Genomic DNA, 288,358 nt, shown 5'->3' with positions numbered 1-288,358 from the left:
ACATCTAGTTTTAGTGGACAAGTACAGATAATGGCCCTGGGAGGGAGATCAAGACAGAGAAGCCAAACATTAACAAAGGATTTTCCAGTAACGCCCCTGGCTTCATCTCTACCTGGAGACCAGATTTTCCTTTCAGCACCTTGTGTTTGATCTTTGTCCTCAGACCTTTTCTGATTTTGAGCTTTCTCTGCGTGGGAGAGATTGTGGATAGAAAATAGTTTTATTTTTGAACCCAGCAATTCCTTTATAAAGAAGCTAGCTGGTTCCTTTATATTTTTTCCTCTAAATTCTGCTTAAAAACATACTTTCTTCTTTAGCTCAACTCTGTCAGCACCTTCTATACATTTCAATGAAACCAGTTGACACTTTGGTCATTCTACTTGGAAATTATCTTAACTAGAACACACAGTTCATTACCAGCAATATCTTTTTTTAATCACCACAGGCAGCAGTTTTGGTAAATTCTCTGCCACTTCATAACGGGAATCTTTTCTCATCTAGCTTCTGAAGAACATTCACTTACTCTCCTTTATGGCTTCTCCAATATCCTCTTCATGGCCCCTCAGGTATTTTATAATGAAACCTGAAGGATGGCGTTATATGTTTTATGTTTCTGTTATCTTAGTACTCCAAATGCAGATGCCAGATTCAGTTCTGCTAACTATTGCTGTTTAACAAACTATACCGAATCTGCTCGGTGAACCTGCATTACTTTTCCTAGCCTTGCCTTAGAAGTCACTCACTGTCAGTTCCACTATCTCTTGGTTATAAAGAAGTTAAATGTCACCTTGGATATAAGGAGAAGGAATTATAATCTATAGATCTTTATGAGGGAGTGGTAAATTCACATTACAGAAGAACATGTGGAATGGGGGATATTTTTGCAGTGTATTTGGAAAACAGTGTCCCACAGATGGATAAAATAAAATACATAGGTTATTAAGGGAGTAAGTTATATTAAAATATTAACAAGTTAGTTGTGGTAAAATGATATGTACTTATTTAACATAATGCAAAAGATATAGTGGCAAGCATATAGTAATTTAGTAAATTACTAAATTTAGTACTATAAATACTAGTACTATAGTTTATAGGTTGGAGAAAATTAAAGAAATTGTTTAATTTCCCATGCACGTTCATGGATCTCCTGAGTTCTACCCACAGACCCACCTTAGCTCAGGAACCCTTGGATAATGTAACATAATGTAATTCTGTATTACAAATAGCATAATGTAATGTAGATTATCCAAGTCACATTACTGAGGACTGGTCAATGAATTTGAGTGAGGGGAAGGAGAATGTGGAGGCAGAGACTAAAGGGAGGACACCATCAGGTAAATTCCATATTCTGGCACTTATTTACCTTTAAAGCTAAGGGCTTTATTGTTTAAGTCTTAAATGTGTTTATATAATGAGGGAAAGATGTTAATAAAGAAAGTTGAATATGAAGGAAAGATAAAGGCTATTTGAAAGGTTCCTGAAGGAGGTTAGGAGAAAGCCATAGACTTGTGAGGAGAGAGAAAGAAAGGAGTGTGAATGTTTGTAGTTACTGTTCATTTATCAGGTTACATGGTGTTTGAGAAAAAGATCATCAGTCTCAGCATAGGAACAAGGGAAGCCAAAACAGGTTCCAAAGAACATTGTAGCACTGGTCTCGGGAAATATGAAAATGTTGGGGATAGGATAGGGTGGTGAGGAAAAGAAGTAGTGAAATAGGTCAGAAAAAATAGTAACTGATAATGAAGTGAATGTTGAAGGCAAACTTTGCCTAGTTTTGTTTAGTGTCTTCCTTAGATCAGCCATTCTCCTCCCTATGGATATTGATTGATAGAAAAGTAGAATGAGAATAAAATGCAGTTATGTATTTTGACTTCTGCTTTTTAGAGTTAACTTTTTCAAAGTGTCTTTTTTAGCATATGTACATAATACTAGGAATGCCTTTGTTATAAAATAACATGAAAGCTGAGGTGCTGCTTTGACAAGGTTATTGAAAAGCAGTGCAAGTGTACTGCCTCCATGCTTACAGTTGAATGGAAATTGTCCTCAAAGGGTCCATGGTTTTCTTTGTCATTAGCCAACAGATGGTTTCTATAGAGTTTTGCTCACTAAGTCTTTATTTAATGTGGGGGTTATGCATCTGTACACTAATGAGAAGAGCAGTACACTATAGCAGCTCATTTGTGTATAATAGATGTCTTCCTTGTGTGAGACATTGATCCTTCACTAAATGAGTATTTTTACGAGCTGTTATCAACACCTGGTTGGCACATTGATTTTAAAATTGATTTGACTTTTGGGCCTCTCTGGTGGCCTAGGGATTAAGTTTCAGCACTGTTACTGCCATGGCCTGAGTTCGATCTCTGGCTAGGGAGCTAATCCACATGGTGCAGCAGACTTCTCCTGTTTTGCTTGCTATTCCCCTTAGCAGTGTGTTTCAGTCAGTCTGCCTGTTCTGCTCCCTACTCTGTCTCTGGTGAATCCTCTCACCCCCACCACCCCACCCCGTACTCTGGCCTACACCCCAGTTCTAAGCAAAAGTAAATAAATAAAATCTTTTTAATAATTGATTTGACTTTATTAAGTTGATCCTGTGTTTACTATATTTGTCTAATAAGGGAAATTTTTTTTTTTTTACTGGTCAGAGAATTGCTTCAGAGCTTTTTGAATTGTGAAATGTTTTCAGATTTCAGGTAGCACTACCTATCATTAACAAACCCTGAGATTTTTAGACACAAATATTCATTTATACATGAATATGGTATGAGATTATTCATTTACAATGTTACATATACATAGCAGATACAGTTACACATTACGTATACTTAAGTATATGTGCTTACATGTTATATCCATTTACCACAATAAAATATTAAAACATATCATCGCTATATAATTTTACATATTGTAGATAAATATATACATCATACATAATGAGTCGTGATAAAGTGTCCGGGCTATCTCTATAGCTCCCTCTCCCCTTTACAGATATACACTCTCCAACCCATTTCCTCTCTCTGGAAGCCTGGGGTTTGAACTGTATAGGGTAAATGATGTTAAAAATAAGGCTGTTTTTGTGCCCTCTCGCTGCTAGTATGGATGCCGAGGGCCGTGGGGTACACGCACTTGTAATTATGGACACCTTGGCCCAGGGAGCATGGGCTTGCGGTGCACATGTGTGAGCGCTCATACCCGTGCCTAGAGGACCGGGCAAAGGTAGCATGCGAGGAGGGCCACTGAGGCGAGACCACGAGGTGACATGAGACTGAGGATGCCAGAGAGAAGCTAGAGAAAGAGCGAAAAGATTTGTGAGGGGGCTGGGAGGCTCAGGAAGCAACCTCTCTAGTTGGTTCCCGAGAGCATTAAAGACCTGTAAAATTTATCACGGGCTCCAGACTCTCTTTATCCATCCGCCTGAATCAGTAGTGAACCAGCTCTGTGCATGCTTGCAGTAGAGGCTGGTAGTTTCGATCATTTAATCACTTGGTTGGCTCTCCTGGCAAACAAGGCCCATCATCCTGGAGGCTTCCAAAAGTCACCCCACTCACATAACAAGACACATTTGTCACTCTGGAAATTGCAAGGGTTTTGGGAACTGTTAGTAAGGAACTGTGGACTAAGACCAAATATGTATGTGAAATATATTTTAGCATTCTGCATGACCAAATATGTAATTCTTAATATCACAGTATCACACTAGGTAAAAGGGATTCACAATTGCATTATTATCAGATGCAGTTTTAAAGACATTCAGTGGACAGACAGCCTGCCTTTAGGTACGTGCACTCTCAGTTGAGCACCGGGCTTGCGACTTTCAAGCTGTGCCCTCTGTAGGGAATCCTTGCTGAGCCAAAGGGTTACACTTAGGAACTGAGCTAAGTAGTTTATTTGATGTTATTTTCTGGACCCCCACCCAAATTATGTTTATTCTCTCATTCATATGAAAGTAGTGAGGATTACTGCTCATTTGTATATTAATTTACTGCCTCTGCTCTTATCTGCCGAACAATACTTTTGCCAATTTTAGTTGTAGAATCCAGAAATTACTTTCAAGTATTTGGGCCTGCCTTTCCACATCTTTGAAAGTGACTTTGCACCTAGGCTTGTTTGGAAACCAGGGAACATGCGCTTACTATTTTTGATCTGAAAACCATCATGGTGTCTTAAGCTCTCACTTCCTACATTGCTGTGCCATGTTCTTGTGTGTTGTTCTTTTTTTAACTCAAGACCTATGTTTTCTGGTTAAACTTAGAAATCTTGCAAAACTGGATCCTTTTTTAAAGCAAGAATTTGGAATACTTAGGAGATGTATATTTTTTAATGACTTTCAGAAGCTTGTAACTATAATTTAATGCTCTATTGCTTAATTGATGAATATCCTCTTGAGTCCTTTTAGTCATTTTCTCAGTCCATCCCTTCAGCTCCATAATAATACAATATTTGTAGTATAATAATTTTATGAAAATGAATCATCGTAAGTACAAGAAGTGATTGACTTAGGGTTAACTTGAAAGTCTTTCATGAAATGGGACTTTAAAGGATTAAATACTTTTAAAGAATGAATTTTAGAATTAATGTTAATTAATAATAGAAATAGTGAACTGCTTGATTTTGATAAAATATTCTGCATCTCACTAACCCAACTGTCTTATTTAAATAATCTATGAACAAAGAGAATAGAAATAGTTTTATCTTGTACTAGACTATATCAAGTAAGATTTTAGTTTGGTAAATATCTCAAATATAATTTGAACTTATGTTGCAAGGCTGATTGAGTCTTAAAACAAAAGGAAATATGCGTATCTTCATAATGTGACTTTAAAAATTATTATTAATGTATTAAAAGAATGTGACTGTGTGCTAAGGCGTACTTTCTGTATTGGTAAAATTGTGAGTAAGAAAGGCTTTCAAACTCTCATTTAAGAGAAGCAGCTTTCAGTTTCTGGCTTCATGGTTCCATCTCTACCTAGTAATTGTGGTGCCTTGGGTTTCTTGTGAGTCAGATTTACTCTTTTATAGTGAAGCTTCTTGACCTGAAACAAACAGCCAGTTATTTCCCCCAGCAAAATGGCTATTCAGAACCAGAACCAACGACAAGAAAGTCAGGAAGTGTGATCTAGACCTTAGCAGACACACATGTCCTCAGAACCACCGAGAAACTCCTATGGAGGTTTTAGAGAGACAGTTGCAAACAGTCCTTGAAGGAAGCAGAATTTGAAGTGTCAAGGCTTCTCATGGTTCTGTTCTGTATTGACTGAGCTGTTGCTGGACAAGGAAGGAGGCTGCCTTCTTTCTCCTCCGGGGGTGGTAAAGGAACATCTCTTGGTTGGGGGTGCAAGGCTGATGTGTCCTTTGGATCTTTCTGGCTGGAGTTATAGTATGTGCTCCCCACAGATGGTAGCCTCCTAATCTTGTTTAAATGGCTTTCCTGCTTATTTTCCACAAGATCTATGGGGTGTAATATATGAAGGTGCTCCGTGGAATGTGTAACACGTTGAGGAATTAAAGAAGATTTTGGCCACTTTTCTTCTTGCTTTTCAGCTTTGGGCTGTTCACTAAAGCTCTTTGAGCTTTTATTTCTTCACAGGTAAAACAGAGGAGTTGGACTTGCGTTTCAACTTGAGAATACTGTTTACATTTATTCAGCATTTGTAACCTATAATTTAAAATTATGTTCCCTCTTTTTAAGAACATGCTCTTGCCCCTATACCCCTTTACTAATACTGTGATTACTGAATAAGATTGCATGCCGTTAACCCTCAGCCATGGCATTTCATGTAATCTTCCCGTCAGTCTTATGAGGATAGGTGGTATTAGCCTCATGTTACTGATGAGGAAAACTCAGGTTAAAGGAGGTTGCAGAGCTAGTCAGTTTCTGGGGAGTTTCAGTCTCTGATCCACTGTTCACTTAAGCATGTTAAGGCACATTGCTACATCTAAAGCAAACTTTTGCTCTCCCTTGTTTTCCTATTTTCCTTTTTCCAAAATGAATAATTTGGACCTTACCAAAACAGTTATGTAGAAAAATGTATCCATTCAAGAGCAGTAAGCATAGTTTGGGAATTTTAACATAGCTCCATCACAAAAATTCTTACTAGTGTTATATAACATGTACAGTTTATCTGGGAATCTTTCCGTGCTGGAAAATAGTTTGTTCTTCAAATAAGATGTTAGCTCTGTTTTAATATTTTTAAAGTAGAAAAGCATTTATTATTACAGATGTCTTTAAACTTAAAGGCTTGTTTTGTGTTTGCTATGGAAGGAAAATGTGATCTAAGTACTTAATAAATTTTTTCCTATTTCTAAAATCCTGTTATTTTGTGATTATAGCAAGAGGGTTAAACATGGGAAAATTTGCTAAAATTTCTGTTATAGAAGAGGTATTATAGAAGAAGCCTCCCCTGGTGGCGCAGCAGTTGAGTGCTGGGCTGCAAAGCTGCCTGCAGCTCTGCAGCACCGGTTTGATCCCCGGCCACCGGCGGCAAGGGTCCCACATGGCGCGCAGACCTCTCCTGCCACCCGCTGCTCCTCTCAGCAGTGTACTTCGGTCCTTCTGCCTGTTCTGTTCCCCGCTCTGGCTCTGGTGAATTCTCTCACCCTCCCATGCTTCTGACTGTACCCAGTGCTTGTATAAATAAATAAATAAATCTTAAAAAAAAAATCCTCCTCTCCTTTAAAAAAAAAAAGCGGTATTATTTTGTAATACCCACTGTTTATGTAAATTTTATGAAGAACTCTCTGGACTATCTGAAATGATTAGACTAGGAAGGAATTTGGAAAAGCACATTCAGAAACATTCATTTCTGTCCAGTTTATTTATGAATTCTTAGTTTAAATATTTCCATTTGTAAGCGTCAGGTAACCCCTTTTCCAGGCATGTCAGCTCTCAATGGTGATTTTACTTGGGGCGCTTGCTTTTGGGATGAATGACAGCACTAGTTTAACGAGGACTCTGATGCTGATCTTTCTGATTGAGGAACTGCTGCCCTTGGGATGTTTCTTAACTTGCTTTTCTCTCTCTTTTTTTTTTTTTTTTGTTGAAAGATTTCTATGGTTATTACTAGTCCAAAAGTGAGTTCCTTATAATTAGTTATATTTTTATTTTTATCTTTCCAACTGATGACTTTGCATTGGCTGTGGCACTTTGAGGAGAGAGACTTTATTTGCTGCCATTCTTAACCCTGTTCAGAACTGTAGCCACATAGGCCACATTTTCTATTCTGTGAATATACCAAGTTTATTCCAGTTTCATGGTCTTCCACTTGTTCATCTATGGGGATTGGTTTCCCTGTCTCCTCCCAAACTGTTGCTAGGCTCTGTCCTCCTTGTCATTTAAGTCTCAGCTTCAGTGGCCCTGATTCTTCGAAGAGGTTTTCCTTGACAACTCACTGTAAGTTAGAACTCTCCAACCCCCTTTCATATTGCTGTGTTTTGTCGTCTTCTTGTCACTTGATAACTAATTGTTAGTTATTTCTTTCTCATTTATTTCCTCTGATGGAGGTAGAGACATTCTATTTTGTTTACTGCTTTATACCAATATGTAGCAGTGTCCGCCACTATAAGCATTCCAGTAAATATTTGTTGAGTAACCAAATGAATACTTTTCCTATTGGCTATTTATATATTTTTAATACTGTCACTTTTTAAAAATTGTAATTAGGAAGGAAGGTATAATTAGTGGGTTTTGCAATTAACATTTATGCATCTTTGACATTTTCCTCTTCCTTAGCCACTCTGTTCCCTGGTTGAATTCTTTAAGAATTTTCGAACTCTTGAGATGTGACTGTTTTGATCTACCCATGGCTTGCCAGGTGGATGTCTGAGCTGGTGCCACCTAGTCACAAAAGCAATTAACAGGTAGGAAAATTGGCTTTTAACAGCTGTTTCAGTCCTGCTTGAGTTGGCCTCTCCCCCAAGGGTCTGTCACTGTCAACCTAGCAAAATGAAATTATCTTCCCATATACCTTTTTCTTCTAGAATTACAGAACAGAAACAAATTCTGGGTTTATAAAATGAGTTAAAACTTGTCAACAGATAGAACAGAATAATGACCTGCTGCCGCAATTTAAATTCTAAGGTATGGTAGTAATGCTTATTTTCAGAAGAGATGACACTGAAACTGTACTGCTTTTACTTCTGTGAAATGCATTAATTATGCCAAAAGGGTAGATTTAATAACCTATTTAGTGGTGTTGATGAGGAAAGTGGTGATTATATAAAACAATTTTTGCCCTGAGAGCTTTGATTTGTGGGATAGTCTCAGTTCTGGCTCCTTCAATTAATTCTATGGACAAGGGCATTTTGGGGGAAGAATGCAAGTTGATTTCCTTTTCATTTCATTCCTGAACTGCTAATGCATTCATTATGGACTCCATTCTATCATAGTCGATCATAACCATTATTATGTGTCAACCATTATCCATCTAGGATTTTAAAGTTGTATAGAAGTGGGTATTATGTTAATATTGATAGTATACTAGTTCTGAGTTCATGTTGACATATGCCTTAGATTTAGCCAACAGTGCCTGGATCCCTTTTTGTAAGTTTCATTTGATGTTATTCCCAACCTGAGCTAGTTGTGAAATATGCTTTCATTGAATGTGTCCTTCTAATCATTACTCCTTTCCTTTCATCCTTTTGGAATCCCTGGCCTTTCATAAAACTTAGAGTTTGTGTCATTAGATTTTGCTTTAGTATTTTGTTTAAAAAGTTGTGAGGTGCTCCTTGCCCAATGTAGGTACTAACTTAGTTTTTGGATGAATGAGCTGTTCCATTATAATGCTAATGAGGTGACTCATGTTTGGCCCCTAGATGTTTTCAGGATGGGTTCTGACTGTCAGAAACACAACCCTGTGCTTATAAGAGGGTTGAGACTGTAGGACAGTCAGAACTTCAGAAAGGTGGGGAAGGGTTTGAGATTGAGCCCCCTAAAGTGACCAGTGAGGTAATCAATATGAGACTCCAATAAAATTTGGAGTCCATCATGAGACTCCAGTAAAATTTCTGGACTTCAGAACTCAGTGGAGCTTCTTGATTGGTGAATACATTGATATTCTCGGTGGGTGTAGAAGTTCATCATTTGGTATGCTCCCACTCCTTGTCCTCTGTGTAATCTTTATAATAAAACTATAATCATATGTTTAACGTACTCCTCAGTTCTGAGTCATCCTAGCATATTATCAAACTGAAGATGTCTTCGCAGTCACTGACTTTGTAGCCAGTTGATTAGAAAGGCAGGTGGCCTGGAACCCTGAAGTGTGGCTGGTGTCTAAAGTAAGCACATTTTGTTAGGGTAAATTCCTTGGAAGTGTGAGTTCTACACTAATTCTAAATGGTTAGCGCCAGAATGGAATTGTTGTGTAGTCATGTAGGTTGTAGCAGATGATATGTTCTTTTATTACAGTTAATGAACCAATATTGATAAATTATTATAAACTAAAGTCCATAGTTTGCTTTAGGGTTCGCTCTTTACGTTGTAAAATTTCATGAGTTCTGACGAATTCTTAATGACAAATACATAATGAATCTCACTGTAATGGTACCATACACAGTTTCACTGCCCAGTAAATCTCGTGTTCCACCTATTCATCCCTTTCTCTCTTAGCTCCAAACTTATGACACCACAACTTTATCTTTTTAATGTCTATAAAAAGGGAAAGGCCTTTTTCAGACTGTTACATAGTTAGAATCATACAGTGTGTAGTCTTTTTAAACTGTCTTCTTTCACTTAGCAGTGTGCTTTGAAGATTCTTACATGTCTTTTTGTGGCATGATAGTTTATTTATTTATTTATTTTTTAAGATTTATTTTTATTTATTTATACAAGCACTGGGTACAGTCAGAAGCACGGGAGGGTGAGAGAATTCACCAGAGCCAGAGCGGGGAGCAGAGCAGGCAGAAGGACTGAAGTACACTGCTGAGGGGAGCAGCGGGCGGCAGGAGAGGTCTGCGCGCCATGTGGGACCCTCCTCCAGTGGCCGGGGAGCAGCCGGAGATCGAACCGGCCCTGCAGAGGCTGCGGGCAGCTTCGCAACCCAGCGCTCAACCGCTGCGCCACCGGGGAGGCCCATGATAGTTTATTTTTAATAATATTTCATTGTATAGAATTATTGGTTTGTTTATCCAATTGTGGGATATCTTGAATGCTTTCAGTTTGGACAGTTAGGAATAAAGCTGCCATAAACATTCATGTGCAGGTTTTGTGTGATCATTGGTTCTCAAATCAGAGTGCAATTGCTGGGTCACACAGTAAAAGTAAGTTTGGTTTCATAAGGAACTACCAAACTATTCCAAAGTTGCTACACTGTTTTTCAGTGATTGAGTGTTCCTGTTGCTACATATCCTTGTTAGCCCTTGACTTTGTCAGTGATTTGAGCTTTAGCATTCTAATAGATGTGCAGTGTGGTTTTTTATCTTTTATTTGCAATTTCCTCGTGCCATGTGGTGTTGAGCATCTTTGCAAATGTTTCCCTCTATTTGTCTATCTTTTTGGTTTAGATATCTGTTCAGATCTTTTTTCTTCTTTTTAATCATACTGTTTTCTTATTTTTGAGTTTAACAGTTCTTTGTAAATTTTGGTTAATAGTCCTTTATGCGTTGAGTCTTTTGCACATATTTCTCTTATTGTTTGGTTTATCTTTTATTGACAATGTCTTTCACATAGTAGATGATTTTAATTACAGTGAAGTCCAGTTTATCAGTTTCTTCTTTGGATTGTGTTTTTTGGTGTTGTATCTAAAAAGCCATCATCAAACCCAGTGTCACTTAGATTTTTTCCTGTCATCTTCTACATGTTTTATAGTTTTGTGTCTTTTATTTAGGCCTGTGATCCATTTTGAGTTAATTTTATATAAATTTTGTTTTATACTTTTAAAAATTATAAAATATTTGACACAGATAGTTATGAGGCCCATATATAACCCAGCGCCCATATATAAACAAATGGCTTTATAAAACATTAACATCTTACTTATTAACCTGTAGATTATAAAATCAATACACTTGAGACCCCTGTGACTCCTTCCTTATCTCATTCCTCCCCCTTCTCAGAAGTAATAAGAGTTACATGATCGGTGTTTCTCAAGTCCATGCATGTTTTTATAGTTTACTGAGCATTTATATAACTCATTATATGATATTATTCCTTACGTTTTAAAATTTCACAATATTAACATTGTATATATTGCATATCAGCAACTTGCTTATTTCAAAACTCAGTTGTTTTTGTGATTTAAAGGATTTTATTTATCAGTTTTATTTTAATTGAAAGTTGACCTGCAGGTTAAATTTTTCAACCCTAAAGTATTGTATTTTAAAAATTTATGAATATAGAGAGAGCTGTGTTTTTTTGAGACTTACAGAATTAAGTCCAAAGAGCTTTTTCTGTGTGTTTTGTTTATTTTAGGAATTTCTTTTGGTGGTGGTGGGTACTTTTGGAATGCACACACAGTGAGATTAGGTTGTTTAGATGGTGTTCTGCAGCTGCTCTGTGAAAGATATCCAACAGAAACCCGACTTCATTATTTAAAGTGTGCTGCTGGTGGGAGGGCCTGGATTTCTTTCTGGGAGCTCTTTTTTAAGTTGCAAGTTTTCTATAGTGTAAGCATCAGTTTCTGAAAGGAAGTAGCATTTCTTGATTAAACTACCCTACAAGTCTAGGTGGAGGTAAAGTAACTGGATTTTTGCCAGGAGTTGGGCAGCTAGAACCTAATTATTTGTGCTGATGTGTGCAGCAGACACTGTCCGGTCTTCATAGAATTTTCTGTGGTCTAAATGAAATCTGCAGTATAGAGGACTGCAGTTTTTAGAGAGTGCTACTCCCATTCTCTGGTGTGTTAATTGTGCATGTCACTATTGATTTGATTTATTACTGCTCACATTATAGCCTATGGAATATAGTCTGAGTTGAGTAGTGAAAACACTTGAATTTCTGCTGTTACACATATTTGAAAAATAATGATCTCACTCTTTCCCCAAGATCATTTATTATTGGTTTCAGAAAGCTGCATAATGGTTACTTTCAATCCAGATTATTTTTCTATCAACATCCTAAAAAATCCATTATTTACAGTTTAATGAGAATAGACTAATGTCTGTTCACTTCAAGGGAAGGATTTTTAAGTCCTTGTTTTTACTGCTCAGCTCTATTGCATGACATGCTAAAATACTTTCTCTCCCTTGTGTCCCCTTCAAGCATGAAATGTGTTTTAGATTTTGTTTTCTCACCTCTGCTATCAAGGCTGTGTTCATATCTGTACTATACTAATAAAGGGGTCCTGATAAAATGATGTTTTTTTTCCTACTGAATTGGCTGGAGTTCATTTTCAACCTAATGCCATGCTGAGTTAGTATAGGTTCTCTGTGGCAGAATAGAGTGTATCTCCTGTTTGGGTTTTTTTACGTTTAGTATCTTTATGCAACAACTGATTTACTCAGATTACTCTCAGGATGATAAAGACCTATTAATTTCAGACAGTTCCTTTAGATTATTGACACTAATCTTTAATGATTATTCTTCCTTGATTTTTATTTATTTATTTATATATATATTTTAAAGATTTTTATTTATTTATTTATACAAGCATTGGGTACAGTCAGAAGCGCAGGAGGGTGAGAGAATTTACCAGAGCGGGGAACAGAACAGGCAGACTGATGAAGAAATACACTGCTGAGGGGAGCAGCAGGCAGGACAGGAGAGGTCTGCGCATCATGTGGGACCCTTGCCTGCGGCCAGGGATTGAACCGGCTCTGCAGAGGCTGAGGGGCAGCTTCACAGCCCAGCGCTCAACTGCTGCGCCACCAGGGGAGGCCCCTTCCTTGATTTTTAAAGAGCAGTATTCACTGATGTTTTCTTGAAAATAAATGAAAGCATCCTGCCTCCTTTTAAAATATATCTATTTTGTCCTTGTATACTTATATAAGTTTTTATTTTTTTTTAAGTAGATTGTTTATGATTATATTGTCTTCTCCCAGTTGAGTTTATTTGAATTTCTTTTACTCTTGCACCTGTTTCTCAGACTTCAGGAGCACAGGTAGAGCGTAATCAGACTTCTTATTGCTGGTATCCCGAGGGCAAACATTTGCTTGTTGATTGGTTATTTTCTTATCTTTATCCCATCATTTCCCTATCTCTACTCACTTTTCTTTCTCCAATAAGCATTATAATCTAGTTAATATATCTTTAGATATTTGTGTGTCTCCTTGGAAAATATATAGTGTTTTCCCTCTGTGTGATTTTGTAATTTTCATAAATGACATTGGGCTGTATAGCTCATATTCTTTTAAAAATAAATTCAGTTGTGTGTTTAAGCCATCCATTCTTGTTTCTGTGTGTAATTCTGGTTCATTACTTCTGACAGCAGTAGAATGTTCTATCTGTGCATACTCTCTCCGTGGGTACCATGTATCCATCTTACTTATATATCCTCTAGTGATGGTACTTGAGAGTACTCAACTCCATATGCTGTATAACATAAATGGTTACATAAAAGCGTATATAATGCTATCAAGATAATTTTCATTTTATTTTATGAAGATACACACTGAAGAGTGGCATTGGTGGATTTTGGGGTGTCGATTATTAAGTTCACTAAATATTGCCAAATTGCTTGTAGAATGACTAGACAGTTTATTCTTATTTGAGCTATGAATGAGAATTTATAGAACATTTTCTGGGCAAGGAACTCAACAACCAGACTGGTGTGAAAATTTGCATTTATGCACATGATTATTAAACTCCCAAATTATTTGTCAATGAATAAGATAAAACCATAGTGGGTTACTGCTAGCCGTGTACCCAGAAGAGTCTCATGAGTATAAAAGCTGCCTTGGTTCCTAGTAAAGGTTCCTACTGAGGAAGATTTTCTTGATAAGCAAATATGAGGGAGAGTCCTCATTGGCAAATAACTGGTCAGGTCCTCCCAGCCAAGTGAAGTTTAGCTCAACAAGCTGTGATTGATTAGGTTCTTTGTAACCAGCACAGTTCTTACATATAAATATGAATGAGATCTACTTTCTTGTTAAAACCAGCAGTCTAGTACAGTTTTGTCTGAAAAAGATTCATTAAAAGCTGTGAAAGTTGACTATCAGTTGTGAGAAGAACCCTCAAAGAGTTCTGAAGCGATAGAGGGTTGGTTCCCAAATTAAAATCGGTGGATACAGTGAATAGCAAATTAGACACTGTAGAAAGACACTCTTGTGAAATTTTTTCCAAACTAAAACAGCAACAGGTGGGGAAATGAAAATGATTGGAAAATAAGACAAGAGGAAGATAGATCAGGATCAGAGGGTAAAATGTATAAATAGAAGGAGTTTCACAAAGAGAGATGGAGTAGATACATTGTTCAAAGAATAATAGAAAAGGGATTGCTGGCCCAGAATTAATACAAAGAAAAAAATGAAAATAGATCCTGCTAAACTCTTCAGATTTGAACGCATTTCTGCTAGCAACAGTATGAAAGGAACTGCACTGATGGAGGGTCGTATTTCTGCTAATAGCGATAGAGTAAAACAAAGAAAACTGTGTGTGGTGACCATGCATTACTTTTTTGGCTGAGGAAAAGTATCAATTCCTTGTGTTGTGTCAAAAAAGGAACCTCATTATTGGTGAGGAGAAATGTAGTCTTACATCACTAGGGGTAGAATAAAATGATGTAGGCATTCTTTAGTGCAGTTTAGAAAAATGTTGAAAGTGCTCATGTGCTGCATACCTTTGACTAAACATTTTGATTTAAAATAATTATTCAGGGCCTCCCCAGTGGCGCAGTGGTTGAGCGCTGGGTTGCAAAGCTGCCCGAGGCCTCTGCCGCGCCGGTTTGATCCCCGGCTGCTCCACGGCCACCGGAGGAGGGTCCCACATGGCTCGCAGACCTCTCCTGCCGCCCGCTGCTCCCCTCAGCAGTGTGCTTCGGTCCTTCTGCCTGCTCTGCTCCCCGCTCTGGCTCTGGTGAATTCTCTCACCTTCCCTTGCTTCTGACTGTACCCAGTGCATGTATAAACAAAACAAACAAACAAATAAATAAATTAAAAAAATGCCTCTATTAAAAAAAATTAAAAAAAAATAAAATTATTATTAGAAATTATCAGAGCTTTGCAAAAAGTCATTTTCAAGGATATTTTGTATATACAAATAGAAAGTTGATTGGCTACGCTATAATACTTATCTTAATGGAATGCTGTGTGTTAGTTAGAATTGCTCTACCAGATGGCAAATGGCAAAAGCTGAGTATAAATTTTAAATTCCTTCTCATCCTAGTTACTCATGCAGTATTCGGTCATTCATTCACAGATACCCCGTTATACCCCACACACTGTTCTAGAATCTGAAAATAGATCACCAAGCAATGTCTTTGCCTTCATGGGACTTGCAGTCTAGTCAGGGAAGACAGAACAATAAATAATTTGTCAACTGGTGGTTAGTGTTGGGAGAGCAAGGGAAGGGAGAGGTGGAAGATTGGTGGATAAGGTGAACCACATTTAAGTCGAGACACCAGCAAAAGGCTGAAAGAGAGCAGCATTGTTGCTGTCTAGGGGCAGAGTATTCCTGGTGGAGGAAACTGCAAGTCAAAAGACTCCAGGAGACAAGAACATGGAGATTAGAGTAAGTAGCACAGATAAATCAAGGGAGAGAGGGTATAGGACATGAGGTAAGAGGTTGGGGTAAAAATGGAGGGCCAGTACAAAGGCACTTTGACCTTTAGTCTGAGATGAGATGAGAAGCCATTGTAAGATTTTGAGCAGAAAAATGAAATATGACTAACATTTAAAAATTTCATTTTGACTATTTTTTTCTTTTTTTCTTTCTTTTTTACATTATTGTTCTTTTTTTTTTTTAAAAAAAAAAGATTTATTTATACAAGAGCCAGGGTACAGGCCAGATGTGCAGGAGGGTGAGAGGATTCACCAGAGACAGAGCGGGGAACAGAACAGGCAGACTGACTGAAATACACTGATGAGGGGAGCAGGGGGTGAGACAGGAGAGGACTGCCGTGCCATGTGGGTAGCTCCACGGCTGGCCAGGATCGAACCTGCACTGCAGAGGCTGCAGACAGCTTCACAGCACTGCGCTCAACTGCCTGTGCCACCAGGGAGGCCCACATTATTGTTCATTTTTAAACAATATTTGCTTCCCCCCCTCCCGCCAGGTGTAGCCCCTGTAGAATTTCCTGCACCAATGTACCATCACCACAGTCCCCTGTGTTGACTATTTTGTGTGAAATAGATTGGAAAGGAACAGCAGTAGAAACATGGAGACAAGAGACTATTTTAATATGGTAATGTCAAGAGATGATGGTAGCTTGCTGAGAAAAGATTTTGAATTTATAGTATGTATCTACAAATTCCTATTTGAGGAAATAAGTAGAAATATACATCGACATGCAGGTAGCTATTATCTGTGTTTGGTGGAATTGCTGATGATTTGTATTTTCTTCATACAGACTGGGTTTTCAAATTTTCCATAACTATTATTTTAAAATCAGAAAAAAAAATTAAAAGCAACTTCTGCTTTCACTGTTTCCATGTGTTCTCCCCCTTACCAATTTCAAAGTACTATATGCATTTTAAATTTTAAGAACTGTATTTTTTTTGTGTTAGGGATTCCGTTTTGTCTGATGATTCAGAGAGAGAGTAGACTCAGCGCTTAAGTTAGAACCAAGGTGCGAGTTAACTGACTAGTGAAATTGAGGAAGGACATTTGGGCCATCTTCTTTCCAAACTTGAGAGGACTGTGTTCAGTGCTTTCCCCTATCACATTCTTACTTTCCTTTTTGTTAAGTCAACGTTAGAGAAACAGTGCGGTAAGGTACATTTTTGCTCATGTGTTCTGCTGTTACCACTAGTGCTCCATAACTCAGTGGTGAAAACTGCAGTGTTGTTGAACTGAGTGGTCATGGCTGAGTCACCTTTGCTGACGGAGGTGAAGTGTGTGGCTGATTTCCTGAAAATCACTCGTGTGCATCGTTAGAATGTACTATGAATTTTGCTCCTCTGACTTACCTTTCTGATTTACCTGATGATAATAACTACTGGTTTATAAACCAAGTCATTTTAAAAAGCTGAGAGTTGGAGTGACCAGAGTGTGCTGGCTGGCAGTGGGGGGGGAAATGTCAGACGTGGCTATAGACAGTTTGGTTGATTGAGTTTTTGAGGGAGTGGAGAGCTGGCCTGCAAGAGCAGGCTGCAAGCTGGCTGGCAAGGGTTGGTCATAAGATAGCAGACTGAGAGCAGAAAGGAAGCAGAGAGTTGAGGAAGCAGAAAGTTGACAGGCAAGGCTGCTATCCACGGAGTTAGCAGGCAGATGCTGGTGGTAACCACGAGGGGCATATTGGGGCACAACAGTAGCTGTGGTGGCTTCACATCTCTAGGTGGCAAAGTGGGGCAATGAGGCAGAGAAGGGTAGTGGAAAAGAACAGGGAAAAGTTCCCATGAGAGAATATAAGAATATAAAAGCAAACGTATCCTCAACAGTAACGGGCTCCTCTTGCTGTCAGGAGTCTTCTCCTGCAATAAACCTGAGCTTGCTAATCTTCAGTCCAGCATGCCGGTGTTTATTCCTCAAATGCTCGGACACAAGAACGCGTTCAGCAGCTTTCTTGAGGAGTAAGTCAACAAAACTCTCATTATCTGGAAGCATAACTTGAAGTTTCTGTTAATCAAAAATGGTAACCCTTGTTTGATTGGCACTGATTAGTCTTCTAACATTCCCTCTGGTTTTCTGGTCTGAGAAATATTCCTCTCTAGATCACGTGAAGAGCACATTGGCTAAGATAAAGTTTTGCTTTGCTTATTTTTTTGTTTGAAATTATGCTTTACTAATATATTGCAAATCTGCAGAGGCATTTGCTTAATAAACAACAAAAGTACTTCTGTCTCTTGGCTGTACTTTAGTTCATTAATAAAAATAAGTGATTTCTTTCTTTTTGATAGAAAAAGGGACATACCTCACATTTTAGATTTTGAGTGAATTATAGACTTGAATATAAATCCTGAAACTGTAACACACTTGAAGGAAAACAGTGGGGTATACTTCTGGACAGCAATCACAGTGCCTAAAGACAACTGAAACAAGCAAAAATAAACGAGTGGGACTATTTCATACTCAAGACTCTGAAGAAATTTAAAACTGTTTTTGTAGTTTAAAAAAATTTCTGTAGCTTTCATGTCTTTACTGGTGTAGCAACTTGTGGGGGGCAAAAAGTATTTTACTGTGTTTGACTTGATTTTTGCCTAATTTGCATTTGAAATTTTCATTTGGTTATTCAATGATCTAAAGTTCTTTTTGTTACTGTTTCCTGAATATTTAAGTGGAATTATTCCTTTGCTTCATCATTAACTCTCTTGCCATTAATGTTCATGCTTTCTGAATTTCTTAATTACTTTTCTGTGAATTGAAGTGGCACTGAAAAGAAAGTTGGCACTCATCCCTGGGTTGGGTCCCAGCTCTGCCACTGAATAGCTATAGAAAGAGCTGTCAGAGCCTGGTTTACGTATACAAGTGCCTATGGCATAGGTGGTAGTGATAGGCCTGTGGCATTGTCTCTAGTGTGTGGCAGGCAGCCAGTGAATATTACTTGTTTTATTGCTTAGTTTAAATTTGGCTTGTGTGTTTTGCAGAAAATCTTCAGTACTTTTTTACAATTTAAGATAAATTTTATACAGAGCACTTTTAACGGCTGTAGACAAAAAAAATATTCACTAGATTTTGTGTTCATGTTAAATCTTCAATTGATGTTTCTCCCCGCCCCCCAATTTTTTAAAAAGATGTTTTTGTACAGTTCTATAGTATATTCAGAATATGCAATTGTGTCAGATAGCCTGCAAGATTGTTTTGCTAGACACTTTGTATGATTTTCTGTAATCCCCACAGATGTGTAAGGTAGTTTTTTTTTTAAATTTTATTGAAGAAGAAACTGAAGAGCATATCTAGAAAGTTAAAAAAATAATTATGTAGTAGTGGGCCAATCATTGTGGATTAGAATCCATTGGATAGTGGTTGGTTCCATGGTCAGACTGAAGTCATCTCTACTGGTACTGCAGAGTTGTGGCCATAAAGAAGCCTCGGGACAGTTGAACTATTTTGTTAATTGTGATATTAAAGCATCTTTGAAATCGGTGTGAGCTGTTACTGCTTCTCCTCTTCTGTCTCTTCCTCCTTCTTAGCCACCTCTTCTTTCTTTGCCTAATCTTCTCTCTCTGTAATGTGCTTATCTATTCTTTTGTAATAATGCTGTATTTAGCCCCTTAAAAAAGAAATTTTTTAAAGGATCCTGATTAGATTGAAAGGAAAAATATACCATGTGTATGGTGGTTTTTTTTTTTTTTTTGCACGTTATTATAGTGTTTTTTCTCTCCAAGATTTCAAATAAAGCAATCCAACAATGATATACTTAGTTTTTCTTTTCTTTTGTTCTTTATTGTTAATATAATGTTCCACTAATTTTAGAATTGGTTACTTGTCATATTTATATGTAAGTTTAAAAGGAAACTTGTTTCATAATTATCTGCCTTTCATTTATAAGAAATGAGTGTTAGAGAAATGCAACAGCTGTTTAGAGTACATTAGAGCCAAATTTGAGTTTTTATCTTATTGGCACTGGAATTTACAATGATTCTTTGGTTGTTTCTTTCTTTAACTGAGTGGTTTCACTTTAAATATACCTTTGCCCTAACAATGATTTACTTAATTTAGAGTAGTACAGGGTCTGGTTTAACTTGTTCATTATTTAAAAATCAATATAAACTATTTATCACTGTATTGATAATCATTTGGTAACAATTTTTCATATAAAAATATTTGGTTATTTTCTTATTTTTAAAATCCTAATGTTTTATTCTTGGTCTTCTCAAAATATAATTTGTCCAATAGTAGTATTAATTCCTGTGGAAAACAAAGAGCCTCATTGGAAATGTTTGGATTTTCTTTGCATATTCTGAAGACTTACCTTAAATGATAGTGGCAAACAGTGTAGTGCATACAGATATTGTTTTTTATGATGCCATATATCTGAAACCTACATAAAATGCTGTAAGCCAGTGTTACTTCAGTAAGAATATTTTTTAATGATAGCTATCATTTTTTAGTTTGATAGATATTTTTGGATAGTGAGTCCTATTATTTTACCCTAAAAAACTTAATTTCTGAGGATTTGCAAAATATAGTACATGAAATAGTTTTTCTTCTATGTGACTATAATATGAGCTCACCTGTGGCTGATAATTTTTTTTAATATATCACACATGTCATGCTGCTTTGTAAACAGAATAATATCAAGAATATAGATCTGGGACCCCCTGGTGGTGCAAGGGGTTAAGATGCAACCTATGAAGCTATCTGCAGCCACTGCAGCATGTGTTTGATCCCTGGCCTTGGCCAGGGAGCTACCCACATGGCTCAGCAGGCCTCTGCTGGCTCGCCCGCTGCTCCCCTCAGCAGTGTATTTCAGTCAGTCTGCCTGTTCTGCTCCCCACTCTGTCTCTGGTGGATCCTCTCACCCCCTGCACCTCTGGCCTGTACCCCAGCTCTTGTATGCATAGATAAATAAAGCTTTTAAAAAATATAGAGATCTAATTGATTCTATGTTGGGGGCGGGGGTAGATAAGATACTGTTAGTTTCAGAACCATCTTAATATCTTAGGGAGTTTTCCTTCCACCATTGCTAGAATGTTGAATCCAGGTGTCAAGAATCATCACTTTCTCCTAGATTTCCAGTCAGGAAGTTTCTGTGATGAAGAAAATTTTTTCTGTATTCAGAGAATGCAGAGATGGAAAGTATAGATTAAAATAAGGAGAGAGGGAGTCTCAGAACAAAGCTTTCTAGCTTTATATTTCATTTATGCTAGGATAAAATGTAGATTCATATTTGCTTTTAGGAAGTGAGTATAACTTTGTTTTGCAATGATTCTGGCATTTCTGTTTCTTTTGGAGATATTTTGTGTCCTTTTATTTCTCTTAGTTAAAAATGTCTGTGTTTATTCAACTATTTGAAAGATAGTCAAGAACTAGAGTATTGTGGTTTTTGATCACAGCAGAATACTGTAGTGGGAAGTGTTAGTTATTGATGTTTTAAAGAGTACTTTTATCAAAGTTAAAGGCCACTAACAGTTGAATTCATTCTGTCATTCTCAAAAATCCAAAGATGAATCTGTGTGTGGACTTGGTAGAAAGAGAAGTAGGAGGAGGAAGTTAGATAGATGGCTGAAATGTGCAGATGTTATCTCCTGGTGTCTGGAGAATATTTTGAGATCTGATTTCTCTCACATTTTGGAACATTTTATGAGACAAATTCAAATCATACAGTTTTAGATTTCTAAACTGTAGAAGATAGATTTAGTCTGTGGTTATAATTAGAAAATTACAATTTGTGCCAGTTCATACTGTTATCTTATAGTTACAACTTTTTCATCTTAACCTATCCTTCAAAACTAATTTAACTTCAAGTAGCAACAAAATTTATGTTGGTTATATTTCAGGTTGAACTAAATTCATATAGAAGAAGCTTAGTCATTGAGAGGGAGAGACATTAAAAAAAAAAATTGAATAGGGCACAAAGCTGGATTTTCAGATTCCAGGTTATAGAGAAAAATTGATCTGTGTATTATTGAAAGAAAATAAATCCAAAGCCACTCCAAACATCTTTTTAAAATCAGTTCCATAGTAGAAAGGTAGTGAGTGCTTCCTCGTATGAACTGATTTGCCTAGAAATTGTAGACCTTTGTGACTCCCTGGTGGTGCGGTTGTTAAAATCAACACTATCAAGCTTGTCTGCAGCCACTGTAGCACTTGTTCGATCCCCTGCCAGGGAGCTGACCCACATGGTGAGGCAGATCTCTCCTGTCTTGCCCACTGCTCCCCTCAGCAGTGTATTTCAGTAGGATCTGCTTGTTCTGCTCCCCACTCTGTCTCTTGTGAGTCTTCTCACCCTGCACACCTCTGGCCGGTACCCCAGTTTCTTGTATGCATAAATAAATAAAAATCTTATTTTTTAAAATAGAAGCTGTTGTTATTACCAACGGCCCCGTCAGTTTTTTTTAAAAAAGGAAAATGTAGACTTTTGAAAAGAGTGGTTCACTATCTCTTCTGTGGCCCTGTCTATTTTTCTTTCTTTTTTTTCTTTTAACATTTATCAATTTTTTTTACATTTTTTTAGACAATATTTGCTTTCCCCACCCCCTCAGATTGAGTCCCCATAGAATTTCCTTTCTCAAGGCACCCATGCACTATCACCACAGTCCCCTGTACTCCTCCCTCCCTCCTGTCCCTCTCCCTCCTCCTCCCCTGCAGGATGTCTCTGGTTTACAATTGTCTGTTTTTGCTTTGTTGTGGTTTGTACTGTAATTATTATTTTTTTTACACCGATGTCCTATTTGGTTCCCCTATATTCCTGTTATAAATGAAACCATCAATATTTTTCTTTTTCCTTCTGGTTTATTTCACTGAGCATAATTCCTTCTAGCTCCATCCACGTTGCTGCGAATGGCATGAGTTTATCTTTTTTGATTGCTGAATAATATTCCATTGTGTATATGTACCACATCTTCTTGATCCAGTCATCAATTTTTGGGCATTTGGGTTGTTTCCAGGTTTTACCTATTGTAAATAGTGCTGCAATAAATATAGGGGTACAGGTGTTCTTTTGAATCACTATTTTTGTGTCCTTTGGGTAGATCCCTAGGAGTGGAATTGTCGGATCGTATGGTAGCTCCATTTTTAGTAGACTGAGGAGCCTCCAGACAGCTTTCCACAGTGGCTGGACCAGTTTGCACTCCCACCAGCAATGTAGGAGAATTCCTTCTTCACCACATCCTCGCCAACATTTGTTGTTGCTAGTTTTTTTTGATACGTGCCATTCTCACTGGTTTAAGGTGGTGATTTGCATTTCCCTGATGATAATGGATGCTGAACATTTTTTCATATGCCTGTTGGCCATTTGCATTTCCTCTTTGGAGAAATGTCTTTTGAGTTCTTCTTCCCATTTCTTGACTAGATTGTTTATTTTGTTTTTATTGAGCCCTGTGAGTTCTTTGTATATCTTTGTGATCAGTCCCTTATCATTTGACTGGGGTGCAAAGATTTTTTTCCCAATCAGTGGGGTGTCTCTGTGTTTTGCTTAATGTCTCTTTGGCTGTACAGAAGCTTTTCAGTTTGATGTAATCCCAGGTGTTTATCTTTGCCTTCACTATCACTGCTTTGGGGGATGAGTCTTTAAAGATATTTCTGAGATATATGTCTTGTAATGTTTTACCTATATTTTCTTCTATATATTTTATGGTTTCAGGTCTTATGTCCAGTTCTTTTATCCATTTTGAGTTGACTTTTGTGCACAGTGAGAGGTAGTGGTCTAGTTTCATTTTTTTGCATGTGGAGGTCCAGTTTTCCCAGCACCATTTATTGAACAAACTGACCATGTTACATTGCATATTCTTTGCTCCTTTGTCAAAGATCAGTTGTTCATATAATTGTGGTTTTATTTCTGGGCTCTTTTCGGTTCCATTGGTCTGTGTGTCTGTTTTTGTTCCAGTACCAAACTGTTTTAATTATTATGGCTTTGTAGTATAGCTTGAAGTTTGGAAGTGTGATACCTCCTTTCTCCTTTGTTTTCATCAGTAGGGCTTTGGCTATTTGTGTGATTTTTGTGGTTTCATATGAATTTCATCAGTATTTGTTCTATTTCTTTGAAGAATGTCATTGAGATTTTTATTGGAATAAAATTGAATCTGTATATTGCCTTTGGGAGGATTGTGGCCCTGTCTATATTAATTTATCCTCTCTATGTAGAAGTGCTAGACAGCTTTGTCTGCTTGTGGTGGTTACACTAAGGCAAGGATTTTGGAGAATGTTTCCTGGCTGTTTGTTTTTTTTTTTCATATCTTCAGATTTTACTCCATTTGAATTCGGAAATGGATTCAATTCGATGTACTACTCTATGCCAAATTGCCTTAGAGACACTGCTGGGACAGGTGTTTCAGTGTTATTCTTTTTCTCCTTTTTTTTTTTTAAAGATTTATTTATTTATTTATACAAGCATTGGGTACAGTCAGAAGCACAGGAGGGTGAGAGAATTCACGAGAGCAGAGCAGGCAGACGGGCAAAGTACACCACTAGGGGAGCAATGGGCCGCAGGAGAGGTCTGTGCGCCATGTGGGACCTTCACCCGGGCCGCCGGGCATCGAACAAGCGCTGCAGAGGCTGAGGGCAGCTTCGCAACCCAGTGCTCAACCACTGTGCCACCGGAGAGGCCCTCAGTGTTATTCTTAATGGATTATGTGTGCAATACTAAAAATTATTTCATGTTAGCATGAAAAATACATGGAGTATTGATTGAATAATGCATGTCTACAGCAAACATGTATTGAGCTCATATTCCATGGTAGGTACTGGGGAATACAGAGATAAATAAGATTCAAGTCCTGCCTTTTAGAAACTCATTGTCTGCCTCTAAATCTTAAACTTGGCTGTAAAAATAAGGTTCAACTGATTAATCTAAATAAGTTGTTTGCGTCCCAGGTATGAAAAATGGTGAACTGCAGAGACCAGGCACAAATTGTTGGGTGTGGCTCTTCTGTTTTACTTTGGGGAAAAACGTGGAAATAAAGATTAAACAGTGAAATTTTCCTCTCTCGGAGTTTTACAGATATTAATTTTTTTAAAAGATATATTTATTCATGCATACATGAGCTGGGGTACAGGCCAGAGATGTGGAGGGTGAGAGGATTCACCAGAGACAGTGGGGAGCAGAACAGGCAGATTGACCGAAGTACACTGCTGAGGGGAGCAGCAGGCAAGACAGGAGAGGTCTGCTGCGCCATGTGGATTGCTCCCTGGCCAGCCGGGGATCGAACTCATGCTGCAGAGGCTGCAGATTGCTTCATAGTGCGGTGCTTAACCCCTTGTGCCACCAGGGAGGCCCCAGATATTAAATGTTTTAATAGATGTTTCTAGAGCCTATTATGTGCAAGCCTATGTTTAATACTAAGAATATAAAATGTATAAGATAGAGTGTTCTTGAAAAACTGGTGAGAGAGACAGTTATGTAGCAAATAATTACAATATGATAGGAATAGATGTTTTATTTGCAAATTTTGTATCAAGTGATTTCTCATGGTTGCGATCATACCAAAGAATGAAGAGAGAGTGGGGCCAGGGGGCCAAAAGTCATGATGATTAAGGGACGCAGCCATTCTTGTATAAGAGAATCTTGCAAAAACAACTTCTTTTATTTTACATCATGTGTCAGCTATTTGAGTGATTACCAAGAGAAAAAGAAAAATATAAAGCATGAGAATATTTTCTTACAAGGAGGTATATTGGTTATCATAATAAAACGTGATGTATTGGTCCTGCTTTGCAGTTTGCCCCCTGAAAACATTTTTTCATTGGAGCAGCTTCCCATTTTGCAAATAAAAACTGAACAAATCATGGGGACAGGTCCATCTGAGAGGATGGATTTGGGAATACTTATGCTCACCTTTCCACCATCAAAACAAATCTACAAATAAATACAGATTAATATACCCAGAAGCAGACATGAGAACCAGCCAAATAGAGCTTATATAACAAAGGATAAAAAGGCAGTACCAAGATGGATAAGACTGAGACATAAATTCTAGTCAAGGAAGAAACTCTATAGTAAGGGCAATCGGGAAGAGATTTCTAAGTTGTGGAAATTTTTCCTGGGGAATGGGAGGAGGGTGGTGCTGAATAATCTGACACCCTATTCTCACTGGTGTGAGATGGTATCTCATTGTAGTTTTGATTTGCATTTCCCTGATTGCAAGTAATGTTGAACATTTTTTCATATGCCTGCTGGCCATTTGCATTTCCTCTTTGGAGAAGTTTCTTTTTAGCTCTTTTGCCCATTTTTTTGACTGGATTATTTTCTTTGTTTTTCTTGAGTCTCATCAGCTCTTTGTAGTAAGGATGTTGCAATTGTATGGGGAATATAAAAATAAAATAAAAAAAAATAACCTGACACCCCAACCTTGTGATCAAGCATAGTGGAGATGAGCCTGGGAAACACCTGCAGTGAGGGCCATAAGGAAGTGAGCATGGAAAACTGAGATCAGAACCATCCCTTAATAGGCCTGCAAGCAGATACCCTTCTTCCGGGACCCAGTCCAGGAACACTGCTGAATAGCACCCAATCCATTCTAAAGATGGACATTATGTAATGATACAGAGGTTGATCCATCAAGAAGATATAATAATCATTAATATGTATGTCCCCAATATAAGAACACCAAATTATCTAAAACAAATAAATGCTCTAAAAGGACAAATTGACAGTAACACAATACCAGCGGGTAAGTTTAACACCCCCCTTACATCAATGGATAGATCCTCCAGACAGAAAAATCATTAAGGATACATCGGTCTCAAATGGTTCATTAGACTACATGGATGTTCTGTTATATAGTGAACATTCTCTCCAAAAGCAGCAGACTATGCATTCTTTTCACATGCACATGGAACATTCTGAAGTATAGGTCACATGTTGGGGGACAATGAATCTCAACAAAAGTAAAGTTGAAATCATCTATAAAATTGGACATTGACTACAAGTAGAAATCTGGGAAAACCACAAATACCTGGAGATCAAACAACATATTCAATAAATATTTGGTCACCGAAGAAATCAAAGGATAAAAAACATCTGGAAACAAATGAAAATGAAAAAACTACGTATCAGAGTGTTTGGAATACAGCAAAAGTAGTGCTAAGAAGGAATAAGCTTATTTCAAGGAGCACAAAAAATGTTAAAACAATCTAATCTAATTTCTCAAGTAACTAGAAAAAAATTAAAGCCCATAGTCAGTGGATGGAAGGAAATAATAAAAATCAGACTTGAAACAAGTGAAATAAAAAAAAACAAATAAACAGGGCCTCCCTGGTGGTGCAAGGTCTTCAGTCGCAGCACTGTGAAGCTATCAGCAACCACTACAGCATGAGTTTTATGCCTGGCCAGGTGGTGCAGCAGACCTCTCCTGTCTCACCCGCTGCTCTCCTCAGCAGTGTATTTCAGCAGATCCGCCTGTTCTGCTCCCCGCTCTGTCTCTGGTGAATCCTCTCACCCCGGCACCTCTGGTGTACACCCCAGCTCTTGTATGCGTCAATAAATAAAAATAAATCTTTAAAAAAAAACAATAGAAAAGATTAATGAAATGTAGAGCTTTTTAACACAATCTGCAAAATTGACAAGTCATTGATTTGACTCATTGAGGAAAAATAAGACTAAAATAAAATCCAAACTGAAAGAGGAGACATGGTAACAGATAGCACAGAACTACAAAGCATTCTGAGACTACTACAAACATCTGTATGCCAACAAACTTGACAACCTACAAGAAATGGGTAAGTTCCTTATATTATACAACCTCCCGAGACTAAATGTTAAAGAAACAAAGTCTGAACAGACCTATCACAGAAATTGAAATAGTAGTCCAAAACCTCCCCCAAAACAAAACTCCAAAACCAGTTAAATATACTTTGAAAGTTTCACTGAACTTTCAAAGATCTAATAACCATCTTTCTTAAATTTTTCCAAAAACTTGAAAAGAAGGCTGCATTTCTAAACTCTTTTTATGAGGCCAACCTAACACTGATACCAAAACCAGACAAAGATATCTCAGAAAAAAGAAAATTATAGGCCATTATCTCTGATGAACATGGATGCAAACCCATATACTCAGTGGTGAAAAACTCAAAACTTTTAGATCAGAAACAAGACAAGGATGATCACCCTCACCACTATTATTTAATAGGATATTATAAATCTTTGCAAGAGCAGTTAGGCAAGAAAAGAAAGGTATTTAGATTGGATGTGGACTTGTAAGAAACAAATAAATGGACATAGTAAAGTTGCCGGCTATGAAATCAATATACAAACATCTATTTTGTTTCTACATGCAAAACTATATAGCAGAAAAACAAATGAAATTTGTGCCATTTATGATTGCCTCAGAAATATTAAAATACCCAGTAATAAAATTAACCACGGTAGTGAAGCACTTGTGCATTGGAAAGCTTAAGGCACTGTTGAAAGACATTGAGGTAGACACGAAGAAATGAAAAGATGTCTCTCCATGGATCTGAAGAATCGACACTGTCAAAATGGATGTTTTACCTCAGTGCAATTCCTATTAAGATCCTGATGACATTCTTAACAGAAGTAGAACAAACATCCCTAAAATTGTATGCAACCATTAAAGATCTTGAATAGCCAAAACAATCCTGAGAAAAATGGACAAAACAAAGGTATCATATTCTATGAATTCAGACTTTACTGGTATGTTACAGTCATCAAGCCAGTGTGATAATGGAATGAAAACAGACATGTAGATCAGTGGGATAGAACTGAGAACTGAGAAATAAAAGAACATACATAAGGTTAGGACAAAGTAGCCACAGTGGAGAAAGGATGATCTTTACCTTGAATGGTGCTAGGAAAGCTGCACGGCCGTGAGCAAAAGGATGAAACCTGGCCACTGTGCTGCGGTTTTACACCATATTCCAGTGTTAAAATTAAATACTGAAATAAAAGGCCTAAAGCCAAAAAATGCCTAGGAAAACATGGGTGATAAGCTATTTGACATCACACTTGCCTTTTATTCAGTGAACTGAAACCTGCCTAAAGATTTTCATGTGCTGGCTTTAGTTCTTAATAGTGTTTTTGGTATGACTCATGAATTTGAAGTCACCTATCATGTCCTCCCTAAGTAGTTTTTCTCTAGGAAGAGTAGACCCAGTTTCTCATGTATCATGACAAGGTTTATGATCTTATTTGAATTGATAAAATCTTGATTTTTGAAAATTTTTGGTTTTTGAAAATTTTACTACTCTTTCCCCTGTTACTATAAGTAATAAATTTGATGGCAGTTAAAACACTTCAGTAGGTTTTTATTGCATGTGCACCATATGGGCATACCTCAGAAATATTGCAGATTTGCTTCCAGACCATCACAATAGAAAGAATGTTGAAATACAGAAATTCACACAGGCTTTTTGGTTTTCTAATATATAAGCAAAAGATAAGTTTACAATATAAGATAGCCTGTTAGGTGTGCAGCAGTGTTGTCTAAAAGGAATAATGTACATACCTTAAATATGAAAGAAACAGACACACACAGTGAGACACAGAGTGAATGAAAAATTATTTCAACAGACTTGATCATTGCGGGGTTACCACAAACCCTCAATTGAAAAAAAAAAAGAAGTGCAATAAAATGGAGTACAATAAAACAAGTTATGCCTCTATACAAGAGCAATTTAGTTGATAGGACCTATGAAACACAATTGGTATTTAGCTTACAGATCAGAAAGACTATCAGACTTCTTTTGGTAGATTAAATGGGGGTGGAGAGAGGACATGCAGTAATAGAAACTAGTGTAGGTAATGATTTATCTGATGTATGCCCATTTCCTTCACTTTATTACACCATTTTATTGGTATATCACTATCATTTCAGTCTGTGATGACCTGCCACATTTCAGAAGTGTTTCCAACATTTTGCCACAAAGAACATATACATTGTTGTTTTCTGTAGCCATAAAGGTATTTTTTTTCAGTTGCTGAAAAAAGACATTCTATCATGAACGATAATTTGTGGCAGCCTTACATGCTATTCTTCTTGGCTGTGCGGAAGTACAGATTTACTACTCGCTGCTGAATTAGGAGAGTCTAAACTTGGTGTCAGGTGAACTTCCAATGAATTGATAAGCCTAGAGGATAGTTTGGGATTTTTAATGTTTCTCTTTTAAGTTTTCATTTATCTTAGTCTCAGATTAAACACCATTAAGTAAGAGAAGACAGACTTGAACTTTCCTGGTCTTTTACCACTCAAATGTTAAAATACTACTGTCAAATAAAAATGATAAAATAACCTTAAAATTAGTTGCTTTATTTCCAGCAAAATTTGGAAAGTATTACCTGATGTTTTTGGTTGAACTTGTACACCTGAACTCAGACATTTCAAATGTAATCAATGTCTTTCCAAGGCTTTGTTTTGGATGGTTTTAGGTTTTTATTTTTTTTTAAAACAAAGTAAAACATTTGAATGATACTATCTTACAGACCCAGCTTTGAGCAGAAGATTCAGTGGTAGTGTCATATCCTCCAATAATTTAGCATTTGTCCCCTTCTCCCTCATTCTAATATTTGTTGAAAGGTGTAGGGCCAGAAAAGGTCCTTGTGTAACATAAATAAGCATTTAATTAGGGTGTAATACCTATGCTATTGGAGTATATGAAGTGAAACAGTGGTTAATCAGCCACAAAGCTATTTACTGCATCATAAATTCCAGCGCTCGGTGTAATAAATATAATTACTGTTCTAGGACTTTAGAAAAACAATGAAATATCAGAACTGACTTTTCTCTGCTATTAAAGTGTAGCAAATTTTCCTCCTAGTGGAAATTTGCATTGAAGCTGTTATTTGGGAAAAACATACATACCTGAAACTTTAACTGGCGAACGGTCAGCAAGGACTTAAATACAAAAGTCTTTATCTTCATTAATTCTGGGATTATACTGAGGAATAGGTCACGTGATATTGCCATGTGTGTAGTGAGCACCTCTTATTCGGTGTGGGATAATAGATGCTTTTCATACATTATCTTCGATTTTTACAGTCACACTGTAAACTGCATTGATCCCAGTTTTAGAATGACGACACAGAGACACAGATTTCTCACTCCGGTGTGTCTGATTATGCCTGTGCCATCTCTATTCCTTCAACTATTTGAAAGCTTACGTTACAACAGTCTTTTTTTATATTAACTCAGCTGAATACACAAAGTTAAGTTCTGTCACGTTAGTTCTTCAAATTTTGACTATTCCCCCCCCCATGTTCAGCATTTATTAATCAGCTAGTATATTCCTAACACTTGTTAAATATTATGAAGAGTGTAACTGCAGAAGACCTCGTCTTATCTCCACAGAGCTTACAAACTGATAAATATTCTAGCCTTTTATACAAAATTTTGTAGAGTAGAAACAACACAGCCAAGTCCTTTTTTCAGTATTTTTTTTTTATTTTTGATAGAACTCCAAAAACATTGATGCGAAGTGCACTAAAAAGCTGTGACACACAATCCAGTTGACATCTGTATGAACCAGCTTCCGTGGACAAATAAGGAAAGACTTCCTAGACTGGTTAAATGTTCTAAGGAGAACATTTCTTCTAAGGAGAAATCAGTTCTAAGGAGAAATCTAGAAGAGGTGGTTAGCATAAGATTTCTCAAAGTGGCAAGCATTTTACGGAAAAACTGTCATTTGAACCAAGACAAAGAAAACCTGGTTAGCACAGAATCTAAGGAAAGGATGCTAACATTTGTTAACCCAAATATTTATTTCTGTCAGTTGCTTTATACTGTTCCATTTTGTGACCTACTGTGATTGTGTAAATATTTTTTGTGAACATGTCAGCAATAGAAGATGACAAGTTTGAATCATTGATGTTTGCTTAAGAGAATTTACTGATCATTGTTTTCAGTTCATTTTTATACATAAAGAAGCCAAGGTCCAAATAAGCTATGATATGTTTAATGTCCAATATCGTGAGCATCAGACTTGGGATTTGGATTGCCTTTATTCATGCTTTCTCTCCTGAAGCCCTAGTTGAAAAATGCATGAAGCTTAGTAATGGTTTAATAATAGGAGTATTTTTATTTCCATTTATTGTTTTTCTTCATTGGCTTTGGGAGAGAAGTGATTGAAGAAATGGGAAGTAATGGAAATATGCAAAATGGAATAGGGACAATAATTTATTTTAGTACGTGAAGCCTTCAGCCCATTCAGCTTCCTAAAATGAAGTCATTTAATTTTAGAAGATATTTATGTTCACATGATCTTTGTAATGTATACTGTAGTGTGAGGATGGCAGATTTAATAAGTCTTAACCTGTGAAGTAATAGTGACAATACGATTTCTAAGTTTAGATTTATTGATACATTCTTCCTTTAACTGGCCTTTTAACTGAAGTGAAATTGATGGGGAAAGTGTAAAGTTATGGGGAGTTTAGAAATGGGATGGCTTCGGTTGACTGTGATTTTCATAATGTATTTCAACCTTGAAACAGAGCTGTGGATGGCAGAGGAAGGCAGCTGAGACATAATAAAATGCTAAAGAGACAAAATAACCTTCAGCTAGTCTATAAAAGAAAGATTAAGAAGTTCTAAATGTAAATGCCAAATTCTGTCACATAGCCATTTCTTGGAATTTTCAATGATCATAGCTGTTCTTTTTCTGGATCTATAAATGCACTTCAATTTTGAATGACATAAGAGTGCCTCTTGTCAGTCTTCTAATTGCTTTACTCAAGAGATGGTCCAGGGCCTCCCTGGTGACGCAAGGGGTTAAGACGCAACCTATGAAGCCGTCCACATCCTCTGCAGGGCAAGTTAGATCCCTGGCTGCCCAGGGAGCTACCCACATGGCGCAGCAGACCTCTCCTGACTCGCTCACTGCTCCCCTCAGCAGTGTATTTCAGTCAGTCTGCCTGTTCTGTTCCCCACTCTGTCTCTGGTGAATCCTCTCACCCCCCACACCTCTGACCTATACCCCAGCTGTTGTATGCATAAATAAATAAATCTTAAAAAAAAAGAGAGAGATAGTCCAGTAAAGCCAAACAATTTCTGAAGAACAATTCAAATGATGTAAGAGCAAAAGAATAAAATGTGTCTTCTGAATATCCATAGTTAAGTCCAAGGGAAGGCTTTAGACTTCAAATGTTAAGAGTCTTGTTGATCCCATCTCTTACGCCTTTATTAAACTCCTCTTGAGGGCCTCCCCGGTGGCGCAGCGGTTGAGCGCTGGGTTGCGAAGCTGCCCGCAGCCTCTGCAGCGCCGGCTCGATCCCCGCCTGCTCCCTGGCCACCAGAGGAGGGTCCCACATGGCGTGCAGACCTCTCCTGCCGCCCGCTGCTCCCCTCAGCAGTGTACTTCGGTCCTTCTGCCTGCTCTGCTCCCTGCTCTGGCTCTGGTGAATTCTCTCACCCTCCCGCGCTTCTGACTGTACCCAGTGCATGTATAAACAAAACAAACAAACAAACAAATAAATAAAACATGCCTCTATTTAAAAAAAAAAAAAAAAAAAAACTCCTCTTGACTAGTTAATTCTTCTTCCTCATCTCTCTTAAAATACTCAGGACCGAAAATAGAAAATGGCTAAGCAGAAATGCACATGTTAGCTGTCATTTCAATGAGAACAAGCAGGCAGTGCCCCATGTACTTGTCTTTATTACTGAGTATAACCTACAGTGGATATAAAAGATGCTAGATATTTCTGTGTTACTTAATTTAAAATTTTTACCAAAGCCCTCATCTCTTGCACTAAGTCCTATTCATTTTCCATTTTATTCCACCCTATCCATTAATTTCTGAAAACCTTACATTAATGATCAATTCATTTGTATTTTAATTTGTTCTCAATGGTAGAAAATTGAATCTGAACTCATTCAAACTACCTTTTCTACTCCTTTTAATAATCTTCCTTTCTGGTCAATTTTGTTTATTTAATATACGTCAACTCTTCTGTGTGCACTCTAAATTTTCCATGCACCTAATGAAATTTTGTCAAGTTACTTAATTTTTCTGGAATTTAAGTTTCTTCACCCTTCTAAGAAGGACAGTGGGCTTAATGACCCTTATAATTGTTTAGTGATTTCTAATTTGCATGAACATTTTCCACCCATTGTCATTTCATCTATACAGTAACCTTATACAGTAATGAATAACACAGATATATTCATTGTACAAATAAGAAACCCAAGTGCAAGTAGGTTAGGTGATTTGTATGGCAATTTTCAAACTTTTGGCCTCAGAAAATAACCAATTTCAGTAGCACTAAATGAAATCCTTAGTTGTAAATTTAAGCAAATATGTACAGATTTGTATGTGGAAAACTAGAACACTGATTACATCAGAGAAGATCTGAACAGAGAAGTGATATTCTGTGGTCATGGATTGAAAATCTCTATGTTGTTAAAATGTTAGTTTTTTCCCCCATTTTACCTATAGGTAAAACACATTCCAGTCTATTTTGTTGCTACCAGTATGCTGATTCTTAAGTTTATATGGACAACAAAAGATGCAGCATAGCAAATACAATACTGAAAATAAATGGAATAAACAAATTTGGAGTACTTACTCCTACCTGATTTCAAGACAGTATAAATAGGACACAGTGGTATTGGTGAAAGAATAGACACATAGATTAATAGAGCAGAATTAAGAGTTCAAAGTAAATCCATACAAATAACATTTGTCGATCTTTGGCAAAAGAGCAAAGGTCAATGGAGAAAGGATCCTCTTTTTTATAGGATCAGTTGGATTGGAACAGGTGGATTTCCATATGTAAAAAAAAGCTAACCTAGATCCAGGCTTTAAATTTTAAACAATAATTAATTCAAAATAGATCAAAGACATGCATGTAAATTGCAAAATTATAACACTTATTGAAGAAAACATCAACTCTATATGACCTGAAGTTTAATGATGAGTCTGAAAATATAACATTAGGAGAAGCAGTTCAGGGTGACAGTACAAAGATTTTGGATTGCTTCCTTCCCCACAGACACAATAAACCTATAACTGTATATGTAGCAAATTCCTTTGAAACAAAAACTGACCCATCAGAAAGGGTGAGAAATGAGAAAGGCAGAGACATGGTCTTGCCAGGAATGCTGTACCTCAACACAGTTGGGGACCCATAGTTGGCGGGGATATCATAAGCTTGGAGTTTCTCCCTTAGTTGTGAAGGGCTTACTTTGCACATCAGGGGCCCCTGTGTCTGCACAAGAGTGAGGAGTACCTACATCCAGCTGTGATGAAACAAGTACCATTTATTAAGAAGAACAGTAGGACGCATGGAACAGAGAATTAACTCTTGAAAGGCTGAAGGAAACTCATTCTCCCCAGAATCTTGGGGAGAACTGCACAAATGGAACAGTTTTAAAGGAGACTGGGTCAAACCTTAAAGGTTTCCTTTTCATAAATTTTAAAGCAATAGCTCAAGGAGTAGGAAAAGGGATGATATCTCCATGAGTGTTGATGTTGGCAGGTACTATATAAATTACCCTTTGTTCATATAGTACAGACTGATGCCATAATAAAGACACTAGAGGGTCAAACTTCCTGTCACTGACCACCCTGATTTGCATCCTCAGAGGCTGCCAAGCAGCTCTCAAGATCAGTGGGGCAGCACTTGCCCACAGCACCTGCCTGCAGCTCACTCTTGAGGCCCCTGGGTCAGTTCATATCAGTAACACTCTGATATGGCCAAAGCAGGCGAATCTCAAGACTGCTCCTGATTGTAGCTCATGGAGCAGCCTGCAGAACCTGGCCATAGCTTATATCCACAGCTTCTGTAGTTGTTTCTATCCACAGCATCCTCCTTTGGCTTGCACATGCAACGCCTAAGGTGGCTCTCATCTACTGTACTCTTTAGTGGCTTGGAACCATGGATTATGGTATAGCTTTTTCCACTCTTGCTACTACCCTGACTCCCAACCCGTTTGTGGGGCTGCCTGGGCTACCAGTCCATGCCAGCTACCGAGGCTTTAGCCACTACAGTTACTGGCATCTCAGCACCCTGGACCTGCAGACATCACTTTCATTTCTAGCAATACCAGAACTTCAAGACAGGGAGAGAGAACTCTTTAGCCTAACCCAATATAAATCAAATAAACTGAGGAGCACACTGAGAAGACAGAAGAATATGCTCCAAGTGATAGTACAGAACAAAATTCTGGGAAGAACTGAAATGGAATGGAATGAAATGGAAATAAGTTAAACTACCTGATAAAATCTAAGCAACAGTCATAAATGTTCAGTAAACTTGGCAGAAGTGTAGATAAAACAAGGGATATAGCAAAGACAGAAAATATGAGAAAGTTGCAGATACATCAGCCAAAGAGCACAGTAGCTGATCTGAAAAATAAAGGGAATCAACTACAGAATAGATTAAGCAGCAGATAAAATCAGTGAACTGGAAGATAAGGTAGTGAAAAGAACCAAAACAGTAAAAAATAAAAAAAGAATTTAAAGAGACAAAAATATCTTAAGAGACTATGGGTTAACATCAAAAGGAACAGCATTGCCTTACATAATCTCACAAGAGTAAACATAGTAAAGGTATGAAATCAATCATGTAAAAAGCTAGCATTAAGATTGAAAGGAAAAGAAACACTCTAAATAAAAGGCAGAATAATCAAGGAATACATAAAATAAAGAAGGGGGAAAAGAATATAAAAAATCAATGAGAGGGAGGAGAGTAATAATGTGGGCTATTAGAGCTCTGGATTAACTTGTTATCCATTTAAAATGATTATACATAGAATCTTACATGTGAATATCATGGTAGCCTTAAAAATCCATTTAAAAATGAAAAATGCAAATAGAATATAAAACTAATGCCAAAGAAAGTACCAAACTGTAAGAGAAGGTAACTTCTCTTACTGTTACTGTGTTGGGGTCAGTTTCTCCCCATAGGTCTGTTAATATTTGCTTTATATATATTGTTGTTCCATTTGGTGTGTGTATATTAATAAGTGTATACCAAAGTAGGTATTAAACTACAAGAGAACACGAGAAGAAGAAATAGCAAACTACAAAAACATCCAGAAAATAAATAACAAAATGGCAATCAGTGTTCACATATCAATAATTACCCTAAATATAAGTGGTCTAAACATGCCAGTCAAAAGACAGAGTGGTTGGATGGATTTAAAAGCAAAACCAAACTATTTGCTCTTTCCTGGAGACCCAACTCAGCTCTTCCAACTCAACGCTATATAAAGAGCTGAGTTTTTCTATATGGGGGAAAAAACCACTCAAAGTAAAGGGGTGAAAAATAAAACTACAAGGGAATGGTTGCCTAGACAAAAGCATGGACAACTGTAGTTACATCAGATATAAGAGATTTCCAACTATAAAAATAACAAAAGACAATCATGGACATTATGTAATGAGTAAATGGTCATTTCTTCAAGAAGACACAATGCTTATGGAAATTGAAACATTAATCAAAAGTCTCCTCGAAACCAAAAATGCAGGATCAGTTGGCTTCACTAGTTAATTCTTCCAAACTTTAAAAGAAGAATCCCTACCCCTCTCAGATTCTTCTAAAAAAAATCAGAGGAGGGAGTGCTACCAACCACATTCTATGAGGATACATTATCCTCATACCAAAACTAGATAAGGACATCACAATGAAATCAAACTACAGACCAATGTCTGTGTTGAATAGCCATGCAAAAATCCTCAACAAAATATTAGTAGACTAAATTCAGTGATAGAATTAAAAGATCATGTATAATGACCAAGGGGATTTATTCTCAGATTGCAAAGTTGGTTCAACATACACAATCAAATAATGTGATATATCTTATCAACAAAAGAAAGAGAATCATATTTCAATAGATGTAGAAAATTATTTTATAAAGATTTGACATTCATTTATGATAAAAATCATAATAGAATAAAAATGGGAATAGAAGGAACATATCTCCACATAATAAAGGCCACTTATGTGAAACCCACATTATTTTCAGTTGTTACTCGATTTCAAATCAGTGTTGAAATTCTGAAAGTTTTTCCTGTAAGAGCAGGAACATGACAAGGATATCCCCACCCACCATTGTTATTAAACATAGCATTTTATTGCTGAGGCAAGAAAAGGAAATATCAGTTGTATGAATTGTAAAGAAGTAGGAATGGTATCATTATTTGCCTTTGATATTGTAGTATACATAAAGACTCCACTAAAAAAGCTATTGGAAGCAATAAATGAGTAAAGTGGCAGGCTACAAATTTAATAGTTAAAAATTTGATTACATTCTTTCTTAAAAAAATAGATTTATGTATGTACACAAGAGGTGGGGTGCAGGCCAGAAACGTGGAGGGTGAGAGGATTCACCAGAGACAGAGTGGGAAGCAGAACAGGAAGGGAGCAAAAGATAAGGCAGGAGAGGTCTGCTTCACCATTTGTGGGACACCTCCGTGGCCTGGGCCAGGGAATTGAACTCGTGCTTCAGAGGCTGCGGACAGTTTCATAGTGCTGCGTCTCAACCCCTTGCGCCACCAGGGAGGCCCCTCGATAACATTCTTATATGCAAACAACAAACTAGCAGAAAGAGAAATCAAGAAAACACTTCCATTTAAAGTTGCATTAAAAACAAGGTAAACCAGGCCTCCCCTGCCGCACCCGCTGCTCCCCTCAGCAGTGTATTTCATCGGTCTGCCTGTTCTGTTCCCCCCTCTGGCTCTAGTGAATTCTCTCACCCTCCCGTGCTTCTGACTGTACCCAGTGCTTGTATAAATAAATAAATCTTTTTTAAAAAGACAAAAAACAAGATAAACTAAGGAGGTGTAAGATTTGTAACCTAAAAGCTATATGACATTGTTTCAAAAAAAAAAAAAAAAAGAAGGCAAATAAAAAGACATAGATCACTAAACCCATACATTTATGGGTAGCTAATTTGCAATAAAATTCTGATCAAAAAATGGGCAGAGTATCTGAATAGACACAACATCTGAATATGTTCTCCAGAGAAGACAAATAGATGGTCAAATGTGTTCATGTTAAAATATCTGTTATTTGGGAAATGGAAATCAAAACCAAGAGGAAAAAACATCTCAAACCTGTGAGAATGACATATCAAAAATATAAGAAATATAAATGTTGGTAAGTTTGTGAAGAAAAAGGAACCCCTGTACAATGTACTCTGGTACCTGCCTTTGTGGAAACAGTATGGTATTTCCTGAAAAAAATGAATGGAAATACTGTATAATACAATCTTTCCACTTCGGGATATGATGCTTATTTATGAATAATCCGTAGATGCTAATGGGTGGATTTTTGATGAGCAGTGCGCTGTTTGAGGAGTCTCAAAACATTGCCTCATACAATAATTACAAAAGCAAAAGGAGAAACTTTATGAAAGAAAAGTGAAGAATTGTGGCAGATGCCACCTGATGAGGGGATGTTGATGAGTTTATTTAATTATGTATGTATGTATGTATGTATGTATGTATGTATTTATCCATTGCATAGAGCTGGGGTGTAGGGCAGAAGTGTGTATTGGAGGTGAGAGGATTGACCAGAGACAGAGTGGGGAGCAGAACAGGTGGATTTACTGAAATACACTGCTAAAGGGAGCAGTGGGCAAGACAGAAGAGGTCTGCTGTGCCATGTGGGTTTGCTTCCTGGCCCGGCATTGAACTCAGACAGAAGTAGTGATTGTGCTGAGACTTAAGCCCCAGGCCACCAGGGAGGCCCTGATGTTAGTAGTTACAGATGAAAATACAATCATGTACTGCCTGACTGGATGTAGTATTAGTAACACGGTGTCATTTCTATGATTCTTCTACCAAAAATACAACCTCAATCTTAAGAAAACATGAAAGAATTCCAAACAGAATTTTTCTAGGCGATACCTGGTGTATAATCATCAAATTTTTAAAGATCTTGAAAGTCAAGGAAAATTTAGTATTTATATTTCTCTTTCAGGCTTATTTTGCTTAGTATAATCCCTTCCAGTTCCCTCCATGTTGTTGTTAATGGCATAAGCGTATCTCTTTTGATTGCTGAGTAATATTCTAGTGTGTACATAAGGCATCTTCTTGATCCACTCATCTTTTTTAAGGTATCTAGGTTGTTACCATATCTTGACTATTGTAAATAGTGCTTCAGTAAACATAGGAGTGCAGGTTTCCTTTTGAATTGGTATTCATGTGTTCTTCGGTTAGATACCTAGGAGTGGAATAACACCATGAAAAATCATAATAATATTAATAAATTTAAGAACTATTCCAGATTTATAGTGACCACAGAAACATGACAACTAAAATCAATCCATGATGCCAGATATAATCCTTTTTGCTACAAAAGACATTAGTAGGATGATGGGTGATGCCTGAATGGGACCTATAGATTATAGGGTAGTAATGTGTTAATTTGCTTCTTTGAGGTGTGTACAATGCTTATTTGGATGAGTGTCTTTATTCCGGGAAATACAAACTTTTGCATTTTCAACAGGGATGAGTTGAAATATTTGAAAAATATTTTAATTATCTTTTATCCTTTCAGCTCATAGATTTTTTTTTTATTTGTTAGATCCCTGTGGCTGTCAGAAAAATAGAAAATTATGCTTGTTTATAGCAGAACTCCCTTACAATCGATTTTCCTTTTACTGAAGCCTTCCTTCTAATCCCCATCCAAAGACGGTATTATAAGAGTTTGGTACATCAGAGTTTGTAAGATCTGAATTCTCTCTGCAGTCAGCCCATCCAGATGCACAAATATCTTGGTTATCGGAAATGACAGTCTTGTCATTGTAGTATCTCCTAAAAGCGAAAATACAGCAAAATAGGATAGTGAAACATGAAGAACATGGCACAGAACCTTTTGCTTTCCAAAGGAAAGCTATCTTAAGTCAGTCATTGAAGTATCCTAAAGGAGAAACAGTAACAAGTAATCTGCTAATTTTTTGCTAGATTACCTGTTTCAGATAATCTGTAGTTATCCTGGTTTGTGATTGTGATATCAGTAAGCAGAATTTGGTATAAAACTGCAGAGGAAATTTATACCCTATACAAAATTTTGTTTTTATTTAAAGGCATAGATGAAAAAAAAAAGGTAACCTTTGAATATTTCTTAATAAATTAAGAACTATATGGTTTTTAAAATATCCCTCGAATAATTTATATTCAGTTTATTCATTTTCCTCACACATAGTTATTGTCTGAAATTTAGAATGGCAAAAATAAAGGCCAGGAGTAATTGAAAATTTGTTCTACCTGCTTTATTAATGCCACTGGTTATAATGATATCCAATACTTATTTGTTACAATGTACAAATCAATGAATTTTGTAGAATTTTGTTCAAATCTAGTATGTTTCTCCTTTTTTCCCTCTTGTCCTTAGATTTCATGTGTCTGCAGATTTAAGAGCTGTTGAAATATCTTATTGCACTAACAGAATCCCTGTGAGAAATATTTTCACTGGTTTGACTGAGACTATCGACAAGGTGATTGAATTCCTCCTACGATGTGCTGTTAAGTCAGTTTCAAGGGACACATGCTTTAAAGCAGCAGCAATCACAGATGTTAACAACATATTACTTTGCTACATGGCTAACAAAAATTTATAACGGCAAACTTGGAGTGAGTTTGAAATTAGAATATTTCATTTACCATTTAAGGTGGTGAAAATGTTCGTTTTAAGCAGCTGCAGTGAAATGTCTGCCTCTGTGAGCAGCAGCTGTATTCCCCATGCCATCCATCCATTCGACTGCACGAAGGAGTTTTATAGTATGTGAATTGAGACCTAATTTTAGCAACTACAAAGCATACAAAAACCCTTCCAAATTCAATTTGGTATCCTAACAAAATGACAGTGGAATGTAGTCTGACCCTTTCAGATCTCCATTTTTTTGGAGCTGTCCGCAGCCTCTGCAGTGCTGGTTCGATCCTGGCCGGTGGGTGAGGGTCCCACATGGTGCGGCAGACCTCTCCTGCCACGCCCGCTGCTCCCCTCAGCAGTGTATTTCGTCAGTCTGCCTGTTCTGCTACCCACTCTGTCTCTGGTGAATCCTCTCACCCTCCCTCGCATCTGGTCTGTACCCCGGTTCTTGTATAAAAATAAATAAATAAATCTTTAAAAAAAAAAAGGAAAAAAAACAAAGAAAAAAAAGGGGGGGCGGAGCAACATGGCGGCGAGGAGACGCTGCGAGTAAGATCTCCCATTAAAAAAAGTTAATAGGGAGGAAAAGCGGCAGGTCCCAGTGAGAACTGGGACACGGAAGATAAACGGGTGACTCCAGCAAACTACCCGAAGAAGAAAGTGGCCATAAAAGAGGACTAGAAGGGAGGGAAGCGCAGAACCCTGCTCCCCTCCCCCGCCCACAGAGGCGGCACTCTCCGACCGGCAGAGAGGAGGGAAACAACAAACCAAAACGGCCCACAAGAACAAACGACGCAGCAAGCGGGACTGTGAGTGGAAAGGAACTATTGCAGCCACCACACCCCGTGAACGGGAGCTGAGGCGAACCCTGCAGGATCCGCCGCGGCGGTGAGCGAACGGCTCCGGGCGCCATTAGAGAAGAACAAAGACCCCGGGAGACTCGCACACAGCCCCGGCTGCCGGTAAGCTGGCGCGGAAACGCGGCGTGCTCGGGGAGCTTGAAAAGCAAGTGCAGACCGGAATCGCGGCTGCCCAGGTCCCCGCGCCTGCGACCTAGGCTTGCGGGGAGACGACCTAGGCTTGCGGGGAGACGCGCGGAGGTCCTCACTGAGGTGAAGGTCCCTCCCTGAGTGAGCAGGAACCAGGCACCCGGGCACGGGAGCAGTGCAAAAGGCGCCATTCCCGCGCCACTGAACTGGGCTACAGCCCACGTCCTGGAACTGAGGGCTTTGAACTGAGACCCGGGGCACGAAAATTCGGGGCGTGGGTTCTCCATGACGGTGGGGCACAAGGCAGACACAGCACCCCAAAGCTGTTGAGGTGTACCCTACCATTCCCGCTCTGTTCCCTGTCCCACGGGGTGGGGGGGACGAAAAACAGCCCCCCAAGGACAATAGGAGAGATCTCTGGCGCCACCTAGTGACCAGGAAAAAAAAGTCACTAACACACCATAGAACAGGAAATTTCTTAAGACTGCTTGAAAAGGGCAGAAGGCTTCTGCAGTGGCCAGCCGGGAAGTTATTCCACGCCAGGCCCCTTCCGACCAGCAGTCTGAGCCCACAGAGGGAGCAGGCACCCACGTCCGGGGCAGACCGGGTGCGCAGAAGAGTGTGCCTGAAACCGGAGGCGCAGGGACTGCATCCCGCTTCGCCATTTGAGAACAGGGACATTTCTTCAGTAAAAACTGCCTAAAACCAGCAGAAAGCTCCCCCAGAAGTCAGAGATGGCTCCTGGAAGAGCCAGAGGGGAGCGGAGAAGTTCACCCAAGATGCCAGTCAGTCCGAGCATCACAGTGTCCCAACGCATACGACAAATTAGAAAACAGACAGTAGGGAGTAGAAGAACCACACGCAACCTAACAACTCCTCAGGAAAGAAGCACACCACAAAAAGAAAACCACTCCCCAGATTGCAACGACAGCAACTTGGAAGAACTTCTGAGCCTTCCAGAAAGAGAATTTAAAATTGCCATGATTAAAAAAGTGATAAATCAGAAGAAGGAAATTGAGTCCCTAAAGAGGGAAGTAAAAGAAATGCAGGAGATCAAAGAATTAATGGAGGAACTAAAGAATTCCGGGAAAAGCAAGGAAAGCAGAATAGATGAAATGGAAGAACGAATAAGTTCTCTTGAAGACACAGAAATAAAAAGAACCAAAACAGAAAAGGAAAGAGAAGTACGAAGGAAAAAGAATGAAGAAAGACTTCGGGAACTATCTGACTCCATGAGGAAAGGAAATATAAGAGTTATAGGAATTCCAGAAGGAGAGGAGAGAGATGTAGGAACAGAGAAAATATTCCAGGAGATAATTGAAGAGAACTTCCCAAATGCGAAGAAGGAGCTGAAAATTGATATACAAGAAGCAAGAAGAACACCAAACTTCCACGACGAAAGGAAAAACACAGCAAGACACATAATAGTAAAGCTCCCAAGAATCCAGGACAAGGAAAAAATAATGAAGCTGACAAGAGGGAAGAAACAGATAACATTCAAAGGAAAACCAATCAGGCTGACATCAGACTTCTCTGAAGAAACACTACGGGCAAGGAGAGAGTGGAGGGACATAGTCAACAGACTCCAAGAAAACAGATGCCAACCAAGAATACTCTATCCGCAAAGCTCTCTTTCCTCCATGAAGAAAGAATATGGACCCTCCCAGACAAAGAGAAACTCCGGAATTTCATTACGAATAAACCCCCACTCCAAAAAATACTACAAGGAATCCTAAAGCCAGAACCTCAGAGGGACGAATAACAACGAAAGAAGACCAAAAAAAAAAAAAAAAGTTATTAAAAGAATAAGTAAAATCAAAGGAAGACAAACATAATGGCAAATACAGATGCTAACATATCAATATTAACTCTAAATGTAAATGGACTAAACTCTTCAATAAAAGACACAGAGTTGCAGCCTGGATTAAGAAACAAAACCCAACCTTTTGCTGTCTCCAGGAAACACATTTAGCTACAAAAGATAAAAATAGGCTCAAAGTCAAAGGATGGAAAACAATCCTACAAGCAAATGGGCCAAAAAAGAAAGCAGGAACAGCTATACTTATATCAGATAAAACAGACTTCAAACTCAAAAAAATAAAAAGAGACCCCAATGGTCACTACATTATGATTAAGGGGACAATACTTCAAGAAGAAATAACACTCATTAACATATACTCACCAAACGAAAGAGCACCAAAATATATCAGACAACTGTTGCCCTCTCTGAAAACAGACATCAGAGAAAACACATACGTAGTGGGAGACTTCAACACACCACTATCAACAATGGATAGATCAACAAGACAAAAAATAAGTAAAGAAACTAAAGCTCTAAATAAGGACCTAGAGCATTTGGGCTTAACAGACATCTATAGAACACTAAACCCAAAAAAAAACGGAGTACACATTTTTCTCAAGCGCACACGGATCATTCTCCAGGATCGATCACATACTGGGGCACAAGACAAACATCAACAGATACACCAAGATTGAAATCATACCAACCATCTTTTCTGACCACGAAGGCATCAAACTAGAAATAAATCATAAAAAGAAGGCAAGGACTATCCTACCTCATGGAGATTAAAAGCCACACTACTGGAAGACCACTGGACTAATGAGGAGATCAAAGAAGAAATTAAAAAATTCTTTGAATTGAATGACAAGGAGGACACCAATATCCTAAATGTATGGGATGCAGCAAAAGCAGTAATAAGAGGAAAATATATAGCAATAGAAGCTCACATCAAAAAACAAGAAAGAACTCAAAGAAACAACCTAATCTCGAAGCTCAAAGATCTAGAAAAAGAACAACAAAAAAACCCCAGAACCAGTAGAAGAAAAGAAATAATAAAAACCAAAGCAGAAATAAATGAAATTGAAACTAAAAAAACAATCCAAAAGATCAATGAAACCAAGAGCTGGTTCTTTGAAAAAATAAATAAAATAGACAAACCCCTAGCCAGGCTCACAAAGGAAAAAAGGGAGAAAGCACAAATACACAGAATCATAAATGAAAGAGGAGAAATCACAACGGACACAGCAGAAATCAAAAGAATAATCAGTAACTACTATGAACAGTTATATGGAAACAAGTTCAACAATCTAGAGGAGATGGACAAATTCCTACAACTCTACAATCACCCAAAGCTAGATAAAGAAGAAATAGAACACCTAAACAGACCAATTACAAGCAGCGAAATTGAAATGGTAATCAAAAACCTCCCCAAAAACAAAAGCCCAGGACCTGACGGATTTACAAATGAATTCTACCAAACATTCAGAGACGAATTAGTGCCTATCCTTCACAAACTCTTCCAAAAAATTGAGAAGGAAGGGACAATACCAAACACGTTCTATGAAGCCAATATTACACTAATACCAAAACCGAATAAGGACAACACAAAAAAGGAAAACTATAGGCCAATCTCCCTAATGAACACTGATGCAAAAATCCTCAATAAAATTTTAGCTATCAGAATCCAACAATGTATCCATAAGATAATTCACCACGACCAAGTTGGATTCATTCCAGGGGCACAAGGATGGTTTAACATCCGAAAATCAATCAACGTTATCCAACACATCAACAAAAAGAAATATAAAAACCATATGATAATATCAATAGATGCTGAGAAAGCTTTCGACAAAGTGCAACACCCATTCATGATAAAAGCCCTTGAAATTCTTGGGATACAAGGAACATACCTCAACATCATAAAGGCCATCTATGAGAAGCCAACAGCCAGTATAATTCTCAATGGTGAAAAGCTGAAAGCAATTCCATTAAGATCTGGAACAAGACAAGGATGTCCACTCTCACCACTGCTTTTCAATATAATACTGGAAGTCCTAGCCAGAGCAATAAGACAAGAGAAAGACATCCAAGGAATCCAAATAGGAAAAGAAGAAGTCAAACTATCACTATTTGCAGATGATATGATAATATACATAGAGAACCCCAAAATCTCCACAGAAAAACTAATTCAACTCATCAGTCAGTTCAGTAAAGTGGCAGGATACAAAATCAACACGCAAAAGTCAGTAGCCTTCCTATACACAAACAATAAATCTGAAGAAGAAGAAATCAAAAAAACCACCCTTTTATTATTGAAACAAAAAAAATCAAATATTTGGGAATAAATCTAACAAAAGAGGTAAAGGACCTATACAAAAAAACTATAAAATACTGTTAAAAGAAATAGAAGAAGACACAAAGAAATGGAAAGACATCCCCTGCTCATGGATTGGAAGAATAAACATTATTAAAATGGCCATCCTACCAAAAGCAATATACAGATTCAATGCTATTCCAATCAAAATCTCAATGGCATTCTTCAAAGAAATAGAACAATTATTGATGAAATTCATATGGAATCACCAAAAACCCCGAATAGCCAAAGCTCTACTGAAAAAAAAGAAGGAAATGGAGGCATCACACTCCCAGACTTCAAACTATACTACAAAGCCATAATCATCAAAACTGTATGGTATTGGAACAAGAACAGACATACAGACCAATGGAATCGAATAGAAAATCCAGAAATAAACCCACAGATTTATGGTCAACTAATCTTTGACAAAGGAGCAAAGACTATGCATTGGAGCAAAGAAAGTTTGTTCAATAAATGGTGCTGGGAAAACTGGGTCGCTACATGCAAAAGAATGAAGCTTGACCACTACCTCACACCATACACAAAAATCAACTCAAAATGGATTAAAGAACTAGACATAAGACCTGAAACCATAAAATACATAGAAGGAAATATAGGCGAAACACTACGTGATTTGCACATCAAAGACATCTTTACAGACACATCACCCAAAGCAGCGATAGTGAAGGCAAAGATAAACAGCTGGGATTACATCAAATTAAAGAGCTTCTGCACAGCAAAAGAGACAATAACAAAAACAAAGAGAAACCCCACCCACTGGGAGAACATTTTTGCACCCAACACTAATGATAAAGGACTGATCACAAAAATCTGCAAAGAGCTGATGAGACTCAGCAACAACAAAGAAAATAATCCAGTCAAAAAATGGGCAGAAGAGCTAAAAAGAAACTTCTCTGAAGAGGAAATGCAAATGGCCAACAGACATATGAAAAAATGTTCAACATCACTTGCAATCAGGGAAATGCAAATCAAAACTACCATGAGATACCATCTCACACCAGTGAGAATGGTACATATTAAAAAAACTAGCAACAACAAGTGTTGGCGAGGATGTGGAGAAAAAGGAACTCTTCTGCACTGTTGGTGGGAGTGCAAACTGGTCCAACCACTATGGAGAGCTGTGTGGAGATTTCTGGACCTACTAAACATAGAGCTTCCATATGATCCAGCAATTCCACTCCTAGGTATTTACCCAAAGGACACAGAAACATCAATTCCAAAGAGCACCTGCACCCCTATGTTTATAGCAGCACTGTTTACAATAGCTAAGCTTTGGAAACAACCCAAATGCCCAAAAGTAGATGACTGGATCAAGAAGATGTGGTACATATATACCATGGAATATTACTCAGCATTCAAAAAAGATAAACACATGCAATTTGCAGCAACATGGATGGCGCTGGAAGGGATCATGCTCAGTGAAATAAGCCAAAAAGAAAAAGAAAAATACCGGATGGTCTCACTCATAGCAGGAATCTAGAAAACTTAAATAAGGGACCAGGAAAATGAATATAAGAAAGTGAAAATCAAAATCAACAAAAAACTATGAACCAGAGACACTTTTTGGGGGGTGGGGGGCGGGAGGGGAAGGATTGGGGCCAGAATGGGGCATTTGCAATTGTATGGGGGAATATAAAAATAAAATTTAAGATTAAAAAAAAAAAAAGAAATAGGGCAAATGAAGTTCAAGGTTACAAACTTGCAATAAATAGTAGGAAAGATCTAATACATAGAATAGTAAATACAGACAACAAAGCAGTGTTATAAATCACCAAGTAGCTCAGAAACTAGAATGTTATTATTCTAATCACTAAAATGATATGGCAATTATGAAGCATGACAGAATGCATCTAACTACAAATATTTGTAATTAACTATCCTAGTTAATTTTTCTGAAGAAAAATCCTACATTGTCTGTCCTGTGGGTAAGGATGGGGGTGTCTGAACATTCCAGAGGAGCTGAGCTCACAGATGCTGGGCCTTTTCAACTTTCAACATTCAATTTCTATTCATCTCTCCATTTTCACTGTTATCAAATAGTGCCTCCACCATGCCTGCTGTTGGAATTTAACAGAGTGTAAACCTTTAGCTCCAATGTAACAAATGAGGAAACTTTAGCTTTATGTATCCACACTTTCAAGTTAACTAGTGCCAAAATTTCTGTGATTTTTCTGGGAGACTCCCATGCAGATAGGTTTGTTCCTAGGCATATTTTCATGCCAGCTAAAGTCTCAGATTTTCTTTTCTGGTAAACCAGGTATCATTTGTTCATTTATCATCAGGTCCCCACATTTTGCTTATCTGGACTTCTATCTCTTTGATGATGTGAATTTCCCCCCCCACCACCATCTTGCTTTGTATCTTCTTTCTTTTAATTATGAGAATTCAGGGAGCAATAAAGATCTCTGTTTTAATTGACTGTATTTCACCAAAGTTTGTATCACATAGTTAAAAGACAAAACTTATTTCCTGCCCTAGCACCCAAAATAAAGCAGTTGGTCAAACAAAAAAAAAAAAAAAAAAAACAAACAAAAAAACCCACGAATATCAGAGTGCTTGATCTCCAGGGGGCATTCTCTGTGGTACTTACTGCTTTTGCCCAAGTTCGCTCTGTGTGTGTGTGTATGTGTGTCCATTCATCCTCCCTCTTCTTTTTTGCTGTCCCTCTGTTTTCCTTCCTTCCTTCTTTATAGTGTTTTACCTTTCCTCATGACATTTAGATTTTCCTTTGACCCATGTACCTTCCCTCTCATTCCCCACCCCATTTTCTTTTATTTAGAAAAATACATTTAGCATAAAATCTGCCCTCTTAATCATTTTAAGTATATGGTTGGTATTAAATACTTTCTTTTTAAAAAAAATAGTTATTTATGCATGCTAGAGCTGGGTTACAGGCCAGAGTTTGTGTGTGTGTGTTTGGGGCGGGGGGGGGGGTGAGAGGATTCACCAGAGACAGAGTCGGAAACAGAACAGGCAGATCTACTGAAATACACTGCTGAGGGGAATAGTGGGGAGACAGGAGAGGTCTGCTGCACCATGTGGGTAGCTCCCTGGCTGGGAATCAAACTTGTGTTGCACGGCTGCGGACAGCCTCACAGGCTGCGTCTTAACCCCTTGCGCCACCAGGGAGGCCCCCGGTATTAAATAGTTTCTTAATGTTGTGGAAACATCAGCACCATCCATCTATGTAACTCTTTCATCTTGTAGAACTGAAACTATACATAATCAACAACAACCATTTTCCCTTCCCCCAGCCCCTGCAACCACCATTCTTTTTCTTTATGATTCTGACTACTTTAAGTACTTTATAAATTGGAGTCATAGATTATTGTCTTCTTGTGACTGGCTTATTTTACTTAGCATAATGTTTTCAAGGTTCACTGTAGCATATGTCAGAAATTCTTTTTATGACCGTAGAATATCACATTGTAATTATATATCTCATTTTGTTTAATCCACTCATCTGTCAGTGAACACTGGTTGCTTTCATGCTATATTGTGACTAGTGCTTCTGTGAACATGAGGTATAAATATCTCTTCAAGAGGTTGCTTTCAATTCTTTGGGGAATGTACCCAGAATTAGAATTGCTAGATATAGTAATTCTATTATTTTGAGGAATCACTATTTTTTCCCACCAGATTGTTTTCCATGATGGCTATCCCATTTAAAATCCCCACCAACCCTGTACAAGTGTTCCAGTTTCTCTGCATCCTCTCCAGCACTTGTTTTTTTTGTTTTGATAGCAGCCTTTCTAATGGATGTGTGGTAGTGCCTCATAGTAGTTCTGATTTGTAGTTCCACGATGATCAATGATGTTGAGCTTCATTTTAAATGCTTCATTTAAATGGAGATGTATCTATTTAAGTCCTTTCCCATTTTTGAATTTTTTTTGTTGTTATTGAGTTGTAGGAATTTTCCATATAGTGTAGCTATTAATCCCTTATCAGATACGAATTTGCAAACATTTTCTCCCATGTTATTGGTTTCCTTTTTACTGTTTTGACAGCATCCCCCCCCAAAGCTTTTTATTTATTGCTTATTTCTATTGAGATATAATTGGCACATGTTAGTTTCATGTGTACAACATAATGATCCCCACAGTAAGTCCAGTTTCCATTCATTACTATATATAATTAGAATTTTATTCTTATGATGAGAAATTTTTTTTTAAAGACCTATGTACCTATGCATATATGAACTGGGGTACAGGCCAGAGGTGCGGGGGCGGGGTGGGGATTCACCAGAGACAGAGTGGGGAGCAGAACAGGCAGATGGACTGAAATACACTGCTGAGGGGAGCAGTGGGCAAGACAGGCGAGGTCTGCTGGGCAGTGTGGGTCACCTCCCTGGCTGAGGATCAAATTTGTGCTGCAGTAGCTGCGGATTGCTTCATAGTGCTGCCGCTTAACCCCTTGTGCCACCAGTGAGGCCCCATGATGAGAACATTTAAGATTGACTCTCTCAGCAAATGCAATAGAGTATTACCAATTAGTCACTGTGCTATACTCCACACTTTACCCATAGCAGAGCTGGAAGTGTGTACCTTTGACCCCCTTTATATACAGTGGTCTCCCCATATGCACAGTGGATCTTTGCAAGACCTGTAGTAGATGCCTGGAACCATAAATAGTATTGAACGATATGTATCCTATGTTTCTTTTAACACATAAATATGACAAAGTTTGAGTTTTAAATTGTAGTAAGAGACCAACAATAACTGGTAATAAAATAGAACAATTTTAACAGTATACTATAAAAAAAAAGGTTATGGAAATGTCTTCTCTCTCTATCAATATCTGATTGATGCAATATTTTTATTCTGAAGCCTACCTAGGAAAGCAAATTCCTGAATAAGGGAAGGACTATTCTGTTGTCTTTTGATGAATGATATTTTCATGAAGATCCAGTGTTTTCATTTTTTCTTTCATTTCTTGTGCTGTTGGAGTTACATTAAAGAAAACAACAATATCCAATGTCGGGAAGTTTTTGCCATGTTTTTCCTCTATGGGTTTCATAGTTTTTTTTCAGTTTTACTGAGAAATAATTGTGTAAGTTTTACAAGTAGAATTTTTTTTCTATGTGGCCTTAGGTAAGTGTCTAGGTCCACCTTTATTCTTTTGTATGTGGATATTGGAATCATGTGTTGAAAAAACTGTTCTTTTCCTATTGAATAATCTTGGCACCCTTGTCAAAAATTATTTAACCATATATGCATTGGTTTATTTTTGGGATCTCTATTCCATTGATCTTTTTGCCTGTCTTTATACAAGTTGCACAGTTGCTTACAATTCTTATGGTAAGTTTTGAAATCAAGTAGTAACTTGATTAATCTAACTTTGTCCTTTCCCAAGCTTGTTTTGGCTATTCACAGTCCCTTAAGAACTCATGAGTAGTTTGGGATGAATTTTTCTATTCTGCAAAATAATTCCAATGAGATAATGATTGGAATTGGGTTGAATCTGTATATTGCTTTGGGGAATACAGATATTTTAACAATTATTGATCTTACAATTCATGATCATGAAAATGGGTTGTTTCTGTTTATTTAGATCTTTAATTTCATGCATCAATGTTTGTTTTTTACTTTTTTATTTTAAAGATTTATTTATTTATGCATACAAGAGCTGGCGTACAGGCCAGAGGTGTGGAGGGTGAGAGGCTTCACCAGAGGCAGGGTGGGGAACAGAACAGGCAGAATGACTGAAGTACACTGCTGAGGGGAGCAGTGGGCGAGTCAGGAGAGGTCTGCCACACCATGTGGGTTGCTCCCTGGCTGGGGATTGAACTCATGCTGGAGTGGCTGCAGATAGCTTCATAGGTTGTGTCTTAACCCTTGAGTGACCAGAGAGGCCCCGATGTTTGTTTTTTAGATCTATTATATTTTTTTCTGCTCTGTATCTTCTGTTTCAATCTTTAATAATTTATTTTAGGTCTTCTTTTCTTCTTTGAAGTACAATGTACATTTTTATAACCATTACTTTGAAATCTTCCTTAGGTAGTTGCTTACCTTAGTTTCTTTAATTTTTTTCTGGAGTTTTGTATTTTGCACTTTCATTTGGGACCTATTCCTCTCCCTCCTCATTCTGCCTGATTCCATGTGTTTTTTTTTTTTTTTTTTCTGTGTATTAGGCAACTTTGCTACTTCTGATCTTGTTCAGGTGATGTCCCTTGCAGTTAAGGGGCATGGTCTCCTCTGGATGTGCAGGATTGGCATTCAAGGTGCATTCTCTATATGTGCTGTACCTGTGCACCAGCTATGCTGAGCTGCATGGTATGCAGGGCTGTTGACCCAAACTCAGCTATGTTTCAATGGTTATGCTTAATCAAGGTGTGTGACCGTGCAGCACTGAGTAGGCAGTCCTATGGACCCAGCCTATCCTCAGCCACGGCAGTATGGTTAGCAGCAGTATCCTGCAGTGCAAGACATGTGGCATGTGTCTAGATGCCAAAGATAAGGTGACTGATGGCCCATCATTGCATTTGTGATGAGCTTCTCTCTAGTTTGTTCTGATTTTTCTAGTTCTTTGAGTTGCAAATTTAGGTTCTTGATTTGATATCTTTCTTGTTTTTGAATTGTTTATAGTTGTAAATTTCCCCCTTAGCATGCTTTTGCTACATCCCATAAATTTTGGTATGTAGTGTTTCCACACGCACTCATTTCTTAAATATTTTCTAATGTCCCTTATGATTTCTTCTTTGATCCATTGGTTGATGATGAATATGTTGCTTACTTTATACAAACCTGTGAATTTTCAGCTTTAGTTCTGTTGTTGATTTTTACCTTCATCATGTTATGGTTGGAGAAAGTGTTTTTTTGTAACAATTTTCTTTCTAAATATGTTGAGACTTAATTTGTGCACAACATATGGTCTATGATGGAAAATATCCCATTTGCTCATGAGAAAAATGTTTACTCTGTTGTTATTGGGTAGAATATTCTGTCAAATCTAGTTAATTTATTGTGTTCTTTATTTCCTTATTTATCTTCTTTCTGGATGTTCTATCCATTATTATGAGAAATATTGAAGTTTTCAGCTGCTATCATAGATTTGTCTTTCAGCCTTCGAGTCTGGTATCTTTTGCTTCATAGATTTTTGGTGGTCTGTTATTAGGTGCACAAATATTTATAATTTTAACATTTTCATGCTGTAGCAAACCTTTTATTACAGTATAATATCTTCTTTCTGGCATTTAATGGGAGAAAGTAAGGTCTTAAAGTGCAATCAATCTTTAAACTAATATGTTTTCTCCTCTGTGCATATTTAAAACAACTGATGGTAAACTTAACACATAAATCTTTCATTTTTAAAAGCACTGACAAATAATTTATGGCTTAGTGCAGATTCTTCAAAATTCATTTTCAGAGAAATAGTCACTGTTGAAGTTTTAGCTGATTATGTACACAGATAAAGTGGTAAGAGAAACATTATTTTTGGTTGAAACTGGGGATGGGTAGAGCATCCTAAAAAACATAAGCTCAGTTTTACTATTCAAACACTTTTGTTCTTGTTGAAATAAGATGTAGCTATAACATAAGAGATCCGATCCCTTGTTGGATTTTTCACTTCTATTTATTAACTAATGATGCTTTATACTGTTGTGTGCTGGAATTTACTGGCTTACTCTCTTTTTTTTTTTGTGGGACCCTCGCCGGCTACCAGGGAATGAACTGGTGCTGCAGAGGCTTCAGGCAGCCTCGCAGCCCAGCACTCAAGCGCTGTGCCACCAGGGGAGGCCCTGGCTTACTCTCTTGATGCAGTTTTTTATATTAAGATGAGTTAGTTTTCAGTATGAAATAATTCCATGGCAACCTACATGAAGAATAGTTTCTGCTTAAATGGTTCAGGAAATGGTGAATCTTTAATAAAAAGGTTAAGGTATTTGAGTGTTTGAGAAGTCAGAGTTAATTAAACAGACTTAATAAAAGACCATGTTTTCCATAAAGCAACTATTACCTCCAAATCCAGTAAAAGTCAAAACGTATCAGTTCTTACTATAACATTCTGCAGAGATTTTATTGATTTATGACTCATTTTATCTTTACAGTATTTGCTACAGTTTTTGCTGTTTAATATAACACTCCTATAGATGAGGAAATAATAACTTGTGAAATAGTGCATTGAGTTTGTTATCAGAAATAGTTTTGATACCACTGTGGTCTGTGTGTATGAGCCATGTGGTCACCATAAGGGATATTCTTTACAAGCTCAGTCAGGTTTTTAAAGCCAGAGGAAAATTAATTTTCAATGCTTCTGCTGTTTTATTTCTTACTTGCTTTAACTTAGAAGTGCTTTAGCAACTTGGCCTACTTGAACACTTTTCACTTATTGGTAGTAATTATAAATTGATGAATTGAGATTTACCTGTTCTGTGTTAAACAGTTAATTTTGTTTTTCATATTTTGCTTACAAATTGTGTATATTCCATATTTGCATTGATTCACCAATTTTATTTTAAAAGGGAATTTTTCCTTAATGAGGTTTTAATGTTTGTTGCAATTAGTTTAATTCCCTATAGCAATGAAACAACAAGAGCCAAGTTTAGAACCTCATTTAACTGTGGTAAACTGAGGTACATAGAGATTGGGTATTTCTTTTTTTTTTTTACTTTTTTTAAAGATTCATTTATTTTTATACAAGAGCTGGGGTACAGGCCAGAGGTTGTGTACAGAGCGGGGAGCAGAACAGGCAGAAGGACTGAAGTACACTGCTGAGGGGAGCAGCAGGCAGCAGGAGAGGTCTGCATGCCATCTGGGAATCTCCCTGGCCGGCCAGGAATCAAACCCGCACTGCAGAAACTGCGGACAGCTTCACAGCGCTGCGCTCAATCCACTGTGCCACTGGGGATGCCCGAGAGATTGGGTATTTCACTTGAACAAAATTCAAGCCTTTTTTTTTTTTTTTTAAGGAATGACACTTTTTTTTTAATATTTATTTGTTTGTTTGTTTATTTATGCATACAAGCACTGGGTACAGTCAGAAGCGCGAAGGTGAGAGAATTCACCAGAGCCAGAGCGGGGAGCAGAGCAGGCAGAAGTACTGAAGTACACTGCTGAGGGGAGCAGCGGGCGGCAGGAGAGGTCTGCCCGCCATGTGGGTCCCTCCTCTGGTGGCCGGGGAGCAGCTGGGGATCAAACCGGTGCTGCAGAGGCTGCGGGCAGCTTTGCAACCCAGCGCTCAACCGCAGCGCCACCGGGGAGGCCCAAAATTCAAGGCTTTTTATTCCTTATTAATCTACTGTCTGTTACTAGAGCAGTAATTGTAAATTATCTCATGATAATTAGATGTCAAACTACTGTGAAACTATCAATTGCTTATTTGCACAGCATTGGCAATTTTTTGATCCTATTTCATTAAATTGTTCAAAAAAGGAAAATTGGGAAAGTTGAGTTCCTGTGTTATTATATTCACTCCTTTTCCTTTATTAGACTCATACTTTAATTAGATACAAAGTACCTTGAGGTGTACTGGATTGGATTTGTGAAAGTACAAAAATAGACTTTGCCCAGCCAGGAGAGTAGGCTGTAAGACACTGTTGGCTGACTTAACAGCTGCTGACAATGTTGTATCAGCTAAGTTTGCCGAGGGCACTGTTAAAAGAGGTAAAGGTATAACTGACAATGTCCCTTTTCGTGTTTTGAAAGCAGAGGTAATGCCTGCATCTCAGCACTCACCTTTGACACACCAAATCAACACATTTAATGGAGCTAAAAAAAATAAGGAGCATTTGATGACCTTGAGCCTCTGTGCCAGCCCTAGACGACCTACCTTTGTGCTTGTTTTATAGAGGAAAAAAATTAATGCGACATTGATTTCAGTCACAGATAAGTTAGAGTTTCAGTTGCTCGTACACAAATATAGCCTATTTTTTTTTAACTTCCTCTTATGAAAATTTAGCATGCAGACTAAAGTAGACAATGGTATGAGTCCTCATCACCCCGCTACCACAGTAGTCGGTGTTTTCTTCACTATCAACCTTATAAGATCTTGTGTTTTCTCCCTTAGTTATTAGAATTCAAATTTAGGAATTATACAATAGAAGTATGTGAAAATATTGTGGAAGCACAGGGAAGATGGTGAGTAATTTGGCCTTAGGTGGAGGTAGAGGCTCTTAAGAGAAAATGTCACATCAGCACAGGAGTTTAGAGGAAGTAAAGAATGGAAGAAGGAGCATTCTTAGTCCTAGGGACATTTGAAAAAGGGGTCTTTAGAACACATGACATTCAGTGAATAGGAGAAAGATTGTTGTGGCTAGGTGTACAGTTATCAGAGACAGGTGTCAGTAGATGAGTCTAACATAATGACTTTATGTCAAGTCACAATGGAACACATATGCCATATCAAGAAATCTGAAGTTCTTTATAAGTATCACTGTTGAAGTGTGTGATTAAGTATTAGAAAAATAATGACAGTATTAAAGCCTGTGATTTTGCAGCCGAGACTGGAAAGGGAGGACAGTAAACCATGCCAGTGGTCCAGACGATAGAAAAACATTGGTGATGTTGATGATAATTAGTGATAAGAGCAGTTGGCTTGGGCAGGGAAAAATAACTTTAAGAGATATTTTAGATGAAGAATCAACATCATCTGTGTCTGGCTAGGATGTGGAGAAGGGTGCCTGAGTCAAAATAGTATGTGTGATCATGTTCTTGTTGGAGAGAATAGCAGAAGAGCAATTTGGGGTAAGCACATAGATGATGAGCTTGATCCTTTAAGTGTAAGGACTTGATAGAACACTCAGGTATAAGTATCCAGTATGTGAAGTGAAAATATAGAGCTAGCTCTTAGGAGAGTCTCACATTAGAGAGTCCCACAACTTTTTGTCCGCTAAGATAAGTCATATGTTATATATATGAGCCTTGTTTTTCACGGTTTTGCTGTTTAACATGGTTCCCATGTGTCATGTAGTGTTCCTAAGTCAAAGAAGGCTGTGCAATGTCTTATGGAGAAAATGCATGTGTTAGATAAGCTTTGTTCAATCATGAACTATGCTGTTGGCTGTGAGTTCAATTTTAAGAATCAATAACATATATGAAATAGTCTTTAAACAGAAATACACGCAAATCAAGCTTATGTACTGATTAGTTGATGAAAATATGACCAGAGAAATCTGACCTATTTCTTAGAAGCAATGGAAGTATAGTATATGCTAGTTTATAGGGAATAACTACCATACCTTTGTGAATTGTTGACATTAATACCAGTTTACACTTGAAATTATAATCACAAAGAATATAATTCTTTTCTTATTTAAAAATAAACCTGGCAAATATCAGACTAAAGATAGTTTGCTGTTTTAGATTACATAGATGATTCCATATTCCCTAGATCAGTGGGTTTTTTCTTATAATGGAATATTGAAGAAATAAAGGTGACATTGACTGACAGCATCTAAATGATCGTCTACAGCACATCTGAGCATAACGTGGTTTTCATCATCATATTGGTGGGCTGCCAGTTCCTTTTATAATTTTGTTATTTTCTTTAGCAAGCTTTCTACATTTTCAATCCCTCTTTTTTTTAAGAGAAATTAATTTTACAATGGTGTTTATGTGTGAGGGGATTTCATAATTGACGACTAGTGTTTATGCATTCATGTCTGTTATTTTGCTTGAGTACAACTCAAGGATTTTTAAACCTTTCATTCATGAATGTTGGTTCATATCACTAAGGAAATTTTAAAAGTGACAGGTATTCTGTAAGAGTGAGAACTACCTTTATCTTCTGACATAACATCAGTGTTAAGTCGAAAATTAACATTAAGCTTTGTATCTCACTTTTTACTGACCACAGATATGAAAACAGGGAATTGACATTTGCAGAGTAAAGAACAAGAAGATATACAACACCATGTGAAAGACTTTTTATGTTCCAAAGTGCTTCTGAGCATATATCTGTTCTCATCACCTTTCCCCTTGATAGAGAAGATGTGCCTTGACTTAGAAAGCTGTATAGTTAAGTATATAAAATGAAAATGATTCAGACCTCCATTTAGTGATGCTTCGGTTTGTTATGGCTAATCTGGTGTTGCTTGTGCTTCTAATTTGATCCTATTCTGACAGAGACTGTTTTTTTTCCCTCTAGCTAATATTTTAGAGTGAATTTTCTCTATCTTTACTACAGGCAGTATATTTTGTGTCATTAAGTGTAGTTTAGAGGTGACAGCATTTTTTTCCTCCCCTATGCTTGGTAGATGTCCTTAATCTTCACTTTTCATATGGAAATACCGCAATGATCTATTCATCTTTCTCACTTGTGTTTTTATGTTTTAGGGTTGATGCTCTTTAATTTTACTGCATTCTATTTATAGTAGAAGCACTGGGTGAATTGGACATTAAGCTTAATATATTTTCATCTGTCTCTGCTGACATGGATCAATCTAAGCTTCTAATTAAATGTTACTTTGTAAGATGGGTATTAACTGCAAAAGTCTGTTATCTTATTCCATTTTCAATAAACTATTATGCAACAAAGAGATATATTAAAATTTTAGGATTTTATGTAAAGTTCTTCAGTAAGTGCTAATTAGGTAGGAGTGTTAGGGGGAAAAGGATGTCCTAAAGCTAATTCCATACAGGCTTTGTGGACTCCACCCCCACCCCACGCCAAAGCCAAAGACACTGGGAACTCCAAATCCCATCACCACCCAAGGGAAGGTGGCTGGGACCTGAGGGTGGGGTTAAGCAGCCAGGTTTGTATAAAGCCAGACACGTGGGCTTTGGAGGGGTTCCCCCATTTTGGCTCTCCGCCAGCTCGCAGGGTCCGGCCAGCTCTGAGAGTGCCTTTGGATTTCCAGGTCGGCGGATCGGGTAGGACGCATTAAAGACTTTATTTCCCTATTTTTTTTCCTGAGTTGTACAAGATTGAGTAAAAGATGAAAATATCTCTCTAAACTAATATCTCTACTGGAAGTTCAGGGTAATGTCTCCAAATGCCAACTACACCATATACATAAGAGAAAATGGATTGAACATCTTTGGAGATTTATTGGTTGTCTCTAAACCTCTTTATAAGTATGCTTTGTGAGTTTGTATTTGCTATTTATTATCCCTCTAACTTTGCCATACACATTCCTCCTCTAAATGTATTCATTTGTGTCTCTCTTCTATTCTGTTTCTGTTCTACTCACTCAAGTATTTTATTTCCTGTCTTTAATAGTCTATGAACAATGAGTCCTCATATACGCAGATCAAGATTTTTTTATCCAAAGAAACACTGAAATCTAGCTTACCTAATCATGACTTTATATGTATAAATTATATTCTCTTTTATATTAGATTGCTTACTTTGTTTTCATTCAGATTAACAAATATCTTTTGTTGTGGTGAGGTGTGAGTTTGGTGGGATAGTGAAGTATACTCTGTAGAGACTTCTGCTAAGGAGATCCTGGATTTAAATCCTGAAAAACAAGTAGAGTTTGTTCTTTAAAAATTTCCCATGTGTGGAAAGAATGTATGGATATATTGGCAAAGAGAACAGCATTAAAATACATGGGATTCACAAATACTTGAGTTTAGACTGCGGTGTGTCGAAATGGAAACTAGGAAATACGATGTATTGAAGCTTAAGAATCAGCAAATGTTGGTTGCAGTGAAAAAGGAATTGTCCTCCACTCTTGGTGGGAATGCAAGTTGATGCAGCTGCTGTGGAAAACAGTATGGAGATTTCTTAAGAAAATAAAAATGGAAATTCCATATGATCTGACAATTCTCTATTAGGTTTTTATCCAAATATGAAAACTTTGATATGTAAAGTTTTATCTACACCTATGTACATAGCAGCACTGTCCACAATTGCCAAGTCATGGAACCAACTCAAATGCTATTCAACAAATGAATGGATAAAGAAATTGTGGGACATACACTCGGTAGAGTACTATACAACTGTGAAAAAAGATGAAATAGTGGCATTTAATACAAAATGGATTGGATCTCAAAGTGATTATGTTAAGTGAAATAAGTCAAAAAGTGAAAGACAGATATTGGATGGTTTCACTCAGCTGTGGAATATAAATAACAACAAAAAAAAAATACACAGGCAAAATACAGTAGAAATAAATTTTGAACACAGGGAAAGAATATAATGGTTACCAGAGGGCCTGGGGATGAGGACCATGTGCACAAATGGAAGAGCAAAAATTAACCCAAAAATCAAAATAAAATCTTCTAAAAAATGAAACTGGCATTTAGCCAGGTCATTGAGGATTTTATATGTCATACTTAAACATTTGGACTTTTTTCTGTGGATGATTGGTAGACATTGAAAGATTTGACGTGAAGTGTTCATATGTGATTGTGCATGCCGTAGCAGTAGTTTCATTTTAGAGCAACAGCAGGGACAGTAAGTGATTTTGAAGTAGAATAAGAGCAGAGGTGGGTAGGCCAGGAAAATTACTGATTTGGTCATATTCAGAGATAATGACCAGTTTTGAATACTATTAATAGGAATAGAACTGAGGAAGAAGACTTAGAAAGTGCTTGGAGTAGAAATCAATTAAGACTTGAAAATGTGAGATTTTTGCCAAGTTTTTGCCTCTGGAGTCCACGTAGCTGTGGTGCCATTAAAACGGAATTTAAAGGAGGAACAAATCTTAGGAAAAGCTCAATTTTTAATGCACTAGTTTTTGTCTGTGATACATTAGGTTGGAAACATCCAGAAAACAACAGGATATAGGAGTCCGAGACTCAGGTGAAGAAAGGTTAGGATTAAGGGTATTCACTAAAGTTCCTCCCACTCTTGGTGGGAGCACAGAGAGCGTGGGTAGAGCATGAAGTAGGCAAAATGCTGAATCTTACAGAGAAAGGAAAACAGGAACAAAGATACTGAGAAAGAAAAAGTTCTGTCTTTGCTTAATTCCTCTTGAAGAAAGAACAACTTTATCCTCTTCATATCTTCAGTAACATCTTGAATAATACATTGAATAGTTGATAATAAATGTTTGCCACTTACTTTGTTCCGCTGAAAAGCATTTCATTTACTTGAAAATGTGTTTCATATTTCATATACAATTTCATGACTTGATCAGGAATATCTTTTAATTCCTAACACTTCATAAGCACCTAATATGTACTATGCATTGTGTCAAATACTTCATACATGTTATCCTATTTTATCCTTAAAATGGTCCCTCACGGATTTTATTATTTCCGTTTTATAATTTGAAGAACCTGAGAATAAGATTAAATGACTTGATCAGCTTTTTCACACATCTATATAAATCCAGAATTCATGTTTCTAAAACACACGGCCATTTACAAGCCTGCTGTTCTGGTTCCATTGTGAGAAATACGCTGCCCCAGAGGCCCTGATTTGTACTGAATTTTGTCTGGTCAGTCTTACATGGATTAGCTTGGCACGCTGTTCCTGAGTGGGCTTTACTTAACTATTTCTGTACGATTTCTTCATTTTTCGTCAGCAGTTTGCATGATCGCTAAGTCTATTATTTTGAAAAAATTTAGTAACGATGAACTTGGAGTCTGTTACTGGGTTTTAGAGATTCACAGTGACTCAGCTAAAATTACATGTAAAATATGATGCATGCATGAGTATTGTCTGGGATACAGTTCCTACCTTTGGTGAGTTTTGTTTGCCTCACCACTTATATGCTCCCCAAAAGATTAAGAACTTTAGCTCTGGAAGTATTTTTGCATAATGCGATGAGCTACAGTGCTTCACATAATCCTTGAGCAGTGGTTGTCTTGACAAAAATAATGTTATTTTTTTAAGGTAAGGTTTTTTTTCCTATTTAAATCTATGCTTTCTGTTGTATTAACCAACTAAATTGCCACTTACTTTATCACTTAAAAACAAGGTCTTTGATTAGAATAAGTAAAAAGCTGAGTCTACTTTATAGTAAATTAAAGTGTGATTCAAATTGTTATAGGGCAACCCCGATATAAAACGGGTTGCCTGGCTGTGGGTTATATTATACATATATATGCTATATATACCCCCCACTTTGCATCTTTCTGTAGGAAAAGGGTATTTGTAGTCCATTCATAAGGAAAGGAAAGGAAGCAGTGACATAATGCCTAGAGTTGGAGTCAGTGAAATTGAGTTTGTACATTTTCTTTCCATAACATGGCAGTATTTATCCTAGTCTTGAATCTCTTTTTAATTAATCTTCAGCCTTATTTCAGCAGTAAATCTTACAATTTTGAACCTTGCCTTAGTATGGAAGAAATAAACATGAATAAGGCATGACATTTTCAAAATATTTGCAATGTCTCTGTGAATATGAAAAGATTAAAAAGACTAGATAATAGTCTCATTTTCAGATAAGATGCTTGAGAGGTTTGATAAATTGCTCAAGGTCAAAAGTTCTCAGTCAATCTGGGATTTAAACAGATTTGTTGACTCCAAACCCCATTTGTCATAATGCCCCTAATTTTATTTATGTTTAGTTGTTGTTCAAGTGCTAAACACTAAAGTTGAGAACCAGGACCTCATATGTTTCATAAAAGAAATGTTTCCGATAAAATAAAAGGAGAGGAAAGGTCTGTAATCTCTAAAATTCAGGAGTGTAGGGAAGAGAATATTATATGTGTAACATTTATTAAATTCTAGACATTATTATAGGACCTAGTTCTTTAAATTCAAACTAACTAGGTGACATACTTGGTTTTATCCTTGTTTTAATATGAAGAGATTGAGGCTCAGAGAAATGAGTTAATTGCCCAAGAGCAATTCCCTTTATTGAGAAGAGTTACAGAGGGTGTACCTCATGCCTATTGACTTAAAAAATTGAGTATCACGCAAACCAAACAAATAGCTGAACATTTAATCTGAGCTTCTTTTGCTATTAGTTTCATTTGTAAACATTCTCAATGGGGCTGTTAACAGTTAAATCATCTATAACAAACAAATACTTATATCATCTTAATAAACTTATTGTAACCAGTTTGAGCAGGTAATTGTTAAAGCATGGTGAAGAGAAAATTTAAATTCATGAAATGGTAAACAGCATCAGATCATAGAAGGGATTTTGAGGCCAGTGCACATCTGGGTCCTTCCTACTCTCATCTTCCGTACTGACTGTGCTATTGATCTGCAAGTCTTTTAGCCTTCTTTTGGGCTCATGATGTGAGTTGAAAAGATTGAGTTCATTGTTACCTAAATCTCTTACAACTGGAAATAGCCTATCAATAATAGAGTTTTTTAATATTTTAAATAATTCTTACATCATTTTTCATTTTTGCACAGTGTATGTATTTTCATTTTGGTTATATTCCCCATACAATTACTCCCCCCCTCCCCCTTATTTTGACTCTAGTCCTTCCTCTCCCCACTTCTCCCCCCCTGTAGTGTGTCTCTGGTTTATAGTTGCTTGTTGATTTTGATTTTTATTATAATTAGTCTTTTTCCTGGTCCCTTATTTAGGTTTTCTGAATTCCTGCTATGAGTGAGACCATCTGGTATTTTTCTTTTCTTTCTTTCTTATTTCGCTGAGCATGATCCCTTCTAGCTCCATCCATGTTGCTGCAAATTCCAAAGAGGAAATGCAAATGGCCAGCAGGCATATGAAAAAATGTTCAACATCACTTGTAATCAGGGAAATGCAAATCAAAACTACAATGAGATACCATCTCACACCAGTGAGAATGGCACATATTAAAAAAACTAGCAACAACAAATGTTGGCGAGGATGTGGAGAAAAAGGAACTCTCCTGCACTGCTGGTGGGAGTGCAAACTGGTCCAACCACTATGGAGAGCTGTGTGGAGATTCCTCAACCTACTAAAGTTAGAGCTTCCATATGATCCAGCAATTCCACTCCTAGGTATTTACCCAAAAGACACAGAAACAGTAATTCAAAAGGGCACCTGTGCCCCTATGTTTATAGCAGCACTATTTATGATAGCTAAGCTTTGGAAACAATCCCAATGCCCAAAAATAGATGACTGGATCAAGAAGATGTGGTACATATACCATATACACAATGGAATATTACTCAGCAATCAAAAATTAAGAGTTTTTATGTGCTTCAGATGTAATTATTAAAGAAATTTTAAAGAGGAGGAATCTTTATAAATCACCTAACTGAATCCTCACATATCACAGATGGAGAAACAGAGACCTTGTTTACATCTGAATGATACTTTAAAATTCAACTTCTTTCACACTAGCCTTCTTTCACACTAGCCTCACCACAGCCTCATAGCTCATCATCATTGCCAAGTGAGCAGATTGAATTGGTCCAGGTTCACATAGCTGTGTACTGACTGTGACTCTTGACTTAACGTTCACCATGTTTACTTGCTTGGGTGGAATTATTTACATCCTTGTAATGAATTCCTCTTGTGTGAGGAAGTCAAATTCAGTGATTTGTGAAACAAATCTGTGCAGGAAAAACAATTGTTTCCCTGCATGAAAGTAGTGATGACTGCAGCAGTATAAATAGCAGAAACAAGTAAGGAGGTGCAAAATCTAGTGCCTGAAGATGACTTAAATCTTTATTTTCATTATTCCTGGATTAGAAATAAGCACAATTGACTTAGTATGCTTGTATTTATCTGTATTGCACTATTCACATTGCTTTATCCTTAACAACATAATTCAAGAAGAAACCATACTTCAAAATAAAGCGGAGTTGTAGATGAGTGAGAAACTTAATTCAACACATATCCTAAAAAACAAATGAACAAATAGTGTGGGAAAGCAAACCTTACACAAAAACATTTAATTATTTCATTGCTTTTAGTGATGTGAGTCTAAGTTTCAGAAAATTCTCTGGAAACTATTGGTAATATATGGATGTTATTTTCATTTAGTTTTGGTTCCCCAAATTTCCCTTCCTTTAAAGGGTGCTCATTTTCTAAGATTACTTGGTAAGAGGGTACTTTCTCTGTGGATATAAAAATTTGGTCATTAACAAAATATTTTCATTCTGTTACAATTTTTTTAAATTATAAACTCTAAAATTAATAGCATGAAAGAAGAATATCCCAGTGGTTCTCATCAAGTAAGGAAAATAGATGAACTAGGTGTGAAAGAAAGTTTGAAAGTAACCTTACAAGATTTGACTTAGAGAAAAATATGTTGTGTCCTCCCTGAGGTTTTCTTTCTTCACTTACTTTCGAAGGTACTCTTGCCCAACTGCAGATATTTTTCCCACATGCCCTTACAGAGCCCCACCTTGAAGCACATTTGCATTCTCACGCCATTGGAGACCCATGAAATGTAGGGAAATGGCATTTGAGGAAGACTTGAACAGAGCCAGTCTATTTATTTATTTTCTTACAGAATTACTCGTTTTTGTACATTATTTGATTTCTCCCCTTAGATGTAGTCCCTGTAGTTCTCCTGCAACCATAGGACCAGTGATCTACCACCACAGTCCCTTCTGCTCTTTCCTCCCCTATATTGACCTCTCTCCCTCCCCTTCCCCTGCTGTATGCCTCAGATCTGTCAGAGCCAGTCTTTAATTCTCAGCTTTGGATCTGGCCTCAAAACATGTGCAAGTTTTTTCACCCACTACTTTACAAATTGCTAGGTAGTATTCCATTGTATGATGCATAACTATTCACTTATTTATTCACTTATCAGCGAACATTTATTTCTAGTTTCTAGCTATTATGAATAAAGCTACTACTATGATTGTTTATTATTAGAGAAAAGGGAAAAATTTACTGTACATATCATTGAGATGCTGATAGTGAACTCCGAATGTATTCACAAAATTAGTTCACTTTTTATTTTGAAATACGGATTCACAGGAAGTTGCCAAGTTAGTATAGAGAGGGCCCGTGTATCATTTATCCAGTTTCCCCTATTAGTTACATCTTATAAAGCAATAGAATAATATCTGTGGGGCCAGGCTTCATTGCTTGCTAGGACCTACCTGGTCTATGTTGCTGCAGGACCTTGAGGGCCTGCTGTAGCAGTCTTGCTTCCTGTCCCTTTCCCAGGGTTCTCTGAGGTCTGCAGGGGTGGTAGGCTACTTCCAGGACTTGTCTCAGGTCGTGGAAATATGGGAATGCCTGCATGGAGGATCTGCTTTCAGGTCCTGTCCTGGTGCTCGCTGGGGTGTGCTGAGAGTTTCTGCAGGTGTGGTGCTTGCAGGACCAGCCCTGGAACTTGAAGAGGCCTGAGCAGAGTTCTTTGGGGTCATATTCTGGTGGATCTGCTTCCAGATTGTGTGCTAGAGTTTGCTGGTGTCTGCCTAGGGCTATTGCCAGTGGGGCTGTTTCCAGGACCCTCTCTGGAGCTCTCTGAGGTCTGCACCAATGTCTGCTGGGGCATAGTGTGGCAGATCTGCTTCAGGGTCCTGTCCTGGGGCTCGGGACCTACTGAGGTCTGCCAGGCGTTACTTTGCAAGGGCCTTACCAGTACCATTCTGCTGCCCACGAGTCCCTCCCTGGCCCACGAGGCCCTCCCAGGTACCTGCCTGGACAGCTTACCTGCTTGGCACTGTCCGCTACATGCTGGAGTCCCCCTGCTCTGGACATTACTACTAGCATGTGCTGTAATCATCTGTTTTTCCTTCAGGAGTTAATTGGCTTTGTCCTGCTGCAATCTAGCTGCGAGTATATGGAGGTGAGCCCAGTATTTTCACTCTGCCTCTATCTACCCCAAATACATTCTTTTTTTAGAATGTACTCTTGGTTTCATTTATCTTTCTCTGTTTTACAGTTGTATATTTTTATTTATTTCTATTGTTTGTTGTTGTCTGCTTATTTTGGTTCCATTCATTACTTTTTCCCTAGCTGCTTTTTGTAGAAGTTTGATGATTGATTTTAGTTATGTCTTGCCATCCTTTCCCACAAATATAACCATAGAAAACTATAAATTATCTTTTTTTAAAGATTTATTTATTTATGCATACATGAGCTAAGGTGCAGGCCAGAGATGCAGGAGGGTGAGAGGATTCACCAGATAACAGAGTGGGGAGCAGAACAGGCAGATCTACTGAAATATACTGCTGAGGGGAGCAGCGGGCAAGACAGGACAGGTCTGCTGTGCCATGTGGGTCACCTCTCTGGCCTGGGATTCAACTCATCCTGCAGAGGCTGCAGAGAGCTTCATAGTGCTGTGTCTTAACCCCTTGTGCCACCAGGGAGGCCCCTTTTATTATCTCAAATAGCCATTTCAGCTGTATCTCAAAAGTTTTGGTAGATTGGATTTTCCTTTTTATTCAAGATACTTTCTAATTTCCCTCATAATTTCTTATTTGGCCTTTGGTTTATTTTATTTTTTTTAACAAGTGTGTTATTTCTTATTTAATATTTCTTTAATGTTTGGGAATTTCCAAATATCTTTCTGTTACTGATTTCTAATTTAATTTCATTATGATAAGGGAATATGATGCATATAATTTTGATTTTTTTTTAATTTGTGAAGATTTATTTCAGTAGTCAAGTCTTTTTTGTTGTTGGAATTTTAGTGTAACTGTTCTTTCAGTTCCTGAGTGAGGAATGTTAATGTTTCCAACTGAATTTTGTATATGTGTTTTTGTCTTTAGTTCTGTCAGTTTTTATTTGGTATATTTTGTGGTTCTGTTATTATGTACATTCACATTTAGAATTATTTTATCTTTTAAACAAAATTGACCCCTTTATTGTTAAATGCCCTTCTATCTTTGGCGTTTTGTCTTCTATCTTGTTTGATATCAATATGCCTATCCCAATTTTCTTAAGATTTTAGTTTCCATAGTGTATGTTATCCACTTGCTTTTAATGTATTTCCTTTTAACCCCTCCTTTGAATTAATTCTGCTTTTAGATTCCATTTGACTTTCTCTATTACTTTACTCTTTTTATCACTATTCATTTACTTATTTATTGTTGTGGTTGCTCTAGGATTTACACTATATCTTTTGTTACATTCTGCTCTCTAATAATATACCACTTCTCATATAATGTAAACCCTTTATAACAGTATTCTTCCATTATCTCACTTGTCATTTTTTTTTCTCTCTGAACTTCAGTTTGGATGGATTATATTGCTGTCTACGCGATCACTAATTTCTTTAATCTGCAATATATTAACTACTGCTTATTCCACCAGTGAAATTGTCTTTTCACATATTTCATGTTTTTTTATTTCTAGGAACTCTATTTGGTTATTTTTGTAAATCTCCAATTTCTCTCTGTACAGTGTTCCTCCTGTTTTCATTTTCATCCTTGAATATAGAGAAGACTTACAATAACCCTTTCAATTAGTAGTCTGCCTACTATTTCTATCATGAGTGTAATTTCTGGATCTTTCTCTTGACTGATATTTTTTGATAATGGGCCATTTTGTCTGCTTTGTATATCTATTGCTTTTTAATTAAATATCTGATATTTGTTGATTTTCCATATATTTCTTGATTTTGTGGTATAACCTTAAAGAATATTGGATTTCTTTTCCTTACAACTCTTCAAAACTGTTTATTAGTTTGCTCTTTCCTAGTCTTTCAAGTTTTTTTTAAGCATGCATAGAAAAGCTTTTATTCTAAGACACCTTTTCCTTGCTTAAGTGATATAGCCATATGCGGTCATTACTGATTGCCTTGCATATTCAACAAGCTTTTCCCCTTCTCCTTGAAGGAATTTGTTGAATTCTTGGCCCTTTGACAGCTCTCAGAATTCTTGTCTTACAACTCTTTGGTGACTTTCTTTCCTTAGTAGTTCTTCTTGGCTGGTCTCAAGAAAATATACCCTTCTCATGTACAGATTTTTATTTAACTGAGGATGCCCTCATTTAAATTACTAAAACTCTTTCCCTCCTTTCTGGAACTCTGCCAGAGAATTTTAGAAACTTTGGCTTCCTTGTACTTTTTCCTCTGTCTCCTCAAGTCAACAAGATCACCAGGCTCTATTTTGGGTTCTTGCTCTCTGTACTGGAGTGGTAATTTGCTTCCTGACTTCTAGAGGCTTGGTGATGGTAGGGCTCTCCTTGTTTGTTTCTCTTTCTCTAATATTACGGTCCTGCATTGCCTGTGTCTGGAACATAGTCCTTTCCTGTGATTTATACTTTCAGTTGCTTGCAGTGGGGAGATTATTCTGGACCCATTTACTCTTCTCGTGGCCACAAACAGAAGTTGAATCATTCTAGAGTGAGTTATAGTGCTAACACCTTTACAAGATTCTGAAGCTTGAGAGAATTAATTTTTGTCTTAATATTTAACCCTTATTTCACTTTTTCATAGTATAAATGATTGACTATGAGAACCATTATTTTTCAGTTCCAAAGGTCCACTGCAATTTTTAAAGCATAAACTGACCCAAAGAAAGGGATTTGTTGTATCTAATAAATTTCACAAATCAGGAAAATGGATCTTTTGAGTGTATAAAACTGCTCTCCATTATGGGATAGTCACTTTAAATATAAAATTATTATTTAACCATTTTGTTAGAAACATGAAGGAGTAATAATATACCAGTGAGAAGGACTGAAATTAACCATTTGACCTAATGTTTTAAAATAAAATGCCTATAATCTTAGAATATAATTTATAGCAATTGAGTATACTTTATATCAGAAACTAGCAAATGCTCTCTGTAAAGGGTAGACTAGAGCATATTTTAAACCTTGTGGGTCCGAAGGTCCCTGTCATAACTCATCTCAACATTTGTAGTGCAGAAGCTTCTATGAACAAACTAAAAAATGAGCAAAATGTGTTCTGACAAAATTTATTTAGAGACAATAAAATTTGAATTTAGTTGTTATGTTTCAAAATACTGCTCTTTTAATCTATTTTTCCACTTGTTTGAAAATATAGAAACTGTTTTACCTTGTAGGCCTTTTGTAAACAGGTAGCTAGCCAGATTTGACCCATGATTTGACAGTCTCTATATATATATGGTTAAAACATTCTCATGTAAAAAGTATAGAATACCTAGTGTATTGTTCTGGTTTATTTATTTATTTATTTGTTTGTTTGTTTATTTATACAAGCACTGGGTACAGTCAGAAGCACGGGAGGGTGAGAGGATTCACCAGAGCCAGAGCGGGGAACAGAGCAGGCAGACTGACGAACTACACTGCTGAGGGGAGCAGTGGGTGGCAGGAGAGGTCTGCGCGCCATGTGGGACCCTCTCCAACGGCGGGCGGGGATCGAACTGGCGCTGCAGAGGCTGCGGGCAGCTTTGCAACCCAGTGCTTAACCGCTGCGCCACCAGGGGAGGCCATTATTGTTGGGTTTTTAAAAAATTTTTATTAATTCTAAGTTTTGATATTTTATTTGAACTACCGTTCCCTAATATTAAAGTAAATAGCAAAGTAATTAGATGGCACAGTACTGAGCCTAAAAGTTTTTGAGAGATTTTATGTCAAAGGTTATATCAGAGGATCCTCAGCCAGTGGGAAATTGGGACTTAGGTCTAATTTATCTTATTTCCTAACTGGCACCTTTCATCCTTTTAATTATGCATGGTTAAATTCTTCCCTTCTGGGCCTCCCCTGGTGGCACAGCAGTTGAGTGCTAGGCTGCGAAGCTGCCCGCAGCCCCTGCAGCGCCGGTTTGATCCCTGGCCACCGGCGAGGGTCCCACATGGCACGCAGACCTCTCCTGCTGCGCCCGCTGCTCCCCTCAATAGTGTGTTTCGTCGGTCTGCCAGTTCTGTTCCCCGCTCTGCCTCTGGTGAATTCTCTCACCCTCCTGCACTTCTGACTGTACCCAGTGCTTGTATAAATAAATAAAAATAAATCTTTAAAAAAAAATTCCTCCCTTCCTATTTTGTTTCAAATATACCTGTCTTATTAATGTTCCCAAATTAGCACATGCGACTGGATCCACAATTTACTTATGATGGATTTGCCTTGGTGTCTCTCAACCTTCTATTGTTTTTGCCTTTGAAGTGTCCCCACTTGCACGAATTAGGGAATTTTCTGCTTAGGTCACAATTTTGAGACTACATCCTATTTTTCTTTACCATCTTTACTTCTGTAGTATTGTCACATAACCTTCTTAGCCACTTAGAGCACAAAATATAAGCTGTTCTGAAATTCAGTGGTTAAAATCCCCAGAAAAGACAAAGTCACAAAGTGGAGAGTCTCAACATCTGCTTATGTATTTCTTTCAATACTTTGACTGATCCCGAAGTTTACATATGTAAACAGACTGTAGAGCGCAGCAGAAAGTGATAGCTTATAGAAAGGAGTTAAGGTACTATTACTGCCCAGGTTGCGCATTTGAGTCTTACCAGATATATCAGGGCTTCCATTGATGTCTCAGCCAGACCCTGTCTTGGTTGTAAAGACTGTCCAGTGCCTAAGTGACTTGTTTTAAGACTATGGGTTAAATTGAAACACACCTCCCTAACAGAGTATGAAGCAACAGTAAAGAAATATGAAACTAAGCAGCCACAAGTTGAAGATGATTAGCCAGTAGCTTCCTCTTAGAAGAAAAAAAAACAAAAAGATGAGAAAATAGAGTTGATACAGCTTTTCATCCACTCTGTCCAGTATACAACCAAAAATCATTAATCATGTGAAGACACAGGAAAACATCACCCATAGTTAAGAGAAAAAAGGTTCAATCGAGATGTTGGAGTCGGGAGACAATAGCTTTAAATCAGCTGTTATAAATATGGTCAAGAAGTTAAAAGGAGGATGTAATGAAAATATAGACTGTTTCTACGGAGAAATATACCATTTTCTTTTTAAAAAATAATTCATTTTTAACGAGGTGATATTGGGGTACCCCTCTCAGGTACCATGGTTCACCCACCCCCAACTCATCCATATTTCACCACCATAGACCACTGTGCTTCCTCCCTCTTCGTTCTTTCCTCTCCCCCATGAATCCCTTGCTGCTTCAGTTCTGTAGTCAGTTGTTAAGGCTTAGTTTTTCAGCTTGTCTTTATCTGCTGTTAGTTACATTATGTTCCACATAGTAGTGACACCATCCAGTATTTGTCTTTCTGCTTCTGATTTTTTAAAAAGATTTATTTATTTATTTATACAAGCACTGGGTACAGTCAGAAGCATGGGAGAGTAAGAAGATACACCAGAGCCAGAGCAGGGAGCAGAACAGGCAGACTGATGAAATACACTGCTAAGGGGAGCAGCGGGCGGCAGGAGAGGTCTGCGCGCCATGTGGGACCTTCGCTGGTGGCCAGGGATCGAACCGGCACTGCAGAGGCTGTGGGCAGCTTGCAGCCCAGCTCTCAACCGCTGTGCCATCAGGCTCCCCTGCTTCTGATTTATTTCACTTAGCATTATCCTTTCAAGCTCCATCCACTTAGCCGTAGGCATGAGTTTATCTTTTTGATCACTTAGTAGTATACCATTGTGTGTATATGCCACATGTCCTTGATCCACTCACCTGCTCTGGGGCACATAGGTTGTTTCCATAGTTTAGCTATAGTAGATAGTGCTTCAGTAAAATGGGAGTGCAGGTTTCCTTTCAAATTACTGATTTTGAATTTTTTAGATAGATGCCTAAGAATGGAATTACTGGGTCGAATGGTAGATCCATTTTTAGTGTTTTGAAACACATCCATACTGCTTTCCCTAAAGGTGGACTAGTCTGCATTCCTGCCAGCACTGTAGGAAGGTCCCCTTTTCTCTGCATCCTCACCAGCACTTCTTTCTGGCCTTTTTGATAGGAGTCAGTCTCACAGGTGTGTGATGGTATCTTCTTGCAGTGTGATTTGCACTTCCCTAATAATGCATACGTGTGAACACTTTTTCATGTGTCTGCTGGCCATTTTAATGTCTTCTTTGGAGAGGTGTCTGTTTAGTTTTTCTGCTGATATTTTGATTGGATTGTTTTGTTTTTGTGGAGTTTTGTGAGTCTTTGTGTATCTTTGATATCAGTCCTTTGTTATAGATGTATGGTGTGCAGATATTTTCTCCCATTCTCCCAACTAAGGTGAATTTTCATCTTAGTTATAGTTTCTTGCACTGTACAGTAAGTAGCTTTTTAGTTTGATGTAGTTTTTGGGTAAGCTTGCAGTGACCATATTATGATGAACTGTCTCTATGTCTAAGAATAAAGTACTCAGAAAACAGTTTTGGAGGGTGAGAGGAAAGGAATACAGGAATATAGGAGGGATTATAAAAGGTTAAGATAGAGTAAGGAGATCTGGGTTCTCATTTGAGTTTTGTAACTGGTCAAGCACCCACCCTTGGCAAATCATTTAAGATCTTACTGTACCAATATTTGTACAAATTTGTTCAATTTTTTTCATGTTAAAATGTCAAAATTGGCCTGAATTCCAACTCTCTTCTTTAAAGACTTGTAATGGAAAGAAGACTAAGTAACTTTGTCACCATGTATATATATAATCCTGGGCATCAAGACTTCAGTTATGTATTTGTGATACATTTAACATTATTATGTGCCACGTGAAGTGATAGATACTATTCCTGTAAGAATATTGGGTATTGTTTTTCTCATGAATCACCTGGCTGTATTGGAGTTAGATGTTGTTTGATGGTAGACAGAAAAAAACATCCTTTCTAAATACTGTTATTGAAAGTTTCAATTCCATAATATGTAAATAGAATCAGGAGTTATTTAAAAGTAATCACATTTTTTAAAAGTAGTCATTTGTCTTTTATTTTCTGCTTAACTTACTTATTTTTGTTGTATTTGGCATTACAGAGAAAGCATGTTAGAGGTTGGACTAATTTAAAACATAAATATATATATTTGTGTGTATGTCCAAAAGTCAGAAATAGATAGAAATTAATTTACTTTATTTGATATTTTACATTCCAGTTTATAAATTTATTTCTTCCTTGAGTCTAAAATTATTCTGAAAGTGACTAGAGAAATTTTTGTATTTGGAGATAACACTTCCTTCTTCCTTTACTTGGCTGTGTCAGAGTTGGACATTGTGACTTCTAGATTTAAAGTTTTATAAACGTTAAATAGAGCTTAGTATTTTTCATTCAGTTAGTGTTCTTATACTTCTAGCCCAGTAAAGTGTACAAGGACAAAATCAAATGAAGCTTTGCAGGTTTCCCGTGCACCGGTGCTCGTTGACTCTTACAGGTTACTTGAGTATGTGATGCTCTATCCCTGTCTCCTCCTCAGTAAGGAAGCTACTTCGTAAATGACTAAGACCAAATGTAATTGTTGTATAAGGGCACAATTAAGAATATCCCAAAAGAAAGAATGACATCCAATATTTAAAACATTTACACTGCATTTTAATTCTTTTTTTTTTCTTTCTTTCAGTAAACATTGCTGTCTTCAGGAAATAAGTTAAGGAATGAGAAGCAAGAAAGAGAGGATATTCATCTTAGAAGGACTCAGAAGCACTTTGAAAATTAAAAGGAATGTAATGATAGCTGCTAGACCCTCCTTGGTCACTGAAATGGATGAAGTACTTCAAATTTAAATGGTAACCAAAGTTCTCCTTTCATGTTGTTTCCACCAAAACTTTGATGACTTGAAAGAATTTCTTTTTAAATTTAAATACTTTACAAATACCAAAGTATAAATTAAACTGCCAAAGTATAAATGAAACTACTAATTTTGTAACTTTAAATTTAGCATAGCCAGGTTTTATTTTGGCCCCTAGTAATTGACCTTAATATTGATTAAGTAATTCTTACTGTTTTTCCCCATTCTGAATGTTTTAACTTATAAACAGATAAGCTTATTTAAGTAAGATATGGCATAGTACCAGTACATTTGTAAGTCCATCCTTAACCAAATGTCTTTTCCTTTCATAGATAATGCAGACAAGCATAAGTGGTGGTATTCTAGCAGGTCTCCAAAGGCTTTCTAGTCTTGTTTTCTGTACTCTATTTCATGTTGTTTTTTAGTTTTTCTTATTTAACATCTTGTCTCATAATCTTTTTAGCTTTATAGCTTTCATTATTATGTTACTTAATTTTTATTTTCTGCTTTGCTCCCCTTCTTGGGAATTTAGAGTTATAAAAGATACAGTTCCAGTTAAGAGTTCACTCTACTCAAGTAGAGTGAAAAAAGCAATTATAGAAATATTTGATTTTTTAATCAGCCTTCTTAAATCTCCTTGATCTTCATCCAAAATTGTTTCAATGCATGTTTTACAAAACTTAAATGTTTGCAAATGTTTTAAGCATCTTAGTGAACAATTAGAACTTATTCATGGGAAGTTTATTAATTTGATTTTGAGGGATAATCATTTGTTTGCCTGAGTCACTATGTCTTGGTAGTGATTAGGTTCAATTGTTTAAAACTTCAATCTTCTTGTGAAATACAGAGATGTGAAAAATCATTCAAATACTGTTTCTTTTGTGAATACTAATGATTCTAAGAAACATTATGACCTCTATTTCAAGGAAATTATTCAAATTGGCAAGTATAACCCAGAATAAATAGTACATAAAAGAATTAATGTTCTGCTTACTCTCCCCTAACACTGACCTTGATAAAATGCTAACATTAACCTTGGTAAAATGTCTTAACCCCATTTTTTAAATTCTCCAATGAGTATTTGAATCTCTAGTTAGAACATCTCTGTGCTCTTGTCTCTTCCCACCACATAGCAACTGTTAGCTTTTTTAAACGTCCAATAAGTTCCATTAAAAAAATAAAGTTGAAGGAAGCAACTTTTGAAATACACAGAAATTAAAGTGTTAAGTGTTCACTTATATTAGTGAGATGATATATAGAAAGTCACCAAATTTCTCTTTCTTCTCTTTTAATGATATAGTTTTCTTTACCTATTTAATTATATCTAATTCTGTAATCTTAAATTACAGCTTCATTAATAAACCCAAACAAACTATGTTGTCAGAAATTTTATTGTGAGACTTTAATAAACTCTTGTCAAACTCTTAACTCCATTTAAATCCATCTTAGCAAGTTTAAGTAACCATGGATAAGATCATTGTAATCCACAGATGGTGAATTTTTCTAATCATTAATTTCCACCATTTGCACACCAACTTTGTATTCACTTTTCACACAAAATGTATGTAAGTTTATAATATTTTCAAGAACAAATTAGAATGGGTCAGAACTTGACCTCTCTTCAAAATAAGATAAGAGGACTACATTGATTCTCCCATCAAGTCCAGTTCTGAAGTTAGTACTTCGAAACCAGGAGGGATGCAGAATTAAAGAAGATCAAAGATGATCATCTGCATTTATGTATTATTTAATTTTTATGCTCCTATCCAAGCTGAGTGTCTCTAGATTCCCAATTCTGCTGTGGCTTTTGAAGATGGAATGGAATCAAACTTCTACTTGTGCCATTAACACAATTTCTGGTCTGTACAGTTCTCAAAGAAATGAAGTAAATTGTCCAATTTCCAGTTGCTAGTTAGAGATAGAGCAGGTATTTCTGACTCAGCAGCCTGAACTTTTAACCAGAAGTTTATTCTAGTTTACAAATATTCAATATGACTTGTTGAAGTTACTTCTTTACCTAGTAGCAGGTAAAGAGAGGTCTTATTATTAGCAGTATCCTCATTTTGACTTTGTAAAATTATGCCCCCTTGATGTACATATTATCTTCCTTTTGCAGCAGCAATTTGTCAATATTTTAATTTATCAAATTCTTGATTATGTTCTCAAGGTGTTAGTCATTATGTAATATAAAAGAAAACAGAATCTACACAAAGTGAAAGTTTAAGTTACTTGAATATAACTTCATTAAACCCATATTTTATTTGAGATAAAGGACAGAGAAAGGAGATAGTTGGAGGAAAATTACAAAACTGACCTTTTGGCTTAGCTGTCCCCCCATGAAGCCTTATTTACTGTTCTCTTTATCCCCACATGTTCACATCCACACAAAAACATGTATGTATATGTTCATACCAGCTTTGTTGTAATAGATCCAAATTGCACTCAACCACATGTCCTAAGATAGGTAAATACTTAAATTCTCTGTGGTGCATCTATCAAGGAATACTATATTAACAATAAAAAGGAATGAACTATTGACAACTTGGATGTATTTCAGGGACATTATGCTGAGTAAAAAAAGTGAGTGTTGGGTCTCCCTAGTGGCACAGCGGGCTGAGCGCAGTGCTCTGAAGCTGTCCGCAGCCTCTGCAGCGCCGGTTCGATTCCCGGCTGGCCAGGGAGATTCTCACATGGCGCAGCAGACCTGTCCTGTCTCGCCCGCTGCTCCCCTCAGCAGTGTATTTCAGTCAGTCGGCCTGTTCTGCTCCCTGCTCTGTCTCTGGTGAATTCTCTCACCCTCCCACGCCTCTGGCCTGTACCCCAGCTCTTGTATAGATAAATAAATCTTAAAAAAAAAAAGAAAAGAAAAAAGTGAGTCTTAAAGGGCTGCATACTATGTGAGATCATGTATATATATAACCTCAAATTTTCAAAATTATAGTGCTGGAAAAGAGATGAGCGGTTACCATGGGTTTGGGAATGTATAAAGGAAGTGCGTAAGGGAGATTTTGGCAGTGAAGGAATAGTTTGTGACTGTGATACCGAAACCTGAGCCCTGCAGCACAGGCCACGGGGCAAGACCTGCTCTTTTTCAGTGGCCGTTTTCCAGCTGCTGCTGGAGTTGCTGTAATCACGTTACGCCCATGTGATAAAATGGCATTTTATCTTGCTATAATAATATAGTATAATTAATATAATATAATATAATATAATATTAGTATAGTATAGTATAATATAATATAATATAATCTTTTTCAGAGTCCCCTATCCTATCTCCTGCTATAATAAACTACCCACGTGATAAAATGGCATTGAATATAAAAATATATTTACCAATATCAGTTTCTTGGTTTTAATATCACATATTTATGCAAGATGTGACTTGGGCAGACTTGTTGAAGGATACACAAGGCCGTTGCTGTCCAGCACTCTGTAATGTCATTGCAACCTCCTATGAATTTCTTTTTGAAATGAAACATTAAAAAAAAACCCTGTCATCATTAAGTGTGATCCAGTAAATTCAGTTCTATAAAATGCAAGGTCATGTTCCTTCTGGGCTAGTGAAGTGACTCAGGTGAACTACACAGATACTCTGTAAGGGAGTCTGAGAGTGCAGATGTGAGTTTCATATTCTCCTCATCTTATCCACTGGCACCTCCTGCTTTGGCTTAAATATGGTCAAGGTTTGTCTAGGTCTTATGCCTGCCTGGCAGACCTCTAGGACGATGCCATTGTTTTAAAAAATATACCAGCTAGCAACTATTTTATGAGCTGCTCTGGGTAGATGGGATCGGGTGAGTCCTAGGAATGCTGAGTGCTGCTCTCCAGCTACCTTGGGTTTCTAGGAGGGATTGTTTGCTGTTTTCCACTAAGTCACTCTCCTATTCACATTACAACTTTTCCTTCTCAGCCACCACTTGAGAATAGGGGTTTAAATGTACTTTCAGCCAATTGTATAATATAATTATCTATATGTTTTACTTACTTAGAATAGTTTTCAATCCAAGATTCGGTAAATCTTAATTTTCTAAAATTTTAAGTAAAAAGTGTGTTTCATGGCCCCCATGTAAAGCTGTATAAAATGAGGGAAAACAAAGAATAACAAGAAGTTATTTCATTCTTGCTTTCTAAACCAAGGCAATAAATTCAAAATGATCTCTCAGATTTTTTGGAGAGAAGGATGAGAGACCCTCTGGATTATACCCCTAGCTTCTCATGGGACAACCCAACCTATCTGACTGATGGAATGAACTTTATGCTCTCTTTACATGCTAACTCATTCATTCGTTCATACATTTACTTGAGAAAAATATTTGCACTAGGCAAAGAATTAACTTACTTTGTGTTAATAACAGATTTAAGTGGTTTGTATATGTTTTCTCTTGATTGTAATCATGTCACTGTGCAAACGTACAGGGATACAAAGAAGAATACAGTACAGGTTCTGTTTTCAGTGGCTCACTATCTTTCAGGCCAGGCAAACATATAAATGGACATAGGTAGCATTTGGTCAAGTGCTTAATTCCATGCTTTACCTGCCTGGGAAGAGTGAGAGAAATTTTTCCAAAAGCACAAAGACTGTTCCTGGATAAATAGGAGTTTACTCTCAGGGGTAACAAAGGAGAAAAGAGTTCTAGGCAAAGGTAATGAGATATCTAGAGATATATCTACCTGCTCTATGGGAAAAGAAGCTTTTGAAGTTGAAGATGTTATCCAAGATATTTTAGTGTGATACCCTTCCTTTACATTAAAGGAAATGGAAGCTCTAAGAGGCAAATGTATTTACCCACTATAGTATCTCTTTAAGTATTTTTTTCAAACTATATAGCTCAAAATATATTTTGGTCAGATATTACTCTACTGTAAGAGAGATGCTTCTTCCTCATACTGTTTTTCTATATAAATTTGCTTCTAAAAAAATAACTTTTATTTCTCTTTAAATTTTTATTCTGAAATTTCCAAGAATTCACAAAAACTCAAAGTAATATAACAAATGTTTATTATTTTACCAGCAAGAATTAATTGAATGCTAACATTTTGTCGTTGCTGCTAAAAGAAATAAAACAATTTAGATAATGGTTGAATTCCTCTTTGTATCACTCTCCAACTTCATTCCTGTCCTTTCTTCTCTAGAAATAATTGCTCTGTGAGGTTGGCGAATATACATTCTTATGTGTGTACTTACAAACAGTATGTAGTATAAATGGTAATATACTGTATGTACTTTTGCATCTGTCATTGATCTGTGATATTTATTTAAATATACTTTTTCATATAAGCTGAAAATGAATTATAGGAGAGTAGCTGATATGCTTAGTAAGCAGTAGAGATTTGCTGTTGTATGTGGTTTTGTTCTCACTGTCATGTTAACTGCATTGTGTTTTTAGAAGAGTGTAAGTTTTAAAACTTTTGTAGGTTTTAAAACTTGTTTTAAAGATTTTAATTGGGAAGACAGTTATTTTTGTAGGTTTACAACTGCTCTAATATTAACATTTTTGTTATTAATCTGTCAGTTATTTACATAACTATATAACTTTGGGGTTACACTTTCGTACCTCTGTTTGTGCACAGGCTTCACTCACCCCTCTCTCAGCACTTCCATTCCTGTGACCTATCCTCTCCTCTCTCCCCTACCACACTCTCTGGTAGCTGATATATTTTTTCACAGAATCTAAGAATTATTTTTGCTATGCATTGCCAGTATATGTTTGGTTATTTATAGTCCACAGATAAGTAAAACCATCCAGTATCTCCTTCATCTTCTGATGATTTCACTTACTGTAATCACCTCAAAATTCATCCATTTTGAGAATTGAATAGAAAATCCAGAAATAAACCCACAGATTTATGGTCAACTAATATTTGAGAAAGGAGCAAAGAATATGCACTGGAACAAAGAAAGTTTGTTCAATAAATGGTGTTGGGAAAACTGGGTCGCTACATGCAAAAGAATGAAGCTTGACCACTACCTAACACCATGCACAAAAACCAACTCAAAATGGATTAAAGAGCTAGACATAAGACCTGAAACCATAAAATACATAGAAGGAAATATAGGCGAAACACTACGTGATTTGCACATCAAAGACATCTTTACAGACACATCACCCAAAGCAGTGATAGTGAAGGCAAAGATAAACAGCTGGGACTACATCAAATTAAAAATCTTCTGCACAGCAAAAGAGACAATAACCAAAACAAAGAGAAACCCCGCTGACTGGGAGAACATTTTTGCACACAACACTAATGATAAAGGACTGATCACAAAAATCTACAAAGAGCTGATGAGACTCAACAAAAACAAAGAAAATAATCCAGTCAAAAAATGGGCAGAAGAGCTAAAAAGAAACTTCTTTGAAGAGTAAATGCAAATGGCCAACAGGTATATGAAAAAATGTTCAACGTCACTTGTAATCAGGGAAACGTAAATCAAAACTACAATGAGATACCATCTCACACCAGTGAGAATGGCACATATTAAAAAAACTAGCAACAACAAATGTTGGCGAGGTTGTGGAGAAAAGGAACTCTCCTGCACTGTTGGTGGGAGTGCAAACTGGTCCAACCACTATGGAGAGCTGTGTGGAGATTTCTGGACCTACTAAACATAGAGCTTCCATATGATCCAGCAATTCCACTCCTAGGTATTTACCCAAAGGACACAGAAACATCAATTCCAAAGGGCACCTGCACGCCTATGTTTATAGCAGCACTATTTGCAATAACTAAGCTATGGAAACAACCCAAATGCCCAAAAATAGATGACTGGATCAAGAAGATGAGGTGTGTATGCACCATGGAATATTACTCAGCAATCAAAAAAGATAAACACATGCATTTTGCAGCAACATGGATGGAGCTAGAAGGGATCATGCTCAGCGAAATAAGTCAGAAAGAAAAAGAAAAATACCGGATGGTCTCACTCATAGCAGGAATTTAGAAAACCTAAATAAGAGACCAGGAAAAAGACTAATTAATACAAAGTAAAAATCAAAATCAACAAGCAACTATAAACCAGAGACACACTATGGGGGGGGGGGCGGGAATTGGAGGAGGAGCGGCGGGGAAAGGAAGGACTAGAGTCAAGGGGGGAGGTGCAATTGTATGGGGAATATAACCAAAATGAAAATGCATACATTGTGCAAAGATGAAAAAAAGATGTAAGAATTGTATAAAATAAAATATTTAAAGAAAAAAAAAGATTCATCCATTTTGTCCCCTAGGCATTAATTCATTTTTTAAAATAAACAGTAATCTGTTGAATATATTTCCACAATTTCTGTATCCAGCTGTCTGTCACTGGACACTTAAGTTGGTTCCATGACTTGGCTATTGATATGAACATAGAGTGTATAAATATTTTCATGTTAGAATTTTCATGTCTAATATTAAAATTAAAAAAAATTACAGCTGAACAACTGCAACAGAAATATTCTCTAATAGAATGAAATTACTAAGGAATGACTACTGTGTGGTAGAAATTCTTCCAAACATGTACTACCAGCAAAACAATACTAAGTAATAAGTAAGTTGTGCTGAATGGGAAAATATTCTCTGAAAACATAGTGAGATGACCCAGGGAAAGAATATGTCATCTGTATTTTTAGTAGAACTTAAAAGTCCTTTCACCTAGGGTGTAGCCCTGCCTGGTATTAGGGATAACAATGTTTTAAGTTAATTACAAGTTGGAATAGTACTAAACATTTGAAGTGATTGAAGAGCATAATCATTGTGAAGAACCTCCTTGTTTCTATTACTAGAAGGGAAATTCACCTGCCATATTCTTGTAACACTGAAAAACTGGAAATCTGCAAAAATGCTTGTAATCGACAAGCCAGTTATTCCCAGCCCCACTGGCACTTTAGTGCTGAAGTAATTGACCCCATGTAGTAGCCACATAATAATGGAAGAATAAAATTAGTGTTATCATTTGGCTTGTACATTTTGAAGATTAACAGTTATAGCACATGGTCGTAGGAAAGCTTATCTGAAAATGCCAGATTGTAAAAATGAAAGGAGGCTATTGATCCCTAAGAAATGCATTCTTCTTGGAATCTGGCCCAGGCATATAAAGAGGAAGGGATTAAAAACCTTCTGGTTTTGTAACCTCTGATGATATATTCTGGGCCATCATATGACTGGTGCTGAAGCACAGGTGGGTTTCATATGAGGAATGTTTAAAAAGAAACAAGACACAGATGCCTTGGTTAGATGCAAAATCGGGAAGAGCAAATCAGCATCTTTATTTCCAGATAGATTTCTTAGCTAGTATTTTTTCTCTATCCCATTGCCCATCTGCCAATAACGGGAGAAGTATCAGGACACCTGCACTTTCATTCACAGTCTCCCCAAATCATCAGACAGGTGTTCGTTTTTGTTTTGTTTTGTTTTGTTTTTGTGGGACCCTCGCCTGTAGCCGGGGATCAAACTGGCGCTGCAGAGGCTGCAGGCAGCCTCGCAACCCAGTGCTCAACTGCTGCGCCACTAGGGGAAGCCCAGGTGTTCGTGTTTTTAAGACAATTATGGGTGTTAACCATAATCAGATACCATACCCACCCACCCAAAAATCTGGAAAATTGCAAATGTTGGCAAGAATGTGGAGAATTTGGAAACTATATGCATTGCTGGTGGGGATGAGAAATGCTTGATTCTCTCTAAATATGTTAAATGGTCCTGCAAAATGTTAAATATAAAATGATCATTGCCCCAGCAATACGCAAAAAATTGAAAATAGAGTCTCAAAAAATATTTATGCAAAATGTTCATAGACGCACTATTCACAATAACCAAAAAGTGGAAAGAGCCCCAAATATTTATCAACAGATAAAATATGAAAAAATAAAACTTTGGACCATTAGATTCAAAAAACAAGTAAAATGGAAAAATTTCTTGAAAAACCCAACCTGTCAAAACACTCATTAAAAACTGAAAGTTTAAACAGTTAAACTGAAAGTCCTAGGTTTTCAAGAAATTGAATTTGGAGTTTTAAATTTTCCACTGGAGCAAACTCCAGCTCCAGATGGCAGATCCTACCAGGCATGTAAGGGAGGAAATAATACCACATTTACATAAATTCAGGCAAGAAATAAAAGAAGTAAAGTGAGTAGTATTATGATGTCAGAACAAGCTTAAGACATTGCAAGACTGAAAGCTGGCAAATAGACACAAAAATCCTGAATAAAATATTAGCAAATTAAACCCAGTAATATGTAGAAATAATAATATGTTATGACTGAAATGTAGGATTTTTATTCCACAATACAAGGTTGTTTTAATCTTCAAAAATGGATCATTGTAAGTCACATATCAATAAACTTGAAATAAAAACATGATTATCTTAACAGGTGGGCATGGCATCAATTCATAGTAAAGAATTCTCATCAAAGTAAGAGGAAAAGGAATTTACACAGTCTTGTTAAGGGAAAATAGAAGTATCCTACAGTTAATATCATATCTAATGAGGACTAGGCTAAATACTTTCTTCCCAATATGAGAACAAGAAAAAAGTATGTCAGTGTTATACTTAAAGTCAGAGCCAGTTCTGTAAGGCAAGAAAAAAGAAAATAAAAAGTGTGTAAATTAGCAATTGAAAATTAAAATAAAAAAAAAACACCATTTACATGGAACTACCCAGCAATTCCACTCCTAGGAATCCACCTAAAGGACACAAAAACATTAATTCGAAAGGAAACCTGCACTCCTATGTTCATTGCAGCACTATTTACAATAGCTAAGATTTGGAAACAACCTAAATGGCCAAAAACACATGACTGGATCAAGAAAATATGGTATATTTACACAATGGAATACTGCTAAGTGATCCAAAAAGATAAATTCATGTCATTTACAACAACATGGATGGAGCTGGAAGGGATTATGTTAGTGAAATAAGTCAGAAGGAAAAAGAAAAGTACAGGATGGTTTCACTTACAGGAGGAATATAAGGAAACCGAACAAGGGATCAAAAAAAAAGACAAAACCAGGAGGCAAATTATAAATCCAAGACACAGCCGGGGAGAGGTAGGGAGAGGGATCAAAACAGGGAAAGAGCACAAAGGTACTATGGTGAGGGTTCATGGGTGATGTGGGAGTTATATGGGGACAGCACCTGAGGAGAGATATCAAATATTGTACAAAAATGAACAATGGTGTAAAAAGTAAAAGGGCCAAAATAAAATAAAAGGGCCACAAAAAAAGCCATTTACAGAAACGTTACAAAATATGAAATCCTTAGGTATAAATCTAATGAAATATGTATAACACATGTGCTGAAAACCTACAAAGCACTGATGAAAGAAATCAAAGATCTCATGAAATGGAGATACTGTGCTCAACTCTTGGAAGAGTTTTCTTTGTTAAGATGTCAATTTTCCTGAATTTCTACACATTGAATGAAATCCCAGGGAGAATTGTTCCAGAGCAGTCAACAGCTGACTTTTAAATTTTATTTGGAAAGGCAAAGGAACTAGAATATTCAATTTTGAATAAGAACAAATTTGGAGGACTCAGAGTACCTGATGTGAAAATTTAGCATAAAACTACAGTAACCAAGCATTGTGGTGTTATTATTAATATAACAACCACATGAATCTATGGATAAAGAATAAACAGTCCAGAAATAGACGTATATATGGTCAGTTGACTTGACAAGGTGCAGAAACAATCCGTGGAAGAAGAGTTAGTCTTTTCAACAAGTGGTACAGGAACTTTTGAAAACAACGGACCCTTGAACTATACCTTAACTACACCTTAATTTTTTTTAATATTTTATTTTATATAATTCTTACATTATTTTTCATCTTTACACAATGTATACATTTTCATTTTGGTTATATTCCCCATACAATTGCACCCCCCCTTATTTTGACTCTAGTTCTTCCTCCCCCCACCCCTCTCTCCTCCCCTCCCCCCCAGGGTGTCTCTGGTATATAGTTGCTTGTTGATTTTGATTATTACTTTGTATTGATTAGTCTTTTTCCTGGTCTCTTATTTAGGTTTTCTAAATTCCTGCTATGAGTGAGACCATCTGGTCTTTTTCTTTTTCTTTCTGACTTATTTCGCTGAGCATGATCTTACACCAGCGAGAATGGCACATATTAAAAAAACTAGCAACAACAAATGTTGGCGAGGGTGTGGAGAAAAAGGAACTCTCCTGCACTGCTGGTGGGAGTGCAAACCGGTCCAGCCACTATGGAGAGCTGTGTGGAGATTCCTCAACCTACTAAAGTTAGAGCTTCCATATGACCCAGCAATTCCACTCCTAGGTATTTACCCAAAGGACACAGAAACATCAATTCCAAAGAACACCTGCACCCCTATGTTTATAGCAGCACTATTTACAATAGCTAAGCTATGGAAACATACCAAATGCCCAAAAATAGATAACTGGATCAAGAATATGTGGTACATATTCACAATGGAATATTACTCAACAATCAAAAAAAAAAAGATAAACACATGAAGTTTGCAGCAACATGGATGGAGCTAGAAGGGATTATACCTTAATTTTTAAGCACCCTTCTTTTTTTTTTTTTAAAAGATTTATTTATACAAGAACTGGGGTCCAGGCCAGATGCACGGGAGGGTAAGAGGATTCACTAGAGACAGAGTGGGGAACAGAACAGGCAGACTGATGAAATACACTGCTGAGGGGAGCAGCGAGCGAGACAGGAGACGTCTGTTGCACCATGTGGGACCCTCGCCGACTGGCCGGGATCGAACCAGTGCTACAGAGGCTGTGGACAGCTTCACAGCATAGCGCTCAACTGCCTGAGCCACCAGGGGAGGCCCTTAAGCACCCTTCTATTCACAGAGCATTGTGTTAGTTTGGCAGGGTCCCTAAAGGAATCATAAACAATAACAAAGCAGTGATGAGTGCCAGATGAGCAAGGATGAGTGCCAGAGGAAAGGAGCTGCTGATATCTACATTATTTTGGAACAGGCTTTTCTTTCTAGTCCTGAGACCCAAGTGCACTGAACAGAGTTAATTGATTCACTGTCCTTTTGAGGACTTTGAGAAATTGTTAATTTGTTAGTCAGCTAAAATCCAATATGGGATCTCTTCCATCTGTCACATTTTGGATCTGTGATGATAACCCAGGCTCAAAGAATAGACAAAATGAAGAAAACTGATTTTCTTTGTATCCTTTCTGTTAATTTGATCTGCTTTAAACTATGTAGTTTTCCTTTTGCCGATAGCTGCTGGCCATTCAATACAATCTCTCCCATGCAAGGAAAGCAGCAAAGGAATTTTTTCAAAGACTGCCAAAATTCTGTAGGAATAAAAGATTCCCTCTTTTTTTCGTAACATATCCATGATACTCCATGCACATAGGACAAAGTGGTTGGAGCTGCGTGTCATCACTTTTGCCGAGTGCTGTGTGTTTTTAATGTACATTCTCATCTCTGAGGATTATTCATTACAACGTGTACTCACACTTTCCTTAAATTAAGTACTCCTTCAATTCTCCCCCATTCTTCTTAACACACAGCAAGAATGTTCTATAAAAAGAACTGTGCCACCTACACTTCAAATGCCACTGATTTAGAAAGTCATTGATTGATTTTTCCTGGGGAATAAATTAGGCTTTCCCCTGAGAATGGGGAGTGGGGGAGAGGGGGGAATGTTAAGAATGAAGATGGCTGTGTCTTATGAGGAAATTGTTTATGCAGTTGCCATGGAAATAGCATGTAGGCATTCAGACTAGGAGCTTGTGATATGTCAGTATTTGCCAAATAGAAGTCAGGTATGAGTTGCAATCATTTTCTTTCTTGGTTCAAATTTAGCCCAACACGTGATTATGTAAAATACATGCCTGCTTGAATATATTTGCTTAATTTTTGTAGGAGACAGGCAATATAAGTTACCAAGTTGTAAGATCATATAATTAAGACAAATAAATCTAGGGGAAGTGATTTTCAGTAAATGATTCCTAAAAATGATACAACCAGGGTGCTCATGGTTGGGCTTTCTTTGACATTTGTAATTGACAATTTTTCCATATGAAACATTCACATTAGTGGACCTAATTGGTACTACCTATTTGTTTGTGAGTGGTATAAAATATTAGGAATTTATTCTTACTTTTAAGTGTTTGATTTCATTTTATAAGTTGAGTAAGACACAACGGGCAGTGTTTCTGACAGGACATCAGCTAGCTTTTAGTTTCATGCTTTGTAAGTAAGGGATGATAGAAAGCTAGAGAGCGCATATATGAATTTTGATGCTAAGGAGAATTTCACTAATTTTTTTTAAAGGATAATAACTTTTTAAAAAAGATTTATTTATTCATGCATACAAGAACCGGGGTACAGGCCAGATGTGTGGGAGGGTGAGAGGATTCACCAGAGACAGAGCGGAGAACAGAACAGGCAGACTGACTGAAACAGTGCTGAGGGGAGCAGCCGGTGAGACAGGGGAGGTCTGCCGCGCCTTGTGGGATTCTCGCTGGCTGGCCGGGATCGAACCTATGCTGCAGAGGTTACGGACAGCTACACAGCGCTGTGCTCATCTGCCTGAGCCACCAGGGGAGGCCTGAATTTCACTAAATTTTTCATAGTTTGAAGTTTCGTCACCAATTCCAAAGGTAATACAGACATTGCAAACCCTGCTTGCAACTACAACTTTCTACTGTACACACAAACCGGAAGAACAGGAAAATCTAAAAATGTTTAGAATATGCTCTATTTATTGAAAAATGGAGTGTTACCCACTAATTCTGTTACCTCATCTTTTCGTGTCAACTTTGTCAGCTGTTTGATAGCCTATGTATTTTCTCCTCTTAGATTTCTCCAAGACATATGCTTTGTAAGTAGATAGCCTAGAAACTTAATGTCTTATCAGAGCCCTAATTGCCTAGTCAGATAGTTTTTTAGAGGAGGCAAGTTTTTAGTTAAATTTAAAGATAAAGGTATCAAAAGTTTTTTTTTTTAAGATTTATTTATTTATTTATATAAGCACTGGGTACAGTCAGAAGCGGGAGGGTGAGAGAATTCACCAGAGCCAGAGCGGGGAGCAGAACAGGCAGAAGGACCAAAGCACACTGCTGAGGGGAGCAGCGGGCGGCAGGAGAGGTTTGTCTGCACGCCATGTGGGACCCTCCTCTGGTGGCCCGGGGAGCAGCCGGGGATCGAACCGGCTCAGCAGAGGCTGCGGGCAGCTTCGCAACCCAGCGCTCAACCGCTGCGCTACCAGGGAGGCCCAAGGTATCAAAAGTTTTAAAATTATTTGTACCTGGGCCTCCTTGGTGGCCTAGGGGTTAGGTCTCAGGTGCTATCACTGCTATGGCCTGAGTTCCATCCCCTGCTAGGGAGCTACCCACATATGGCGCAGCAGACCTCTCCTGACTCACCCGCTGCTCTCCTCAGCAGTGTATTTCAGTAAATCTGCCCGTTCTGCTCCTAACTCTGTATCTGGTGAATCATCTGACACCACCCCCCTCCCGCCCCCAGCACCTCTGGCCTACACCTCTATCCTTCTATGCAAAAAATAAAAATTAAAAAAAAAAACACAAAACTTTTCAAAGAGGCCACAATCATGGAGTGAAGTCACCCCAGTCCTCTTAAAAACACCACTCTAAAATGCCTGGGGTTTGCTTCAAACCAGTCCAGAGTGAAGTTGGGTATGTGTGTGGTGATGGTGGTGAGAGTACAAAGGAAAGACAGGTCATTTTTTTTGGTAAAATTGTTGAGATGGATAATGAATATATGAAGATATATAGGTTCACTGTATCATTCTATTTTTTATGTACAAGTGATATTTTTTATAACTTAAAGAAATGGGAAAATAGTACCTTGCCCCCCCCCCTCCCAAAATAAGCAGTCCTACAAATTGGTATGAAACTCACCATGGAATTGCAGAGCAATGAGCACCCATGGCTGCACAGAAGGGTGACCTGGCTGGGATGTCCATGTGGGCATGGGCACCATGCTGGGTCGTCTTCTCTTGGAGCAAGGGGTGGGGCTCATTGCAGACCTTGAACACGTTCTCACTGTTTCTAAAGCTGCACCCCAGGTAAAGTAGACTGCACATTGCTCAAGGCCTGCCCCATATCTCCCTGGGCAGTGCAGTGATGGCCTCCAGGCTGTCGTTGTCTGTGTACTGCACTTCTTGATGATGTGCAGGGGCCTCACAAGGATCTGGTTGTCGGTCAGCTTTATGTAGTGGAGGACAGCATGCTGGGACTGAATGGGCTCTATGACTTTATCCAAAACATTATAAGCAAGAGCACAGCTATTTGTTTTGGAGTAGATTTCCATGGTTTTCCTCATTGCTTGCAGGGTTCCGTCAGTCAGGCTGGCTTCTTCATCCAGAGCGGTGTTCTCCTTTGGGAAGGGTAACTTTCTATTATGCAAAAACACTTTGATTTTCTCCCTCACAATATCAAGACCTCTGTCACTTGGGTCTTTGAATTCCAAAACTGTTTCCTTTAGTGCTGGGCCCAGTAGGACTCCTACTAAACGCAGGATGGCCGGATGCTACTTGTTTCCAGTTCCTGGGAGGGGCCTCAGTTATAATATTGGGCATATTTCCTTCTCTGGCAAAAACCTCCAACTAATAGTATCTTCATTTCCACAATTTTATTCAACTTGACTGGCCTTTCTTTTTAGATCCATAGCAGCCCATAGTGGCCAGTGCTGCCCTCCTGGGGACCTTGCTGGGGCTAGGGTAGGGTTCGGAGCCCCATGCTCATCTGTGCTACCACCATTCTCCGGCACCTCCATCCTCCCATTGCCTCTTCCTGAAGCCCTGTTCTTCCAAACTTCTGAACATTTCTTTATTAACCCGTATTTTGGTGTTTCTTGGTGAATGTTTCCTGCGCACTTCAGAAGAATGTATGTTCTGCAATTGTTCTATAAAACTTTCCATGAATGTCAATTAATTTCAGCTAATTGGTGATGCTTAGCTCATTCTGATTTTTTTAAAAGCACTATTATTTGCTGAACGTCATTTTAATGTTTACAACTGTAATTGTAGATGTCTTTCTCTTTTCAGATCTTTACAATGCTGTACAAATCTGTACAAAACCATCTTTTTATATTTTGAATCATATGCGCATTTCATTTTCTCGGTAGTCTACTTTGACAGTTTAACCACTCCAGTTTTATTTTGATGTTTTCATATTTTATGTTTTTCCTTATAACCCACCTATATCATTATATTTGAAGTGAGTTTCTAATAGATACCAAGCAATAAGGTCATGATTTTAAAATCCAGTCTCTTAAATGATGTGTTTTTACTACTTGTACATAATGCAATGGACATGTTTGGTTTTAGGTTTACCATTTGTTTTCTGTTTATTTCCTCTTGTTTTTCATTAGGTTTCTTCTTTCCTGGCTTATTTGAACAACTTTTGATATACCATTTGCCTGTTGTGTTTAGTATATGTCTTTGTAAAAAAATATATATATATAATAGATGTTCTAAGGTTAAAATGTACATATTAATTAAACTTTTACAATCTACTTAGAATAACTTTTTTACCACTTCAGGTGAAATGTGGATGCCTCATCACCATATATATAGCTTTATCTTTGTTCCCTTCAGGTGTAGTTACCTTATGATATTACCTACATGTAATGAAAACTCCGTCAGGTAATATTAATTTTTTATCTATCAACAATTTTAAAGGATTTAAGAGGAGGAGGGTACTGTATTATATTTATCCAGATGTTTACCATTTATCTTTCTCATTCTTTATTCTTAATCTTTCAGATTTGCTTCTGATAGCATTTTTCTTTGTCAGTGATTCCTTTTTAGCATATTTGTAGGCAACCATGTTCTCTTACTCTCCTTCATTTAATGTGTCTTTTTTGACCTTCATCCTGAAGAACGTTTTTTGTTGTGCATAGAATTCTTGTTTGACAGTTCTTTTCTATCAGGATTTTAAAAGTATTGTGCCACTTCCTATTGTCCTCCACTGTTTCTGATGAAAATTCATAGTTATTCAAACAAATTTCCTAACATTGTTGCTTATCTTTGCCTGGTTTGGTGATACGATTTTTTCTTTACTTTGATTTTGATGTCTATGTTTTTCTCTGAACTTATTTGTTGAGTTTCTTGAGCTTTTTTAACCTCTGGATAAATGTCTTTTGCCAAAACCTGGAAAATTTGGGGCCATGATTTCTTCCAGTCTTTTTGTTGTTGTGGGTTTTTTTTTTTTTTTTTTTGGTGCACTGTATTCTTTTTCCTTTCTTTCTGGAACTCCAGCCACATTGATGATAGAACTCTGGTTATTTTTCCACAAGTCCCTCAGGTTCTCCTTTTTGTTGCTCATGTTGGTTAAGTTTATTTCTCCCTATTGATTGTTATTTGTAGCTTCTATTTCTTTGCTTAGATTTTCTAGCTTTTCATTTGATTCATGAGTTTCACCCTTACATGTTTAGGTTTTGTTTTTTTTTTTTTTTGTTAAATATTTATTTATACACGCACTGGGTATAGTCAGAAGCACGGGAGGGTGAAAGAATTCACCAGAGCGGAGAACAGAACAGGCAGACTGACGAAATACACTGCTGAGGGGAGCAGCGGGCGTGGCAGGAGAGATCTGTTGCACCATGTGGGACACTCGCTGGCAGGCAGGGATCGAACCTGTGCTGCAGAGGCTGCGGTCAGCATCGCAGCCCAGCGCTCAACTGCTGCACCACCAGGTCAGGCCCAGGGTATTTTTTTAATAGACAGTTACTCTCTTTGTCAGATAATTCCACCATTTATGTTATATTGACATTGACATTTGTTGGTTTCTTCTCTCAAGGGGTTCTTTATTTGTCTGGTCAATTTGAGTGTCCTGCTTGTTTTGAATGTTTGATATTTACTTCCTCTTGTTTTCATTCCTACAACATCTCTTGCCTACAGATTCTTACACCTGAAATATGACATGATGTTTACTTCCTTCCCCCTTTCCTTCCTCACACCCCAGGCATTTAGCCTTTACTTTTCTCTGATCTGATAATTTATTTCATTGTCTCAAAAAAATATTTATTTAGTATTCACAAGTGAAATTACATATCTTAGCACTGAGGACCCATTAATGAATATCACACAAAAAAATATTTAGCAAGAGGAAGTAAATATCAACAATAAACCTAAAAAATAAGTTGTATTACCCATAATAAATTTTCTATGGACAAAAGTATTGAATGTAATATAGTGGGATATAATATAGTGGCAGTAGTAGACAGAATGGACAGACTATTTTAAATAGTTTGGCAAGGATAGAGCTCAATGAAGGGAGATATTTGAGCAAAGATGTGAACCTATTCTTTCTAGCTTCTAAAATTTCATTGAAATATCTCATTTGATAATGTCTCCTCTCTTGTTCTTTATTTCTTTACTAATTATTACAGTGAGGTTTTTGAACCAAGAAAAGTGAGTATGTCCAATCAAAAGTTTTGTAAGAACACGTCTACAAACACTAAACTGAAGATTGTTTATATAATCAATGGTTGTTTATCCATCAAGATATTTCTTTTTATATTTTCCACTGTGAAATAAAAGGAAATTTTTATAATGCAGCGATAGTCATTTGCTGCTTGTAATTTCTGAAAATTTTCTAATTATATGTCCTCTTTGACCTAGACCCAGAATAGTTTCAACAACTTTGCTAATAAAGGGTGCCAGTATTTTTTCTTATTTATTTATTTTTATTGAGGTAAAATTGACATTACATAAAGGAAACAATTCAGTGGCATTATTTTATTCACAATGTTATACAACCACCAACTCTGCCATGTTCCAAAACATTTAATTAATCTGAAAGGAAACCCTGTATCTGTTAGGCAGTCATTCCTTATTCATAACTGCCCCTAGCCCCTGTCAACTCCCATTCTGCTTTCTATTGCAGAAATATGGTTTTACCTATATTCAGTATTTCATATACCAAATGGAATCATACAGTATTTGGCCTTTTGGACCAGATTATTTATTTTTTTACTTAGCATAATTTTTTTTGAGTTTTACCCATGCTGTATCTTACATCAGTTAAGATTTCTTTTCTATTGCTGAATAAATCCTGTTATATTTATATATCATATTTTGTTTATCTATTCCTCTGTCAATGGACACAGGTTGCTTCCACCATTTGGTTATCGAGAATAACATTACTATGACCAATTATCTGCTCAAGTCCCTCTTTTTGGTTGTTGGGTTTATGTTTCTAGCTGTAGAATTCTAGCCTGTAGGATAATTTTATGTTTAACATTTTGAAGACCTGCCACACCCTTTTCCACAGTGACAACACCATTTTTAAATTCCTGCCAATGATGTATAAAATCCACATCCTCACTAATCCTTGTTATTCTTCGTTTTTGTGATTATGACCATCCTACTGGATTGAAGTGGTAGCTTGTGGTTTTGATTTGCATTTTCCTCATGGCTGAAGATGTTGAGTACTTTTTGTTTGTTGATCATTTTGTGTCTTATTTGAAGATGTTTTCAAACCCTTTGCTCTTTTTTTAAGTGGGTTGTCCTTTTCTTTGTAAATTATCAAAAGTCTGATAATTTTGTAATGATACAAATCATTTATTAGCTATTTGATTTGCAGATATTTTCTCCCATTCTGTAGGTTGTCTTTTAACTTTCTTGATAGTGACTTTTGATGCACAGAGATTTATAACATCTGTTTTGTTGTTGTTTGTGCTTTTAGTGTCTCATGTAAGTACCTATTGCCAAATCCAAACTAGTGAAACTTCTCCCAGTTTTCACTTACGTTTTATAGTTTTAGTGCTTACACTTAGGTCTCTGATCCATTTTGGGTTAATGTGATATAGGGGTTCAGCCTCATATTTTCAGATGTCAAGAGTAGCTGTACTAGCACTATATGTTGAACAACCATTCTTTCCCCCTTTCAATTGTCGTGGTGCCCTGGTCAAAAGTTAGTTGACCATAGATTTATGGGTTTATTCCTGAACTCCCAATTCTATTCCATGTTTGTCCTTATGCTAGTACCATGTTGTTTTGACCCTGTAGGTTTGTGATGTTTGAATTTGGGTATTGTGAGTCTTCCAACTTTTAAAATTTTTTTCAAAATTATCTTGGTTATTCAGAATCCCTTGAGAGTCCATATATATTTTACAATCGGCTTGCCAACTTCCATATAAAGGGCATCTCTGATTTTGGTAGTGATCACTGTCATTGGGGGTGGGGGGATTATATTGCCATCTTAACAATATTTATTCTTCCAAAATGTGAATATGGGATGTTTTTCCATTTATTTAGGTTTCCTTTAATATTCTCATTAATGTTTTGTAATTTTTAATGTACAGTCTTCTTCTTTCTTGCTTGAAATTATCCTGAAGTATTTTCTTTTTGATGCTATTGTGTAGAATTGTTTTCTTAAAATCATTTTCAGATTGTTCCTTTTTTAGTATATGGAAATGAGGTCTTATATCCTGCAACTTTGCCAAATTCATGTATTAGCTTTAGAGTGTGTGTAAATCTTTAGGATTTTTTTAATTTATAGGATCATATAATCTATGAGTAAAGATAATTTTACTTCTTCCTTTTCAGTTTGGATGCCTTTTTTTTTCTTGTCAAAAGTTCTGATTAGAACTTTCAGTACAGTGTTGAATAGAAGTAGTGAAAGTGGAAATCTTTGTCTGCTCTTGATTTTAGAGGAAAATCTCTCAAGTTTTACACCATTGAGTATAGTGTTAGGGATGGATTTTGCATGAATACCCTTTATCATGTTTTTCACTCCCACCTTTAACATATGAATTACTTCACATCCTATCTAGCATGTCATTTTAGCCAATTTAATCAGTTTGTAGTGGTATTTTATTACAACTTTAATTTGCCTTTCACTGATGACTAATGGTGTTGAACACTTCTCCATATACTTGTTGGCCATAGAATCTGTTCTTTTACATTGAAAATCAATCTCAGTAATTTGCCTTATATAAATATATATTCAATGCAATAGGAGTCAGGTCCTTTTAATGTTTAAAAACTCTAAATTAAGTTTTTATTATTAATGTGATTTAGAACTGTGAATCTACAGTAAAGGTTTGAAAAATTGTCTTATTAGGTAATGTATATGAACATTAATAATTTTTATACATTTAAGCATCTTAAGAACTAGGAGAAAATTCTTAGAGTATTGTTGATAGACAGGTAATTATAGCTCCATTTGAACATAGGTCAAAACTTTATTTTTTTTAATATTTTTTACATCATTGTTCATTTTTAAACAATGTTTGCTTTCTCCCCCACCCCTAGAAAAAGAATGCAATAAATGTTACTTATCAAAAGAAGTTAATGTTTTGTCAAGTGACATACACTTCTGAATGATACAAATGGTAAAGGTATGCATATTTACTTGTCAGCAAATGGGCGTCACTGTGTTTGGCTAATGTTCTAATAAACATCCTTGAAAATGGAGTTGTCTGCAGCTGGCTGTAATTAGGATTGGATTGTTTCATGCATCAGAAATGCTGAAGTTGCTTTAATTCCTGGGTGCCACAGCTTTCTAGTTATTCTACTCATTTCCTGCAACTTCAAAGTGCTCATCTGTTTCTCACAAAATATTTGAATGAGTACAGAAACATGTAACAGGTAGCCATTGTTATTAGCTGTTTTTATTCTCAGACATTGAAAGGTAGGATTAAAGAATGGCTCAGAAATCTTGTAGTAACATACAGAACTGTATTGAAAAGAACTGCATTGAAATAATGATGTTAAAAGACCCTGGGGGTGGAGAGAATAATAGAATTTGACTGGAACACTGTAAATCCCACAGTCTATTTTAGTTTAAAATATCTGACAGGGCCTTCCCGGTGGTGCAGCAGGTTGAGCACAGCACTGTGAAGTTGCCCACAGCCTCTGCAGCACCGGTTCAATCCCCAGCCGGCAAGGGAGAGTCCCACATGGCAAGGCAGACCTCTCCTGTCTTGCCCGCTGCTCCCCTCAGCAGTGCTTTCAGTCTGTCTGCCTGTTCTGCACCCACTCTGTCTCCGGTGAATCCTCTCACCCTCCTGCGACTCTGGCCTGTACCCCAGCTCTTGTATAAATAAAATAAATCTTTAAAAAAATAAAATACCTGACAATGATTGTCAACTGTTATTAACAGTTTCGTGACATTTGGAAATAAGTATTAGTCATCATAAGATTTTGGCATATGAAGGGATGTCCTATCTTATTTGCTATCTTTTTTAATGACATGTTCTTTGGCTTTTTTGGAAGAGGTAACATTTAGTAAGCATTTATTTGTCTTACATGGTGTTAGTCTCCCTTACATTATCTGTAATTCTTGCTGCAGTTTTGTAAACCCAATTTACAGATGAAATGTCGACTGACAAAGGATATCTTGCATAACTAAAGTCACTGAGCACAGAAAATAGTGATTTGAATTCTAGTTTGTCTCATGCTGCAGTTTTGCACTTTTCCTACCCAGTCCAGTCAAGATGGAGTTTCTGGTGTTTGAGGACTTCCACAGGCCAGTAGTGTGCATCTAGGGTTAGAACTATTGTAGGCTTAGAATAACTCTCTGTGCTTTCTACATGAGACCACACTTAAGTAGACTAGAAAGTGTAGTAAAAGAAGGTATTTTCATCTAAAAATGTGTGTAGTATTGTCCATTTATCTCTGCCAAAAGATATCTATTTGAAACTTCCACGATGGTACACTTGAGAACATGCTGCAGCTCCCCTTCGCTACTTCACATTCCTAAAAATAATCCTTTCTTCTCCTCCAAAATTTATATATAGTGTTCATCAGGCACAACTGTGAAGGGAAACAAAAAGCAAAATTGACCAAAAGCCATGACGAATGTCTGAAAAATGGATTGGAATGCATTTGAGAACCATAATCTAAAATAGGTGTGGGAGTGGAATACTGAAAAAGATAACGAGTGACTTGAAGGGAGCTTATATGTAGTGGCATAGATGGACCTAACTCTCTCTTTATTCATTTCTCTTTGGTGTGTATGATGCAAAACCAATCATTGGGGTGCTTTAACCACCAAGACAGTACCCCAGTATTGTCACTATCCAGAATATATAGGAAAACCACCCAAACTATCTATGTTCTCTACCCAGTGGCAAATTTTGCCACACCCCTAAAAATAGTGCTGCCATAAAAATATATACATCAGTCACAGACTGACAATATATCTCTAAGGTCTAAACAAAAATGAGTCTACAACACAAAATTCACAAAATATTTTTTTAACTGATACTATGAAGGAGAATACCAAACTTTACCAATGGAATAATAATCACGGAATCAAGAGTTAATATAGAAAGCAAAACAGAACTTGAGAATAAATATAATAAATATCTTCAGAGACATGCTGTATCATACTGCATTCATTAAAAAAAAGTTTAAAAGAGATTTTTGATGTTGAGGACAGTTTAAAAGGAAGGACAAAGAAATCAGGAAGGGATAAAGGTAAATTGAGAAAAGTGGAAAATATACAAATTCCAAAATCTTGTATTAGTTCCAGAGAGGAAAAAATAGAACAAAACTAGAGGAGAGAAGGGCTTCCCCGGTGGCGCAGCGGTTGAGTGCCATGCTGCAAAGCTGTCCACAGCCTCTGCAGTGCTGGTTCGATTCCCCGCCGGCCAGGGAGAACCCCACATGGCACAGCAGACCTCTCCTGCCTCACCTGCTGCTCCCCTGAGCATTGTCTTCACTCCGTCTGCCTGTTCTGCTCCCCGCTCTGGCTCTGGTGAATTCTCTCACCCTCCCACGCTTCTAACCTGTACCCCAGTTCTTGTATAAAATAAATAAATCTTTAAAAAAAAAACTGGAGGAGAGAAGTAGACAACTTTCTAGAATTAAAGAAAAACTTAAGTCTTCAATATAAAAGAAACAAGTTTTAAATATTGCTATATTTTATATTATTTGTCTCCTTACTTGAAGTTAATTTCTTGGGAGTGTTGTGTTAATCTTTGTATACACCTATCACTCTGAGCATATAGTTCTCACAAAATATTATTTGTGGGATTGAAGATCAAAAACAGCTAAAGAGGGCCTCCCTGGTGGTACAGGGGTTAAAGTCTCAATGCTATCAAGCTGTTGCCAGCCACTGGGTCATGAGTTCGATCCCTGGCCAGGGAACTGACCCACATGGCACAGCAGGCTGCTCCTGTCTTGCCTGCTACTCCCCTCTGCAGTATATTTCAGTAAATCTGCCTGTTCTGCATCCCACTTTGTGTCTGGTGAATCCTGTCTCTCTCACACACACACACACACACACACACACACACACACACACACACACACACACACTACTGCACCTCTGGCCTACACCCCAGTTATTTTATGAATAAAATAAAAAAGAAAAAAGAAACAGCTAAAGAAAAGTATGCCATCTGGCCAAAGTAGTCAGGAGATTGTGAGAAGTGATCAATGTTGAGTTATTGAAGAATGTGGGAGTTGCGCTGAACCTCATACCAGGGGCCCCAACAAAGTGGGTGCTATAAGAATGTTAAATTCCATTTTTATTTTTTTAAAGATTTATTTATGCATAGAAGAACTGGGGTACAGGCCAGAGGTGTGGGGGAGGTGAGAGGATTCACCAGAGACAGTGAGGAACAGAACAGGCGGATTGACTGAAACGCACTGCTGAGGGGAGCAGCGGGCGAGACAGGAGAGGTCTACTGCGCCACGTGGGTAGCTCCCTGGCCAGCCGGGGATAGAACACGTGCTGCAGTGGCTGCAGATAGCTTCATAGGATGCGTCTTTACCCCTTGTGCCAGCAGGGAGGCCTTAAATTCCATTTTTAAATTGCAGTAATTTTAAATTGGAGTGTCTTTGATTTTCCTTGGTTATAATAGTTGCACCTTCTTTCATTTTATGAATGATAGTGCCTTTTCACAGAGTAAATATACTGGAAACAAAATCATTTCTAGTCTATAAAATTTTCCTATATGTTCTTAAAGCAAGGTTGATGATAATTAGCCATATTATAAAAGTTGATAAATTCCAATGAAGTGATTTGCCTCTTATTCCTTTTATGTGCTTTTGGGGCCCCGTAAATTGTTTTCATTCTCGGAGGCTTGGCAGCTGATCTCTTTTGAGTAGGCCTATGCTAGCAATGGTTTTCTTTTTTTTTTTTTTTTTATTATTTTATTTATTTATTTTTTTTTATTAGATAATAAATTTTATTGTTATATTCCCCATACATTTGCAGCACCCCAATTCTGACCCCTCCCCTCCCGCCCCTGCCCCCCTAAAAGTGTCTCTGGTTCATAGTTTTTTGTTGATTTTGATTTTCACTTTCTTATAGTTATTCATTTTCCTGGTCCCTTATTTAAGTTTTCTAGATTCCTGCTATGAGTGAGACCATCCGGTATTTTTCTTTTTCTTTTTGGCTTATTTCGCTGAGCATGATCCCTTCCAGCGCCATCCATGTTGCTGCAAATTGCATGTGTTTATCTTTTTTGAATGCTGAGTAATATTCCATGGTATATATGTACCACATCTTCTTGATCCAGTCATCTATTTTTGGGCATTTGGGTTGTTTCCAAAGCTTAGCTATTGTAAACAGTGCTGCTATAAACATAGGGGTGCAGGTGTTCTTTGGAATTGATGTTTCTGTGTCCTTTGGGTAAATCCCTAGGAGTGGAATTGCTGGATCATATGGAAGCTCTATGTTTAGTAGGTCCAGAAATCTCCACACAGCTTTCCACAGTGGTTGGACCAGTTTGCACTCCCACCAACAGTGCAGAAGAGTTCCTTTTTCTCCACACCCTCGCCAACATTTGTTGTTGCTAGTTTTTTTAATATGTGCCATTCTCACTGGTGTAAGATGGTATCTCATGGTAGTTTTGATTTGCATTTCCCTGATGACAAGTGATGTTGAACATTTTTTCATATGCCTGTTGGCCATTTGCATTTCCTCTTCAGAGAAGTTTCTTTTTAGCTCTTCTGCCCATTTTTTGACTGGATTATTTTCTTTGTTGTTGAGTCTCATCAGCTCTTTGCAGATTTTTGTGATCAGTCCTTTATCATTAGTGTTGGGTGCAAAAATGTTCTCCCAGTTGGTGGGGTTTCTCTTTGTTTTTGTTATTGTCTCTTTTGCTGTGCAGAAGCTCTTTAATTTGATGTAGTCCCAGCTGTTTATCTTCGCCTTCACTATCACTGCTTTGGGTGATGTGTCTGTAAAGATGTCTTTGATGTGCAAATCACGTAGTGTTTCGCCTATATTTCCTTCTATATATTTTATGGTTTCAGGTCTTATGTCTAATTCTTTAATCCATTTTGAATTGATTTTTGTGTATGGTGTGAGGTAGTGGTCAAGCTTCATTCTTTTGCATGTAGCGACCCAGTTTTCCCAGCACCATTTATTGAACAAACTTTCTTTGCTCCAATGCATAGTCTTTGCTCCTTTGTCAAAGATTAGTTGACCATAAATCTGTGGGTTTATTTCTGGATTTTCTATTCGATTCCATTGGTCTGTATGTCTGTTCTTGTTCCAATACCATGCAGTTTTGATGATTATGGCTTTGTAGTATAGTTTGAAGTCTGGGAGTGTGATGCCTCCATTCCCTTCTTTTTTTTTCAGGAGAGCTTTGGCTATTCGGGGTTTTCTGTGATTCCATATGAATTTCATCAATAATTGTTCTATTTCTTTGAAGAATGACATTGAAATCTTGATTGGAATAGCATTGAATCTGTATATTGCTTTTGGAAGGATGGCCATTTTAATAATGTTTATTCTTCCAATCCATGAGCAGGGGATATCTCTCCATTTCTTTGTGTCTTCTTCTATTTCTTTTAACAGTGTTTTATAGTTTTCTTTGTATAGGTCCTTTACCTCTTTTGTTAGATTTATTCCCAAATATTTGATTTTTTTTGTTTCAATAACGAAAGGGATGGTTTTTTTGATTTCTTCTTCTTCAGATTTATTGTTTGTGTATAGGAAGGCTACTGACTTTTGCGTGTTGATTTTGTATCCTGCCACTTTACTGAACTGATTGATGAGTTGAATTAGCTTTTCTGTGGAGTTTTTGGGGTTCTCTATGTATAATATCATATCGTCTGCAAATAGTGATAGTTTGACTTCTTCTTTTCCTATTTGGATTCCTTGGATGTCTTTCTCTTGTCTTATTGCCCTGGCTAGGACTTCCAGTATTATATTGAAAAGCAGTGGTGAGAGTGGACATCCTTGTCTTGTTCCAGATCTTAATGGAATTGCTTTCAGCTTTTCACCATTGAGAATGATACTGGCTGTTGGCTTGTCATAGATGGCCTTTATGATGTTAAGGTATGTTCCTTGTATCCCAAGAATTTCAAGGGCTTTTATCATGAATGGGTGTTGCACTTTGTCGAAAGCTTTCTCAGCATCTATTGATATTATCATATGGGTTTTATATTTCTTTTTGTTGATGTGTTGGATAACGTTGATTGATTTTCGGATGTTAAACCATCCTTGTACAGCCTTTCATTATCAGACTACTCCAGTGAGTCTCATTCTAGCAGCTCTTCAGAACCTACTTCCTGATTCTGAACAGGCAGTCCATTAGAAAAATGGTTTTCTAAAAATGGTTTTCTAATGGACTGCCTGTTCAGAATCAGGAAGTAGGTTCTGAAGAGCTGCTAGAATGAGACTCACTGGAGTAGTCTGATAATGAAAGGCTGTTCTTTCTCAGGCCAGTACATCCTGACTCATGGAGAAGCCATATGTATACTCTGTGACAGAAGCAGATCTCTTGGACAAGAGCAGATCTGGCTTTGACTATCAAGTAAAGGGCCTAAAACTAGAATTATCTTATCCATTAGTGCCCAGTACCCACAGTACATTATAGGAATACACAGAAATATTTTAATGTCTTTCAAAATCAGGAGAAAAATGAACTTTTTTTAAAAATTTATTTATTTATTTATACAAGCACTGGGTACAGTCAGAAGTGTGGGAGGGTGAGAGAATTCACCAGAGACAGAGCGGGGAACAGAACACGCAGACTGATGAAATACACTGTTGAGGGGAGCAGCGGGCGCAGCAGGAGAGGTCTGTTGTGCCATGTGGGACCCTTGCCAGAGGCCGGGGATCAAATCGGTGCTGCAGAGGCTGCAGGCAGCTTTGCAGCCCAGTGCTCAACTGCTGTGCCTCCAGGGGAGGCCCGAGAAAAATGAACTTTTAACTTAGTGTTTTAACAGGGCCTCCCCTGTGGCACAGCAGTTGAGCGCTGGGTTGCGAAGCTGCCCACAGCCTCTGCAGCGCCAGTTCGATCCCCGGCTGCAGGGCGAGGGTCCCACATGGCGCGCAGACTTCTCCTGCTGCCCACTGCTCCCCTCAGCAGTGTACTTCGGTCCTTCTGCCTGTTCTGTTCCCCGCTCTGGCTTGGTGAATTCTCTCACCCTCCCGCGCTTCTGACTGTACCCAGTGCTTGTATAAATAAATAAATCTTTTAAAAAAAATGTTTTAACATGATGTTAATATTTAACAGTCATAATATGTCATGTTAAATTTTTTACGGAGACAGGACCACAAAGAAATGTCCAGGGCCTACAAAATATTGCCCTGCCTGATACCTCTCAAGGTTAACGCTAGACTGTGATAGAGTAGCAAGTTTCAGCAGACATGAGATGTTTAATCCATTTGTTTTCCCTCTCTACATCTTAGTGTCTTCACCTGTGTAATGAAGAGTTTAGACCGGGCAACCTAGGAGGGCCTCATAGATCAAGCATTCTTAAATGAAGTCCTGTGTCAGAGATTCTGGACAAGGTCCCAGCCAAAGCAGATCATCTAACATGACCTTATTGTGAACTCAGGCACTGTGCTAATAACCCTTACAGAACAGACCTGGTATCCACCCTGATTTTTTTGAGTCCAGTTAGACATACAAATTGGGAAATGATACAGAGCATGAGGTATGTGGGATTATAATGCAACTGGTAAAGGATTAGAAATAGTAAAATACTTTGTCTGTTGTAAGTACTCAGTAAGTATTTAAGGAATGGATAAAATAATGATAAATGTATATTATTAGTTTATTTTCTTAAGACAAATATATATCAGAAAAAGTATTAACCTATGGGATTTTTTTCCTATTATTGTCTGCAGAAAAATAGCAAAAAACATTTTGGAGATGGTTACACCAAAAGTATTTAAATCTCATTGTTACAAATCACAAGATTTGAAGATTAAGTCCAGAGCTCTTTTAAACTACTGCTATCTGTTTATTTATAAAGTTTTATTCTTATCTGTCTAATCCAAAATTTGTGCCGTATTAATAGACCTATATTTTTCTTACTTTTGCTGTATGTTGTTCATTTTTTTAAGATTGCCATTAGGAGATGGGCAGTCAATGTTTGATGTTTCTCCTATGCGCAGAGGGCCTCCCTGTCACACTACTCCAACCTTCTTACCTGCTTAGGGATATCATATCAATTGAAAATGGGTTGATTTAATGAATAACTGTAATGTTATTATCATGAACTAGGGACATACACTTGCTAGTTGCAACACCAGAGGACATTGGGTTTTTATCCATGAAAGAGTAGAATCTACAGCAGCCCGATTCCATCATCATAACTCCATCATCATAAATGCCCATGTGTTTTTTAATTTGGATTGTGAATAATAATGTTTCAGATTTCTTTTGAAACATCTCAAGTCATTTTAGCTGACAATGTATGGTGAAAAACTACAAGAGAAAGTAGAAGAGGATACTGTTTATGTTACTGCTTATGATCATTACCCATTTATCCTTTTATTTTCAATTGCTGGGAACTTGGTAGAATTAAAAGAAAATACTGATTTCCTTTTTTTTTCTTAGGATTACTCAGATACTCAGCTAAGCATGAATATTTAATGTACATGAACTCTGCCTAGCATTTAATAGGCAGCTATGGTTAGCTGTTTTTTCTCATAAAATGTAAATTTATTATGCCTTCTCAGGGAAGGACTTTCCATTTTTTTTTTTATTTTGTTGGTTTCATCATTTATGGAAAACAGGTCATGTATAAAATATTATTTCAAGTTTAAACATTGTAAATGCTGGAGATTTCATAACATTGTGCTTCATAATACCATTTCTGCTTTTATTTCTAGAATTACCTTTAACATAGCAGAAGTGTTTTTCCATCATGTCTAGATAGATGATGGTTTTTGTTTGGTGCTTGTTGTTTGTAAGCCTCTGCTTAGATAACACCATTGCACATTTCTGTATCAGAACAGATTATAGAAAAGCTTAATCCTGTTTTTTTTTAATTTTTAAAAAAAATTTTTTGCCAGTTTTTCTAGTTTTTTGTTTGTTTGTTTTATTCATACATACAAGAACTGGAATACAGGTCAGATGCATGGGAGTGTGAGAGAGTTCATCAGAGACAGAGCAGGGAACAGAACAGGCAGACTGACGAAGTACACTGCTGAAGGGAGCAACGGGTGAGACAGGAGAGGTCTGCCTTGCCATGTGGGACCCTTGCTGGCAGAGGCTACAGACAGCTTCACAGTGCTGCACTGAACTGCCTGCGCCACGAGGGGAGGCCCCTAACTATTTTTAGATAAGGAAACATAGAAGCTACAGCAGATAACAATATGACTAAACAAAAATTATTTTTACCATCTTAAGGATCTTCTAATCACCACTTACAGACCTTTGACTCTAAGCATTTGAAATTGTGGGCATTACAATTTATCTGAATGACTGTTCTAGTGTAACACTAGTCAAAGAAACATATTAAGTGTCTGCTGTGTATTGGCTAAAAATGAAATAGACTCCAAGAATAACGTAGTTGGGGGAATGTCCAGGCACCCATAAATGCACCTGCAAGTTAACATTCACACACCAGACTCTTAACAGGGGCAATGTAGTGTAATGCTTAAGGGCATAAACTTTAGAACTAGATTTTCTGAGCTAAAATTCCACCTTCTGTATTAAGTGACCTTGGCAAGTTGCCTCAGAGTGCTTCAGTTTTGTCATCTGTAAAGTGGAGGGAATAGATTTAAAATGTGGAGTTTTGAAATGCCAGCTAAGAACTTTGGATATGACATGCTGAGAAATAGGGAGTCACTGTAATTTCTTGAACAGGCAAGTTTCATGATGAGACTGAGGAGCAGTATTTTGGTGGCTGTATATAGATGGAGTGGGAGGTCCTAGTGGCAGAGACATCAACTAAGGGACTGCCAGCACAACTTAAGTGTGAAATAAGCAGCAGTGGATGTGTAAATAAATGGGCACGGCCAAAAATCACCATGGAGGAAAAAAGTCATCCAGATTTCATGATAGACTGGATATGTCTTTAAGCACCACCTTTTTACAATCACATGAATTAGCCAAATCGTAGACAATGCTGATGTAGCAGCTCAGTGGAAATCTCCTTGTAGGTGCTGTCAGAAATTACAAACTCTGGGGACTCCAGCTGGTAATGTGTGCATTCCCTTACAGCTTCCTTTGCTCCTTCAACACTGGAGAATGACAGGAAGTACTGGCTTCACCCTGTAGGAAGTATCTCTGCTGGAGCTGCTTACTGAACTGAATGCCTTTGTTTAGAATTAATTGACCATTCTACAATGGCATGTTCTTTAGAGCTTATTCAAATTAGGCAAATTTTAACCACATGATAAGTCAGAGACATCTCAATCTTCTTTTCAGCAAGGTCAACAGTGACTTTGAAGGAAAAAAGCAGGAAAGCACCATTAGACAAAAGCGCACAGTGTGTTAATAAAAACTATTCAAGAAAATTTTATTGCAATTTGAACACTGAATTGTATCAATACCTTTTCCTGTCTTGTAGTATTAGCTGAGCGACACCAGCCCTTTTCAGTCCATTTTATTGTAGGATGTAGGAATGTTAGATTTATAATACTAAGAAGTAGAAGAGTCTGGAATTAGAAGCCAGACAGTTTTTCAGTATCTGGTGTAAATTTCTTTTACTTTGGCTAGAGAGATCCTTGAAGTTAAAGTAGAATAAGAAATACTACTCTGTATTTTAAACTTTCTGAGGATATTGAGATATTTATTATTATTGAGTGATAAGGAATTAACCCTGACAAAAAAAGTAAAAAATAAGGACTAGAACTGGTTTAAGAGAAAATTTCCTTAAAATATATCCAGAGGAGTAGATATTGACACACAGGCAATCTTTATTGTTGTTCCATAAGAGTGCTTTATAAACCTAACAGATAGCAGTGTTTGAAAATCTCTTAGGTGAAGCTTTTGTTTTCCCTTTAAAATTGGTTAGATACTTCTAGCAAGTTTTTTTTTCCCCCAAGTTATGTTTATTGAGGTAAATAGGTTTATATCTGTACATCTTCTCTGGAGATTATAGGTTCAAATAGCTACAAATATACACTTGCACATGCTACCCCACCAGGACGCCAACTCTCCTCCACCTGGTTCCAGTGGGCCCCTCCCTCTCCACTACCCTTCCCCTCTCTGGCCTCAATTTTACAGTCAGATGTTGAGTTTATTATTGGTTTGTTTTTTTCTGTATTCTACCTATAAGATCATCCAGTATTTGTCTTTCTCCTTTTGATTTATTTCAGTTAGCACATCCATGTTATCACAATGGTAGGGGTTTGTCTTTTTTTTTTTTTTGGCTAAGTATTATTCCAGCATATGTGTGTGTGTGTGCGTGTGCGTGTGTGTGCGTGTGTGTGTGTGTATACACATTTTCCTGGTCATTTCTGTCCTTGGGCTCTTAAGCTATTTCCATAACTTAGCTATTACAAATAAGGCTTCAGTGAACATATGAGTATATATATCTGGCTGTTTTTAATTCACAGACAGAGCTATTATTTTCAATGACAAGGATCCAGTCAGTAGTTTTAGCTTATGTAACAGGACAGTCTTTGTAATTTTATTTTATCAAAAATTTCTTAATAGATTTAATTGAGTATTCTCTGTAGTCAAATAAATTACCACTCTTCCCTCCAGTCTGAGTAAATTGAATAGTAGCTAGTTTTGTAAGAGATGTAAGATATTTTTACAAGATCTTTGTCTTCACGAAAGAATTCATAAACTACAAATCCTTTCATTTAGCCACAGTATTAGAGACCACTATTAATAAAAAAAAAACACCAAAAACATGTTTTGTGGGATAATATTTGGACTACTTGCTACTATAGAGAAATCATAAGAAAAACCTTGAATTTGGATAAAGACAGCTCTAGCTTTATCCCAGCAGACTATCATTCAAGATGAAGGAGATATAGGGGCTTTACAGTAAAAATTAAAATTAAAAAAATACATCAAACCTGCCTTTAAAGAAATATTAAGGAAGCTGTTACAAAACAACAGATTTCATCTAGAGTCATAGAAGCAAAATTATACAACATAGAGGAAGAGGAGAGTAGAAATATAGAACATTAGTAAGTAAGGATAAAAGTCATCCATAGGTGTAGAGAAGGCATTTAATAATACATTTCACCCCTGCAGGGTCATGTCTTGGTGCTGATCACTCTAAGGTAAAACTCTGACTAGGCATGTGCTATTGCTCTCTGTTTAGATGGGATGGAAATTAGAATGAAATGGCATCTGGGCATGGGTGATTTGGTGGAGGGAGGAAAAAAAGAATGAGGGTTGAAGGTAAGAGATAAAACTAAGTTCTTACCAGGTAGAGTTGAAAGAACCCAGTAATTACTGAAAAAGTGCTGCAAAAGTGCTCTTTAGCAAGTGAAGGAAAAACTTATTCACAATGTACAAAGTTAATCAAGTGATAGAAGTGTGTAGAAATATGTTTTTCCTGAGACATTGTTGAATGTAGGCTAATTTCTACCTCATGAAACCAGTTTTGGCCATCATTTAGCAAGCACTGGCTTAATCATTGCTTCTTAAGCTTTCATGAACATAATAATCATTTAAAAACAGATGTAGTAGGTCTATTGTGGGGCCTGAGAGTCTGCATTTCTAGCAAGATCACAGGTGATACTGGTTAGTAGACCACATTTTGAGTAGCAAGAGTCTATAAACAGTTGTTCTGGGATTCCATCCAGCAAGATGATGAAAAGGGAGGGACAGCTGCTATACAGAACCTCTGTTGTTGTTGAATGGAAGAGTCAGACCCACATCTTGGTCTTAGAACCCAGGAGCGGCCCTGGGCAGGGGTGGGGGAGATGGACACACATGGCTGGTATGCAGGACTGAGAGTTCTACCTCCAGAGAATAAAAATCAAAGGATAATATCCATATATGGGGAGAAATCATTTGATAAGACACAGCATCTAATTAAGTTGAAAACTTAACAAGATGGAAATAGAAGGCATCTACCTAGACATAATAAAGACCGTATTTCATAAACCCAGCCATTATTATACTTAATAGTGAAAAACTGAAAGTGTTACCTTTAAGATCACAAGTAAAACAAGGATGCCCAATGTCACCACTTCTGTTTAATACAGTATTAGAGGTTTCGTCTAGACCAGTCTGGCAACAAGAAATAAGATGAATTCATATTGGAAAAGAAGTGAAACTACATTTTTTGCAGAAAATATATTTAGAAAACCCTTAAAGATCACCAAAAATCTGCTACATTTTATGTACAAATAATGAGCACAAAGAAATTCAGAACACAATTTATAATCACATTAAAAATTAAATACTTAGGAATTAACTAAGGAAATGAAGGACTTATACAATGAAAACTACAAGGCTCTATTGAGAGATGCATAGAGATGGAAATATATTCCAAGTTTATAGATGGGCAAAATACATATAGTCAAAATGACTGTTTTATCATAAACAACTTGTAGGTTTAATGCAATCCTCATTTAAATTCCAATGAAATTTTGAAAGGAAATAGAACAACAGAATACTAGAATTTATGTGAGCCATGAATACCCTGAATAGCTTAAACAATCCTGAAAAAAAGAAAAGTAGAGGCATCATATTACCTGATTTTAAATTAAATTAAAATGCAACAGCAATTAAAACAATAAAGTATGACAATAAAAGATACATGGATGTATGGAACAGAATTGAAAGCTCAGAAATGAATTCATACATATATCAATACCTAATTTATGGCAAAGAAACCACAACCATATATTCTGGAAGACTGCATAGACACATGTAAAAGAATTAAGTTGAGTCACTCTTTAATACCATGCACAAAAAATAAAAGATAAAGACTTAGATAAGAGACCCATAACAATAAAATAAAAGAAAACATTAGCAAGTTTCATGACATCAGTGATAGAGATGCCTTTGGGGACCCAACCCCAAAGAAAATAAAAATGAACAAAGTAAGAAAAAATAAGCATTTGGGATTACCTCAAATTAAAAGACACAAAGAAAAGAGAAAATATTAGTAGCTTTAAAAGATAGTCTGGAATGGGGGGTTGCAATTGTATGGGGAATATAAAAATAAAATTTATTATTTAAAAAAAAAAGATAGTCTGAATGGTAAAAGATAGTCATACATCATAGAATTGATAGGGGTTAATAGCCAACATATACAAAAAATGCATGCAACTTAAAACAAGCAACCCAATTACAACAGGGCACTTGAAGAGGCAATGAACCAAAGAGGATGTGCAAATACCAACAGATGCATGGTCACTTTTAATAAGGGAAATGAAAATACCAGCAGAAAGACTCTCAACAAGTGCTGGAAAGGATATGTAGAAGAGGAACCCTAATGTGGTGTTGATGGGAATGTGATTTGGTGCAGCCATTTTGGAATATGCTCTGGACTTATCTTAAAAAAACTAAAACTGGAAATACCATATGACCCAGTGATCTCACTTTTGGGTATCTATTCAAAAAACATGAGACCATTAACTGAAGAAATTACATACTTCACAATGTTTCCTGTGGCATTACTTACAATAGCTAGGATTTGGAAGCAATCTAAGTGCTTGTTGATAGAAGACTGGATAAAGATGATGCGGTACACACACCATTGAATACTATTCAACTGTAAGGAAAGGTGAAATGTTACCATTTCTATCAAAGTGGAAAGGACTCGAGGGGATTATGTGAAGCTAAATCAGCCAGAAAGACAAAGACCAAGGTTGACATTTCACGTATGTGAGTAGTATAAGGAAACAGCAGATGACATGACAAAGCACATGATTTATATACTGTCAGATATTGATAACCAAAGTGAGGTTTCTGATACTGCGGGAGGAGGGAGGGAGAAATTGTCAAAGGGAAATAAGGTATGGTAGTAGGGGGGGGAGATTACTGGTATGTTCAAAGTGTTATGTAGAGCCTCCCCTGGTGGCGCAGCAGTTGAGCGCCAGGTTGCGAAGCTGCCCACAGCCTCTGATCCCCAGCCGCTGGGCGAGGGTCCCACATGGCGCGCAGACCTCTCCTGCCGCCCGCTGCTCCCCTCAGCAGTGTACTTCGGTCCTTCTGCCTGCTCTGCTCCCCGCTCTGGCTCTGGTGAATTCTCTCACCTTCCCGCGCTTCTGACTGTACCCAGTGCTTGTGTAAATGAATAAATAAATCTTAAAAAAAAAAAAAAAACAAAGTGTTATATAAACACACACACACACACACACACACACACACACAGAATGAAGAAATCTTCCCCGATAAGCAAATAATAATTATTACTATAACTCCTGTCTCCTTACTCGTTGTTTGCCTTTGCCTATAAAATTAGCTGGCTGCCCTTTATTTTGTCACTTCAAATTATTTTATACTGCATATTTATTCTATAACAAAGAAAACTGCAACAAGAAGACATGCCCTCTCTTTAGTGGAAATTCCATGCTTCATCTCAGAGCAACAGAGCTTTGCCCTAGAAGATTCTCTTGCTGCCTCTGCTTAAAAGAAAATGGGGTCACTGAGAATAGTTGATGTGCAGAGGTCACTTTATGGTTCTGAGTGGAGAGTGGGTTTGAGAGGATGACCTGGACTATAACTTTGGTCAGTTTAGTTTCTTTGATTCTCATTTCCTAGGTCTATACAATGAAAATACTTGCCTGTGTAAGGTTGTTGGAGTCTTGAATAATCAGTAATAATTATGAAGCACCTGGTGTAATACCTACAGTATAGTAGATGTTCAGTAGTTTATAGTAAGCACCCCAGTCACTGAGTGGAATGAAACAACCATTAAAACCGATTTAATTATCTTAACAATAGGCATTTCAAATATTAGCCTTGTATCTAATGAGAAAAATTTTGTGAATTTTTTTATGAAAGAAAAGATTAAAATTATGTTTTGTTAATGTTTTTGTTTCTGTTTTGCTTCATTTTTCAAAAATGATTTATCATTTACATTTCACTGTAATTCAGAAATTAAATTTTAGATTTCTCAATATTATTTTTATAAGGAAATTAATTCCTTCTAACCTGACTTATCTAAATTTCTGAAGTGAAGCTACATCCAAATAGTGGCATTCTCAAAGATTCTTCTGTGGCCTTTTAGTTAGTATAGTATATAGGAAAAATGTCAGGAATAATACAGCCGGCACCTTGGAGAGTATGAAATCAAATTGGTATTGCATGCTAAGCATAGAAAAGCTAGCCGTTGTTTAATTACTAAGTTTTGCAGACAGAGCCTTTGATTTGGCCTCAAACTACTATACTTTGCCATGGAAGTATTTTCATTTGCTGCTAAAATCCCTCACAAAACTTACTGTATTCTAAAACACAAGTGTACAGACTATTACTATATTTCCTTTCTTCATTCTTAATAGCTGGTGTCCCCATGTTGGGCATGAAATGTTTGCACAGTTAGGTGCTTCATAACAGAGATTCTTTCCAACAGCACATGTATTCCAGGATAACTAATATTTTATAACTGTATAATCGGGACCTCTAGCAGATTCATCTGTATTCATCTCTAAGAAAATATTCTCTCAGTACCCCTGGGCTCAGTAATACATTTCCTCACTATCATTTGTCTTACTTCAAAGCTAATTGAAATCAGCCAGCCTGTGTTTCAAAATATCTACACTTATTACCAACCATCTGGCTACTCACAGATGATGAAGACATTTAATATAAAAGCTGGTTAATGCACTACCCTCTCACCTCCAGAGAACAAATCTTGCCTAGGACACACATATCTTACTTTACTATTGGTCTGTGATAGAGTGTTCATTTGGGTACCCCAAACTCATACCAGTTTAATATAATCCCTCCCAGGTGACTGACCATGTGATATATACTCTAAGTGATTTTTGCTGTACTTGATGACAGAGCAGGTTTATGCATAACCATCGGGGCTAAAATATTCAGAGTACATTGCATGTGGTTAAAGGGCATATGTGAATGTTTTTCAGTAAGTCACTGTCATCTTTTTCTGATTATGAAAGCAGTAAGTGTTGAATAAAATATGTTTGTAGTAGAAAATTTGGAAAACAAACATTTTCATTTAGTACTTGTTAGTCCTTTCATTGTTGTTTGGGAAACTGCAGTTCTATATGTAGTTTCTAATTTTTTTAAAGCTTATATTTTAGACTTTTATGAACATTTTCAATGTTGTAAAGTAGCCATCTCCATTTCAATAATTATAATATTTTGTTATATTGCTATACTGTCTTAAGTCACCATTCCCTTATTATTGGAACTTAATTTGCATCTCATTTTTCTATCATAAATAACACTGTATTGAACATTTTGTAGAAAATTATTTGTGTATATAAATTAACCATTGAACTTCCTTTACGATAAATTCTTAAAATTTAATTAATTGCAAGATCAAAGGCATGCAAGTTTTTGTGTTTTTATTTTGTTTGCATTTTTGTTTCATTGTGTAGGGATGTCAGATATAATCGTTTTCACCCTTGAGGAAGCATGTGCTTTTTTTGTACTCTCTGGAGCAGTTTGTAAAATATGCCACAACTTTTAACCAACAAGTCATAAAGTTTTTTTTTTTCCATTTTAGAGCAGTTTGATAGATAATTGGCTTTTAAATTTTAATTTCTATGTATTTTAGTAAGGTTCTATGTTGTCTACACTGTATTTGCTGAGATGTCTCAGTTAAATTTCTCATATACTTATCAACTCTGTTCACGTATTAATAAAAGGAAAGTATTCCCAATTCAAGTAACATATTCTAACTAATAGAAAACAAGATTGCTACTCTTAAACGATGTTACATGTTCTGCTAATTGAAGCTTGAGTAAAAGTTGTCATTTTTGGTCATTCAAATCTCTCATTACTTCATTTTTGTTAATCAACTCTCTAAAATTTCTAACATCTCTTACCAGATTTTTCTTAAAGAATTTCACTGTCTTACTTTTCACTGAGGAGCACCACTGGTGTTCTTTTTCCTCCACTTACTATTTGCCATCTCTTCTTCCTTCTCCCCCGTCACCTTTTGAAAAACAAAACTCCAATTCTAATTTACTGTTTTGTTTTTTTTTAAGAAGTGGGGTACAGGCCAGAGTCTCAGGGGTGGGTTTGTGAGAAGATTCACCAAAGACAGTGGGGAGCAGAACAGCCAGATGTACCGAAACACACTGCTGAGGGGGAGAGTGGGCGAGACAGGTCTGCTGCGCCATGTGGGTTGCTCCCGGCCGGGGATCAAACTTGTGCCACAAAGGCCATGGACAGCCTCACTGCGCTGCGCTCAACCCCCTGCACCACCAGCAATGCCCCTAATTTACTTTCATCACACTTAAATTGGTAACACCTCTACATGTTTGTTCTGTTTGTGGAAGAAGGAGGGAATGTTGATACTCTTGTCCTCAATACGTAAGTAAAAAAGCATTTCCCCATAAGTCAAAAAGAAAATTATTTTAATAACATTAAAATATTGATCATAAAACAAATGCATTTTAGTATATAAAATTATAGTAGAAACACTGTTATAGTAGAACCACTGAATTCAGTCACTTAAAGACGATAAAGGACTTTGAAGCTGAAGAAGACTGTTGTAGTGCTGTAAGAATAGCTTTAGTTGGACTCTTATTCTTTATGGTAGTGATGACTTGATAGTCAGCTTTTATAGTATCTCAACCAAAAAGGGAATTTAGTCCTTTTCCGTGATCTGTCCATAACCTTGGTCTATAAGGTTAATGATGAATCTGTAGCATGGACAGTCCTGGAATTGGGCTTGCATTAATTGCAGTTGCCACCCTATTTGGAAGCAGTTTTGTGAAATAAGGTTGATTTTCATTTCTTACCAATACAGATATATCCTGATTAAAGGATACATACCATGTGGTATGTGATGGAGCACTTGCCCTTGTAACTTTGTCTGTTGCTCAGCTGATGAATCAGGTTCATATGTCCAAAGAAATAATTTTACATTGATTTGTTTTTATAATAATCCTCATTACTAAATAACGAAAAGGTACCTTTCCTGCTTAATAAATAAAATCTTGTAAATTCAAATTATTGAATTTCAGGGTCACTTACCATTTACTAAATCATCTCATTTCCAGTCCTTTTCAAATCCCTCTGCCATTAGTCTAATGAACTTCATTACCTCCACCTGTACTACTGCACTTCTTCCTCACTAATCTCCCTACTTCTAGTCATTCTCCATGTTGCTGTTCATTTTAAGAACAGTACAGATTAATCTTAATCTAAAATAAAATTATTGTATCTTCCTCCTGGTGAAATATGCATTTTATTGGCCACCTCAGCCTAGTTGTCATTCCACAACTTACCTAATTTAATCCTAACATTACAGTATTATTTTTCACTTCACTGCATCTCAGTATTAAAGACTTTCTTACCTTGTACCTTTCCTGGAATAGCCTAGAATTTCCTACACTTCTTTCTTCATGCCAACCCTAGAAATAACATACACTTACTTGGAGTCAAGAAGCTGTATACAGTTAAGTCTCATTCAGGGACTGAATGTTGTCTCTGCAGTGTGAATTGGTGGCAACAGGGCACACACAGGAGAACCTGAGGATGTTATGGTCTGGTGAACCAGAAAAGAGAAGCTGTGATTGCTGAAAAGTGTCTGACTTTTCAAACACTTTAGTCTAATTTAGTAATTAGACAGATTACTGTTTCTTACATCTACGACTGATCTTTGAACCATACATTTCCAGAATAGTCTCCTCCTAGCCCACTAAAAAGAAAAGATTTGCTGAACAAAAGAAAGTTTCCACTTAGAAATTAGCCAAGAGAATTATCTACTAAAACAAAAGAAACAGTACTCACTAGAGAAAAATAGCAGAATCCAGAATCTTAACAACTCAGGATATAGTCCAAAATGACTTAATACAAAGAATTAAGAAAGTGGAATTATAGTGGCTGGCTGGCCCAGAGCAGGTTTCTGTGACCCTGATGGGTGAAGGAGGAGTCCTGGAGCCCTCGGTGGTTTTTTCAGGCTTTTATTGGAATTTACCAGGCACACGGCAGGCAAGGGTGCTGCGGGGCAGAGGCTGGCAGGCATCCCAGCCCCAGCAAGTCTTCACTCTTTCTGGGCTGTAAGGGCAGGACAGGCCACTGAGCAGGTTTTCTGATCCAGCAGACGGGGTAAAGGAGGAGGGAGTCCTGTAGCCCTCAGTGGCTTTTGCAGGCTTTTTTTTTTTTTCTTTTTCTAAAATTTATTTATTTATACAAGCGCTGGGTACAGTCAGAAGCATGGGAGAGTGAGCCAGAGCAGGGAACAGAACACGCAAACTGAGGAAATACACTGCTGAGGGGAGCAGCGGGCGCTGCAGGAGTGGTCTGTGCGCCATGTGGGACCCTCGCCCGTGGCCTGGGATCGAACCAATGCTGCAGAGGCTGCGGGCAGCTTCGCAGCCCAGAACTCAACCACTGCACCACCAAGGGAGGCCTGGCTTGTGCAGGCTTTTATTGGAACTTACCAGGTACACAGCAGGCAGAGGTGCCGGTAGGCTGGCAGGTCACCTAGCCCCCAGCAAGTCTTCACTCTTTCTGGGCTCTCCGACCTTCTCTAGCGTTTTCTCTGCTTCTGCTGGCATCTCCATGACACACCCCTTAGTAGCCCAGGCTTAGCCCAGATGAATCCCATCTACATATGCCCACACCATACTTCAGGTGCCTGCCATCAGTCATGCATTTGGGACCATAGGGTTCTGTCATCCTAATGGCAGGAGGGCAGAAAAGCCTGATACTTTATACTTTACCCTACATGGGCTCTCTGGTGTTCTCTCGTGATCTCTGCTTCTCTTTCTCTTGTTCTCTTCTGGTGGTTCTGTTTCAGTGACGCTGCCCTTAAAAGCGCAGTCTCAGCCCAGGTGTACCAGCCTCCGTATGCCCACACCCTACTCCAGGTGCTGCCATCCAGGCATATATTCAGGACCGCGGGGATCCATCATCTATCCTAATGGCAGGAGGACAGAAAAGCCTGACAATCATTTACCCTGCAGATCTCAAAATTGCTCAGTATTAATTATTAAGGCGAAAAAGGTAAAATGAAAGACTGAGGGGAAATGAGCAAAACCTTAAGAATCTGGTACTTAACTTCTCATCAAAAACCACTGAGGACAGAAGCAAGTAAAATAGCATCTTCAAAGTGCTGAAAGAAAATAAATTGTCTGCCTATACGTCTATACCCCCCAAAAATATTATTTAAGAATGAAGGCATTATGGCCATTTTAATCATGTGAATTCTCCCAATCCGTGAGTTGGGAATATCTCTCCATTTCTTGGTGTCTTCTTTTATTTCCTTTGGCAGAGTTTTATATTTTTCCTTCACCTGCATTCTAAATTATCCAGTTTGTTTGCATAGAGACTTTCGTAATAGGTTCTGATGATCTTGTGTATTTCTGCAGTATGTGTTGTAATTTTACCTTCTTCATTTCTGTTTCTATTGATTTGGGTTTTTTCCCCTTCATAAGCATAGCTTATGGGTTGTAAATTTTATTTTTTTCAACTCTTGCTTGGTTTCACTGATCTTTAGGATTATCTTTCTGTTTTCTATTTCATTTATTTCTGCTCTGACTTTTATTGTGTCTTGCCTTCTGTTGGTTTGGGGGGCTTAAGTTATACTCCTTCTAGTTCCTTTAACTGCAGCATTAGATTGGTAAATTGGGCCTCCCCTGTGGTGCAGTGGTTGAGTGCTGGGTTGTTGTAAAGCTGCCCGCAGCCTCTGCAGCGTTGGTTCGATCCCAGGCCACAGGCAAGGGTCCCACATGGCGCGCAGACCTCTCCTGCTGCCAGCTGCTCCCCTCAGCAGTGTGTTTCGTCTGTCTGCCTGCTCTGCTTTCCCTTATGGCTCTGGTGAATTCTCTCACCCTCCCGCGCTTCTGACTGTACCCAGTGCTTGTATAAATAAATAAATAAATAAATCTTTAAAAAAAAAAAAAAAAAGATTGTTAAATTGAGATTTTTCTGGCCTTTTTTTTTATGTGGGACTGTATTGTCCCACCTACGGTAGTACTGCTTTTAAGGTATCCCAAAAGACCGGGTTGCTTGTCTCTCCATTTTCATTTGTCTCTAGATATTTTTTTAATCTCATCGTCAATTTCTTCATCGACCCAAGAATTGTTCAGAGACATTTTGTTTAGTCTCCACATAGTTTGGGTTGTTCCAAGATTTTAATTTCTAGCTTTATAGCATTGTAGTCTGTGAAGATGCTTGATATAATTTCTATTTTCGTATATTTTCTGAAACTTGTTTTATATCCTAGTATATGATTTATTCTTGCTGTTCCATGTGCACTGGAGAAAATGTATCTAAATTACCCAAAGCAATTTGCAATTTAATTGTGATACTTATCAGAATACCAATGACTTTTTTTTAAAGGAAATAAAACAATTATCAGATTAATAGACAACTACAAAAGACTCCCAATAGCTAAAGTAATCTTGAGAGAAAAGAAAAAAATGGAGACATTATACTTGCTGATTTCAAACAGTGTTACACATAAACAGTAATCAAAACAATATGTACTGTCACAAAAATAGAAACTCACACAATGGAACAGAATTGAAAGTCCAGGGATAAATTCATATAAATATGGACAGTTAGTCTTTGAGAAAGAAATTACAGTCATACAATGGAGAAAAAAATTAGTATTTTCAATAAATGGTTTTGGGAAATACGAATAGCTACATGCAAGAAAATAAAGCAATACTCATACTTCCATACACAAAAATTAATTCAAAATGGATTAAAGATTTGGACATAAGAACCGAAACCAGAAATACTTGAAAGAAAATATAGGGGGCACACTGTAGGATATCTACTACAAAGATGTATTGAGGGGCTCAACCCCAACAGCAAGGAAATGAAAGCAAAAATAAACAAGTGGGACCAAATCAAACTTTAAAGCTTTTGTACCTCAAACCATCACAAAAACAAAAAGGCAACCTACAGAATGGGAGAAAATACTTGCATACCATACCTCTAACAAGGGGTTAATCTTCAAAGTTTACAAGGTATTTACACTGTCTAGTAGCAAAGAAGTAAACAACCCAGTTGTAAAATGGGCAGAGTTCCTCAATAGACACTTCCTTCAAGAAGACATTCACATGACCTGGTTCTATAAAAAAGGTTCAACATCACTTATTCTAAGAGAAATGCAAATTTATTTTTTAAGATTTATTTTTATTTATTTATGCATACAAAAACTGGGGTATAGGCCAGAGGTGTAGGGGATGAGAGCATTAACCAGGGACAAGGTGGGGAACAGAGTGGGTAGATCTACTGAAATACACCACTAAGGAGAGCAGCTGGCAAGACAGGAGAGGTCTGCTGTGCTATGTGGTTTAGTACATGGGGAGCTAATCCCTGTGCCAGGGATTGAACTCTTGCTGTAGTGGCTGGTGATAGCTTGATAGTGCTGAGACTTTTAATCCCTGTGCCACCAGGGAGGCCCAATTCTGTTGTGGTTTTTTTTTCAAGATAAATTTATTTATGCAGGGCCTCCCCTGGTGGCGCAGCAGTTGAGCGCTGGGCTGCGAAGCTGCCCGCAGCCTCTGCAGCACCAGTTCGATCCCCGGCTGCTGGTGAGGATCCCACATGGCGCGCAGTCCTCTCCTGCTGTGCCCGCTGCTCCCCTCAGCAGTGTATTTCATCAGTCTGCCTGTTCTGTTCCCCGCTCTGGGTCTCGTGAATTCTCTCACGCTCTGTGCTTCTGACTGTACCCAGTGCTTGTATAAATAAAGAAAATAAATCTTTTTAAAAAATTATGCATTCAAGAACTGGGGTACAGGCAAGAGGTGCAGGGGGTGAGAAAATTCACCAGAGTGGGGAATAGAACAGGCGGCTCTACACTGCTGAGGGGAGCAGCGGGTGCAACAGGAGAGGTCTGCTGCACCATGTGAGTAGCTCCCTGGCTGGCCGGGAGTCGAACTTGTGGTGCAGCTGTGCTTAAACCCTGCTCCATGAGGGAAGCTCCCAATTCAGTTTTTAAATGAACAAATGATTTGAACAGATACTTCACAGTTGATACCTGAATGGTCAGTAATCCTTGGAGAGATGCTTCGCATCACTTGCTATCTGATAAATACAAATTTTAAAAGAAGAGAGAAAAGAACAATGACTAAGTGTACATGAGGTTGCAGAGCAACTGGAACCCTCAGACTTTAGTGAGAATGCAAAATGGCATAGCCGCTTTGAAAAACAATATGGCAGCACCATACAGAGCCAAACATATATTCACCATTTGACTTAACAATTCCACTTTAAGGTATTCACCCAAACAGAATTAAAATATATGCCCACTGAGAAATAAGTTCAAATGTTAACAACAGATTTATTCATAATAGCCAAAAACTGGTAAGTAAACAAATTGTGCTATATCCACTCCATGGACTCCTGTAGCAACAAAAAGGAAGAAAAAAGCAATGCACAAAACAACATGTATGAATCCTAAAAATGTTATACTAAGGTGAGAAAAGTCAAACAAATTCAACAATACTGTATGATTTCATTTATATGAAATTTTAGAAAAGGAGTAGCTATAGTGACTTTAAGCAGGTTTTTGGCTCAGGAATGGGAGTGGAGAGATCAAGTGTGAGATGGGAATGCCTTTTTATTTTTGTTGTAGTGGTTGTCCTTAAAAAACTCAAAGTAGGGCTTCCCCGGTGGCGCAGCTGGTTGAACACAGTGCTGTGAAGTTGTCCGCAGCCTCTGTAGCGCGGGTTCAATTCCCTGCCAGCCAGGGAGATATCCAAATGGCGCAGCAGACCTCTCCTGTCGCGCCTCAGCAGTTTGGTCAGTCTGCCTGTTCTGCTCCCTATTCTGTCTCTGGTGAATCCTCTCATCCTCCCGTGCCTCTCGCCTGTAGCCCAGTTCTTGTATAAAAATAAATAAATCTAGGGGCTCCCCGGTGGCGCAGCAGCTGAGCACTGGGTTGCGAAGCTGCCCGCGGCCTCTGCAGCGCTGGTTCGATCCCCGGCTGCTCCCCGGCCACCGGAGGAGGGTCCCACATGGCGCGCAGACCTCTCCTGCCGCCCGCTGCTCCCCTCAGCAGTGTCCTTCGGTCCTTCTGCCTGCTCTGCTCCCCGCTCTGGCGAACTCTCTCACCCTCCCGCGCTTCTGACTATACCCAGTGCATGTATAAACAAAACAAACAAACAAATAAATAAATAAATAAAAACATGCCTCTATTAAAAAAAAATAAATAAATAAATCTTTAAAAAAACAAACTCAGAGTATACTCTTAAAATTGGTGGATTTTTATTTTTATTAATATACCTCAAACAAGGAAGAAAAATCGATAAATTATACCTTTATTAAGCTCAGGTTTATGAAACATATTTATAAAGCCTTCCTTTATTTCTACTGTAAACAATGTTTCATTTCTTAGAACTTCTAGAATTCCTTATCTGTAAATTTTAAGGTGTTATTTATCCCTTTTTTTTGTTTTGTATATCTCAACTCTCAACTAGAACAATTTCTTTGACAGAGACCATTTCTGATTTTAGCTTAGATTCCCCAGTCTGATTTTTGCATATCTTGATAACTTCCCTTTTTCTAAGGCAGTGGGTAGAACATTTCATTTAGTGAAGGGTTCCAGTTAACTGCATGTCAGTCATTTTTGACTGCAAATTTATTGCTTTGGAGTATATTTAGCACAGGGAGTTATGATTCCTTCAATATTTCCTTCATCCAACTAAAGAATTTCTTTTTTCCCCCTAGATTCTAAACTTGTGTGTTCCTTTAAAAAATTCTCATTGCTGATAAATGGGTGTAAAAAAGATTTTTCCTGACACTAAACTCTAGGAGTGATTTTGTGGATCCTTATGTAAAGGGCATTGGGTATAATAACCCAGTGTAGGGTTTTACAAAGAAGCTAGAAATGTTCTCTTATCAGAATTTTTTCATCACTTTTTCTAAGAACCATATTGTAGGGCTTCCCTAGTAGTGCAGGGGTTGAGCGCTGGGCTGCGAAGCTGCCCGCAGCCTCTGCAGTGCCGGTTTGATCCCTGGCCACCGGTGAGGGTCCTGCATGGCACGATAGACCTCTCCTGCCGCGCCCACTGCTCCCCTCAGCAGTGTACTTTGTCAGTCTGCCTGTTCTGTTCCCAGCTCTGGCTCTGGTGAATTCTCTCACCCTCCCATACTTCTGATTGTACCCAGTGCTTGTATAAATAAATAAGTAAATAAATGAATAAATAAATAAATATAAAAGAAAAAAGAACCATATGGTAGGTCTGAATTCATTGATGACCTTTTTAAACAAGACTTTTGGGATAACATTGCCCTGGTTTGTTGCTTATAGATGATCTACATACAAATGTAATGTTTGGAGATTTGAACATGTAACTAAAATGTCCCTTATTTGGCTTCAAATTGCAGCAAGTGACATTTTATAATAAATGGGGTTTAATCAACTTTTTATGAAATTATCTTATGCATGTCATATCTATTTGCATCTACATTATTTAGTGCAGGGGCGATTCATATACATTAGGCGACAGAATAGTGTAAATAGCAGATGTGACATTTATTTTTCAAAATTAGGAGCCTGATTTATCTTTTTGTCCAAATTTAAGGCTATTCCACCTCCTCATGGAAAGTACCTGAAGGCAAAGCCAATTTTAAATTTTCTCAGAAAGATCTTTGAGCCCAAAGAACTTGAACAGGTAGTCAGCTGAGACCCGCAGTTCTCTACCAAATGTACAAAAGAGATCATTGAATCTGAATACTTTATAAAGTAGGAAAAGTAATGAAAAGAACTTTAGAGATTGAAAAACATGGGCTTAAGTCCAGTTCATCCACCTAACTGCTCTTACTCTGCAACCTGGGAGAGATGTTCTCTTCCCCCAAGTCTGTTTCTTCAACTATAAAAATGGAAATGAGAATTTTTCTTCACATGTTTCTTTTTTAAATTTAGGGTTATATATTTTAATTCTTAGCACTTCTTCATACCCAATAATTATTAGTTCCTCTCCCGATACTTGATCATAAGAAAACATGGGTATAAATGTTGTGAACATTATAGAATCCCAATAAGATGAGGTACATGATAAAATAGTATTTTAACAAGGAAAATAGTGTTTTGCATTATAAATTATGACAAACATATTAACAGTAGCTCCCAGAGAATAATGATTACAGCAATAGTAAATGATGTTATTATGCTTGGCATTTGTATACTGAAGTGAGTCATTTTGCTATTACAGAATCAACATCATTTAGCGAAAATTGGACTCACCCCCATGGTGTCTTTGTGGTGTCATTGATCCTGTACTGCCCAGAATTTCATCCATATTGAAGGTTGTATGGTACACGAAGCCATACTATTCCATTATTTATATATTATTCTTAAAACTTTACTGGAAAGTCATTTTAAAAAATCTACTGGTCTGAAATAATATTATCAGTTAAACTTCCTTGCCTGTTTACTGTAGCATAAGGGTCAGCAAACTTCTTGTTGAGGGCAGATATTTAGGCTTTGCAGGGCAGGCAGTCTCTGTTGCAACTGCATAGCTCTGCTTTGCAGAAAAGGAACTGTAGACAATATGTATGTAATGGTTGTACATCTGTTCCAATAAAACTTTTCTTTTATGAAAACCAGGTGGCACACCAAATTTGACCCTCGGGCAGTAGTTTGTTGATCTCCTACAAAATAGGAGGTAGAAAACCCAGGAAATAATCCATCTCTGATATGAACTGACTGACTAGTGGTAACAAACCAAATCATTTAACTTCTCTTTATTAGCAAGATAAAGAAGTAGAACTATAGTAATCTGTCAAACTCTCTTAAACTTTATTATCTTTGACCATCAAAAATTTCCTGGTATAAAAGGTGCCTTTTTCTGAAGAATAAAGAAATAATCTAAGGATAAAATCAATACAATATTGATTTTATGCTGAATGTATGAACTGGATTTAAAACAAATTACTTATTTATCACTTCTTACATTTAGGAACTTTGAAATCTGAAAGAACTTCACCTTTACAGCCTATGAAAGCAAAGCGATGACCTCTATGGCGATATATGGCCAATAGCTTTAGTGATAGAAGCTTTAATGCACATTTCTTAAGTATCTGGAAACTATGAGTTGCATGTAGATTTTGTAAAAATAATTGTTACTAACTAAACCCAGTAAAGAAAAAAATTATTGCAAAATTCCACTTTATCATCTCAGGATTTCAGGAAAAGAGGACTTTATTGTCATCCTGTTGGGCAGGTGAAGGATCCTCAGGCAGAAGGAATCTGTGACTGAGCCAGTTTTATAGGCTAGTTAGCCTGGAGGTGGGGGTGGAGGAGCAGGTAAGTCCCAACCCAGAAAGCTTTCACCACTAGATTATACTTCTATAACATTTTTTAATCAGTATTAAGCATTTGATGCTAATATAGGTAAATTGCTTTCTTGTCTCCAGATAATCAGAATTGAATTCAACCCAAATCAGGCTTGATTCAATGCCCTCACCATCTGCTAGCTTGTTTGATAGTTTCTGGTGGAGGAAAAAAATCTTTTCCTGAAGTAAGCGAAGGATAAAATGGATATAGAGTCTTGACTTATTAGGTACTTTGAAAACTCTTTACTCATGTTTATACTCAGCGGTTGCAGGTACATGAACATTCTGAACTTTGTGTATCTTTAATATGTTCCAAATAATTTTTTATTTTATATTAAAAAGAGGTATAAAAATTATCATAGAACAGACTTTTTAAAAAATCTGGTTTCAATTTATTTTCTTTTTATAGAATTTTTTCTGCACTTATTTCCTGTCTTCCATTATGCCAATGAGTAAGTAGCTGAATCTGTGCTATAAATTTACTTGCTAGTCTGTAGATACTTAACTTTTTCCACATTTTAAATAGTAGCCACGGAAAGAAGATAGTCCTGCAAAAAGGAACCCTTTGTGGACTTCATGTTTTCTAACTTCTATAGAAATAGTAATGGAGGTGGCAAAAGACTCGTTTTTCTTAGGCTGTTACTTCATTTTTTTTTTCATCAGTAGTTAGTTGTCCACATCTAGGTTTCTTACTAAAATCAGGCATTTCACCCATTAGATTTTCTTGTATAATCCATCATTTTTGGATGTCATCTTTGACTTCTGTTGTTCTAAGCAACAGTTGGGTTTCAGTCTTTGTCCTTGGTAGGGAAGACAATGTTTTTCTTCTATATTGTGTACCTAGAATTCATAGATCTTCTAGTTAATGTAAGCAAGTACAGTAAGAAGAGTGACAGGAGTACTATGATAGTTAACAAAGACTAATAACCTTCACCTTGAGAAGACGCTACTGACCTGACCGAAGTCCATGGAAACAATACAGAGAAAGCGGATATTACTTTTCCAGAGCCACTGGTGACCCTAGCCAAGTGCAGTGTAGAATGGGATGTGCTGAGATTGGAAACTGGAGAAATACTTGAGCACAGCCGAGAGGGCATGTGTTGATTTTCAGTGAGTACAGCTACATCACAACTTAATGGAGTTGAATGGGACTTTGAATTGAGTAAGATCTGGGTTCATATCTCAGCTTAGTACTTAAAAGCAGTGTGGCATCGGACAAGGAACTTAATCTTAGCTGCAATTCCCTACCTCCTCATTATTGGAATGATAACGGATGCCCCTCAAAGTAATTGTATAAATTAGAGATATGGCATCCATAGCAGTAGTAGTAAATAGGACTCAATAAAGATTCACAAAAGACAATAGTAGGTTGCAGTAGATGGGCAGAATTTGCTTAACATTGGATTTTCTCATCAACTCTTTTTAAACTCTCGAAAGGAAGAGCTGCGCTCTGAGCCTTGACCCTTATTTTCAGAGAAGCACAGATCCATTTCAGCCCGCGCTGAGCCTGGCGCTGAGGAAGAGCACCATGGAGTCATAAAAGGAAAATTGGAAACATAACTGGAAATGGAACACAGAGTGCTCTTTGTTAGAAACCCTTGCCATCCTGGCAGTTGTTCTGTAGTACCCACACCCAGGGGCTCTCTGTATGGATCCCTGTTGTTGAAGGAAGGACTCACCTCTGCCTCATCAACAAAACAATACCATTTTGAAATATAAAATACCACTCTAAAATTTAAAGATTTTCTGTGTGTGTGTGTCATGTGCGTGCGTGTATGTGTGTGTGTGTGTGTGTGTGTGTGTGTATCTTGTATAAACTCAAATTGTATTACTGTTAATTTAGCTTTGGAAATCTTCCATGCTTATGGTTAACCATTAGGACCTTCTTTTAAGTATAGAGATGTGTGTTCCTGATTTTTTTTTTTAATTAGCAGACTTGATTTTTTTAAAAAACAGCTTTAGGTTCCTAGGAAAATTGATAGAAAATGTAGAGAGTGTCCATATACTCTCTCTCCACACCCGTACACAGCTTCCCCTACCATCATCCCAGGATAATGTGGTACATTTTTCATAATCAAAGAACCAACACTGACACATCATTATCAACCAAAGTCCAGTGTTTAGATTAGCGCTCACGCATTATATTGTACATTCTATGGGTTTTGATAAATGTAGAATGACATGGTAGCCACTAGTATAGTGTCAGAATAGTTCCCCTGCCCTAAAATTCCCCTGTGCTTTACCTATTCATCCTCCCTTACCAACAAATCCCTGGCACCACTCATCTTTTTCTGTCCCCATTGTTTTCTCTTTTCCAGAATGTCATATAGTTAGATTTATATAGTACAAATCCTCTTCAGACTAGCTCCTTTCATTTAGACTAAGGTGCATTTAGATTCTTTCATATCTTTATGGCTTGATAGCTCATTTATTTTTATCTCTGAATAATATTCCATTGTGTAGATGTACCATAGTTTATTCATTCAGCTATTGAAGTACATCTTGGTTGCTTCCAAGTGTTAAAAAAAAATCATCTGAGAAATTCAAAGATCCATTTGGCTTTATTAAATGATTGATGAATCGGGCAGCATTCTATCGAGCAAATAGACAGGAACACCAAGCGCTGTACAAAATAGAAAGTTTGTACAGGCAGAAAGTAGCAAGACAAGGAAAAAATTGTTTCAGGCTAGGTCACCTTCCTGTGGAGATGGGGGGGTGGGCAGTCTGTCAGACAGGTTACCTTATTAGTGCTGACCAGGTAATTCCAGACACCCAGCTGATGATTACTTTTCTGGGAGAGGCTGAAACTGCAATTTTGGTAGATGTTAAGTTTGGTGAGGTTGCCCTTAACACAAATGACTCCATTTGTGCCTTTGTCTCTTTTTAACACAAGTTTCAGCAGTTATGAATAAAGTTGCTATAAGCATTTGTGTGCAAGATTTGTATAGATTTAAGTTTCAACTCCTTTGGCAACCACTCCCCCAGTGCACACATGCACTGTCCAGCATTCTTTTATATGCTTCTTTGCTGTGTATTTTCTTTGGCAAAGTGTCTCATCAGCTCTTTTGCCCATTTTTAAAAATCATTTTAAGTTAATATTTTGGATAACAGTTCTTTTGTCAGATATATATTTTGTAAATATTTTCTTCTACCAAATGGCTGTTTTCTCATTTTCTTAACATTGTCCTTCACAGAGAAGAAATTTTTTATTTTAATGTAGTCCGATTTATCAGTTTTTATTCTGTGGACCATTTCTTTTGTGTAGTGTCTAAAGAGTCCTTGATAAACCCATGGTCATCTAGATTTTCCCTGTGTTATCTTCTAGAAATTTTACAGTGTTGCATTTTGCATTCCGGTCTGTGATTCATTTTCAGTTAATTTTTGTGACATGTATAAGGTCCTTTTCTGACTCCTTCCCTTTTCCCCTCCCTCCTTTCTCTCTCTCCCACCAGTCAAGTTTTTTTTTCCTCTCTCATACAGACTTCTTGTATACAACTGTGTTAGTACTATTTCTGGAAAAGACTCTTCTCTCCATTTAATTGCATTTGTTGATTTGACCGAATCTGGCTCCATTTCAGAGCTCGATTCTGCCCTGATCTGTTTGTCTCTCACCAGTACTACATGGCCTGATCATTGTGGCTTTGTAATTAGTCTTAAAATTGGGTAGTGTCAGTCTTCCAGCTTTCTTCTTCCAAATTGTGCCAGGTCTTCTGGCTATACTTCTGGTTGTACTCTGGTTTTTAATTTCATAGACTGTACTGTATAGACCTCATCATGGTCTTCTACTTTAGCATATCCAAGGAGTGTACCTAAAGAACAGTAGAAAAGATTTCTTAATATACTATTTCCCAGATTTTTATCATCCCTGTACTTGGTATCTATTATAAAACCTGTTGTTCAAAGAATGGCCCATGACTCCAGACCTACCAAATGAGAATCTGCATTTTTAGATACACAGGTACTTTCTAAGCACTTTAAAATTTAAGAAGCCTGACTCTAAAAGTTTTACCTAACTAAATTTGGCATAATAGTTACTTTTTACAATTTGAAAGTCCTCTCACAAATTAAAAGCCACATTCAAGATCTGGAAGATTTTTGTTTCTTGATTTATTTTGAAAGTTTGCCCATTTCAGACTTACTGATCAAACAATTAGAGGATAAAAAATAACTGACAAGCGCCTCCCCTGGTGGCGCAGCGGTTGAGCGCTGGGCTGCAAAGCTGCCCACAGCCTCTGCAGCGCTGGTTCGATCCCCGGCCGCCGGCAGCAAGGGTCCCACAACCTCTCCTGCTGCCCGCTGCCCCCCTCAGCAGTGTATTTCCGTCAGTCTGCCTGTTCTGTTCCCCGCTCTGGCTCTGGTGAATTCTCTCACCCTCCCACTCAGTACTTATATAAATAAATAAATAAATCTTTAAAAAAAAAATAACTGATGCAACAGCACTCAGTAGAAACAATGTTAAAAATGACTCTTGAGGTATCCTTCCATAGAGTCAATTGTTTCACATCTCTCTACATTTTTTCTAATTTTTATTTTATATATTTCTTACATCATTTTTCATTTTTGCACAACGAATGCATTTTCATCTTGGTTATTGTCCCAGTAAAATTCCCACCCCCCTTTTTTTGATCCTACTTCCTCCTCCCCCCAAGTAGTATGTCTCTGTTTATAGTTGCCTGTTGATTTTGATTTTTACTTTATTAAAAATACCAGATGGTCTCACTCATAGGATCTTTCTACTTTTTAATGAGATTTTTTTTTCCTGCTATCCAATTTTAGTCAGCTATGACATATAAAATCATACTTTACAGTAACTCACGCCTAGGATAAAAATATTATTTTGGCCATTACAAATGCCATAGAATAGGGTTTGGTATCACACAGGTCTGAGTTCTAATATTAACTCCAATGCTCCTAATTTTTATATCCTTGAACCTCAGTTTCCTCATTGGTAAATTAGAAAAGATAATACCTACCTTCTGTGATTATCAGGAGGAGTAGATGAGGTGATATGGAGATTAATAGATGTTTAGCATTTCTTCTCAGATTTACTAAATTGTCCAAACTAAATGTTTCGAGTTCAACTTAAGTATAACTGATTTCAAGAACATATTCTTAGAACTTTCAATACTGCCTTTTCAACATTAAGATCTATAAAGGACCTCAGATTAAGTGTATGCATTGATAAGCTATTGTAGCTTAACACCACTCTTTTTCCCGTTCCCAGACATCAATCATCTTTTTTCATGATGTAGTGATCAGTTCTGCTTCCCTTTCATTAATTAATGCTCTTCCTAGCATTGAAAATTTTGCCTAGATACTAGTATATTCTAAATACTGTCTTTTTTATCATCTTTGTTTTATCATCTGGGAAAAGCTAATTCAGAATCTGTTCTACATCATGACCCCTTTTCAATTTAGGCTCCTTGGATGCAGCTTCCCTTGTAGCCAGAGGCATAAATGACTGGTTTAGAGTTGTATCTTAAAGACAGAAGCAGAAGTAGAATCCTCAACTGTGACTGTGTTAGATATCATACTTAGAACACACTGGCTCCCTTTCTGCATCTGACTCGTCTGCTTTTTGTCAAACTCGGTTTTTATTTTAGACTCTTGATACTGTTTCATGTTGAGCTGAGCCTTAATGTTAATGCCATCTTCTAATTAGAACTACCTGCAAATAAAGGGTGCTGTCCCCTTTTCATGTCGTTTCACATTAAACTATTCATATTCTCTCTGTTCATCCTTTGTATGCATCATGTTTTCTATCTTTTTGCCTGGATTTGTGAGGTACTGATAATTATGTGCTTCAGAATTTAACACTTGGTTATTTTTCATAGTAACCAAAAATTGTCTCAGTCTGCTTCAGTTGATGTAAATCATGGTTTTCTCTCCAGCTAATCAGGATTTTTATTTTTCTAACATGGTACATTTTAAGTGATTGGACTAGGAATTGTGATTAATTTTGGTAATCTGTCTTCTTGGCTTTTGTCTTATCTCAGAACACAGTACTCTTCGAAGAACCTGTTTACTGAACTCTTTACCAACATCATCTTATTTGAGGGGGAAAGAACATAGAACAAAAATTTGGAAAATAGTAGAAATCTACCAAAAATTCTTAAACCAAAGTAATAGAAATTTAAAAAAAAAATTGAATCATTGCACAGCGACCTCTTGATGAATGTTTGTGTTATTTTGGACTTTTGATTATGTCCAAATTTATTTAATTCCACTTGAATAATTCACTCAAGTTTTTAGGCAGGAGCCTAAAAAAACCCCAAAATTTAAATGTCCTCTGCCAGTAAGGAGGCTTTTCTAATCTGCATCTGCAAATTTTATTGTTTCAATTGTGTTTATCCTCTCCTAAGAATTCTTCTAGGTAAAATTCTGATTTTAGGCAATAACTATTGCCATGGATCATAATTTCTCAAAATGTTGTCTTCTAGACAAACTTCTATCAATTAAAATATAATCCCTTTAATTTTGAAGGTGTATACCCAAACCACATTTTCTTTCATAATCTCTAAATTCTCCACAGTCATATTTAGACTTGTCGTCAGCTAGGTTCCCCTTCAGACTGATTTTTTAATGAGCAAACAAATATTTTCCTTACCTTTTGTTATTATCTCAAGGACGGAACTGATATTTGTCAGTGCCAGCTGTGTACCGATCACGTAGTGTAGTATTTTGTAGACCTGCCAATAGAATATACCTTTTTCTCCACTGCTAACAATATTTAATGAAAATCAGACCATGGCAACCTGTCATGCAGAATTTCCATGTGTACTATTTTATTCCCTGAGCTAGAAATGCTGAGGCTTCCACTGTCTGAGAGACAAATTGGGAAGGAAGGGAGCTGGATCAGTTGTTTTAATTTGATGTGTCCCTCATCTGACCTTTTTTTGAGTGTGTAAAATCTTCTCTTTGGTAGAAAAATGGTAGATCCGATGTTTAGCTGACTCTTACGAAGGTTAAACAAATCATAGAATAATAGCAGGGCTCACAGGATGCCCTGCATGAAATACCAATTGATCTAGGGGAGATGAGAGAGGGATGGTGTTGCTGCTGCAGGTGATTGCGGAAGACACATGTGAGTGTTGCGGTAAACTCATCTGCTGTGGGCACTCATTTAAGGGGAGTTGTCCTCAGGATGAAGATTTGGCAACACATGTCTAATAGGTGCATTCGTTTTAATATGCTCATTCACTGAATACACCTGATTAATTAGTGCATGTCACCATCTGGTCCTTAGTGAGACTATTCATTTTTTAAATCTTGAAATTGCAGGGAATGGTGCACACCAATTATAATCCTTTTAACTGGATTGTGTTGGTATAAAGTATATGTGTAGGAGGACTTGATTGGAATTCAGCATGCATCTAAGGGTACATATCAGCCTGAAGTCAATTAGAACAAAGACAGTCAACAGGGAGGGAAATGAAAGAGCTATCCTTTTTCTGAATGTGTCTGTTCATCTATTAGGCTTTCTCTCTTTTGTTTTTCTATTTATTCTTCTCACTTGTTTTCCCACCTTTTTTTTGGCCTGGGATTCCTTTGCTTTCCCTTTTACCCTCCAGATTTATCTTGTTGCTGTTCTCCATTTCCTGTCCTTCCCCCATCCACTCCTTCAGACACACATTAAAACAGAAGAGTTGGGTGAAAGCTTTCTGTAATGATACAGCAAAATTTTAACTTTCCATGTCTTTTGAAATAATGAATTTACTTGTCCTAATTTTGTGGATAACTGTGGGCTTGAATTCTTTATTTTTTTTAAAGATTTATTTATTTATGCATACAAGAACTGGGGTACAGACCAGATGTGCGGGAGGGTAAGAGGATTCACCAGAGACAGAGTGGGGAGCAGAACAGGCAGACTGACTGAAATACACTGCTGAGGGGAGCAGTGGGCGAGACAGGAGAGGTCTGATGCGCCATGTGGATAACTCGTGCTGCAGTGGCTGTAGATAGTTTCCAAGTGCTGTGTCTAAACCAGGGAGACCCCAGGTTTGAACTCTTTAAACATTAAAATGCTTTTAATCTGAATAATCATTTAGTGCTTATGCGGCTAACATTTTTTAAATGCAGGGTAAGATTTGGGATGTTTTTTCTTCCGTTTGTCGTATTTTCTAAATTTGCTATATTGTGTACTTATTATGTAATTGAACTTTAAATAATAAAACTATTTTTATGAAAATCATTATAAAATACTTTTCACATTTTTGTTGTTTTCTCCTTAAATAGAGAATACTAAACATAATTTAACATTTTTTTGATACCTTACTGCAATTGGTGTCAACATCAGTCACAGTACTATTCTGTAAAATACAGTGATTCTTTCAAAAGGCGTAGGACTGTCACTATTTGACCCGTATGGAAACACTTTTTCAGTTCTTTTATACAGTTCTTGTATTTTTCTCTCCCCCTTTGCTTGTCACTTGCTACTCTTATCTGGTGTGTCTCTCCACCTCCCTTCCCCTCAAGGTTATTTTGGTCTGTGAAAACAGATAATAAAGTATCATGTATTTATCTGTTCAAGAACGTATATTGCCAAAGCTGAATAAGCAACATCTCTTGTCTTCAAGGAGATACAACAAGTGAATGAGAGGCAAGAAGGTATATACAAATATCCACAAGTACCATGTGATGGGAATTTGAGACAGAAACATTAAATTCTAAGAGTAGGACCTGCCACTTCACAGGGGAATTAACATTTGACTAAAGAATCAAAAATTCTGGGCCTCCCTGGTGGCACAAGGGGTTAAGACGCAGCACTATGAATCTGTGGCAAGCCACTGCAGCACGAGTTCGATCCCCAGCCAGGGAGCTGACCTACATGGCGCAGCAGACCTCTCCTGTCTCGTGCACTGCTCCCCTCAGCAGTGTATTTCAGTTAGTCCACCTTTTCTGCTCCCCACTCTGTCTCTGGTGAATTCTCTTACCGCCCACCACCCTGCACCTCTGGGCTATACCCCAGCTCTTGTTTGAATAAATAAATAAATAATAAATCTTTTTTAAAAAAAGAACCAAAAGTTCTTAGAATTTTGAACAGTTGTTATTTGGGCGGGCATGTAGGACGTTGATTTTTAAAATGGTAAAATAGTATCAGATCACATAAGAGTATTACATTTCATTTTGAAGAGTTCAGATGTATTATATAGGCAATTACGAACCACTGTTATTTTATAAAGACGTATGTAAAGTGATAAAGCTTTGTTTTTTAGAGGAATTAGGAGATGAGATGCTGCTACAGTATTTCAAGTAGAGTGATGAAATCTGGGTTCAAGCTTTGGCTCGTGTTGTCAATGGGAGAGGACAGACTGGAGAGACAGAACTGGGAATTGATTTGGATGCAGTGTGAGAGAACAGGAGGGTTTCAGAGTTGACCTAAATGTCTACCAATGAATGCCATTCATTGTTACTGGGCCCAGAAGAAGGGGAGCATATTTTGGAAGAAAGATAGTGCTGTTTGGAGAGGTCTAGTAGACCATTGAAAGCTGCGATCCGAGCTTCAGAGGACAGGAGCAAGAGGTACAAGCTCTAGGAAGCTATTCCATCCTTAAATATTTGGGAACACAGAAGATCACCAAAGAGATAGTTTAGAAGGGAGGTCTTTTTTTAAGGGTAGTAGTGGACAGAACATTGGGCATTGTTTTGAATGAGCAATGGGACACACATATCTCCACACAAATCAATTAACATTATTACCTCACGGGGTTCCTAATACAGTGGATAGGGGACATCAGGAGAGAGACCGTTACTATTCATTAAATTATAAGTAGAACACTCACCTTTATTTCTGTGTAAGCAATACTCAGCACTGATCTAAGTTAGTCAAGTTGAATGTGTGTATGTAGCAAGAGTAAAGAATCTAGAAATGAGATCTAAGGTTCTTTCCTGCTCTGTCAAGTTTTCACCTGTGCCTTGATAAAGTCGTCTCACCAGGTTACTGTTCCATAGAGCAGAGTTGGTTCTCACTATATGCGAGAAATACTTTTAATTGTTTAAACTTATTAAAGACCTCTGACTGTAACGTCATGTCTCCTGTTGTTAAATTTATTTACATTTTAACCCAGATTTGCATTAAATAATATTTTAAATTGATTGTAAATTTTGAAAAAGACTTTAAAGGCACACATGTTACCAAACAACATGTCCGTGTATTAAATACTGTATATCTGTGCATAGAAATCTTATCTGTATATAGATCAATGACCTGAAAGGGTGGTATGAAGTGAGATTTTGGATTTGGAGTTTTATTAATTTGCATATCTTTATTTTATGATTGTCTTTATAATATAAAAATAAAGTTTTTTTTTTTCATTTAAACTGTAAGGCCTAGAGAGCTTGAGTAACTGTATAAACTAACATCTGGACAGTCATGGCCATGAACATTGCTGTTCATTTGTGTTTCTGAGGGTTTTATGAGTTCATGAGTTGCTACCCAAGAACTCTGGCAACTACAGGGACCAGGAGCCCAGTGCTTCGTCAGGACTAGCTGGCATCCTCCCTGTCACTCTCCTTCCTGTGAAGCTCTGTCTCTCTGTGATGTTCTAGTCACACAGACCACAGGCAGGCATCTCCACAGAAAAGAGAATGAAGACCCAAACTATTTTTGTTTTGAATAATTTAGCTTTTCTTTTATCAGATTATGGTCTCCCTATATATTAATATTCACTGACTTCCCAGAGTCCAGCCTTCTGCTGCTTTCTTCAGAAGAACCCTGTGGAAACTTGTTGGCATAAGCTCATGTCCATCTGGAGTATTTTACCATCCTTATCCTCCATCACTGGCTCCATCACTGTAATTGCTCAGCCCACGTTTTCTTTTTCTGCCTTTATGCTGTAGTAAAATAAAGATGACATTGTCACTTGGCCTCCCCATCCACTTCAGCATCCTGAATCTTTTATATTGCTCTTATCAAACCATTTGCCCTCCAGATTTAGAGTCAAGTTTTCATACTAAAAAAGCAATCAATAATATGAGTGCTTTTATTGGGAAGAATTTTTAATCACATAGTTTCAGAACGTATTTGTTGGTTTCATGTAGGTATCAGTTTTCTCATTAAAGTAGTGCAAACATTGCTAATTTATTGTCCACACTTCTCAGTATGCCTGGGCGGGGGGCGAGGGGGGCGGCAGAAATCATCCTGCATCTTCGTCTAGAAAGACCACAGTGTCATCTTCAGTCTCTGACTCTCTCCCCCAGTGTTCCACTGGTTGATAAGTGTTCTCAGCCCCTGCCCATTAATTCCTACTGACACTCGTTTGGCACCTTACCTGGTCTGGTGTTGTGGTAGTTGAATCAGCTGCCCTGCCTCCAACCTTGCCTCCTGTGAATGTGTCCTTTCTCTGTCCACCTGAATTCTTAAAGTGCAGATAGTATCACATTACTCTTTTGCTCAGTAACTCCTTTTGATATAATCTGACAGCATATCTTGAATGCATTACACAAATCTAAAATAGGATGCTGAAGTTTCTATGCAAGTCAGTTGTTCCAGACTTGGAGAACATTTTCCCTATATAAACAGTAAGTGGTAAATAGTTTGTAAGCTACCTGTAACTTTGAATTAAATCCTCCATAATAGTTGAAGCCTACCAACATAATTAACAGTATTTCCATAGGAATAATTTTTCAGTTTTTCAATTGCTGTGTCAAGATGTGGTCGGGGGACATATGTGGAAAGTATTAGAAAATACTGCTTCCTCTTCCTGTCATCCATTGGATGTAGAGATTTAGTAAAGGAGGAAATGACTGATATTTATTAAATGCTTAATATGAATTAACCTTTGTTGCAGGTAGTTTATGTATTTTATCTTACTACAGCCATACCATTTACACTTACTACAACCATACCTCTGCCATATCTCATTTTCATTTCTTAGCATATAATTAATGTATTAGCATATAATATTATATACTTAGAGTATATAATATTCTTGTAGGCCATAACCACAATGCTGTGCATTAGCTCCCCATAACTTACACATATGCATATTCTAATTGCAAGTTTGTATTCTTTGACCAATATTTCTTCCAGTTTCCCTACCCTCAGTCCCTGGTAACCATCATTCTACTCTCTGTTTCTATGAATTCAGCTTTTTTCATTTTTAAGATTCTACATGTGGTATTATACAGTATTTGCCTTGGTTAGACTTAACCTCACTTTGCATAATGCCTTAAGGTTCATCCATGGAGGGGATTATGCTAAGTGAAATAAGTGAGGAGGAGATAGACAAGGACTGTATGGAGTAGAGAGAAACAAAACAAAACAAAGAGTCAAAAGTAAACCAAAACATACCCTAGAAATCTCATTGTAGAACTGAAGCTACCAGAGGGAGAGAGGAGGGTGGAAAGGAACTATAGTTGAAGACTCTGGGTGTTTTAGTGGTAGAAGTAGTGTGGTAGCATACATTTGAGGAGGCATGAACCTGTACCTCTAAAACATATGGTTTTATAAGCCAAGGTTACCTCAATAAAAATAATAAAATAAAAAATATTCCTAAGATATTTCCTAGTAAAAGCATCTGTGACTACATTCTAGTAATGTGCTAGGGCTTTAAGGTATTCTTGCTCTAAACTTAACTTAAATACTTTCATTTAGAAGTGGTTTCCTGGAGTTTTATTGGAACAAGGTTTATGACAGGATGTGTCTAAATTCTCAATTATGGTTGTTCTTTGGGACAAAAGGATATATGCCAGGCTATTTTGTAGGTGTTGGTTAACTAGTTTTTTCTTAAATTTGGATAAAAGTGTTTTGAATCATGCTTTTGAAGGACTCACCTCATAAAGGGAAACAAAAGAAATGCAAGTCAAATGGGAAAAGTGGTCTTATAAGAAGGTCAAAATTCACCAGAATCAACTGGCGGGAGTTAAATGAACCAAGAATGCTGACAATGGAAAGCTTCTACTCTTGTCAGGGGCTCAGGAAATTCTTTGCAGGAGTTGTTTAAAACTGAGAGGCAATTTAAGAGATAACATCCTCTCAGACTTAAAAGAGAAGGAAATATATGTGGGGACCTTTCTGATATAAAAAAGTAATTATAATTTGAAACTTTTCCTTAAAATAGGTTCTCAATTTGTGACTTAAATTCAGTAATTGAATTCAGTGTTTATTTGTTCAATATTTGAATCAACAATCTACTTGAAATAATAGACCAATAAAAAGAGGTTCATATTGTCACAGATGTCACAACACAAATTAATAATATTGTTGTGTGTGTGTGTGTGTGTGTATAAAATATCACATCTTCTTTTTCCACTCATCCCTTGATGGATATTTAAATTATTTCTTTGTCTTAGCTTCTAAACTATTATAAATAATGCTACAGTGCATGTGGTTGAACAGGTATCTTTTCCATATCCTGTTTGTATTTCCTTTGGATATATATCTTGAAGTGGGATACCTGGATCACATGGTAGTTCTGTTTTTAACTTTTGTAAGAACCTCCAAACTGTTTTCCATAGTGATCTAATCAATTTATAGTCCCACTAACAGTGCACAAAGTTCCCTTTTTTGCACATCCAACACAACACTGTGTTATCTCTTGTCTTCTTAATAATAGACATTTTAACAAGTATGAGTTTATTGCAGTATGGTTTTGATTTGCATTTACCTCATTGTTAGTGATGTTGAGCATCATTTCATGTACCTGTTGTCCACATTTGGATACTTCTTTAGGAAGATAGTCATTTCATTCTTCTTTAGGAAGAATGTCTAGTCATTCTTCTGCCCAATTTTAAATTTGTTTTCTTTTTTGATTTGTAGGAATTCTTAATATTTTTTTAAAGATTTATTTATGTATACAAGAACTGGGGTACAGGCCAGAGGTGCAGAGGGTGAGAGGATTAATGAGAAACAGAGTGGGGAGCAGAACAGACAGACTGAGTGAAATACACTGCTGAGGGGAGCAGCAGGCAAGACAGGAGAGGTCTGCTGCGCCATGTGGATAGCTCCCTGACCTTCCGGGGATCGAACTCGCACTGCAGAGGCTGCGGACAGCTTCACAATGCTGTGCTTAACCCCTTGTGCCACCAGGGAGGCCCTTAATATGTTTTTTATTTTAATTTAATAATTTATTTTTATATATTTTTTTTACATTGTTCTTCATTTATTTTTTTACAATGTATGCTTTCTCATTTCAGTTACAGTCCCTGTGAAATTACCACTACCAGTTCACCCGTGTACCATCACCATAGTCGGTCCCTTGTGCTCTTCCCACCCGTTTTGATCCTACTTCCTTCTCCCCACCCCTGCAGAATGTCTCTGGTTTATAGTTGCTTGTTGATTTTGATTTTCACTTTATTATAATTACTTCTTTTCTCCTGATCCCTTATTTGTGTCCTCTACATTCCTCCCATAAGTGAAACCATCCGGTATTTTTCTTTTCCTTTCTGGCTTATTTCACTGAGCATGATCCCTTCCAGCTCCATCCATGTTGCTGCGAAAGTCATGAGTTTATCCTTTTTGATAGCTGAGTAATATTCCTGTGTGTGTGTGAGTGTGTACACACTGGTGTAAGATGGTATCCCATTGTGATTTTGATTTGCATTTCCCTAATTACCAGTGATGTTGAACATTTTTTTCATTTGCCTCCTGGCCATTTGTATTTCCTCATTGGGCAAGTGTCTTTGTAGCTCTTCTGCCCATTTCTTGACTGGGTTGTTTATTTTTGTTGAGTTTTGTCAGCTCTTTGTAGATCTTTGTGATCAGTCTCTTATCATTAGTATTGTGTGCAAAAATTTTCTCCTAATTTGTCTCTGTGTTTTGGTTAATGTCTCCTTTGCTGTACAGAAGCTCTTCAATTTGATATAGTCCCATCTGTTTATCCATTCCTTCACTATCTTTGCTTTGGGTGATGTTTTTGATGTTTATATCGTGTTATTGTTTATATGATGTTATTGATGTTTATATCGTGCAGTGTTTCACCTATTTTTTCTTCTATATATTTTATGGTTTCAGGTCTTATGTCTAGTTCTTTGATCTGTTTTGAGTTGGTTGTTGTGCATGGTTGTTGTGCATGTGAGGAAGTAGTCAAGCTTCATTTTTTGATTAATTGTTTTTTAATGTTAACCCCTTATCCAATATATGTTCTACAGATATTTTCTCCTGTTCTGTAAGTTTCTTTTTCATTTTGTTGGTCATGTCTTTTACTGGACAGAAGCTTTTTAGTTGAATGTTGCCCAATTTGTAGATTTTTACTTTCGCTGTTTTTGGTACATATCCAAAGAAATTGTTGCCAAGAACAATGTTTTATTCTAGGAATTTTATGATTTAAGTCCTTATGTTTAAGTCTAATTCATTTTAAATTGATTTTTGCATGTGGTACAAGGATCCAGTTTCATTCTTTTGCATTTGGCTGTTAAGTTTTCCCAGCACCATTTATTGAAGAGACTTAGTGTCTCTTTCTGGTTCCTTTGTTGTAAACTAATTGTCCACATGAATATGGGTTTATTCTTGGGCTCTCTATTCTGTTGTTGGTCTATGGGTCTATTTTTATGCTGATACCATACTGTTTTAATTATCAGAGCTTTGTAAAAAAGTTTAAGATCAGGAAATCTCTGACATTGATCTCAGGATTTCTTTGGCTACTTAGCACCTGTTGTGGTTCCATACAAATTTTAGGATTGTTTTTTCCATTTCTGTGAAAAGTCCTATTGGAGTTTTAAAAAGGATTGCCTTGAGTCAGAAATAAAGAAGTAAAATTGTCATTATTTGCAGAGAACATGGTCTTATATACAAGAGATCTTAAGACTCGGCCAGAAACGCTATTGTGTTTTTACTAATCAATGAATTCAGTAAAGTTGCGTAATATAAATCATTATACAGCAATCAGTTGCATTTTTGTAAACTAAAACTCTCATGTCCGTGAGATAATTATTGGACTCTCTTAACAGATCTTAGCAAATTAATAACATAAACAACATAACAAGAGACATGCTTTCCTGACAGTACTACTTTTCAAACTTTACTAATTTTTTTTAAAGATTTATTTACTTATTTATACAAGCACTGGGTACAGTCAGAAGCACGGGAGGGTGAGAGAATTCACCAGAGGTAGCGTGGGGAACAGAACAGGCAGATGGATGAAACACACTGCTGAGGGGAGAGTGGGCGCGGCAGGAGAGGTCTGTCGCGCCATGTGGGACCCTCACTGGTGGCCGGGGATCAAACCGGCGCTGTAGAGGCTGTGGGCAGCTTCGCAGCCCAGTGCTCAACCGCTGCGCCATCAGGGGATGCCCAAACTTTACTAATTGATAGGCTCCTTTTAATTGATGAAAAACTGCTGTTTTTAGTGTTTACATACATTATTGTAATTTTACTTAAATATGAATAAATGAAAAATTAAGTACAAGTACATTATACCTATAGAGCAGTCATTATGCTTCCGTTTTAACTATAAACCAAAAAATTTTTTTAATAAATTAAAAAAAATCTATAAAACACTAAAATTCAAATTAGCAACATTATTTTAATATTCTAGATAATGTTTTGCCCCTCATAATATGAGAATGGAGCTGCCTGACACCCCACAGGATTCTTGGCAGCTTTCATTACCATTGGTTCTGTTCTTCTGTCACATTTCATAGGATGTAGAAAATTTAAGATTGATATAATATGCTGTGACTGCTTGATGCAGGTTCAGATTAGAAACACAAATGTTTATGTACATTTGCAGTCCTGTAGTAAATCATGTTGTTGTGCTTAGTTAATAAGTGGTCATTGCAGTGAGCCAACATATTATTACATTGATTTATTTTAGGTATAAACTTTGTTTTCAGTTCATTACTAAAACTCTCTTCGAAAACTTATAGACCTTTGTCAATACCCTCTTGATCCCAGTTTGAAAGATACTTTTAATGTATTTTTAATCCATTATTTATTTATGACCATTATAAAAATATTTTTTATTTATTAGAACAGGTCCTCCAAATACTTCTACCCGGAAAGACTATTATACTAGTCTATTATGGTATCTCTTTGAAAGCAATAAAACTATTTCTTGAGAGTATTATATAATTCAGATGTTCATTAACTTAGAATTACTTTTTCCATTTAAAAGCCTAAATTATAAATGTTTTACAGAATATGTTGTTCACTCTTTTCTTTAGCCAAGGAAGGTAAATTTACTTTGATTGGAAAAATGATACACCTAATGTGCAAGTCAGGCAAGACAATAAAATCTCCAGAATTGATGAAGACATTATTGCTTCCTCTGATTATGTTGCTATAAACATTTAAATGGGATTTTTCTCAGAATAATTCACAGTTTTCATATTTCTCTTTCTTCTTCTTACCTTTGAATTTTGCGCTGGCCTCATTTCCTCTTCTTAATCCTTTTTTTTTTTTTTTAAACTGGAGATCACCTGTCTTTCACATCTCAATGAGCCTGTAGTCCAGTTTTCTTCACCTGACATTTGGCTCCATGGTTAGGACAGTGGAGAGGAGGAAGATGGTAATTCAGAGTCTAGCAGCATCTCACCGTTCACTCAGCTGGACACTTCAGAGGCCCTTTCAAGTATGACGGGCTTCTGACTAAGGCTGGGCTGCATGAAAGATCAGACTTAATTTGCCTCAGATTATTTACTCCTTCAACACTATGAAGTGCAAAAAGCACAATTTACAGGTGTCCTAGCTAGGTAATATCTGTTAGTTTACTCCCAGCCTACTCTACAGTGAGCACATGAACCCTGCCCATATGAGAGCTGGGCTGGGTACGGTTGGTGTGCCTGTTTCCAATGCTTCTTTGCTCCAGGTGGAGCTCCACTCTGGCGGGCAGTGCTGCTCTTTCTGAGGGAATTGCCTTTTAGACACCACCGTGCTGTGTCTAAAGCGAGCCTCCAGATGTCAAGGGTAGTGGCTGCGTTCAGTCATTTACTAGCTGTGTGCCCTTGGGCAAGTCTCAGTTTCTTCATCTCTAAAGTAGGGCTATTAATAGTATGTCTGTCGTGGAATTCTTGTGGAAATTAAGAGTTGCCCTGGCCAAAGTGCTTCAGCGGGTGCCTGGCACTTAGTAGTAAATGCTAACAAAAATTATGATTCAGGAAGCATTTATTTAGTACTAGTATATTCCAAATAACCCAGGAGATATACAGGTGAAAAAGACACAGTCTTTCCCTCTAGGGATTTATATAATTACAACACAACTTGGTATTATAATTAAGGTATATAGGGAGTCAGGTGAAGCTTCATCACAGAGGTACAATTTGAACTGAGTCTTGAAAGGTAAATAGGGTTTTGCCAAATGGAACAACATTAGAGGAAATACAGTCCATGCAGAGGGAATAGCTTGTGCACAGAATAAAACTCAAAGATCCTGGAGTCCTTGGCTGTTTTTAGGTGATTTTTTATCCCCCCTCTCTGAAGTATACCTTCTGAAGGAGGGTTCAGTGAACATTTTGGAACTTATATTCTTATAACAAATTTTCACCAAATTTATAATAGTTAGGAGTAGTAGCAAATGGGCCCATCACTGAGTGTGAATTTAAAAGATGAGTTGGAACATAAGCAGTGCTGCTTACAGTGATGCCTTTGCTGGTGTTGCACAATTTTTACCCTGAGATGACTCCCATGTGACAGGAACAGCCAAATGTTAGAGAAAACTTGTGGTTAGAACAATTGGAAGCGGATGGCTTCCTCCTTTTAATGGAACTTTAAATTTTCAAGCTTACTAGGTTTTACTTTCTTCTTTGACAGGAGAACCTTGTCTTAAGACCTTGCCTGTTGTGACAGACCAGAACTGTGAGTGTGTGTTTCAGATCTCAAATTAAGAAAGTTCCTTTTACTCATGGAATTTTCATTAGTGCACCAAATTAAAGCTGTGTTTTATCTCCTACAAAACATTTTTCCGGCAACTTTGCTTTCACTTCCTCTCCCCACCCATTTAGTCGAATCCTGAAGGATTTGGCAGCTGGTTGAGGAGTTGGGTCAGCATTTTTCACTGTGGAAGAAGGAAAGGTTGGGAACATTGACGTGGGGACCATGTCACATTTTCCTTTCCTTTTTTATGTAAGTGATCCACACGTTCCATTACAAAAGCCTAATGAGAACCTCGGCTTGTACATTTTACCCTGGTATCCTGGAAATGGATCAATGTGTGGGATGACAGATAGGCGATAATTCCTCATTGAAAATGTCCTGAAAAGCCTGTGTACAGCAGTGAAGATTTTTGACTCTGTCTCTATGGCACTGTGACAGATTTTCGGGAGAGAAAGAAGAATTGGGGAATTGGAGAGCCGGTCTATCTATCCCCTTCCTCTTATTATTAACAGATTCTCCTGCAGTGCTTTAGGAAATGCTCTATAGATGGTGTTTAGTATAACTCCTACACACGCTCCCCCTCTGCACTGACTTGAAAATTGCATCCAGTTTGATGAGCTCCAGCTTTCTGCAGACCTGTTTGTTCTAAGATTGAAATCTAGTGTGGAGTTAGTTGTTTTTGTATCAAGTCTGTTTGAAATTGTTGGGCTAGAAGCAAACTAATTATTGTCATTGTCTGTATAGCAGTAAAAAGTAAAAAACAGTAATAGGTTCTTAAAAAGCTGTCATGACTCAAAGAGAAATAGGCTACTCGTGAATAGCTTCATCTGTAGCCTGGAGGGCTTTGGTCCTGAAAACTGTCAAATATGAAATCGCATTTTAGATCATGAAATCCCAGCCAGCTTCTGGGGGCCGCTTCAACCATTAAACTCTCCCATAGACCTACATCTGCAGCATTTACTTAGAGGTTATAAGGACTGTGAAGGTAAATGAGCTTTTCTTGTCAAGCAGTCTATTTGGGTATTACATATCAGACCTGTTTTGCCAGATAAATAGACACCAGAGTAGACTGTCATATTTTGTTGTTTAAGTGTATCAGGAGACATTTTTTATCTCTCAAGCATAACTTGGGTGACTCCAGTTCCGATTTTTGGGGTTGTCAGTATTGAGCAGCCAAAGCTGCTGTTTAAGTGATTGCCATTCAAGTCATTTCACAATGGCAGTAAAATCCAAAGATTGCTCTTTTTTTTTTTTAAAGATTTATTTATTTATTTATACAAGCACTGGGTACAATCAGAAGTGCAGGAGGGTGAGAGAATTCACCAGAGCCAGAGCGGGGAACACAATAGGCAGAGTGACAAAGTACACTGCTGAGGGGAGCAGCGGGCGATCGAACTGGCGCTGCAGAGGCTGCGGGCAGCTTCGCAGCTCAGCGCTCAACCGCTGCACCACTGGGGAGGCCTCCAAAGATTGCTCTATGGACGGAACTACATCTGGTATGGCTTCTCTTGCTAACAGCCTGTTACAAGTTAAAGTAGTTTTGACAGTGTCTTTAAGTGGACATCTTTGCCTCCACAAACATAATTAGTGTTTAAAAATGAAGCCCTCATACTTAAGCCTCTGTGGCTTAGACAGCAGCTCCATCTGGTGCTTGCTCAAGGTGTTTGCTTGGATCATTTCTCGGTCTTATAGCAGCATGAATACAGATGTACACAGAACTTGTAAAGAATGTCAGATCCAAGGCTTCAATTTTATTGATGGATTCCTGTTACACATAGCACCGACATGAGCTAATTGTGTTCTTGTCTATCTGTCCTATTGATAATGTAATAGATGCTAGTCAACACAACAGCCACCCCCTGACTAAATTAGCTTACTTGCACTCAAAGAAGGGGATTATTTTTACAAAAGGAAATATCCTGCACTACTTAAAAAGAGAAAATTGAATCTCTCTCTCTTATCACTGGTGAATTTAACTTGGTTAACAAGATATTAGGCCAAGATGCCTTGTTCCCTTGTATTCACTGTCACACAGTGAATTAAAAAAAATAAATGCTTCATGACTGAGAAGAACTGGCCCAAACTAGAAGTTTCGTCTGAATAATAGGATTACACATGATTTCTATTTTCTTTGTACTTTTATGCTTTATACTTTTTCTATACTTTTTCACAGTGAAAAATCATACCTGTGATATAGCTCCTAAAATCTCATATAACAAAAAACAGGTGAAAAACAAAACCTATTATAGGTATTAATAGCCATGGCTCTCAATTCTGGGTCTTTCTTATTCACTGTGTGCCTTTTCTTTTTGGGCTTCCAACTCCCTCGTCTATAAAATAAAATGATTGAACTGATCAGTTTTAACATTCTAAGATTTATGATTATCTGCCTCTTTTTTCTGTCTTCAGGAGACTCCCCAGTGTCTTTTCCTTAATATAAGCATTTAAGATGATCTGCTCTCTGTCGTCTGAAAACATGGAAATCCTCTCTGGACCACCATGCCCCCCACCACGACCACCACCCTTCTCTGCTCTTTCTTCTACTTCCCACCTAATTTCTCCACAAAGTTACCCATAGGAAGTCTTTCTCTATCTCCTCATTCTTCAGCTCACCATAGTCTGCTTTCTGTCCCTACCACTATACAAAAATAGGTCATGCTGAGATCACCAGGGAGCTTACGTTGCCAAGTCCAGTGGGCACATTTAAGTCCTTATTCTCTGTTACCATTCAACTGCATTTGAAATAGTTGTCTTTTCTTGTTCTAATGAAATCTCTTCTGACTTTTGTATCATCATATTTGTGACTGCTTTTTTCCAAGCTTTCTCTTCCCCAGTTCAACCATTAAGGCCACCTCCCTTGCTCACGATTTCCTGTTTAGCCTAGCTATTTCTGTATCAGTAGTCCCCAAACAGACAAGACAGCAGGATTCCCTTTGGTATTCCAGACTTCTAAATTCAACTTCTTGGTCAGTTATATGCAAGCTGACAAATATGGACTTGTCATCATCCCCCCAAAAGTTGTACCTCCTCCAGTTTTAGTCTTACAAATAATTTTAATACATAAACTCAAAACCTCATCATTTCTTATACTCTTCAAAATCCAGTTATCCATGCATCTGCTATTCTTGGCCATCCCAGATGCCACATCCTAATCCAGATCATCCTTATATCTTGTTTTGCCTGTAATAGCCCTTTAAAGCTTCCTGACCACCTGACTTGTGCTCTGCCAGTCCATTATCCATAGAGCAGCCAGAGCTGTCTTTTATTTTATAAGTCAAGCTTATTGAGGTTTGATTTACATGTAATAAAAATTATCGTTTTTAGTGAAAATTCAGTTTTGACAAATGCGTGCAGTTATATAACCACTTCTACCCAATATTTGAATTGCTTTCCATTTTTGCCTATAAACTTTTGTATACAGGCTTCAGTAAAACAACTTTTCATTTGTCCTGGGTAAATACCTAGCAGTGACATTGATGGGTGCCATAAAAATTTTATGTCTATCTTTTTTCCTATATTTTAAATTGAATTTTTTTGTTGAAATTTGTAATATATTTATATGTTTTGAAAAGCCCTTTCTCAGATAGGTACTTCACACTCACAAAAAAATTCTCATATGTGGCTTGTCTTTTCATTCTCTTATGAGTATCTTTGTCAGTGCAAATATTTTTAATTTTGATGGAGTCCAAATGATCGCTTTTTTTCTTTCATGAATTTTGGCATTATATCTAAGAACTCTGCCAAATCCAAGGTTGTGAAGATTTTCCCCAATGTTTTCTTCTAAAAGCCTTATAGTCTTACATGTCATACTTAGATCTCTGATCCACCTTGAGATAATTTTTGTGTGTGGGCTGTGAGGTGTGAATCAAGGTTCATTTTGTTGGCTGTGGATATACATATGTTGAAAAGAATATCCTTTTCGCCTTCATCAAAAACCACTTGCCTATATTTGTGTATGTCTATTTTTGGACTTGATTCTATTCCATATTTGTTCTGATCTATGTAAGGGGTCAGCAGACTTTTCTGTAAAGAACCAGAGAGTAATATTTTAGGTTTTGTAGGGCAACCAGCAAAATCAGAGATACTATATTGGCAGCTGTGTAATAAGAGAAAATGTAAACTTCTGTGAATTTCTTGGACAAAATTCAGAATGTAATAACTGACTACATTTATAGCATACCTCTACCAAGAAGAAAAATGAAGTTCTTTGGGAGGAAAGAGAGAACATTTTGTTTAATTAGGATTCAAAGTTAGTATTCCTTTCATCAAACTCGATTATAAATGTTTATGTACTTACGTTATGCATATTCATAAAAATTTTACTTATTTTTGCCTTTGAAAAATGTCTTCACACAGGTGATACATGTAGCAGTGGAAACACTGCTATTTTTAAAGCACTGGAAAGCACTACAAGTGATGAGGGAGCCACATGGGTCTAATACAATACTCAGTTCTCCATCATAGCACAAACACTGCCATCGACAATATGTAAACAAATGAGCTGGCCTATGTTCCAATAGAACTCTCTTTATGAGCACTGACATTTGAATTTCATGTCACTTTCACTTGTCACAAAATATTATTTTGATTTTTTTCAATCATTTAAGTGATTTTAAATAGGTTTTTGAGCCAGAGGCATACAAAAACAGACAAAAGGCGAAATTTGGCCCATGGGCTATAACGTGCTTATCCCACTTCCCCATTTATGTTTCTATTGCTTAATAGTAGCACACTGTCAGGATAACTACAGCTTTATACTAAATCTTGAAATCAACTAATGAGTCCTGCAATTTTGTTCCCTTTCAAAATTGTTTTGTCTATTTTAGTTCCTTTGCCTTCCTTCTCTATACATTTTAGAATCAGCTTGTTGATTTCTGCCAAAAAATCCTGCTTCGCTTTTAGTTGGAATCATGCTGGATCTACAGAGCAACTTGGGAAGAACTGACTTCTTAACAATATTTAGAAAATTTGGCATATTTCTCCACTTATTTAGGTTTTGATATCTTTTATGAGTGTTTTATCATAACATACTTTTATCTGTACTTTATAGTTTTCATATACAGGTTTTAGATTTTTCACATGATTCATTAGATTTATACCTAAATTTTTCATGTTTTTTTGGTGAGAGCCATCTTTTTAAAATGCAAATTGGATCATGTTGTTTCCTCTGTTTAAAACCCTTTCTTTGGTGGCATCCCACTGCTCTTATAATCTTTAAAAGCCAAAGAAGCCTGATCGATTTGGCCCCTGCTTTCCTTTCAGCTTAATTTTATGCCATTCTTCCCCTTGCTCAAAATATTTTTATCAACTAAGGGATTTTAGACTAGCTGAACCAGAAAATGGTTTTATCAACTAAGGGATTTTAGAATAGCTGAAAGAGTAAATAAATGTTTTCAAATAAACATTTGAAAATATATTTTAACTTTATTGAAAAGAGCCATTCAGTGATCTCCAGCAAGAACATACTTAGATTTTTGGTTCTCTATGGAAATTCTTTGATCATTAAGTCTGTACTTTATCCATTGAAGCAGACTGCTTTATGAGAATTGTTTACAGTGAACTTAGCTTTGTATATTTTAGCTAGAGAAAATATTCTTTCCTTCCTTGCAAATGTGCTGTAACTTGGTGAAAAACATGAGTTTCTGACCAAACCCTGCCACTCTACATGAATGAAATTAAACTTTCCAGCTATTAAAATAGTTCTTACATGTACATGCCTACTGCTAACTTTATTAAAATATCCAAAGAACTCTAAGACTGTATTGGGAAAGCCTACAGCTAAGTGCCTAAGAAAGAGAAAGCCATAGGGTTCATATTTTTCTAAAAAACTTTTAAACCAACACATTTATTCAATGAATGTCCATTCAGCTCCTTATGCTAAACATACGGAGGTGAATAAGATATAGCCCAGGCCTTAAAGAAGCTCTAAAACTTGTGAAAAAAGAGGTGGTTATCAGAGGTGAAAAGGTAGGGGTGTGGGAGAACAAATAGAAGAAAGTTAATTGGGTAGCAGTGGATGGTAACTAGACCTTTGGTTGTGGGTCGGTTTACACTGTTACCGAGGTGTAAAGTTACACTCCTGAAACATGTAATGTAAATCAGTGGTAGATCTAATTTTTTTAAATTGAAAATGTGTATTCATGTCTGTGTGGCTTTCATAATACCAAGGAAAAATGAGTAGTCCAGTAAGATTTAGAGTATAAAACTAGTTGATTTTCAGAACATAATACTAGATGGGAGAAAAGGGCCATGTCATGAAACCTGAGGAACTTAAACTCCATACATACAGTAATGCAACGCTTCCAACACCTCAGCACACACAGGATAACCTGGAACCCTTATTTAAAAATCAAATTCCTAGGCTCTTCCTTCAGCATTGACTTATGTGGGACCAGGGTGTTCCCCAGGTGGTTCTTCCCTAGTCTGCACGCTGATATCTGGGAGCTAATGATTAACTAAGACAGAGGCCCGGAATAGTTAGGTTAGGTAAAACATGATCATGTTACCATTTTAGAACATTAAATCTGATAGGACAGTGGAATTCCCTGAGAAATCTTGAGGTGCAATTCTGGTCCAATGATCTGGGGTTGGAATTAAGATATTCGTGTCCCAGATGAGCTTGATACTGCTTGTCTTAAGTGCACACTTTACAAAACAAGGGCAGAGATTTTGGACTGGAATGAGATGAGACTATAGGCATAAAGGTCAATTAAGAGACCGTAGTAAGAATCTAGGCAAAAAATAGTGAGTTTCTGAACTACAAAATGTATGACAATGGCAAGAATGGGTTCCAGTGAAATGTAGTAGATAAAATTAGAAAGACTGATCTCAGGAGTTTAGTAGGTTATGGACTCAGAAGTGAGAGGAGAGGCATAAAGAAGGGTCTGAGGATTGAAACTTAGCTATGTAGGTGAATGATAGTAACATTACCTGAAATAGGATAAAGGCAGAGGAAGAATAAGGATAAGGGAGCGCTCATTAGAATAGAAGGTTCCTTGGAGTTGAGAAAAGGGGTAACCAAAGGACTGGTTTTGAATGCGTTGAGTTTCAGGCGTCTATGGGATATCCACTATGTAAAGGGTAGGCAGAAGTTGAGCCCACAATGGAGTGAGACATTGCAGACTGGTTGGTGGATAACAAGAAGAACAATTTCAAAGACTTTTCCAGGAGGGAATGATCACAGTATCACTACCATAGAGACATCAATCAAAAGATTATATATGGATCAAAGAGAGTATATAAAATTGTGGTTAAAAATTTAACTTTCCGAAATACTGATAGGTAGAGGGAGTTCATGAAGTACCCAAAATAGTTTATCTCTCTATCTTTTAATGTAAGGGAAAGTTTAGAAATAGAACCAATTTTTTTCAAGCCATTCATCATAATATGCCTCATAGTGCCTTTTCCATTTAGATTTTCTTCTTCTTCCCCTTCTCCTCCCCACAGATTGATCAAACTTGGCAAGAGCTGCTATGTGTGATACAAAAGGGAGGTGAAAACTAATGGATGAAAGTTTTGCCATGCACTGAAAGGAAAGCATTGTCTGTGAAGTTCTATTTTTAAAAATGTCTGCTTGTAACACCTTTACTGAACACGTGTGGAAACCTGGTGAATGCAAGAACTGCTTTAAACCTAAAAGCTTGCACCAGCTCCCGCCAGACCCTGAGAAGGCACCCGTCACCCATGGCAATGTGAAAACGAATGCCAATCACAGCAACAACCACCGTGTCAGGAACACAGGAAATTTCCGGCCTCCTGTGGCTAAAAAACCCACTATAGCTGTGAAGCCCACTATGATGGTGGCAGATGGGCAAAGTGTATGTGGTGAGCTTAGTATCCAAGAACATAGTGACAACAAACCTGTCATCATGGGGTGGAACCGAAACAGAACGGCCTTGAATCAGAAACCACTTAATAATAACAATGAAGATGACCTTGAAGGATTTAGCCATGTTCCTAAGCCTTGTGGCAATAATGATAGTGCAAAGAAGGTATCAAATAACAATAATGGACTAACTGAGGTATTAAAGGAAATAGCAGGCTTGAATACGACCCCTCAGATAGGAGGAAATGAAACAAGCTCCAGAGAAACATTCTTAGGAAGGATAAATGATTGCTATAAAAGATCACTGGAAAGAAAGCTTCCACCAAGTTGCATGATGGGCGGGATAAAGGAAACTCAGGGAAAGCACGTAATTCTGAGTGGGAGCACAGAAGTCATCAGTAATGAAGGGGGCCGGTTCTGTTACCCAGAGTTTTCCAGTGGCGAGGAGAGTGAAGATGATGTGCTTTTCAGTAACATGGAGGAGGAGCATGAGAGCTGGGATGAGAGTGATGAAGAGCTCTTGGCCATGGAGATTCGCATGAGAGGGCAACCTCGCTTTGCTAACTTAAGGGCAAATACTTTGTCTCCTGTTCGATTCTTTGTGGACAAAAAGTGGAATACTGTTCCCCTACGAAATAAATCTCTACAGAGAATTTGTGCTGTGGACTATGATGACAGTTATGATGAAATCCTGAATGGTTACGAAGAGAATTCTGTGGTTCCCTACGGGGCAGGGAGCATTCAGAGCATGTTGTCATCTGACTCCACATCCCCAGATTCTTCTTTAACAGAAGAGTCACGTTCTGAGACAGCCAGTAGTTTATCCCAGAAGATTTGCAATGGGGGAATATCTCCTGGTAACCCAGGAGAGCCTAAGGACATGAAGGAAAGTGAGCCCAATTATGAAAGTCTCTCTGCTAATAATCAGGAAAAAGACTCATCACAAGGACCCAAAAGCTCAGTAAAAGTTCCAGAGACACACAAAGCAGTCCTTGCCCTCCGATTAGAAGAGAAGGATGGCAAGATTGCCGTGCAAACTGAGAAGCAAGAAAGTAAAGCCTCTACGGATATAGCAGGGCAAGCAGTCACCATAAACCTCGTCCCTGTAGAAGAGCAGGCAAAGCCCTACCGAGTTGTGAATCTGGAGCAGCCACTGTGCAAGCCATATACTGTGGTGGATGTGTCAGCAGCCATGACCGGTGAGCACCTCGAGGGCCCTGTTAAGAGCCCCAGGATAAAAGGCTCATCTTCAACTCCAAATTCTCCAGTTACATCACCTGTGTTGGCATCGGGACAAATAAGTGCTCATTTCCAAAAATCCAGTGCAATCCGATATCAGGAAGTCTGGACTTCCAGTACCAGTCCACGACAAAAGATACCTAAGGTGGAATTAATTAGCAGTGGAACTGGACCAAATGTCCCTCCAAGGAAAACCTGTCACAAATCGGCACCTACTTCACCCACAGCTACAAACATTTCCTCCAAAACCATCCCTGTTAAGTCACCTAATTTGTCTGAAATAAAATTTAATAGTTATAACAATGCTGGCATGCCACCTTTTCCCATTATCATTCACGATGAGCCTTCTTATGCTCGGAGTTCAAAAAATGCTATCAAAGTTCCCATTGTAATTAATCCAAATGCATACGACAATCTAGCCATTTACAAAAGTTTTCTCGGAACAAGTGGAGAACTCTCAGTAAAGGAAAAAACTACAAGTGTAATAAGCCATACTTATGAAGAAATAGAAACTGGAAGCAAAGTGTCTGATAACACCACTTGCAAGCCCACTGAATGTCCCCAAGCTAAAGGGTTTTCAAATAGCACAGAGCGTAAGAGGGGCTCGGTGGCTCAGAAGGTTCAAGAGTTTAACAGCTGTCTTAACAGAAGTCAGTCTTCACCACAGAGAAGCTATAGCTCCAGCCACAGCTCCCCGGTAAAGATCCAGAGAAGCACTCAAGAATCCATGGCCAAACCGGAAGGTGCTCAGGAGTGTCCGACGGTGGGCAGCGGTGGCAGCGCCAGGGAGAAAGCAAGCACAGTGCTTTCTCAGATTGTGGCTTCTATCCAACCCCCCAAAACTCCCCCAGAAATGCCTCCGGCTGGCCCTAAGGCTTGTAGTGTGGAAGAGCTTTACGCAGTTCCTCCAGATGCAGACGCTGGGAAGACGACACCTAAGAGTACCCCAGTCCGGCCCAAATCTCTCTTTATCTCTCAGCCCAGTGGTGAGGCCGAGGCACCTCAGCCCACAGAAAATCCTCCCACCAAAGTACAGAAAGATCCACTCACCAAGCCAGTGGCCACCCTCGCCTCCAAATCAGTGACTAGCCCACAGGGTGAACCCCCACCTCCCTTTCCCCCACCGCGCTCGACTTCCTCCCCTTACCATGCCAGTAACCTTTTGCAGAGACATTTCAACAATTGGACCAAGCCCACCAGCCCCACCAGGGCAACGGAAGCGGAATCAGTTTTGCCTTCTGACAGTAGCAGGCGCGCAGTTGATGCAAAACCTAAACGCTGGATATCATTTAAAAGCTTCTTTCGCCGTCGGAAGACAGATGAGGAGGATGACAAAGAGAAGGACCGGGAGAAGGGGAAACTGGTGGGCCTGGACGGCACAGTCATCCACATGCTGCCTCCTCCTCCGGTTCAGCGCCATCACTGGTTTACAGAGACGAAAGGAGAGTCCAGCGAGAAGCCCGCCATCGTCTTCATGTACCGGTGTGAGCCCTCCCAAGGCCACCTCGCTGTGGAGCAGAGCAAGGCCAGGCCAGACCCGTCAGCGGTTACAGACAAGGGTGGACCGGAGGACTCAGAGAAAAAGAAAAGGGCTCATTCTTCTCCAGCACAGATGCCTAAAAAAATTCTCAGGTATGTAAAACAGACGGCAAAATGTGGGGCTTTTTGTTGTATTTTTTAAAAAACACATTTTCAGGGGCCTCCCCTGGTGGTGCAGCGGTTGGGTGCTGGGCTGCGAGGCTGCCTGCAGCCTCTGCAGCGTCGGTTCGTTCCCCGGCTGCCTGCGAGGGTCCCACAAAAAAAAAAAAAAAAAACCCACATATTCAGGTGTTACATTTTTACCACATTATTGCCTAAGAGCCATTTTTGTTTATAAGTAGCATAAGATGGCCATCAACTATTTTTATAACTGCATTCAAGATTAGGATATTACCAAAGTGATCTTCACTGAACAAGTTTTATAACCCAGAATCTCTAGCTACAATAGCCTGCTGCGTTCTGGTGAATGCGAAGGGGCTTTCATGTGGAAAAACCAGTCCACAACACATTAACAGTGTTAGTGACAGTGTGAGAAAGAAATAGGATCGAATGAATAAATGGTGGTACTGTTCTTTCCTTCAGTGTAAATGAAATAAAACTCTTCAGGCAATTCTTTTTGGCTTTTACCAAAGCATTCTCTCTATATGCATTATTTTATTTTAAGAGAATATTTGATTTTTTTATTGCTGTCTATATCAGTCCTTCCTCCAAGTGTCATGGATAAGAAGATAGTTATTTAACGTGTCAGTGAAATAGGAGAAGTTGATCATTGAAATTGAGACTCAGTGGTATAATCCTCAATTCAGCTAGGCAGATTGTCTGTCACATCAGTTCTGTAAGCCTTGGTTTTCTTTAGTGCCTTAATAACTGCTCATTGATTACCCGCTCTGTATATGGCACAGGGCTCTACATATTGCCAAACACAGCCGCCAAATTGATTGTATTCTTCAGATGAGGAGACTGAAAGGCAAAGAAGTTAATAATTTGCAAGAGTCACACATGAGTAATTGTGAGAGCCAGAACGGAAACCCTGGTCTGTCTCTCTGCAAAGCTTGTAATCTTCCCGTAATGTAGTATTGTCTGTGAACATAAGCTATAACGGAATTTTTATATTTTCTCTCGTAATCATTCACATAAACATTTATGTTTAGAAAGCTAAAGTTTTTTTCTTATTTGCTTTTTTCCCCTAGCATTTCCTCTCCTTAACTTTCTTCCATTCCTCTCCCTCTTTTTTTTTTAAGAATTATTTTATTTATACAAGAACTGGGGTACAGGCCAGGGACGTGGGAGGGTGAGAGAATTCACCAGAGACAGAGTGGGAAGCAGGACAGGCAGACGACCGAAATACACTGCTGAGGGGAGCAGCAGGTGCTATAGGAGAGGTCTGCTGCGCCATGTGGGATTCTTGCCTGCCGACTGGGATCAAACCCGCACTGCAGAGGCTGCGGACAGCTTCACAGCGCTGTTCTCCACCCGCTGCACCACCGAGGAGGCCCCTCCTCTCCCTCTTAACTAAAGAAACATCAGCATGGTTATCAGTGTCTGCTTTGTCAGTTTATCCATTTTGATTTCCTACATTACTTATACAAGTGAAATCGTCCAATATCAGTCTTTACCTTTCTGACTAACTTTATTTCGCAGTTTACTCTAATGATAACATTTCATTTTTCCTTATAATTGAATAGTGTCCCATTATGTCTAAGTACCACATCTTCTTTATCCAGTCCTTACCTGTGGGCCTTAGGTTGCTTCCAAATTGTAGCTAATGTAAATAATGCTGTAATACACATTGTAGAGAATATACTTTTTTAGCTGGCTTGATATTCTTGGATAGATACCTAAAAGTGGAATCACTGGATCATACGGTATTTTCATTTTTAGTTTTTTAAGAGAGGTCCAGACTGCTTTCAGAAACAACTGCACCAGTTCATATTCCCACATCCTCTTCAACACTTATTGTTGGAGGTCTTTTTAATACTCCATTCTCACAGATGTGAGATATCTCATTATGTTTTTAACTTGTATTAAAAGTTAAAAGTGGTGATGAGCATTTTTCCATATACCTGTTGGCCTTCTGTATATCCTTTTTGGTAAATTATCTTTTCAGATCTGCTGTCTAATTCTTAATTGGATTACTCGCCTCTTTGTTGAGTGAGTTCATTGCATACCTTATATATTAATCCCTTGTCAGTTGTATGATGTGTGAATATCTTCTCTCAATAGGATAGCATTTCAATCTGCTAATTGTTCTTTCACAATTAAGCTTTTTAATTTCCGGTAGTCCCAATAAAAAGTTTAGGTTTGCTTTTATTTCCATGCCATAGGAGTTGAGTCCCCAAAGACATCTTTTTTTTTTTTAAAGATTGATTTATTTATGCATGGAAGAGCTGGGGTATAAAGCAGAGATGTGGTGGGTGATAGGATTCACCAGAGACACAGTGGGGAGCAGAATAGGCAGACGGACCAAAGACACTGCTGAGGATAGCAGCGGGTGAGACAGGAGAGGTCTGCTGCACCATGTGGGTTGCTCCCTGACCGGGAATCGAACTCATGCTGTGGTGGCTGCGGATAGCTTCATAGTGCTGAAACTTAATCCCTTGCACCACCAGGGAGCCCCCCCCCCCCCCCCCGCTCAAGATATCTTTATCATTGGTAACATGAAACTTGTCACCAATGCTTTCTTCCGTATATTTTATTGTTGCAGCATTTATATATAAATCTTTAATACATTTTGAATTTATTTGTGTGCATGGAGTAAGAGATTGAGTCATTCTTTTACATGTGTCCGTCTAGTTTTCCTAGCACCATTTAACAAGACTCTCATTTCTCTGTTGTGGGGTTGTGGCTTCTTTGTCATAAATTATTTAATGATATATTTGTGGATTTATTTCTGGACTTTGATTCTGTCCATTAACCTGTGTGTGTCTATTTTTTATTCTAATACTATGTTGTTTTCATTGTTGTTGCTTTAAATTGTAGTTTAAATCAGGTAATATGATACTTCATTTTTCTTTTCTCTCCTTGGGGCTGCTTTGGCTACTTGAAGTCTATGATTCCATGTAAATTTTAGTACTTTTGTTGTATGTTCTTGAAACTTTTCACTGGAGTTTTAATGGAGGTTGCACTAAATCTACATATCTCTTTTGGTAAAATAGTCATTTTGTCTATCTATGCTCCCCATCCATGAACACAGAAGATGTTTCCTTCTCTTTATGTCTTGTTCTGTATTTTTTTAATAAATCTTGTAACTCCATAGTTAATTGCTAGGTATTTAGTTCTTTTTGATGTGATTATAAATGGAATTATTTTCTTAATTTCCTTTTCTTGTTCTCACTCATTCATAAAAATGCAACAAGTTTTTGGTTTTTGATTTTGTAGCCTTCCACTTTTATGTATTCATTCATTGTTTTTAGTAACTTTTTGGTGGAGTACTTAAGGTCTTCTGTATATATCATATCATCTACAAATAATGATAATTTCCCTATTTCCCCCCCAATGTAGATTCCTTTTATTTCTTCTTGTCTAGCTAAATGGTCTGATACTAGATGAAACAGAACTGCTGACATTGACTATCCTTGCTTCTCAGTTTTTCACCATGAAGTATATAATACTGACTTTGAGTTTGTGAACTATGGCCTTTGTTATGTTGAGGTAGGTTCCTTCTATTCCCATTTTTTTAAGTGTTTATGACATAAATTAGGTGGTTTTTCTTTTCAAATGCCTTTTCTGCATCTACTGATACTATTTGTGATTTTTATTTTTAATTTTTTTGTTGTAATATATTATATTGATTGAAGTATCCCTGGAATAAATCCTACTTGGTCATGGTGTATGATCTTTGTAGTGTATTGTTGAATTTGATTTGCTAACACTTTGTTGGAGAATTTTTGCATCAGTAATTATTAGAAATATAAATATTAGAAATTAGGTATAAATTCTTCTTGAAAGGTTTGATAAGGTTTAAGACTATTGTTTCCTTATTTATTTATTTATTCTCTAACTTCTTGGCCTGTCCATTGTATGTGGGCTATTAAAATCCCGTGTTGTTACTGACATCTCTCTTAATTATTTTAATAGTTCCTTTATATATCTTGGTGCTCTTTAATTTGGTGCATATATATTTCAAGTGTTATATTTTCTTATTGTATTAGGCCCTTAATCATAACACAATGTTCATCTGTATACTACCTTTTAAAACTGGAAATCTATTTTATCTGATATATCTGTGGATACCCTTTTTTCATTACTATTTGTTTGTCTAATTGTTTTCCATTCTTCAACTTTAAACCTGTGCTTGTCTTTAGAGTCCAGGTGTTTTTATAAACAAAAGATTGGAATTTGTTTTGTAATTCATTCATCCACTGTACACTTTTTTATTGGTGAATCCAAGCTATTTACATTTCAGGTGATTATTAAAACATATGCATTTATTGCCATTTTGTTCCTTGTATTTTTACAGTTAGTCTTTTTACTTTTTGACACCTACCGTTTATGTTGTGTTTGGGTTTTATTTCCATTGTCTTATTTTTTTTTTTTTAAAGATTTGTTTATTTATTTATACAAGCACTAGGTACAGTCAGAAGCGCGGGAGGGTGAGAGAATTCACCAGAGCCAGAGCGGGGAGCAGAGCAGGCAGAAGGACCGAGGTACACTGGTGAGGGGAGCAGCGGGGGGCAGGAGAGGTCTGCGCGCCATGTGGGACCCTCCGCCGGTGCCCAGGGAGCAGCCGGGGATCGAACCGGCGCTGCAGAGGCTGCGGGCAGCTTCGCAACCCAGTGCTCAACCGCTGCACCACCGGGGAGGCCCTGTCTTATTTTTTTTTAATTTTATTTTTATATTCCCCATACAATTGCAACCCCCTTATTGTGGAGGGATTGCAACCCCAATCCCTCCTTTCTCCACCCCCCCATAGTGTGTCTCTGGTTCATAGCTGTTTGTCAATTTTGATTTTTTCTTTCTTATAGTTACTATTTTTCCTGGTCCCTTATTTAGTTTTTCTAGATTCCTGCTATGAGTGAGGCCATCCAGTCTTTTTCTTTTTCTTTCTGGCTTATTTCACTGAGCATGATCCCTTCCAGCTCCATCCATGTTGCTGCAAATTGCATGTTTTTATCTTTTTTTTTTTTGAATATTGAATAATATTCCATTATGTATATGTACCACATCTTCTTGATCCAGTCATCTATTTTTGGGCATTTGGGTTATTTCCAAAGCTTAGCTATTGTAAATAGTGCTGCTATAAACATAGGGGTGCAGGTGCCCTTTTGAATTAATGTTTGTGTCCTTTGGGTAAATACCTAGGAGTGGAATTGCTGGGTCACATGGAAGCTCTATGTTTAGTAGGTCAAGAAATCTCCACACAGCTCTCCATAGTGGTTGGACCAGTTTGCACTCCCACCAGCAGTGCAGGAGAGTTCCTTTTTCTCCACACCCTCGCCAACATTTGTTGTTGCTAGTTTTTTTAATATGTGCCATTCTCACTGGTGTGAGATGGTATCTCATGGTAGTTTTGATTTGCATTTCCCTGATTACAAGTGATGTTGAACATTTTTTCATATGCCTGTTGGCCATTTGTATTTCCTCTTTGGAGAAGTTTCTTTTTAGCTCTTCTGCCCATTTTTTGTCCATTGTCTTATGTTTTACTTCTATATATTTTTGCTTGAGGGTTTAAGTTAGTTTTTATGTGATGGTAAATACTGTGACCTGCTGCCCATTTTGATCCCAAACTTGGTATAGTGGTTTACATTTTTACCCTCCTCCTTCATATTGTATTATTTTGGCATCTATTAACTCTAGATGAAATTTGTTATTTCATAATAGTTGCTTTATATTTCTTTCAAGGTGAGCTTGATGTATTTTTTCAATTTTTGTTTTTCTGTATAGCTCCTTATCCCTCCTCAGTCTTTAATGAGACTTGATGGATAAAGTATTCTAGGTTGGAAATCTGTTTCTTTGAGGGCTTTGACTATTTCTTGCCATTCCCTTATTGCCTGAAAGATCTCCATTGAAAATTCCACAGATAATCTAGTAGGTGTTCCCTAGTATGTAATTCCTTTCTGCTTTTAGTATCATTTCCTTGTTACTAGTTTTTAGCAGCTTAGTTATAATATGTCTTTGTGTGTGTCTGCTTTGCATATACTTTGTTTAGGATTCATTGGACCTCTTAGATAAGGATATCTGGTTCCTTTCCCAGAATAGGGAGAATCTCAGCCATTATTTCTTTAAATATATTTTCTATACCTTTGTCTCATTCGTTTCCTGGGACTCTTATGATACAGATGTTATTTCTCCTTAAATTATCCCAAGGAACTCTTATACTATTTTTATTCTTTTTTCTCATTGTTAGTTTATTTATATTTTTTCCACTACTGTACATTTAAGCTCACTGATTCTGTCAGCAGCTTGTGTAGGTCTGCTATTGAGAACTTCTCTGTCATATTTTTTTAGTTTACTTATGGTGTTTTTTTAGGTCCATTAATTCTATTTGAAGCATTTAAAAATTTTCTCTGTCGTTGTTGTATTCCTGCCTTTTTTCATCATTATTTTCATCATCATTATTTTCATCATTATTTTTCTTGTTTTGACAAGCATCGTTATAACTGTTACTTTAAATTCCTCATCAGGCAGGTTACATAGTTCTGTTGAGTTGAGATTTACTTTGGTCTTTTCACCCATCGCTTGTGGTATGTTTTATTTTGTAATCCATTCACTCTATAATGCATCCAACCTCTATATAACTTTTAATTGGAGAATTCAAACCACATTCCTCTGTCTCTTCATTTTTGCTTTGTATAGATTGAAATAAGGAGCTTCCTTCTTGTGCTTTGTTTATCCGTGTTCTTTGGGTGTCGCTCCATAGACTGACATCTCTGTACCAATGATGCAAACCAGAGCACCAGTGTCAGCAGTGGGTAGGAGATAGGACCGTGGGCAGCAACATACCAGGAAGTTTGCTGCTTCGATGAGGGCAAGCTCTAGGGGCCTCCTGCCTAGGCTAAATCCTCAGTAAAAACATCTAGAATAATCCTAGTGGAAGCTTTAACTCAGCTGTGGTTCAGCTCTGATATACAGGATCACTGAGCAGTCAGTCAGTAGATACAGCACCAACAGGGGGTTCTGTTTGGGATAGAGTCACTGGCCGGAGTTTGTTCTCATTGCTAGCCCAGGGCCACTTGGTTCTGTTGCCAGGATCCAAGTGCTTTGATCTCTGGTTATGGCAGTATACCATTTAGTTATCATCTGGTCTTTGGCCCTGAGAGATGGTAAGGCAGGTGTTTTGCATAACACAACCACAGGCTGCTGAGAATAGCCTCATCTGCATGGAGACAAAAGTGAGCCAGTCTAGCCCTCCCCACAGTGCAGGTTCCAGCTATTCATGTTCAGATGCCCAAGTTCAAGTTGACAATCACCACCTTACACAGAACCCATACCTGCAAACTACCCATCTCTTCAAACTACCCTACTTAAGGGTATGGGGTGTTTCACTTTATGGCTCTGGGTGCCTAGTTGCTTTCCAGCAGTACAGCATCTGCTTTTGTAGGTGTCAGTCTCTCCAACATTTTGTCACTGGTCTCTACCCTCCCTGCTCCTATAGTTTTCTGCAGGCAAAAGGCTTTGTCCTGCACACCGACTCTATGCCCCTCTCTCCAGCACACAGTCTCTGGGTTCTAAGTTTCCCAGTGTGGGTGGGTGTAAGCCCACAGACAACAACAGAGAGGCTCCCATGGTAACTGCCCCTGCCTCTCTTAGTTTGCTCCCCCCCCCCCATAATGCTTCAGACGCTATTATCTTGCCGTTTTTTCCTACCCTCTCTACCCTGTAGTCCCTCTTGATGCATACAGTAGTTATCCTTTCATCATTCAGTGACTCTTATCTTTGTTTACAGATAGTTTAGTTGTAAATTTGTGAAGGAGGTGAGCCTGACTTCACTCTTCCACCATTTTGCCCAACTCCTTTCCTACTTATTTGTATTGTGAGCAAAATTAATGAACTGTCAGTAAAACCAAGAAACTGTTATCCTCAAGTTCGTAACAAATGAGATAATTTCCTTATATTGCCCGTCCTTTTTATTCTTAAAGATATGCCCTGACTGAGTATTCCATGTATTGATTCTGAGTCTTCCTTCTTCTTGACTTACAGCAAGCCTTTGCTATAGTGAGTTTTATGCATACCCCCAAAGAACTGTGAAAATCTAATTTCTGATTTCCTTAAATCCATGTAAAAACAAAGTAACTAGAATAGTGGTAGTATATTCCTGGAAACAATAGTCTTGTCATGGGTAGTTGAAAGTGGATAAAAGAATGTTTCACTCCAGTAGTAATAAAACACATTCATTGCAGGTTACTCTTTTATTTAGAAAAGAAGGGATGTATACAGCACATTTTGGCATTTCCTGTGATGGAAGGGCAGATAGTTCTTACAAATCAATAAATGACTTTCCTCCTCATTAGGTATGGCTGTGGTTTGTTTATCTGCATCCTGGAAGGCAGAGCCCAGTAATGATTGGACCACTTTCATGTGGAAAGAAACTCTCCTTTTGCTGCGTGTCCTGTATGGGGGCTGGAGAGCAGCCTAGACCATTGCCATTACAGACCCTCACTGTACAGCTTATATTTCACAGATTTGTTGGTGTGTGAGCTGGTCTTAACTTTCCAAAATGTATCAGTTCCTTAATGGTAACAACATTCGTGAAGTCATATGATGTAATTGGTTTGCCCCCGTGGTTCTGAAATCTCAAACCATGCATCACAATCATCCTGTGTTAGAACATAGACTGCTGCCCTCCCTCAAGTTTCTGATTCAGTAAATCTGAGGTGAGCCCTGATAATTTACCCTTCTACAGGTTCCCAGACGATGCCCATCTGCTAGTTCTGGAGCCATGCTTTGAAAACTGCTGACCTCACCAGCAGTCCACAAACCCGTGCTGCAGTCCAGTGAGGCAGGTTTTGAAACATTGAGCTCTTCTTAGGGGCACATAGAAATTTTCATATTTTTAATGTCCCTGACTAAATAGAAAAAGAGGTATTACTTATTTTTCTTTCACTTTTTGGAATGTTCAAAACATGAAATACTCATATTGAAAAATAATACACCGTTTGCTTTTTCAATAATTACCTCATTTACTTGGTTACACCATTGGTATTTACTTGAAGCAACTTTGAGGAGAAAAGTATTACTGTCAAATGTCAACATTTGTGTTTCTGGCTGGATGGCAGTATAATCATTAAATTGCCATCCCATGACTGGGGACTCACTGCTGGAAGAAATGAACATAATAGTAAGTGAAGATTCCAGTTCTGAAGGTATACAGGGAATGAAAAATACTGAACTGAAGGCCAAACTCTAGTCTCCGAAAAATGAAGGACTTTGTAGAACCTTTTATTATAGGATTAGATTATTATTAATTTCATTTATTAGACTCTTCAGGGAACATAAGTTGAAGATCTAAGCTGTGCCATGTATATGCCATGGAGACAAATAGGGGGAAATGTTGTTATACCTGCTGAAATGAAGTACTTGGGTTTGACCTTCAGCTGTGGCGGGCTGGTCCTTCAGTGTACAGTGGCTCTAATGTATACAGAATTAATTTGAGGATATGGAGACTTAGGACAAGATCTGGTGTATATCCGGTGCTTTAAAATGTTAGCTGCTCCTCTTCCCTCATGGTGATAAATGCTCAAACAACGTATGTACAAAGTAGTACAGAAACACCCTAGAGTGATTAAATCAGTTTAAAAGAGACTTCTCCAACATTCAATACAAACCAGATGTTAAAAGACAAATAGGAACTTTCCAGTGGGCTGGGAAATACATTGTAGGCACAAGGGAGAAGATATGCAAAGCCACAGAGATGGTGATGATAAGCGGAAGCAGGACTGGTGGCCCACAACAGATAATGAGTAGACAGACTAGTGGCTATTCAGATGTCCATGCGAGGCCAAATGGTAACCATGTGAAGGTCACCATTTTCATAATACCAAGACGTTATTTGTTTCCTGCGATGTGTGCACAATTGTACTGATGGTACAAAAGCTATAATGAGTAAAACTGCTTGCACCTTGGCATACATCGAAGCCATGGCACCACATTGTACTAGTGATTTTTAAAAATTAAGTTTCACTTAAGAAGGTCCTTGATATTCTTTTTAAGTAAATTTTCTTAAATCTTCTTAAATTTTCTTAAATCTCAACCCTTGCAGACTTGTCATTTTAAAAATTCTTTATGATAAAATGGGCAGTACAGAGTACTCTGCTACATACCAAAGTTTTGAGGCTATTTCAAGGAAAAACATTTGTAAATAGTTTCAAAGTGTGAATTACAAAGCTGAACTAGTCCCCCTTTTTATCTTGAAAGAACAAGTAGCCAGCCCCTGGTTATTCAGACTTGAGTGTTTGGCAGATATTTTCTTTTTTTTTTTTAAGATTTATTTATTTGTTTATACAAGAACCTGGGTACAGGTCAGGTCCGTGGGAGGGTGAGAGGATTCACCAGAGACAGATCAGGGAACAGAACAGGCAGACTGATGAAATACACTGCTGAGGGGAGCAGCGGGCGCAACAGGAGAGGTCTGCAGCGCCACATGGGACCCTCCCCAGCCGGCTGGGATAGAACCGGTGTTGTAGAGGCTGAGGACAGCTTCATTAGCACGGCGCTCAACCGCCTGTGCCACCAGGGGAGGCCCTGGCAGATATTTTCTTAATGAACATAGCCTATTACTTCAAGGAAAGCAATTGACAGTATCTGTTGTCAATAATAACATTCAAACTTTTAAGAAAATAATAGGAATTTTTGAAAAGTTCTGTCTGCCACTGTGACCCTGACAGCTTCCTAATACTTAAGCATTTTTTTCTGATTCTTTTGGTAGTACTATTAGCCCCGTCCCCAACCCCACCCAAAAAAGTCTAACATTATATAATGAAAAGTGTCAACATTTGGAAGATCTGTACAACTCAGTGAACCAGTAATTTTCAGGTGACCCAGTGCATATTACAAAATTATGCATGAGAAAAACATCATTGAAACTGCAAGTTAGACCAGTGGATTTTAATGTAACTGAAAGTATAAAAAGTTTATTGATATGATTTCAGATTCAATTTTGCAAGTAACCTTTAAAAAACTCCCACTTATCAAGTTGTGAATTAGTATCACAAAGAAGAATGTCCATGATTATATAAAAGATGATTAAAAGATTCTTGTCTTCCCCACCTACATATCTGGATGAGACCAGATTTTTTTCGTATACTTTACCCAAAGCAACATGTCACAGCAGACTGAATGCAGAAGCACATATGAGAATCCAGCTTTCTGCTATTAAGCCAGATATTAAAGAGATTTGAAAGGTTAATATGCAAATGGTTTATTATTTTATATGAATTAATAACTGCTTTTGGATTTTTTCAATTTTAATGTCTAATGTAATTAGTGTCAGTAGATACAATCCACATATACAGGAGTCCTTGCAGTTCTCAAGTTTTTAAGATTGTAAAGGAATTTTGAAAACAAGAAATTTGAGAACTGCTAACACAAATTGTGAAGCTCCTTGCATGACACATTGAAATGTTTGGCCTTTATCTCGTAAATTTTGTAGAGAAAACTGTGTGTGTGTGTGTGTGTGTGTGTGTGTTGTAAAATGTCTTCTTGCAGTCGTATTGAAAATGGACTGGAAGATAGAAATACTGGTCACAGTGATAACAGTCAAATTTTGATCCAGGAATGTATCCACAGATGCCATGTCTATGATTCTAGTAAATTAGGTTAGTCTGATCTGTGATCGGGTGGGAATTTCTCCACTTATCATTTTAAGGAACACTAGCCCACCTACCATCTCTAAAACTCTTTGGTGTCTATAGCATTGAGAATAATACTGTATTTTTTTTTTCAGCGCAGTGAAGAACGTTCCTAAATAACACAATCTCTATTTAACCTCTCTCCTACTCACCCCTTTGCTCATGAGTTGATCACAATATGAACTTCCTTTCCGTTCTTAAGTTATGCCAAACATAGCCCTTTCTTAGGCTTTTTTTGCACCAGCTATTTCCTTTTTTGGTGGAATGCTTCCTTCAGATCTTTGCAAGGCTGACTCCTTGTCATTCAGTTCTCAATTTAAATGTCAACTCCTCCAGAAATTCTTCACTGTCCGCCCAGTCTTGAGGAACTCCCCTAGTCACTCTCTGTCATCCTTTTTTATTTTAGATTTATCTGCATGTTTATCGGTTTTTTACTATTCTGTCTTCTTCCCTCTAGATTCAGTGTCCTTCCTGAAGTATACTGTTACTGATGGTAAACTCTTGATTGTTGATAAAAATCTTATATATTTCATAATTAGAAGGCATTGTCGATTGCCAGTCACAATGTCTTAAAATTTTAGTTCAAAATTTTTTTGTCTAATCAATTAGAAAAACCTAATCTAGTGCCTTAAGAAAATTAACTGTAATTCACCCACAATAACTAATGCACCCAGCCAAAATTAAGGATATTATTTTATCTCCTGAATGGCCTCTTGACTTTTGGCTAACCTTTCTAGCTCTGCCAACCAGAGGCATCATGTTCCTGTTTATCAAAGGTCCCCAGGGAGCAGGCCTGGAAACCATGCAAGTCCAGCTTCTCCTGGACCCTTGAAACCATCTCAGGAGTCTGACTATGCCTTACACACCTGGGACTTTGTCCAGACCTCATCCATCTTCTAATTTGAACAGGCAAATTTGATTTGGCAAACTTTTGCTCCCTTAGAAATGCTGTTCATCTGTATAAACCTATGTTACCCCTTCCAAAGACCTTTTTGATTTTCTCAGAATCTTTGGAACTAAGCTGGATTCCTCAGTAATCGAGAGTCAGTTCTAGGAGCCCTCTAGTCCACTCTGAGGTTCCATAGTATAGACTAGGAGTTGGCAGTCCATGCCTGCGGGCCAAATGCAACCGGTCACCTGTTATTGTAAATGAAATTTCATTGGAAAACAGCCACACTAATTTTTTAATTAATATTTTATTTTATATAATTCTTACATCATTTTTCATTTTTGCCCAATGTATGCATTATCATTTTGGTTATATTCCCCATACAATTGCACCCCCCCTTATTTGGACCCTAGTCCTTCCTCTCCCCTTCCCCCCCCCCCCATAGTGTGTCTCTGGTTTATAGTTGGTTGTTGATTTTGATTTTTCTAATTTGTAACTTGTTATCTGTGTCTGCTTTTGCACTTATGATGGCAGAGTTGAGTAGTTGAAACAGACATAGTGTGGCTTGCAAAGCCTAAAACATTCACTAACAGATCCTTTACTGAAAAAGTTTATTGATGCCTCCAAGACTAAACTATACTGATTTGTCTATGATTGTCAGGCTTGTTCGTGGCCTATAGCTTTTACCCAAACACTGTTAGACAGATTTGCTACTTATTAAAGAAACCAGCATCTGGGTGTCTATCTATCTATCTATCTATCTATCTATCTATCTATCTATCTATCTATCTATCTATCTATCTATATGCCTGTGCATATATAATATGGAAAAGCAAAGTCCAAATACTATTTCTATGGTAAGATGTAATGTTTTTCTCTCTGGAAAATTCAGTTAGAAGTTTAAATTGTTTTAATGCTCATTCTTCAGTTATATCTTAATTTGCATTATCTCTGCTCTCTTTGCTGAAAGAATCTTTGCAAAGTCATCTTTTCATGCTGAGCACCAAACTGACCTGAGGGCCAAAATCCTGTTTCTCCTAAAGAGAAAACAAAAGGAGACAAGCTGCTTAATCTCTTGATTACATGTTCTTCTTTTGTGCTAAAGAAACTTCTGGGCTATCAGCACTTATAAAGATCTCATCTGAATTTGCTCACTTATTTTCCTGAAGGTTAGGTGAGTTCATAAAGTCCTTACTGTTGAATGTTTAAATCCTGCTCTAGAGAGAACGGATAAGTATCTCCCTTCATCCTGCCCAAGAATGATGTGGAATGGGTATGTGTATATGTGGAGGACAGGGTCGTCTTCAGACAGCTTTATGGTCCTTTCCCTTAGGGGGGGTGATATAATCCCATGGAAATAAACTGGCTCGCTAGAGTCTCATCATCAATATATTACAAAATGAACACTCAAACTGATCACTCCCCATACATTGGGTCAGTTTTGTTTCCTTGTTCCCTTTATTAATCTGGTTATAGACCAGCATCCTATTATGTAATTTTTTTTAATTTTAATTTTAATTTTTTGAATTTTATTTTATTTTATATATTTTTACACCATTTTTCATTTTTGCACAATGTATGCATTTTCATCTTGATTATTATGTAATTCTTACTGCACTTTCACTCACGTCATGGCAGCTGTCCCAATAGCTCTTGCAGTGCATCCTTCCTACTTTGTGGGAAATTGAGCCGCAGAGAGGACCACTGACTTCCCCACGGCCACTCTGCAAGTGGCAGTGTTGACTCCTAAGTGGACTTTGTTGTACTTTTGGTGATGAGTGTTGAGTCTGCTGGTGTCTGCTGTGCCTTTTAGTCAGCTTCAGAAGAGAAGGAGCACTGGAGCCAGTGAGAGCCACAGTGATGTGTGCTAGCTCGTTGACCTTTCCTTCCACCTTAAAGTACTCGGCACTGGCATAGTTGTTCACTCTCTTAAAAGCACTTTATGTGAATTTCCTAATTAATTCATACTCCTGTAAATGTCACTATACCTATTTTATAGGCAAATAATGGGAGACATGAACAGAGTAGCATTGGTGGCAGAGCTGAAATTAAATTTGAATTTCTAGTTTCTAGGCCTGTTTTCAGACCCCTAGGCCAGTTTCAGCCAGTGATTATTTAACATAAGTGCAGTAGAGTATTGATTAGAGTCATCAGGTGATGTTTAAAGGTTTAATTCCAGGACAAGCAGTTTATCCTTAAATGGTGCCTCTATGTTGGTGATTTGTTAATAGCAGGGAGAAAAGCTTGCCTGAAAAGAACAGTGTGATGAAAGCAGGGCACACCCGCTGCTCCCTACCCAACTCCTCACTATCATGAGTGAAGTAGCCTCAGGAATCAGCCATAGCTCTTTCTGTGCTGCTGGCTCATAGACAAAGCTCCACCCTGCATGGGGAAGATGTCCTCTTCCTCAGGGGGAGGTGGGGTGGGGGATGACTAGGGAGTTCCCCACCTGCCATTGGATGCTCCACTTAAAAACCTCCTCCCAATCCCTGCTGGGAGGAGTGTGGGTACAGATCCTAGTGACATTCTCTAGAACCTTGCTGCCCACATCCCACCTGATTTGATTAACTGTGTCCTTTTACTGAATGCTTTCTATAATCACAGTTCCTACTCTATTAGCTCAGGCTGCTATAACAAAATACCATAGATGGGTGGCTTAAATGATGGACATTTATTTCCTCAGTTCTAGAGGCCTGAAGTTCAAGATCAAGCTTCCGCCTGATTCTGGTAGTTCTGACTTCCTAGCTTGCAGATGGCCCCCTTCTTGCTCTGTTTTCATATGGCCTTTCCTTAGTGAATGTGTATAAAGAGGGAAAGAGGCACCAGACTTTCCTGCATCTCTTCTTATTAGAATACTAATCCTATCTGATCAGGGTCCTACCCATATGACCTCCCTTAATTATTTCCATAGAGGCCCATCCCCAGATATAGACACACAGGGATTTGGGGTTTCAACATATGAATTCACATGAGTGTGTGTGAAGGGGGTAGGGGGGAGACACAGACATTCAGTTCATAACATGTGTGCCTATAAGTGGACAGGAAGCCGTTGTAGGTAATGTGAAACTTCTGGAACTTGAATAGTCTTTGAAGATTGTCCGAGTTTGGAAAAGAGGGAAAGAAAAAGGGAGGCAACTCCAAAAAGAGGAAGTAGGTCTAGCAAGGATGGAGTACATGTGTCATGATGTCAGTGTCTTGAGTTGAAGAGTTGTGTCTCACTTTGGAATACGGATGAAAGCAAATTGCATCATTATTATGAAGGGCTTTGAAGACCTGTAGGTAGTCTGGGCCTGACCTAGACAGGTTCCAAGACTCTGGATGATCTGGAACAGAGGAGCAGCAAAACTTGAAAGATAGTTTCAGATGAGCCTCTGACGGGTGTTGTGGTTCCTCTTCTTGGAGTGTGTTTTTGGTTTGCTTTTTCAGTCACAGGGACCTCCCATTTTCCTCACCTCTGTCCTCTATTGACACAAAAACTGAGATCATTTTGCAGGCTGGAAGACTTATCACTGATGTCACAAGATGCCTTTTCTTACCTTTTCCCCCCTTTTTTGGCTGGTCTTCAGCCAGCCAAGGCTTCTAATCAAAATCATGTTATACTACACCAACACCTAATGACATTGTGTGAGTTTGTAAGAATATACCTCAGAAGGTAACAGTTAGTCGCCAAACACCCCTCCCTTGTTTTAGTAACACAGTATGAATCTCATCTGTAATTATTTAAATTATTTCTCCTCTTCAGCTATATCACTTCTGAGTCATAATGTTCCTTAATTTAAAATTTTCCTATTCACTTTTATACTTATTGCCTTGATCACTCTGGGGAGAAGGAAGTAGTGAAAAGGAGTTTCTCAGCGCATAGCCCTAGGACCAACTGCATGAGATGACCTGGGATATTCGTATAAATATAGTTTATGGGCCTCCCAGAGCTGTTAGATGGGTTGTTGGACGTGGGAACCACAATCCCCACCTTTAACAGACACCTGATGTAATCATTAGGAACGGTAAAGTCTGATGACAGCTGGCATAGAACATAAACATTGAAGTTTCTCAGAACTGAATTCTTCGAACACTTCTTAGTTCTGTCTCCATGGACAAGTGACTTACGTGCTTCTTCTCACCTGTAAACTGCAAGGCAGAATAATGTAGCTATTTACGGCACAGACTCTAGAGCTAAACTGGTGGGTTTGACTCTTCAGCTCTACCAGTTACTAGCTGTTACCTGACGCAAGTGTGGCTGTGGTTTCTTCATTTGTAAAACAGAATCATAACCTGAGTTGTAGGTTGTTATGAGGCTTGAACAGGTTTGGAAAGGGGGTGGGATTTGCCCCTCCTGGGGCATATCTGAGAATGTCTACAGACTGTCACAACTAGGGGAGGAGGGAGTGATTTCAGTATCCAGTCATTTATAATTATTTTGCTTTGTCCATTCATCTACTGTGCTCCCTTATTTTACTCACATGTGAAAGCATCCAATATTTGCCTTTGCCTTTCTGACTTACTTTACTACACAGAATTCCCTTGAATCTCCAATTTGCTATAAATGGTAGTATTTCATCTTATGGCTAAATAGTATACCATTGTGTAGATATACCACATTTCTTTTTTTTATTTATTATTTTATGCATTGTTTACATCATTTTTCCTTTTTGCACAATGTATGCATTTTCATCTTGGTTATAGTCCCCATACAATTCCCACCCCCCCTTGTTTTGATGCTGCCCCCTCTTTCTCCCCCCACCCCCGGCCAGTGTGTTTATAGTTGCTTGTTGATTTTGATTTTTACTTTATTATAATTAGGTTTTTTCCTGGTCCTTTATTTAGGTTTTCTAAATTCCCGCTATGAGTGAGACCATCCGTATACCAAAATTTTTTATCCAGCCTGCTACCAGTGGATATTTTAGTTGCTTCCAGCTCCTAGCTATTATCAGTAATGCTGCAGTAAACATTATGGAACATATAATATTGTGAGTTGATGGTTTCATGTTCTTAAGGTTGATGCCCAAAAGCAGGATTGATGGGCCACGTGGTATTTCCATTTTCTGTTTGGAAGGTAGGTCCAGATCACTTTGCAGAGTGGCTGCCCACTGCCACTTCCCACCAACAATGCATCAGGATTCCTCTTTATCCATGTCCTCTCTAGCATGTCTTCTTGGGGGTCTTTTTTTTTTTTTTAAAGATTTATTTATTTAGATAAACACTGGGTACAGTCAGAGGCGCGGGAGGGTGAGAGAATTCACCAGAGCCAGAACAGGAACAGCACAGGCAGAAGGACCAAAGTACACTGCTGAGGGGAGCAGTGGGCACTGCAGGAGAGGTCTGTGCGCCATGTGGGACCCTCGCCCGGCGGCCGGGGATCGAACCAGTGCTGCAGAGGCTGCAGGCAGCTTCACAACCCAGCGCTCAACCGCTGCTGCGCCACCGGGGAGGCCCTTCTTGGGGGTCTTTTTAATAAATGCCATCCTCACAGGTGTGAGGTGATAACTCATTGTGGTTTTGAGTTGGCATCTGTCTTATCAAAGTGATTCTGAACTTTTTCCCCCTGTATCTGTTGACCTTCTGGATAGCCGTCCTCCTTAGAGAACTGTTCAAATAATCTGCTGATTTATTGTGTTTTGTTGTTGTTAAATTGAACATTTTTTTATATATCTTGGATAGTATCCCTTGTTGGTTGTATAATGTGTGAATATTTTCTATCATTCAGTAGAATGTCCTTTTTTATCTTATTTTTCCCTTTTAATTTGAGTTAACCCCCATTATTTGATTTTTCTTTTATTACCCTTGCCATAGGGATCAAATCTCCAAAAACATTGCTGTCATTGATGTTATAAAATATATAACCAGTGTTTTCTTCTCTTTATTTTATCTTCGTGGGTTCTATATCTAAGTCTTTAATCCAATTTGAGTTTATTTTTTGTATGGAGTTAGAGAGTGAGCCAACTTCGTTCTTTGATATGTATCTATCCAGTTTTCTCAGTAGTGCCACTTTTGAGAAACATGGCTTAGAACGGGTACATAATAAGTACTGTGTAAGTTTTGGCTACTATTGTTACGGAAATAGCAAGCCTTACTCAGTATTATCATTAGGAGATATTTAAGTACAGTGCCTAGTGCTCAATAATACAGTCTTTCTGTATTAGAGTGACTCCTACTTAAGAAATCCTCTTTCAGTGTAAATAATGACTTTGTTTAGAATTTTTCAAAAGTAGAGCACATCTGCAATCATCAATACCTTGCATTTCAAGAATAGCTGTACTTTTTCCAAAGCACTTTCAATCTTCATCTTCATAATAAAGCATTTACTGTTGAATCTTTGCCTTAAGCGATCTTTACTTCATTTTATGTCTTTCAATCTCAGTTTCTCCATCTATAAAATGAAAACAATTGCATCTACCTTTCAAGGTGTTTTGATGAATTGAGTGAGAAAATGCGCAGCCTGTCCAGTATCAGGTAGGAATAGGCCTGAACAGTTTCAGTTTCTGTTCCCTCCCTCCCTCCCTCAGCAAGCAGCAGTTATGGCGCTCTCCGTGTACGTAACCATTTCCCAGCATCTCCTTCCTCTCACCAAAAGGACAAACAGGCTGTGGTGGGAGATAAGAAGAAAGTGGGAGAAGGTGGGACTTGCTTCCCCAGTGCTCCTAGGAATATGGAAAAAGTCCAGAACCCCAAAAAGCGTGCGCTGTATGCTCCTTAGATTAGCCCTGTTGGAGATGGCTGTGGGTATTGTCTTCTAATATCTTGCCTTATTGGGAAATATACATGAATATATCACCCCATTCTTTAGAAGTAAGCCACAATGAAGCTGAGGCACTCATTCTACACCTTTGTTACTACAAGGGCAGCCTTATTTTATTGTTCTTTTCAAACGTTAATTTATCTTTTCTGTTAATTTGCACAGATGCTTTTCTGGCTTATAAAACTAATTTTTCTCAGTACTTTGAAGTTATTAGGGACTTACAGAGGCCATGTTTTTATCTACTTTGCTGTCTTGTAGCCTACTGCCTTGAAGATGCTTCATTCACTAGTTGCATCTATTTAAAAAAAAAAAAAAAAGTGAAACTGCACAGTGTCCATTCCAGACCTTGCACATGACTGCCAGTCTTCTCCATCCAAGACCTAGCCACTTTATTCACTCCAGTGAGAGTGACCTTTGTTTGACTGGGCTGTATAAGACATATTAGCAGGAGCTCATCAGATCTCAGTTAAAGGTTAATCTCAGTTCAGGATAGGAAGTTTGAAATTTTCAGTTAAAGACTACAGAAGGCTTACTGGAAAATTTGAGACTCTAAGATAGTGATCAGTGGACAGGACGCTTTCCTACTCGAGATTGCCAGTAATTGGAAAGTGTAGCAGAACCCAGTTGATGACCTGGAAACTAAGACAGGATTAAGAAATGTCACATTGATTGGTGTGGGGGGATAGGGGGGGTTCTATAGGTAGAAAGACAGAAAGAAATGGAGTTTGTCCCCTTCCCCAAGATAAAGGCTGTGGGATTTGAACACTCCTCCTCACATATATGTGCTTATCCCATTTCTGAAAAGGTCCATTATCCCCAGCAACCCCAGAAATAAGCAGTTCTGGAAACCAGTTACAACCATGACTTGCTGTTTCTGATGTGCTTTGATCTGAATTTTTAGGGCAACTAGGGACAGATGTGGCTGCTGAAGAAAGTTTGCAAATAGAAATTCAGAATATCGGGGCCTCCCTGTTGGTGTAAGGGGGTTAAGCACAGCATTGTGTAGCTGTCCCCAGCCTCTGTAGCACGAGTTCCAGCACCGAATAGGGAGGTGACCCTGGCGCAGCAGACCTCTCCTGACTTGCCCACTGCTCCCCTCAGCAGTGTATTTCAGTCAGTCTGCCTGTTCTGTTCCCCACTCTGTCTCTGGTGAATCCGCTCACCCCCCAGCACCTCTGGCCTGTGCCCCAGTTCTAAAAAAAAAAAAGAAATTTAGAATACCATTTGCCCCAAGAGGCAGATAATCTCCATAGAAGGCTGATTTCATTTACTGTCCCTTCTGAAGCTGAATGAAGTTAGTTGAATTTGAAAACGGTTGTACTGAAATTGTGGAAATACTTGGATACATAAAGGTCTTTATTCTAATGGGAAATTTGATTTACCTTTTTAAAAAATACTTTCAGACATTTAACAAAATTCTTACAAAAATCCGTCCTGAACAAATTTGCCAAGAAGAAAAAGGATTATTTCATTTGCTGGTGCAATGATTAATCCTACCACCTGGGTAAGCCAAGCGAGCTTCCCATAGGAGAGTGCTTCCGCGGCTTTGAATTACTTATGAGTGGTGCAGATGATGAGATAGAACCTTATTCTGTATAACAGACAAATCTGTAACAATGTCACTGTTTTCTTTGAACACCTAAATTCATTCTCCACATTCAGAAAACCAGCTATCTTTGTGGCAGAATTTTTAAGTGTCAGATCAGGTATCCCAAATTCCAATTAGAAACTGGTCGTTATTGAAAAGTTGGTTAAAATTTTGAGGTACAGTCTAGTGTGTATTGTCTTCCATTATGAAAGCACAGCAAGTGTTAATTCAGGAAAAGATGGGGCTCAGACCGTTGAGGACCTAGATGTCAGCCCCCTGGTTATTGCAGACATTGTACACTGCGTGAATTTAAATAGCAAAAATCGAAACACCATAACTGTCTCTTAGTTGGCCACTTATCAGTTTATAGTTTTGTTTTACAGAATGAGTGTCAGATTTTACTGAAAAAATCTAGTTGCTAGTTCACCATTTGTACAAAGATGTAGTGTATTAGAAATTCTAACCAATTTTTTGTAATTTTGGTTTAAACAATTTTTACCTCTGTCACATGGATGAAATGAAGAAAATTTCATTTTCTCTATCATCTCCTTCCTGAGACTGTCGTCTAGTTGTATAAAAGATCGAGGCACTAGCATAATAGAGCTTGGGGTCTCTGACCTCCATTTTGATGTTTCCTCCATTGCGTAAATATTTCCCAGGGAAATAAATGTTGATGGTAAGCCACTTTGTTAGGAGAGAAAGCCTGTATTTGGAAAGTGTCATTTTACAGTTTGGGAGGGTTATCAGTGATTAAAAATTATATTCTCTCAGAACCTGGCCCAGGGGCCTTGGATCGGTTGCTGAATCTCTGAGTTCCTGTTCCTCCTCCCTAGATTTTGGTGGTAACTTAATGTAGTATATACAGACACTGACACCTGCAATATATAATGTTATAGTACAGTACAATGTTATTTCAATAAAGAACTTAAAAACCAAAAAATTATATTCCCTCATAAAGTTAATTTTCTCCCTAGACATCTTGTTTGTGTGGTTTATGTCTAGTGACTAAATCAACCTTCTGTTACTCTTCTCAATTCTTTTTCATTTTTTAGTCAAAGCATGTTACCACATCTACATTTGAACTCTTAAAACCTCTCCTTTTCTAGGAGAGCTATTTTTCCCTCAAGGATCAAGATATGGGATATCATTAATACCTTTTTAAAATTCTTTTTTGTAGACACTGTTGTCATGGTAAGTGCAGATTACACGTCTTAGCAACCATTTGTAAACCCATGTGGTTTTATTTTTATCAACTCTTCATAGTTCTTTATAAATGACAATTACTTTAATTGATCATTAAAATTTTAAATGTGCTCACAAAAACCAATCTTTATGTGTAATACAGGTTTGCTGCCTGGTTCTCAAAGAGTTAATAAAACTAGTTTTCACTTTGCTTAGCTCCCCAAGGTAAGTTGGCATATTTCCCAGACCCAGCCCCTAAGGTAAAGGTCAAGGTGCAGTGGGTGATACTCAGGTGCAGAATTCGAGCCTCTTCTTTCTTGCCTAACTTGTAATGCTCCAGAACTCAATGGGATCTATGGCTCATCAGGGCTTTCAGAATGTGATTAACAGACTAAACAAGACCCTGTAGAATTTCCTTTAATGGGGAATTGTATGAGTGAGTCCAGTGGGTGAGTATGTAGTATTTCTTACTTTTTTAGATATAAATAATTTGTTTTGAGAAGCCCCTAAGAGCACAGAGCTGTGTGGGAACTCACGGGTTATTAGCAGCAACTCTTTCTGTGATCTTCATGACTGAGACTCATTGTAATAACCTGTTCCCTGGGAGGAAAACAGACAAGTAATGGTAGTCATGGCTTGTGAATCAACCTTCTCACTCCTTTTAAAGAAGCTGGAAAAGTTCTTTTAGTAGTAATGAGCGAATTGGAGGGTCCTCCCTGGTGGCCTGGGGGTTAAGTCTTGGTGCTATCACTCAGCGGGCTGAGTTTGATCCTGCCCAGGGAGCTACCCACATGGCCGCAGCAGAGCTCCCCTGTCTTGCCTGCTGCTCCCCTCAGCAGTGTACTCCGGTCAATCTGCCTGTTCTGCTCCCCACTCTGTCTCTTGTGAATCCTCTCACCTCCTGAACCTCTGGCCTACACCCCAGTTCTATGCCCCCCCCAAAAAAAGGAGGAAATTGGAGGAAGAAAGAGAAAGAAATAAGAATGTATGTATTAGGAGCCTAAAAACAGCTATTTAGGAAACCACTCAAGTTGACTCTAGAATAAAAAGAGGTTTAACTTTTTTCTTCTAGAGGGGAACTGCTATTTTAAATCGCTTTATATTTATTGCTTTAAAATTAGAAGTGGAGTCTATAACTTTTGCCCAGCAAAGATCATTTTCCCTTGTCTGAGTATGTTGATACCTACTCAGTGATGTACAAACTTGCCATTAATTGCTAAAGCAGCATTTGACTTTGTCTCTGTGAATGCATGAAAGTCGAGTCCCTTGCTACCTTGACTTGATGAGGCTCCTTGTGATGAAAAACCCGCTTTGTTTGGTGTTTCTCTTTTGGGTTGATGACCTAAGGCAGCCAGTTAAGAAGCAGCAGCATGCTTTACTACATTAGGCCTCTTTTCTATAAACTCCCCTTGCCACTATCCCCAAGAGCTGCGTCCCCTAACAGAACCTCCAGCTCATTGCTCATTCCTAAGTATAGAGAGACCCCTGGCTCTGCCAGCTTTGAAAGATTATTTTTGAAGTTGTATATCCAGCAGACTTCAAGGCTTATTTTTTTTTTGTTCAGGCACATACATAATTTCCATAATGAAAGATTAATAAGAAGACTCTCCTTCAGATCCTCTTCCTCAAATCCACAGGTGATACATGTCTCATGACACATGATCAAAGTGCCTCTCTTAAAGGAACTAGTAAATGTCACCCTGACTCACTGCCTACTGAATATCTAGAAATAACAGTAATAGTATTTAAGATATTTGCTTTCCTCCTGTCTCTTTGCCCATAAAAAAGGTGGGGTAGGGGGGAGAAGAGCTAGTGAATGTGTGACAGTCTAGGAACTCTTCCCGCAGATGCAGAAAACTATTGAAGAGAACTGATTTTCAGTTTATTTCATTGACCAGCCCAGTAAGATTTTCTCACTAGGCCAGTTTTCTCTACCAACATTTAATGACCATCCCATCTACTTGTATTTTATAGCAACAGAATTGACAGTTCGGGAAAAGTAGGGTGTGGGGATGAAGGGAAGAAATATCACAGTGAAACAAAGCATTGTGGGTGATCATATTCTAATATGTGGCCCACAAGAAGCTTCACTTTCATTTTGGTAAGATTAACTAGAATGCAGGACATTCTCTCCCATTTGCCTTCCCAGCTGCGTGCATACAGCAAAGGTTGATGCTTCCCTCCTCCCAGCAACAATTCCTTCCTGCCTCAGTTTAGCTACTAAGACAATTGCTTAATTTCCTTATTTAAATAGTCTAATCTTAACTTTACTCCTGATCCTTTAGAAATACTTGACTGTGAGTAGTTAATCCCATGTATCTTTTAAGGAAAATACTATAGAGTATTTGGTATTTACTGTAGTAATATAATACCATAGTGTAGTAAATATGCTAAATACATCATCAAATACTTGAATATGTTTGTCTTTAACCAATTAGCTCCTTCTGTCACCACGTTGCCACTCCTACCTGAAAAGTCTCCCTCCTTACAACTTTTCTGTCGAGCCTTACCATACCTCCTCTGCCAAACTGGATTATCAATATATTTGAATCAAGTTTAAATAGAAATATTAGTTGGCATGAAGGACCCCCTTTATTCAGACAAACATATTGGGACTCATGAACCATTGCTGTGACTGTAGGGCAGGTTATTTACATTAATGGTGAGTATGTGCCTTTCATAAATCTAAACTTATTTTTTATATATATATTCTTTTAATTTTTTACATCATTGTTCATTTTCGAGCAATGTTTGCTTCCCCCCACCCCCTCAGGTGTGGTCCCCATAGAGTTTCCTTCCCCAAGGCACCGGTGCACCATCACCTCAGTCCCCTGTGCTCCTCCCTCCCTCCCTCTGATCCCTCTCCCGCCTCCTCCCCTGCAGGATGTCTCTGGTTTACAATTGCCTGTTTTTGCGTTGTTGTGTTTTGTGCTGTTGTTATTTTTTTTACACTGATGTCTTATAAGTGAAACCATCTGATATTTTTCTTTTTCCTTCCATAAATCTAAATTTAATAAAATCTTTGAATGACAGTGGTCTAATTTGTTTCAGTCACGTGACCAATGAATTGACAGAGGATTTTTCTCCTCGGGATCCAAGAACTGTTGTCACAAAACAAGATGCTGGGGGCTGCACTTCAATCACACCACCAGTGTCCCTACCTGAACTGGAAAGGGAAGAGGAAAAAGAAGACATTTCAGATCCCACAGACCTGAATTCCTGCAGTGCAACATATAGCAATTTAGGTAAGTGCAAATGTCATATGGTAGTATTTAAACTTGGCCTTTTGACGCTCTAGCTGTCTTTTCCCTGAAAAGATGATTTTTATTGTTTCACGGAGCAAAAGTTAAACGGAGTAAATAATTTTAACATACATCAGAAAAAGTGCTAGTGTTTATTAAGCATGTAGTAAATACCAGCTGTCATGAATCCTCTGCCACGTGCTGAAGGTCTGACATGGTTCCTGCCCTTGAGGGACATATATGTGTGTGTGTGTGTGTGTATATATATATACACGTGTGTGAGTGTGTGTGTGTGTGTGTGTGTGTATATATATATATATATATATATATATATATATATATAAAATACATGGGAGAACAATGCCTTCCTAGAGATAATTCCTGAACAACAGCATGGAACAGTAAAACAACTTGGTGAATGAGGACACCATATCTATTTCATGCTGCTGAAATGTGAGCTGGTTAGATAAGAGGATGCTCTTCAGGCTAAAACTTCAGACATTTTTCTGGTTTTGATAGTGAACCATCAAAGGGTTTTAAGCAGAGGAGTAATGTGATTCATTTTGTTTTAGAACATGCAGTCTAGGTTTCTGTGTGAGGATGGGTTAGAGGCAAAGTATTTGGTAGCAAGAAATCTGGTTGCAGGACCACATGAGGGGATGAGAGAGGCCTCAACTAAGATAGTGGACAGGGAAACAGTGGATAGATTTTAGAGAGATTTCAGTGGTAAAATACCTGAGACTTAATGATTAATTAGGTTTCACCCATATAAGAATTTACTGTATATCCCAGATTTCTGGCTTGGATCAGGGGCCTCAAGGAAGTAAGACCCCAGTTGTTGGAGTGATTAGGCAGAGGCTGCGGGCCCATCTCACAGAGATGTAGAGGAGAATCCTGTGCTGTGGAGAGGGTTAGGCTAAATCACCTCTAAGTAACCTTCAGAGGTTTCTCGATTTTCTAATCATCTTCACGATTTTTTTCTTCAGTGCCCTGTGACTTCTCATCTGTCACTCTCTCCTTTAGTGTCACAGTTTCCCTCCCTCTGAAAAGCAAAGCCTGGATAAGAATTTCTCAGTGCTGTTCTCACTGCTATTCCCATGAAGTCAGGAGAGAAATGAAGCGGCACAGACTACACTGCCCCAGGCAGATCTCTAGCCAGATTCTTCCAGGCCACTGACCAGCCCTCATACCTGTTTGGGAACCAGTGGTGTATAACATCAAAACATTCTTGTACCTAGTTTCTCATCTTCTTTCTTTTTTCACCATCAAGTCATTGAGGAAAAAATCATCCTAAAATCAGCTAGTATACTTGGAAATAAAAAGCCCTTTAAAAGGGGCTTTAAAACAACTGTTAAGGTTGAGGTAACACTAAGAGATAAGCTCTGTTAGGTCCCTTTGGGAAACTCAATCATAAGAACCCATAGGCAATTTAAAATACATTTTAAAAGGAAAAGTTCCATTCTAAATTCTAGAAGCCTTTTATGATTTGTGGGTACAGGAGAACACACTGCATTTTGCCCAAGCAGTTTGACTAATTTGACTGCCATTTTCCATTTGGAATAGATTTTGTAGTCAAGCAGCTTATTGAGCTTTTCCTAGTCTTTTATACTTTATGAGGTGTATTAGAAGAAGAAAAATATATTGTTTATTTGCTATATGTAACAAATCAGGAATTTTATTTCAGATATTCTTATTGTACCAAGATTTCTTTCATAATATCCTTGATAGGACATGGGTCTGCTAGACTTAAGCGGCCTGTTCGGCCACCATTGCTTGTTACCTGAAGTTCTGTATTCCTATACAAGGTCAGAACTGCCCGGTCAGTCAGTCATAAGAGCCAAACCTTACAAGGTGCCTTTCAAGTCAACCCAGAGCAGAAAGCTTGATTACCTTGGGAAGGCTATGCATCACAATACATGACCGGGAACGCCCAGGGGGCCAATGACCAGTGTATGACAAGAGACCCCAGAAGCTGATCAATAAAATGCCTTTATGACTGGGGGTCTGGGGTATGGTTTCGATTACAATGCTTGGTCGTCAAGCGTATAAAAATTATCTGATCAGCAGATTCATATCCCCCCGATGGCCTAGATGACAAAAACACATTCTTTAGTTTCACCCATCTTTTTCTCCTTGTCCTCTTACCCCACATAACTGATGCTGTGTGATTATTCTGTCAATGAAAAGGCCAGCATCTTGCTTGTTCAGCAGCATCCTGCATGTGCAGCTTGCTCCATGACTCCTGTTTATCAGTGTGCTGTTGCCGACCCCACAATAGGATATATACTGACTTTTACTGATGATATGGTATCCTGTGGCAGGTCTTCTTTAAAAATAGCTGTTAGCCAACATCTAACTTAATTATTTTGTCTTGTATCTTCTCAGTACATGGATTATTAGAAAACATAGAGCACTACTTCCATGAATATTCCTAATGCTTTATTTATGTTAACTCATTAAATCCTCACAACCACTTTAGAAGATGTAATCTGAATTATCCATATCTCAGATAAGGAAATTCAAGTCAGTGAACCTTGCACAATGTCAACAGAGCCAAAAAGAATTAAAACAAGATAGAAACTGGTTGGTCTTAACCACTAGACTATAATAATTGTAAAATGCTGAAGGACTGAAGAGTCTCCCTTTTTTAATATAAATCATATACTTTGAAACACAAAATTTAAGTTTTTTTTAAATATTATGATTACTTAACACACAGAAATGCTAGGTTAGAAAAACCTCATCAGAAAGATAGCTTTATTTCCATTTACTTTCAAAAGTATGTGATTCTCATAAAATGTTTCTTAGTTTTCCTTAAGTGCTCATACTTGGCTGCATAGAGAAAGGTTTTCCTATGTGAGTAAAATAATAAGTAACAAATAGAAAAATAAAGGAAAAAGATACTGTTTTAATGGACCAAAAGACTCAATATTATGAAAAAGTAAATCCTCGCACAGACTATTCTTAAGACTTAAGGCTATCTTGGGCCTCCCCGGTGGCGCAGCGGTTGAGCGCTGGGTTGCGAAGCTGCCTGCAGCCTCTGCAGCGCTGGTTCAACCCCCGGCCGATGGCGAGGGTCCCACATGGCGTGCAGACCTTCCCTGCCGCCCGCTGCTCCCCTCAGCAGTGTGTTTCGTCAGTCTGCCTGTTCTGTTCCCTGCTCTGGCTCTGGTGAATTCTCTCACCCTCCCGTGCTTCTGACTGTACCCAGTGCTTGTATAAATAAATATAAAAATAAATCTTTTTAAAAAATTATTCTAAAAAAAAAAAAAAGACAGATAAGGATTTTCTAAATATTAAAAAAAAAAAAAAAAAAAGGATTTAAGACTATCTTAACCAAAATTCCAAGCCTAGCTTTTGAACAAATGGGCACTGGTATTTTGAACAAAATACCAACAACAATGTAAGCCAAGGTTACCACAATCAAATCTTTTAAAAAGAATGTATAATAATCAAAATAATTTTGAAAGTAAAAACCTGTTTGAGGACTATCCTTATGACTCCTCAAAGCTTCATAATCAAGAAAGTATGTGTATGTTAAAGGGCCTCCTCTGGTGGTGCAGCAGTTGAGCGCTGGGCTGCGAAGCTGCTGGCAGCCTCGGCAGCGCTGGTTCGATCCCCGGCCATGGGCGAGTGTCCCGCATGGCGCACAGACCTCTCCTGCCACGCCCGCTGCTCCCCTCAGCAGTGTACTTTGGTCCTTCTGCCTGTTCTGTTCCCCATTCTGGCTCTGGTGAATTCTCTCACCCTCCCATGCTTCTGACTGTACCCAGTGCTTGTATAAATAAATAATCTTTAAAAAATAAAAGTATGTTATAGACATACAGACTTATTAAACAGAATAGAGCCCACATCTAGAACTGTACGTAGATGGTCACTTAGCTTTTGATAAAGGTACAAATGCAGTCAAATAATAATAATCTTTACAGCAAATAAAGGTGTGGACATAACTAGACAAAAATGAACCACAAAAACTTTTTTCAAAAAAACATAGGAAATTTTAGTGACCTTTAGAAATGTAGAAAGAAGTTTACAAAATTTTACCCAGAAAATTATAAAATATAGAAGAGAAGCCAATGATTTATTGAAAAACCCCTTATAAAAACCCCTGTTCTTTAAGTTCTTTAAAGTACTGTTAAGAAATAAGAGCAAGCTAAGGTGACAAAAAACATCGGCAAAATATCTGATAACGGCCTTGTTATCTAGATTATATAAATCTCAGCTCAAAAGAACTCTGGTTTTAAAATACAGACTAAAGATTTGACAAACTTCAGATACAGGAAAATATATGAATAACCAAATAGCACATGAAAAGATATTCAGCTTCATTAATCATCGGGAAATACAAATTAAAACCCAATGAGATACAAAGACACCCACCAGATCTGTAAAAAAAGAAAAATTACAACCTACAATACCAAATGTTGGCAAGGATGTGGACCAGCTAGAATTATAATACATTGTAAAGGGTGTCCAAGCCAGCACAGCTACTCAGAAGCATGTGTCAGTTTCTGATGTTACCATAAGACCACTGGTACTTTAGGGCATTTACACAAGAGGAATGAAAACAAATGTCTACAAAGAGACTTGTGCTTAAATGGACATAGCTTATTCTTAACAGCCCAAATACAAAAAAGCCTATATGGCTATCATCTGGTATATGGATGACTAATTCTGGTATAAACATGCTTACGAATGCTATTTAGAAACAAAATGAATAACTTGCCTGAATCTCAAAAACTAAATGAAGAAAGCAAAGGAACTACTGTATGATATATATATCAAACTCTAGAAAGGCGAAACTGTTGCCATAAGAACTAGATCAGTGATTGACAGTGGCCAAGGAGAGGGATAAAGGAGGATGAGTGATTGCAGGTAGGCACAAGGAGTGACAGAAATATTTTATATCATTATTTTGGTTGTGTTAATCACCCGTAGACATTGCAGAAACTCATCAAATTGTATTCTGATGTTTTTTACTGACTTTAATTTTGTGTTAATTATACCACAGTACAAGTAGTTGAAAAAATTAAAAAAGGAGAGAGAAAGCAACATTCTAGAGGGAGTCTCATGGTAAGGCCTCACCCACTGAGATGGGTGCCTATAGTTCTCCAGATGAATAGACCAATGGAAGAAACCAGGGAGGAAAGTTTAGGGTGACCCTCATTTCTACTGTGGAGTTTATTTCTGAAAATTAGATTGTAAAGTAGGACTAGGAAACAACAGGTTCGGAGCCTCAGACAAATTTAGGTTCATGTAACAACTGTATCGGGGCCTCCCTGGTGGTGCAACCTATGAAGCAACCTATGAAGCTGTCCATAGCCAATGCAGCACGAATTCGAATCCTGGCCAGGGAGCAACCCATATGGCACAGCAGACCTCTCCTGTCTCGCCCGCTGCTCCCCTCATCAGTGTATTTCAGTCAGTCCACCTGTTCTGTTCCCCGCTCTGTCTCTGGTGAATCCTGTCACCACCACCCCCACACCTCTAGCCTATACCCTAGTTCTTGTATGCATAAATAAATAAAAATTTTTTAAAAAGCAACTGTGTCGCGTACAGCATGTGTAATAGTGGGTCAGCTATTTGACATCCCTGAGCTTCAGTTTCCTCATCTGAAATGAGGGAATAATAACATCCGCTTTTAGAGCTGAGGGCAAAAGAAGTACTTGTACATATAAGTGCTTAATAAATGTGAAGTTCCTATATTTATCCCCCAAAAAAGTCTGTTACTTTCTCCTTTGTGTTTATTGTGCTAGCCAGAAAATGTAGAATGAAGTGGAAAGAAGTTAAAATGTTTATTAGAAATGTCAATTATGCAGGGCCTCCCCGGTGGCGCAGCGGTTGAGCACTGGGTTGCGAAGCTGCCCGCACCTCTGCAGCGCCGGTTCGATCCCCGGCTGCTCCCCGGCCACCAGAGGAGGGTCCCACGTGGCGTGCAGACCTCTCCTGCCGCCCGCTGCTCCCCTCAGCAGTGTACTTCAGTCCTTCTGCCTGCTCTGCTCCCCGCTCTGGCTCTGGTAATTCTCTCACCCTCCCGCGCTTCTGACTGTACCCAGTGCATGTATAAATAAATAAATAAATAAATAAATAAATAAATAAATAATAAAATCTTAAAAAAAAAAAAAGAAATGTCAATTATGTAGAAGAGCAAAATATAAATGAAAACCCAAAAATGTGGGCTGCTGCACAACTAATGACTGAGGGTGTGAAACAGGATAAGGACCCTGCGGGAACCAGAGCAGAGGCAGTGACTAGGACAGGTCCGCTCCCCCCACATCTGCTATTTATAGCAAAACAAAGGGGCATGGCTTGGATTTATTTTGTAGTTCCCATATTTCTTAGTTCTGAAAACTAAAAAGTTAAAAAAAAAAAAACCAACTCAACTGGAATAGGCCTGACTACCCTACTTCAGAATTTCCGGGAACCCTCTATCCTGGGGACAGACCATCGCACCCTAACAGGGCATAACAGAGAGCACTGTGAGGCCGCCATTCCCAAGGAGAGCTATAGACTTCTTTGAACTATATAATCTTCTGTTCACCTTAGAGATCAACTCCAGGCTTAATTCAGATGCCTTTTTTCTTGTTCTTAACTTAAATAAACTTTACTTTGTTTATAACTAGATAATTTAGTAGATTTTAGAACTGCACCATCTAATACAGCAGGTGCTTGCCACATCTGGCTGTTTAAATTTAAGATTTTAAAAATACCAATAAAATTCAATTCCTTAGTCTCACTAGCAACATTGTAAGTACTCAATAGCATGTGTGACTCGTAGTGCTGTATTGGACATGCAGATGGAGAACATCACAGACAGTTCTGTTGGAGAGCACCACTTTAAAAGAATTGGTTATTGGGGAGATTTGGGCGTAAAAGTCACCTAGTCTGTATGAAACTTGACAAGTCTTCAAGTAGGTGGCCCCTTAGAGAGTGATGGCTTTGCTCTGGGTGATTGTAATATGAGGCCACCGAACAAACTATGATACATAGCACTTTAATCCACCCCAAGCTGAATTTAGCAGGGTATCTGCCACCCAAAATGATTTCCTAAAGAAGTGATGGAATGTTATTTAATCAGACCTTCCACATTCTTCCCATGTTTCTTTTGTATATCTCAACATGTCTAGAAGAAATATCACTCGTTTTTTATGTGCCACACAGACTATTTTATCAGTCTGCTGAAATCAGGAGCTTGTAATGACTTCTACTCTGTTGGAAATAAGTTGGTGACTTTAGGTCTCCTTCACCCACTTTGTAACTGAGTACTCTTCTGCATTGTTTTTTAGAAAGATCTATCAAGTTTTCCTTTACTTGACACATTTTTGGCTTTCTTCCTCTTTTTGTGTGCCTGTAACCCAATACATTATCTAAAGCACACAGTAGTTGCTAAGAACGACTTTGAATTAGTGAATCAAAAGTAACTTTTGCATTTGACTCTAGAAGATTTCCAAGTTAGAGAAATTGAACTCTCCTCTAGAAAGTTCATGTAGGAACATTTCAAGTCCCAGTTTATGTGTTCCATTAATCAGCTGGCTTTATTCCCCCACCCCCTATATGAGGTTTAACCCAGGGGCTTCCTAATTAAGGAATTTTATATGCTGTGCTTCATTTCCTTCCAGTATGTTCCACAAGAACCTGTTGTATTTTTCATCTTACTTACCTGGCAGTTCCTTGGGGCTGCCCCCTTCAAACACTGAAAGAAAACCCCTGAAAGCCTTCTGGCACTGGAACTTCCTTTGGGTGTGTGTGAATGTCAGTGACAGACTAAGGGGTGGGTGTACTTAAAAGAATGTCATTACATTGCTGATCTTGATGTTGTACATTATAGAATAATATTGTCAGAAATGGCAGCTTTTTAAAAAAAAAATCATTCTTACGGCTCCATTACCATTTATTCATTTACTCACCAAGTAATTACTGAGGAACTTCTCTGGGCCAGACATTATTCAACACAATGCATAGTGATTTGAACTGAATTCAAGAAATTGGACATTTTTAGTTTATCTGAATTAAAAAAAAAAAACTGAGATTGGTAGCTTTCAACATTTGTTTGAGCATTTGTTGTACTTCCTAAAAATGTAATTATCTCTATTTAAAAAGAAACCGTAGACTTGTGTCCCTGTCTTTAAGTTAACTGTATTCACATTTAAAAATAGTTTCTTATATACGGAAATAAGTTGGCAGAGTGCAGTATTCATACATAGATAACTTACCCCCCAAATAAATAATGTCTGCTCTTGGAGAGATTTTCTCTAATGAGAGCTTACAGATATTGAGTCTGTCAGCTGCTACACCACTGACATTCCTTAAAGTGGTCTGTGCATGTTTTTATTTGAGACTAAGCTCAAAATGCTCTTTGGAGGTCAACTTTTGTTTTACTGTTTTTCATAAAATTGGCGACCACTGTGTTTTGACTATAGTGCAAACCACCATGGTTATGATTCCCAGGTCGATGAAGACCCTTTCTACTAAGCTGCTGATGCCAGTGGCCAGGGAACGAGATAGTGGGTACTGGGTTCAGCCCACGAGAGGCCCTCTTCATCTGACAAGACTAGTGCACAGTGATGGTGTAGGGAGTCCATTCTCATCTCTATTACTTAGCATGGACCCTGGGGGAGAATTAGGGATGAAGATTAAAAATATAAATTACACAGATAGATATGTTCCCTTTATTTGGACTTCAATACTTTCATTCAGCAAACACCAGCCATCTCCTGGGAACCAGGCCAGGCCTTGGGAATGCAGTTCTATCTTCAAGGACTCTCAGTCTTTGGGAAAGACGGGCATGGGCTAGACTTTTAGGAATGATGGTTGCTGTGATGCAGATATTTAAAGGCTTCATGAAAGGTTATGTCTGAAGGAGTATAGGAGAGGGTCACACAGGTTTTTAAGAGGAACTTGAAAGAATAGTTGTTTGCCAGATTGACAAGCAAGGGGGGATATTCCAGGTAGAGGGAACATATGTCCAGAGGCCTGGAGCTTGACAAATGAAAGTTTAATTGCCTATAAGTAATTAATGCAGGGTAGCAGTGAGTACAAGGAGGCAGAGTAGGGAAGATGAGACAGTAGAAAAACATATCATAAGTGATATGTTTATATGACAATGAGTATATCTTTTACCCATGGAAAATGGACAGTAACTGAAGAATTTTGAACACAGGATTTTTAGAAGACTGTGGGAGCAACCTACAGGATGATTGGAGACAGGCCAACCTAGGAGGCCATGCCATTCCTATCTTATTTGAATAAAGAACTAATTGTGCTCTTTAGCATACTGTTCCTGACCAACTGTGTGATTGCTAAGTGACTTTCATCCCTAATATCTAAAACTGTAATGATGATCAGGTCCTAAGCAAACATTTGCTGTGGACTGCCCTCGTGGGGCTTCCAGGATCATGCCTTTCAGTGGATCTCTGTTATAATGCTATTATTTGAGTTTTTCAATAAGCAGTTGCCTTTAAAGTGTTGATTTTTAGAGGTTTTTATTCATTTACTTTCTATTCATTTTACCTATCATATAAGGATTAAGAGCCCCATATCAACAATTTTCCTTCCTGGTGAGTTTTAAACACCCTTTTATATTCTTTGAAATAGTGTCTTAAATTATTCCCATTTAAGCTATTTTCAGCATTTGCTTTTCAGAACATTGTATAGGGCCTTACCTGTCAGTTTTTAAACAGAGAAAGAGAAAGAGAAAACAAAGAGGTAGAGGATATAGAGGATAGACGCTCTGAAGAAAGTAAGTAAAGCTTCAGTGTGATTTAGTCAAACATACTTGTCCAAAAGAACTTTTTTAGCCTATAGTAAGGCAAATTTTAGAATACTATTTTTTTTTTCTGTTTAGAGAACTGGTATGCCACAAAAATGCAGAGTATGTGATGTTATATCGGGTCTGCTAAGCGCTGAGCTTAGTGTCTGGCCCCAGAAGCTTGAGAGGCATGTACAGGATTACAAGTTTGAAAACAGCCAAGAAACCAAGTTTTTAAAACATTGACCCAATGATTGGAATTCTGTTAGGAGAACTTGTCTTTCTTGGAGGAAAAAAGATACACAACATTCTTTTAGACTGGAGAGTGGCTTGACCCACTCCCATGGGGTATAGAATGCTGTGGCTGTCTCGTTTGGAACAAAAAGTTTCTGATCCTCTGTGGAGATCTCCTTGGTGGGGTCTCTGTGGCTCCCAGGAGATCGTAGCCTACTGTACAGGAAGAGAAACCACTACGGTTAATTATTTTTATTTCCTTGCTGTCTGTTTTCATTTTGGAATGATACCCAGTTTTGCTGACTGTTCTTCAGCCCGGCAGCTGTTTACTGTGCGCCGTGACACGCCTCCCTCCGCAGCAGCTTCTGAAGGAATGTATGAAAAAAATACACATGTTATAAAAGACTAAACAATGCTTTAATGGAGCAAAAAGTACAGAACACAGGAAGAAGCGATGGCTCCTAGTCTGGAAGGGAGGAGGAGAATAGAAAGGAGGGAGAGGTTTCAGGGAAGAAGGCGCAGCTGGGCCAGGCTTAGTATGAAACCCCTTTGCTCGGGCAGAGATGTGAAACTAAAAACATGAAACATTACAAGTTCAGGAAGTGATTCATATGGAGTGGTTGATGGGAAATAGGTAGATAAGACAAAGAGGCTTGACCAACTAGCTGAGGAGTTTGGACTTTAGTCTACAGGTGGTGGAGAATGGCATCATCAGCCTTCTTCCACTCCCTTGGTGAGTGCTGAAGAGCTACTGCGATGATCGGTCTTGTCTCACTTGCCAGTTCTTCAGGTCATTGTTTTTTTTTTTTTAAAAGACCACTTTTGGAATCCTTATTCCTTCCATGTCTGACTATTTTTTTTTTTTTGCTCTAATATGGAAAGGGGTGAAAATGGCACCCTTCTCTTCTAGTGCCCACATAGGAAGGTATGAGAATGGGTTCATGTTTCTCCCCCTCGCTCCCTCCCCTCAACCAGACTGTCTGTTTGGCGCAGCTATACAAAGAAGACACAGCTTCTGGCCTCAGTGAGCACGCCAGGAGAGCGCTCAGCCAGGGGCAAGTCAAGTGTTAGATACGCTTAGGGAGAAGTGTCCGCAGGATATTTCTGAGTTCCCAAGGAAGAAGAGATCGATTTGGGGGGATATAGTAAGAAGCACTCCCCAGAGGCAGGATGTTGAAAGATGAGAAGAGAAACTATTCTTGGAAGGTCATTTTAAGCAAAGACAAAGTATGCAGTAGCTGGTAGTACTAGAGAAACCACAGGCATTTGGGTTACTGACTGAAGATACAGGGAGAATGCTGTGAGATTTTGAAATAGGTCCAACCAGCACTGGGTATATCAGGCTTGCTTTCTGTACTTGAGCAAAAAAAATTCTGTCCTTGGGATCAAGTTCAAATTCTGAAGGACAGAATTTTTAGAAAGAGGGAGTGCCGTGATCAGCTTTGGTATTTGGGGAAAAAAATCTCTAAAATGGCTAGTGCAGAGAGGGGACAAAATCTGATACAGTGATCCCAGCACCCAGACAGGGTTATACAGCACTGATGCATTACACCTGATCTCCCAAAGATCCAGGTCAGCAGCTGGAAAATAAATGCTTGTTACAAAGCATATTTCTGTTATCATAAATAAACTACATTTCTGACTTCTCGTAATAGCTGAGGCCGGATAGACTGGGACAACTCTGGGAAGGAGCTCTCACTAGTGCAGGACAGTAATTGACGGGTTCCTACGTCTTCAACGTCAAGAGTAGAGAGAACTGGGAAGATGTGACTGGAAACAGAATTTATGCTGGTTTCTAAGACTCGGTTGTTGATTTGTTTTAACGAGTTATAATATACATATCAAAAAATGTACCCTTTTTGGAGGGCGCAGTTCAGTGAGATTTAGTATATTCACAAAATTTTACAGCCATCACCAGTATCTAATTCCAGAATATTTTTATCACCCCAAACAAAAGCCTACTGGCCATCACTCTCACTTTCGTTCTGCCCATCCACCTAGCCCCTGGTGACCACGCAGCACTTTCTGTCTCTGTGGATGTATGTACTTCTGACATCTCGTCTAAGTGGAATTACATGACGTGTGAGGTCTTTTGTGACTGATTTCTTTCATTTAGCACGTTTTCAAGGTTCATACAGATGGGTATGTATTTCAGCACTTTATTTCTTTTCATGGCTGAATAATACTCTGTTATGTGGCTATTCCACATTTTGTTTTTCTTTTCATCATTTGTGGAAATTTAGTTTGTCTCCACTTTTTGGCTATTTTGATAAATGTTGTTAAGAACATTTCTGTACAAATTTTTATGTAGACATATGTTTTTGTGTGTCTTGGATATATTCCTAGGATTGGAAATGCTGGATCATATGACAGTTATCTTTTTGAATAACTGCCAAGCTCTTTTCCAAGTGTTTGATTCCCACTAGCAATATATGAGGGCTTAAATTTTTCCATATCCTCACCACAACTTGTTCATCTTTTTTATCATAGGTATTTTAGTGCATGTGAACTGCTGCCTCATGGTTTTGGTCTGCTTTTATGAATGGAGATTTTGAGTATTTTTCATGTGCTTTTTGGCCATTTGTATGTCTTTGGAGAAATACCTGTGCAAATCCATTTAAATCACTTTTTAAATTCATTTATGTATCTTTTTAATGTAAGTTATTTATAAATTCTGGATACAGGTATCTTATCAGTTATATGATTAGCATATTTTCTCCCTTTCATGAGTTATCTTTTTACAGTTTTGAAGTCATCCTTTAAAGCACAAAAGTTTTTTTGTTTTTTGAATTCAATTTTGTTTTAATCACTTGTGTTTTAGGTGTCACATATAAGAAACCATTGCCTAACCCAAGCTTGAAAAGACTTATGCTTATGTTTCTTTTTAAGAGTTTCACAGTTTTAGCTCTTACATTTAGACCTTTGATACATTTTGAGTTATTTTTTGGAAGTTTGAGGTACATTCACCTGTATTTCTCTCCTTATGCCATTACCACACAATCTTGATTGCTGTATTTTTGTAGTAGATTTTGAAATGGGGAGTTCTCCAGCTTTGATTTTCTTATTCCTGTTTTACCTACTATGAATCCCCAAGATATTTCCAAATGAACTATGGAATCATGCTGTCAATTCTACAAGAAAGCCAGCTGGGATTTTGATTTGTAATTACATTAAGTATTTAGATCACTCTGTTCCACGTGCCTCTTATCTTCCTTCCCAAGTCCTTTTTAGCTTCCACTCACCACTCAGCAACACCCTTCACTAGGTGGGGTAGAGAACATGGAACCTCCCCCTTTTAGATTATACTGTTACAATATAACATGATTAAAGTGATTAATTTTTCAGGTGTTATACCAACCTTGCACTTCTGGAATAAATCCAACCCTGTCATGGTGTATAACTCTTTTTGTATGTCGCTGGATTTAGTGTGCTGTGTTCATATGGGTCTCTGGTTGTCTGTCTCATTTCCTTGTCTGCAGTTGATGTGTAGTTCGCATTGGACTTAAATTTCAATTTAGGAAGTGTTCCCTCCTCTTCTATTTTTTGAAAGAGTTTGAAGGGTTGGTATTAAAATTCCTTTAACATTTGGTAGAATTCACTAATGAAGACATGTACTTCTAGAGTTTTCTTTGTGAGAATTTTTTAAATTACAAGTTCAATTTCTTTCATAGTTATTGGTACCTATACTTTTATTTTTCTCTGACATAATTCCTCCTTTTTCTATGATGGATTTTTTATATTATTTTTTATTGAGTTAACAACACTGTATATGATTTATGTGATTTACAACCCTGTACGTTTAGGGATATAGGTTCATACCTCTTCAGATGTGTGTTGCTATACCACACCAAAGCAGTAACTTCCATCATAGCCCATGTGTCCCCCTCACCTCTTTTTTCCCCACTCACCAGCTGTAGGGGAGTAAAAATCTGCCACCCCAAAATATGTCTTTGGCAAGAGGTTTACGTCATGGGAGGGACCCAGAAGTTGCTTTTGATGTTTATTATCTAGAATTCTCTCTGTAAGAGTTTTTTCTAGAAAGTCTTTAAATCCCCTTACCTATCGTCTATGGAGAACTCAGAAGTACCTTTGTTTTCCCCAGCAAATGCCCTGACTGAATTTCCCCTTTATTTTGCAACCTCCCTTGTCCTCACTAAACTATTTAGGATACATCTAAAGCCACACAGAGCAAGTTACTCAGCCATACTATGTCCCCCCATGTATATATGAGCTGTACATGCTGTCACTACATCTCTCTTACCAGTCTGTCTGATGCTCGTTGTCTGTCATGGTGCCCCATGACTAGTGTGACGGGCCAGATCGTTTCAACAGGGCCCTTCGATCCACAGTTCAGTCCTCCTGTTCAAACAGGATTGGGGCTGCTCATCCCTCCAGCGGGCTGTTTCTTTTACCTAGGCTGTCTGCCTTTCTATGCACATGCACACACACACATATTTTGTTTACACTAATATAGTTATATTCCTTGTTAAAAAAGATATTGCTACATGCCATTGATAGAGAAAGGGGGGTACTTAGGTTTGTATAAACTCTTCGGTATTCTTGAAGAGAGTTGTATGCATGGAAATTGAAATTTATTGTTATTACAGTCACAGTTTATAAAGTGCTTACCCTTAGTATTGCTACAAGGACATGATTTTAATAAATTGAGTGCCTTCTGTTCTTTCTGATCATCAGTAGTAGCATGTCTTAGTTTCCTGGGACTGCTGTAACAAAGAGCTACAAGCTAAATGACTTGAAGCAACAGGAATTTATTCTCTCACAATCTGGAGGCTAGTAGTCTGAAATAAAGGTGTTGGGAAGGTCATCTCCTTCTGCAACCAGGGTTAGAATCCTTCCTTGCCTCTTCCAGGCATCTTGTGGGGGCCATCAGTCCTGGGCATTCCTTAACTTACTGTTCCAGTACTCTGTTCTGCCTCTGCCATCGTATGATGTCTCCCTGTGTCTGTCTTCATATGACATTTTCTTCTTCTTATAAGGGCACTGGTCATATTGGATCATCACCTCATCTTAACTTGATTGCCTCTGCTACAACTATTCCCAAATAATGTCACATTCACAGGTGCCAGGCATTAAGACTTTTACATATATTGAGGGGACATAATTCAACCTGTAACAGAGTGCTATGCTCTGAGATATTGAGTAGGGGGCCTCACCTTAGTAACACTAAAGATTTTAATAGCTTTTATAAAAGTTTCATGGTATATTTCTCTGTCTTTTAAAAAAATAATGCTTCTCCCCATTATACAGTAAGCCCTGAAAATGCCATTGATCACACATTTATGTGTTTTCTTCTAGAAAGAAAGCAGAGATGCTTGGATAACTAGGGCTTATAAAGGATGTTTAAAATTACAGTTTATATGCCCCCCCCAAATAGAATCACAAAAATTTGTGAATAATTTTGGAATAGCAGTTCACTGTTGAAATGTACTTTTCCCCTTATCACAATCAGAGGAATCTTATACATAGACCAATTTAAGTACTGCCAGAATCCATCTCTGTAGTGAAATTAAATAATATTTTTAATAAAATTGTATTGGGGCCTCCCCTGGTGGTGCAGCAGTTGAGCGCTGGACTGCGAAGCTGCCCACAGCTTCTGCAGCGCCAGTTCGATCTCCGGCCACCAGCGAGGGTCCCACATGGTGCGCAGACCTCTCCTGTTGCCCGCTGCTCCCCTGAGCAGTGTATTTCGTCAGTCTGCCTGCTCTGTTCCCCACTCTGTCTCTGGTGAATTCTCTCACCCTCCCGCGCCTCTGACTGTACCCAGTGCTTGTATAAATAAATAAATAAATAAATCTTTTTTAATAAATAAATAAATAAAATTGCATTTGTATGTAATTGAATTGAAAATGACAAGTGTTGTATACAATACAGCATAACTTTGGATCAAAGTTAAAAGAAAGAATACTGCTAGCCTAGTTCCACTTGTTTTTAACAATGCTTCCAATTATTTTCTTTATCCACAAATGCTATCATCTCTACTTGGTCTCAATACAATTATTTGAGTGTCTGTCATTCCTTAGTACTCCTGTGTGGTGAGTACAGCACTTTGGGGAGCAGGAGAATCCATGTTCCTTTTTTTTAGAACATAGCCCATGGCCCTGTTCCTCTGGCACAGGAAGACTAGGGCATTGTTAACATTTGTCACTCCCTCATGTCTTGGACTCTTACCTTTTATGTTTTGCTGTTCTTTGGTTGTTTCATTTTCCTATTTTGAATTAAGGCATTGACTTACTATACTTCCTCAGCCACCGCAGAAGTTTCCACTATGTAACAAGAGTGAAAACTATACTTAATTATTCTTTTTCTTTCTTATCAAACAATACAGGGCAATCTAGAGCAGCCATGATACCTCCCAAGCATCCACGGCAGCCTAAGGGAGCTTCGGATGATGCCTTTGCTGGAAAAACAGACCAAGAAATGCCTACTGCTTCCCAACCTACGCCACCCCCACTGCCAAAGAAAATGATCATAAGAGCCAACACAGAGCCAATCTCCAAAGATGTCCAAAAATCTCTGGAAACTAGTCTTTGTGTCTTGGCTAACCCTACCTATGATATCGACCCCAACTGGGATGCCAGCAGTGCTGGCTCTTCTATGAGTTATGAACTCAAGGGATTGGACATTGAGTCTTGTGACTCGTTGGAGAGACCTTTGCACAAGGAGAGACCTGTACCCTCAACAGCAAACAGTTTCTCCAGCTTAACCACTGTCAGTATTAAGGATAGATTTTCCAACAGTATGGAGTCCCTGTCCAGTCGGCGTGGTCCCTCTTACAGACAGGGCCGAAGCATCCAGAAGCCACAGAGACAAGCACTTTATCGAGGACTTGAGAATCGGGAAGAAGTGGTGGGTAAAATCCGATGTCTTCATACAGATGCTTTGAAGAAACTGGCTGTTAAATGTGAAGACCTCTTCATGGCTGGGCAGAAAGACCAGCTCCGTTTTGGAGTGGACAGCTGGTCAGACTTCAGGCTCACCAGTGACAAGCCATGTTGTGAGGCAGGTGATGCAGTTTACTACACAGCTTCGTATGCAAAAGATCCACTTAATAACTATGCAGTCAAGGTAAGAAAAGGAAACACTAATATTATCCTTAACTAACACACCATTATTGGTATGGGTCCGTTCTTCATTCCTCCATTCGGCAAAAGGTGACTGAGCACCAGATATTGTCGTGAACAGAGGCTTGCTTAGTAGTTAGAGGAGATAACCACATATAAAGGACAAACATACAACATAGTATGCTGAGTGCTAAGATAGAGGTAAACAGAATTCTAGAGGAGCTTGGAGGAGCTTAACCCACATTCTAGAGATCAGAGAAGTCTTCCTGGAGTAGGTAATCCCTGAGCTGTGATTGTTTGCAAAGACAGCCTACACAAATAAAGTCCCATGTATGCTTTCCACTCCATGTTTCCGACTTTATTCTCTAGCAAATAAGAGAACCTTGTCTACCTCTGCTCTTCAACTCTTATGCTTCCTGGATAATGTTGTTATAAAGGAATATAATATTTGAGGACATACCAGGAGCTTTGTTGGTGTGTCGTATAGTTTAATCTTTGCGTCATCTTGATGAGGTTAAGCTCTTTTTATCCATCTGACAATGAGAAAAACTAAGCTCAAAAAGGTGAGTGAGGGCCTCCCTGGTGGCGCAGCGGGTTGAACACAGCTCTGTGAGGCTGTGCGCAACCTCTGCAGTGCGGGTTCGATTCCCGGCGGCCAGGGAGATGCCCACATGGCTCGGCAGACCTCTCCTGTCTCTCCCGCTGCTCCCCTCAGCAGTGCCTTTGGTCTATCTGCCTGTTCTGATCCCCACTCTGTCTCTGGTGAATCCTGTCACCCTCTCACACCTCTGGCCTGTACCTCTGGCTCTTATATAAATAAATAAAAATAAAAAATCTTTTAAAAAAAAAAAGGTGAGCAGACTTGTTCAGGGTCACTCAGCTAGCACATAGTATTATAGGGCAGCCCCGATATTGAATGGGTTGCCTGGCTGTGGGTCCTCACCCACGCGCTTAAAAGGGACTTATTAATAGTCCACTACAGGCACACACAAAAGGTTAATAAAAGGTTTATTTACAAGGGAAAAGGAAATAAGGAAAATGTACAACTCAGGGAGAAAATAGGGAAATAAAGTCTTTAATGCGTCCTACCCGATCCGCCGACCTGGAAACCCAAAGGCACTCTCAGCACTGGCCGGACCCTGCGAGCTGGCGGAGAGCCAAAATGGGGGAACCCCTCCAAAGCCCACGTGTCTGGCTCTATACCAAACCTGGCTGCTTAACCCCACCCTCAGGTCCCAGCCGCCTTCCCTTTGGTGGTGATGGGATTTGGAGTTCCCAATGTCTTTGGCTTTGGCCTGGGGTGGGGGTGGAGTCCACAAAGACTGTATGGAATTAGCTTTAGGACAGCCTTTTCCCCCTAACAATAGCACATATTAATTTCTTGCATATGTAGCACCCATTCCTGATAACCCACTTCTTCAAGAGTGCTAAAGCTCTTGACACAAAGAATTCTTGTCCAGTTACATGCACTCTAACAGTAAGCCTTAAGTTTCATCAATATAATAAAGCGTAGACTTTGAAGTCCGAAAGATATGGTTTCAAATCCTGTCTCTGCCTCATAGTAGTTTTGTCACAAGTTGCAATTCTGAGTCTCAATTTCCTTAACTTTAAAATGACATAGTAATGGTTCCCATCTTATAGGACTGGTTGAAAGAGAACAAAATGTCACTAATAACTATCCATTTCTTTCAGTGCCCCATAGCTTCTCCCTAGGTTATTTTAAGAGTAACAATCTTTGAGCCTCAATTTCCTCCTCTTTCAGATGTTTACCATGATAATCCATCTACTTCATGGTGTTGAGGTGAGCATCCAGGGAGATAATATACTATGAAGTATTTTTTTTTTAATCCCAAAACACTATGTAAATTTAGGATAATGTTCTCTCTTCCTGTAACCTCCTTTTCACTGATTCTACTCACTGGTTCAAAACCAATTAACATATCTAAATGACTTTTACATGTTAATTTGACTTAGAAAGACCAGATGGTGTCTTAGTAAATTAAATGGATAAGGTAAACCTTTGCTTTTACCTGTCAATCAAGACGGAATGTATATTTGAACCAGACCTTTAGCTCAGCTGCTCTCTGCAGTTTTAGGTATAGACACAATTTGACTGCCTATGGCACTGACAGGCCCTGTGCCCCAACCCACTCTTTCTGAATTAAACTGAGGGGTAAACAGTAGAGAAAGGATCTGTATTCAAGTTAACACAATTTTGTTGCATATGAAAAGCATTGGGAGATGCTGTGCAGCACTCAAGAACTGTTATATCAATTGGGGTTTAGGGGCGTCATCTATGTTGGACCTTTATTGCTACAAGATTGCCAATGCAGGATTAGTACCTATTCCAGAAAGGGGCGTTGAACTATCTGTTCTTTCAAAACAATTGAGAAGAAGGGCTTGACTAACTTTATGTATTATAGCCCTACAATCTTGTCTCTTTCCCAAATCAATGGTTCGGTATTGATTTCTTTGCCTGTAATGACGCAGAAGCAATCTCCAAAGAACAGGTGGCAAGTGGTTATATACTGGGAGTTGTTGGCAGGTTGGGAAAGAATGTTTTACACTAAATGGTGAATATAAATGTCTTTTTGAAGATACTCTGGATGTTTCTAGAAGTACGAAATTGATTCTTCAACCTTAGAGGAATAAACAGCTAGGACACTGTGAACCCTACCTTTGCAAAGATAAACAAAACAGATCAGCAGTTTGCTACACAAGCAACTTTTTACTATTTGTTTTAAAATACCCATTCCCATACTAATGGGATTTAGAATAGGTGTAACTGTTTCTTGAAGAAATAAAAAGATCTTTAAATTTATCAAAGAAAATCAGTGCTAGAATTTAGCAATTAGAAAATCAAAGGATACTTCCCCCCTTTCCTAAGGAAGGATACTTCTACCAAATAGCCAGAAGTGATCCAGTACTAAGATCTTTAATCTCCAGGCTGTCTTGCTCAGGCTTCCATAACAACGCACCATAGACAGGATGACTTAAATGACAGAAATTATTATCTCTGGAAAATGAAGGGTAGAACTTCATTTTCCAGCTAATTCACTTTCACGTAGGACTCTCTTTCTGGCTTGCAAGCAGCTGCCTTCTCCCGGTGTCCTCACATGGTTGAAGGGAATGGAAGGCTCTCTGGTGTTTGTTTTTCCAGGACACTAATCCATGCCAGGACCCTATCTTTATGATCTCATTAATCTCTTTGTTGCCTCTTCAATTACAGTCACATTTGGAGTTTAGGACTTGAACTGAATTTTGGGGGTTCACCCTTCAGTTCATAGAATTCTGCCCTTGGTTCTTCAAAATTCTTGTTCTTTTCATACGCAAAATTCTTCCGGTCTACCTTAATGCCCTTAAAGGTCTTAATTCATTCCAAAATCAACTATAAAGTCTAAAGTCTCGTCTAAATATCATGTAAATCTTATATGAGTAAAATATAGGTCTCATTCATCCAAAAGCAAATTTCCTCTCGAACTGTGGGCCTATGAAATCAGAAAAGTTATGTGGTTCCAAAATATAGCAGCAGAGAGGCATAGAATAGGCAATACTATTCTAAAAGGGAAAAATTGAAAGTCTGGAAATGGTGATAGAATCCAAGTAAGTCCAAAACCTAGGGCTCAGGAAAAATCCTCTTCGGTTCAATACTCTAACTCCAGGTACACTGGGGTGGTAGATTCACCCCCATGACTCTGCTGGGCACCCTGCTACTATGAATGTTCGCAAGGGCCCTTCCCACATAGCCCTGGGTGATGGCCCTATCCATGTCGCTCTCCACCGAGTTGGCTTACCCTTGAGGCATTGGGCAGAGTCAGCTGGCCCTCCAAATCTAAAGAGAGGCCCTACCACTTGAACTGAAGAAGAGCCTTGCCCTGGACCCAAGATGTGAGTAGTACCCTGATGGTCCCCAAAGTGCTCTGGGGTTATTATCCACTTAGAATAGTACACTTCCGCAGCACAGTAATTCTGTGGTCCCATCCTGTAAACTCCCAAAAGCATGACAAGCCTTCTTTATTCTGTTTTCTCTGTCTCCTTGGCTCAGACTCACAGTGTCTTTGCTGATATAATCCCATCACTGTTCCTGTCTTCTGCTGGGATGACTGATTAAGCCCAAGAGTCACACCTCTGATATCTTTATCAAATGATAAAATAAGCTTTCTCATTTTTTGCAGTATGGGCAGTATGGATGAGAATTTTCTAAATCTTCATGTCTGGTACCTTCTTGCTTAACAGCTTCTTCTTTAATTCATCTCTCTCCTTTGACATTTTACTGTAAGCAAGTAGGAGAAACAAGATGCTCTTTCAGCACTTTGCTTAGAAATCATCTCAGTCCAATATCCAATTTCAAAGCTCTCAAGTTCTACCTTTGGCAAAATGGTGGAACACAGCTTGTCATGTTATAAGAAAGATCACCTTCTCTCCAATTTCTAATAACGTTTCTCATTTTTGAGACTTCACCAGAATCACAGTTAGTGTTCATATTTCAGGCAACAGTCTATTCATGATTATCAAGGTTTTTCTATTTTGCACCTCAAAACTCTTTCAACTTATACCCAACTTCAAAGCTTGTAAATTCCGGAGTGTTGGTTACAGTAGTATCCTGCTCTGGTACCAGAATCTTAGTCTGCTCAGCCTGCCATAACAAGATACCATATGCTGAAAGCCAGTTCTGGAGCCTAAAAAGGAGGACTCGTCTTGCCTTGAGACATCTATCCTCTCACTATGTGGGAGGCTTGAGGAGGTGGGGCATATGTATGAAATTTACATAATTTCATATGTATGAAATTAACATTAGTATTTCCACATATCAATTTGCAGAAGACACAATTCAATCCATAACTTTATTTTTTTATTGTGAATTTTATCATTTTTATTTATCTTAAACTAAAAGGCATCAGAATACAGAATAAAAAGAAAGTGGACTGAATCAGCTGCCATGGATCCAAATTCCAAATCTATCCCTGTGTATTCTTTTTTTTTAAAAAAAAAAGATTTATATATTTATGCATACAAGAACTGTGTAAGCCAGAGGTGTGGGGAGGCGAGAGGATTCACCAAGAGATTGGGGAGCAGAACAAGCAGATCTATTGAAATACACTGCTAAGGGGAGGCAGTGGGTGAGGCAGGAGAGGTCTGCTGAGCCATGTGGGTTGCTACCTGGCCAGCTGGGAATCAAACTCGTGCTGCAGTGGCTGGCAATAGCTTCATAGCACTGTCTTTAACCCCTGCGCCACTAGGGAGGCCCTATCCCTATGTGTTCTTAAACAAGTCATGTTTTCATACACCATGGTTTCCACATCAATAGATACTAACTACCCTGCCTACTCATAAGATTGCTGTAATGCAATAAGTGTTTATGCATTAGTAGAACTGCTTTCATAAACTATAAAGTACACATAAAATATAATAAAATGTGTATTATTGTTAATAATAATAGAAAAATACTGCTTAACATTCTTTGGATCACTCACTATTATTCTTTAATATTAGGCACTAGCCTGAACATATTTAGATAGGTTCTGTACTTAAATATTTTCTTTCTTATATTGAAAGACATAAACAGCTTTCCTTAAAATTATGAGAGAAAGCTACTAAAGGCTAACATCCTCAAGAATTTAAGCACTGCCAAGAATTAGAAACAACTAAGTGCCTTATATTAAGGAAGTAATTTAATAAGTTAAAGTACATCAGTTCAATAGAATGTTTGCAGCCTTTAAAAATTGTGATTATGTAGACTATAATGTCATAAAAAACACTTTTTTGTAAAATGTTTCATGAAAATGGGAGAATATCAAGTAGTATGATCATAACTTTTCCAAAATTGGTCTACATAATAGTAATGTGCAAGTAATTCTGATGTTGGAGTAATGATAATTATAGGTAACTTTGTTTTCATTTTTAAAAATGATGTTTTTTCAGTGAAAAAAATAAGAAATTATACATTTGGGATCATTTGATACTGAGCATCATGAAGGCAGGTCTGGTATCCACAATTACTCACGACTGTAGCCCCATCCTCTAGCACAAATTATAAATAGCTCCTGTTAAATGCTACCTGGATTTGCATAAACTAATTAGTCTGTTTGACTGCTCTTCTGGGAAGAGCATTGCCATCTGTGGGTAACCTATTTCAGGATCACCTGCAAGGTTTTCATTAAAAATATCATCTCCAAATATTATTCAGCAATCAAAAAAGATAAACTCATGCCATTCGCAGCAACATGGATGGAGCCAGAAGGAATTATGCTCAGTGAAATAAGCCAGAAGGAAAAAGAAAAATATTGGATGGTTTCACTTATAACAGGAATATAGGGGAACCAAATAGGACATCAGTGTAAAAAAATAATAATTACCGTACAAACCACAACAAAGCAAAAACAGACAATTATAAACCAGAGACATCCTGTAGGGGAGGAGGAGGGAGAGGGATCGGAGGGAGGGAGTAAGGAGCACAGGGGACTGAGGTGATGGTGCACAGGTGCCTTGAGGAAGGAAATTCTATGGGGACTCAATCTGAGGGGGTGGAGGGAAGCAAATATTGTCTGAAAAAAATTAAAAAATGGTAAGTGTTAAAATAAAAAAAGTATTATAGAAAAAATAAATAAAAAACAACTGACTGTTGGAAAAAAAAAAATTCATCTCCAAGACTCTATGCACAACATGACAGATGGTTTTGATAAACTGTTCCCCTAAAAACAACTAGGGAAAACTAAATTTTGCTCATAGAAAATTTTGCCAATTCATTGCTGGTGATAGGGGACTGACCCATGGATATTTTGCTCTGAAGCTGGCAGTTTGCTATGGGGGTAGAACAGGAAGAAACAGATGGAGCTGCAACCAGGGCAGTGGCCAGTCCAGTCAGTGAACAGGCATAGGGACTGGGTATAGGGGCTTGGCAGGAGGTCGGACAAATGCTTACCTACTATGTTTCCAGTGCAGGAAGCATTGGTTCATTCATGGAGAAACTAGCTATTGGCAGCATGGGTGGCAGAGCCTCCTCCCTCTTCCCTGCTGGGACATTAGAGAGAGAGCTCTACTGCCTTCTGCAGAGAGGAGTCATAGAATTTGGGCTTCATGAAGACGTGAACAATGCTAGCTCTCGAGGAAGGGGAGAAGAAGTAATGTAAAGCCCTTGACCTGGAACAGCCCTTTCTTCCCAAGACTGAATTTGAATCTTTGGCTAATTTTTCATCCCTTCTTCACCTGCCACCAAATTAAAGAAGATAAACAAAACTTAAAGACATAGTGCCCAGTGCCCCAACCAGAAAAGACAGATAAGACAACATAAATGTCTAGGAAACAAAGAGCCTGGGGACACAGATGAAAAAGCTAAGGAAGAAGAAGTCCATTGACCTATATAAAAGATAAAGAATTCAAGAATCTATTAGATGAAATTTTTAGAATAACAATCATAAAGAAATTCATTTAGATCTTAAGAGTACAATGAAACATAGAAAGGCAGGTGTAGCATCCAAGAAAAGAGATCCAGGAAAAGAAAGAGTTCTACACTAAAGAGATTGAAGATACTTTAAACACACACTCAAAGATGCTGAATGAAATGAGGACAAATATGGAAAGCATATTAAGTAGATTTAAGGTGGGAGAAGAATTTCAGACAATGAAGATCCAATGTACAAAGATTTAGGGGAAATGAATAAGCCATGAAAAATATCTGCCTCCTTTAGACGAGGAAACACAAGGATAATGGGTATTCCAGAAATGCAAAGAAAGAAGAAAACAGACCCTATTCAAAGAAATAATAGCTGAGAACTTCCCAAACCTAAGGAAAGAATTAAATATGGATATCCAGGAAGTTGAAAGAACAATCACATTTCTAAATACAAACCTTCAACCAGTCACATCTTTTTTAAGTTATCAAAAGTCAAAGATAAAAAGATAGGGCCTCCCTGGTTGCACAAAGGGTTAAGATGCAGCACTATGCAGCACAAGTTCGAACTCCGGCCAGAAAGGTGACCCATATGATGCAGCAGACCTCTCCTGACTCACCCGCTGCTCCCCTCAGCAGTGTATTTCAGTAGCTCTGCCTGTTCAGTTCCCTACTCTGTCTCTGGTGAATCTTCTTACCCCCACACCTCTGGCCTATGCCCCGGTTCTTGTATGCAAAAATAAATAAATCCAAAAAAATGTATTAAAGGCAGCTAATAAAATTTCATCAGATTTCTCAGCAGATATTCTCAAGGCTAGAAGCAAATGCAATGATATATTTACAATCCTAAAAGAAAGAAAAGTGCCAAGAATACTCCATCCTGGAAAATCATCATTCAAATATAATGGCGAAATAAAGACTTTCCCAGACAAACAAAAGATAAAGGGATTCACTGTCATCAGATCTGCCATATTAGTAATGTTGAAAGGAGTTTTTCTATGTGGAAAAAAAAATCAAAAGAACACAAAACCTTGATCAATGTTATAATTACACAGAATCAGAAATGTAAATAACATGAGACAACAAAACTATAAGGGGAAGGAAGAAAAAGACAGAATCTGTATAGTCAAGTGACCAGCCCAAGAAAGACTATTTTAGATGTTTTAAGTTTGATACCCTCTTGGTAACCACCAAACAAAAACCTCAGAAGAAGAAATGAAGAAACTGAGAGAACTACCAGGGACAGTCATCCAAATTTAAAAAAAAGTAGATAGAAACACATGGAAAAAGAAACAATAGAATGGCAATAAGTCTCACATATCAATTATCATGAATACAATACAGTACAAACATGAATAGTCTGTACTCCGCAATTAAAAGACACAGAATGACAAGTTGGACAAAAAGCATAACCCATCTGTATTATGACTACACAAGTTTTACATCAGCTTTAAAGACAAACATAGACTTAAAGGGCAAGGTTGGAGCAAAATATTTCAAGCCGAACACAAAGAAAAGCAAGAACTTCTAGTCTCATGCCTGATAAAGTAAACTTTCAACCAAAGGTAATTAGTGACAACAATGGAAACTCCATAATGAACAAGGAAACAGTTCATCTAGAAGCTATAATTGTCATCAATATTTATGCCCCCAACACAGGTGCACTATATCAAGCATCTCTTCTGGTTAAATTGTATAAAGCTAGAAATTAACCACAAAAAGAAACCACAAGAAGAAAACAAATGTGGGGACTAACCAGAGTACTTTTGAATAATGCCTGGGCCATTGAATAAATCAGAGGAGAAATTTTTAAATATCTGAAAATAAAGTAACATTATCAAAAGTCTCCCTAAGAACAAAAGCCCAGCACCAGATGGCTTCACTGGTGAATTCTTACCAAACCTTCAAAGGAGATCTAGTGCCTTTTCTTCTCAAGCTTTTCAAAAATGTTGAGAGGGGAGGAAACTCCCAAACACATTTTACTAGGCCAACATTGCCTTTATTCCAAAACCAAATTAGCACAGCACCAAAAAAGAAAACTAGACCAGTATCTCTGATGAACAGAGATGTAAAAATCCTCTACAAAAGGCCTCCCCTGGTGGCACAGCGGTTGAGCTCTGGGCTGCAAAGCTACCCGCAGCCTCTGCAGCGCTGGTTCGATCCCCAGCCACCGGCGAGGGTCCCACATGGCGCTCAGACCTCTCCTGCCGTGCCCGCTGCTCAGCAGTGTACTTCGTCAGTCTGCCTGCTCTGCTCCCTGCTCTGGCTCTGGTGAATTCTCTCACTCTCCTGCACTTCTGACTGTACCCAGTGCTTGTATAAATAAATCTTTTTAAAAAAATCCTCTACAAAATCTTGGGAAATATATTTATCTAACAACATATTAAGGGAATCGTGACCAAGTAGAATTCATTCCAGACATATAAGGTTGGTTCACCATATGCAAATCATTGTCAATCACCACATCATTTAAAAGATTAAAAATTACATGATCACTTCAACAGACACTGAAAAGGCATTTGACGAGATTGAATACTCACTGATGATAAAATTCTCAATAAAAAGGAAATAAATGAGTTTATCTCAACATAATAAAAGTCATATATGACAAAGCCACCAGCCAATATCATACTCAATTGCGAAAAACTGAAAACATTTCCCCTAAAATCAGCAACAAGGCAAGGATGTCCACTTTCACTACTACTGTTCAACATATCGTTGAAAATCCTAGCTAAAGCAATTAGGCAAGAAAAAACTACTAGAAATAATAAGTGAATAAAGTGACAGGATACAAAATCAATACATAAAAGCCTGTTGTAGTTCTGTGTGCAATGTTAGAAGAAATTAAGAAAACAATCCCATCAAAAAGGATAGAATATCTGAGAATAAACTGTACAAAGGAGGTGAAGAAGCTATACATTGAAAATTATAGGGCATGGCAAAGGAAATTAAAGAAGACACAAAGAAGTGGAAAGATTCCATGTTCATGGAGTGGAAGATTAAGCATTCTTAATATGACCGTGTTACCTAAAGCAACTTAAATATTCAGTGTATACCTATCAAAATCCCAATGATGTTTTTAAGGAAATAGAAAAAACAATTATAAAATTGTATTGAACCCCAAATAACCAAAGCAATCTTGAGAGAAAAGAAGAAAAATGAAAGTGTCAGGCTCCCTGACTTAAAAATCTACACAGTGATAGTAATCAAAACTTTATGGTAATGTCACTGATTGTAGAACTTTAGACTTAAATTATATTTTGATAGAACCAAGCTTAATGCATAATTTTAAGTCATATTTAAACAGTAGTATGCCAATAAAAATTACCAAAAAAATTGTCTGAAGCTAAACCTAGCAAATGAAAACCGAATCAGATGAAATTTTTTCATATCCAAAGAAGATGGCTTTTCATCCAGTGTTTGCAAGCATCTGCACTGCACATATTAGCATTAAACAAAATGTAGGGAGGTGTTTACTCTAGATTTTTCTATTAACTAGAGAATTTGCATTTTAAAAATTTGGTTGACTATTTTTATATGCAGATTTCATATTTACAAACTTACCTGCATATTAAATTTATTTGTAACCCCAAAGCAACACTCATGGATGGCACTTTTCCGGTTACTTACAGACAAGCACGGAATGGTGAAATGTTTCAGTAGCTTAACAGGCAAGTTCCCAGTTGAGGATGGATATAGCAAAGCTTTGCCTTTCTTTCTTTCTTTTTTTATTTTTTTTTTTGTTGTTGTTTTTGGTTTTTTTGCTGTGCCTTCTTGCTTCTGCTATCGTACCACAAACAAGTGTTTTTGTCACTATTAAAAAAAAAACAAAACCAGTATGGTATGGAAACATAAAGCAGAAACACAGACTAAACTTATAGAGTAGAATAGAGTCCAGAAATAAATCCACACATATATGGACAGCTACTCTTTGACGAAGGAGCCACGATCATACAATAGATAAAAGGACAGACTTGTGAGCAAATGGTGCTGGGAGCCTTGGACAGCCACGTGTGAACAAAGAAGCATTACTTGCTAGTGCTTACCCGTCATACCAGAGCACTGCTCAACTGCGTGCACAGAAACTAATTTCAAATGGAGTAAAGACTTGTATATAAGACTTTAATACAAGACCTCAAGCCACAAAATACATAAAAAGAAAAAATAGGAGCTGCACTCCTGTATATCAACCACGCTGTGTATTTAGGCCACTGCAATGGCAAAGAAAATAAAAACAAGAATAAATAAATGGGGCTACATCAAACTAAAAAGTTTTTGTACTGTGAAAGAAAGAACCACAAAACCAAGCAGGCAACTTATAGACCTGGAGAAGATAATTGCACATCCCATGCACACACACAAAAAGATCAAAAATGAGCAAAGGAGAAAAATATCTTCAAAGAAGAAATTCAGAGAGCCTGCAGGCGTAGCAAAATACATCCAACATCATTCATTGTAAGGAAAATGCCAATCAATCTACAGTAAGCTATCACCTCACCCTATGTGATTGACATGTGTCAGAAAGAATGGAAACAGCAAGTGTTGGTGAGGCTGCAAAGAAAAAGGAACCACATCCACTGTTGGTGGGACTTAGATTGGTGCAGCCTCCATGGAAAACAGTATGGCAATGCCTCAAAAAAATGAAAAAAAAAATAAAAAGGAAATACCATATGATCCAACAATGGCACTTACAGGTATTTAGCCAAAGAATGTGAAAAGATGAATGCACTCCTATTTCATAGCATTATCCACAATAGCCAAATCAAGGGATCAACCCAAGCAGCTATCAACTGAGTACTGGACAAAGAAATTGTGGAATACCACTCAGCTATCAAAAATGATAATATTTGTAGGCCCTATGGAATATATACTGGGTCTCAGAAAGGGGCTAAGGGGAGGGAAGAGGTTTGGTGGAGGGTAGATGATAAGGTGGCACTGGAGGGTTGATGGGAGGTGACTGAGGCATGTGCACATATGGAGGTCGAAGTTGGACCCTCTGAGTATATAGTTATGCAAGTGATTGGCAAATCAATGAAATCTGAGAGGAAAAATTTTTATTTTTATTTTTAATATATATTTATTATCCTTTATTTTTGCACAGTGTATGATTTCCCATGAAATTCCCACCACCAATTCACCCATGCACCATCACCATTAGTCTCTTGTGCTCTTTCCACCCCTGTCCTGATCCCGCTCCCTCCTCTCCTACAGAATGTCTCTGGTCTATGGTTGCCTGTTGATTTTTATTTTTACTTTATTATAGTTATTTTTTCCCCTGATCCCTTATTAATTTCCTCTACATTCCTCCTATAAGTGAAACCATCCGATATTTTTCTTTTTCTTTCTGGCTTATTACACTGAGCATAATAATCCTTCCAGCTCCATCCAAGTTGCTGTGAATGGCATGAGTTTATCCTTTTTGATCGCTGAACAATATTCCATGGTGTCTATGTACCACATCTTCTTGATCCAGTCATCTATTTTTGGGCATTTGGGTTGTTTCCATAGCTTCCCTATTGTAAATAGTGCTGCAGTAAACATTGGAGTGCAGGTGTCCTTTTGAATTAATGTTTTTGTGCCCTTTGGGTAGATACCTAGGAGTAGAATTACTGAATCATATGGAAACTCCATTTTTAGCAGTTTGAGGAACCTCCAATAGCTTGAGAGCAAAAAAATTTTAATTAAAAAAAGTAATTTCCTTCAACTCCATCCCATACCTACAATTCAGTCTCTGGAAGTGTGCCTGGGTACTAGCCCAACACCCCAGATGGTTCCTCTACACAAAATGACAGAGTTTTAACTTTTAGTGACAGAATTTTAACTTTTAAGTCAGATAAACCTGAGTTTAAATTTGTGTTTTAGCAACTCATTAGTTTATTAGTGTTACCTTGGCCCAATTACTTTCCTTTGATAAAGTCCAGTGTCTTTATCTGTAAAATGGAGAAAATAGTTTATTCCTCTTAAAGTAATTGTGAACAATCACAGGAGTTAATTTATACATAGTGCTCAGAACATCATTTGGCACAAAGTAAACATTCAATAAATGATACCAATTTATTCCTCTACTTTCTTCTTGTGAGTATCTGGAAAGCTGCTTTTTTTTCTTTTCTTAAAGAATCCAACTCTGTAATTTTCTTTTTTTTTTAAGATTTATTTATTTATTTGTTTGTTTTTATTTATGAACCGGGGTACAGACCAGATGCGCGGGAGGGTGAGAGGATTCACCAGAGACAGAGCGGGGAATAGAACAAGCAGACTGACGAAATACACTGCTGAGGGGAGCAGCAGGTGCGACAGGAGAGGTCTGTCGTGCCATGTGGGACCCTCGCTGGCCAGCCGGGATCGAACCGGCGCTGCAGAGGCTGCAGCCAGCTTCACAGCATGGCACTCAACCGCCTGCGCCACCAGGGGAGGCCCTGTGATTTTCTTTTTTGATCTTCTGAGAACATGTTGATAGCTCCGCTCTGTAATCTCGGTATGTAGGTATGCTCTACCTAGTGAATCTTTCTAGCACAGCACTATCATACTACATTGTATAGTTATACACTGCCACCTCTATACAGGTAAAGCAACATGCCCCCCCAGTATTACAATTGATCTTTCCATGGTAGAGACCATAGTTTATCAGTGCTTATATCCTTAGCATATAATGTAGTATCATGTATATAATAGACATTCAAGAAAGATATCTTGAATTTTAGCAAACAACTGAATTAAATATTGTGATATCTATATGGGTTTATAGAAATATATATGAATAAAGCAAAGTTCTTACCCTCAAGGAGTTTATATTCCAGTGGGAAAGGGTCTAAATAACCTATTAGAATACATTGTAATGAAGGGCTGTGGAGATGCAAAGATGAATGAAGACTGATGAGTGAAAGGAGTCATCGCTAACACTTGTCTTAGGACCAGTAAGAGAAAACATCTCTTGTTCACTTTATTCTTTGTGGTGAATACAGTGCATGGAGAGAAAATTGGAAAAGTAAGCTATGGAGAAATTTGGAACTAAGTTCAGAGATGTAAATGATGTGCTTAAGGAGGTTAGACTTTATTTTGGGTTTTGTGGAGGAAACCATTGAGGATTTTTAAACAGGGATACGCTAAGATGATTCATTTTGGAAGAAAACTATGCTGAAAGACTCCAGAGGACTGGAAGCAGGAAACCAGTCATTACACCATTACACTGGTCCAGGTCAGTAATCATGAGACCCTGGAAGAGGGCAGTGAAAAAAGGTGCTAAAAGAGGAGGCGCAGACCGCGTCTGGTGAGTGACTGCATGTGGCATAAGGGCGTGGGTGCCAGAATTTCAAAATGGAACACCATGGGGGGGTGGTGATGCCATTAACTGAAATATGAATCAGGAAAGCCAGAAAGAGGCGCTTTCTGTGGAGCATGCCCACGGAGCAGCCAAGCCAAGGGAGACCCGGTAGCCAGATAAAAATACTGGCATTTGTAATCAGAGGAAAGGTTAAGGCTAGAGATATGGGCTTACCTAGTCCTCTCAGGAACTTGATTTAGCTCAGACTGAGGGAATGTAGGCAACTGTAGTGGTGGAGTCTGCACACTAGGGAAAGACCCGCACGTCTAAGTGACACAGAGCAGGAACATTTAGAAAAGACGGAACAAAGGGCAAAAGAAAGTAGCAAAGAAGTCTCTCAGATCAGAGAGTCCAAGGTCACAGGAAGCTTGAGCAGAATGAGGAGAGGGCAGGAGTTCAAACTTAGTGAACATGAAAGAAAATCAAGAAAATGCAATTTTAGTCCTAACAGGAGGGAGTTAGAGGGGGTCTGAAATGGGGAGGCCGGGGAGACTGTGAACACAGCCTGCTTTTTATGTGCCATGGTGAGTGGATGCTCAGGAAATAATTAACCTTCAAATCCTATTTCTGTCTCATTTGTGTCTCCTTTTAAACCCTCATCACCACTTGGTGAGCTATCACCCAGCAGTCACCCAGCAGGCCCGCCTGTTTGTCTCTGTGGGCTGCGTAATGACTGGTCTTTAACTTCCCTGCACTCTAAATAAAACTCAAACTTAAGCATGATCTTAACTTCCCTGCTCTAAATAAAATCTACCTTGCTTTTTTCCCTCCTTTCAAAGATTTTGGGTATCCAGTGACCAAACACATGATTTTCAAAGTGTGCTCCAGGCAACAGTAGAGGATGGGCCTTCACCACCCCGCCTCCTTGGGACATTTCCTCTTGCAGCCTACCTGAGGTGGTCGACTGGCCCTGCCGTGTTCCTAAATGGACAAATGACAGCCTTTTGTCTAGAAGCAGCATGGGCAGTTAGTAAAAATAGGACTTATTCTCAGTGGGACCATTGTTTTTTATTTCTCACCCTAGATCACTTTATAGCAAATGCTGCAATGTGAGGCCACATATGCAATTACTTTAAGACAGATGAAAATCTCATATAAGCAAAAAGTATAAATTTCTAACATTTTTCCAACCATTCCAAATTTGGGGTAATAGGTAGCCTCCCTTTTATTTTTAGTAGTCCAGGTCTCTGCTCCCAAGGACAGAGCACACAGCTCGGTGAAGATGTCCTCTTCCCTATGGCAGCAAGGGTTGCTTCCTTTCCTCCAGCTGTCCCAAGAATCTTGTTAAAAGCTTGTAATAAAGTAGAGGGGAACTGTGGAGACCAGCATCTTTTATTGCATTTTGACTTTAGATTCTCCCCATTTTTCTCATTTGGGTGAATGCTGAGAAAGCAAGACACTAAATGAAAAGCGTTAACAGGAATAACTGGTAGGAATTCACAGCTAGTTCAGATCGTAGACACAGACTATTCATTACTGGCTTAGAGACAAGGAAAAAACTTATCGCAGGAACCATTTCTACTTTCATAATTCAACACAAAAATGCCCAACATTGAAACGTCACAGAAAGCAGTTGATGCGCTGCCAGCTGTGTATACTCATAGCCCTCCTAAGTCATTGTCCACTTTATTTCAGGGCTGAATGCATACTGCAGTGTCTAAGAGTCTCACTGGGAATTGGCTTAGGAAGGAGAGGTTTGGGATACGCATTTAAACCTGGAATCAGGGCCTCCTTGGTGATGCAGGGGGTTAAGTCACAGCACTAGAAGCTGTCCACAGCCACTGCAGCCAGGGAGCTGACCCACATGGTGCAGCAGCCTCTCTTGACTGGCCCGCTGCTCCCCTCAGCAATGTATATCAGTCAGTCTGCCTGTTCTTTTCCCCACTTTGTCTCTGGTGAATCCTTTCACCCTCCCACGCATTTGGCCTATACCCCGGTTCTTGTATAAATAAATCTTTTTTAAAAATATAAATATAAATAAACAAACAAACAAATAAATAAATAAATAAATAAACCTGGAATCAAATTGAAATGTCTAGGAAAAGGATGCCATGGTTTTAATGAATGAGTGGGGGAGACATAGTTGGGAATTATAAATTAATTGAATTTTTAATCTCAACCTGAGCTGGTTATTGAGCTTCTCTGTGCCTCAGTTTCTTTAGTGTGACTATCTTGTGTGTCATTCTGTCAGCCTAAATTATTGACTCAGCGAAACCAGTGTTGTTCTTTTGATCTAAATACTGAGTGGGTACATGAAATGATTTGGTAAGTACAAGTTACTAATAAAATAGTAGAATTTTATACAGTTGCCTTTTTGAGTTTCTCTTCTAGTCTTCAACATGAGTTTGGGGCCATGTGAACATTTTTGCAGCAATTCAAGTTGTAAGTGACCTGGCCTACCTGGCAGGTCTCACAGAAGATTCCTACAACATGGAGTTCTCAGTAGTTGGGACCCAGGCAACATTTAAAAGTTAAATACTTAACCCGTGTTGAATATATTCATAAACAGCATTGAGTGTCCATGGGGCTTAGCTCTGCAGCAGCAAGGAAAGCAATACTCCTCCCAGACAGATCAAGGAATCGAGGTCAGGCAGTGGTGAGCCTGTGGCCTTAGAGTGAGAGTGTAGCCGATACTGGAGAACAGCGTAGAACTCGCAGGGCTTCCTTCTGTACCCTTTACCGTTTGCAGATGTGCTTTTGTGTAATGTGAAAAAGTAGCACAGATGGTGTAGTGTGTGATCTCCAGTGCCTCTCATTTTTGTTCCTCTACCGTTCATTCTCTACAATATCCATCTCACTTAAAGTTCACTGAGGCACTGTAAACTACATTGTGGGAGATGGAAATAAGACTCCCCGCTGAGAAAGTGGAAGTAGGTTGAAGGCATACGAGACCATCTGGGCCCATAATGGAAAAATAAAAGTTGATGTAGAATATTTTTTGAAGAGTCCTGTATTTTGTAATTATCGCTTTCTTTGGGGAAAAGGAGAGAAAATTGAATGGAAAGATGAAGAACAATGTTGTTTTGTACAGCACAAAACCACTGAGCCTCCGGGACAGTCTGGACTTAGCAGACAGCTCTCATTGTTCAGATTTTACGCATTTGCATAGTCAGGTCATGAATGCTTGTTACTCAGATTTGCCTGCTGCTGTCCCCTCCCCATCACCTTGCCAGTTCCCATCTGTTTCATAAGCGCTGTACAGATATTCTTGCTGCTCAGAGTAAGTAAACGCTGTGGCTACACCTAGTCAGATACAGCCTTTCTCAGCATTTTGTACAAACAAAGACATTGCACCTTTCTTCATACACCTTTCTCCTAAATGTACAAATATGTGCCTGAAGACAGCCCAAAAAGGTGAAAAGTGTAATAATAAAGATGTATCCGTTATAGAAGAAACACAGAAAGGAGGTTTAGGGTGTTTAGTATTTTCTCTCTTTGACAGAATTGATGGTGAGAAGGGCTCTGAGAGAATAAATGAGTAGAGAGCTGAGGTAGTTCTCTGTGACAAACTGGAGAGGAAGTGAGCAATAACACTGGAAAGGGGCCTCCCTGGTAGCCCGGGGGTTAAGTCTCAGCACTATCACCACTCCGGCCTGAGTTCTAGCCCTGCCAACCATGGAGCTACCCACAGGGCGCAGCAGACCCCTCCTGTCTCGTCCGCTGCTCCCCTCAGCAGCGTATTTCATCAGTCTGCCTGTTTTGCTCCCCACTCTGTCTCTGGTAAATCCTCTCACCCCCACACCTCTGACCTGTACCCCAGTTCTTGTCTGCATGAATAAATAAATCTTTTTTAAAAAAAAGACTGGAAAGGAGGCCATCCAGGATTTAATCCTCTGAAGATGATGGGGAACCACTATGAAGTTTAATTGAGCAAGTGATTCTGTAGCTCTCTGAATGGCGGCTCTGCTGGCCACGTGGAGGGTGTATTTGAGGGGAATCACATGAGGAGCGGGGAGAACCGTTAGAAATTTTTCATGTTAGAACAGGCAAGTGATAATAGTAGCCATAGAGATGAAGGAAAGAAGATAGTTTGAAAATTATTTCAGAACAAAATCAATAGGAGTTGGTCATTAGATAGATGTAGGGAGTGAAGATGAAGGAGAAATCCAGAGTGAACTTGATTTCTCATCCAGATGTTGAAACAGATAGTGGAGCCATTCACCAAGAGAGGGGATGCTGACAGAACAAGGACTTGGTGGGAAGACAAGTCTAGAGCAGGTTATGTTAACTTTCTTTAAGGCATCTATGGAGTGGGACATACATTAGAGAAATCAAGCAGGCTGTGGGAGTCTAACGTTCAGAGACACGTTTGGGCTACCGGTGTAGATGTGGCAGTCAGCAGTACACCAGCGTGGCTGAAGCCACGAGCTTGTTGATGCCAACGAGGGAAGTGGACAGAAAGCAGGACACCATCGTCCACCCAAACCCTAGCATTTCAAGGGGCATTTGGGAGGAAGGGTCAAGTGGAGAATGGACCATCCCACTCCATTCAACAACTGATTTGTCTCATGGACATGCCACCCCGTTTACCACCCGGGCCTCTTTCCCGCCCACCTTCTACTGTGTCGCCTTAAACTGAATTTCTCTGCCACTGCCGATATGGAAAGGGTGGTGACACAATCATCCTCTTAACAGGTCCCAGGTTTGTGGCCATTCTGAGAGGGTCAGTAGCGTTAGACACACGCTGTCTTCTCTGCCTCATCTGCTTTTAATGGGGTATTAACAGTAAAAGTCCCCCCCCCCACAGTCTGCATTTGAAAGGTTAGCTGTGTAGGTCGAGATCGCTGTAAACACACATGCTTCGTGAAGGCACGCGCGCTCAAAGGTATGCAGGGCTGTTGCCATGAGCAACACTGAAGATGAGCCCCTGTACTGAAATGAATGTTTGGATTGGACTTTTCAGGTTGTATCTGAGGAATCATTGTCAAACTGTTTCACCACTAAGATCAGGCGCGCGCGCGCGCGTGTTTGTGTGTGTGTGTGTGTGTGTGTGTGTGTGTCTTGTCCTGGGTCGGTCTAAGAAGTTATCACAGAGTGATTTGGCTCTAGTTCTAGGAACATGTTTTCTCCCGTTTGCCAACGCTATTTAGCACCGGTTAAGGGATCCCCAACCCGCTGCCTTGGGTGTCCCGGCCGTGTTGTTGAGAATGTGGTGTCCTGCAGGCCGGCGACGCCGAGGAGCCAGCAGATGGTCGCTTCAGTGCTCAGTTGCTGGGAATCGATCTTTCTCCTCCCCTTCTCCGTCCTCCTTCGTCTCCATTAACTCAGAGGAGCACTCGGTGTCCCTTCAAGCCTCTTGCACGCGGCGTGTTTGTGCACATGGGTGGGCGTGTCGCTGGCAGCCGACTGCCTGTCCCCACGCGTGTTCTGGCTTCCTGGGAAGCCGCCGCTCGGCTCGGCGTGCCGTGGCCGGGCGGGAGGCGAGGGCTCGTGCCCAGGCGGTGCCCTGCCTGCTCGTGCTCTTCACACGAAGCACCCCTTGGCATGGATTTGGCATTGCCACCCGTGTCGGACCTAAAACATGTCCAGAAAGAGAGCCGAGGGCAGGTTTGATCAGCGCCGACCTCCCCAGCCTGGTTCTGTTCCAGCCGCGCGGTCTCTGAAAGTGGCTCCGGGCGCTGGTCTCGCAGCTCCCTCTAGTGTCGCTGCGGCTCCGGCTCTCCTGGGTTTTTCTTCCCAGTCAGAAAATGACGGGACAGAATCTGCCCAAAGCAGCAGCATTTCGGGTGGGCTTTCCCGTGCATACTCAAAACAGGTCTGAGATGATTTTCCTGCCATGAGAGCAGGGACTCTTACACAGAGATGTCAACAGTCCAGCTCCAGTTTTGCTCTGTTTCGAAATTTGAGGGGACCTGGACGTCCTGTGGAAACCTTTCTTTCTGAGGAATGAAATCTTTCTTTTGCGATCCCTCCAGTTCAAGCCGGCTACTCCCTTTAAGAAAGAAATGTGTGTTCCTCGCAGGAAACCTACGGGACAGCGGGAGGCCAAGAAGGGGTTACTTGGTCCCTGACAGAGGGAAGAGCCGGGTAAGGGAGGAAGGAGACGCAGCCGCCAGCAGGACCTGTTCATTGCCTGGAAAGAGGGACTTGTTTTCTAAGACAGTTTTTGGACTAGAAATTTATCCTCTGAAGTCAGATCCTTTTGAGTTTTTTAAAAAAATGGAAGGAGTCAAGTTATTAATATCTGAAAAATGGTTACCGTATAGCATGCGGAATAATATAATACTCCTACCTAAATGCATAGCATCACAGCCTCCATAATAGAGATTTATGAGCTGCTCGTCATCGGAGAAATCCTATTGTGGAAATCTCCATAGGTCCGTGTTCCGGTTGTAAGTGTTTTCATAGTTATGAACCAATTAAAAGCCCTATTATTCCGCCCCCCCCCACCCTTTCACATTCCGGTCTTCCCCCTTGCGCCTTTTCCCTCACGACCAGAGTGACCCATTATTCTTCAGCCTGTCTCCATATTACAACAGGAAGCGATAAGGCGTGCCGCCGCTCGGCCTGGCTATCTGGCAAACCATTTTCCTTCGGAGCATCCAAAATGGCTGAACGATTTATCATTTCTTCTTAGTAAATCACTCTAAACGTTTATCTCAAGTTGATCTGTGAAGCTGAACATAAATTCTTGTTGTAGGTTCCGTGCTCTTATCTACTCACAAAGCTCTGGGGAGCCTTAGAAAGCTGTGTGTATGGAGCCAACTAGAATGTCACAGTTAGAATAGTGGTCACAGTTAGCTTCTCTGCTGCTGCTGTCAAACCCCGAAGTGGCAAGCTTTTTCCCACTGCAACTTGGTAGACTGCAGATTGGCCAAATAATTCTGTCTCTTGAGCCTTAGGCTGGCCTCTCTTGGATCAGACTTACTGCCATTCCTGGCTTACTTGGCAGGGTTGACCCTCGCCTGGAGGTTGAACCTCAGCAGTCCCTCTCTAGCTGCCCGACACCAAACCGGTGGTGAAAAGCCCTCACTGCTGTGGCCGGTGCTCCCTGGACTCCAAAGAAAACTTCGTTTTTCTGACTTGTCCTCTTTGTTTGAAAAATATATAAGGAATCCGTAATAGTGTATCACTTCGAATGTTATGGTTATCAGTGTTACGTTGTACGTCTTTGCAGTTGACAGATGTACTATGCACACTTGTCTCATTCACTCCTCACAACTGCTCTGTGAAGTCAGTTTCATTCTTTACACAGTCTCTTTTAAAGGACAGTGAAATTAAGTAAAATGCCCAAGGCTGTGCAGCTAGCCACAGAGCTAAATCCCAGATCCCCTGGGTCCTTGGTGGGCATCCTCTATACCCTGACAGCTGGAGTTCAGCTGAACGCTCTCATTCACCCACACTCGGCAGTATTTGATTGACTTTTCAAAAACTGAGGTGTTGGTACCTTTGAACTTCCAGTCCATACAGGCCGTGTGATAGTGAGCAAACTATTAAAACTGAAAATGGGGTTAATGGTGCCATGTCCTGATCCAGCTCCTACACAGCTAAATGATGACTGCTAGATAGAGGGTTTTTAAGTACCTGGTGACACATAAATGTGAAATATTGCCAGCAGTACAGGACAGAAAAAATTCATGTTGTGATTGATGAGCATATAGGATTCTATATGTGTTGACTTTGAGAGTTTTCCAAAGGTGATATTTTCTGAAAGATGTGTATTTGAACTTGAACTCAGTCGAGGAATAGCTCTGTTTCAAAACCAGAAATTTGCTTAAAGAAGAAATACTTAGCTTGCCCTCAAACTGATGAGATGGATGGTAGAAGAATTGAAAAAAAACTTATTTTCAGATATCTCTCTGGGTAGGTAGATAAACAGATAAGTGAGAGAGAGGCGGGGTAGTTCCTGTGGCATTATCACTAGTACCAATCATGACGACAATAATACAATAAATGAAAGAGGTATGCTCTGCTCTCCTGAGACTCCGTTGCCTTTGATCACTCCTTTTTTTTTTTTTTTAATTTATACAAGAACCGGGGTACAGTCCAGATGTGCGGGAGGGTGAGAGGATTCACCAAAGACAGAGCAGGGAACAGAACAGGCAGATCTACTGAAACACACTGCTGAGGGGAGCAGCGGGCGCGGCAGAAGAGGTCTGCCGCGCCATGTGGGACCCTCGCTGGCTGGCCGGTATCAAACCGGCGCTGCAGAGGCTGCGGACAGCTTCACAGCGCTGTGCTCAACAGCCTGCGCCACCAGGGGAGGCCCGGATCACTCTTCTCTTTTTTTTAAATATCTATTTGAATGAAAATCAGAATATGCTGCTTCTCAGAACTGGAGACCCTTCAGCACCCTCCTAAGAAAATGTCCATTTTTTTATTTTAATTTTTCCCCCAAAGATCTATCTATTTATGCATATAAGAACTGGAGCACAGGCCAGAGGTATGGAGGGTGAGAGGAGTCACCAGAGACAGAGTGGGGAACAGAACAGGCAGATTGACGGAAGTACACTGCTGAGGGGAGCAGCGGGGAGACAGGAGAGGTCTGCTGTGCCAGTGGGTTGCATCTTAACCCCTTGCACCATCAGGGAGGCTCCCCATTTTATTTTTAGATAAAAGTAACTAAATGCTTTTGAAACTTCTCTCCTGTATTACTGCAACAAACATGCAGTGTGAACACCTCAGAGAGGGCTGTGGCTGGGAGGCCTGCATGTCTGCAGAACAGGGCAGCACCCCGCTCTGACAAGGGAGAGCAGACACTGTGGCCCTAAGTCAGCGGGTGGCGGAGGAGCTGTCTGGACCCAGCTGCTGCGGGCTGTGAGCTGTCAGCTTCTCTGTGTTGTATCAGGAGAATAATCCACTGAGGGGAGATATTATTTATTTTTTGCTTTTCTAACCCTTTAAGATTAGAAATAATGCATTTGGGCCTCCCCTGATGGCGCAGGCGGTTGAGCACAGCACTGTGAAGCTGTCCGCAGCCTCTGCAGCACAGGTTCAATCCCAGCCGGCCTGCAAGGGTCCCACATGGCGCAGCAGACCTCTCCTGTCTCTCCCGCTGCTCCCCTCAGCAGTGTATTTCGTCTGTCTGCCTGTTCTGTTCCCCGCTTTGTCTCTGGTGAATCCTCTCACCCTCCCACGCATCTAACCTGTACCCCGGTTCTTGTATAAACAAATAAATAAATCTTTAAAAAAAAAAAAAAAGAAAGAAAGAAATAATGCATTTGACACCCCTCCCCAAAAAAACTTTATAAGTTCTTTTTGAAAGGCCTGTTGCCTGAGTATTAGGCCTCCAGTGAGGCCTGTAAAGAGAAAGCATGAGACTCCGTTGGAAGCTTGATTCTTCCCTACGTCAGCCCAGTCACCCTGCCAGCGAGTATTGTGTGTGACTGTCAGGGTGATACTCACTGAAGAGTTAGGGAACCCCACAGAGTACCTGCCCCAGTGTATGTCACACTCCTGAGCCAGTAGGGTATTCTGACCTATTTCAGAGCCATTTATTAAGCTGTTCTGTAAGTCTGGGCTATAAATCACCACAGAAAGCAGGTGAAAAACTACTTTTGTTGTTCTGTTTTCCAGAGGAGGTACAGGGTATAGTGGAAAGAGCAAACTTTGGTGTTAGCTGGTTTTGCAAACTGATAGCCCGGGGCTTTCTCTTCGTTTGGTAATTCTCAAGTCCTCAGCTTCATCTGAAAGGTTACTGTAAGGACTAGAGATAATCCACGTTAGATGCTAAGCATGCGGACAGCCGTGAGGAATGGTTGCTGCTGCTGTCACTGTCACGCACAGAGGGCAGTGAACACCTTTTCTCCAGATTTCACTCGCTCGCTGCTCCCAACCAAACACCTTCCAGCTACTCCTCCTTTGTACGTCATGCCCCTGCTTGTGAAAATGTGTATTTTCAACTGTTTTTTGCTTTCTTGTTTCAGATCTGTAAGAGCAAAGCTAAAGAATCGCAGCAGTATTACCACAGCTTGGCTGTCCGGCAGAGTCTGGCTGTCCATTTCAACATCCAGCAGGACTGTGGTCATTTCCTTGCTGAAGTACCTAACCGCCTGCTCCCCTGGGAGGATCCTGATGCCCCTGAAGAGGAAGAGGATGAAATGGAAGCAGCTGAAAAAGAGGGGAAAGGAGAAACTGATGGGAAAAGCCCGGAGCCCCGCTCTGAAACAGAGCCATCGCGGAAAGCCAGCCAGGGCGTCCTGAGCAGGAAGCAGAGAAGCCACGTCGTGGTCATCACCAGAGAGGTGCCCTGCCTCACCGTGGCTGACTTTGTGCGAGACTCGCTAGCCCAGCATGGGAAAAGCCCAGATTTGTACGAGAGGCAAGTATGTCTGCTGCTCCTCCAGCTGTGCTCTGGCCTCGAGCACCTCAAACCCTACCACGTCACTCACTGTGACCTGCGCCTGGAGAACCTGCTGCTGGTCCACTACCAGCCTGGGGGCACTGCCCAGGGCCTTGGGCCTACCGAGCCCAGTCCCGCCTCATCTTGCCCCACAAGGCTCATCGTAAGCAACTTCTCTCAGGCCAAGCAGAAGAGCCATCTGGTAGACCCCGAGATCCTCCGGGACCAGTCCCGCCTCGCCCCAGAGATCATAACCGCCACCCAGTATAAAAAGTGCGACGAGTTCCAGACCGGCATCCTCATCTACGAGATGCTACACCTGCCCAACCCCTTCGACGAGAACCCAGAGCTGAAGGAGAAGGAGTACACGCGGGCAGACCTGCCGCGCATCCCCTCCCGCTCGCCCTACTCCCGGGGCCTGCAGCAGCTGGCCAGCTGCCTCCTGAATCCCAACCCTTCCGAGCGGATCCTCATTTCAGATGCCAGAGGCATCCTCCAGTGTCTGCTCTGGGGCCCCCGGGAAGATCTCTTCCAGACGGTCACTGCCTCCCCCAGCCCGATCCAGAGGAGCACCCTGCTCCAGAACTGGCTGGACATCAAGCGAACCCTGCTAATGATCAAATTTGCGGAGAAGTCCCTGGACAGGGAGGCAGGGGTTGGCCTTGAGGACTGGCTTTGTGCTCAGTATTTGGCTTTTGCCACCCCGGACTCCCTCAGCTGCATCGTGAAAATCCTGCAACACCGTTAACGTGCCCGGTGCTGCTCTCACTTCACTGACCATCTTCAAGCCACCCACGCACTTCCCCTCCCTATGCGCGGAGTTCAAGGAGAGAAGAGACACGAACCTCCACCACTGACCATGAACAAACCCATCTCCTCAGAAAGGTTCGCCACAGCTCTCGTTTGAGACGCTGAGTCTGTCTGAACTTTACAGAAATTCAACCGCACCAACGTGCAGTTACCTTCCCTTGGAACCCCCTGCACCCTAACTATCCCACAGAGGCAGGTCAACAAGGAAAAGGCACATCTTTGAAAGGACTGCTCCTTTGACGTGAACTCAGCTTGTCCAGTTCCTCCATATCCGAATATCTCCTGTCATTTTAATACCAAGTATTTATTCCAGCTAGCAATAGACAGATTTAACCAATTCTTACCGTTGTATCCTGTAAGTTCTCACAGCAGACTGTCTTCCTCTCAAGTATCATAACTGACTCTTCCAGGCAGAACTGCCCCCCTTAGCCTCAGCCCCATCTTGATTCTGTGTTCCAGCAGACCGCACAAAGATCAGGAGAGACCCCAGCTTCTGGGGCACGGACCAGTCCTCGCGTTCCCTTTTCTGTCGTCGATAACCGTGTGCACTGCATGGAGGATGGCCCTGACAGCAGCCCTCTGCTGCCACTGCCTGGGTCTCCCTCACCTCTGCTCTTTCCCCACTTGCCGGTGGCGTTTGGGTTTAGCAGCACTGTGGCCCATGACAGAGGTGACCCAAGGTCATGTCACCAGCACTCAGCAGGGTGGAGGCGTTCAGATCTTACAGGTGGCTGAGAGGAGACAAGGGGGTGATTTCCCCGCATGTGCAGTTTTCCAGGGGCCATTAGAGTTTAAATTCGTTCTTTGATTCCTGTCAGAGCTGTCAGCCTCGGCAGCCAGAGCTGGCGACACCCAGATCACTGATCCCCTGCCCGGGAGTGACTGGCCAGCTCCCTGCCTCAGTGGTCAGTGCTAACTAGTCTACCAGGCACTGTGGCAGCAGGCCCGGGTGACACAGCTGTCATCTGAGCGCTAAGATGCCCCGCAAAGGCTGGTGGGTGGCCCGAGAGAGGGCGCGAGGGAGGCTGCTGAGGAGACGTCACGCTCCTCCCCAGCTGCCCATCTTTCCTGCAGAGGCTGCTCCCGGGGGCTCCCAAGTGGCTCTGGAGGACACCTCCCAGGGCATAGGATGGCCGAGGGGGGCACTCAGAGCCGCTCACCGTGCATGGGGCCTGTGCTCCTCCCCCATGGATATATGTGCAATTTTTTTGTATGTATTTTTTTTTAGCTGTATATTACAGTGTTTATATTGCAACTTCACCGGAAGCAAGAGCTGCAGAAACCTGCCCCCTCCCTTGGCACATATCTGCGCTGAGACGAGTGTTCCTTCTACCAGAGTGTGTGTATGTGTGTGTGTGTGTGTGTGCACGCTTGTTTTATTCAAAACTGTGAGTATCTGTTTACTTCAGCCTTGAAATGCCAAGAGTCACTCAGACGGTGCGAGTGCGCGCACGTGTGCTGCGCGGAGGCCGGGCCGCGGGGCGCCGCCTGCGGCAGAGCTGTTGGGTGTGTTCTCGCCTCGTCGGGGAGGGAGCCCCGGGCCCCTCATCACCACCGCCGTTTCTTCAAGTCAAAACTGATTGTGCAGTATTAACTTAGCACATTAGTGGCCTTTTGGAAATTTCTAAACTTTTAACATTTTTAACAACTTTTCATGTGATTCACATATGTTGAAGAGGATTAAGAAAGGAGAAGAATGTATTTTATTGTGCTTTTATTCCTTTTTCTAAGAGAATGGGACATGTCAGACTCCGGATGGGGGCCCTCCTTGTCCTCCTGGCCAGCAGTCCAGGGAAGAGAGCTGGAGGCGCAGGGTCGGAGCTCCTCGAGCTGGAGAGCTGGGCTCTGCCCCCAGGGACGGCCACAGGGTGGGCATGGTGCTGCAGGCCGGCAGGCCCCCCTGTCGCTATCCCTCGGCATGGCCTCCCTTCGCCAGCTCACTTAGCATAGGCCCTGTGCACACCAGCCCCGCCTGCTGATACACTGAATGGCAGCCACAGGCCCAGACCGTGCCGGCCAGCCTCCCCCGCCCCCAGGGAATGCCTATTGAGACACTTTCTCCACGTCACTCCCGTGGTGCCTTGCCCATGTAAATTTGAATGTTGACTATTTAATGAGATTTCATATTTAATGAAGAATGTCCCCTGGTCCTGCTATTTGCTCTCTAGGTCTCCTTTAGTTTTCTCCCTGTTTTGACTTGGGTTCAGTCTTCTTTTCAAGTCTCTGGCGTTAGACGCCCGGACACCCTCCGCTACCGCCATCCCACTGTCTCAGAGCACTGGTGAGCCAGGCGCCTCCTCACGGCAGATGTGTCTAGACAGCCCTCACGTTCAGATTTGTTCAGGGCAAGGATGACTACAAGAAGGGTCTCAGGTTCCCAGAGACGGGGGTAGATTAATTGTTCTCTGAGTGATGGCCAAGGAATGCGAGGTAGGGAGGGAAGAGGGTGTAACAAGTTAAGGCAGAACAGATTATCTAGGCAAGAAGTATTACATCAGAAGGGCCTCAGAATATTTTTCCAAAATAATGAAATTAAGTCCATCTGATATTATCACAAATATTTTAAGTTTCCATTTACATTTTTGTAAGGCCTATGAGTCGTTCATCAACTGGAAAGAAGTCCTACCCTCAGACATAGATACACGTACATATTTTTCTCTCTTTATCTATCTAGCTGTCTATCTATCTATGTATATATGAGTTTTGATTGTGACTAGTATAGCACTTTAAGTTTTCTCAAATAACATCAAGTTATTGTCTTCAATATTGACTGAAAAAAAATTTCTTTTCTATTATACAGACTTCAATAGAACTATATGCAACTATATAGATTCTTCCATTTAATTTTGAGAGTTTGGACAGTTAAGCCGCTATTGGGACTTTTCCTTAAGCCACATGAGAAGAACAGTCTCTAACACATGTGAGTGCTAAGGAAACAGGGCAGTGGCGGGCGCAGACTGAATGTATAGCAGAGTGCCTTGTCAGAGGGGGTGCCTCGTGTCTGAGGGAGAGAACCAGATGTTTCACACAGAGGCCTGGGAGAAGTCTCCCGTGCTAGCCTAAGGACAGCCCCGTGGCTGTGTTAACACAAATGTGATGCGTGGAAGTGAATTCATGAAGAATAAACAGGATGGGAACAAGAGCAGTTGTAACCTGTGGAATCGACAGCAAAAGAATCGTGAAGTGGCCCACTAACCCCTGGACCAGATCAGAAATAGAGGCCAGCAGCATGGCCGTGGGGTTCGAGTTCTGCCCTCGGAAGATGAACTGGGGTGAGGTACAGAGAGGGGCACAAGCACCCACACGACCTCACCTCTGATACTGAGGGGCTTGAGAGAAAACACGTGCTGGGGATTGAAGAGTTTCTGTAACCTTACATGGGCAGACTAAGTGGGGGCCAGTTTTGCTTCGGAATTCAGAATAAGTTCGTGAACGTGGAAAATTCTAAGCCTTGAGCTAAACCTCTGGAAGTACCCATGCTCTTTCCGGGGGTAAAGCTACCTACAACTGTATTTCAAAGTTTGTAGCCTTGTAAAATTGTTCACGCACGATCTTCGCAGCCCGCTCCCTTGGGGCAGAGAAGGTTTGCCCTCATCTTCCCGAATCTGAATTAAGAATACTTTGGTGCTGAGAAGTAACCTAACTTGGTTTTGCTGGTAACCTCCAACTAGAATTTTCCCCGACATTTCACCATCGGGGATCTGAAAAAATACAAGCCGAGCACAGTCACCGGGCTCGATGGGGGGCACTGCACTGGATCCCAAATGGTTCTCAATGTGCAAAGCGTGAACATACTTGGAGAGAGGGAAAGAACTTGACTGGCTGGGCCAGCTCGAAGAGTGTTTTATTCCCCTCACTAGTTGGTAAGGATTGAAAATTCTGGTCCAGCTTAATGAGGGAGCGGGGGCGCTGCCCATGAAGCCAGGTTATTAGTTTTACCTCATTGGAGCCGAGATTCTCCAAGGCCCAAGGCCGTGCCCAGACAAAGCCAGGTACGCTCTTGCGGACGCGCGCTGACGTCCAGGTGTCTGTGCTCACGGCAGCACTGGATGGGGGATGCCACGGACCAAAAATGATGCCATGGGGGAGGCAGAGGAGCTGCCGTGCAAGGTCCTAGACAGAGATTATACCAAAGAAATCAAGCCTTTTGATCCTGACGCTTCGACAGTGAAGAGGTCGAGTTAGGACAGATGCATGGGAGGAGAATTCTCATACATTCCACGTCAAGCCGATCAGATAATCCATCCTCCAAAAAGCACCTTTTTTTTTTTTTTTTTTTTTTTTTTTCAAAGCAGTCCATTTTGTGCATTAGAGGGGAAAGAGACGAGGAAGGCCTGGGCAGATGGTGAAGATCCTCGGCCCGCCAGGAGAAGGCACCGTGCCCTCTCCCTTGACTGTGGCTGTTGCTGAGACCTCGGCCTGGGGACGTCGTGTCCATGGGATCCTGAGAGCTGCGGTTTTGTTCTCTTAAGAGCCATGGTAGTTTGAATGAGTTTGTTTAAGAACTCTTGGGAAATATCTTACCCAGTTGTAATACTTTTTATAAACCTTCCTGCCAAGGTGTTGACCACTCCTCCTCAGCATCGCAAGTGCCCAGAATGTACAAGGTGCTATCCCGCCGTTCAACACCCCCTCTCTGCCGCTGTCTGAAGTCAGAGTAGGTTTGCGCAGGAGCCACTGCCTTCCCCGCCCAGCTGGGTGCGGGGCCTGCATTCCAGACCTGCATTACCGTCTCCCCCCCTCGACCCATCCCACTCACCCCCCATGTTTTTTTTTAAATCAAGAACGTTTCAGGGAATCAAAAGAGGTCGGGAATTTTTTTAAACTAGCAGAAGTACAGAGTCCTATATTTTGCTACGAATATTACTGTATTAAGAAGACCCGCTTGCCCGGGAGCCGTGGAAGTGGGGCGCGCGTGCACTCGGTGACTTGAATGTCGAATCAGCCTCCGGCTTCAGGGTAGCATTTTTGAAAGTCAAGCCGCGCTCCTTCAGGAAACTCGCCCCAGATACCCCTCGGTGGCCCCTTCCCTTGCCAGTTTTAGGGTGTCACGTGTGAACCACACCGGGTTGGGGTGTCTGCCGACGATGTGGCAGGGCATTTGGCGCGAGGTCAGGGCCGCGAGGACGCCCTCCCCGCGCTGAACCGCGGCTGCCCGGGTCCCCGCCCGGCCCCGGGGTCCGGCCCGCCCTCTGTGTGTGGGGTTCGCGCGCTCAGGCGCCCTCCTGGAGCGTCCTCTGCACTCGCGGTCCGGAGCTGTGCAGACCCACCCATGAGAGGTCCCCGCTGTCACCAGATGGCACCGCCCTTTGGTTTGCTGTGGTACTTTGCTGTGTTCTCTGTGGCATCATGTTACTGTGTAAATAAATTCATTTTAATACACACTGAAGCCCCGGCGCGCGTCCTTTCGGCGTTGCTCCCTGCGGGCCGGGCCGGGCCGGGCCGCGGGACACCCGGCGGGGCTCCCGGCCGACGCCCCTTGCCGGCCCCTGAGGCCCGGGCCCGGGAGGGCTGCGCGGCGAAGGCGCCTGCGCCTCGGCTGTCGGAGCCCGGCTTGCAGGGCCCGCGCCCCGACGGCCGGCGCCCCCCAGCCTGCTCCCCGCCCCGCCGCGCTGGGAGTCCGGCCCGTGCGAGGCCCGGTCCCGGCAGCGGGTCGCCGCGAGGGGGCGGAACCGGGTCACCGGGAGCCCCGCGCTCGTGTCACCAGGCCGGGGGGAGGTCAGCGCAGAGCCAGGGCCCCTGAACGCAGGCCCGGCCTGCTGCCGGCGAGGAGCAGGGACCCCCTTCTGGCTGGGTTCCGCACACTGGCCTCTGGGGGAAGGAAGCAAAGAAGGAGTAGGAGTGGGCCGTCGGCTGCAGGGTCACAGGCCGCAGAGCTCCACCGGCACCACGGCCCCGGGCCCGGCGTGAGGCCCGTGTGGTCGCCCTCCCCGGGCAGCAGGCCCAGAGAGCCCAGAGTTTCTGTCCTCCCGGTGGGAGCACCTTGTGCTCAGCAGTAGATGGAGAGAAGATCACCCTATTTTCCTCCCTCTCCCTCTGGGGGTTGCTACTGGAATGCCCACGAGAGGCCAGACCGCCCTTCTGGATCCTGGTGACCCAGTAGCCATGAGCCGCTGACACTGGACGGGGCCTTAACCCAAGCCACAGGGGACTTTGATTTCTTCCTCCAGTCACCGGTCGCAGAGCTCTCAGCGCTGGGGCTGCGACTGCGTCCCTGCTCCGGGGCTCTGCCCTGCTCTCCAAGGCCCAGAAAATCTGCTGCCAAGTGAGCCAGTGCTGGCAGCAGGAACTCCATTCGCGCCTCAGGGGCCAAGAGCTGCAGCTGGCAGCTAGGAGCTCAGGTTGTGGAGAAGCGGCTCTGGGCATTCCCAGGTGAAACTTAAAAACTGGATTTCACGTGGCGGGTGGGTAGCACGGGGTGCCCAGATCCAACTCTCAAATTGGCAAACCTCTGAGTGGAAACTCGGCTTGGCACAGCCCCTGACTCCCTGAGATCCCAGATACACATGCGTGGAAAGGAGCATGGAACCAACCAGAAGGCAGACTTCCTGGTCACCTGTCTGAGCAAGGTGGAGGGCTGCTGGACTGCCAGGGAATCTGCAACGCGTGGGGGAGGCTAGGACCCGGGGGTGGGTGTAGTGGGGCATAATTCAGCTCTCCGCAGGTCGACCTGCACTTGAGCTGGACCCAGAGGGACAGAAGTCAAGGATGGTGAAACCCTCCGAACCTGCGGCTCACCTTCCACTCTCCCTGTCACCGCCAAGTGCCTTTGCTCCCCGCCCCACATGCCGCCAGAGACCCAGAGCACGGGTGAAGCCCCCGTAGCCTACACCCCCCCCCCAACCATAGCCTTCGCTGCCCGGCGCTGAGGGCAGAGCCAGACGTGGGCTCTGCCGGCTTCTCACTCAGCCCTGAGCACTGAACTGCTTTTCTCCTGAGCCTCCTGCCTGGGGACCGGCTCCCGAAGGTTGGGGAGCACTTTTCCCAGGCACCTCTGTGCTCCCAGCCTGGGCACTGCTCCAGAGGCCACTCCCCATCCCCACCTACTGCTAAGGGAGGGCTTAACAGCAACACGGGTGGTGCACACCCCCACACACACTCCCTCATCCCCCGCCCCTGTTCGATGGCTCCACCCTAGACGTTTTCAGATGAAGAAAGGGAGGCCGTTCTCCGCTCAACTAATCAGACTCAGGCCTTGAACCCGGACCCCTGGGTCTCCTACTGCAGTGCTCTTTCCCCCACCCCGTTTCTGCCACCAGGGGCAGGCAGGATGCTGGGAGACCAAGCTCCAGGCAGCCGGCCGGCTTCCTCACAGTGGTTGTGGAGCGGGAGGGGTGGGCCGGGCGTGCCCCTCTGCTCGTGTTCTTTAGTGAGCGCTGTGTGGAGGGGCCTCAGTCGTGGGCAAAGCCAGCGGGACGGGGAGTGGGGCAAAGATGTCTCCCTGATCTTTAGGGCCCCATTTAACCAAGAAATGTTGGGGTGACTCCGACTAGAAGAGGTTCTCTCCCTCATCCGAAATCACCAGCTTTCTCCTCAGATTGGGTTCTCTGTCTGGAGTGGCTCCTTCATTCCCGAGCACTGTGGTGGGGGCTGGGGGCGCCAGCTGCGCGGTCGCCTCTCCTCCCCTGCGCCCTCGGAGCCCCCTTCAGGCCAGAGGAGGCGAGAGCTGCTCCTGGCTGCTCTTGCATCCAGACCTGGGCCGGGCTTCCCGCATCGAATCCCCATGAACATACCCCCAGGATGAGGAAATCTAAGTCCAATGTGGGCAGTCAGCTGAGGGCCCAGCCCGGCCTGGCCGGCTCTGAGCAGCTCCCCCCAGCCCTTCAGCAGCTTCCTCTGTGGGCCTGTCTGTGCCAATGGGTAGGTCTTGGTCTGACGGGCATTCGCTCCAGTCTGGATGAACAAAAGCCAAGGAAGGTTTCCTGATGCATTCCTGATGCAAGCGGAGTGGGGCCGGGGATGGGGCCGGGGGCAAAAGCAGAGGCGACTTCAACAGGACGGGGCAGTGTTGGCTGCTTCTGGAGCCTCTGGCTCAGGAGACTGGGGAGCAGATTTGCCCCCTGGTCAACCCCAGCCTCCCTGCGCAGCAGGTGCCCGCCAGGTGACCTCCCAGCAAGGCTTCTGGAAGCAAACAAGCAACTGAGCCACTACCAGCCATCACAGAGACAACTGGCAACGTTGGCAACTTTCTTTTCCTTTTCTTCTTTTTTTTTTTTTTTTTAGATTTTTTAAAATTTTATTTTATACAAGAGCCGGGGTGCAGGCCAGATGTGCAGGAGGGTGAGAGGATCCACCAGAGACAGAGTGGGGAACAGAACAGGCAGACTGACTGAGATACACTGCTGAGGGGAGCAGCAGGGCAGTCAGGAGAGGTCTGCCGCGCCGTGTGGGTAGCTCCGAGGTCGGCAGGGATCAAACCGGCACTGCAGAGGCTGCGGGCAGCTTCACAGCACTGCGCTCAATCGCCTGCACCACCAGGGAGGCCCCTCCTTTTCTTCTTTTTCTTTCTTTTCGGGGCATTAGTAGCATACCTTTCATTCATCCGCCCACCTCATCCCTGCCCTGTCGTGGTAATCAAGGTTGTAAAGCCAACCCCTCACTCACGCACCTGCAAATAACACCCGAAGTGCCCCCCAGGGTGCGGGCAACACCCCGCGGTCTGCTTTTCTCATGAAGCTCATGCACGGGGAGAGCCAGCAGACGCAGCGCTTAAAAGGCCGCTTCTCTCGCTAAAAACAGCAGAACTCTATGTACACATCTATGTGAATTTCTTCTGCATATTTCTACCTCCCCCTGCCCCCCCACCAGCCGCAGCCCCCAGGGATAGTCAAACAATGAAACCTGAGATCGCACAAAACTGCTAAGAAGCGTCAGGGAGCTGGAAAGGCAGGTGAGTCCTTGGGTTGGGTGGACAAATCCTATTCAGTCTTGGATACTTTAATGAAATTGGGGTTAAAAAATCTCATTTTTTTTAAACCTTTACAAAACGGTCCTCAGAGTCCCTTGGAAGAATGAAGGGGTGAAAGAAAACCAGCAATTGTTGAGCAGTTATTTAAACATGAAAAAAGCAACGATCAATAACGACCATCAGTGACACGGTGTGATACACATACAGGAAAACACAGGTCCATGTAACAGAACAGGAAACCTGAAAACAAAACTTCACATCCACAGACTGGTAAAATAGGGTATGTGAGATGGCACTAAATGGACAGGGAAGTCTTATCCAATAAGATGCGCTGGTGCCATTGGTGACAATAATTACCCTGCACACTGGAAGCCAAAATATACTCAGGCAGATCAAGGAGTCACATGCCACAAAAGAAAGGAAAAAGGAAAGAAACCCTGAACTGCGAGAGAATGTCAAATCGATATCTGCTTTATCTCTTGATGATAAAGGACTTTCTAATTTAAGAAGCGCTGGAGGGCATCTGAAAAGAAAGATCCATGTGTTCGGCAACATGAGGATAGCCAACCCCCAGTCACTGAAAACTTCAGAAACAAAAAAAAGTAAATAACCGGCCAGGAAATTAATTTCAAAAAATAAAATGGGCAGAGGGCTAAAATCCTTTGTTAAAAATAGTCATACGAATCGGTGAGAACACAAAATGTTAATAGATTGATGAAACAGACACCTCAGGAAGGGATCCAAATGCTTGACCTTTCTAGAAATAAGAGACATGAAAAACTAAGATAGGCTACCTACACCGCATTGTGATCACTTTTGGGGATTATAAAAGATACATACTCACAGTCAAAAATCTGGAAACTGGGGCCTCCCTGGTAGCGCAGGGGGTTAAGCACCGCACTATGAAGCAATCCGCAGCCTCTGCAGCACGGGTTCGATCCCCGGCCAGCCAGGGAGCAACCCACATGGCACAGCAGACCTCTCCTGACTCGCCCGCTGCTCCCCTCAGCAGTGTTTAAGTCAGTCTTCCTGTTCTGTTCCCCACTCTGTCTCTGGTGAATCCTCTCACCCTCCCACACATCTGGCCTGCACCCCAGCTCTTGTATGCATAAATAAATCAATCTTAAAAAAAAATCTGGAAACTGAAATTGACCCACTGACCACCATCCGGAAGTTTCCACAGCTGTCTGTTGTCTGCTGTCTGCTGTGCGCTGTTGGTCCTGCCATCCTTCACTGTGTTCGTTAAGATCACGTTGCTGGCATCCCACCTCTCGCCTGCAGGATCGACAAAGGTCTTTGGGAAGCTTAGACTCGGAACTGGTGAAGGTGTTCAGACAAGGCAGGTGCAGTTTTGCACTGGATCAGAAGGGACTTAGCTCATCCCGTCCTTTTGCCGAGGCCACAGCTGAGCCGGGTGTCGGCAGATCGGACCCTCATGAGGATTTGTCCAAGTTCGGGGCCAGGGAGCTTTTCAGGACAGCCTCTCGGAGCCGTCCCAGGTCCAGCGACTACAGGGCCCCTCCCCTTGAGATCCCCCGGTTGTTCCAAGCTTGCCAGGGCCCTCTCCGCCAGAGCCTGGAGTCGGGCTCCCCAGCCACTCTGAGCCTCGGCGTCCGTGGAGAGTGCCACTCCGGGGTCACCCTGGGCTGACAGGGCGGGATTCAGCGCGTCTAACCCGCTGCTCGGCGGTCGTAGGTGCCCAGATGCTGTTCACGCAAAGGGACACCCTCCAAGCAGGTGTTGACTTTCTGGTTTTATAACTTAGGGCCCAGCAAGAGGGTTTTTTTTTTTATTTTAATAATAAATTTTATTTTTATATTCCCCATACAATTGCAGCCCCCCCATTCTGACCCAATCTCTCCCCTCCCACCCCCGCCCCCTTAAAAGTGTCTCTGGTTCGTAGTTTTTTGTTGATTTTGATTTTCACTTTCTTATATTCATTTTCCTGGTCCCTTATTTAAGTTTTCTACATTCCTGCTATGAGTGAGACCATCCGGTATTTTTCTTTTTCTTTTTGGCTTATTTCGCTGAGCATGATCCCTTCCAGCGCCATCCATGTTGCTGCAAATTGCATGTGTTTATCTTTTTTGAATGCTGAGTAATATTCCATGGTATATATGTACCACATCTTCTTGATCCAGTCATCTACTTTTGGGCATTTGGGTTGTTTCCAAAGCTTAGCTATTGTAAACAGTCCAGCAAGAGGTTTTTGCCAAACTCAGCCACTGTGGATTCACATCTCCGCCTCCCGGGGCAGAAAACTGCGCGCAGCTCTTACCTGACAGCTTCCCCGGGCTTCTGAGGCTCCCCTGGCTGAGTCGCAGAGTCTGGCAAGCAGTCCTTTCTCCGAACACCCCCACCTGCCCAGGTGACCCCGCACATCAGGGGCAGAAACGGGCCCAGCCTCGTGCAAGTCTCCCCTCAGCCGCCTGCCCGTCTGGGTCCTTCAGGAGAGGGGCGCCCGCCGCAAGGGACGCGCTGGCCAGAGTGGGGCTTCGGCAGGAAGTGGGGTGGGAATGCAGGCAGCTGTGGGCAGCCTCTCTGGTGCAGGGCATGCTGCCTCTCAGCGGGCACAGGCGCGGTGTCCAGAGCCCGCCCTCGCTTGCCCCGGCTCTGCCTGCCGCAGCCCCCCCCCAGCCTCACCCTCCCCAGAGCGCGCTGCCCGCGCCAGGGCTGGATCTCAGCTGCCCTGGGACACTTGTGACCTGACATAATAAACGCTCCAGTTGAATGTACTTTATTTTGGGGAAAGTCATTACACTAGTTTTGTGGAAACCTTTGAATTGAATTAGATTGTTTTCTGATTGTAATGAACGGTGATTAATTGAGCAGGCTGCATGGCCTCAGCTCCAGCCGGCTTCTCTCCGTTCCATCGGGAGGAGAATGCAGCCTTTCTTCTTCTTGCCGTAAGTCTGGTTTAAATTTATCTTTTGTGCTAATGACGTGATCAGGCGAGGACAAGGAGCACACGCTTGCTTATATCTGAGTGTAACAGGCTGCTTCGCTCACGGCGCCTGCGGCGGCCCCTGAGTGGCATCGCCGGGCGCCACCCAATTCTCTTGTCTTGGCTTAATGGGGTTTCTCCCTTTCTCTTGGGAAAAGAAAGAAATTTCAAACATCCCTTTGTTTCCCAACTCTGCTTGTCACCTGGCTCGGGGGGTGAGGCTGCTGGTTCCCTCAGGCCTGGCTGACCAGACGAGCAGGTGATCGGTGAGGCAGCCGAGACCCCCCGGCTTTGTGGGCCCCCTGCAGCAGGCCGGCGGGCCGCTCCTGGGCAGTTACAGAAGCTCAAACAGCCCGGTGCCCCCGGTGGCATCCTCATGGCAGAGACGTGGGAACTCTAACCTGGAGAGGGAAGGGGCAGGCCCGACGGCACGCAACATGGCCCTGGTGCAGTCACACCCACAGTCCAAGGAGCCAGAGTGGCCCGATCAGAGCTGACAAGAGCCAACCCCGGGTCAGGGGTGGGGCCGGGCATGGACACACACTCCTCCAGGAGGCGGCACGTAGTGACGTGATGGTTGTGTACACTGGGTGGCTTGGCAGGGCCCACACAACATAGAAGACAGTGCGAGGGACCTGGCAGGTTGCCTTGTACTTGTGGGGAGGAAGGGCAGTTTGGGAAGCCTTCAAGAGGAAGGATGTCTCTGTGGGGTTTTGAAGGATAAGCAGGAGTTTGCCATGTTAACAAAATGAGAAGAAGGGCATTGCAGACAGAAGCAGCAGTATGTGCATGCCAGAACATTCTGGCATGTTCTGGCAAACACCTGAGAGCACCGAAGTCTCTCAGAGGCTGAATATGTTCAGAATTGCACTGTCTGAAAGACCCCTCTGGCCACTGCAGTAGGGGAGGGTCCGGAGCGGGGCTCTAGGGCAGGACCAGCCAGGTGAGACGGGCTCACTGGCCTGGGTGTGGAAGAGCCGGGCCGAGCCTAGACATTCTCAGGAGCGACAACCAGCAGTTCCTGGCTTCGGAAGCTGTCCCCAAGGTCCGGTGTCCAGAGGAAGCCCTGGGAAGAAGCAGGTGAGGCTGAATGGAGGCTGACACCCCTTTTTGGCAAGTACCTTGCATCTGAGTTGTTTGCTCTTCCTCTGCCTGGTGCTGTGCCGATCAGGCTTGGATTAGCAGCAACGGCTCGCGTTTGGCCGGACATGTGCTGCCTCCGCCAGGTTTCCTCCCCGGGACAGCCCTGCGGGCGGGTCCTGGTCCTGCCCCACGCCACCTGGGCATGGGATGACGCTGGCTTACCCAAGGTCGCCAAGCTCAGGAGGCAGGAGAGCAGCAGCTCTCCCAGGCGGAGCCAGGGGCCTCTGACCTACCCCAAATCAGTGTGTGCCCCACATTCAGATGGGGCTCAACAGACCCCTTTCCTGAAATTACTCATCGCTCCGGGAAGCAAAGTTAGGTCTTGTTTTTTAACTCAGGAGCACTGGGCACCCCAGACCACACCCCGGATCCCTCTCCCACCCACCCCCACCCCCTCCTATCAGTGGGGGAAGTAAGTCCAGACCGGGCTTCTTTCTGGAAGATTCTACAGTCTAACAAGAAGGGCCTAGGCTGAGCGCACCTCCCCCGCATGGCCCTGGACAAGGCTGCGACCGTGTCTGCAGCGGTCCCTGCCAAGGCTGCCACCGGGTCGCCGGCCTCCTGGCACTCGCTCATAGGGGGCTGCGGGACAGTGGCCACCCCGGCCTTGCTCCTGGCACTCTCTGGGTGGAGGGGGCCTGAGGGCACAGGATAACTTTGAGGAAGGTGTCCACATGGAACCCCAGAAATTGAGCCCCAGGGCCGACTGCCCGGGAAGAAGTTCGCTGTCAGTGGAGCTTCCTTCTTGGGGAGCCTGTGGGATCCTCCCGCCCCCTTCGCCAGCTCTTGGGTAGCTTCTTCGGGATCCTCACAGGACACCCACCCCCTCCTTCACCGCCGCACGCTCGCCCTGTCTCTGCTTTGGGATTCTGCCGCGGGTCAAGCCTCCGTCTGCCTCAGTCCTCTCCCAGCCCACGGGCCGCCCCACCTGCTCTGAGCGCCCTCTGCCCCGTCTGCCCCTGGGCACTTGTCTGAGGCTGGCACGCTCCAGGGGCGGCCCGGGCTCCAAGCCCTGCCAGGCTGTCCCCTGGGGAGCTGCATCTGCAGGTGCGGGCGGGTGGAGATGGGGGGCACGTCCAGGGTGAAAGTCTCTTGTTCGCCCTCCCGGCGCCCACGTACCCCCAGGCAGAGCGTGGGCACAGCTCCCACCGCGCCCCCTCCAGCCCCGCGCCGGCTCCAGGGTCTCTCCCGCCGTGTTGCTCCCTGTGGGCTGTGACATCCCCCACCTCCCGGGGAGACACCAACGCTGGGGTGGGAGGCACACGCCCCCGGCCTGTGCCAAGCAGGCCAGGAGGGGAGCCCGAAAGCAAGATGAAGAAGTGTCCCTGGTCTCCCCATTTGCTAGAGGGCACAGCAGCGGGGTCGATGGGTTCTGAATGGCCGGGTTTCTGCGCCCTCCCCTGCAGGCCGAGCAGCTGGCGCGCCAGATGGATGGCTGCCATCAACAGCCAAGCGCCCTTGCGGTGGCCGCTGTGCTCCCGCACCTGGAGCCTGAGGCTGCGCTCGCAGCCCCGGAGAGGAAGATCTGTGAGGGAATCAGACAGGCCTCTTAGCCGCTGATGCTACCCCGCCAGGGGAGAGGCAGACTTAGATCCTGACCTCCTGCCGGGCATCCCTCAGCCCCGCCACCGCCCCCGCCATGTCCCTCCCTGCGCAGCAAGGACCTGTCCCGCCGGCCCCTGGCCTTGGCGCAGCTGCACGGTCCCCTCCATCTCCCCATCCTTCTCTCTCTCTCTCTCTCTCTCTCTCTCTCTCTCACACACACACACCCCACCTGATTTATTCACATATTGCCCGCTCCACCCCATCTGCACTGAGGGAAGAAAGGAAACCAAGGTCTCGTCAGGCCTGTTGGGAAGAGCAAGGGTTCCATCGACAGAACAGTCCCCCGAGGGACATTTCAAGCTAAGACGCCGGTGAGGACAGACGGAATCGCTGCGCATCTTTCATAGCCACCCCCGCCCCCCGCTCCTTGGCCAGCCCCCGGGTAGTTTCTGCACAGGATCCCCAAGAGGACACCCTTTCCCCATCCAAACGCTGCCCTAGCTCTGCCTGTTGGGACTCCGCCACCAAGCCTCTCCGGCACCCAGGCCACCCCGGACCGGTTTCCCCACCCGAGCCCCACACTCTGGGCGGCAGGGCTAGGCAGGGTCCATTGGAGGCCTCAGGAGCCTCCAAGCCTTTGTCCCCAGGTTTACTTGAAGGATTGGGAGTGGGTGCCGAGTCAGAGGGGGGCCGGCAGCCGGCACAGGACACGGCTAGGACCTCACGGCCTCCCGGGAGGGAAAGCATGGAGGGTCCCGGACAGCAATGGCAGCCCCTGCCCTGCCAGAAACTTCTCTGTGGCTATCAGCTATTCTAGCCTCGTCCCCCATGGGCGCCCTGAGGTCCCATGAGCAGCAGCTGTAGGGTGGGTGGGTGAGGAGCACTGGCAAACATCCTCCCCAAGCTGCAGGCTCTCAGAGCAGACCTGAGACATGAGGTACAAAGAATCTGCGACTCTGTCTGCGCACTGGTAAGCTATTCTCCAAAGCGCCCGTTTACATGCCCCCAAGAAGCATGTGAGCACGTGTGGGGCTCCATTTGGTGGCGTTTCTGTAACTTTAATTGTTTGTTTACCTCCTTGTTTCCCGTGCTCATTGAAGCACAGAGCCCTTTTCCTTACAATCCTTTTGAACAGCCCACGGAACTAGGATGCTGTGGAATTCATTTTGAAGAGCGAAGATCTAGACTTTCATTATAAACAGGAGAAGCTGAAACAGTTACCTCAACAAATCACTAGAAAATGCAGGGCAAGAATAGTTCAAAAGCAAGGGGAGAAATCAGAAGAAACAGCCACCAGTGAAAAGGAGTGAGTGCAATAAGAGAGAACTTTGTAAAAAACGCTAAGTTGCATTCTTTGGAGAGATGGGAGAGTATGTGGCAGAGGTAATGCCAGAACAGCCTCCTATGAAAGAAAAAGAGAAATTACAACTGCCAAGAGAATGCTGAGAATGCATGAGAGGGCAAGGAGAGAGAGATGAGGCAAAAAAATAAATAAATAAAATGAGAGGGGACATTCCTGAAGTGAGGGAAGACTTGAATTCACAGATTAAAACACACCACAACTGAGGGGAAACTTGATAAAGAACAAGCGGGTCCAACAATGTTTGGCCCCAAAATATAAAAAAAAGCAGATGATTTAAGGAGCAAAATTAAGACCTCAGATATGGGCATAAATAATAAAATAATTCAGTTTATGATAAAGGTGGGGTAACTGTCATAAAATACAGGGTTTTGCTACAACTGACCATACATCTGGGAAAAAAGAGGACTTTCCGTGTCATCTGTTGTTCTAAAACAAATTCCAGCTGCATTTTCATTGTAAAAAATAATAAAAATAATGAAGGAAGACACATATAGATAAGGTGCTATTGTAGATAAATTCAAAAAATGGTTGTGGCTTAGCCCTGCACTTTATTATTGTTCCCGTGGAGTTTTAGTCAGAGCTTTGGAGTGAGGTGAGGATTTAGCTGCCCAAAAAGAGGCCCAGGGACCCAGGATGAAAGGAGTTCTGTCATTTTCTTTTCTTTTTTTTTTTTTCAAGATTTATTTATTTATGCATACAAGAGCCAGGGTACAGGCCAGAGAGTTGGGGGGTGAGAGGATTCCCCAGAGACAGAGTGGGGAACAGAACAGGCAGACTGACTGAGATACACTGCTGAGGGGAGCAGCGGGGAGACAGGAGAGGTCTGCTGCACCATGTGGGGTTCTCCCTGGCAGGCCGGGATGGAACCAGTGCTGCAGAGGCTGCGGACAGCTTCACAACGCTGTGCTCAACCACCTGTGCCACCAGGGGAGGCCCAGTTCTGTCATTTTCAAGAAGTGATACCCAAGGTTGCCCTGAGCATTGACATCCATCCGCCAGTCAGAGGAGCAGAGAGAGGCTGCCGCAGGAGAAAGTACACAAATTCCAAACAAGAAGCATCAGCGGGAGTAGCCCTGGAAACTGAGGGGATTTGAAAATTATTAGACGTTCTTCTGCACAATTGTATGTAAAATTTTTAAAATCCAGTTGGAAATCATTATTTCCTAGGAATACATGCTTTATCAAATTGACCCCAGAAAAGATAGAAAATCTAAACAGATAGACCTTAACAAAAGAAATAGAGAAAGTTCTTTGTCAATAGATTAAAAAAAAAGTCTTCAGAGGGGAATTTTACAGAACTGAAAGAACAGACATTCTCAATGCTCACCAAATTATTTTAGGATGGAAAAAATTAGTACATGAAGGTACAAAGCAGGATTCTCCGCAAATGACTGTGGAAGCTCAGGATGCTTAGAAACTGGTGGGAGGTTGCCTGGGGGCTACCTTTATCTCAACAGCCAAAGTTCCTTGTGTCACCGGGCCATCCTTGCTAGCAATTCATGTTGCTAAGCAACATTCTGAAAATCTGGGCCTGGCTCCACTGCTAGGTAAATCATTTTTGTAAGCTGGTGTGAGTGGGGTACCTAGCTCTTACCACTGAAAAAAGTCCACTGAGACCCAGGCCTTGCAGGTTCTCTCCTTGGCCAAGGCCTCGCCCACAACCAGGCTCAGCCAGACCCTCCTCAGGCCAAGCAGCACCCCAGCTTGATCCCTGCTTTGTATTTTCTGGGGCCGGAGGTGCTGGAGCAGCGCTGTGTGTCATGCATCTGGCTTTGTTCAACCGAGATGTCAGGTGGGACCGACAGAATAACCCAGAACCCTGCAACAAGCCGGGGCCCAGTGAGCTGTGCAAGTTCTGCTCAGTGATGCAGATGACAGCAAACTGAGGGAAGAAGGCCCAGGCGGCTAACTGAAATCCTTCACTATAAGCTGCTCCCTCTAGGAGCCATCCGCCCAATTTTCCACTTAACCAGGAAAACCTTCCCCTCTCCATGCCCGGAATCCTGTTAGCATATCGTGTGGGTGGGTCCCAGGGCAGCGTAGCGTTAATCAGGCAGTTTCAGGGGCCGCACAGGCAGGGACCTCCGGAGAGTTAAAAGAGGGTTCTGAGATAAGGGCAGAGAAATTCAGGAGGGCTAATGAGGACAGCAAATTATAAGAAACCTTGGACAGGGGCAGTAAAAGAAGGACTAAGATAGGAGCTGGGAAGCTGGACACAGCTGCCCGGGGAGCATGGCCACCGGGAGAGAGCCCATCACGAAGAGGATGGCCAGATTTTGGAATAGAGGGGGGGGGGAGAAAAGGTTTAAATACCCCTAAAAACGGGCCCACAAATCTAACATGTCTGTGAATTCCTTTTTACAGCTTCGTGGGACAAGAACCCGTGGTGGTTCAAGGTGTGCTCCATTAACAGCGCGCACAGGCATCCTTAGGGTTTACGCTAATTAATAATATCTGGTATTTATTCTGCATAAAAACCAAAAAATAAAAACTACATTTTAAAAAGCCTAGACACACTTGTCTCATTCAGTGGATAAATTATATTATGTTTAATCATAATGTAAATAGGGAATATACGTTTGAAGACATTTGTTAATAATTTAAAGACAAGCGTTTCTATGGATATGAGATACGGCACTTAAAAGCCAAAAGAGGAAAAACAAGAAACAAATAACAACATCGTCAACCCAACGAAATTCAGGAAAAACGTGAAAAAAAGAAACTCTTAAGAAAGAATAATAAATGGAAAACACGAAATGAAAATGACAAGGAGCTCACACCGTTCCTCACTGGAGTGTCCTGTGCTCACTTTCCTTTATCAGAGCTAAAGACCCCAGCGTCGTGCACGCACACTCGCACTCCTGCGTGCACCACTCACACAAATCTGGTCACACACTAATTAACAAAATATTTGCTTAAAACAAAGTGGCAATGGTTAACATGAAGGGTCTGGCAAGGATGTGCCAGGCAAATACTGACAAGGAAGCCGCGGCGGCCGCACTGAGAGCAGACAAAGCAGCGTCTGAGCAAGACAGGAAATAGCATTTTTTTGCAGATAAAAGATGCAGACCGTCAAAAAGTTGAGAAACAGGGAATTGAACCAAACAGCCATGGGAGGACTTAGCATAACTCAGAACCAAACTGAGTGGAGGAAAGAGAAGGATTGAATAACACATGTCACTCGTGTCACAGGTAGTCTTAGTGCAAGCTGCCCCTTTTCTTTCCAAATCCTCATGCAATAATAGCAAAAATTGATGGCATCCTGGGCCAGCAGAGATCCCAGTCGCCGAAGAGGAGAAGTTACGTGGGCCACATTCCCCGTCACAAAGGAATACGCCTAGAAATCAATGACAGAAAGGTGATGACTTTTCCTCAAGTCTGACCGTGTGGAAATTTTGAAACAAAAACTCAAGTTCAATTGGAAAAAAAAAAAAGCGGGGGCTACAAACTGAAATGATGAACAGTGGGAATATTTCTTGTGAAAACCTAGATCTGGCCGAGATTTCCTTAGAGCTGTGGTCAGATCCACCTTCATCCTTTCCACACACCTTCCCGGAGTCCCTGCGCTAGGCCGTCCCCGCATGGGCGCTGGCACAGAGCCGGGACCAAAAGAATGTGTCTTTGTGGTTCTGTGGTTCTCATACTAATGCAGATAATTGTAAGAATTGTTGGGGGAAAATGTTGAAAAAAGCTAGGAAGATACAAATAAAAGGTCCTAAGCAAAAATGAGAGGAATGAAGAAAATAGAAAAAGTCATGGATTAAAAAGAATATAAATTAGAACCGATAAAATGAAGACCTGATCTTCCTCTGCTGAGCCCGACCAAGAGAAAAGAGAGAATCACAAATGTGTGTCATTGGAAATGGCCAAGGGGGTGATATAGTTGCAGACACAAGGGCAATTATACAGCTTACAAACAGATAATACGTATGACACAATGTCAAAAAATTTGAAACCTTAGGTAAGCTTGACAACTCTCATGGATGAAGGAAAAATGTGTAATTTTCCAAAATGGACACAATCAGAGGTCAAAAACCTGAGTGGTCCAATAATTATAGAAGAAAATGAAAAGAACGCTCAGGATCTACCCCCCAAAACACATAAAACCTGGATGATTTTAAAATCAAAGTTGACAAACTTTCCAGACACTGATCATCTTACCAAAACCATGTGGAACGTAGGGATGGAAGGAAACTCTTCTGCAAGGCCGATGTGCCCAACCCAGACACAAGCGAACAGTGGCATCCTAACTGCAGGAGTGGATGCAGCAGGCTGGGACAGACTGCCCGAGGGGGACCCGGCTGCCATGGGGGACGTGGTGTATGTCCTGGGCACATGTGCCGTGGGGAGACTCCTGCCTTCCCTTGCTCTCCGCCACAATCCACGCCTGGGACTTTTGGGGTTGGTGCGGGGGGAGAGAAATGAAAGCTGGTGCCCTCGAAATGAACCCACAAGGGTATATATTGCTTGCAGAATGTCGAGACAGGGTTGGGACGGAATTAGAGGAGGCATGAAACTTGCCCAGCAACGCTGGCCTCAGGGGCATGTATTTTTCAGGAGAGGACGTGTTTTTCAGGTTGTCAGGTTGGAACCTTTTCCTTTTTTCTTTTGGCTCTAAACCTGGAGATTAGGCTCCACTGCTTGGGCTGCCCAGAGTTTGATTTTCCCAATTGACTCCCAATATATAGTTTAAATAGAGTAGGTTTCTCTTGTTTGCAAACAAAATCTGACCGGTATGAATATTGGCAAGAGAATATAAATATAGGCAAGGAATTGGCCATATGACAATTTGTAGACGACATCCTTGCCTTTCTAGAAATTTTTAGAGCATCAGCATGAAAGATAAAAAGAGACAGCATTAAAGAATTGACATAGTGGTGGCCAGATACAAAATTGCTTTCTTGTTTATCAGTTTCATTTAGCAAGGATATTTAATTTTTTTAAAGATGTATTTATTTATGCATACAAGCAGTGGGGAACAGAACAGGCAGACTGACTGAAACACACTGCTGAGGGGAGCAGCAGGTGAGGCAGGAGAGGTCTGCTGCGCCCTGTGGGTAGCTCCCTGGCTGGGGATTGAACTCATGCTGCAGAGACTGCGGACAGCTCCATAGATTGGGTCTTAACCCCTTGCGCCACCAGGGAGGCCCAGGATATTTAATTTTTTAAATCCCCTGTTTCCATGTGAAAATGAAGCGAGATCCAGAAGGGCCTGAATGCCAGGCCTGTTTTATATTGGATGTGTGAGAGCAGTGAGCCGATGTTAGGAAAATTGAAGTTAGGGTGAGGGGGCCCTGGAAACTCCTGGGGCAGTGCTTGCTCCTTCTGAAAGGTGCCTGCTGCTCTGCCCACATGGCTGGGGCTGGAGCAGCCCCCCATGGGGAGGCCTGGGTGGCGGGAAAGAGCAGGAGGGTTGGGATTCCTAGCAGGTGAGTGGGAGCTGCCCAGCAGGCCAAAGCAGACCCAAGTTTTGTGGGGCCCAAAGCTTGCACAATTTGGAGGTTTCTAGAGGGAAAATAATAAAAATTAGAATACAAAAGCAGGCATAAACATGAATAATTAGTTAGAATAAGAAAAGCAATCAAAACATGCACAAATAATAAAAGTTGATAAACTGAAATATCACCCCTCCCCCAACAGTATAATATTTTAAATTGCCTAACGCTCCCTTGTAATACCTTTCCCCCCCTTCATTTCTGGCTACTACCTTTTGGTCGTCTCTTCATAGAACGACAATATAAAGTGTTAATATATGACATTTCCCAGAAAGAGAATAGAGGAACATTCAGGGTTTCCCTGGAGTGGTCAACCAATTTGTTGTTTTGTTATTAATCGTTTAGGAAAGTTTATTTCGGCTTCACAACTTGTTGGTCAAATTATAATTTTTAAGATTGTTGTCAAATTGGAGGAAACTTCTACCAAATTTCTTTTATAAATGAGCTGTAAGATTTCAGAGTAAAGACCATTCTTAAGTACGCTGAACTGATGGCTCGTTAAGCAGAACCACTCAGACGCATTCTTAAATTGCTGCTACATTGCTTTCAGCTACATAATTGAGTAATACAATTACTCTGACGCTATGTGCACTGTACTTATTGATGAGTATGTGCAGGGCTTTCTCAGGCCCTCCACTGCGCTGGTCGCAATTTTGTGCACCATTTCATCTGGATCGGCCACCACAAGATGCATCAGTCACACCAAGATGCGATTCCTGTGTTGGGAGGCATAAAACCTGCAACGTGACACACAGAAGTTCTCTGGGTATGGAGGACTCAAGTCCCACAAATGCTGGCGTTCTGATGGAGTTTATTTTGCATGAGTCCCGTTAATGAGAAACAGAATGTGTGGGGCACATATAATTGTACGTGTGATATTATTGAATATAATCTCTGACGGGAGAGAATGTCCATGTCAGTTGAGCATCCATGAGAAATGAGTCCTAAGCTCTGATGGTGGAAACATTTTGCACTCCTAACTTCTGGCTCTGTATACCTTTCTCCACAGGCAGTCCCTGCAGGCTGCTGGCACATTCGTATTTCAATAAAACCTCTGAATCTTCATGATAACAGTGAATTGGCATGGCAGATATTGATGGACAGGGTATTACTGGCAGGATGAAGAGCAAAAACTTAACTATTTAGGGCCTCCCTGGTGGCACAAGGGGTTAAGCACAGCACTGTGAAGCTGTCTGCAGCCTCTGCAGCCAGGAAGCTACCCTCATGGCGCAGCAGACCTCTCCTGTCTCGCCCGCTGCTCCCCTCAGCAGTGTATTTCAGTCAGTCGGCCTGTTCTGCTCCCCACTCTGTCTCTGGTGAATCCTCTCACCCCCTACACCTCTGGCCTGTACCCCAGCTCTTGTATGCATAAATAAATCTTTTTTTTAAAAAAAAAACTGAACTATTTATAGATGTGACTATAAATGACCTAAATATACCCCACCAAGCCAAATAAATATATCTTTGACTGGACTTCCCTTAAACAGATCCAAAAGCTGCCCATGGCCACCCAGTACTCTGCAACATGAATGGAAATATGATGAGAAGAAACTGTGGTCTGAATGGAAAATACTTTACTTCTGTAGTGACCTCATACCTACACCCACGGGACAGCTGACAGGGCACACTGGGGTTGTTACCCCCATCTTCTGGTGAGGAAACTGAGGCTCACATGCGGTCACATGACCTGAATCAGGAACAGTAGCAAGGCCGTGGGAGAAGAGCGCTGGACACAGATCTCCCACCATAGCTCAAGAGTCTTTCCACTGCACTTTGCTCTCCCCCACCTTTAAAGAGGGAAGGGACCCAGAGTGTCACCCCGCCAGCCCCTCTGCCCCACAAATGGGAACTGAGCCCCAGAGGAGGAGGGCACTTGCCCAGGTCACGCAGGTGTCGGGGCAGGCTCCCCACCCTCATGTTTGTCTTCCCGCCTCTCTTCTCCTCCGTGGACTTGGGAGGCTTCATCGGCTCCCCCAAGTGTAGGGGCCCCCATGGCAGGCTGCATCTTTGCCGTGACCTCTGAGGGACAGGTCCAGCCACAGCCCGTCCCAAGCACTCACTCTCTTCCTGCTCAGACCCGCTTCCTTGAACCTGCCCCCAACCACAGCCCTACTCAAGAGGGAAAAGTCTCCGACCCCCAAGTTTGTGCTGAGGAGCCCCACACCCACAGCCACAGCTGGCTGGATGACCTGATCCGGGGACCCATGCAATCCCCGCAGAGCTAGATGGAGTCCTTTCTCCAGGGTGCACTGGGGGTGACGAGGGGAGGCCCAGAGGCAGCCGACTCGGAGCCCAAGGGCGCGAGGCCCAAGCACAGACCACACACTCGTGTCCTAGGAGCCGGAGCCGCTGGCCTGTGAATGTCCCAATCCCAGGTGTCCTCGCAGCGCCGGGGCCATCGGCGCCTTGTTCACATCAGCACACTCCCCGGGGCTCTTGTGCCATGTCATTTAGACAACATAGAATTTGTTTATTTTCATTTTTTAAAAACTTTAATGGCAAATATATTCACCTGGTTCACAAATCAGAGCAGTGGACGTCTCATCCCACGCTGGCCCTGGGTCCCCAGAATTAACCACTCTCGTTCCAGTGTCTCTTTTCAGCATTTCTTCGTGCTGATATAAGCAGAGGTGAAGATACAGGCGCCCCCCACCTTATACAAAATAGCACCATAGACGTTGTTCTAGAGCCTGCTTTTGTCATGAAACCGCGCTGGACATGGATCATACCTTAAAGCGATGGGTTTTTTAAAAAAATTATTATTTCTACACCAAAGCCCATCGTGTACCTCGGGGTTCCCTCTTTGTACACTCCGCACATTCTGGGGGTGGCCTCTGCCACTAGGGTGTCATACCGGAGAATTTCGCTGAGAGTTGCCTGCGCTCCGTGCACGCTCCCCGCCTCACCCAGGCCCAGCAACCAGAGATCTTTCCAGTATCGTCTCAGCCTTGCCTTTTCCAGGATGCCAGAAGATGGATTTAGACAGAACGTAGCCTTTCCAGATCGCCTTCTTTCCCAGAGCAACATGCACTGACGTTTCCTCCCTGTTTTGTTTTGTTTTTTGTGACTTGAGAGTTTGCTGAATAATGTTCTGTTCCCTGACTCTATCACCGTTTGTTTATCCACCCGCTATTTAAAGGCATCCTAGTTCCCTCCAAGTTTTGGCGTTTACAAATAAAGCTGCTATACACGTTCAGGTGCACACGTTTTCAACTCATTTGGAGGGCAAGTGTGGGTCATATGGTAAATGTTCAGTTTTATAAAAAGGCGGCCCAACTCTCAGAGGATGCCTTATTAATTCCACTTAAATCATGATGCCCCGGCCACCGGCAACAGAGATACTGTAGACACACGAGCCGGGCTTTGTTGGGAAATTTCAGTACTTCCAAAATTCCCAAGGCTTCCGTTCGTGACCAACAGCAGAGCTCACGGGGATCAGTCGGAGTCCAGAATGAGCCACTCGCTGCAGGGGCGGCGTGGGAAGGAGGCGATTGGGAGAGGCGAGGAAGCGGCGCACAGAGGCCAAGAGAAGGGCCTACGCTGTAAAAATCCCACCCAGGAGAGGGGAGCCCAAAGCAAGGGACCCCCTCAAGTCACTAGCAGCCAGCTGACCCCCCCAAGGGGTGAGATGAGCCCCAGAAGTCGGGGCCACTTATTGTGAGCCAGAAGAGCAGCGGAATCAGGAGGTGTTTCTGGTCTTGTTGCTGGTGGGGAGAATGGGGGTAGCGAGGCTGTGAGCAGGGTCTGTGGGAGGCCCGTGGGGCCTGACCGAGGGCTTGGCGGGGCAGGGATCGAGCCCACGATCACCATCTTACCACACTGCCCGGCCCCCTTAGCTTCCCCTGACTCCTCCTCTGACATTTGCAGCAAAAGGAGTCTCCACGAATTCCTGTCTTTCTGCCTGTTATTTTCTTGCCCAGCAACTGGTCCACTTGCTAAGCTGGTGACACAGGAAGCGTGAAAGCTGCCCAAGCCTCCCTGCTCTCCACCTCCCCTCTGTCCCGTCACAGCAGGCCACACCCCCACCCCCTGCTCTGGGGTGTCCTCCCTCACCCTGGCCTGGGGGCGCCGAAGGCACTGAGGGCTTCGGGCCCAGAACAGGCAAAGTCCTGTCCCTCACCCCACAGCCCGGCCTCCAGGCAGGCCAGCTTCCCTGCCTGAGCTCTGGACCAGGCATCTCTCTCCAGGAGCCTTGTCTTAACCATCAGGCCCTGGTACCTTCGTTGAAGACCTTCTGCCTCCCTCCGTTCAGCCCTCAGAGTTGCCTGGCCCCTTCCCGCTCCCCCCTACCCTGTGCCCAGTGCCCTGAGTGACCTGGCTTCCTGCCTACTCTGGGTCTTGGGGTTCCCCGGAGCATCTCTCAGTATCACACTTCCCAGCCACGCTTTTCTCCTTCTCCCACACTTCTTTATTCTAGTTGTCAGCAAGATGCGTCTGTGACTCTGCTCCTATTCAGTACGCTTTTCTCTAACATGCGCTTTCTTGACTCTCCAAGCCGGCTCCGCATCCCACCACAGATAAATCCCTGCGCTTTTAGGGAACCCCAACGTGTTTGCCTACCTATCTTCTTTTCTTCTCTCCTCCCTCTGGTATTTTGGCTTTGGTTTTGGATATAGTGACCGTAGAGGGATTTTTGCTTTTGATGGGACCGTTCAGCCAAGAAGGAGTCACCTATCGATATACCTGAGCAGTGATGGTTTCCTGTGGAACACTTGTAGTGTCTCCCCTTTCGCTTCCCAGGGTGCCACCTCCCTTCATGCCTTCAAACATTCCCTGCAGTGTCCTGTTTGTGGGCTCCTGGACGAGGCACAGGGACACACGTAAGAATAGGGCTCCCCAGTGTGCTGTGGAAGGTGGGTCATGGACATACATAATTGGGGACCAGGAGTTCTATTTGTAATTAGTAATTGTTAGATGTTTTTGAGCACCTGTGTGCACCAGGCAGATGCTGGCACCTCACTGTGCTTCCTCACTCCATTCTCTCAACCACTTGCAAGTGATATTGTTAACCCCACTTTGCAGATGAGAAAATCAAGGCCCATCGAGGCAGGGTAACTTGTACAAGGTGGACACAGCAGGCACAGATCAGGATTTGATTCCTGGGTGGTCTGACCCTAAGATCACACGCCTTGCACTGGTCAGAACAGCGCTCTTTCAACTCTGAGCATGGAAAGGAGCGGCTCTCACACCGGTACTCCCACTTGTCTCTCTTCTACCTTCTGTGCAACAGACTGAGGGTGTTGGGCAGAGCCGGGCCCACAGGATAAAGGAGGGCGAATGGCCTGCACAGGTGAGGGGTGGGAAACTATATTTGTCTCTTTGTCTATACACATACACAGGGCGCAGCTCGCAGGGGGTGGTAGGCCGTAGGGGAGTAAAACGGCCCTCCTTGCTTTTCAGTGCACAAGTATTTCATATGCATGGAGAGGGGAGCATCACCAGAATCACACGTTAAGTCAACAAATCATCCCTGAGGTCCTCCTGTGAGTGGGGCATGGGCTAGCGAGAAGCGCGAGGAACAGTCCTTTCTCTAAGGGAGTTTGTAGCACAGACATTCACAAGTAAAATGGTCAAGTGGTTTGATAGAGGAATGCATGGGGGGGGAAGAAGATTTAACCCAGTTTGAGGGGTAGATCAGAAAGGCTTCTAGAGATAACACCTGAGCAGTTGTTCAAGAGAAAGGAGGGTGGGAGAAGGCACCCAGGTCAAGTCTGCAATCTGGTCAAAGGCTGGAGGGGAGAGAGGGCAGGCAGTTTGGTGGACCCGAGTGCAGTTCAGAATAGGCCATTACTCTAAAGGGTCATTTAGCCGACCTGGCAGTGTTCAGTAGGCAATGGGAGCTATGAAAGCCGTCTGGTGAGGGCAAGGCATAGTCAGAACTGCATTTTAGAAAAGTCATTCCGCAGACATCTAGCTCTAAATGGTGTCTGGAGAGCAACTCCTATCACAGTCTTTTGCACCTCTCACGAGAGAAACACAAAAATGCAAAACCAGTTCTGAAAATCAAAACTGACAAGCAATCAATTACTAGAATCTGAAAGGTAAAACAATTGCTTGCCCATGCTTCAATTAGGAAACAAAGCAATCCACTTGTGTAAATAAAGATAGAAATAGACTTAATTCTCCAGCTGTCCAGGTACCTGGAATATCTAACAACTAGAAAATTGCACAGCTGCCCTCTTTGTTGTAAATTGGCTGTTTTTCAAGGTATCCAGGGCCTGTTCTCAAACTATTGTCCTTCTTGCACCCGCCTTTTTGGTAGGTTGCAATCCCAAAATAACAAATTGATAGAAAGTAGAGAAGCCTGAGTTTGGCACTTAGCATCATGGAAGATGGAATCTTAACTCAAAGCACCGAGGCAGGAGCAGCGGAGGAAGAGGAAACCAGGTACGACACCTAATGCAGTCTGCAGTTTCCGTACCACTGACTGGAGGGACAGTGGCCAGGCACTGGGAACAGAACAGAACCCCTCCCCTCTATGGACCAAGAAGATAGGAAAAAAGAGGAAACAGTCCAAGTAAAACAGGAGAGAAAATCATGAAAACCAAAAATAAATGAAATAGGAAAACAAACAACAGAGAAAGTCAATTAATTTATTAATTAAATGTAGCAATGTTGCTGGATATACTGTCTCTATAAAAAAAGAACCAGGGCCTCCCCTGGTGGTGCAGCAGTTGAGCACTGGGCTGAGAAGCTGCCCGTAGCCTCTGCAGCGCCAGTTTGATCCCCGGCCGCTGGGCGAGGGTCCTACATGGCGCAACAGACCTCTCTTGCTGCACCTGCTGCTCCCCTCAGCAGTGTATATCCTCACTCTGCCTGTTCTGTTCCCCACTCTGGCTCTGGTGAATCCTCTCACCCTCCTGCGCTTCTGACTGTACCCAGTGCTTGTATAAATCAATCAATCAATCAATCAATCAATCAATCAATCTAAAAAAAAAAAAGAACCAGTTGGTATTGCTACCAACCAGCTACAACTGGTAACATTCTAAAAATGAGACCATTTACATTAGTATTAAAAAAGCAATAAATATCTAGAAACAAGTTTAATGAAAGGTCTAAAAGGTTGCCTACTGCATTACTCAGAGAAATTTAAAAACCTAAATTAAAGGCAGGAGGGAGATACCATGCTCGTGGATTAGAAAAACCAAGACTACTGTAACAGCACTACTCGAAAGCAAATAAAAATTGGAAACATGGGGCCTCCCTGGTGGCACAAGGGGTTAAGCACAGCACTGTGAAGCTATCTGCAGCCTCTGCAGCACAAGTTCGATCCCCGGCCAGGGAGTGACACATATGGTGCAGCAGACCTCTGCTGACTAGCCTGCTGCTCCCCTCAGCAGTGTATTTCAGGGGATCTGCCTGTTCTGTTCCCCACTCTGTCTCTGGTGAATCCTCTCACCCACCACACCTCTGGCCTATACCCCGGTTCTTGTATGCATAAATAAATAAATCTTTAAAAAAAATTGGAAACAAGCAAAATGCTCTTCAACAATGCATGAGTTATCCTGATATAATCATACAACTGAATATACTGAGTGATGAGAATGGATAAACATGCAACAACATGGATGAATTCCATAAACATTATGTGGGGTGACAGGAGCTGACCACAGAAGAGCACATACGGTGGGCACTTTTAATAAAATTTTAATAACAAAGGGAAAAATGTAGGAAGTGGGAAAACTGATCTAAAGGACTTACAAGGCTTCTCAACCCCAGTACTCCAGCCAAATGCTGTTTTATATGTGGATCCTGCAGCTCGCAGTAGAGTTGAGCACATAATGCTGATTCTCGTCTATTCCTCCCAGAATAAGAAGTGCCCTCTGGAGCAGGTATTATCACTTACTCACCCACATTTTGAAGGTTGTTGGAAATATCTGAAGGAAAATATTAGCGAACATCATCCCACAGTTTATAGTTGGGGAAAGAGGCCCAGAGAGTTGGAAGCAACTTCTCTGCCATCACTGCGGGGGAAGCACCACGTGGTGCGGCCCCCTGTCCCCTGCCTCTCCAGGAAGTCAGCTCACAGCCTCGTTTTTCTGTGCCACTCATCTCCCAGTTCCAGGGAAAGTGTTTTTCTAACTACATAATTCACTCCGCAATTCATGTTTGCCTTGTTAGATGACACTAAAGACAATAGCGATGCATATTATGCTTCAGCATTTGCCAATAATGGAGGAACTTTTAAAGGGTTTGGAACAGGGTGCCAGGAAAATGGCTGAACAAGAAGCCTTTTGTGTTCTGGTCAGTAGAAGCAGACTTGAGAAGGGCAGCATGGGATGATTTTCACTGCCAAGAAACCTGCATAATGATTTTCTGCATTTTAAAACACCGAATCCATTAAGGCTTTTTAATTGGTACTGAGTAACATGCCATGTGAATGGCAGATATTGCCCATATCCACCCCCTAGTTTCCTTCATGTCCTCTCTTCTCTAGGAAGTGTTAAAGTTTCTCTTTTAACTATGTGTAAACATTTGGAATAATCAGTGTATCCTCAGCCATATAAAAATGCAGAGAAAATGTTTTAGGAAATATACCAAAGTATTAACAGTAGTAATCTCTAGGCTGTAGCTTCAAAACAATTCCTTTTTGGCACTCTCAAATTTTCTACAACGACTATATGTCATCTTTCAAATCATACAACAATTGAAAATCAAAGCTGAGGATAATCATATAATTGTGATCATGTCAAAATACATATACAATAAAAGATTGGAAGAAAATGTCAAATTTTTTCCCTGAATGTAGAACAGTGAGATTTTTTTTTCCACTTTTACTTTGGAATTTTCCAATTTTTCTGTTACAATCACCATTTGAGTCAAAATTTTTAATAATAATGGAAATTGAATCCAGTTACCTTGAGCAGAAAAGGATTTATTATAGGAATATTAGGTATTCTCTTAGGAATGCTGGATGCCTAAATTGAGAGTTCCACCAAGGTCAAACCAAGGTCAGCGGGTGGGTGAGTGGACCTCATTGACACTGCCACTTGCACACTTGGCCACCGCTGCTGCTGGAAGCCCAGTGCCCGCGCTGTCATCCGCCCCAGCGCCCGCCCAGTCATCATCCCTAGTGGCCGCGCTGTCATCATAAACACTCCAACGTGCCTGTGGCTTTGCGTCACTTTCTCAAGGTTTAGATTTCTGGGCAGGATCATCCATTTCACTGACGCAATCACGTGGCCACATTCTAGCTGCTGGAGGGCAGGCAGAAGGGCATGCAGCCCTGACTGGGCTTTCGCACGATGGGGTCCTTCCACACAGACAGCGTGTTGAAGAGCAGGCCAGCTCAAAAGCAGAGAGATGGCCACAACAAGCACATGTCGTTACTGCCGCCATGTCCTGAGGCAGGGCTACTACAGACAACGATTGCCACAGGCAGACAGTGCTTTTACAGTAGAAAAATATGAACCTTTTCTTTTGGGGACAAGATAGACATGCCGTCGCATACGATGTGGAGCAGAGTATATTTGACTTCACCGTGGGAGGAATTCAAGAACAGAGCTTACTGCAGAGTGTTTTAGGGCAAGGGTCAGTGAGAGAAGGCATAGCGCCCCCTTCTGCCCCTGTGTGTGCCAAGGTCAGGGGCAGCAGGACGTATAGAGAGTCTGTTTCTGTTTACCCCCACTTTGCCAGTGGGGATAAAATCTGACAGTTGAGTGCTTCACAGAAGGAATTTAGAATACCAGGGTAACCCCAAAAGGCTAATTTTCTAGAAAGAAGGTGTCTCCCAGTGCACGGAAGGGGAGCAGTGGGTCATGACATGCAGTGAAGGGGAGCATGGGTCATGACAGCCGATCTTGGCCTGGGTAAGAGCACAGGTGTGCGTTCATGGAGTGAAGGGGCAGAGGGAGCAGGTTCAGGGGAAACAATGGGTTTCACTGGGGACACACTGAGTCTGGAGCATATTTGCGTCACCCCCAGATAAGGCTGGAGTCCCGTTATACACTCCCACAGCAGCCCGAGCTCTCCTTTGTATTGCTTATCCGGCTGGAGATTAAGTCAACAATTGCACAATCAGTGTGGAAGCTCATCTCCAGATTGCAAGCGCCCTGAGGCCTTGGCCCAGGTACAGCCACTTCACTGCTATATCCCAGCACCCAGCAAGGAGCAGGCACAACTGGCAGGTGACCAGTAAATAGGTGTGGAATGAATTAATGGCTGCCTGGAGCTATGCAGAAGGCAGAGGGCAGTTGGATACAAAGCCAGGAAGTTGAGAGAAAGACCTGGATGAAGCTGTATCTTCAGGAGAACACCACTCTTGGATTGTGACTGAAAGCTGGCCCTGGGTAAGATGGGCACCCAGGTGGGCTACTCACTGGGCCAGGTGACTTGAAGAAATCAAAGAGCCTACGTCTAGATCCTGGGAAAACTCCTCCAAGGAGGAGCTGCAGTCAGAGAGTAGGCAGGGAAGAGAGATGCAGATGTTCTGGAAGTAAAGGGAGGAGAGAGGAGCAAGCATGAGCAGAGAGGTCCAGGAAGAGAGAGACTCGGGTGCTCACTGTGCGCAGGCAGGCGCTGCTCTCACAGTTCCATTCTCAGAACAACCACATGGGCACATCATCGCCCACCCCCCCTCAGCCAGGGGGACCAGGGGATGAGGCACAGAGTGGGACCTGGCTAGGAAGTGGGAGGACACTATATTTTGAACCAGGGCAAGCTGGCCCCACAGTCTGCACTGACATGTGCTGCCTCAGAGAAGGGGGAATGGATGGGGCATTGGTAACACGGGTGGAGGCAGTGGCAGTGGTGCTGTGCGGTGAAGCCACATGGTCGTAACAGCAGTGGACCGGAGGCCACAGAGTCGAGACCGTCAGACATGTGTGACCCCCCGCCCGGCTTGACCTTCAGATCAGACTCTGCATTTCCACAGCCTCCTCCAGTGATTCATGTGCACAGTGAAGTCTGAGAAATGCTGGACTAGATACTCTTTCAGAAACTTTGGCTAAGAGAAGAAAGAGAGGGAGAAAGAGAAACTCAGTGTTCAGTGAGAGGTTTTTCTTTTTAGGGAGGAAGACATGAGTGTGTAGGGGAAGTATAAAATCAGCAGGCTTTTCCACCCTCCCACCACTAGGCTTGATGATGGATCCTGCGGCCCTGCATGCATGCCTGCTGGCGGGCACCTGGAGTGGGGTGTGGGCATGCATAGGTGGGCACACGTGGGCTGAGACTGGGCTTATAAGGGCGGTGTCATGGGGACGCCAGCGGAACAAGAAGAAGAATGAGCAACAGAATGAGAGCGGAACCAGCAGAGCCGCAAAGGAGAAGCAGAGACCCGGGGAGAACACCAGAGAGCCGAGGAAGAGTGAAGACTTGCCGGGCCCCTGCCTTGTAAAAGCTCAGTAAAAGCCTGAGAAAGCCACTGAGGGCTCCAGGACTCTCCTTTCCCTGTCTCCGTGGATCACAGAGAACCTGCTCTGGGCCTTCCTGGCGCTACATTGCTGCTGTTTGTGGTCTGTCTCCTCTACCAGAACGTAGGCTCCCTGGGAGCAAGGGCTGGTCTTGCTGGCTGTGGAACACCACCACCAGAACAGGGAGGCCCAGAGGAGGCCTTGGAAAGAGTCTGATGAGTGAAGAAACACTATGCTGCTTGCTGCCAATGAATAGAATGCATTGTGAGGGGGTGTGCGGACAGGCATGAGCCAGGAAGACTATGTAAGAAAGAGGTTATTAAGGACAAATAAATGGTCACCTTTAAGGGTAAAAAAAAAAAAAGGATGGCATGCAGGGTTGTAACAGCAGGAAAGAAAAAACAGAGGCACTTTTGCGTGTGGCTGGCAATGTGGTTTCTGCTCTGGACCACCTGTGTGGCTCTGGGTAAATTATTAATCTTTCCAAGCCTAGATTCACCCCTAGATTCACCCCTCCAGGTAAAAGAGGGGTGGTGACCACAGCACCTTCCTGCTAAAGTTGTGATGGGCTTAGCCAAGCTTGGGTAAGAGCGCAAAGTCTTGCAATGTACAAGGAGCGTTCTATCCCCCTTCTGGTATAAATCTTGGTCCAGAGTGCCCCGCCCTGGAATAAACTGGACGTGGTAACCCAGCCCTAGTCACACCACGTGGCTCTAGCTCCTTCATGACGGCTCTTCTGCGAGGGCAGCTCCGCCCCAGGGAGGTCTGTCTGCATCAGCACCCCTGGTGTGCACAGCCCTTCTCGCCAACAAGCTACCAGGGTGCCGGCTTCAGGAGAACCTGCGCCAGAGAAAACGGGGCCACAAAAGGAAAAAAGGGTCTGGCGGGGCCTCCTTGTGCTGCAAGGGGTTGAGCGCCGCACCAGGAAGCAATTGTAGACTCTGCAGCACCAGTTCGATCCCCCGGCCAGGGAGCTACCCCCATGGCGCGGCAGACCTCTCCTGCCGCGCCCCTGCTCCCCTCAACAGTGTATTTCAGTAGATCCGCCTGTTCTGTTCCCTGCTCTGTCTCTGGTGAGTCCTCTCACCACCCCCCTCCCCCGCATCTCTGGCCTGTACCCCAGCCCCTGTATGCATACATAAATAAACCTTTAAAAAATTTTTTTTATACTTTGGGCCCCCCCTGAAGGCGCAGGTGGTTGAGCGCTGGGTTGCAAATCTGCCCGCAGCCTCTGCAGCACCAGTTCTATCCCCGGCCGCCGGGCGGGGGTCCCACATGGCGCGCAGACCTCTCCTGCCGCCCGCGGCTCCCCTCAGCAGTGTCCTTCGGTCCTTCTGCCTGCTCTGCTCCCCGCTCTGGCTCTGGTGAATCCTCTCACCCCCACACTGGCCCCTCCGCATCTGTGGCCTGCACCCCAGCTCTTGTATATGTAAATAAATAAATCTTAAAAAAAAAATCTGGAAGACCAGGCCTAGTGCTCTCCGGGCCCACAGTCCGGCGGCGGGAACGCAGCCCCGAGGCGGCCACCCCGGCCCTCCGCCTCTGCTCCGCGCCGCCTCCAAGGGCGGCCTGAGGCTAGCTCGGCGCGGGAGGCGGCCCCTTTAAAGGGCGGGGCCTGGCGGCGGCGACTGGCCGCGTCGGGGGGCGGGGCCTGGCGGCGGCGGCGGAGATTGGCCGTGGCGGGGGGCGGGGCCTGCGGCGGCGGCAGAGATTGGCCGCGGCGGGAGGCGGGGCCTGGAGATGGCGGCGGGGATTGGCCATGGCGGGAGGCGGGGCTTGGGGGCGGCGGCGGGGATTGGCCGCGGCGTGGGACGGGGCCGACGCGCGCTGCGCGGGGCGGGGCAGCGGCTGCGGGACGCGGCGCCGGAGCTGCCTCAGCGGGAGGCGCCGCCATTGGCCTCGCTCGGTGGGCGCCGCGGGCCGGGCCGGCGCAGAGCCGCGGGCGCCATGGGCCAGTGCGGCATCACGTCGTCCAAGACCGTGCTGGTGTTCCTCAACCTCATCTTCTGGGTGAGCGCCGGGCGGGGCGCGGGCGGCGGCGGGGCCTGCGGCGGCTCCGCGGCGGGCCTGAGGGGCCGGGGCTCCGCGCGGGGGGGCCGCCCCCGCCCCCCCTCCTGCCCCTCCCCCCCTTCTGCCCCTCCCCCGCCTCCCCCGGGCGGGCCGCGGCCTCCCGGCGGGCTGGGGGTCGAGCCCGGGGCCTCGCGCGCGGCCAGGCCGGCCCCGCAGCCCCGAGCGCCCCCCGGCCGCGCCTGCGCCCCGCGCGCCCCGGCGCCGCCGCCCGAAGACTGGGCTTCCCCCCGGCCGGACCCCGCGCGGAGGAAGCCCGGGAGGCGGCGGCCCGGGGAGGCGGCGGGCCGGGGACACGCCCCTGAGGAGGCGCCCCCCGAGCGGCGGGGTCTGGCCCGGCCGCGCCCGCGCAGCTCCCGTCGGCGCCCCCAGCGCGCCCCGGAGCCGCGGCGGGAAAGTGGGGGGCGCCCCGGCGCCCGTGGGGCTGCGGAGTCCGCAGGCGCCTCCCCCGGAGGGGCTGGGTTGAGCCCCAAAGGCGGGCTCCCGGGACGGGCCCCCCGGCCCCGCAGTGTGGAAACGCGCACCCCCGTGCTTCGGTCCCTGCCCCCGCCGTGTCTGCGCTCCCTCAGCCCCCTGCGCGGCCGGCTCGGCGCCCCCCCCCCCCCCCCCCCCCGGCACCCAGCGGCACCGCGACCTGCCTGCACCGGTGTCCCCCGGAGCCTTTGAGGGTGTTTGGGGGCGCCCTGACCCCGGGCCACAGTCACCCTCCTGACGCTGGGCTGCCGTGGTTTCTCCCCGTGGAGAGCGTTCCTCGTGGGTCCGTTCCCCAGGTCTCCCAATAGGAGATCCTGTAGGATGGAGAGACCCGTGCAGGCTTGACTTTGTGCCCTTGACCGAGGCTGTCTGGGTGGGAGAGCTGGCTGCGCCGCCCTTGGAGACTCGGGCTCTTCAGGCTCAGGGGCTGGGCTTGTTAATGTAACGGCATATTGGGAATACAGAAGCCGTTTTCTTTAACCAAAAAACTCTAAAACATCAGTTAACATTTTTACTTTCCTGTCTCCCGGAAGGGTGACAGTTATGGGGAAAGAAGATTGTGAATCTTTGGAAATTGTTGAAGTGTGTATGTGTAGCTAGCTAGGTAGGTAGATAATGTTGAACTTCGCTTGTGGTGTTTCGTAGCATCCCCAAGACTGAAGTCATAGCGTGCTGTAACCGCCTTAACCTTTGTCTAGGTTAGGAGGAGAGTAGGACTTGCGTGAGCTGTGAGAAGGAAGCTCCGCCGACAGGCAGGGGAAAAGTTGAGGCCTAGCGCAGGATCAGTGCAACAGAACTGATAAAGAAACAGTATTAGAAGTATCCCCAGCAAACGATTAGTTTGGGAACAAACAGTGATGCTGGTAATAACCGACTTTGAGTGCTTACTACATAGGCCCTGCTCGGAGCTCGGAGCTACCCTGTCTGGCAGGGAATAGGATTATACTTACTTTACGGATGACTTCCTGAGTGGAAGGAGCACTCCACAGTGTGCCAGATCCTTCGTTCAAGCCCAGGTTGTGCTGGATTCTAGAGCCTGTGAGTGAAGATTTGGAAAGGAGATGGAACTTGATAGGTACCTTCCTGAACCTATGTTAGAAGCACTTTCCCAAAGCGCACTGATTTTAATCTTGTTTACAGCCTGTACCAGCGTTTGGACTACGCTATTTAAATCGTGCGTTTAAAAATGGGGTCACTATGGGGAAGTACATAAAACATGTTAACTGCCCCTTCCCTGGAGCGAGAAGTTCATTTTCAGTTTTGACACGTGCATGCCGACCCCGGCCTCCTCTACTGTGGTGATGTGTAAGTGGAAGAATAAACATTCCCTGCGCAGAGCTATCAAGTGTATCTGTTTCCTTGGGCAACTTTAGCGAAGACTGGAAGTGCCGCATTGTCTCTTCACTATCAGATTGTAGTGGCTGATTGTTGATAAGTTTAATTGGTTTGGCAAGATCTCTACAGTTTTTACATCTTGATATCCTGATTCAGGTGGTGATTTGTTCAGCATGGAAACAGGTATGTACCTGATAGACTTGGTGCCAAGTGATCTTACAGCCAGCAGTATATTGGTCTGTGGGAGTTATTGTGGAAAGTAACTCCTTTCAGAAAGTGTGAAGTTTGTCTGAAAGAGTTCCTCAGCAAATTGCAGAGTGTTAAGGGTCGTAGCTGTAAAGGTAAAAGGATGTATGACTTAGATCTCTCTCTTTTTTTTTGCATGGCACAGCTTTAAATGTATTGTTACTAGACCTGTGCTAACTGATGGAAGATGGTGAGGAGTTTGTGTGGTACGTGACTACATTTCGAAGGCCACTGGAGTAGAGTCGCCTTAGCTTCTTCTATAAACTGCTCCATTGTCCCAAGGTCAGACAGGATTCCAAATTCAATGGGATACTTGACTTGACGCAAGAGGCCTCATTTAAAAGAAGCTTCAATCAATTTTTTGGTTTTTATTCCGGTAGTTAGGTGCTAAACCAAGTCCCACGTTATGCAGATTACTTTAACTTTCCCTGCCCTATGGGAAAAATCAGTTGTCTGGTATTTATTTTGCTCCTATGTCTTAGGCATCATAGGGACTTCAAGAGAAAGCCCATGCTTGTAGAATTTATAATCTGGCACTTCTATTTAGGCTGTTGTTTTTCATCTATGTGAGAGGTGATAGTAACACTAAAACGCCTGTGGAGTAGGAAGTAGCATAAGAAGTTCAAACATCTTTTAAATGCTTTTAGAGACAACTTCGGAATTTGGCACCTTCACTGATCATTCATTACCCATTACCTGAAATCGGACATATCCAATATAAATGAAAGCCTTACATAAGCTTTAAAGTTTATCTTGTCTTAAAACTTTTCACACCACGCTTCCTTCTGTGAGTCCGTGTTAGTAAGGAAAGTTGCTTTGTAAAACAAATGTAACACAAACATTTGAGTACCTCTTTTGTGCTTACTGGTTTAATGGTGGGAACAGACAAGTGGAGATCACTCTTCTTGCAGAGCTTTTTGGTGGAGCAAGGTAGGCTTAAAAAGAAGCAAAAAAAAAAAAAAAAAGTCATTGTGCAGAGAATTAAACAGGTTGATGTTACACAAGTGTTGGGTGGCTGCTTCAGCTTGGCAAAGAAGGCTTCTCCAAGGAAGTGAAAGTTATTACTATGTAGACTGGAAAAAAATGCTGATTTTGAGTGGTTTGAAGGAGAAATGTGGGGTGTTCAAGGCAGGGACCTGGCAACAGTCCCTAAGGCAAGAATATACTTGGTGTGTTCAAAATACCAAAACAAGGTTTAACTCTACTTAATGCTTCTGTTTGGAAAATAAAAAGGGGCCTCCCTGGTGGCGCAGGTGGTTGAGCGCTGCACTGTGAGGCTGTCCACAGGCTCTGCAGCACTGGTTCGATACCAGCCAGCCGGCGAGAATCCCACATGGCGAGCAGACCTCTCCTGTCTCTCCTGCTGCTCCCCTCAGCAGTGTATTTTGTCAGTCTACCTGTTCTGTTCCCCACTCTGTCTCTGGTGAGTCCTCTCACCCTCCCGCACATCTGGCCTGTACCCCGGTTCTTGTATAAATAAATAACTCTTTAAAAAAAAAAAAAGAAGGGCCTCCCCTGGTGGCGCAGTGGTTGAGCGCTGGGCTGCGAAGCTGCCTGCACCCTCTGCAACGCCAGTTCGAAGGGTCCCACGTGGTGCAACAGACCTCTCCTGCTGCGCCCACTGTTCCCCTCAGCAGTGTATTTCGTCAGTCTGCCTGTTCTGTTCCCCGCTCTGGCTCTGGTGAATCCTCTCACCCTCCGCGCTTCTGACTGTACCCAGTGCTTGTATAAATAAATAAATAAATCTTTAAAAAAGAAAAGAAAAAGATTGTACTGCAGTGTTTCAAGGAAAACCTCCTGTCGCAAATGTCCTTACACTTACTTTGTGTTTTCCAGTACATCCTAGTTGAGAATATACTTTTTAAGCTGGAACCTTCATCTGACATCCTCAGATTTGATTCTCTCCCTCCTGTATTTACATCATCATGAATATCTGTTCCACAAAGAATATGGTATAAGAGCACACCTTATGCCATACTAATGACTGTTTTTTTTTCATAGTTCTTTGGAGAAAAGCTGACTTTGTCAGAAAGCGAGTCGTGATACATAATAAGTAGGGGCCTCCTTCTTAACTTGGTTCTGCCAGATAAGAAAATTAATACTTCCATCTTACTGCATTCTCAGCCTTCCATCCCCTGACCAAGTGCTGGGTGTCTCTGCGTCATCGCTAACTGAAAGAACTCAGAACTTTAGAAACTTGGAGTCAGCCAGGTGGCCACACTCAAGAAAGGTCTCTTGGGTTGTAAATTAAGGAATAGGTTGTTTATTAGCTTCTCAAGATATTTGTGAATGTTTTGAAGCATTTTATGAACTTTTATTCCTTAAGATCCAACTTAGGTAAAATCTGTACCGTTACCGTACCATGCAAGTGTACCTGAGAACCACTCAGTCACGAAGTGCTTGCTCAGCATCTCAGCCTTCTCTGCGCCCTCCTCCCTGACGGCTCCTGGGGAGGGGGTGGACACACACAGGCCAGGTCATCTGGTACAACATGGGGTTTAATTTCTAGTTGTATCTTCTGTCCCCTCCCCAAATACACTCACGGATAGCCTCGAGTCTTCCTTGAAAAATGTTACCCTTTTCCCCCCTTAATGGTTGGGTAGAGTCAGTAGATGAGAAATTGTTTGTGTTTATGTGTGTGTTTGTTTTTTAATTTACCGAAAGGAGTCTGGTGACTGCTGTCGTATCTCACGTTGTTGTACGTTGTTGTCACTACTGAGTAAACATGACCCATGTGCAGACAGGCTCTTGCTTGGCCAAGGCGAGGCACCTGAGGCACCTCAGACTCCTCTTCACAGTTGGGGCAAGGTGTGGGTTCAGAGAGTGACAAAGACAAATACGTGTCTAAGGTCTGTGCTGCTTAGACTGCCCCTGCAGCCTGCTCTCTGAAGACGCTGACCCTCTGCTGTTAACAGGGACTTGGCTCTGCCGGTTGCTTGGTCTCCAGCTCCTTTGCCTCCTGAGCTTCTGGGGCTCTCAGCTGGTAGGTGTAACTTGGGTTCACCAGAACCACTTTGTTGAGATGTATGGGTAATGACTATAATGACTATAAAGAAGTGAAAATAAGGCAGAATTGAGGAATATGATCCTTGGAATCTCGTCAGAGCTGTATCACTTTAAAAGGATTAAAATATTTCTTCCGAATAATGGTAATAATGACATTGATAATAATGACAGGCGTGACTTATTAAAAGTTTACAAGACTATGTAGGATTTTACTTTCCTGTCTTCTTGAAAGGTGATGTTTATGAGAAAAAAAGATAATGTGCACTGAAGTCATCATTGTGCGAGACATTCAGGAAATAGCTCAAGGCGAGTCAGGGCCAAACGCGCCAGAGCAGGTTGGTGAGTGCGGGAGAGCGACAGAGGTGCCTAGGATATTTGGGATAGAAGAGATGACTGTTGTGTGCTCGTAGGTAACATAGATCTAGGAATTAATTTGCAAGAGAGCGACAGAATTTTCAGTTTCAGATATAATTTAAAATATTTAAATAAAAATATTTAAAATATAATTTAAAATATCTGATTATGCAAATAAGATATTTGCTTTTATAAAGGAGACACTAAAAAGTATTTTTTAAAAAGCAAACCATGATTCCACCATCCAGAGACAAGTGTATTTTTAAAATATCTCTATGTGATGTATGTGGTTTTTTCTCCAACATATTACAAACGTTAAGTTATGCTGTAACAAATTTTAAGGGCTGTAATGCAAGTATTTCTCTGGGTGCTGGGGTTTTTTATCTTTTTTTTCTTTTTTTACTGTTGTTACATCATTTTGATTAATATGTCTTCTATACAAACCTTTGTTTCCATCTGACTGACTTTCTTAAGGATAGACCTCTAGAAGTGGAATGAGTAGGTACAAAAGCAATGCATGCAGAGCTGATACGTGTTGCAAGAGTGCTTTCCATGATGATTTTTGTATATTAAACTACACTCTGTGTCCTATTACTTACTGATTTGTTAGGTAGAAAATGATACAATTATTTTAATAGTTGCAGAAATTCTCCTAAGAGTGGCTTTAATTTCCAAAGGAATTAAGAAATCTTGGCGTAGTCTTTTATCTTTTAGAAGGTTGGATAAAAGAGTCAATGAGGGTAAATGAAAATGATAAGGAATAAGTGAAATACACAGTCACTGGGCTTGGTGGAGGGGTAATTGTGTTTAATGATATGAAGTATTTTACCAGAGTAAGTCTGAATTGAAACAAAGTATGTTGGGGCTAGAGATTATTATAGTAAATAGAATGGGAAAGGAATGAGATGATTTTAAGACTTCTAGGCTTCCTGTAACCACACCCTTTATATTAAAAACTTGTAATGGCACAAGCGTGGAGTTAGGGGAAACTTTCAGAAATACACTGTACAGAATTACCAAAGGATTCCTTGGGGGAGAGAAATGAGGGTACATTAAAAATGGCTGTTTTTACAGGAAACCCTGAATTAAATGCTGAAAGATGCAGCTATAAGGCGAGTTTCTGCTGGTGTTTCTCCCCTCTCTGCTTTCTGTTTTGAAATCTGCTTTCTCACAAAGACTAGGCTACACAGTCATTTCCCCCGCCTTTCTTGACTGTTCTTTCTCCCAACATCCCAGTCACGTCTGCTTTACCAGCTGACTCTTTGAGGCAGAAATCACTTTGAAGGAGAAGTTCATGTAGGCAAGAGTGCCTTCCCGGACACTGCTGTCAGCGGCCTGGCACCCGGAGGGTCTTTGCGCTGCCCTGGTTCTTGCGGCTTGCGCACACGATCCCATGGAGCCTGCCACCGCAGGGAAATGGCTTCAAGTGTGCTTTGCTCTGTCTTCACCCGCATGTTCTGTGGGGTGCTCCAGCCCTCACAATATCCGTGTAGATGCCCTTTTCGCAGCAGAGCCATTTTATCTCCTGGTCTGCAACTAGCCGGTCTGCGTTTCCGCTGTTGCCGCAATGTGACGGCCGGTGTCCCGTGCCGCCGCGCCCCTTGCGGTCTCCTTTCTGAGGGAGCGGAAGAAGGGTGTATTGTAGCGTTTCATCGTTTCTTCCACGGAGGATTCAGAAAGTCCACATACGCACAGAACGCCCAACGCTAGTTTCTAAACTGGGGAAAAAGTAATCTGCCGTTAAGAATGAGAATTCTTACTTTGAAAGAGGCTTTGTGTGTGTGTGTCGTGGAAGGACAAAAGAATAAAACGAAGCGCCATACTTCTGGAACGCACACTTCCAAAATTTCACAACAAGAGTAACTTTGTGTTTTAGAACAGTTTGGTGTTGTGGAAAAGCTCTGACTTGTCTAAAGGTTTAACATTCTGTGATTTAATTTAGGGCCTGAGTTTATTAAAAGATGAAGAATGATTTTTTAAAAAATTATTCTTTCTATAGTTTTGACTCTCAGTGTTTCCCTTAAATTTCCCTTCGCTTCTTTGTAAAAAAGGAGGGATATTTTTAGTATACTGGCCTGGCACAAATCCTCCTTACAGGCTCAGCTTTTTCTCAGCAGTGACTAAAGCAGTTCAGCTGTTCCAAGTTCTGCATTTCATCTCCTCTTCTGCTGCGCCTCCTCCCCTCTCCACCCCCCAGCTGCTTTGTTGGCAAAGCCCAGCCCCTTTGACAGATCCCAATCCCATCTTGACCCTTCAGAAGAGGGTTTAACCCAGCTCTCCTTCTAGACTTCCTGTAACCACAACCCTTATATTAAAAACCTGTACGACTGCAAAGTTCTATGCATACTGGTTAGAATTACAGTCTCCTTCCATTTAGCGTACAAATTACCTTTTCTTCAAACTGATGGTTGGGTGTCATTAAGGCAGCTGCTTATTGCTGTTTTGTAATACTTCAGCTGTTAGGACACCGACTCTGTCTTTGCTAAGGAACTGATGTCCTTTCATAAGCTTTTTATGATACAACTTAAGCTATAAGCATTATATTCATATGTCATTAAAAGAAGAAAAATTTAAAGGTGTCTTCAATTTTTAAAAGTCTCTATTTACAAATAATTTGATTTATATAGTCTCACATCAGCACTGGTGCAGTTTCTGCTTTGCTGTGCACAAGTAATACTTTATTTTTCCCTCTGTGTGGTCAGAATAGAGCTCTGTTATGTGCCCGATTCTGCTGTGTAAAGGACATGGCCTGGTGTGCAGCCTGGGAAAGAAACTCCTCTCCAGTCTTTCAGAAAGGAACAGGCAGCTCTACAAAGGGCCCCTCCCACAAGCCGTCCATCGTGCTCATGACACGTCTGGTTGTGTCTGCCGTTGGATTGTTTCTCTGCCTCTGCCAGGCGTACTTTCAGACGAGATGGAGGCTGAGTGCAGGGTGGTGGCACTGCAGCGTGTCGCTCGGCCTGCTGCCAGGCCTTTTCCCAAGCAGCGCCAGCTGTGTATCGCACAGGAATTTCTTTAGGTTGAAAACTCATGTATTTGAATTTATGTAGGCCAACATTTCATTTACTAGAAGCTCAAGAATGGAGTTTGTTTTACTTTAAGCCTTTTAAGAAATGAATATTGTCTTTGAAAGTAGGAAAAGCTAAGAATCTGAAATGAGTAGTGAAGACAAACTGGGCAAAATTGGATTGACTTATGTTTAGGAATTCTTCAGTTGGAGGACTTGAAAGTGTTTACACGAGGTTTACACGCTTGTGTTTATATCACATATGTAGTCAAGAAAAGGTATTTGGTGAGAGTGCTAAGTCGTCCACACACTTCTGGAATCAGCGCACACAGACTGTTATGCTCTCTGTCCTCTCTCTCCCTCTCCTGCGTCGGCCCCCATGCCATCACGGTGTGGCCTCACAGTGAGTGTGGCAGTGAGCTTTGAGGACCTCTGAAGACTCATGTGGCTGAGGCTGTACATGCAGCATTGAGGAACATTATTCCAGATGCAGTGGCCATCAGGAATTCAGTAAGATGGATTAAGTTGCCAAACCATGTTTGAATAGTGAACTGAAAACTACAAACATTTGACTAAAGACAAAGCAGAAAAATCAAAGTTTCTGATTGAGATAGGAGGCTGATGTCAAGGGAAGGGAGGAGATGAGGCATACTGAAGATTGGCTGATGACAAGCTTTGTGCCCGGCAGGCTTCTGGCCTGGAAAGATTAGAGTCAGCTTTGCACACTGACAGCATTCTGAGTTGTGACTCCGTGCAGAGGTGAGAGCAGCAGCTGTAGCAGAGCTGTGTCCTGGGGATCTGGTCTGGAGGAGGGCTACTTAGCCTACGATATCTTCTCAAAGAAAGAGATGGCGTTTTAGCTGCATCTTAATGGACGACAAGGTGTCCTAGCAGGTGTGTGTGGGGGGGTGTTCCAAAGCGAGCAGCAGAGGCGAAAGACATGAGTACGGTTTACTCCTATTTAGGGTAGTGGAGTCCGACAGAAAAGCAAGGAGAAACAGCTTAGTTCATCAGGGACCTCGCTTGCCTCGTCCTGTTTTCAACAAGTTAATGCCTTGACCTCATTTATAATTTTAACAAAAATAATGGCTCAATAAAGAACCTGTTCTTAGGGGGAAGGGAGCGTCGGCCAGCAAGGTTTAGGGTGAACAGTGATAAAGCCCAAATTGAGACCGAAGCACCGCACTGTTGTCGAGGAAAACGTTATGGTGCTCCAGTGACGTTTTGGGACTCAATGGAAGGAGTTTGGTAGTTGATGGATGTAGAGGGAGGGCAGCGGGGGAGCGGCTGCACGTGTGAGATGGCTGCTGCCTTTGCTGCGTGGTGCGTGTCAGGGAGGCCCCGAGGGGTGGGCAGACAGGCAGAGAGGGCTGCAGGGGAGAGGTGACGGGCCTGTGAGACGCGCACCGGGGCCCGTGGTTCTGAGAGCACAGCGTGGGTAGTGAGCTCCTCCAGGGAGTGGAGGGCACGAAGGACCTGCCGGTCGGTTTCTGGAGTGACCCAGCCCTCGGGCTTTACCCTGTCACCGGCTGGTCTAGGCCAGCAAGTGTATTTTGGGTATGGTTACTGGTCGTTATTATGTTTTCTTTCCCCCGTGGGTTTCTTTCCACAAGAGGTTAAAAGCGCAGGTTCTGCAGTCAGATTGCAGCTTCTGGTGCCTACTTCCCCGCTTTATTTAGGGTGGCTGGGACGAGCGCGGGGGCGCGCCCTTTGATCTGCACTGGCCATAGAGTTGTGCTGGCAGCAAGCCATGCCGTGCCGTGTGTGTCTTTTCCTTCTCGGCCGTTGTTACTTACTGGGTCATTGGTTTCTTGGTTCCAGCTGAACCGTTATTGAAAAGGAGGTGGCGTTTGGAAAACTTGCCAGCATTACTAAAGAAATGTTGTTACTAATGACTAATAGACTTTTCAACTCCAGTGAAGACAAGTCTGTCCATAGACTTAAAAGTGATCGGAAACCTCACTGAATTATATCTGCTGAGAAACAGAACCTTTGTCGAGCAGTACTTAGAGACTTTACCAGTTGATTTGTTCTCCGCAGGGGGCAGCCGGCATCCTGTGCTACGTGGGAGCCTATGTCTTCATCACGTATGACGACTATGACCACTTCTTTGAGGATGTGTACACTCTCATCCCGGCCGTGGTGATCATAGCGGTGGGCGCCCTCCTTTTCATCATTGGGCTCATCGGCTGCTGCGCCACCATCCGGGAAAGCCGCTGTGGACTCGCCACGGTAGGTTTGCCCTCTGCCAGCTGCGTGGGCGGGGAGAGAACAGGAGTGTTTCGATTGTGGGCTCTCTTGAATTGGGCGTGAAACCCCACGACTCATAATTGGGACCGAACCAGCACTTGTCTGAAGCTTCTAGAGGTTATCTCAGGTAGTTGTCTTTTATCAAGAGAATATTAACTATTTTTTCATTTCTGTTTAATTTTTGACAATGTTTCCTTACAGTTTGTCATCATCCTACTCTTGGTTTTTGTCACAGAAGTGGTTGTAGTGGTGTTGGGATACATTTACAGAGCAAAGGTATGTTGTTTACTGTAATTTGTGTTTTGACAGGTAGGTTAAGTTTTTCAAGGAAAGTAGAGCAAATTCATTTTGTCAGGGGAAATGTTTTCTTTTGCCTTTCTTCAATTTAACCACTGTTTTAAAAATCTAAAATTAGTTGAAATGATGTAGTCAGACTTCTAGTCTCATTTAATATCACAAAATGTTAGTTCTTTTACTTTCCTAGTTGGTGGGTCTTTAGTAAGTTACCTCAGCATTAGCTGCAGATGAGAAGTTGGTCAACTGAGAAACATGTTCGAATTTCCTCAGCCCATCATTTCCCTTTAAGAAGGGGAAATGTGCGCATTCTGATTTCTGTTTTTGATGGACTAAGTTAAGGATTTCATTTTCCATTGCCTCTTTAAAAAAATACCTTGGTCCTGGATGTTAGAAGAGAATGATTGAGTGATCTGACCTCCCACTCCCGGAGGAGCTCACCATCCCTGCCAACCTGTGCACCATGGAACTGTTGCCAGCCACTCTCTCCTGCTACTCTTGCGTCTTTCTTGGTCATTTCCTCTTCTTTTCTTTGCCTTTTCTGTTTTGCCTGCTTTTGCTTTCTACCCACAATACTATGTGGAACTAAACAGGCTCATTTAAATTAATTTGGGTATGACTTAAGAGTCGTGACAAAGGCATAATAGTATTATTCTTATTGTAACTTGACACTTTAAAGTCAGAGGCTTGGTAATGCCAATTTAGTATTCATAACATTGACAGGCAAGGTTCCAGGCTTCTATGTCAAAAACTGAATGCAATGGACTATACCCCTCCCTGTGATCTGGTTATCAGTTTTACAGTTTCATCACATCACTGATAATAATGATAATGTCTAATCATCTTTAGAAGTGTTAGGAGAACCTGGGGCAAGCAAACTTTATTAAATGATACCTTCTTGCCACTTTACTAATTGGTAGTAATAAGTTATAAAAAGATTATTTCCCATCTCCCCGCTCACTTTCAGGCTTCTTATAAAGCTTTTCATAAAGTGCCACTTGTATGGTCTGATTTTTGATTTTTAATACTTAAGCTGTTAGAACACCGACTGTCTTTTCAAAGGAACTGTTGTCATTTCATAAGCTTTTTATGGAACAGCTTTTAAGATCTAAGGATTATATTCAGATGTTATCATTTTTACCTCCTCTGGGAAAAGAAAATGAGTAGATTTTCTGAGAACACCCTTAAAACTTTCTGAAAAGGAAGGCGATACATTTATAATTTAAGACATTTATAATATAAGATAGCTCCAGGCTCACATGCTCTCTCCTTGAATAGATTGTCAGCCTGCCATCTCATTGAATGCTTTTAATTGTATATGATATAATTTGTCTGATTTTTTTACCTGAATTTATCTATATGAAGATAGGAAGAGAGGAAACTTTTTTCTTGTAATAATTTCAGAGATAACTGGCAGTTTTGCATACATGCCATTGAGGTATTTAACTGGAGCTTTGACTAGTGTTACTTTGACCAGTATTTTGGGGGGACTGTTTGTTTGGATTCAGGTGGAAAATGAGGTTGATCGCAGCATTCAGAAAGTGTATAAGACCTACAATGGAACCAACCCTGATGCCGCTAGCCGAGCTATTGATTATGTACAGAGACAGGTAAGCTTTCTTGAGGTGAGTTTCTTTTTGAGGATCTCACCGTTGGTTCAATATTAAACTTACTCTGTTGCTATGTAACTTAGCCCTGTGTCTTCACTGCCCTAGTTAAGGCTTCATGATTGTCCCCCTTGAAATGTTTTTTCTATCATTGCCTAGTTAAAGCTAGAAATGAAATATGTGACTCTTTTCCTCAAAAAAAAAAAAAAAAAAAATTCAGACACATAATGGAATAGGGGTGTGTATTGTAGGAGAGGTGGGAGTCCAGATGTATGTTTAGTGAGATGGGAGGCCTTCTATACCTTAAAGCAAAACCAGAAAAGGTTTTGTCTGTTGACAAAACTGTAATAGTAATGATGATGATGAAAGGTTATTGAAACATCCAGGAATATAGAAAGTCTAGTATAGATCTTTCTTTGTACCTGTAAACCCACCTCAAAAATTGTCAACTTTTTGTCAGTCTTTTTTTCATGTTACCCTGCACATCTTGTTAGATTATCTTAAGCAAATTGTGGACATTTCAGACATTACTTTATGCACATTGTCATTAGAAAAAATACCGAACTCAGAACCAAATACTTCACGTGAAAGACATGAAGATTTTTCCTACTTATAAAAATGACCTGTCGTGGGCAGTGTGTTTTTCATATGAGAGTTGGAGACCCACTAGTCACAGGTGACAACTTAACTTAAAAATTTGGCTCCTTAGTCATCTAGCCACGTTTTAAGTGCTTGGTGGTAACGGGTGACTGGTGGCTACCACATTTGACAAGTAGACGTAGAGCCTATCTGCCATTGCAGAAGATCCTGTTGGCCGTCGCTGGTCTAGAGGAGCTTAGAGCCCTGCACGCTCTGGGACTTGAAAGTTCAGCACGGGTTCATGAGGAATCATGTCTCTGTTTCCTTCTGCACTAGCTGCACTGCTGTGGAATTCACAACTATTCAGACTGGGAAAATACAGACTGGTTCAAAGAAACCAAAAACCAGAGTGTCCCGCTTAGCTGCTGCAGAGAGACTGCCAGCAGCTGTAATGGCAGCCTGGCCCACCCCTCTGACCTCTATGCCGAGGTACGTTTTAAAGATTGATTTATTTATTTATACAAGCACTGGGTACAGTCAGAAGCGCGGCAGGGTGAGAGAATTCACCAGAGCCAGAGCGGGGAGCAGAGCAGGCAGAAGGACCGAAGTACACTGCTGAGGGGAGCAGCGGGCGGCAGGAGAGGTCTGCACGCCATGTGGGACCCTCCTCCGGTGGCCGGGGAGCAGCCGGGGATCGAACCGGCGCCGCGGAGGCTTCGGGCAGCTTCACAACCCAGCGCATAACCACTGCGCCACCTGGGAGGCCCACGTTCACTTTCTTGGCCAAGATTTGAATGTGGGCTGGTAACCAGTTTTTCTTTGACTTCTCTATCTGAAACTTCTTTTACCCTCTTTTGCTTGTCTTTAATGATATTTTACTTTGCTGTAAATTATTTTTAAATGCATTGTCTTTTTTCCTTTTAGTTTCTTTCACTTCCATTTCTTCTATTGAGTGGCAGTATGTGCCCTTGAAGCTTAACCTATTTTAAAAGACTTCTAATGAAGGTGTGTTTGGTGTGTTTCAGGGATGTGAGGCTCTAGTTGTGAAGAAGCTGCAAGAAATCATGATGCATGTGATCTGGGCTGCCCTGGCATTTGCAGCTATTCAGGTAAGTGCAAGGAGATAAGGAATCTTGACAGAGATTCCACCGCATGGGCTTACTCACTAAGTGTAGTTAATCTTTGTGGAGATACACAACCTGCAGTGACTGATGGGCCAAGCCACCCACCATCTTCGTTTCCTCTCTAGACCTAGGTCTAGAAATGTGGGACCCAGGATAGTCCCACAAAACCAGAGAGCTGCATGGGGGGAACCACGTGTGAGGGAATTCTTCTGTATTTGTGGAGTTCTTCTTTATTTTTTTCAATTGTCAGCTATCATGTAGTCTATGATGTGACTTGGCACGTCTGAAAGTATAACATGCCACTGTGGGTAGCTGAGAGGACTTGGTATTCCAGCTGCTACCAGTGAAAACAGTCTCTTCCCCAGTAATAACAACATGTTCAAAGTTGCTGATAGTTGCTGAATTACCTCCCTTCCCAGACTTCTGTCTGGTATATCTACCTGCATTCCCGGTTTCTCTGGAATATATCGTATATCTTAGGAATTCTTTTGGAGGACTATCTTAGAGGAGACGTACAACTGAGAGTAGCCAACTATTTAATTGAAAATCCTTTGCATCAGATCTTGTTCTCAGAGCAGTTTTTGTTTTTTCTTGAAATATGTTTTAGGCCTACAGTAATTTAAGAAAGTATACTTTTATTTTAGTTGTTAGATAAAACCAATGTAATTAATAGTTTAAATGTAAGTTGCTTGGGTAGCCTGCTCTGTGTGTTTGAACAGGAGCTAGATATTTAATGGAAAGTGCCTTTTAGAATGGCAGAAGGGCGCTTGTTTACTTTGTTAGTGTTCAAACAGCCCTGAAATGACTCATTAAAAAACCTGGCTCCCTATTTGCTCTGGTCTCTGCCTGTCTACGAATTTGTATGTGGCTCAGCATAGCAGTGATCTTTTGATCAGCAGGGATGTATTTCATATTTTGATTATGCAGACACATTCATTTAGATTAAAAACAACAAAACATGAGGGAGGTCTCTATTCCCAAGCAAGATCCTGATCTGTGCGTTCTTAATGATCTCCTGTGGTGCTAAAGCTGCAGGTGTTAGCATGCGGCAGGAAGCCTGGGAGCTCTCTGGTGCTTGTGATCACAAAATCCACAACATGTATTTAGAAGATGACAGCCGCCACCATCTTTGCCACGTCCCCCAGATATTTCAAAGGAAATATTTCGCAGTGGGGGCTCATGAGTATTGTAACTAGTCTCTTGCAGTTTGTCTTCTCATATGTTTTTTTACTTGAATCACCCTAACATAAGTAAAAGCTGATAAAGATTTGATATTTTCAGTTCAGTAACATTAAGTCAGGGATTCAAGCTGTCACATACTTAGAAAACCTAATATTTTTGAAATTTAAAAACTTTGATTTTAAGGGAAAGAAATCCATTTGAATGGAGTTTTCCCTAGTATGTTTTCTTCATTTTGAAAGTACCTGTAAATGTTCTAAGCTTTTGATATTTAAAATCTGATGTAGGTTCGGGCCTGGGTTGTACATAGCCTGAGCAAAGGCAGCAACAGCTCAAAGACCATTGAGTGCTTGTTCTTGTTCATCCATCCTGATTGGGAGACTTAGAGCTTGTAGGGTACTTGGGGATTTGTAGGGATCAAAATCATAGTGAGCATTGTCTCCTTTGATTTTGCTTGTAATTTGTGAAACCAACTGTTAGGCTACATTTCTGTGGAATTCTAAGGCATAAAGGTGAATTTATGAAAAAAATTTATTATAAACTTAATTTACCAATAAAAGGCTGTGATTCAGGTGTTAACTATCTGGGGCCGAGTCTGGCCCACCACTTCTTTGGGACTGCGTGGTGTTTCAGTAGCAGAGGTGAGCAGTTTGTCTCTTGGTTCTCAGAGCCTGAAGTATTCACTGTACTACCCTTTAAAAAAACATTTGCTGGAGTTAGTGGTCGTCTAGTTAGGTCATCTAGGTTTGGGTGTGATCAAAATGGTCAAAGAAGAAAAACCTGAAAAATACTAGTTATTATAATGAGATTTTTAAATAAGAAAAGAGGTTTTAAAATTTTGTCACACCCCTTTTTAGCTTATTAGTCAAGATGTTTCACTTCTTTACGTATAACCAGCCTCTTAAGTTAACAAATGATTAATATGACTTTTATTTAAAAAGTCTGGTCATAATATAGCAAAAATCTAGGTTTTAATTTGGCAGGCTCATTAGATTCTGCTGTGAGGTAGGCAATATGGGAAAGGTAGGGATTGGCAGCCTTTGGAGTCTCACAGAGTCAGCGTGTCCTTAAGATGGAGTTGTCAGGAGCAGATATTTCATGCCCAAGGCCACATTGCTCTTTTCTGGTCAGAATGTCAAGTGTGAAGTAAGTTGAGACTTTCCTTCCTGTGGCTACTTTACTACCAGATATTCATTAAGCCCAAACAGGGTTTCAAATCCAGTGGCTTGATGTTGACACTCTTATAAAATATTCCAAGTAATTCTTCCTTAAAAACTTATACCAAAAGAGGGCCTCCCCGGTGGCGCAGCGGTTGAGCGCTGGGTTGCGAAGCTGCCCGCGGCCTCTGCGGCGCCGGTTTGATCCCCGGCTGCTCCCCGGCCACCGGAGGAGGGTCCCACATGGCGCACAGACCTCTCCTGCCGCCCGCTGCTCCCCTCAGCAGTGTACTTCGGTCCTTCTGCCTGCTCTGCTCCCCGCTCTGGCTCTGGTGAATTCTCTCACCCTCCCGCGCTTCTGACTGTACCCAGTGCATGTATAAACAAAATAAATGAATAAATAAATAAAACATGCCTCTTAAAAAAAAAAAAAACTTATACGAAAAGAAAAAGAAAAATACCGGATGGTCTCACTCATAGCAGGAATCTAGAAAACTTAAATAAGGGACCAGGAAAAAGAATAACTATAAGAAAGAAAATATCAAAATCAACAAACAACTATGAAGCAGAGACACTCTGGGGGGTGGAGGGCGGAGAAAGGAGGGATTGGGGTCAAAAGAAGGGAGTTGTGATTGTATGGGGAATATAAAAATAAAATTTAAATAAAAAAAAACTTATACCAAAGTTTTCTTGGGAAACTAATTCTTGAGTGGCTAAGATTAACTTTTTTTTTTAATGTTGGGAAAATTAATTATTAATTGAATTTTTGAAAGTTTTTTTTAATTGAAAATACTCACTTGATAGAACTTTTTTCAGATGATACAAATTTAGGAAAAGACTAGCTCTCTCACTTTTCAAGACCCCCTTGCAGAAGTACCACTCTTACCTTTCCTTTATTTCCTTCCAGAAGTAGTTTGTGGTTGTACAGGCACATTTTTTTTTGCAAATAAAAACTTACATGATACAGTTTCGTATTTTGCTGTTTGCAAAAATTGAAATAATCTGGGCCTCCCTGGTGGCGCAGGCGGTTGAATGCAGCACTGTGAAGTTGTCCGCAGCCTCTGCAGCGCGAGTTCCATCCCGGCCCGCTGGGGAGCTACCCACATGGCACGGCAGACCTCTCCTGGCTTGCCCGCTGCTCCCCTCAGCAGTCAGCCTGCCTGTTCTGTTCCCCACTTTGTCTCTGGTGAATCCTCTCACCCTCCCGCACATCTGGCTTGTACCCCGGTTCTTGTATGCATGAATGAATAAATGTTTACAAAAAATTGAAATAATCATATACTCATTTGCAGTTTTAAGAAATAATACGTACAGCCCTTGTATGCTTTGCCCAGTTTCTGTCAGTGGTAACATTTTGCAAAACTACAGTATATCATAACTGGGGTATTGGCATTGGTACAACCTACCAGATTTGTTCAGATTTCTCATTTCTGTGTGTGTGTATTCAGTTCTAGACAGTGTTGGAACCTGTGGAGGTTCCCGTATCCACTGCCACATGGAGATGCTGTACAGTTCCACAAGGATCCCACTTGGTACCCTGCCCACCTTCTGCTTGTGCCTCCTTCCCCTGTGTGCCAGCAGCCACTGATCTGTCCTCCATTTCTAAAATGTCATTTCAAAAGATGTACATGAAATCAGAAGGGTTCTAACTTTCTGTACTTTGCTTCTTAAAAGCAAATTAGTATCTCACTATGCCTGTGCATAGTATTCAGCTTTCAAGGCACACTTTATAATTTATCTACATTAGTAGCCACTTGCATAATTTTACTATGACAGAAATGCAAGTGGTGACTGTCCTCTGTATGCTTGTGTACAGTGAATAGCACAACTTTGTAGACGTGGAGTGGAGAGGTCAGAGTATATACATGAATGGCCTTTTCACATGGATTTTGAAGTTTTTCTCAGAAATGGGTGTTTCCAGTGTTCATTTCCAGTAACCTTGTATAACCTTACCTGTTTCCCCATATTGGCACCCACATAGTGTATTAAAATGTAGTGAACATTTCAATTCTTGACAGATTTTTTAATTGTCACTTGCCTCTATGTTTAATTATATTTTGTAGTTGTTGAGAGTTATGTTTGGACTAAGTGCAGATTATTCCTCGTGACTTGCAGGAGACATTTCATTGCAAGAAATAATACTGGAGCTAAAATATTTGTATATTTCCAAGTCTGTTACTGGGAAATTTCAGTAATCAATTAAAATTGGAAATGGGCCTGTCATACTTAGTGATGATGTTTGTACTATAAAAAGCTCTCGTGTAGAACTTAATGTACTTAAGCAGACTCATTCCCAACTATAAGCTTATCAAGCTTATTTGTTTTTGAGTCATTACAAGTGGACTTAATTGAAATAAGTCAGGAAAGAAACACTTATTTCAGACCTAATTTTGAGAATGCTGACTCCTACAGTACAAGTTAACCAACTGCAAGGAATGTCAGGAGGTGGGGATGGGAAGAGAGATTTTTTTTGCCAGCAAGTCATTAATTTCTGAGCTTAGCATTTTTATTGCTCAATTTAACATTGCCTGGGAACATAATTGTGTTTGACTTTATAACTATTCTAAAAGTGTTTTGATGTACAGTAAATGGAAATGTATTTCTTTAGGGATTAGGTACTAAACATGTCTAGAATTGGCTTTAGTAAACTTTCAACAGTACTAGAATGTCTTGAAGGTGCTTTTAGTAAGCTCTCAATAGAGTGATGAATGTAATGAAACCGATGGCTTCAAGCAGGAAGTCTCTCCTGAACGAGTAGAATGTAGGCTAATTGAGGGCAGAAATTGGGAGTGGGTGACTTCATGCCACGGAGAATTCAGACTGAGAACATCCTTACTCTGTGCGTCTCATTAGAGTTAATCTTCCACTTCAAACTTTGAGGCTCTGTTTATGGGTCTAGTACATTTTGTTGAAATTAGATTGACCCCATATAGACAGAGGGCCTTGCCTTTTAAAATCAAACACCAAGACCTTTCACTGGTGATGAAAAGTTGGAACAGCAAATTAACTTACTCCCATGTAGCTCTGTGGTTACTGTTTATATTTTGTAAAAAGTCAGGTCAGAAACTTTGGAGTCATTTTCTTTTAATCCAGCTCAATCCTCTTGCTTATCCAAAATAGCATGGCATCACTTTATTACTGTTCCAGTGTGCTACCAAAGAAGGATTAGGGCTTCTTAAAATGAAATGATGAAGGAAGAGTGACCTTTAACAAGTAGTGTATCTGCAGAGTCAAACATGGATTTCAAATAATAAATGGTTATGAAGGAAACAAAAAATTTCCAACTACCTTTTCTGGCGTCAGGAGTTATTTTCCACCATAAGGTGTTTGGGCTGCTCATGCACTAAATATTGTGGATTGACATAAGCCCTAGCTCCCCCGAATCCAGATGCTAGAAAAGACCACCATTAAATTTTCCCCTCCACACATAGTTTTGATCATCCCACTTCCCAGACCTTTGCCATCCAGTGTGGTGTCCACTGGCCACATCTGTTTAAATTAGTTGAAATAAAATAAAAACACTCTCCTAGTTTCACTAGATGCTCAGTAGCCACCTGCGCCTAGTGTCTGCGTATTTGACAGCTCACATACAAAATGTTCCGTCATTGCAGACAGTCCTGCAGCCTCTACATGGAGAGTGGGGGTGGCAGAAGGGGAGCTCTGATTCTCTGCAGGTTTCCCAGATTATTCCTAGGTATGAGGCAGAGAAGGCAAAATGTGGTACTTAGAGGATGCCTAAGAAGATAATGTATTCTTCAGAAATTCTTTTGTCACTGTTGGTATCCTTTTGGGGGGTTTGAGGTGGTTGTACTTTAAAACAGCTCCGTTACTGGGAGAGTCTGCAGCCTTTTATTCAGCTGCTGTTTTCTCCCCACAGCTGCTGGGCATGCTGTGTGCGTGCATCGTGTTGTGCAGAAGGAGCAGAGACCCTGCCTACGAGCTCCTCATCACCGGCGGCACCTACGCGTAGGAGGCAGCTCCCGCCCGGGCTTGCAGTCGTGCTCTGGTTTGGAAGGTGAATGGAGCGGCGCTGCTGCTGTGGCCTCCTGAGCCCATTTACGTAAAGCACACGTGCACGGCGTTGGCTGGAGCAGCCTGGCTCTTCACGTGCCCACCTCTTACCTGCCTGCCCGTGACTCTCTTTTTCCCATTCTAGCTGACTCTCCATGTCCCTAAGTTGTTCAGTACGGCGGTAAATGTTCTGCTCTCAGAACCGTCCTCAAGTTGTGTAGTGTGCTAGAATTAAAGGAGGACATGGCCTGCTTCTGTTACCTCCAAGCCGGAAAAGGATTGCTGCTGGAGTATCACTGGTCTCTTCAGTCCTCACCATGGAGAACTCTTGGCCAAAGCTTTTGGGGGGAGGGGAAGAAGCCAGCTGTCTGGTAAAAGGTGATACCAGATGGTGCCCCTCATCAGTGTCCTTTACAAAATATATACTGTAGTCCAATAAGATAGCAACTGTACACATGGCTAAAATAGATTCTAGAACCATGCATTGTGTATCTTGGTTCATCTTCGAAACCAGACTGACCTTTGAAACTCGTGGTTTTTAATCCCAGCAGGCTTTCTAGGAGGAGTATACTGTATGCACTACTGTTCGAAGACAATTAGTGTGAGCGCGTGCGTGCTGTTGCGTGATTGAGCCCATTCATTGTCAGTCTCAACTCGTTAGAAATAATGTACCCATGTAGACAAGCAGACTAGTATGTAGATGGGATCGCAGTTGTAAATAGAAAAGTCTAATTCAATAAACTCTGTATCACCCCTCAGTGTGGAGTTTGTCGTGATCGGGGAGCATTTGGATTGCAGCGTGGTGCGGCGTTCCCAGCCCTGCGCAGTCTGCATTGATCGTGATTTGCCTGTTTTCATGATTCCTGTTGTTGCCGAGTTTCTCAAGGCCTCGGTAGTCAGGAAACCACAGGCACTTTTCAGCCTGGTAGATCCTGCAGTGTGGAGTTGGGGCTGCGGTGAGGATGCCGCGTCCTTGTCTTGTAGGAGCGCGGGGCCTGGCGCCAGACAAGCAGGGCATTTCCACAGAAAGGTGACTGGTGGAGTGGGAGCAGGGGGTCGCCTGTAGGGAGCACGGGGAGTGCAGGCTAGGGTGGTCTTGGGGCCTCAGGCTCAAAATACAAAGTGGGAAAAGGAAAGGAAGTGGCGCAGCCCAGGTGTCTGTGGCCCCCACGACTTCCGTGGGGTCAGATTGGCCGGGGAAGGAGGCGGCAGGAATGAGGGAACATTGCGGCGACCCGCCCTGGCTGTCCCTGGACTGCAGCAGAGGGGTGAGTGGGGTGGGGTGGTTCAGGAGAAAGCCAGTGGGAGAGTGGGGCCCGGCTGGGGAGTAATGAGGGATTGGCTGGGGGGGCTTGGGGAGCTGGGGGGCTCGGGGATCTAGGGGCCTGGGGGAGTGTAACCCATGATTGGGTGTAGGTAGGACAGAAAGGAGAGGAAGGGAAAGGGTCCAGGATGAGCCCCAGGTCTCCAGCTTAGTCAACCGAGGAAATGGCCACAGAGATCGGGGAGCAAGGCGGCCGCTTTTCAGGGACTTGAGCTGCCATTCAGCTGGGGCTCAGCGTGAGCCCCGTGAAGAGCTGCCAGCCCGTCCTGCCTGGGGATGGGCGGCGGGTGCGAGGGTGGGGAGGTGGGGAGGGAGCCCCGTCCCTGTCCAGAGCAGGGGTTCACCTGGCCCTGTGTCCTCCCAGCTCGTCTTGGGTGCCTGCCCTGCCGGGGCTTCCCCGCTCGCAGGGGGCCGAGTGGTGAGGGCGGGTGCCCTCGGCTCTGCGACACGGAACTGAGCCTCTGGACAGAGGAGGACACTTCTGGAAGAAGCGCTCTGGCGAGCCGCTCCTGGAACTTGCCCAGGGGCTCCGCCCACACCCACCCCCTTCGAAGGCGCAGGCCTCTCTGTGGCCCCTGAGAGCAGCTTCCTTCCCCGCATGGCCCGGGGCAGCTTTTCCGCCAGCTTTTCCATGAAGTGTAATGTCTGGCAAAGCCCTGCGAGCGCCTTTTCCCCTCAGCCCAGGACTCCTGGACGGGGAATCCGTGTTGCCAGGGTCTGCGGGGATTCGCCTCCACGGGTGAGGCTGCACAGTGAGCGCCCCACAGTGCGGGGCCCTGCGGGGGGGGGGCACCTGGGACCCGCACACCTGGCTCCAAGGTGCCTGGTGCTTCCAGGGCCTGTGCGGGCCGAGCGGCAGGGCTGTGGCCTCTTAACGAAGTGGGTTTGGTTTGGAAATAATTTCAAATGTGCAGAAAATTGCAGTAAGCGCTGCTCAGACAAGGACCAAGCGGCGGATTCACTGCAACGTTCTGCCCTGTTGGGTCTGTCTCTGGCGGGTGCTTCCCTGCCGCGGCAGCGGTGTCTCCTCATGGGGATGCCCCCCTCAGGCGGGGATGCCCTCCTCCGGCAGGATGCCATCCCTTTACCGGGCCTCGTGTTCACCCCCAGCTGGTGGCAGGCGTCCTCTCCACATTGCCTCCAGCGCAGCCTGCAGCCGGGACCATGGAGGTGACCGTCGCATCTCCTCGGGCTCCTTTACTCGAGCGCTCCTGCCGTTTTGTCGCTGGGGACGCCGACGTCTTGGAAGGACAGTCCCGGGCCGCGGCTCATGGAGCTGGGGTCTGCCCCGGGCGCGTGGGCTTCGCTGCAGGCGGCGGGAGCGCCGGTGCGGGTCCTCAGGCCTGCGTGGGGCGCTCGCCATGCGGTCTGCCCCCATGTCAGCAGGAAATTGTTCCTATAAATAATGTGACAGGGCGAGAGGCAGGCGTGCCCGGGCGGCCACAGGAGAGCGCCAAGCAGAAGACATTCCCCCTGGGGCGAGGGAAGGGAAGGCAGGGCAGGGCCCAGCCCTAGGACAGGAACACGCGGCCCTGGGCGGCCAGGGAGGCCCTGGAGGGGCAAGTGGGCCAGCGGGCGTGGGGAAGCCGGGCCGCGGGGGGGCTGTGCTGAGGGGCGGCTGTCCAGCCCGCCCGTCCCCCCAGGGCCCCCGTGCCAGCTTCCGAGTGGCGAGGAAGGCCCGCCGGCCGGCTTGGGCTGTCGGAGCAGGGACGCCTGCGTTGGCACCCGACCGCCGTCGGCCTGTGGCCTTCCCTTCGGCCTGGTAGGTGAAAATACGTGTTTCTCCGTATTTCAAAGGTGTTTTGAAAGGTGCTGACTCCTCTTGGGGGCGTCTGGTTTCCGTTATCTGCTCACTTCAGTACTGCCTGACAGATCTTCGCAGAGTCGAGGCTACCCGGAACCTCCCTGTGAGCTGTGTCTGTGGCTGCCCCGAAAGGGCTGATCTTCCCACAGGTGCCCCGGCTGTGACGGGGAGCACGGCCCGGGGGCGCTGCCCGCCCAGCATCCTCGCTGCCCCAGAACACACGCGCATTTCCCGTGTGTGGATCGCACGGCGTCTTAACTGACGTGTCTCTTCTCTCAGACCTTGGGGGTGTCACCCAGGGACGGCAGAAACACCCCAAGTTTGCGAGCCTTCCTGAGCCGTGGTGCCTTGGAGTCATGGGAGGTGCCGCAGGCCAGGCCCTGCTCTCCTGAGCTGGCGCCCGTGGACGTTGCGGGAAGAGAAGAGGAGACTTGGGCCTGCGCGGCCCCAGCAGCGGGCCCTCGGCAGACACGGGGCTCGTGGTGAGGCTGGACCGTGAGCGCCTGGCGTAAGTGGCCCTCGCCAGAGAGTCTGGTTTCACGCTGAGCGTGCGAAGAGCCTGTTCTCCGGAAAGGCCCTTGCCCTGGTCTGCCTGTCGCGGCTGCAGGAGGTTTGCCTGCGCTCTCTCGCTCAGCTGGCGGAGGTTTGGCTTCAGTTTGGCTACGGTGGGACCTCAGCCTCTTGAACAAACTTCCTAGATGATTTCATGACACAGCCGGACCCGACGGCCGCTGCCGCTCTCACAGGTGTGGAAGTTTCACAGGTAGAGACCGAAAGAAAGCGGGGGCTCCCTCGCGCCTCCCCGGCTCCCGACGAGGCCCTGCTGCTGGAGCCCTGTCCCCGCGTGCCTGGGAATCTCGTGAAGGGGCTGAGGGTGGCCGGCCGGCTGGCGGCCGCCTCTCTGGCCCGAGCGGAGGCCGCTGGGCCCGGGAATGGCGGAGCCTGGTGGCCGGCGCTCGTCGCTGGACCCCGGGGACACGGGCGTCCGCCTGCCGCGGCGGGGCTGCTTCTCCTTCCCTGCTGGGAAGGCCTCGCCGACAGAACTGCAGCTGCGGACGGCGGGCTCGGGGAGGGTGGCCGCCAGCCCCAAAGCTGCTGTGATGACTGCCGAGCTCAGACGTGGCGGGCCTTGGTGTCAGAGATGGGCTTTTCATCAGCACGCATGTCTCATCTGAACCTCACAGAGACGGCGACCTCCAGGGGCGCTCATGGCACCCATCTCGATGAGGAGACTGAGTCTTGCTGTGACTTCCTAAGATGACGCAGGAAGTCTGGGTTCCTCAGACCCTGCTGCTCTGACTTCAGGCAGCCCCGCTTTCTCCACTGGCCCCGTGTCTGAGCAGCCCTCTGTCAGAGGAAGCCGAGGCTAGTCACACCCCCAGTTGCACACACCCCGTCTTTATCAGGCACCCTCTTTGCTGGGAAGGCCACAGGGTCGCGCAGTCGGCTCTCAGTAGCTGAGGCTGTGACCCAGCACACGGAGAATGGAGAAAGCTACAGGGGCAGTAAATCTAACTCAGATCCACTTGGGGGTTTTTCCCCTGGTGTAAGTTGCCACCCAAGAGTGCCTCTCAGCTTTATTCCCTGGCCGCTCGGATGGCTGGGCCCGGGCTGCGTTACCTAGCACGCCTCACCTGTCACCCCTGGGACCACACTGCAGCACCTGTCAGGCCCTGGTAAATATCTAGGCCAAAGGCTTTTTTTTTTTTAATTAATATTTTATTTTATATAATTCTTACATCATTTTTCATTTTTGCACCATTATCATTTTGGTTATATTCCCCATACAATTGCACCCCCCCCCCTTATTTTGACCCTAGTCCTTCCTCTCCTCTTCACTCCCCCCCATAGTGTGTCTCTGGTTTATAGTTAATTGTTGATTTTGATTTTTACTTTGTTTTAATTAATCTTTTTCCTGGCCCCTTATTTAGGTTTTCTAGATTCCTGCTATGAGTGAGACCATCCGGTATTTTTCTTTTTCTTTCTGGCTTATTTCGCTGAGCATGATCCCTTCTAGCTCCATCCATGTTGCTGCAAACTGCATGTGTTTATCTTTTTTCATTGCTGAGTAATATTCCATTGTGTATATGGACCACATCTTCTTGATCCAGTCATCTATTTTTGGGCATTTGGGTTGTTTCCAAAGCTTAGCTATTGTAAACAGTGCTGCTATAAACATAGGGGTGCAGATGCTCTTTGGAATTGATGTTTCTGTGTCCTTTGGGTAAATACCTAGGAGTGGAATTGCTGGATCCTATGGAAGCTCTATCTTTAGTAGGTCAAGAAATCTCCACACAGCTCTCCATAGTGGTTGGGCCAGTTTGCACTCCCACCAGCAGTGCAAAGAGTTCCTTTTTCTCCACATCCTCACCAACATTTGTTGTTGCTAGGTTTTTTAATATGTGCCATTCTCACTGGTGTGAGATGGTGTCTCATGGTAGTTTTGATTTGCATTTCCCTGATTACAAGTGATGTTGAACATTTTTTCATATGCCTGTTGGCCATTGGCATGTCCTCTTCAGAGAAGTTTCTTTTTAGCTCTTCTGCCCATTTTTTGAATGGATTATTTTCTTTGTTTTTGTTGTGTCTCATCAGCTCTTTGTAGATTTTTGTGATCAGTCCTTTATCATTAGTGTTGGGTGCAAAAATGTTCTTCCAGTCCCTGGTGGGGTTTCTCTTTGTTTTTGTTATTGTCTCTTTTGCTGTGCAGCAGCTCTTTAATTTGATGTAGTCCCAGCTGTTTATCTTTGCCTTCACTATCACTGCTTTGGGTGATGCGTCTATAACGATGTCTTTGAGGTGCATGTCATGTAGTGTTTCACCTATTATTTCCTTCTATGTATTTTATGGTTTCAGGTCTTATGTCTAGTTCTTTAATCCATTTTGAGTTGGTTTTTATGCATGGTGTTAGGTGGTAGTCAAGCTTCGTTCTTTTGCATGTAGTGACCCAGTTTTCCCAGCACCATTTATTGAACAAACTTTCTTTGCTTCAGCGCATATTCTTTGCTCCTTTGTCAAAGATTAGTTGACCATAATCTGTGGGTTTATTTCTGGATTTTCTAGTCAGTTCCATTGGTCTGTGTGTCTGTTCTTGTTCCAATACCATGCAGTTCTGATGATTATGGCTTTGTAGTATAGTTTGAAGTCTGGGCATGTGATGCCTCCATTCCCTTCTTTTTGTTTCGGGAGAGCTTTGGCTATTCGGGGTTTTTGGTGATTCCATATGAATTTCATCAATAATTGTTCTATTTCTTTGAAGAATGACATTGAAATTTTGATTGGAATAGCATCGAATCTGTAAATTGCTTTTGGTAGGATGGCCATTTTAATAATGTTAATTCTTCCAATCCATGAGCAGGGGATGTCTTTCCATTTCTTTGTGTCTTCTTCTATTTCCTTTAACATTGTTTTATAGTTTTCTTTGTATAGGTCCTTTCCCTCTTTTGTTAGGTTTATTCCCAAGTATTTGATTTTTTTTTTTTGTTTCAGTAATAAAAGGGATGGTTTTTTGATTTCTTCTTCAGATTTATTGTTTGTGTATAGGAAGGCTACTGACTTTTGCGTGTTGATTTTGTATCCTGCCACTTCACTAAACTGATTGATTAGTTGACTTAGTTTTTCTGTGGAGTTTTTGGGGTTCTCTACATATATTATCATATCATCTGCAAATAGTGATAGTTTCACTTCTTCCTTCCCTATTTGGATTCCTTGTATATCTTTCTCTTCTCTTATTGCTCTGGGTAGGACTTCCAGGATTATATTGAAAAGCAGTGGTGAGAGTGGACATCCTTGTCTTGTTCCAGATTTTAATGGAAATGCTTTGAGATTTTCACCATTAAGAATGATACTGGCAATGGGCTTGTCATATATGGTCTTTATGATGTTGAAGTATGTTCCTTGTATGCCGAGAATTTCAAGGGCCTTTGTCATAAATGGGTGTTGTACTTTGTCGAAAGCTTTCTCAACATCGATTGATATTATCATATGGTTTTAATATTTCTTTTTGTTGATGTGTTGGATAGCATTGATTGATTTTCAGGTGTTGAACCATCCTTGTGTCCCTGGAATGAATCCTATTTGGTCGTTGTGAATTATCTTACGGATACATTGTTGGACTCTGATAGCTAAAATTTTATTGAGGATTTTTGCATCAGTGTTCATTAGAGAGATTGGCCTGCAGTTTTCTTTTTGTGTGTTGTCCTTTTTCGGTTTTGGTATTAGTGTAATGTTGGCTTCGTAGACCGTGTTTGGTATTATCCCTTCCTTCTCAATTTTTTGAAAGAGTTTGTGAAGGATAGGCACTAATTCGTTTCTGAATATTTGGTAGAATTCATTTGTAAATCCTCATGTCCTGGGCTTTTGTTTTTGGGGAGGGTTTTGATTACCATTTCAATTTCGCTGATTATAATTGGTCTGTTTCAGTGTTCTATTTCTTCTTTATCTAGCTTTGGGTGATTGTAGAGTTGTAGGAATTTGTCCATCTCTTCTAGATTGTTGAACTTGTTTGCAGGTAACTGTTCATAGTAGTTTCTGATCATTCTTTTGATTTCTGCTGTGTCTGGTGTGATTTCTCCTCTTTGGTTTGTGATCCTATTTATTTGTGCTTTCTCACGTTTTTTCTTTGTGAGCCTGGCTATGGGTTTGTCTACTTTATTTATTTTTTCAAAGAACCAGCTTTTGGTTTCATTGATCTTTTGAATTGTTTTTCTAGTTTCGATTTCATTTATTTCTGCTTTGATTTTTATTGTTTCTTTTCTTCTGCTCATTTTGTTTTTTTGTTGTTGTTGTTGTTGTTGTTGTTGTTCTTTTTCTAGTTCTTTGAGCTTTGAGATTAGGTTGTTTCTTTGCGATCTTTCTTGTTTCGTGATGTGAACCTCTATTGCTATATATTTTCCTCTTATTACTGCTTTTGCTGCATCCCATACATTTAGGAAATTGGTGTCCTCCTTGTCATTCAATTCAAAGAATTTTTTAATTTCTTCTTTGATCTCCTCATTAGTCCAGTGGTCTTCCAGTAGTGTGGGTTTCAATCTCCATGAGGTAGGAGAGTTCCTTGCCTTCTTTTTATGGTTTATTTCTTGTTTGATGCTTTCATGGTCAGAGAAGATGGTTGATATGACTTTGATCTTGGTGCATCTGTTGATGTTTGTCTTGTGTCCCAGTATGTGATCGATCCTGGAGAATGATCCGTGTGCACTTGAGAAAAATGTTTACTCAGATTTTTTTGGGTTTAGTGTTCTATAGATGTCTGTTAAACCGATGAGCTCTAGATCCTTATTTAGAACTTTGCTGTCCTTACTTATTTTTTTGTCTCATTGATCTATCTATTGTTGATAGTGATGTGTTGAAGTCTCCTACTACATATGTGTTTTCTCTGATGTCTGTTTTCAGAGATGATAATAGTTGTCCAATATATTTTGGGGCTCCTTCATTTGGTGAGTATATGTTAATGAGTGTTATTTCTTCTTGAAGCATTGTCCCCTTGATCATAATGTAGTGACCATTGGGGTCTATTTTTACCTTTTTGAGTTTGAAGTCTGTTTTATCTGATGTAAGTATAGCTGTTTCTGCATTCTTTTTTGGTCCATTTGCTTGTAGGATTGTCTTCCATCCTTTCACTTTGAGTCTATTTTTATCTTTTGTATTTAAATGTGTTTCCTGGAGACAGCAAAAGGTTGGGTTTTGTTTCTTAATCCAGGCTGCAACTCTGTGTCTTTTTATTGAAGAGTTTAGTCCATTTACATTTAGAGTTAATATTGATATGTTAGTATCTGTATATGCCATTGTGTTTGTCTTTCCTTTGATTTTATTTATTTATTCCTTTAATAACTTTTTTTTTTGGCTTTCTTTCGTTGTTATTCTTCCCTTTGTTGGTTCTGGATTTAAGACTTTTTGTAGTATTTTGGAGTGGGCGTTTAGTTGTAGTGAAATTCCAGAGTTTCTGTTTGTCTGAGAAGGTCCTTATTCTTTCTTCATAGAGAAAGGAGAGCTTTGCGGGATAGAGTATTCTTGGTTGACATTTGTTGTCTTGGAGTCTGTTGATTATGTCCCTCCACTCTCTCCTTGCCCATAGTGTTTCTTCAGAGAAGTCTGATGTCCGTCTGATTGGTTTTCCTTTGAATGTTATCTGTTTCTTCCCTCTTGTCAGCTTCATTATTTTTTCCTTGTCTTGGATTCTTGGGAGCTTTACTATTATGTGTGTTGCTGTATTTTTCCTTTCGTCATGGAAGTTTGGTGTTCTTCTTGCTTCTTGTATGTCTATTTTCAGCTCCTTCACATTTGGGAAGTTCTCTTCAATTATTTCCTTGAATACTTTCTCTGTTCCTATGTCTTTCTCCTCTCCTTCTGGGATTCCTATAACTCTTATATTTCCTTTCCTCATGAAGTCAGATAGTTCCCGAAGTCTTTCTTCAGTCTTTTTCCTCCGTACTTCTCTTTCCTTTTCTGTTTTGGTTCTTTTTATTTCTGTGTCTTCAAGAGTACTTATTCATTTTTCTATTTCATCTATTCTGCTTTCATTGTTTTTCCCAGAGTTCTTTAACTCCTCCATTAATCCTTTGATCTCCTGCATTTATTTTACTTCCCTCTTTAGGGACTCAATTTTATTCTGATCATTGATTATTTTTCCCATATCTTTTTTGACTTCCTTCAGTTTTTTAATCATGGCAATTTTATTTTTTTTGTAATAAATTTTATTTTTATATTCCCCATACAATTGCAACCCCCCCATTCTGACCCCAATCCCTCCCCTCCCCCTCCCCTACCCCCCCCATAGACTGTCTCTGGTTTATAGTTTTTTGTTGATTTTGATTTTCACTTTCTTATAGTTATTCATTTTCCTGGTCCCTTATTTAAGTTTTCTAGATTCCTGCTATGAGTGAGACCATCCGGTATTTTTCTTTTTCTTTCTGGCTTATTTCACTGAGCATGATCCCTTCCAGCGCCATCCATGTTGCTGCAAATTGCATGTGTTTATCTTTTTTGAATGCTGAGTAATATTCCATGGTGTATATGGACCACATCTTCTTGATCCAGTCATCTATTTTTGGGCATTTGGGCTGTTTCCAAAGCTTAGCTATTGTAAATAGTGCTGCTATAAACATAGGGGTGCAGGTGCGCTTTGGAATTGATGTTTCTGTGTCCTTTGGGTAAATACGTAGGAGTGGAATTGCTGGATCATATGGAAGCTCTACATTTAGTAGGTCAAGAAATCTCCACACAGCTCTCCATAGTGGTTGGACCAGTTTGCACTCCCACCAGCAGTGCAGGAGATTTCGTTTTTCTCCACATCCTCGAATCATGGCAATTTTAAATTCTCTTTCTGGAAGGCTCAGAAGTTCTTCCTAGTCACTGTCCTTGCAATCTGGTGGGTGGTTTTCTTTTGGTGGTGTGTCTTTTTCCTGAGGAGTTTCTAGGTTGCATGTAGTTTCTCTTCTTCCTGCTGCCTGTTTTCTAATTTGCCCTATGCGTTGGGACACTGTGTCGCTGGTACTGGCTGGCGTCTTTTTGGTGTGCTCTTTCTGGGATTTTGGAAACTGGTGGTCCAAATGAGTCAAATACTGTTATGCCAGAAATCCAGTGAGACAGTAGTACTTTGAGTATGTTAATGGTCACTGTCACAGAATATCTCCTCCTTCTGTGTTTGTTTAATTCCAAAGGTGTGACTTGAAGTCCTACAGACTTCGCTGGAGGTGGGGCTGCTGGATTACACTCTGGGCTCCAAATCGCTGGATCCCCCGCTGGGCTCTAACTCCTTGCCCGGGGGAACTAGGCTTGTTGGGGACTTCAGCTCACCTTGGGGAACCCTTCTGCCAGTTTCAAGAAGTCTTTATTGAAGGAAGGTCCCTGTTCTAAAATGGCAAGTCAGAGACTCACCTTCCTGTGCACATGGTCTGCCCTGTCCTTGGCTGCCCGCTCCCCCTCTGGGCTCGACTACTGGCCAGAAGGGGCCTGGCATGGGGGTGCTTCCCAGCTAACCTCTGACTCCTCCTCAGGGAGCCTTCTGCTGGTTTCAAGTAGTCTTTATTGAAGGAAGTTCCCTGTTCTAAAATGGCGAGTC

General features: G+C 40.9%; 2 protein-coding genes and 1 pseudogene across 2 annotated transcripts; 2 read left to right on the top strand and 1 right to left on the bottom strand.

The window, feature by feature from the left end:
- Positions 1-74,576: 74,576 nt before the first annotated feature.
- On the top strand, positions 74,577-227,108 carry PEAK1 (pseudopodium enriched atypical kinase 1). Its single transcript, XM_037502056.2, has 5 exons — positions 74,577-74,616; positions 150,286-153,535; positions 178,675-178,868; positions 195,194-195,933; positions 220,507-227,108. The coding sequence occupies exons 2-5, from the start codon at positions 150,405-150,407 to the stop codon at positions 221,668-221,670; spliced, it is 5,229 nt and encodes a 1,742-aa protein (XP_037357953.1). The 5' UTR covers positions 74,577-74,616; positions 150,286-150,404; the 3' UTR covers positions 221,671-227,108.
- On the bottom strand, positions 89,461-90,341 carry LOC119239526 (replication factor C subunit 2-like; annotated as a pseudogene).
- Positions 227,109-256,334: 29,226 nt separating the features above from the next.
- On the top strand, positions 256,335-277,929 carry TSPAN3 (tetraspanin 3). The gene is made up of 7 exons (XM_037502055.1): positions 256,335-256,491; positions 267,011-267,202; positions 267,422-267,496; positions 269,023-269,124; positions 270,037-270,189; positions 270,726-270,809; positions 277,038-277,929. Exons 1-7 carry the CDS (start codon positions 256,429-256,431, stop codon positions 277,128-277,130), a joined length of 762 nt encoding a protein of 253 aa, XP_037357952.1. The 5' UTR covers positions 256,335-256,428; the 3' UTR covers positions 277,131-277,929.
- Positions 277,930-288,358: the final 10,429 nt, after the last annotated feature.

The sequence above is a fragment of the Talpa occidentalis genome, unplaced genomic scaffold, assembly GCF_014898055.3.
Source record: "Talpa occidentalis isolate TD23 unplaced genomic scaffold, MPIMG_talOcc4v2.1 talOcc4.11, whole genome shotgun sequence".
In the NCBI taxonomy this organism is placed as follows: Eukaryota; Metazoa; Chordata; class Mammalia; order Eulipotyphla; family Talpidae; genus Talpa; species Talpa occidentalis.
The sequence above is the reverse complement of the archived record's forward strand: the minus strand, read 5'-3'. Positions and strand labels throughout refer to the sequence as shown.

Bases quoted from the DNA above. Each gene is read 5' to 3' on its own strand.
- PEAK1 (XM_037502056.2), top strand. From the start codon at position 150,405: ATGTCTGCTTGTAACACCTTTACTGAACACGTGTGGAAACCTGGTGAA. The intron at 153,536-178,674 runs GTATGTAAAACA...AATTTGTTTCAG, and splicing joins ATGCCTAAAAAAATTCTCAG to TCACGTGACCAATGAATTGA. The intron at 195,934-220,506 runs GTAAGAAAAGGA...TTCTTGTTTCAG, and splicing joins TTAATAACTATGCAGTCAAG to ATCTGTAAGAGCAAAGCTAA.
- TSPAN3 (XM_037502055.1), top strand. From the start codon at position 256,429: ATGGGCCAGTGCGGCATCACGTCGTCCAAGACCGTGCTGGTGTTCCTC. The intron at 267,203-267,421 runs GTAGGTTTGCCC...GTTTCCTTACAG, and splicing joins GCCGCTGTGGACTCGCCACG to TTTGTCATCATCCTACTCTT. The intron at 267,497-269,022 runs GTATGTTGTTTA...GTTTGGATTCAG, and splicing joins GATACATTTACAGAGCAAAG to GTGGAAAATGAGGTTGATCG.